The following is a 288,358-nucleotide window of genomic DNA, read 5'->3' as shown; positions in this document are numbered from 1 at the left end:
GTAGATTTCCAAAGCCTTTAGCAAGTCTAAAGGTTCTGTTTCTAATACAGATGTATAGAAAACAGGGATTAATTTGTGCAAAGAGGAATCATTTAGAATGCAACAGCAGGGAACTACAGGAAGTATTGCCCCTGTGTTACTGCACATGCTGCTTCCTCAAGGCTTCAGTCAAATTAGAAACTGTGTGAATGAGAATAGCTTCACAGAAATCCAAAAGGAAAGGTACAATCAATGTCAGTCAGTAACAAATCAATTATACAAAGACTAATGTTCAATTATTTTATTGTGTCTAATTTGTTTCCCACACATTTGTCATCCATTTGCATTCTTAGGCTTCATTGCTGTTGGATTTATTACTGGACTAAGGTCCATCCAGATATTTTTCTGTACTTCAGGATCACTTAAACACAATGAACAAAATACTTACAGACAGTTTTTAATAGCACTGAAGTGACATTTCATTCTGGGCTTTGGCCATACTCTTATTAGTCAGATCTATGTGCCCTTATGTGGGTTCTGAGGGGCTTATTTGGCAAAGGGAATGGGTAGTAGCCCAGTTAGATGCAAAACCTATTTGAGACTTGCCTGGTTTTTATAACACCAAAAGGCATATAAAATCCCTTCTGGAAATCCTCTGCTGAAATTTCTGTGCATCCATAAATAACTATGGGAGGCTTCTCTACATCCTTTCTTACAACCTGTTCCTGATTGCTCTTTGGTGATGTTGTATCCCCTCTTCCCTGACAGAGGTGGGATGATCAGAAATTTCCACTGCACAGTCAAACAGTAGAAGTGACGCTGCTTCTGGGCACCAAGAGGAGTCTGATAATAAGGACACCCTGCTCTGCAGGAATCTCTCCATGTGGGAATTGTTCTATCCAAACTGCAATGTTATTCCATTTCTAGTGTCCATTTCTCAATTACTTGCAAACTGTTTGCTTTCCTAAGGGATGCATCATGTTTCAGTACTTCAGAATTATTCATGAAATTTACTGCTCTATGAAAACAATGAGTTATTTGCTCCTCACAAAACCAGGACTCCTGGGACTTAGGTGATTAGAGAGTTGCAAGGCTGCTTTATCAGCCATGTTATAGCCTGAGTTACTGCCTTCAGCTGTTCTTTATCTGCTACTTACAAATGCTTGTTTGCATCCATGTTTTCTGCTGCTTTTTAATCTCCTTTTTATCACTGTGTCACTAAAATCTGGTTATGCCACTCTCCTCTAGTTACACATTTTCTGCCTCTCTTGATTGGGTAGTTGTAATAATACCATTTCTGTGTTAATGGAAAGCAACTTTTTAAAATTCTTTTTCCATTCTCAGTCTCTGAAAAGCAATTCTACTGGGTTTTTATTTATCTCTTGCTGCTACTATTTGAAATTACTGGGAGTAATTTCAAGATTTTTCTTCCTTTTTTTATTTTTCCAATTCTTTTTTAAATCAATGTAATCATCAGTCAGCTCCTGTGAATAGGAAGCTCTTTTATTTTATCGCTTTTCATTGAAATACTTTTTCAGTTTGTTTTGGAAGGTATTCTTCCTTGCCTTTGGATTTAGAAACAAAGGACACTAACATCTGTTATCAAATAATGCTTTATTGAAGATTTGAAACAGTTGTTGAAGTGCTAGAAAGCCTTTAAAATCTCTAAATCTCTTCTTGATCTACAATAATTGAAAATCCTACCTAACCATTTTTCAAAAACATTAAAAGCCGAGTTGCTGGATTTAATCACTGACTTAGACTGACAGGAGTTTGTGAAAGTCTTTCTGCTCAGTTGATTAGTTCATTCTCTAATAGGAATTATTGGGATGGTACCTACCTCTTGGGCATAGTGTGATGAAACTGTATTGAAAGGTGCAGGAATAGCCAGTGATCCCATCACGTCGATGTTAATCTGATACTGGTTCTCCTTATGTTCCTTTTCATGAAAAGCCCAAAGATACTCTATCATCCAAATCACATGTAAGTCTTTAACTGGCTGCTCTCTCTATCTGTTCCTAACACAGGTCTCTTGTGTCAGCTTTTTTCCTTTTAGCACGGAATCATTCTGTGTTTAGAAAGCAGAAGGAGAGTTTTTGCATTTCGATTTAATTTGACATGACATTTCAAGTACCCTCCAGGATACTTTTCCCTTGGTTTTTTAAAATACATAATCAGAATATAGCATTAATTCTTTACCTTAAATAATAAAATGATTAAGTTATTTACTTTATCATGAGGACTTTGTACTTCCTAGAACTGGAAGTTTCTCACAAAAAAGAAGCCCACAGGAGGCAGTGGCATTAGAAGTAATGCAGAACAACATAAAATGAATTCCCAGGTAAAAAAAAAAATCTCCAATCAATAGGATGAACTATTATTTTATGTATGTAACTAGAAGAATCTGCTTGTTTAACTTGTTGTTTTGCAAGACACTTTGTTACTCCTTAAATTTGAAAACAGCTTGTGAATTTTCATGCAGTGTGTCTTTATACACCCATCCAAAGATACCTTGTGATGATTCAGGTGTTAATAATATCTGTGAGGTGCATCCAGTATGGTTGGGTGCATTGAATGTCTTGCTGCAGAGAAAGGCCAAAGCTCATATTAAAAGAGCAATCATGTATCAACTGGCTGAGATTCTTACTTGGAGCTGGTGTCCACTGAAAGCTAGAGGAAGATCTGCCTCCCAGGAGGAGACTGGATGTGCTAAGTATTTCTTAAGAATGTGTAATTATATTTAAATATGGTAAATTTCTTACCCTTCTTAAATGATTCTTTGTTTATGAACCTGGCAGGCTTATATGGCAAAGGGTGGCAATGTAAGCTAAGACATGTGGTGTATGTGTTCAACATATTAAACTTCACAACTCATACTGTGGATCTTCATTGTGGTTACAAAATGTCTGACAAGTAGTGCTGAAGTATGATACCCAAAAAATCCATTATTTGTATCCTGGTGGTACTGAATCCTATTTTAATGAAGTTGCATCTATTGGAGTCCCCTCCCTGCAGTCCCGGTTCCAGGTTACCTTCACCCATATCTGGAGCCACCTGCTAATGAGTATTTCCTTGCCTCTTACTCCAAAATTAATAGTCTGTTGAAGTTCAGCCCTTCACACAGTTTCCAAAATGCTTGAGCTCCTCTGGGAATTGAGTTTGCAATAAAAATGTAAAATAAGTCTAGAAAATACACTGAAAAACATATTGGAAGTAGTTCAACTGTATTTAAAGCTTGGTACTGTTGTAGCCTGGCTTAAGCTCTGCTATAGGAATAGCTGATACCGGTGGCAGGGAGGGGGAATCAGCCTCTGGCTCACGTTCTGCCTGTCCTGTTGCTTCTCTAATGCATACCAACATTTTATTGTCACAGATGCCACCAGAAAGGCTTTTCCCTTTCATTAAATACTTTCTGGGACAAAGCAGGTGAAATCACTGGTGAGTGGGAAATTTTAGCCTAAAGTAAAATAAAAGGCTACAAGTTCTGTTTTCCTTTCTTGACTGTGTTACATCAGAAATATGGCAACATTCATTTCATTAAATAGAAGGAAGGTGGGGATAGGAAGCAATCTGAAATAGGATGGACCTTATTTTAATCTGAGATGGTCCTGAGGAGAAATTGTTTTAGGTGTTAATTTGAAACTACAGGCTGACAAGGGGTTCTCAGTGAACCTTTGGAAACAGACACCAACACATTTTCAGTGAGAATCTGATACTTTGCAATCCCTTTGTATCTTTGGATGCTTTCTGGTTTAATTCTATGTTCTATCTCTCTCCAGATTTGTTACAGGGGTTTGTAATTTCAAATTTCCTTCATAGCTCTTGGTATCCACTGTTGCTGGTCAGTCTCAGAGTTGGTATTCTGCTGTTACCTTTAATAGCTCTATTTTCTCAGTTGTCTCCTGGTCTTTGAATAAACTACAGGCTCACAGATCTTGCTGAGTTTTTTGTTCTCTAGCTCTTTCTCTGCCTGCCTTTATACTAGACTGAAGCTTCCCTTCCTGAAAATGAGGTAGCTTGCAGAGGAAGAACAATTTTCTTCTTCTCATCAGAAGGTTCCTCCTGATCCAGTCACGGTTTTAAGGAATGTGACCTTGTGCCATAGAGCAGCAGTTTTATGTATTGCACCTCTTCACGTGCATATTCTGAAGTGTCTGTAGCATTTCATAGATTTAATCTGGGGCTGTGCCAAGACTTCCCATACTTTTGTTTGTGCATCTGATATGTCTACTTTTAAACTTAGTTTTGAACCTCAGTGTCCCTGTTTTCTTCTATCAGCTCCAGTAATGTCATTGTGTTTGCTTTTGTTTTTAGCAGGAATCCTCTGTGGGATACTGCCCTGTGTGTGTCCTCTGTGCAGATGTAAATCTCAGGCATCATAGACCACTCTATGAAAAAAATGTAGCTTTTAGAAATGTTTCCTAATTTGACACAGGAAAAGCTAAAATCTAGTCAAATAATAAGGAATCAAGTTTGATTCAATCAACACATTTCAAAGCTTTTAAAAAAAAATAGCTGTGTCTAATCAGCCTATCATAGCTGATGTCTACCTCAGCCACAATTTCAGAAACTTTTTCTTCTCTTTCTTCAACAAAAATTACTTAGGAGCATAACTGTTCGGATAAAATGGTGCTTTTCTTTATCATCTTCAAGCCCTGTTTTCAAGGAGAGAGATTTTTTTTTCCTCAGCACAGAATTTGGTTTCAATTATTTTGTGTCTTAAAAGAAGTTAAAATATTTCAGCCAGTATTTAAGACATTCTAAGCAACTGTAATTACTTTCTAGTTTCTAGCATATGTTAGGGGCTGATGCACTCAAAATGCAGTTGTTTTTTTTTAAAATTTCATTTTCTTTTCCTTAAGGGAATTAGTGGAGCTGAATTATTCTGAATATGTTTATCTCCCTTAATGATAGTGACTAGGCATAGCTGCAGTGTTAAGTAAGTGGTTAAGAACATTTCAAGAGCCTCTTTCAGGAAATATGTGAGAAGCAAGGAATTATATTTGGATTACATGCGAGTTCTTTAAAGCTTCACTTAATTCTACTCCTTGTCATTTCAAGTCTGAACAATGGGAGTAGCAGTGTAAGTCTTGATTGTAAATATAATTTGTATAGCTAGGATTTTCCTTTGTCTCTTTAACGGAGGTATTTGGTCTAAAATTCTTTGAGGTGGCTTAGAAACCATGACCAAACATAGCTGTGTAAGTGTCCATATTGTGCTGTTTTATAATGATCGAGTTCACTACATGGAACTAAGGATATTGCACTATTCAACTCTCCTTGTTTGTCACAGGCAGTGATGCTTCATTGCTGTGCTTCCTAACAAGCCTCTGATTTGTCACTATAAAAATTTATATCAACTGTAAAAGAGAATAATTAGTTAATTACTTCGTATTTACTAAGCATACACTGAGATGCAGTTCAGTGCTACCTAGAACATGACAATGACTGTTTTATCTCCTGCTAGTGGGCAAAACAAACACCTGCAGAGATGGGCTTAATTTAGCACATACAGGGCATCAATATTTTTGCATTAAAGGCAGAGATTTTCCAGTCGGTCAGTCTTGATTGCTTTTGTCACAGAACACATGGAAAGAATACGGTTCTCCAGTGAACAGCTTTCAAAACAATTTTTATTCTGTTCCTTCAGACTGACTGCAAACTCTTTTAGATTAGTGACATCTACAGCTTTATAAATGCATCATGACTTGAAATGTCCACATTGTTAAGATTAGATTAACTGTCTGTTGAGGTCAGACTTGTGCAAAATTTTCTTTGATTTGACCTCATACCCTGAGAGCAAAATATTCTTAGTGGTTCTGCATGCTTCATAGCTTTGGCACCTCAGCTCTGCATGTCTCTGATCTTGGACCCTGGTACATAAACCAGAAGGCCAGTGTGTCACAGGTGATTTATGTGGCACTTCTGTTCATGTGTTACTGTGTGAGACTCTATCTGAAGAGCTGCTCTTTAGATTTGTCTTTGACAGTTCCTTTGGTGCAATATGCAGCACTGTTGTTAGACAGCACATGTGCAGTCTTGCTTGTACTTCATCTCTGAGCAGGATTGTCAGGCAGTGCTTGACAACTGACAAACCAGTTAAAGGTGACATCTGTGAGTCAGTGAGTCTAAATAATTATGCCCAGCCTCTAGCACGTGCCCACATTCTTTGAGATAACCCCTTTTGAAACAGCATCTCAACATCAGTAGGAAAATAGACAAGCTATGCCTTTTGTTCTTTCTGTTGCCTTTATCTTTCACTTACCTTCAGCAGTTTTTGATACTTACTAGTGATGTCTAGAAAGACTCTTGCAAAGCTTTATTTCTGTAATATTTTCCTGCCCTTTTTGCAAAATGAACTGCTGGGAAATAACCGTGGTGACACAGCTGAAGGTAAGTTTGCTGCACAATTAGGCCATGGGATTGGCATGGAGTCTGAGCAGATCCCCTCCTGTTGGCATCCTGGCAGTTGGGCTGTTCTCACCTGTGTCAGTGGATAGATTGCAACATTCTCTGTGCCAAACGTCCAAGGATTATTTTCCCCCTCAGGAAGCTGTGGGAGAATGTTCCTTCCAAATAGAGAAGGACATTTAACAACTCCTGCCTTCCAATAACAACAAGACCTAGAAGACTAAACTCAGGGATTGTAGGTAACCCGGGCAAAAATATTGTAGGGACACAGGTGACACCTAAAGCCTAGACACAGCCATAGCACAGCGGTTCTTTATATACAATAGTCTGCAATGATTTGGATTTTAAAAAATTGTAGACTAGTTCTTTGCTTCTAATTCTAGAAGGTTCTTCAAGCTTGGTTTCTTTATTGTTTTCTTTTTTTCCTTGACTTTTTTGTTTGTTTTTGTTCTTTCTTACTGCATCTTTCCTTTGAACCTTCTTTTCTTTTGTGTTATATTCAAACTGAGAGATGCTCCAGATGCTTCAAATAGCCTCTCCATGACTCTCTTGGCACATTAACCTCACCCCAGCAGGTTTGCCTGTGCATTCCACACAGGGAAAACTTGACATACTGATATCTCATGAAGCCGATGCCAATATGTCCAAGGTACCCCTTGGGCCAGAGCTATTTATGTTGCTTTCTTCACTGGGGGCAACATTAGTTTTCACAGTCAGTAAATCTCAGCCGTCTGAGTACTGGAATCTAATTATCCTGTTCTATTCAACCAGCTGCTACAAAGAGCTGAAAAGGAGAATTCCCTTTGGTATGCAGGTTTTGCTGTGTTTGTTTTGCAGAAGGATTCATGTTTCGCATAAGTAACAAAGAAGCTCAAACACACAACCTTACTGTAAGTTAGCATGAAGTTTTTGACACAGTTGTGTGGCTAAGCCAGCAGTTGTTTTACTCAAGCTAAAAGGATCACTGCTGATGGGCTTTGGCCTGAAACCCTATGAATGCTGCCCTGAAAAGTTAAGAATTTAGCCTCTTAGTTGTAGTGTGTGGTCTGGAGTGTGGCAAGTTGTGTACCTCACTGTCTCCTCCCTAGTGTAAGTCCATGTTGACATGCGGGGCACTATTAGCTCAACTACTGTGTTGTGTGAATTTATCAACCACTATGACTAATTTACTGTGAAGCTGTAAGTTGATCGCATGTCACTGTTAAATATCTGGGTTAGTGAAGAAAATAAATTCCAGTTCTGTACAGTGATGCTGAAGGCAGTTTTCTCTGATGTTGGAAGTGTCCCAGTGTAGGGAAATAATAAGTTTTCTGGGAAAAAACCAAATCCTAAGCCAGGAGGTTTGGGATGGTATTACACAGCTGTAGAAGGAAATCTGCCTACTGTGTATGAACAGCCCTCATTACATAGACCTGCCAGGTATAAAAATAATTTTGAGAATCAGGAGCATGTCTATTCTGTCTGTATTCTTATGTCATCTTCTTTACTTTTACAAAAAGAAACAAACAAAAAAAGCCACGGCTGGTCACTGGTGGAGCTCTGTCTACTGAGCGGTGCAATCATTAATTTTCTTCCAGCTACTGGGAAGACTGCTTAAAAAGTGCTTTTCATGGTCTCAGGTGGGAAATGAGGAATCAGGAGGTGGATGGAAATCAGTTCTTTGGCACAGCTGTGCTTACTCAGAGTTTTAGATATAGAGGGCTCAGTGCATTTCATTTATATCTATTTGTGCTACAGAAGGTGATCTGAAACCTGTGGTTGGAAATCTGCTGTGAATTAGAATTCCCAGCATCAGCTTTCTCCCAAAAATTAAATGAATCTATAATAAGTTAATTTTCTTGGGAATAAAAATGTCAAATGTTGGCATTTCTAATTAACAAGGCATGTCAGTTTTTAAAAATTTAATGTGTCCCATGCCTCTACCAAATAGTCTCTTACAGATGTAATACTGTTCACTTGACACCTCATAAATAATAATTTTCACATGAAGACTTCCATATAGAAGACATTTTGGATTATCCAAATGAACTAATGTGTAAGAATTTCATGCATTGCAGAGAAATGGGTGAAATTAATCAGAGTACTGAAAGTCATCAACAAGAACAATGTAACTTTGGTTGTAACTCAGTGTTGATGTTGTTAGGCAATAACCTCCCTTCTGTTAATATTTTATGGAACTGGGTCAGCAAACAAAGACTATTCTCCTTTATAGGAGCTCCCTATGTGAAAGCAATTTGCTGATTCGCTTTAGGGTAGAGAGAAGAAAGTAAGGTTCCATAGCAATAGAGTGACTTTCTCAGAGTTTTTATGTGCATGCAAGTTTAAAAAAAGAAACACAAGCAACCCCAAAGAACTCCATCAGGTGCGTTCAAAAATCCTGTTTCCGAGAGGTGATAAGGCATCTTATTTTGCCAGAAGTTACATGCTACGAAGGTTCAATGCATTTCCAAAGTTGAAAACATAAACTATTGTACAGCCAGATGAACCTGGAGCAATTAAAAAAAAAAAAACCAACCCAAATTAAAATGCCAAGCCAAGCAAACAACCAGAACCCAAACCCACTTGTTTTCCTTAGAGAAATAGGACTCTGCTATAAGGAAGGCTTCTGCCTAATCACTGTTGCAGGCCCTCGAGGAGAACAGGAGTGTTGCAATCTGGATGAAAATCACACCTCAATTGTTTGGATGGTCTCAGTCTACTCCTGGTCAGAGTGAGAGAAAATAATTCCCCGGGTTGAGTGTGCTCTGACAGACTCACCTCTCCAGCAGTTCAGTGAAGAGCACATTTGCTTGAGAGCAAAAAGGATGTGGAGCTGGGATTGTCCATGTGTTATTAAGGTGCTCTGCATTCCCCAAGCAGTGATACAATTGCATTTCCTGTCGTTTTTTCCCTCAATGAGGGAGGACTGGCATCACAGATAACATGTTGGTTGTGGGCTTGCATGGGGGAGGGGTGGGGCAGTGGTGGTTGATGTAGCTGTGTGTTGGTTTGTTTTTACACCCTGATGTCCTGCTACTGTATTTTCTCCATTTTAAGGAGATTGGCTAAACTCAATCTCAAATTCCTGAGTCAGGGGTGCTCTGAGTTTCCTGGGGGATGTTTCGCTTGCTCAGACTCCACGCTGTAAGCATCAAGTATACTGCACTTTTTTGTCTGTAACTACTTCCCTTATGCACATGCTTATCTAGTTCTGTTCCAGATATGGTTTGGTTTGTTTTAAATTAGGTTTAGCAGTAAGTAACCTCTGTTGATCTCAGGAAACTGGCTGCTGGCTTAAGGCTGCATATTGCAATGAATACACCAGCTAATTTTTCACAAATTTTCCTTATTCTCGGGACCAAAGCTTGAGGTACCAGGCATTCTTCTGTTTACTTGGCATATGTGATGTGGGTACATTTTTATTGCCCACATTCCACCTCTTCATTAGTCTCATTCTCTGTTTTCAACTCATTTAAAATGTCAGGATCTGCCACTTCTCTGCCAGTTTCATGATGGCCTACACTGGCAACACCCTGAATTGTGCTACAGTCATTTCTGCAGGTGGAGAGGGCAATGTCTCTTGAGGTTTCTTTTGGATGATGTCAGTTTTGGTATTTGAATGCTGTGTACTGAAACTTTATTTTCTAGCAGCCTTAATCTACAAATCTGATTATTTGGGAAGGAAAGAGAAACCTGTTGCTGAAAGGGACTTACTTTTATAATTGAGCTCACTCAGTAAATGTGCTGTTTTGTTAATTGTCTTTTATAGAATATACAGTTGTTTTGTCTGTTCCTATTTCCTGGTGGTGTACAAAATAAGAAGGCTCAGTTTGAGGTGTAGCCTTGAGGAACAAGCCAAACTGTTTTTTGCATGGACCTTCTCCAAAACTTCTCCAGAACTTCTAGTGACTTGCCATGTTCAGGAAGGAGAAGTCAATACATCTAGATTAGAAACTTTCTCAGCTTGGCATATGATATTTGCCATCTCTGTTTCCAAGCAGGCTATATATATATATATATATATTTATTTTAATGTATCATGATTGGAAAGTATTTTTATTGAATTGACTAAAAATACTTTAAACTTAACTATCAGACCTTTCATTTCACTGCCTCTTATGTAGCCCTACACAACAGCACCAAGAATTGTACCTTCCTAGTAATGAGAACCCACTTTGTACTGCAGTGAAACTACTCCAGATGTGCAGTAGTGGTAATTTGAAGCACATTACAGCCACACACGAATTCTCAGACTTTGGGAATCAGGGTTTTTCCTGATGAAACCCATTGCTGTTGAGACGTTTCAGCACAAGGAGAGCAGCAAAGTCTCCTGTTATTTGCTGAATCTTGATGTTAATGAATTGTGTGCTCTTATAAAGTAAGATAATCAGGTTTGCAGTTAGGTTTATTTAGCTCTCAGCCAAAATAAAATTTTATCCTGGTCTTGTGTGGCAGGTTTTGAGATCAGCTGTGGAACCTTGCTACCAACACTGCATGCTGAGATCCTTCTTTCATGCAAATTTTGACTTTTTCTGTGAGCAAGTGATAAGCTTTTTCAAACATGGTAACCTAGCAAATGAGAGGCCTCTGTATTCGCTTGAAGGAGTGTCTCCTTTTGTATGCCTCCTAGTGACCTTAATTTCAATGTGATTAAATTTTGATCTGTTAATGATTTCACTCTGATGGGTGATAGAGAAATGAGGAACAAGCAGGAAAAACTGGTACACTGTTGTTTGGAAATGAGCTCATATAAAAGTATGTGAAATAGACAATTCAGCTGAATTTCAAAATCTTTCTCTTACAGTTAAATTGTTTTATTCTCATTATTATTTTGTTATAAATATGTCTGGATTTCTGATTAGGAAACAGATTCTCAAACCCAACTTGACTGAAGTATATAGCAAAAATAACTAAAGAAACCCCAGAGAACTTGAGCAACATAATGTTTCCTCTGATGCTTATTGCACATTAAGTATTTAGAGAGCACTATTACTACTTTATAAAGAACCAGTATTGGCAGAGATGTCAAAATCTCAAACTTCTTATTGCCCTTTTATTCTCAGGTGTGTTCTCTAATAAAATAAAAGTTCTAATGAAAAGGGAAACGCTTATATACCTGGAAAATGTGAACTGTGGACATGTATGTGACAATGCCTGCAAAAAAAACCCCAAACCAACCACGCCCCAGGAGAAAGAAACCTCACCAAACAAACTGAAAACCCCCAAAGATGTAATGAGCCTTCTTCATGGGTCTACATTTAAACTCATACTAGACAGTCTTATTGGGTTTTGGCATTACAGTCTGAGTGCAGCTCTTGTATATCCATCTTCACATACTTGCTGAGGAATAAATCCACCTGAAAAAGGGGCTTGGTTAAAAATTCCTTTTCCATGAGCAGGGTGCCAAAATAGGGTGTCAGATTTAATAACCACTTTGTTTTAAAAGCTATAATTAAATGTAGATACAGCATCATGGTGACTTTGATACAGAAAATACTAAAGATTCTTTTTATTGTGGTGCTGTTCTTTGCATACTGTTTGACCCTTTGATGTTAGGTATGCACAAGGAGAGACCTAATGCAGCAATATTGGATGTTTTTTCTTTGTGTTTGTAAATATTTGTATTTGTATTTCTATACCTGACACTGTTATCTGTGACAAGCCACAAGGCTTCCTTTACATGGTGGAATGAACAGGCTCCTGGATCACTGGACCATCTCCAGTGTCACAGTGAATGTGGCAGAATCCATCAGGGGGGAAAAAGGGCACGAGCAGCTACAGGTGGTGTTTTACCTGAAGTTTTGAACTAGCATTAACAGAATGATCACGAGCTCAGAGCAGTTGCTCTTTGAGAGATGTCATTTCTGATTTCTAATTACATACTGCCATCAGTTATGGCTATTTGTAGAGTTGCAGAGCAGTATAGGCTGCAAAGGGCTTGGCAGGTAATTCCAACTCTCTGCTTAAAGTAGGATCTCTCATATTCAGCCTATAAACACCTTCTGTGCCTCTGCATAGCACAGGCAGAGTTTGGTACTCATTTAAACCTAAAGAAAACACTCGGCCTTGATGCAAACTTGTAGCTTCCCATAAAGTAAGTACTTTTGTGTCTGGTCTAAAATTGTGTGGGATAAATGTTCAGGCATTCATGTGAATATTACTAGAGTTGCTCTGTATATTACTAGAGTTACTTTTACCTCCAAGTTTGTATGAAAATAATCTTTTCAATTTAGGTGTAAAGGCAACTCTAGCAATATATATAACACACAAATCCCTGAAGTTCATCCAACATGGACCAGAAGTATCAGCATAATCTCACTGCTCTTAATCAGATTTCAAATATGAAAACACAATGAGGCAGAATATAGAATCTTCCTGCATAGTAGAATACATTGTGAAATGAAACTGAAGAGGTTACTATGAGTGTAGATCAGTTCCTGTACCTATTCCAACAGAAATCATAGCTTAGCATTTTTATTTCCCATCTGTTTTTGAGCCAACTCCTTTAGCTAGTCAGGAGCCCATGATCTGGCAAGCATGATGTCGTTTATATATTTTGTCCTCCACATGAAGCTGTGAGCTAAAATCAGATGTAACTTCAGTGAAATTTGCATGTACTTTAGCAGGCACCCCAGTTCAAAGAAAAATGGGTTTGTACAGACCTTTGCAGCATCTTTGGCAGTTACATGTTGTAATGAGTATTTTATATGTAAAAGGGTCCTCAACTATGTAGATTTGAAAGCACCAAAAAAGTGTAACACTAACAGCAACCACAGGTGGTTTTGTTCAGACAATTCAGTATGTTTCAAGAGCATCATACCCTGGATGCTTTTTCCAGTCATCACATGCACTAAAAATGTCGCAAATCTGCAGCACAGCAGCTTGTGGTGTAGCTATGACTAAACACAGGTGAGCCCAACAGGGTAGCATTTCCTCTGTTTCCCAATATGTCTCAGAGATGCACTGAGTGAAATGAGAAAGCTGTCAGCAGAAGGGAAGGGGATAACATAAACTGGAAAAGGCCAGTCAGTACAGAGAAGGAAATGCAGTGGATAGTCAGCCGAGCTGGTCTGGCTGGGCTGTGCTGTGCGGCTGCCAGCTCTGAGGTGGTGTCATGTCTTGCTCTTGGCAGCAACTTCGCTTCAGAAAGTTATTTTCACTTTGAATCATTTCAACCCTGTGACAAACTGCAGCATGGGGGACAAGTACAGTGGCTTGGGCAAAAGATGTCAGAGGGACATGGCCATTTCTGAGAGTGGTTTTGCCACTGATGAGCATCTGCTATGTCAGCACATCCTGCAAGAATGGCGATGCAAGCACTGAGTTCTTTGCAGCAGCTTAAACAACACTTAATCTCTGTATAGACAACCTTACTCATTATTAAAGTGGTCTCAATTTGGTTTGATCTAAATTACAGTCAAGGTGAATTAAGACACATGAAATGAGTTATTTAAATTCTGAATTAAACCAACTACATCATTTTATGCAATTTAATCAATGTCCTTCATATTCAGACACTTAAAGTAGTTAGCTTTTCTATGATCTTCAAGTGCTGTGGAAATTTCAGTCTGAAAACTCTCATGGGGTGCAGTACAAAGTACCTTTGGGGAGTACAAAGGTAATATCTTTCTAAAATCACATTGGCTAAATTTAAATAGTTCATATACTATCTTTATAGACAAATGTCATATTGAACAAGGCTGAATGAATGTACTGTGAGCTGACAGAAAGTGTTTTTATGCACCCAGAGAAAGTGACCAGTAGAAGTTTTTGTGTCCACACCAAGAGAAATCTTACTGATGAATTTTATCATAGTTTAGAGTGAATAGAATTCTGTTACCAAGGCTGAATATATTTTGGCAAAGCTTCAGGGCAAGGCTAAGAGATCAAGATAATGAAGTATAAAAATTAAAAATGTTTTGATTCTTTCATTGGAACTAAACTGAATTTACACTTTGGTTTTAGATTTAAAAGAAAGGTCTGTCATTTAGTTATGTCCTCAAGAAACGTAGAGAACTCTGTTTTCAGAAGTGTGAGGATTTCTATAATAAAAAATGATTTCAAATGTATGCTATTATACAGTTTCCCTTTGATATAGGGCTTTGATTTAACCAGATAGGTTTTCTGATTTTTTTATAATGTAGCAAGTTCTAAATTACTTCCAATATTGCCTGCCTGACCCTTGCCTCCTTCCCTCACCTATTATACATGGTAATCAGAAACTGATTGCCTCTGCATTGTCATAATTTCTTCTTTCTTTCCCCTTCTTCCCCTGAATGTATTCAAGCAGTTGTAGGGCATGTACTTAACAAGGTGAAGGGAAAAAAAAGGAATTAAGTCTGTGAGGCAAGGTTCCAGGGGGACTCTTCAGGAATTCGCCCATGCACGAAACTGATTTTTCTCCTCATGTTCTTCTTGCTTGAGAGAACCTTGCTAAGGTCAGAACAATGTCATTATGATGTCTGTCTTACTAGAAAACACCAAGGGAAGATAATTTAAGTGAGAACAAGGTAAATTATGGTAAAAACAACTTGAATGCTTTGACAAGTGTTATTTTAAAGGATTCAAACCCAAGTTATTACTTAATTCTTCTACTATGGCACCTTGTTCCATGCTGGAGCGTTGGAGTAGGGCACGTGTGGGTAGTCAGTTACTACTGAAATCACTTGCAGTGTACAGAAATCTCACTTAGATTGAATTATAAACTGGAAATGCATATTTTTGAGTATCACTCCCAAAGTGTCCTCACAATGTTCCTGTGAGTAATGAAATGTGTGGAGACATTGGGGGTTTTTTAAGCAAGAATTTGCTCAAACCGGTGACTAATAACTGAACCTTTGTAGACTCTCTCTGTTATCACAGAAGTCCTACTTAGCTTTATTTTGTGAAAACGTTTTCAGTTTCCCAAGCAAGAAATTCCTTTTGAGAAAGTATTTTCCAAAGCCCTTTGTTTTGAGAGGTTATCTGAACTGTAAGCTTCACATGGAAACCTTTTGGAGGATTTTACACCTGCAGAATGTTTACATCACTGTTTTGCAGGGTAGAGTTCATACCAGTTCTTCACAGTAGAGTTCAGTCATTACAAGATTCAGAACAGAACGGAGAATTCTTCAGTGCTTACATGTTTGTTCTCAGAAGGAATTCATAAATTAAACAGCAAACCCACTATGTTCTGTGTAATCTTTTTCTCTTTTTGGCTAGTTTCACCCATCTCATGTTGGAAATAAATTCAAAACTATCTGGAGCTCTCCATATTGTAGCTCATCTAAACATCATTATACAGTCTTAAGGGGCCCACACTGTGCAGCTGCCTGGCTGGTTTATAAAAGCCACTAGATCTCCTGCAAGGACATCTCCTATCATAAGGTATTACCTGCTAACTGCTCAGTCAGGGTTTTTATGGTTCTGGTTTCCTTACCTTAGCAAATGCTCTACAGTGAAGGCATTAAGCCACTGGTTTGTGTAGCTTTTTTCAGCTGCATCAGTAAGTGGAAGTCAACAAAAGAGAAATTAAACTATAAAGAAGAGATATGAAGTTTTTTTCCTAGACAATAGAAAGCATTGGTAAGAGTGATTCATTTCTCAAGTCTTTGCAGAGTTCTGATTCCCAATAGTTAAGATTTCCCACTGTGCCTGTTACCTCCAAGTAATGATGTTCATATGCTATGTTGTTCCTAACAGTGACATTTTCTTTTGACATCTTCAGTGTTCCCAAATACCCAGTGACTAAGATATCCAAGCATGATAGTTGTGTTTTAGGGACATAAACACCAAACTCAAAGGAGGACATTGCAATTACAGCTCTCTTACACCAGGCAAATCTCACTTCCTCTAACCTGGCAGTGGCTGATTTAGGACTGAAATCTAACTCCCACCTCTTTCTTTTACACTTCCAGCAAATACTCTCTGTCCCTAATACTGAGGCGTTTTTTGTACATCAGCAAGTTTGGTTTTTAATCAAATATGGACATAGCTGACTCGAATGGCCTCAAAACATTGTAAAGTGTTTATGACTTTTTGATCATTATATCAAAATACTTCAGTGTGCTGATCATTTTTCTCTTGGGAACCATTTTCTTCTTAGAGTAATGAAGCCCAGGACTTGTTTCTCTCATTTCTCTTTATATCATCCTAACAGCTGAGAGAAAAGGAAGCTGTCACTAGGTGATAGACTTCTGCCAGACTTGACTGCCAGTTGAGTCTGTGATGTACTTCTATGCATATTTTTTCGTTGTGTTTTTACCTAACATTTCACAAGCGTTGTGTTGATGCAGTAAACTTCAGTGTCTCTGTTGAATCTGCAGTTATAATGCCAGATTACATCTGCGATCTTCGAGGCAGTACAAATTAAACAAGCACATTCCTCACTACAGTCCAGTGTATTGGAATATTTGCAAGTGTCCTCAGAGCTGTCCAAGGATCATTCATTCCAGTGACAACCTGACTGACTTGCACCCCTCCATCCCCTCCAGATTTCATGAAATAATTCACTAGAGAAGAGCATGGACACTCACCACAGCCCTTTGGTATTTTTCGTCCTTTCAAATGATCACTGAAGTGAGTCTAAAAATGATTTTAACGCAGCAGCCCTAGCATAAACCAGCAAATTTCTGTTTCTGCCATATGGTAATGAAAACTTGTTTGGCCAGCCAGCTGCAGATCACCCAAGCCTATCAGATATTGTTGGAGACATTCACAGAAAATATGGGTTAAGCTTGTTATTCTGAGAAATTTAAGTGAAAATGCAGCAGAGGATTGGGAAAGGCATCCCCATTAAATATTTGGAATCTACGAAATGATATGCTGAATATCAGAGAATTTTCCTGAATCAGAGCTTAAAATGTCTTTTTGAATGGTTTTATAATAATAATGAGAGTCTCTGATGGCATATAGAGAGACATCTATAGTTAGATAATTGTTTTAAAGCCATAGTCTATCACTCCTACAATTTTCTCATTGATACATTCTCCTTTTCAAATTGAGGAGGAGAATTAGTGGATAATTTCTAAAACTATAACATAAAACTATAAAAATACTATTTATTATCATGTTTTTATTTTATGTAATAATATTTTAATTCATTCTGATCTAGTATTTTCAAAATTCAGTTTATGGATGATCCACAGCAGCCTGATTTCATTTTAACATCTAAATATCTTGTGTTAAATGATTTCACTTAAACTTTTGAGCAACTTTGTGGTAGCTTTCTTGAGTATTAATGCAGTGTTTGCGCCTAGGATGCATGAGACATTTTGTGTTTCTCCTTTGAAATAGTTTGTGAACCAAGTTCTGTCTGTATGTGATCTGTAGTGTTGGAAAAGATTTTAGAAATTAGTTTCCATTTCGTTGTGCAGAAGTAGAGGGAAGGTGACATCTGGACAGCCATTCCACCTGCACCTTGAAAACTCATCAAATTATTCTGCTATCTGTGAAATTTAGCCTTGTCCCTTTAACTCCTGTTTACTGACCTTGGAAGGTAATGATCACAGAGCTAACATACTCTGATTTACTTGAGCAACAAAGACAGGAGTGTTGTGGAATCTCTCTGCCTTTGACAACACAGGAAAGAAAGGGGTGACTATAGCTGTAATTATGTTTCCTTTTCCTCACCCTTGTTATGGATTATCTTAATATGCAAAGTAAAAATCCAATGCTATTTGTTTGCAAAGTTGCTTTAAATGCAAGGGAAGTGCTGCCTGAAAGTCCTCATGTTGTAACAAACTTCCTGGACTAGTTTATTTGGGTACAATTTGATGTTAAATTGCTATGGACAGCAGCATAAATTATTAAATAAGATTCCTGGAGATATGTGATGAATTCCTATTACCACAGGCTTTCTCCTAAAATCAACATTTTTTTTTTTATTTCATGTTGTTTAAGATTTTATTAGATGTTTGGAGATTAGAAGAATGGTGATATCTGCAGAACTGTTTAGACTATTAAAGAGCTTTCAGTATTAATAGCTACGATGGGGTTATGTATGATTATGGAAGCCTACACAAAATACATTGGTGGGAGCTGTGGGGCTGCGACTTCATAAGTGGCAGATAAGAGATAAACATTCTAAGTAGAAAAGGATATTAACAATAAATTGAATTATTATAAAGGGAGAGGGGGGATTTGCTACATCTGAAGTATACTTGAAAGCATTCAGAAATCGTACTCTAATATAGGTATTTAAATTCAAACAATTTAATGTTGCTGATGGCTCGTGAGAATCCTATGGGAAGTTCCAGTGAACACCAACAAAAATCAGAAGAAATGAACAGACCTGCCAAGCCCAGATATTTTAAATGAAATATTTGTTCATATCTGAAAATCTTCAGAAAATAAGAAAAGCTTTTACAATAGGGATGTACTTGTACAGAAGGTTATAAACAACTCATAGGGTGCTCCTGTCAAATTAGCAGGACAGGGGGAGGAATGTGGTTCTCTGTTACATCCTATTGGTCTCTCAGACAGCTTTAAGTCAAAAGGAAGAGAAGCTGGTGAGTTTAATTACTAAAAGCATGGTGCAAGGGAAGCACAAGGAAAAAGAATGGTAATGAATTTTAACCACTTTAATATATAATAAAAATTAAGAACGTATAATGCATACACTATGTAAAATGGAAGTAATTTTTTAATCTGAACTATTTTTGTTACTTTCTGGGGTCAAAATAGAGCTTGGAAAACAACAAATATTCAGTTAAACCTTAATCAAGAAAACATATTTTCGTATGAAAATAGTTTCCATGTGCAGCTCAGATGTAGAGGAAAGCCTGTATTCTAGTACTGTTAGCACATTTGAAATAATTTGAGTAACCTTTCCTTAGGTATATTTCGTCAGAAAAATTTCTATTCGGTGCTCTGAAAACTCCACTGGTTACAAAATTCCCTGAAGAAGCTGAGCTGAAGTACAGCATAATGGCAGTGACTGGGAGCTTGTAGGTATTTCCAGTATTAACTTGAAAAGACTGTCAGTAAAGCAGTGGAAGGTCAAGTTCCCAAGAAGTGAGAATAGGGTTGATGAGTGGAAATCACCTATCCTGGGTAATATTCAGAGCTGGTATAAGAAACTTCTTAAATAGAAATTTATAGTGCCTGTAACCCCCTCGTTCTCCTGCCACCAAAGAGCTTTCAATACCCTTGGAATATGCTATAGGCACAGCAATTGTAGCACGTTTACATATTTTAATACTATATTTTCATAGAAAAGTGCTTCAATAATAAGTAAATGTGATATTATGATAGGTTATTACAGTGAGTAATGTTTTTGTGACTACTCGAAGTGAGACAACAGTGTTAAAAAACCAACCAACCAAAAAAACTTTACCAAGTTTTAACAGTAAAACAGCTGAAATATTTAGTGTGAAAACAGCTTAAACAAAGAAGCAAAAATTACTCCATATGTGTAATCCTGAGACATGACTTATCATAAAAAGAATCCAAACAAGTGGATGGAAATCTCGAGGGTTTGATTGATTCCTAGGGTTCTGGGTTTCTATTATTTAATGACCTTCTGTTTTGTGGACTGTAGGCAAATTAAAAGTACTTTTCAGTTAACATGAACTGTTGAACTTTACAAAATGGATAAATTAGTCTAGTTTCTTGTTAAATGTTTAATTTAGGTGTAGTAATTTTAGGTTGTAGCTTTCAAGGTTTGTTAGCCATTGCACCAAAGAAATGTCTGTGAACGGTTTGCATAGTTACAGAAGGAATGGGACATTAGATCAACCTGTGACTCCTTTTGAGGGCACCTTTCAGGTTTTAGGCTCTACATCTCACTTGCCTCTGTAGGGAAATAGGGATCTGTGCTGTAGAATCTTCTTGCTTACTGTCTAAGGTGGGCACTAAGAAATCATCAGTGCCAAGACTTTCTGTAAAGGAATAGAGGATGCTTGTGAAGCAGTAGGGAATATCTGCCATGTTCTCTGTGAGCAGGTCTGGACTGCCTTGGGAAAGGCTGGGACTTCCCTGTTAGCATTACCTCGTAAGGGAAGACAGATACAAAGGAAGCAGCAGGGTCACAAAATCTCCCAGGATTATCCTGACCTAGTGCAGTTTACTAATCACGCCTTACTTAGAATCTTGTTTAGAGATAGAAAGTAGGTCATTAGTAGAACTTCTTGAAAAATATTTTCTTTTCTTGTTCCCAAATCAGTTAAGACGCCTGTTCTGTGGTACCCAGCTAACCACAGTCACTGGATGGGCTCTTCTCTTTGCTTTGTAGGAGAAAATTCTGCCTTTTTCTCTCACTGCTCTCAGGTCTGACATTACTTTGCCATGACATAAAATCTTCCATTATATGTGGACAAATAAAGCAAATTCTCCAACTTCCATCAGAACATGTGCATGAATGCTGGCATATCTAATGCTTGACACATTTGTTATAAACAAAGTAGCAGATGTTACCTTACCCACGTATATTAGTTCATTAGAGGGCCTATTTATTTCATTTTAATTTTTAATGTTAACTCTTATGTGCATTTTCATTGCTAGCAGAAAAGCCAGCATGGCTTTAAAGTTAATGCTTTATGCTCCACATTATTTTCCCTCGGATGTTGGGTTGGTTTTTTTTTTCTTTTTTTTTCTTTTTTCTTTTTTTTTTTTTTTTGTTTCTTTTTTTTCATAAGACAGCAGGTCTGCTTTTTCCTTAACTCAGAGCAAAATAGTGTCCTTAAATGCGATCTCCTTTTTGACCTGGTTCTGCTTAGAACATACAGTTATGAAATGTGTTTGTATGTTATATATAAGGTGTGGAAAGAGGAGTAGAAGGAAGTTTGGAACAGGAAGTTGGACTAGATCCTCTCGAAGTCCCAGCCTGAATTGTCCTGTGGTCTATCTGAGGTGGCTGACAAATCCTGGTGCCACAGGGAGACTGAGCTAATGATTCACTTCCGCATCAAAGTTTGCCGTAAGTCATCCATGAGATGGATTCATTGGTCCTGGCCTGAAGGCACAGCTTTGATCCTGCAGCTCCTGTGCTGAGGTCGTCATCCCCTGAGCATCTCCAAATGACACCAGTCCCCCCCCTGCAGCCACGGCAATCCTGGCACCCAGCCGTGGGAGTTTCTGCACTCCCTTTGCCCGGAGCTTCTCTCTGACCCTAAGGCTGTTACTGAGGATTTCACTGTTAGTGGGTTGTGTGTCAGGACACCTCACCCAAAACTGTCTTACATCCAAGAAAAATTACTTGGGTTTTGGGCTAATAAATCCAGTGATTTCCACAATCTGTTGGAAGAAGTTGTACCTAGGAAATCGCTGTTTAAATAACATGACTTGGAGGACAGTGAACATGCAGTGATAAGAACTTTGATTCAAGTTGATGAGATCTAGTTATGACCTCTAAATTATGAGGTATCAGCTGTATTTTATCTTTGAAATACCTCTGTGAATCATCCACGTAAACTGTTCTTGCTAGAAAAATCTATTAGGAAGAAAGTAGTAAAGAGTAAAAGATTTACCAGAAGTTATTTCTTCAGTGGGTTAAAAATAAACCAAACACTTTTATTTTTATAAATATTTTATTTTTAGTTTGTACAGTAAAACAGTCATTTTTCTCCATAAAGTAAATAGTTATCAAATCACAAAATGGGTTCTGCTTCCTGAGCATGGCAAGTGAATATGATTTGGTTGCAGTGGTTGAAATCATAGCTTGTTTCCTGCCTCCCTCCTGTCTGTGGCTTGGGTGTGTAAGCACACGTACATTTCTGTTGGGTTTGTACTTTGTAATGATTCCCAAAAGTGATTCCAAAACTGAGATTGTAGACATAGCTGTGAATATACCTGTCTATATGAGCAGGGTGCTCTTTTAACTGGAGTTAAGTGGAGTTAACTAGATAATGATCAGAACCTGTTTTCTTTGCTCAGCAGCAAGAAAACCAACCTGACACACAGAAGGAATTTTATTGTACTGCAGAGAGTTCAATTATTGTAGGAATCATTTGACTATGTCTGTGTTTATTTAAGAATGAAATCTTGATTAAAAGCAATCAGCAGAGAAACAAAACTGAAGAAAGCAGAGAATTACAAAGTAGACAAAGGATATAAATCTCATAGCTCTTGCAACTGTAAATACACAAAATACAACTCTTGCAACTCATTGTGTAGACAGTGACTTCAGAGGCAGGTTTTCATCATATGCTGGGTACAACAGAGAAATTCCAGGGCTAGAGCTTTGTGAAATGCCAAACAAAGTTACCATGGAAATGAGTTTATACATCAGTTTAAGATAAAAAGATTTAATTATTTTAGGACTGTAGCTGATGATTCTGCTCAGGAGGTGACCTTCTACATCAGCATTGGGGACAGAAAAGTCTTTGGTATTTTTTTATTCACCTTTGATTGATTTAGACAGCTCTTAACCAAACTATTCTATAACATGACAATATTTTATCATAATCTAAACTGAAATTGAAATTCAGCCAAAAAATACTGCATGAAGAAACAAAGGAATATCTGTTACTTCTAACTTGAAACTGAAAACTGTTTTCTTTTATAGTTAGAGATGGAAATCCTGTGAGATGCTTTGACTAAAATGGGTAATAAAAAACTGCAGTTCTAATCTGTAGCCAGAGAAATACAAAAACCGTAATTTTCAATCTATTCAGCTGTGTTTGTGACAAAAAAAATTAACTCCCTTTCATTCTTTTTGTAAAACACAGAAGGAAAAACCTTCTTCTACGTACCTGTGAATAATAAAGACATCTAGCAAGTTTTAGGACCTATCAACAGTTTTTGTATGATAACTCTTTAACTGCTTATTACCAATCTTTTGCTAGGAACAGACTGTATCTTTTTTCCTCATTGCCTAATTTTGAAAACAGGCCTACAATTTTACATACCATTTTGCATTAGAGTGTATAATTCATCCTATTAATGTTCTCTCTTCATTCTTTTAATTACAGTTTTAAATTTTTATCTATATTCTAATTTCCATGGAATTAGGCATGCTAATCCATCCTTTAATAATATGTTTACATTTTACTTCTTTCAGGATGGGAGTAAATTTAGGTGCACTTTAATTTATCTTTCAGTTCTGCATTTTCTGAAATCTGCATTGCAGATTGATCTTTTTGAATATATGCATAGATATGTACCTATATAGATATGTATCATAACACGCATGCTGAGCATCGATGAAACCTCAGTGTAGTTTTACAGCTCCTCAGGCATTATTTCTTTCAGAATTAATTATTGCTGCTGTCACTGCAGGGTAATAAAAAATACTAAATGGGTGTCTTAAAAGCTATAGGTATTGTAACTACTCCTGGAAATACTGGAATGTATTCTCTTGCAGCAGGGAATTGAGTCTGGGATAGCTCCCTGTGCCAGTGCCACACTCACCTGCCCAGTTTTTGCCCATCCTGTGGGAATGTCTCTGGCCGGCTCCTGAGCCCTGTTTTCAGGCGTTTCTGCCCTGGGAGTGTTGCACCAAGTTAACAAAGGGTGATTATTAATAGCTGCATCTAGACAAACCTTCTGTCTTCCAGCAGTCTGAACTCTCCCCAGCATTAATCACTCTAATAGGAGTTATGAAACCATCTATTAAACATGTCCCTTACAGAAACAGACCACAGGAGCTGCTGTAGTGGGTCAGACCTGCTGTACATGTGTCCCCTGTGGCCATAGCTGTCACCAAGTACAAGACACCTCTTGAGAGCCATTGGGTGTTCAACTCTCAGGATAACTCTGCTTTCAGTCCCGAGACTAATTATTTTATATCTGGAAGTATCAGGGTTTGCATCCCTTTATTCTCTGTTTAGTTGGCATGCCTCGTTAGAAACAGAAACCATGCATCAACTCCATGATTGTTTCAGCTAATGTGGGCTCCCAGGGGAGCTGTGCTGGTATGTTCTAGCTTTTTTCTCATTGATTGCTGCAGAAATACCAATATATAAGGTATTAAACCCCAATTCAGTAAAGTACTTATGCAAGTATCTTTTTTTTATATATATTATGTAGTCACTCTCATTTCAGCCACATTGCTTGTAGGTATAATAATTTGCTGTACCGAAGCTAAAATGCTTTAAATCCCCTTTGATGATAAGGCTGCTGTTTAGGATGCAGAGATCCTCTGAGGAATGTTTCTGCAGTAGTTTCTGGCACTGTGCCCCCATCTCCCGTGCCATAGGTTAATGTGCCCATGCAAGCATTGACAGGGCAGGGTGTGTGTGCACATCTTGCCTTTCCCCGGTGACAGGTTGGCATCTCCTCTTAAGCTGTGCTTGTGAGTGACCTCTGTGGAATGGTCAAGGTTGACAGCTTGGGGCAGTAATGTCTTAAGCTGCAAAATTCCTCCAAGGATATGTCAGGACTTAGAGAACGACTAAGGAAAGATATGAGTGATCAAAGAGCTGCAGACAGAGGACTGTTGTGTAAGGAAGGCCTTTTCCTATTTTTCAGACCCTGCTTTTTGACACCCAGCACAGCAACAAGCATTAGCAGTTAGAATGTGCCTTGTCATTTTGCTTAGGCTCAAGGAAGTGTATTCTGCTAAATCTGGGCTCCAGGATCTAGCTGAACAAAGTGTGCCAGGACATTAGGATGCTAGTTCATATGACTAAGGTGTGGGATTCGATTACTCCTTAAGAACTGGATGTTTTATTTCCCTTTTTAAGTTGCACTGGTGATCTGCAGCCCCACTTTTAATTTGGAGCTCTGCTTTCTTACATTAATTTTCTACATTTTGCATGCTTGTGCAGTGAGGAGCTTTTGCATATTTTTCTTAATTTTGTTTTTAGAGAAAAAAAATGTGTTAAGAATGGATAGAAGCCATCATTCTCTTCCTCACAGGAGTAGGCAGCAAGACAGGTCTCCACATTAAAATATAACGTAGTATTGCAGGTTATAAAAGGTAATGAGCCATTATAAAATGCTTCAGGAGTCGAAGACTGCCCCTTTTCCTTAAGCCTCACTAATTGTACTGGATCAGACCCATGAGTCTAAAGCAAACAGATTGTCTTCATCATGGACAGACTCCCTGTTGGACCCTGACACAAAGATCTGCTGAGCCATAGGTTTGGCAAAGTTCATTAATGAGGAGGTAAAATCTGAAATATCTTTCAGAAAAATGAGTAAATCATAGAGAAATGCCATAATTACTGGTTCATAGAATGGTTTGGGTTGGAAGGGACCCTAAAAATAATCTTGTTCCAACCCCTTCCAGTATTTTTCCTTCTGACACCTTCCACTGAAGGTGCACTTAGCCCCACTGTCCATGTCACCAACAGAGGTGTTAAACAGTTCCAGTCCCAGCACTGATCCTGAGGAAAGTTGCTGTCCCTGCCTTCCACTTGGACAGTGAGCTGTTGTCCTCAAGTCTGAGCGAGACCATCCAGCCACTTCCTTATCCAAATGACCCCCCATCAAATCTGCCCACTCCACAGACTAGGCTGTCTTGTGGGACAATGTCAAATGCTTGGCACAAGTCCTGGTAGTTGACATCAGATGCTCTTTCCTTACCCACCAGTGCTGTAACCATATTGTAGAAAACACAAGCATATCCATAAACTATTGGTATGTGTGCTCTGTGTTTTTCTAGCAGTTTTAGGAGTTGTGAAAGGCACAAGATTTTGATTACAACATTATGGCCATACACACATCACCTCACAAACTGCTGCACCTGCCTTCCTGCCAGAAGTGTGCTTTGTGTTCCAGGGGGAGTGAATTAATATCTCAGACTATCTTACTTTGCTTTTAAAATTATTACTTAAATCTATTTTCCTGTTCCTTCCTTATGTTGTTCTGTCTTTGATCGCATCTATATCTGGGGAAAAATGGAATAGGAAAGATTGGGATTTAATTAGTGGTAATGGCCAGAGGGTATAACTGTCAGAATGAATGGCTGCTTTCCACTGGTAGCAGCAGAACTAGCAAAATTGTATCACACAATTTATCTACCTGTTGTTATTATTACTGCACTGGGAATTCCCATGTGTGTTGATCACATACTTACCAGGTGATTGATTAGCCTGCTGCAAGTGTACTGAGCCTTTTCACAAATGTTTTCAGTTTTTTCATTTGAAGCCCTTCTATTTTGTCACATCTTGTTTTCTCTGACTTGGGCTCTGGAGAGATCTGTACAACAAGCCTATGCAGATCAGTTTTGCCACTAATGCACAGGTCCCCTGTAACTGATCTGTCCTTCCATTCTGACTAAACTGCTGCATTGTTTTCAGTGAATTAAAAATGAGCTCTGCTGCTATTTGCTCTTCAGTAGGGGTGTACATTTCTAATTTCCTGTTAGAGAAGTTGTTTATTAAAAAATCTGTCCATTCATTATTTGTGCTTATGAAGGTGGAGTGCCTTCATATGCAGAACATAATTAGCACTTGGAGTTGTTTTGATCTAGTTTTCTCTAGGTAAACTCTTCACTAATAGAAGGTTTCTACTGGTGAGAAAGCTCTTTTAGACTCCTGGCATCAAAGCCTAACTAAATGAATGTCATTATTCAGCTAGGTTTTCAGAGCAGTGCAAATAATTTGAAATACCTTTCCCAAACATGACTTTTTATGCTGATTTTGCTTGGGGTAATTTGGGAGGAGGGGGGTAGGGGAGAGGGGAAGTTATGAAATGCAAAATATTTCATGAAGAAATTAAATAACTGAAGCACAGAAGTTGCCCCTCAGTTCGAGGGCTTTATAGAAAAGTGACATGCTGCAAAAAATCTTCTTTTGACTGCACATTAAGATTAGGAGAAGCAAATGGAAAATATCTCTCATTTGAACAGCTGCAAACATCTAAGAAAGTGTTTCTTGTGGAAATCTGTAATTTGTTTCTGGTATTTTGAGGTGGTTGCAGCAGCCACTCTGAGGTAGCTCTTTCCTTTGCTGATCTGCCCATTGCACCCTATTCCAACTCTTCAAAAAACTGGGGAACAGGACCCCTTCCTTGATCAGGGCTCTGGACTGGCTTCAGTTTCACCAAGAATGCAGATTAGGACATGGTCACCTACTAACAATGTCAGACAACGTTTTGAAAACTGGTGGTATATTTTATCTATTATTAGTAATTAAACAAATCTGCCATAGTAACCTTTGAAAACCAGATTGTATTTTCAGCTGCTGTGTTATAAATCTCTATTTACTTTTTCTCTAATGTTACATTTCTCTGAGTACTAGAGTACTACATTCCATGTTCTTTGTGTTCCACCTAATTTCTAAAGAGTGGAACAATCTTGGGTTGCTCTTGCTTTGCTGAAAGTTGATATGAAGCCAGATCCTTTCAAAGAGTTACATTCATATAATAAAAATATGTAGAAATAGAAACACAAACTCCTGCTCCAGGCTGTATTTTTGGATCTGTAGAGCACATGTTAACATCAACCATGTATTTTCCATTTAACTATCACCTTAATTTAATTTCACTTTAGCAAAGGAGGTGACAGCATTAATCTTCCATATTGATTAATCAAACAGAAAACACTTCCTCACCTGATAGTAAGGTGACAGATTTACGTCCAGAGAATGAGTACTGATGTGTTTAATTTGTCTCCAAATTGAACTGATTAGGTGTAGACTACATAGACTGAAGCTGGAAGTTAATTCTTGTGTATGAGTTCTTCTTGCTCAGACCAATAACAAAGACTCCCAACAACTGATAGTTTGGTGGATTTTAAATATTATTTCCACAGGTAAAACAAGTATTTTCCACACAAAGTGCATAAATGTTATACTCATACACACACACTTTTTGCACTCCTAAGACTTTAGCTTTATTTTTACAAAAAATCTAATAAGATATACAACTGTCAGATTTCTTTTGAGTCTAGGCTATTATTCTCTCATTCTGTATCGCATCTTCCTCAAAGAGGAACAGGCATCTCCAGGGATAAATGTGCACCTCTGCCAATGGAACTTTCAATCCCCTGAATCTGAAATTAGAAAGAGCATCACCTGATACGGTTTCAATAAACAATTTGCAGAATTGTCTCCCTTTCCCCCATAACACAGAAAGTCTCCCATACCATGCAAATTAACAAATGCCATTGAAACAATAAAATGGTCTTTGAAATGAAAATGGAGTAAGAATTATAATCCTTAACTGATCCATTATCACTCTCCCCGTTCTGTTTAAGCCTCTTTGCTACAATAATCAAGTCTGCAGTTAGTCACTGATAAACACACATCGTAGATTAATTCTGTTATTTTCCTGCAGGCTCAGGAAGTACCTTTTGACCATGATACAGCTTGTCCAGTGATTGACAAGGGTTCTGATAGCTTGTTTCACAGATTTTTTTGCATCTTAAGGGCTGAATTTCTGGAGGCAAAAGCTACGCAGAGAGAAAACCAAGTCTTATCAGTGCTTTCCAAAGTCTTGTTTAGGTTTTTCCTCTTGAGCTTCTGCCTGCCTTTACTGATTTAATTATACCTCTCTGTCCCCAGGTTACATACCTGCTGACTTTAAATCTGTTGCCATTTATCCTTTATTAAAGTAACATTCTACGCCTGACGATTTGGCTGACAGCTACACAACTACTGCCAAACTCCCATTCCAATCAGAGATCCTTGGAAACAAGGACATTCGATTTTTATTTTTAATGAAAAGGGATAAAATTTATCTTAATAGTTTAAATATCCTGAAGCTCTTTAGAAGGTAATTAACTTAGATTGACTCGGACATTCTTATTTCTCCTTTCATTCGTGTCAGTGTTGCTTTGGAAAAGAAATTCTTCTAAAAGAGCCACTTGACTCTGCTTGTAATGGTGAAGTTGAGAAGGTATCCAGTGGAACTGCTACTACCTTCAGCCTTAAACTTGTTTCTCTTGCTCTGCCTACCTTGCTTTGAAGCTTAAATTCACAATGGTTCTCAAACGCTGTCCATGGGCTGACCATCTGTCGGAGCAAAAGGGGACCTGCAGCAAAATGAAGAGGAAATCCTTACCATCCCTGTGAATTTCCTGACATTGGGGAAGATCCACTGTGCAGCCTGATTTGTGAACATTTGTCTTGTTCAGAATAAAAAGAAGTCTTTTAGCTATTATTTATTTAAAACAATGCTGTACAATATTTCTCATTAGTAACTCAACAAGATTAATGTCTGTTTACAGAGTTGTCTGCTCTGCTTTTGCTGGAATGGGGTTTTTAGCCTTTTTCAAGTCATAGGTTAGATTTTCTAAGAGAAATGAGCCTCTGCATAATAGATTTAAATCTATTGATGAGACTTGCTCCTCTTAATTAGCTCTTCCCAAGGCTGTAGAAGCAGCCTATAGGCTCTTAGATGTCTGCAAGCCATGAGAGGAAAAGTTCTAGACTAGGATCCTACAGGACTAAGCAGGAGTGGTGCAGGAGACAGCATGTCCATGTCTCCATTTCTCTATGGCTTTCTTCAGCATTTCTTCACTAGTGTTTCTTTATTCCTCTTTCTGTAACCTTAAGCTTTAATTAAATCACCCTGCAAAATACACAAATTTTCATTTACTGACTGTTAGATGTTAGGATAACACATGAATAAATGGATGTAAAAAGCCCCATAAAGAACAGGTAATCTTGTGTTCACAACTTCATTTTAGCCTAAATCTAACTGATCTTTCAAAATGCTCAGAGGGCACCAAATGAAATTAGCAGGAGGTAGATGCAAAGGAGCTTTTTCTTCATACAATACAATATGGTACAAAATGTCTGTCTGCAGGTGTTGAGGGTCCTAAAACTTTACATGTGTTAGAAGTGACTGAGAAATACAATGAAAGAAAAATAATCCAGTGGGGATCTTTAAATAGGAAGATGCCATACCTGGCTCAGAAAATCCTGAACTGCAAACTGCTGGAAGCCAGGAAAGTACAAGTTCATTTTACCTGTTCTTATTCTGTTCTCAGACTTGCTGCTGCTTCTGAGATTTCTATCCATTGTGACAGAGGAGATTCAGGGTGATCCTGTATTATTCCTATTTTCCTATCTAAGTGTTTTTCCCCTTGACCCTATCTTTCTGTTGGACTTCTTCAGAATTATCTCCTTGGTTAAACATTTGCTATCTATAATGCTTTAATAATAGGTTTTACTCTGGATGTATTCATTCAAACGTTACTACTCTAGATGGCCCAGGTGCTTCTGTTGAAATTTCTATGCCTCATTTGATTTAATCTTTTTAACAATGTTTGTCCAAGATTTAACATTTGAGTGAATAAAATTAAAATGAACCTCAGCATTTGAAAACTAAGTTTGGGAATCCCATCTGCCATGAAGTTTTTTCAAGCACAGCAAGTTTTGAAAGCATTGAAATGCCAAAATTATGACTTTGCTCCGTAAGATTGGCGTCAATTCCTTTCTTTTCTTTTACTGATCTTAGATGTTTTTAAGCTCTGACTGTAGCTGTATTTATACTTTTGGAAGATGACATTATGCAAATAATCTGCTGTGATCAAATTGTAAGATGAAGAGTCTGAAATACACTGAATAATTCCTGCAAATATTGATGTAAAAATCTTTGGCTTCTTTTTTCCCCCACTATATTTGAGCATGTTGTGAAACAGGTTCTCAGGATCTTCTAAATAAGTATTTTTGTAATTGCAGAAGGAGATTTGAATAATACAAAATGTTACCTCAGCTGACATCTAACAATGTGAGTGGTTCCAGATTGCCATACAAATAAAGAGGGAGGCAACTACAGCTGGAGTTTAAAAAGTAGAAAAACAGAATTTTAAGTTGAGCCCAATATATATTGTACTGTAAATGAAAGCTTTTGGAATTCTTTGATTCTTTTCAAAAGTTTGCTTGTATCTCAGAAGGGTTGAAAGAAGGTGAGATGGGTATGAACTGCTTTATTCTTTATGAAATGGGTGCCCCGCTTAGGTACTAAGCATGCCCATGGAGACATCATGGTTTCAGATGTTAATACTGTTATGTTAGGAGCTGGAGTTAAGTGTACATTTATCAAGAAAAAAACTATAGCCAAATGTTGCCTGGATATCAAAACAAAACATTCATGGGGAAATGCTGTTTAAGAATAATTTTTCAACTCAGGTTTTTTTTTTTTAAATTTCAGATTCATCAGTCTCAATTAAGCAGAGAGAGGAACATCTAATTTAATCATATAACTTTTCATTCTTAAATTTAGAAAATTTAAATACTTTGAAAGTTTAAATGCCTGGAGCAGAAATATTTCAAAATTATCTTAAAAGTTTTCTAACATTTTGAATCAGAAGTAATTATATTCCATAAACCAAATGTTTAAGTCTGCTTTTTTTTTTTTTAAATCTGAATTCAGGGGGGTTTTTTTGTGTGGAGGTGGGAGAGTAGGGAGAAAGTTGTGTCCAGCTCAGTTAATCTCTAGAAATGTAGCTGTGGTGTGGACTGACAAGGCAGCCAATATACCCACTGTTCTGGGCCTGCCACTGCAAACAAACTCCACTATGATTTTCTGGGGATGGACTAAGGTTTTTCTGACTCCTGCACCTTAGACTTTGCTGATGTCTTTTGTTATTAACATTGTCCTAATGGCCATATTGGAGGAAGGCAGCCTGGATTAGCCCAGGAATCCAAACTCTGTCTGCTCCACATAGAGATGCCTATTTGGAAGAAGATAAACATTGTCTTTTTGTGGCTTGTTTTTGTCGGTAGTGGTTTGCTACACCTGTTCTGGGCTGCTCTGTTGTTTTTGTCATGTGGAGCCTCCCATCACCTCTGTACTGGGTACTGCAGAAGGCTCCCTTCTCATTCCAAGCTGCCTCAGGCCGGATTTCTGTTGTCAGGGTTCCCTGACAGTTTCTGCCTGGTTCCTGCCTGCCTTGCCAGTGGTGGATCAGGTCCCAGTCTGACAAGGGTGTGGAGTTCAGGTGGATTACACCACGTATTGGTATTTTGCATTTTCAACAGCTGATTTCTCAAAGGGTTTAGGCCTGATCCTCACGCTCTGCTTGTGGCACCAGGGAATTACATATTGAATGTTGCTGCTCACTTGGGTTTGCTCCAAGTCATGGCAACACGCTGACAATGGCAGATTAAATTGCCTTCTGTTCCTTGTTACAATTTTCAGTTAATAATCAACATGCTGGAGATGTGGCAGGCCTGGTTGATGCTTCTTAGCACCAGTTATCTCGGTATTAGATTTCCCTTGGCATAAAGGGATATGGATTTGTGAGGGTTCTGCAATTATTTATCTCCCTAAAAATCACCAGTTTTTCTGATACAGTTTGAAGCAATTTCAAGACTCTGTTTAAAAGAGGCTTAGGGTTCCACTGGCAATAACACTGGGTGTCAAGGCTGAAGCACATCGGCAGAATGGAATTGGAAAACCCTTTTCTCCCTGCATTGGACTTTGGCTACTGTTATAAATATATTGGCTTAACAATCATTTGTATTCATACACACAATAAAAGGAAGTGCATCTGACTTCATCATTTTCATTTTAGGGTTTTTTTGTTTCTAGCTTCAGATGCTTCTTTTATCTTCGCTTAGTCTCTTCATTTATATTCAGAGAAACCTCATTCAAATCCAGCTAGCAATTACCCTGTGGTGTAACCATGAATAATACTGCTGTTTACACACACTTAAGATAGCCAATTCCATGTCAGGGAATGATATTATATAGATTGATACTGCCTATTTTTTTTTTCTATCCATGCTATCCATCTTTTTAGACATTTATGAAATATCCCTTTTCATTGCAACCTTCCATTAAAGCTGACGATCATGTTTTATCCACCCTTGTATTCTGCTACTGCTTACAAAGCTGAAGGTGCATGCAAGATGCACAAAGTCACTTACAGAAAACTAAAGTACAGGGGGAAAATCATGAAGAGCTCATCTCTAGATAAATTGTAGAAGTGAAAACATGTTATCAAAGGTAACCTTTCATCCTTTTAAAACATAGAACCAATACTGAAATCAAGAGGAATCTTGTATCTAAAAGCTCACAAGCTTCAGATGGCTCCAAGTCATTCTTAGGGGACTGTTAAAACAAGCTGTTAACCTTTATTATTAGTTACAGAGGAAAAACAAATAAAAATTTTTTTTATTTTTTATGACCTGAGTGAACATGATTTTATGATTTTTGCTTGAGGCAGCTCCCTCCAGCAGCAGACTACAGGTTTTCTTTCAGTTCAGTAGCCAAAAAACAGTTTTAGAAAAATCTCATGCTAAAATAAAATCCCTTCCCCACATATTTTTTTTGCAATAAACCCCTTCCTATGCAGCAGTTTAACAGAGAATGGAGACTAATTAATGCTATAGTGACAATTTTCTCCAGTAAAGAAGTAAAGATGTGCAATTTCAATCTCAAAATAGGTTTGTTTAGATTAAATTGCTATTACCAAAAAGAAAAATTCATACAAATTGAAAATTATACAGAAAAGAGAACAATATGTTAAAAAATAATGAAAATCTATCAAGACCTACTAAGGGATCCCAGGTCACCTTACGTTGCTCAGGCCTTTCAGAACCCACCATTTGCTACCAGGGACTGGTTTTGTCCCAAAAACTGGGATTAGCTATTGCTAGAGCTTGAAAAAAACACTCTTTGCTGTCTATTTTTGCAGTCAGAGACTTGCTCTCCTTTTATTGTTTGGTTGGTTTGTTATTTGTTTGGGGTTTTTTTGTTATTGTTTTGTTCTACCTTTTCAGAATGTTTAAGGAATGGCATTTTATTTACAAAAAAAGGAGAAAATATTTAGTAATAATTCTGCAACTGTCTTACCACTTGGTAACTTCATTTTCTTAGAAGGTAGAATGCACTGGAAAAGGGAAATGATACATTAGAAGTGGAGATAAATTCATCTGCAAGATAGGATTTCCTACTATATACTACTTCAGATTATAAATATATAAATTTATGTAAATAATGAATAAAATTAATGCAACAACAGATAGTATGTTAGACCACAGAATAAAAGATTTTAGGTAATTCTTCTTTTTGTTGAATTTAGAACTGTTGCTGCAAGAGAAGAAACTTGCTACAGAAGCCAATATTGGGCAGAACAACTCTAGCGGGAAGAGCTCAGCAGCTTGTGGTGTTGGGCTGGCTAAGGCAGCACATTCAGATGTTATCCTTTGGATTTAAATATCCCCATGGGTTTCAATAAGATACCTGGGCCCAGAGCCCCGTGCCATAAGATGCTCAGAGCAAGTTCAGCTCTCAGCCCAGAGGCCTGCCCCAGGTGTCAGCTGCCTGTCAGATATGGACAGAGCATTTCCAGCGCCCTGCTGGGCAGGAGCCAGCAGGGAGGAGCTGATCCTGGGCAGGTCACTGACGGAGTGCCTGGGAGGATTGCATTTGCCTGTAATGCTGCCTTGTTTGGAATTAAATCTCTCTGAAGGGATCCTGCTGGTACCCGTGGTGAAACATTTGACTAGCTTTTTCTAGAATTTACAATGATTTTTAGACTGTTGATCCAAACCTTCTAGCAATTTCTGTTTTTCTTCAAGAACGAAGCTTGTGTATATAAACATTAAAAATTACGATTGCCAGCATTATTCAACAAATATCACCAATTTCCCTGTGAAATAGCTGAATAATTGTTTTGCATTTACATTTATAAATACTAAATGACCTATTCTATACTTTAATGAGATCAACAAGCATTGCAGACTAAATTGAAGGGGTGTCTTTTAGATTTTTTATATAATTTTATTGAACGAGCTCTGGAGTGTTTACAGAGTATGGTTGTCTGTGGATGGTGATACTAGTGCCAAATAAAAAACTGTGTGGCATTTCTTTGGCACTGTCTGTCAAGGGAGAGGGATCCTCTCCAAGACAAGTGAAAATAAAAATCCTGTTTAATGTTCTTCTTCCAACACACCCCACACTTTACCAATAAAGACTATGATAGGGGTTTACAAAACTGAAGATGGTGATTCTCATACCAACAGCACCAGCAGGGCAAAACAATAGCAAAGTAAGTACTGACAACAGATAGGAAATTAGTGGCCAAAACTTATATGAAGTTCTATACTTGGTAATAATTACTATTTTTTTAGATGCATGTTTGCAGTCACATCTGTAGTTTCTGTTATTTAGGCCAAAGTGTTTCACATTTTAAAGATAAAGTACCTTGGAGGAAACACTTCATCCTAAGAAAGAGTAGTTTTTGTTTTAGTTTTTTAGAAAAGTCTTTAAGGGATGAAAGGGATAAAATTAAAATAATCACTGCTGCTGCTAATTTGAGTTTCCTAGCGTGGTCTTCATTTGCTAATGGCGAACTCACTGAGGAAAGAATTAATGTGCTTGGGGTTTTTCTGTTGCAAATGTGAGGTTCTTGCAATTAAATTTTTAAAGAGTTTTTCTACTTCATCAATAAAATTGTGTACAGGCTTTTTAAGTATGGTTTTGGGCTATGTTCTTTACGTGTACATCTGCACTCTTTATATAAATTCAACTCGCATTTGTTTTGTAGTGCTTTTCCTCTGTAGTGGGTTAACACCAATAACCTGGATTGCTGAGTTTCCTGACAGGGGAAAGAAGTCTCTTTTGTCAGTGCTACTGGCTTTTAGAAATGCCTCTCTGCAGTCAATAGTCGGATGTAGGCAGCAGCCCACAGCTCCAAACCAGGTCAAAAAAGTGAATATTTGCAGAATGAATCCTCAAGGGGCTCCCCACAGAGAACATGGGCAACTAACCAATGCCATAGCAGGAGTTTTAAAGATATTACTGACACACGCTGGTTGTACCAGTGGTTACAGAGGTAATTTAGAAGAATTTATTCATATGTCTTATGAACTTGTCATAGGATAATAGAAAGATTTTTTAATGCTGTCCTTTGTAGGGTGATGGCAACGTTTCATGAAATATAATTTAGAGTTGTTTTCAAATTACAGGTGTAACAGTGCATAATGTTTCCTTTTTTTTTTTCCTTATACATTTTCCTTATCTCTGGAATCTTTCTCAGAGGAGTCTTTGTAGATTAGTCCGTCCTCTATGCTGACTAAAAAATGGGTGATTATACTTTTAAGTTATTCAGTTATGATTGGAATATATCTTTTGTTAGTGGGATTTGGGTTTGTGTCATTTCTGCATGCCACAGCTACAGATTTTCATGTTTTTGACATTGTTGCAGTCTGACTAATTTATTCTCAAATCCTCCTCTTTCCATAATTTTCTTTTTTTTTTCTGGGAAAGCCCACTGATTTAACTAATGAATCCAGTACTGATTTCTGAACAGCTGCTAATAATAAGAAAATTGTCTTGATGGTTATTCTCGACTCTGGAGAATGAGCATGCAAGCAAGTTGTTGGGGTTTTTTGTTCTTTTTTTTTTTCACTTTCCAGGATGTTTGGCTTGTTTGGAGAGCTCTCATGTCAAATCCCTTTTATCTGTAATTACAAAGCATTATGATTTCATCTTGGTGCCAAGGGACAGCAAATGCCTGAAGGGAATAATGAAAGCCCATTTATTTATCTTAAGGCCAACTCTGGTCACAGTGATATCATAGCCTAAATTCTCAGTGAATTTATCTGTTTGGAGCTTTAACCCTCCATGTGCTTCCCAGGACTGCCTAGGGTTTGTCTATGAACTCTGCTGGGAGCAGTTGGGAACATATTCCTTTCCCTACCTTTTCCCCTTAAATAGTATGGACTAGACTGTTTGTCCCAGGACACAGATAGTCAAATGACAGGTTATTTTATACAAATAACTGATCTTTTAAACTGAAATAATAAACTTTTCAACTGAACTGTTACCTCAGAAAATGAACTGTTTCATCCTAAATGATGGAGGAAATACATTTCAGACCAAGAAATGGAACCTGTGGTTTTTGGAAGCCTGATCTTGCTTCTTGGTTCAAAGCCTGCCCTACCTCCCCTCTCTACTCTTCTGCCCTTTCAAATTCTTTCATGAAATTCAGAGTCATGATTTATTCAGATTGTAGCTCTAAGCTGACTTGCAGAGGCAGGTTCTGTCCTTACCTCTGAGATCACGTCGTCTGTGTGGGATGTTATATTGAAGATCAGGATTCTGACCTTTTAAAAACTGTGGCTGGCTGCCAGGGAAGGCCATGAAATGAAAGAACTACTGTTAAACATAAAAATGAAGTTGATATTGGTAATGTAGAATAAGACAGAGTAGTTTGTGCCTCAGGATTCTTTGTTCCCAGACAGTCTGTAGTGTGGCTGAATATATGTGCTTTTAGCTGCTGTGTAAATCTGTCTAGGCAACATTATGCACTGATTTGCAATTGCAGTGTAACAACACTGAATTTGGGGGAAACAGCAGATACCTTTATGCTTCTAATTACAGCTTTCATCTGCTGCTAGCTGATAAAAGAATGTGAGAAAAAACTCATTCCTAGGGGAAAAGAATTTCTGCCCCATCTTTGCTTTGGGCCTGGAAGAGACAGTAATAGGAGATCTGTAATGGCCTTTGAATGGTCCATCTTTATTCAAGAAGAGTTCAAAAATACCTAATCATTCTTGACAGAATCAGTTCAATGTTTCTTTAAAATCATTTAGCAATGGAAACTCTACAGCTTCTGTATATAATGCATTTCATTGCTTGTCATTCCACGCCATTCAAAAGGGTTTTTTTCTAATACTTGACCAAATTGTGCTTACATCAATGAGTAGTTTTTTCCTGTATGTGGTGGTGTACATTATTTTCTTCTTTTCAGCAACTCTTTACATAGATATAATAATGTCATCTAAAACATGATTTATTGTCAGTTGATGGCTATATTTTGTCTTCTTAAAAAAACCCCAATGTGTTTTTTAAATATCAAGGGACCAGTGTCAGCCTCAATGTTTATATAAGTCACTCCTTACTTGTACTGCCAGTGGTATCAGCAGAGAAGCTGAAGACTCTCTGAATAACCCAGGCTAGACGAAACTTTGAGAGGACATCTGGCCCAACATTTAATGGGAAAGGGAGCCTAGATGAAATGATCCAGCACCCTGTTCACTCAGGTCTTGAAAATCCAGTGATGGGGACTCTGCCACATCCCTGGCAAGGCTGCTGCAGTGTTTGATAGTTCTCACTGGAAAAAAAAAATTTTTTTTCTTACTAAGATGAAATTTTTCCCAGTGCAACTTGCACCCTGCTGCACCTTGTCTTCTCCATGTGGCTCCTTGTGAAAAGAGAGCATCCATCCCTTTTTAGCCATCCTTTAAAGTACTGGAATATAGGATTAGGTTCTTCATGAGCCTTTCCTTTTCAGGGAAGGATGAGACCTAACTCTTTCCATATTCTAGACATGAACAGTTTTATCCTTTTTTTCAGTGACTCTTGCAAAATACGTAATCTTTGTGTAATATCTCTCTTCAGTTACCTGTTCTGCAGCATAAACAACCGCATTTTTTTCATTGTTTACCTCACAGTTTTTCTCTACACCTTTGCTTATTCATACTGATTTTTTAAGTAATCACTGATTATAGTAACCTTACTGGTTTTTTTTCTCCCTGGTACTTTCCAGTTGACCCTTGTATCTCTGGCATAATGATAGCCAAGGCTTGGCACAATATTCTGGCAGAGGCTTTATTACATCTGAGCAGAGTGGGAAGATTATGTGATTTTACTATTTGACCTGTCGGAATTTCTTGACTCACAGGCAGCTTTTACAGTGTTATAATTCCAAGCTGTGATTTGTTTTACAGTTCTGCTGCCTCAACTGTTAATTCTGAAACTTGTTCGTCTATGCTCTTATTCCTACCTTTCATACAGAATGTGTATGTACACTGTGTGTGCATGATACTGTGCAATAGTCCTCAGTGCTCCATCCTGTTTAATTCATACCTCTTCCATGCTATTTGGTGAACACTTTTTGATTCCTATATTGTTTTCCTTTTCTTTAAGCTGACAGGAGTTACATGTAAATGTAATACTTTTCCTCACTGACTTAGACAATGAAACACAAATACATTTTGATAGTTTAAAGCAAACTTTTGAATAATGTTGCTTGAATGCTCTTTGTGGTTTATTAGAAGCTTACTGATAACTGTGTTCTTCCATTAGGGTCCTATTTTACTGTAGGCTAATTTGACTCACATTACCCTCATTAATTATGAAAATTACACAAGCCAGAATAAGAAATATTGATAAATTATATGATATCTACTGCTACTTGCCATCTTTTGGATTGGAGACCTTACCATTAGAAAAGAGCCATTGACTTTTAAGATGTCACTGGGTGAACTCAGAGCAGAAATCTGCACCTCTATCAGGATGCTCAGGAGAAATTTTCTCTGCTTACCAACAAAGCACCAGAAGTGCCTTTCCTGCTAACACTCCAGCTAGTCCAAAGTTTTGGATGAGAACCTTATGAAACAGCTTTCTGTCAATTCTTCTCCTGCTGCTGAAAGAATGAGACAAAAAGAGAAGAGAGCATAGAGTTCCTCTATCACAGCTTTAAAGTCTTACATACAGATATGCACAGAGGAATTAGGATTCTGGGTGTATATGAAATAGTCTCCCAAGGGAAAGAGGCATGTCATGCAGCTTGAGAGATTGTACAGCTTGAAAATAGTAGAAAACATGATATGGAATTGCATGCTAGGAGATAAGATGATTTTTATTCCCATCTGTGCTTCAGGGGTTGAATTGGCAGCAAATTCAAAAACCTTTACTAGGCAACAGAAAAGATCAAGAAATATAGTATATGCATTAGCAGGGCTTTTGGCAGAATTAAGTCTATGTCCTAACTGGATAATAGAAGCAGGGGCTTAATGTAAAGCATGCACTTTCCAGATGTTCTGCTTTGGGGTTTTTTTTAAGATCTCATGCTATGTCAGTTTTTGCAGAGTCTTTATGGACAATAGTTTTGTGACCTCTAGTTAAAATGCCTTTCTCCAAGAAAAGCCCCAATGCTATTATTTTTCTGGCATTCGTTCTTGTGGAACATATGGATACGTCCCTCTGCGGAGGTTGTGTTGTCTGTCTCAGCTGCTATTCCACATTGATAAAAATACTGGTTCTCTTCTCACTTGTATATATTAACAGCTTGGGTGTAAGTGAACATATATGCCACAGGTTCTGGAGACTTATGATCTCAAAGAGAGAAAAAATACCTCTGTTTATTATGGTGTCTCTCATGTGGTTCCCTTGTGCAGCTGACAAAGGGGAAATTAGCAGATGGTGTAAAACATCTCTAGTTATTAGCAGGCAGCACTATCAAGTCTATATGTTTTTCCATACTGCAGCCTAGTCACTTCTGAAGTTTTGTAACCTTTCTCTTCATCTAGTGGATTTCTTTTGATAATCTGTTTTTTCCTCTACTTTCGGTTTGATGGTAAGAATAAGCCAATTCTGACATTAACAAACCCAAAATTTACCAGCCAAACAGAATCGACCAGCCAAACCCCAGAGGCAGTGCAGAGGCGAAAAGAAAAAACATTACATCTTTATCAAGTAATGTCCTCTGTCTGTTTAACCATATTAGTGCAAGCTTACTTCTGCTGGTGTTGGTAAGTTGCTCGCTGGGGAGTGTTCTGTGATGCTGACAGTGTTAACAGGAGGAGGTGCACACCAGGATGTCCTGTCCACATTTTCCCCTTTTTTTGGTTCTTCTTTTCTTGTATATGCATTTACACACATATATGTATATGGGATACAATACGTATCCCTCCCATTGTCAGATAAGACAACAGAAAAGAGTTTTTAAGGCTGTTACTGTAATATTTTACACAGAATAGCTATGCAGTTTTGTAGCTCATTTTTTTTTCCAAAGCTTGACCCATCCTCAAAGGTCACTGCTGAAGAATGAACAAATGTAATAGAACACACTGGAAATCATTATTGGAAAGTCGACTTCATCTTTCCCTGAAGTTGATTAAATGCATTGGCTACATTCAACCTCCATAGTATTCTTGTATGAGAAAGTGTATTATACAGTGGTTGTGGCTGGAATACTGTAGATATGGGGAATGGGATTTGAGCTGATAAAACATTCAATATTTTCCCTTTACTGAAGTGTAGCATCTCCTCTCTTCTACCTGTTTACTCACGGTCCATAAAGATACAATCTTTTTGGAAATATATGTGTATTCTCTTCCTATTATGAAAAGAAACGTGTTTAAAATGGGAGAAGAGATTTTTATAGTTTATATAGGAGCTTTTAAAAAAGTAAGTTTTTATATTACTTATCTGTCAAAAACATGCAGCCCCAAAGATAACTGAACAGTGATTATCAGTAGATCTGGGTTTGATAGGAAAATTTTCTCCAATACTGCTGTCTTTGGAGAATGATATCTCATCTAATAAAATCATCAGTTAATAATAAAACACATTGTACACAGTGAAGTAACAACCTGAGGTATACCAGTATTTAGTGTGATGCTCATTTTGTGTAGAAACACAAAAAAACATAGCTGCTGAGTAAACAAGCAGCTAAATATTAACTAAAAGTAGAAGAAACTAAAGAGTATAAGACTGGGATTTGAAGAAGCTAGGCAGAAATTCATGAAGAAATTGGATTTGGCACTCAAAACTCAGTGGTTTTTTGCTGCTGTTTGTAGAAAGTGATAAGATTTATACCCGCACTTTGACTTTAGGCAGACTTCAGTATTCTAATGGCTGGAGTAGCTGTTTTTCAGAAGGACTTTGAACATGCACATTGAAGCCAAGCAACAGCCTGAGAGTGGAGTCTTCCCTACTTGTTATGGGCTGTGTCAAAGGTACGAGACATCCAGGGAGATGAGATGCTGGCAGGATAATTGTGGTTTGCTACAAGGCAGTGTTGCAGCCATTATTTTGTTGAACTGCAGTCTCAGCTGTGACTCAGTCTAGAAGATCTGTGCAATCCTGTGGTGTATCTGCTGCATTTCCTTTTCTATACCATTTAGTTGGTGTCAGGTGGAGAAAAATCACTTGTAGTGGCGTCTAAAAGTTCTGCATTTCAAAGAGTGAATGTGTGTTGTCTGTGGGTTTTGGTTGTCCACACGCTGACAATCCTGCCACTAACTCAGCAGTGCAGGCTCAGGGCCTTTGCTGTCACAGTCATGCTGTACAGTGTTGTGCCACTTGCTGTGTTCAACAGGGCACCTTTGTTATGAGTACTCTCAGCGTTGTGCTTTTTAGATTCATCTTTTAAAACAGAAAAAAAAAAGACAAAACCACAAAAACAAACTCATAAATCAGTGTTAGTAAAAACCAGAACATTTTGCTCTGCATAGGCAGACTTGCGCAGAGTCCTGTGCATCACAGCATACGCATGCTGTCTCTGCCTTAATGAATCCTGTCAAGTTGCTCTCTATCATCCTTAGTATTATTCCCCAAGCAGTAATGGCAAAATACATTACAGCCCTAAAGGACACTTTTCATCCCTAAACTTTAGACTGTCTCTTCTTTAGAATGTCACATTCTTTAGTGTTTAATTTTCAAAAGCAGTACAGTAAATTAGGGATACAGAACCCATCTTCAAAACTGAAATAAGGCCCCTAAAATATAGTGAGGCAGTTAGGTGGATTTTCCAAATTAGTGTTACCCTTCGACAGTGTTGCAAACACAAATTAGGGAGTCAAACTCCAAAGCTCAAGTGATGTAAAATGTGTCTGTGCATACAGGTGCGCAGAAAGGGGGGTTGTTCCCCAAGAGTGCTGCTTTGGCATGGGAGGTGAGAGCCCAAATGAGGTGCTGTGTGTGAGGGTGCTCAGGAAGGCTGCAGGAGTTCACTGAAGAGCATTAGTTGTGAAAATCCCATACAGTTCTTCTGACTTCTCCAAAGGGATGGTAGAAAGTAGCTGCTGACTTGCAAAGCCAGTACTGATGCCCCAGTAGTCCAGTATACCTTTATGTCTTTCAACTGCATGATTTTTTCACTCCTCGTATATGAGGGAGTCAACAGGCTGCCTCTGTGCTCAGTAGCCAGAGCAGTCTCCTGCAGGATGTGTATGAAAAACTCCTGCTGAATTGTAACACTGTCTTGAAAAAAGGAAGAAAAGCAGCCATCCTTGAGCTCTCTCTCACCCTTGTAAGGAGAAAAAAAAGAAAAACCTAGCTTCTCTTCACCTGTGGCAGGAAAATAAAAAGAACACAGTCTATCATAGAATCATAAAATGGTTTGGATTGGAAGGGGCCTTAAGGATCATCTAGTTCCAACTTCCCATCCAAGTTTTTGCAACGTTTCTGTTGCTTAAAGAAATAATAAGTAGCAGCTAAAGCACTCTTTCCTCTAAGGATCAATTACTTCAAGGAATACATTCACTAAAATTGGTCAAAGTCTCTCTGATAACAACTACTGTGATCGAAATGTTAGTGTAAGCCCAAATCCCAGAGAATAACTTGAGGCCAACAGCTGCATGCAGTAAAATGAAGAACCTGCTTGTGCTCAGGCAGTGTCAGTGGCTTCACTGACACACCTGATGTTTGGGAGGACTTGTTTCCTTATCAAATAATGCTGTCAATGACCGCTGAAAAGCTTGCGATTATTACTGATTTTCAGTTCTTGTTTGTAGCTCAACCTCAGATTAAACAGCAGCAACACTGCCTGATGTTCTCTCTTGAAGTCATCCCTTCTAATAACATATTGTTCTCCCAGCCTAATTTATTGTGAGGTTTGCACATAAGGCTTGGTGTGCAGGTTCAGAAGTTGAACTCTGCCAGCACAACATCAACCCCTATTAATGAGCAGCAATGCCTCTTACCATGTAAATGCAGGTGAAGTTGAAATAGACAAGGTGCAACTTTGTGTAGCAGTGTATTACAAAATGCATAGACAAAAACTGAATTCCAACTCTGAATTCTAGCTTTATTTAAAAAAAAAAGCCTTTTACAGAATGATTGCTTGGGAATGAAAAATTGTCTTCAAGTTCTCTGCAGAGAAAGATACAGATCTTCTTCATGCATCCATGAAGGACCTGACTTAGTAGAGCCCTGCTTCATGCACTTAGGTACAAATAGCATATTATTCTTTTCTTTTATGTGAAACGGGAGCAGCAGTAATAGATGGAGGTTCTGAACTTATCTCAGCCTCAGGTTAGCCTGAATCTATAGCTTCCCCTTCCTGAATGGGTCCCTTAGCTCTGAAGGTGAAAAATGAAATTTAAGGGAGAACACCTTGCTATTGAACAACACTTATCTTGTTAGAAGAGTGGCTGTGGGATGAGAAGGGCCTATTCAGAGAGCATGGCCTGTTCAGGATTGTTTATTTGGCAGATTCTGACATAGGAAGAGTGCCCAGAACTAGGATCAGGCTGTCACAAAGGGCTGTCACTGGGGACAAATACATCTCTCTTATGCTTTGCTAACATGATAGGGCCTGTTCAGCTGAATGAGGTGTGTCAAACTCTTCATGGTGCATCTTCTGCAGAAGTGTCTGCTGCATTGCTCAGCTGCATTTGTATGACAGCAGCTTTTGTGCAGAAATGGGGTATAACCAGTACTCTAATTTGGTCCTGACTTTCATTAGTGCCCCTGGATGGGGAAGAAAGGCCCGGTTTAATGCTAATATTACTGAATAAGTTGGCAGGTTTGAGGACTCATCTAATTTGCAGGCTGAGCAAAATTTGAATGTGGAGTTCTCTAAAGTGTGAAGTATGAATTCCAAGATTGTTATTTTTATCAATGGGGAAGTCATACAGCTCTATTTTGAAAAGTGTCTGTAAAAACAATGTTCACTTTTTTGGTAATGTGCTCATCCTATGATCACATTTTCAGCTGTGGATGATATATGAGGTCACATAGTTTAATACAATAATGTTTCCTGTCATAACTGTTTTTAGCAAAATAAAATTATCTATGCCAAGTAGAAAGATGATATAATCACAGTGAAGACTATATTTATCACTGGAAGTCCTTCATGTATTCAAGTATAGAGACCAGGATTAAATAAAGTGCACAGGATTGTGTGCAAAAGGGATTTGTGGACTAGGGTTATTTATTTAGTACCCAAAATTCAACAACCATTCTATAAGAACAGAGCAAAGCATGAATCTTTTCCCAAATCTATTAAAATCTAAAGTTGTGAGTCCTGGAGACACCTCGTAGTGTGAAATCTCATGAGACCTGATCCTCTATTTATATAAGCCATCACATCTTCAGTTTGTGTAAGCTTAGGATCATGCTCTAAAGATTTAGTCATGAGAACAGTTGTTTCCAGGGTAAAGGGCTCTAAACCAGAAACCTTTGGGCTTTTAGCCTCTGCAGCTCTGTATAGGAACATCATCCTTTCCTGACAGTGCACTTTTCTGTTTGTACTCAGTGCATCTGCATTTAGTATCAAAGAACCTTGTGGGAGAAATGCTGATGGGAGCCCAATGCAGTTCTTGCTTGTGGTGTCAAAGGGGTCAGGCTGTCATAAGAGGAAAAAACGTGGAAACACAAAAAATCACGTTCAAGGGGGTTTTTTTGGAGGTTTTCATGTACCTGAAAGAACAAAAGTTATGGTGAGACACTTCTACTAGCCAAGCAGTTGGCCCTTTTGCCATCCGTGATTCCAGTTAGGAATTTTGCTGCAAGAAACATGTGCATAGATGGGCTGGTGGTGGAGCTGTGTCTGCTGTAGGTTAGGCTTGTGTTCCACTGGGCTCCCCAGGTTTCCCTGTGGGTCACAGGGCTGCCCAGAATTTCCCTGGCACTGACCAAACTCTGTGTGTCTCTCCTGAGCCCTCTGGTAGAAAAGGGTTGTTCTGTAGTTGTACCTGAGGCAGGGAAATTCTTCTGTAACCAAAAATGGGGCTTTTATGAACGATTTCCTGACACCCATAAAGGTGTCTATTGACAATGAGATTTTTCTACTGTTTAAAAAGGCTAACTCTGGAGACTTTTGAACTGCTGTTTTCCCTCTGATAATGTGTAATGGATTCCAAAGGCTCATAAACTGTCTAAAGAATTTGCACCAGGTTGTACGCTAAGTGGATTCTGAAGCTGGGTATCCTGACTCCCTGTTTCTTCTTCTGAAATTTATTCACTATCATTTTAGCAAAGCACAGAGAAGAAGCTACCCAAGCCCTCTACCAAGGTTCTGTCAGCTTTACGAGACATTAGCACTACTAAAACCCTGTAAGGACTTTCTGTTCCAGCAGACTTGGTACACAGATGTTGTGTACAGGATTTTCTGTAATGAATATATAACATTTTTGAAGCAATATACATAGGTGTTTCATTTGCTCTCACTGGGTAGTTGCAATCCTTAGACGTGGCTGAAGCTTATTGCAAAACTCCCATGCATTCATGAGGATCAGGCTCTGCCCTTGGGCATGCTTATCTTTTTTTGTTTTTGTTCCTCTAAACATTAATAAACTGATCAAGCGGCATAAGGTGTGTGTGGTGCCTGGAGGCTTACAGGGTGCATGAAGCTTTGCGAGGCTGGCAATCCCTGTGTTTCTTGTCCTGCATTGCATGTAACAGGCAGTCATAGAATCACACACTGCTTAGGGCTGGAAGGAACCTCAAACATCACCCAGCTTCTCTGTAACGCAGATAACACGCAGTTTCTTTCCAAAGAATCCCTTGTTCCCACTGGCAGAGGCAAACCATCATTTGGGCTGATAAGAACCCCGCTGGCTGCAGTGAGATGCTCCAAAAGCTCAGTTCATACTCAAAAATTGGCCCAATGATACAAGTTTAGGAATGAGCCAGCAAGTTGGATTCACTTAGAATCAATTTTATTGCCAGGTAAGAAATTCATAGTAATATAGTGAATACATATGTTTACAAATAAACATTCTTAAAAAACAAACAAACATTTTATTGTAGGAAGTATTATTGGTATCATAAACTCTGTAGTTAACAAGTATTAACACGGGTTTACTTACAGAACATACAGTTACTAAAATATTTCCACATAAAATATGCTCAAGTTACACGAAACCTGTGTGAATTAGAGTGCAGCTGTAATGTGTATCTAAAGCATATGGATTAACAGCAACATTCCATAAAGGGTCAAATTAAGTCAGCCAGTTGTGAAGGCAGTAAAGATTAAAGGAATAAAAGTAAGATAGTGGAGAGTCTGGGTTGTGTGAAAAGTATTTGTCTTGTGGGTTTTGTCCATTTCTGATAGTCTTAAAACATATGATCATAAAATTTAGCAGCACGCTTATGGAGAGATACCGGTGCTCTCAGGATGCAAATCAATCTTGATAAAGCTAAAAAAATGGTATCTCCATTTAACCAGATTTCAAAATCTTAGCCCTTGCATCCTCGACTAAGCAGAAGCACTGACAGTCTGTTGAGTACAGTAAGAAATGCCACTTCCAATTCTTCTTACAACATTAACAGTTCTCACTCCTTCCTGAATACTCTTCCAGACCTAATCTCCCAAAGAATTGACAGCTGGTGAGAATGCAACTGTAGCAGGACAGCTAGTTGGGATTTAGCCAAGTGACTTGTGTTGGGTGAAGGGCAGGAATTTACTGAAAGACTGAATGCATTGCCTGCCATCCCATCCCAAACTGTCTCTTTGTGGATGTGCTGAAGCCTTTACAGGCCCAGGACTGTGAATTTACTACCAGTGCCCAGTTTAAGAGTGGTTTTACTCATATGAACAAGGCATCCTGCTCATCAGAACCACGGCCAAGACCATGAGTCCAATTGTTTGTTTAGTTTAATCCCAGAACTCTGATGTTTGAGGCTGGACCAGCCTCTTCCACCACACAGCCCACCAAGAAGGAATGCCACTAGAGAAAGCCAAACGATAGAGACAATATACCATATAACATTTAGTTGAACTACAGAGAACTACCATGGCTAAAAGCAAATACAAAATGAGAGACTAGAGGGGAAAAGTTGAAACTGGGAAAATGAAGGGGCTAACTAAATAGTCTTGACTGTGCAACCACTGCATGGAGATGTAGTCCAGTTTCCTTTTGGAACAAACAAAGGAGGCTGAGCAGGGCAGAACCCTTGTCATCCTTAGCAAAACATGAGGAAATAGCTTAAAGGAACAGAGGGGTCACTTTGAAGAACAAGACTGTCATTGAACAATAGTAATACAGTAAAGGCACCACCCACGCTTAATTTCAGTCTGAAGCAGTTGAAAATAGGCAAAACATTTAGGTGAAGAAAAAATCCTGACAGTCTGCAAAGTGAGAATTGTTACCATCTGCCCGAAAACAGGAGGACTGAGAGGGAATATTCTGATGCCCTTTTTCCCCCAGCAGCTTTCTGTGTCATATGATGTGTCTCTTCTTATTTTGGAGGTTCCCAAAAATTTCAAATCAAGTGAAGTAAACTGAAATGAAATCTTCTGCTGTTGTTATCATCCTGCAGAATTCTCTACCAGCCAGAACGGTCCCATATGCTCTTAATCGTAACAGTCTTCGTAACTTCCTTGTGAAAGTGTCTTTGTCCCTTATTGTATATATATTTTTTGCGTTCTCTATAGGATGGTGTGAAAGTACAATAATAGATGTTAGGGATTGTACCAAGATGTTTGCTCTTGGTTTTTCACAGGTCTAGTGATTATTAATAGGTTTTATACAAAATTCCTCTCTGAAATAATATATTACAGTATATTGTTCTCTCTCTCTTCCTCTGTCTCAAGGCAGGAACATAGTGTAAATGTTTAAGCAGACATAAAGTTTCTCTAGATTGTGCTACTTCTCATCATGGATTTTAGTTTCAAGTAAAAAAATTTAGTCACAAGGGTTTGTGTTCCATTGTGAAATACAAATGGAGTTTATAATTCAACCTTCAGTGTGTATTGCTGAATGGTATTAACCCACTCTTCGGCCTACAGCTGGCTGGATACCAAGACTGTCCAGGTGGAAATTCCTTCCTTCCGTTTCCTTTTTTTTTTGTTGTTTTATTTCATATTTTTAATTCAATTTTTTTTTGCCTTTCAGTTGAGTGTTTGTGTTGTGTATACATTTGCGTGTGGTTTTTAAAGGATTTCATTAGAAAAAAAAAAAAAAAAAAACCAAACCAAAAAAGAGAAAGAAAACAAACTCAAACAGTTACTTCTGTCTTGCTGTTGGTTATGAAGTATGGCTGAGGGCCCAAGTAGTGCTGGCTCCGGGTGGTCAGTGGGTCACTTAGCGTCGGGTCTCCCATGCCATGCTTGCCCTTGTTTGTGAACACTTGCCGCCTCAGGGATGGGTCATTGGGATCCCAGGTCTTGTAGTGAGAATTGTAGCCCAGGGGGTGAGTGTGTATCTTCCCCATCTTGGATTTCCCGTTCTGCCTGGTGAGCCCACTGTCGATGGTGTAGGCCCTCTCTTCGTCCAGGCGCACTGGGTGGAGGGGCAGGCTCCCCTTGGCAGCCAGCTCGGCCAGGTGTCGGCGTTTGGTGTAGAAGTCATCGTTGACCTTGTCAGCTATTTGGGGTTAAAGGGGAAGGGGACAAAAAGAATCAGTTGGACACAAGAAAAATGGTGGACAGTTTGCAGTCGGTCATACACAGTTCTGTCTGCAGACCAGAACATTTACAGGTACATCAGTGGAAGAAATCCATGCCACCTCCTGGCCCTTATGTTCTCTCTCAGAGTTTTGGATGCCATTGTGCCAGGCTTTCATACATGCAGACCTTGAACCCTGTTGCCCTTGAACAAAAGACTGTCCCTGCCCCAAATCACTCAGATTGTGCTGACATTTACATTTATGGGGAGAGGTCCTATGAATCTCATCACTGTTCATGTCACATAGCACAGGAAATTAGGGAAGTCTACAGAAGTACATGGGCTTTCTCGGGAGTTCTGCGGCATCTTGGGTTGTATTGCTGTATAAGAGCACAGCCCTTTAAAATCAAAGTGACACGTGGGTGTTTAACCCAGCCAGCTGTAAGGTCTGGTGATGTGTGATGAGGTGGACCTATTTTTGTTCAATAATGCCTCAGGGCAATATTAAGAATGGGATCTGTTCTCCTAAATGGTTGGAAGTTCACTAATACTTTATGGGGCTGAAAATACTTTGGGTTGTTGAAGGTTGGGTATTTACCCCGTGATTTTACATACCATGAAAATCCTAAATTCCAGGTTCTGACATCATTTTCTGGGTTCAGTGCCACTAAGAAATACAGCAACAGCCCTGCCAACAAACACTGCATTGCAGTTCTCAAGTCAGGATTTTGCCCTCTGTGATTTCCTAGGCAAGTGTCTTCCAGTGCATGCTTTTTGCTCAAGTTTGATTGTTTTTATTGCTGGCATTTATTTGGCCTTGCTTGAAAGTATGAACCATGCTCGGGAAGTTAAAGGCATTCTGCAGCAATCCAGCAACTCATTTCAGTTTTGAGACTGAGGTTTAAGGGAAGTTTAACTGAATTTCATTTTTTAAGATCTTTCCTTTTTATGTAAATAGTGTTTATTTTCCCCCCTCAAAAATTTAGACGTTCACTTAAGATAGTGCCAAATACGTAGATCAACTGGCACTGCATTAATCAGCTGTGGTGTAGTTGGAATATATAATTTTGTCAGCCTGGATTTGACTTCTGCTGTGCCCTGGCTGGATCCATCCATTTCCCTTGAAGCCATGCCACGTAAGGCTTCTCTGCAGAAGTCTGGTACATGTAGCTGTCTGTACAGCTCAGCTCCTCTTGTCTTCATGAGGTTTTGAATTCCCTGCACTGTTTTATGTGTAGCTTCCCTCTTTTGCTGTCACCCAAGTATTTCTAGGAGGCTTTTGTTGCACTTTGAATTTTCTCCCTGTCTCTAGTTCTGAACTGGATCTTTATGCAAGGTGGGGAAATTCCTAGGAGCACCACATTAATCTTCAAGATCAGGCTTCACTTGTGCATCCCCCTTGTCTTGGCCCCTCAAAAGGGAGGAATATTGCCAAAGGCAGTTGCTATTTATTATCTCATGACATTTTTTCTATAATGATTGTGAAACTGGACTCTGCTCTTAAATCCTTAATTTTGTCATTAAATTTGGTCATTAAAGAGGTGTTTCCTCTCCAATGGACTGAAATTGCTCCTTTCTGTGCTGTCACATTGGGCTTTGTGTGTTTTACCCAACTCCATCTGTTTCCTTTTTCAGTCATTGAGTGAATGCTTTTCTATAGCATACAGGTGTCTTCTGCTTGAAACAAATCACAGAATGGAGATAATGGCCTGCTCTCATTTCAGCCCAGGGTGTGCAGTTGCATGACAGACCTGTCATGTGTTACAAAGAGAGTCTGTGAAGTTCTGCTTGGATTTTGGAGCGAGTTGTTTCATTTAGAGAGCTGTAATCTGAATAATCAAGAAGTTGTACCTGTTTCTCCCTGAAAGAGCTGTTTCCAGTTCTACATGTGGTTTGTCTTTTTAATTTGTTAATATTCCCTGAATGTCACAGGACCATTATATAAAAGCTGAATGAAAATGGGGTGGAAATGCATTTGCATTGCTATTATCTCATTAATCTGTTATCAATAATTGAAAAAGTGGTTGCAGAAAAGGCACTGTGAATATTCATACAAGTATTCATTTTTATAAATTTTTACATCAAAGGCACTGCAGGCCAGCTGTTAGGGGAGCGAGTTTCTATGTCACATGACTTAGACCTTGGCTATTTATGAAAAGTTACACTAGCTTATATAATTTAAATTCAGCACAATTAATTATGTCCAGCTTTTAATAAAGATACATTTGTACGCCTGTTTCACATTTAAATGTGTTTAATTTGCATACAAAAATTAAAAACTTAGCTAATCTAATGTAAGACTAGAGTACATTCGTAAGTTTGTAGTTTTAATTTTATCTTAGTTATGCTGCAGCAATTTGTCTTCTGTAGCCAAGATCTTTAATCAGCTGCAAGGTAAATAATGACTTCTCTTTTTAGAAATAGCAGTGGTGATGCAGCTATGTAAATAATGACCAAAAATTGCAGATATTTTTATTGCCTGGCTTTTCATGCCATTTTTCTCTTTGAGGCCACAACAAGCTCAAGCTACGTCCTTGGTTTCTTTTAATTTTTTTCTCTTGCACCTTTTCCATCTGCCAGCAATGGTCCTGGGTCTCTGAATTTGATCAGACATTAGATAATTACTCAGACCTCCAATCACAGCAAGGCTGATGTCCTACAGAAGAGTAAATTTTATTTCTGCTGTTCATAAGGAACACCTTCACTATTGAAACAGAGAGGAAGAAATCAGCCTCACAAGGACTGTTGCCTATGACATGTCTGGAGCTGGTTTTGCTCTTCCTTATGCCATGTTATAATGTCAACTTTTTAACTCTTTGTCTCTTATGGCAAACCACACAGAAAGCGAAATGATTAATTCTGTAAATTTGGTTCCATTAAAGTTGCTTATACTGGTATAGTCCATAGTCCCTTTCTAGGAACTTCTCAACTGTTCTCTGGAAACTGGGCTTGAAGAGAACAAACCAGGACTTGAACTTTAAATCTTCATCAGCAAAGTCAAGTAGAAAGCTGGTGAACAGCTGCTGAGCGGCTGTGTGGCAGTGCCAGTGTGGGAGAGCTGCTCTTTGTCCTGATCCAGTAAGATTTTGCAGGTTTTGCCTAAGGATTCTTCCCTGTGCTTCAGAGTTCAGTGCTGGCAGTGAGAGGCAACCCCTGCATCGAACGTTTTGACCTCCCTCAATCCTGTTTTCTTTCTGCTTGCACACTCAAGTGTGCACTCAGGCCTAGGTACCAGAAATAGGGGGAAGGGATACCCTTGCAGCAATTATGAGCAAAATCAGCATTGATAAAACTGTTCAGTTGTTCAAGAGGGCTTTTGGCAACTCTTACAGCAGTCCTTGTTCTTTCATGCAGGTTTCATAATATCAGTGGGCTGTGCCCCGTTTGAGTGACCTGATGCTACTACAGTGTAGAAACAGGGTTTTTTACTTCTCGTTTTCAAAGAAGAAAAGATTCAGAACAGTAATATTGAGCATAGTTTTGTAACAAATGTTTTACCAAGAAAAGTATATTAATAGTATCCTGAAGCCAACTACTTTAAAAATCAACTGTGAATCTGAGGGAGTTTGTTTTTCTTCTTAAGCAGACCCTATAAATATTTTGTGGACTTTAAACATCCAAAGAGATATTTTGGAGTTAGAGGATGGATTTGTTATGTGACCTTAGGTACATGACTCAACTTCCCTCTGCCTTGGTTTCACCCGCTGTAAAATGAGCTGTTAGCACATTGGAGGAGGTAATTGTGTTAGGAAGTTGAATTGCTATTTGTAGAGTATTCTGAGATTTTGGATGAAAGGTGCTATAGAAATTCCTTTTGCATTGACTTCTGTATCTTGATCAATAAAAGTATGATTTAAAGATATTACTGTTGTATTTGCAAAAGGAGTAAAGAATTAGAATTGCAACACTGCCAAATAATAATAGAAGAAGGGCTTTAATTCCATGTGTTATTATTTGTGTTCCTTCCTTTTGATAGCTAACTAAAAAAATGCTCTCAGTTTCAATATTTCTGTAAGGTTTTTACTTCTTTAAGGTAATGCACCTACAAATTTAGTTACTGTTGTAGCTGTTCATCCGGAAGAAATGTTGAAATATGAGGTTTTTTCCAACCTTAAGGGTGAGTCTGACATCAGGGAGAACTTGGGCTTTATTCCTGCTGTTCATGAAATGAATAACTGAAAAAATACAGAAACAGTGTAAGGATCAAAAGGAGAACTTCTCTCTCCCAGCCGGATGCCTTAACTATTAAGCTGAAGAGATGCTTCCTGTTCCTTTGTCTTTCTAGAATAGTAAATATTGAATTTTCTTCTGCTCCACAGCACAAGTTCATGAGGATGTGAATCTGGGTGGGGACCATCCTAGCAGAAGGGATGCATCTTTCTGGGTAGGGAATTTAAATTGAAATCCCACTCCGTTGGAGCAGTGGTACAACCACGAGCTTATGATGTAAAATGCAGAGCGCTTCTCGCTCTTATGTGAATGCAGCAATGCTTTAGAGAGAGTGACCACAATTGTTTTGATCTTGACTTTGCTGATACTGCTGTCAAATATTTCAGATTGGAACCATTGACTTATTCCTTGGATTTTGATTTTGAAAGGAGATAGCTACCAAGATGCTTGGGGTAGCAAGACTATGGAAATGCCTAGGAAAACTTCAGTGACTTTAGGCTCATCCAGATGAAGTGATCAGAAAGAAATGGGCTTTTCATGGTATGTTGTTGTTTAAGGTTCACCTTTCTGCCTAAATCTGTCACTAAGAGAGACAAGCTTTGTTCTTCTGCTGATTGAAAATTGCTCATGACCAAATGTGGAAGTTTCACATCTTTCTTCATAATCCATAGTTGTGTAACAAAAGCACGGAAACCAATGAGCCTCTTACCAAATAAATACCATGGCTGAAAATGTGTTTTCTTGAATATCAGTGGCAAAAATCTTTGTGGCTGCAGTAGGTTCAGAATTTCTCAGTGAGCTTATTTGAATATAAGCCTTACTTGAGAGGTGGCCCTGAAACTATGTAATGTTGTTCTCTTCCCCAGCTTAAGTAGTCTTCAAGGTCACTGTGTGGCATAGAGTGACGTGGACATGCATTAGCATTGTGAATGCTTTCTTTTTCTTGTAAAATACTGCAGGGGTTTTTATCTCTTTTCCTTATTGACAATGCTCTTAACTCTGTGGGTCCATAACATGGCTCTGAATATTCACACCACTTCATACAGCTGTGGGAAAATATAGATTCCTGAATGACAATTCTGTCCTACAGTTTTTGTGAAAATAGGCATCCAGGAGTGGGAAGAAGCCTCTGAAGTGAGAGAAGAGAATCCACAAAGGAGTGAGCCCTTACAAAAGCTCTAAAGACAGTAAAAAAACAAAAACAAATCCCCAAATCCAAACTTTTGTGCAAGCTTACTGTCACAGTCAGAAGCTATGAAAATACATAGGGACATTGTTTCTCGCTAGATGTTTGCAGAATTGTTTGTTATCTGAATATATTTTAAGAACTATGTGAAATGCAGAGCTTTATTCCAGCTAAAAAGTCTGTATTTCAAATGAAGGGCTAGAAATGCAGAAAGCAAGCCAGTGGAAAGTGCTGAGGACAGGAGAGCAATGGAATTGCTCCAATGACACACCAGACAACAGCTGAAATGAAGGAAGTGCCTTTTGGGGGTGGTTTCTCTGTAAGGCTGTCCCTATGTAATTTATAGCAGTTTGTAACAAGGCTTTGTTTCTACAGCCGTGAGTTTGCTGAGATGACGGTGTCATTACCTGAAGCTATGGGAAACTTATACTTCTCTAAGTAATGGAAGTGAAAACTCAAGGAAAGACAGAAGGGTAATGAATCCTGACTCAGAGACAACATGAGAATTTTGCCCAGGGAAATACTGCGCTGCTGCCTTTGGTGGTGCTGTTGATCCTGTCTAAATGTGTGATTGCTTATTCATTTGCCTTTCCAAGCTGGCATCTAAGACAATAGGTTCAAAGGCTTCCAGGATATAAACCAGCTCTGTGTGAGAGTTCTTGCAGGATTTCAACTGAAAATCAAAGAAGTATCATTTGTACACTAGCACAAGTTTATTCTTGGGTGAGGGGAAAAAACTCACATGGACAGAGTTTGTATTAGCTGCCCCAGATATGAATTGGATCCAATAAATTCACAGAAAAATGTGTTCCATACAGTAAAATAACTAACTAATGACCTGTGTTTTGCATTAAGGGGCTCACTCACTATCATGGACCACAGAAGAATTTGCTCTGCATACATGAAGTGTGTTGGAAAACAGACTGCGTGGGGAAGTTTGAGCTAGACAGCATTCTGTTGGTAGAGTGGGGAATGGGCAGGATGATGAGAGATCTGTCTGCAGCCAAGAGGAAGGAGTGTGGTTACTCCATGGCTGATCACTGGCTGTTCTCATCTCATAGGCACTGGGGTGGCTCTATACGAGTTGGGGCAATTTTAAGCCCTACTGAGTTGCAAGAAAGGGCAAAGGCCATTTATATTCATTTTTGCAGCCCTCCTTCTATTTTGAAAATTCAGAGATCAGCCTGTGGCCTGCATTGATTTCTGTCCTAAATATTTGGTTTTCTTCTAATACTATTTTGCCTTTATTCAAGACATTCTGAAAATGAAGACTATTTTATGTCTTTGGATTCTTTCCCATGGTTTTTTACTGACAGAGGTAAAGAAAAATATGTAGTGCATAGAACCCTGCATAAGTTTTGTAGAACCTACGTTTTGTGGCTCAGTGTTATTCCTCTCCTGGCCCCCTTTACCACTTCATCTATTTACTGATTTCTTACAGTGATCTGGAGAGAGACCAAGCACAAAAAGACAAACCATATCAACCTCTTCTTCTCAGACATTGTTTGAAAAGAGCTTGTTCACCTCCAGACACAAGACTACATTTTGTTTCCCAGTGAAATAAAATTATTTCAAGATACGAGATATGGAAAAAGACAAATATGTAGCCCCAAACATTTCTTCTCTTCTTTTGATTATTTTAATGACAGTTTATGGAAAGGCTGAAGAGGCCAGAATATTTCTGGGTTTTGAGACACATTAGGAATGGTTTAGGATAGGAATGTAATTAGACTGGGTAAGGACAGCCTCTGGTCTCAGCAATGTTCTTTAACCCCGACAGCAAAGTCTGCTGCCTGGCTGGGAACGCTGAGACAGATTCTGATGAACTCCTCAGGCATCAGACATGATGTGTGGTTCACCAGAAGCAGGGTCACCATTCCCTGGAATACAAGAGTAGCCACATGTCTGGAAGCATCCCTCTTCTGACAACGTGCCAGACACAGCACTGCAAAGTTTGGCTTTTTTCTTTCTCTTTTTCCAAATGTTTATTTACTGTGTGAGTTTAGGCAGGTTTCTCCTTGCACACGTAAAACAGATTTTCCAGCTGGGCTTTGTATATTTGCCTGCATTGATTTACATAGTATTAAATTGCAATATTTATGATTCAATTTTGCAAAGTGCTGCAGTGATACTGTGATTTGGTTTTGATCAAAATACTCCACACACACACACATTCTACCTAACCTAGGGACCAGTGGCATGCAGAATACTTGAATTTAACCAGTATAAAAAAACCAAGATTTTTTTCTGATTAACCAAAACCAATAGGCTCTGTTAACCTGGAAACAAATGGTGGCTGATTTATATTAAATTAACATTGAATTTTAAATATTTTCAGGAAACCTGAAATCTGTTGTGTGCAGATAGATGAAGATCACAGTACTTGGTTGTATTCTCAAGTGATTTAACATTTTAAATTCAAGAACCAACATGCTAAACTGCTGGTTCAGTATCATGCAATGAATGATAAACTTAAGAAGGAAGTAAGAGTGCCAGTTCTATTCTTGATCCAAGGGATGAAATTGTAAAAGAAGTCTAAGAGAATTATGTACTAAAATCTCTGACTTTTCTTTGAAAATGCAGCCAGTGGCTGTCCTGTAACTGTAAATCTGTATTTTCATTATTTTTTTTCCTAAAGGCCTCTAAGCTTGTGGCGTTCATGGAATCTACAATGGCAAATACATATGAAAAGTTCTACTGTGAAATATTTATTTCATTTTATCTCACTTAAGCATATTTATCAGTTTGAGTTTTACTGGAAACCTTATATATGGTATGAAAACTTGCCTTTTGAAATAGAAACTATCTAAGGAGTCATGCTGTCATGCTTAACTTCTGAATAAAGCATGACTGCAACATAAACTGATTTAGGAAAGGAGGGTTTGGTTTGCTTTCTAAAAATGCTGTCCAAAGCCAAAGAGGTTAGCACTTAGGGGATTTGCTTAAAAGGGTTCTTCCACTTCTTCCTTCGGTAATCTTGCTTGCTTTTTCACTGGGTGGTTTTCAGTGCTTCTCAGGATAAATCTGATTGTGTCAGAAGTTTGCAGCAATACTTTCATACAGCAACAATAATATGAAATTGTTTTTAACCTTTCTGGTTGGTGAGGACCTTCAGTTTGTTTAAGGGCAGAGCCTCCTCAGGATTGCAGGGGCAGTGCTGGCTCTGCATGTGCAGGAGCAGTGTGCAGTGCTGAGCAGTTGGAGCCTTGCTCCTGCAGCCAGGGGTTCCAGCAGCTGCTCAGGGGTGCCTTGCTCCTGGGGGGCTGCAGGCAGGGGCTGCCCTGGCCGGCTGCACGCAGAGGGGACGTGGGGCACTGCAGGAAAGAGCTCGCCAAGTTCTGCAGCAGGGTTTGGCATCTAAACAAGCCTGTCTGGTTTTCCTTCACTTGTCAATTTACCTTATCTAACACTGACTGAAAAAGCTCTGCTATTCCTGACCACATTTATTGGTAATAATTGTTCTTAGCATGAACATAATCTAATTTTCTTTTCACACGTTGCAGTTGGCATTCTTCTGTGTGCTCAATTTTGTTTTCAGTTTTAATACTTTTGATTGTTTGTTTCTTTTAGTATACTGCTGGTTATAACTCTCACACATATGTCTGAATCAGCTACAGATAAGCTGCAAATACCAGATGTGATGATATAGGAAGCTGCATGAGAACACACAGAACCCAATTTCAGAGTGTGAACATGTAATTAAGATGTGTTTTTAGTTTTGAAATAAACCTACATTTTTCTGCCTTTAAAATGGAATCATACCAGATTTACACTATTATTTCTCAACATGAAGAAAGGCCTTAAAGGCTTTTTGAATTGTACTGGTTAAATGAAAAAAAAAAAGTCCCAGTGATGTAATAGCTATTTTTTGCCTAATTTAGTTTTATTTGATCTGTTTCTTAACTGCTTTAATTTAAAATAATTATTAGTAATTGTTCTGGAGTGAAGTTGATTTTTTTTTTTCCAAAATAGTTCTGGCATAAGTTGTTCCTATTAGAAAGTTATCTTTTTCTACTCTTTTCTCAGGAGGAAAAAATTGAAAAAAAAAAAAAAAGGTAGTAATTTCGTAGCTATACTCATACACATTGAGTTCTGGATTTTTCTTCTCCTTTTCTTCTTTTCCTGTCTCCCTCTTTTTAGATTCTATGTCATTTGTATTGTTAAAGTCTTGAGCATGGTTGCCAGAGGTTTCCAAACCAGAGATGTGTGTCAAACTGAAAGGAACTAGCGTTCCCTGGCAATTCCCGAACTTGCCCTGTCAGAAGAAAATTAGTTTCTTCAGGTTTTCATGCAGCTTGGGCCAAGTCCAAGGCAGAGCAGAAGTGGTGCCTGCTCTGAACAGAGCCCTCGTGTAAGGCAGCAGCATCAGTGACTGACAGCCCAGGAAGAACTGGAAATGCAGCTGTCTGCCATGAATAGTTAATAGTGCACACACCAGACTGCAGCCACAGAGGAGTGTACAGCTCCTCTTTCCCTTTTTTCCCAGGAATTACAATCGTATCAATTGCTGGCAAAAATGAGCAGCAGCAGTGCTGAGCTGCAGCTCTTCCTCCTCCCCTGTGGCAGGGCCCCGGCTGCTTTCCACAGTAGCACCTTCCGTAGCCTAGAAAGCTTTGCAGGCTTTCCCACTACAAAAACTACCTGTTGTACTTAATATTTCCCTTAGACTGGGACCAAAAATTACCATCTTTGTGGTAATTTTTTTTTGATGCTGTAGTATCATAACTAGTACATATCAGATTTTTTTTTCAGCTTCTCTTTTCTTCTTCAAATAAGCTGTTAGGGGGAAGGATTTTTGCAAAAATTAACTGTGCATTACAAATCATGTTACTGCTCTTCCTCCATGGCTCAAGCCCTTTGTTGTTATAGTATGAATGTGTAGGAATAAAGCAATTCTCTGTGACTTTTATCTGTGCAATTTCTTAAAAACACATTTACTGTCTTCAGAGCCTCCTTGGCAGAACCAAAATAGCAGACAGATAATTGCTGCTATTTATGTGATATTGTTAATAAGGGATTCATTCCTATCAGTTATCTTACTATCTTTTGTGTTCATGGGTAATCCTGAAGAATTTTGCACTCTGCTTTTGACATGTATCCATGTACAAAGATGAAAAGTCTTAAAACGTGATATCACATGTTGAACACATGTATGAAACTCTTGTAAAAATATCGCCATACATTACCTACAATGCTAATAGTTCAGAGGGGAAAATGGGTGGAGTATGTTAAGAGCAAGCAGTGCAATGTGTAGGCTCCATGGTGGGAACTATTGAAAGCCACACTTCAGATAAAATCTAGATTTGAGCTGGGATCCCACAGTGTTGCTGTTTATCTGCAAGTATTCACAGTTGTTTTTGCATGTTTAAGATCAACCTCTATGCTTAAATAATTGATTAAAAAAATTGCATTGCGGAATGAGAAGTATGTTTATATTGCAAAATAAAAGAGTTACAGAGAGGGATGTTTAGGAAGGGCTGCAAGTGAAAATGCTCAGCACTGCTGGACCTTGTCATCGCGTGAGCTGAGCCTTGTTTCTACTGGCTCACTTATTGCCTGAGCATAAAGCTTCACTCGTGTCTTCACTTAATGTGTAAAAAAAAATCTCATGCATAATTCATCAGCATTTCCTACAAATAGGTTGGAATAACCCATGCTTGATTTAGATTTACTTGTTTTCTTCCTGGGACTGCCACTGATCTCAATAGATGGAAATAAACCTGGTCACTGTAAGCTTGTTACTTCTGAAGGCTCTATCTTCAAGGACAAAAGATAAGCAAAAGACAGGATTCTCTAGTGGTCAGCTGGGTTCCTGGTACTCTTATTTTAGATCTGCTGTTATGTCTCAAAAAAAGGAGAAAATAACTTTTTGTTTAATTTTGATTCATTATCACATAATAAGGATTTTTAAAATTAATTTGTTTCTAGAGAACCAACCTAATTTTCAGTGGAAGAGGGTGAGTTCTACAATGGTGTGTAACTGATGGAATGTGGAGTGGTGTTTATAAGCTGAACTTTTATGAATGGTGAAGATTTAATTTTCACTATTTTAAGGTGCTGATAAAAAAAAGGCTGTTTCTTTGTGGTAGGGAGCATGTGTGCAAAGAATATCAATGTCAAGAACAAGAATTAGGATGCACAAATTTAAATTTGCTATTTTGGCATGAAAAATGGGTTAAGATTTAATAAATTTTTATAAATATTCTTCAGCCACCATAAAACCAGCTAGTGGACCAAATTCAGAAAAAAAAAAATTCACTAGGTATGAGTCCTACCCAGAAAACTAAAAGTTTAAAGTTTAAACCTAAACTAAATGTACCTCAAGGTCAGATTTCCTTTCTTTCCCAAGTTCAGTGTGTTGTCTAAGAAATGAGACAACATAGATGGCAGTGTTTAAGAACATCTTACTTTAGTGTTAAAACTGTTTCTTGTAAAAGAAGGAGTATTTGCAGTTTCCTTCCACCTATCATGATGTTGCTTCTGCCAAGACCAACATATCCCCAAAGTTCACAAATCTGTCTGTTTGCTAAAGGATGGAATGTGCAATGGCTGCTTGGAAGTCTGACTGCTTAGAGCAGGATTCCCCATCTTCAGAAAGAATATCCTCTTGTAGATTTTACAGTAAAATGTTGGTTTTTAAAAGGCCAAAAAAGAATGTCAGCAAAGCAGATGATTTTGCTCAAGATACTGAGGGTCTGCACAAACAACACATTTATAATTAAAATATGAGTACTTTACTGGAAGAAGAAATGAGTGTGCTGGATGATAAAACAGGAAAATATTTTGATCAAGACTCTCCAAGCATTTTATATTTACCTATGACAATGTGCCTGTAGGTAGTTGGGTAAATAACAGAGAAAATAATTAAATGATTTAGTGGAAGCAAGAAAAGGTCTTCTAATTTCATCTGCATGCACTGGGCAGGATGCAAAATTTGCTGGGTCTCATCATAAGAGTGAAATAAGTAACGCTTCACTTCCTGTGGCTGGGGAATGGGAAGGCTGAGGGAAGGTCCTGGCAGGGGGATTGGTAAAGCAAGCCTTGCTTCTGAGTGCTGCTTGGCTTTTCTCTTATGCCTGAAGAAGAAGCAAGGATAAAAATATGTAAAACTTCCTTAACAAATGAACACTCAAAAGCTTCAAATTCTCCAGCCATGCTGGGCTGGGTAAATAATAATAATAAAAAGATACCAAGCTTTTATGTCACACTTCCTTGAGCCAAATCTGTAGTTCCAGTGTTGAGTTGGGCAGATCACAGTTGAGCATTATTTATGACACAGCACATACCTCTGGATATATGAAATCACTATCTGAATCACGCTCTGGATATTACAAGTGATACATTAATCTGTGCTTCCATGTCAGTTTTTCATGGTGTTAAATCTAGTGAGATACTCCCATGTCCCAGATTTTTTTTTTGATCCGTCTTTGTGTAATTGCTTATAGAAGAGGTAACTGAAAATTTCTTTAGTCTTTGAAAAGAAAGCACAAGTCCTTTTTAAGCCTTCCAAAGGAACATGAATATTTACTCCTCAGTGGAACAGTGTGGTTGGTATAGGAAAGTAAATTACTACAAACATATTGTGTCTAATAATTTTGTAGTTCTGCTTTTTCTAAAAGTGGGATGTATTCACCCTGTGAATGCATGGGCAGGCATGCTGTGTGTTTCCATTTTTCCAATTACAGTGTTACTTTCCAGGCCAGAGCACAATGAACTACAGGGAATGGTGCAGTCTCATGGTGAGATAGGAATCAGATTCTTAGGAGGTCGTTGTGAAGTCACTTCTATTCTCAACAGACAGATCTTGTACCAGCAAAGAGTTACAGTCATTTCTATGGAAATTGAAGGGCTGAAGCTTAGGAGAAGGCAGCCACAAATTTCCCATCAGACAGGAAGATGGTTCAAAGATAATAGCCCATGGCTAACCTTGGGGTGATTTTCCCCTTGGATCCTTCTGTGTGTGCAGAGGACACAGGACCAGGTCAGTTTTCTCATATGCTTCACCTTTCTGGGGGAGTTGTTGCCTGGTGCCTTGGCACACTTGTGGCCACACTCCTTTCTGCAGGGACCTAACCAGGGGATATTTATTCTCTGAGTGCCATATTTGCAGAATCTCACTTTGCAGTTTTGCAACTGCAAGCAGAGCTGGTTCACTGTCTAATGTTTCCTCTGGGATCAAAGAACTGTGCAGCTTCAAGAAATGCTGGGAGCTGTAGACTCAGAGATGTGGTGGTGGGTCTGCTGCCAATTATATCCTCCTAGCTCCACTATATCAAATCAATTAGATCTGATTTAATCCCACAGGAGACTAGCAACTCCCAGCATAAGAGAAGGCTTTCTGGGTCTGTGTTTCAGGGAGGAATTCTGTCCATTGCATTTTTGTTTCTTTTTTTTGGCAATGTCCACTCAGTTCCTCAAATGTTTGTGTGTGTGAGAGAGAAGGGAAGAAGAAAGTTTATCAAAGAAATATAAAATCGTGTTAAACTGTAGAAAAATTAGAAATATTTTACTTGCATGTCTGTGCATGTCCCCAGCAGCTGAGTGATCGTTTTCCCAGTCCTCTGGGGATTTAGAAGCTGGGTTTGGGGGTATTTTTTAACTTCTGCAAGAAGGTCTAAAATTATTTAGTGACTTTGCGCTCCCTTAAACTCAGGAAAGAAAATTAACTGTTACTGAGCTGGGCTCACGGAACAGTGTGACTGAATAGGTAACTAATAACTCAGGGTAATGAGGCCAGTTGGAGCTCTAGGAAACTCTTAATCAACAGGATGAACTATAACCCTTCCACCTTAGCAGTGTGGAATTTGAAGTTGGATTGTTCATGCTTTCCAAATGAATGTCCAAATGATGTGCATAAAAATTTGTGATGAGCTACCTTTGCGTGTCCTGGGATTTGAATTTCATGAAGGTGTTCAGCTACAAGATCTCCATCCACTTGTAGCTTTAGGCATCTCAGTATTGTTAAGTGAGCAATAACCATTTAAGCATGGAGTAAAAACACGGTTGATGAACTGGAAATAAGAATAATTTATGCAGAAAAACCTCTTTCTGCACTTTTCACATAAATAATCAAATACTCCAAAAGCACTGAAGGAAACCAGGATCATGTCATCTCAGGTGACCAAAAAATTGAAATTTCTAAGCACTGGGTGTTTATTGCCACACAACATTCAATGGCCACACCTGCTGGGACTGGTCTTGGAGCTCATTAACCCTCAGATAGTATCAACTCAGATAGTATCTCACATTCTGAGATGGGAAAAATTTGGCATTGTTGAAAAGAGATTCTTGGCTTGAAAATGGAAAAATAATGGATGAACCGAGTGTACCTATCAGTAAGTCAGATCAATCAGCCAGGTAGGCTAGAAGGTAGATTTCTTATCTATTTGTTCAGGAAATATGTGTTTCCTATCTCGTTTCAAAGTGGTCTTCTGCCTTCTGCTGATTATTCCCTGGTCGTGTGTGTGCCAAGGTAGAAGGAGAGTAAAATTCTAGTGCAGTGAAGAAAACAGTAAGCACATCTCAGCTCACTGGTGCTGTACTCCAAGCACTCATCTGAGAATTTAAATAGGCACAGAATGTCCTCACATCATTCAGAGATGGAAATGCCAGCAGGCAGTAAGGGGAAAAGGTGAATGTGGTCAGAAGCCATGGTCAGTACTTAAGGAATTCTGGAAGCTGCAACAAATAAAGGAATTCCTAAAAAGAAATGAGGAAAACATCCTCTCCCATTGCGTGTAAAAGGGTTTGATTGTGCAGTTTGAGCTTGTTCAAGTAAAAATATTTAGCTTTTTAAATAAAATACATCCACAGCAACCTTTTCAACTTTCTTCTCCCCTGCAGTGCTGAATCAGACACTGCAGTGCACACGTTGCAGTGCACACATGCATGAACAGTCCAACGTCCAACCACACTCTGCTAAGCACTGTCACATGGAGTATGAGGTGTAGCTTTAAAATTGCTTCCTAGGGATCAGCTTGGTCTCACTACCAAGGTATGGGTCATTCTCACTCAGCAGCACAATGCAAATTAATAGCAAGGGTACTTCTGTCTCTTGTTTTCACAAGCACTTGAATTTTTATTGAATTTAATGGAGAACCTGAACATGATCAAAACAGAGATTAATGTGTCTCACTGCTTTTCCATAAACTGAATTTTTACAGCAGACAGTCACTGAGGAATGAGTAGCTCACTTCTAAAATTAGCCAAATTTTTAGGACATCTGTAGTTCAGAAGAAAGCAGCTGTGTAGAAATTAATTTAATACTGCCTCTGGTAAAGCTTCACTTTTTCAGTTATCTAAACTTCTTACCACTTATGGCCACATTCTGATGAGGGATATTAATGTACTATAGCTACAGTTGCTACAAAGCACTGGAAATGCCTCTTCCTCCAAACCCTTATTAAAGAAAAAGGTTAAGCACAGTGGACTACACCTGAACAATGGGATCATGCAGAGTAAGGGGCACTTAAATGAATATGGTTTGCCTCAAATGCATGGAGAGATGTAGAACACATCCCTTATGAAGTTTCTGTTGTGGCAAATGAATACACCCCCAAGCCACTATCAATGAATGCAAAAGGAAATGGACTATACACACTCATTAACCGGCTATGGGGATCCATAAATACAAGTCTGAATGTTTTGCCCTGTGACTTGAGGTCAGGGTGAACTCAGTCTATATCTGGTTGTTCCAAAGATGTTGTCAGGTTAAATTTGTATTGGTGGGCTTGATGTAGGCCAGCTCCTGTTTCCTGTCAGAGCTCTCTGAAAGCCAGCATGATCCCTACAATGTGCAGTCTGGAGAGCTGCATGTCAGCGTGGTCACAGACCTGGGCCTGGCTGGTGTCATGGAAAAACCTCTTTGTGACCTTGGGATGTATTCAAGAGGTACTCTTGGGAGGAACCAGGGCCTTGAGAGTCTAAAGAGGGTTGAAAACTGAGTGTAATTTAGTTCTTGTTCTGTAAGTCCAGACAGAAGGTGTGAATGTGTAACAGTTTCAAAACCTCTCTTCTTTTCTGCTGAGAAGTTTGGATCACAATGCAGCACTTTTGTACTTGTGAAAATTCACCTGCATCTAGAACTTGGTTAATGTGGTCTGAGACCAGTAGATCTGTAGGAGGAAAAAAGAGAAGGCATAGGAAGGATAGGGGGAAAGCATGGGAAGATGGTACAATCCACCTGGAAGAAAATGTCCCTGAAAGTTATGTTTGATTTAGTTTAAGATTCTGAGAGGCATTATACAACTTCTGGAGCTGAAGTGCACAATCATTCAAGGTTGATTTAACTGTATGGTTATAATCTAGCTGTTTTAAAAACTTGTACTCAGACACACAAGAAATACCTAAGTTCTAATTTAATAATTTTTTTGAAAGGTACATTCAGTGGCTCTTGGGCAGATGAGAAAAATTTCTTAGAGTGTTTCATCTCTCATTTTGTTATGGTTAAATACCTTTTAGCTTTGATGATTGGCTTGTCCTAAATTGACATCTGAAAAAGAAGCTCAATATCAGTGCATAAAACTGTCATAGTCACCACATCATTACACAGTAGCACCTTTTGAAGAAGGAATTATAAAGCTGCTTGGTATTCAAAACCCAGCAGAAACCTATTAACCCTTGTTTTTATAAACAGACTTAAAATGCTACTTGTAAGATACAAAACCAACAAGCTAAAGTAAAACTGAACTATTTGAGATGGGACTTTGATGTACACTTTGTTAGAGGTCTGGTATCCTGAAGTGCAGCTAAAGGAATATCAGTTTGTGATGAAAGTTTTTTCTGGCATGGTGAATACTCAATTCTTAGGTCAGAAAGCTCTTAGCTGTTCTGCTGTTTTTCTAGATAAGTATCTCTGTTGGGAAATAGGGAGTGTGGCATTACTCTAAATTTTTGGGGAAACTATGTCAACATCCATATGTCAAAGCTAAGCGAGGGTTAGTGGGAAGACCCCCAAGTTCTTAATGTATTATTGTCTAGAAGGGGCTTTCTGTCATCACAGGATGTGCAGTAGGTATTTACAGTCCCTGAAAACTATTATAAGCTTAGACATTCAATATGAAAATTCTTTTGAATGTTTTACTACTGTCCTTTTCCCTCCCCATGACTGTTTCTTTGAGGATGTTCTCTCATTTACTTAATCAGGCACAGAAAATAGCCACCACTGGGATCTTTATTAGGAGTTTTATCATGCACTAATTGTTTGTAATCATAACATCTCAGAGCATTCTTCCAGTGACCTACTAATGTACATCTTGCAGGAAATATGAAAGCTCTTACTTCAGAACTGTGTGAGTGCCTTCTCTTTTTGGAAGTATTTAGCAGGTGATGTTTTTCTCTCTCATTTGTGTAGAAAGCTATGGGAAATAAACACCACAATCATATGTAGGCATATTATAGAATATCTCAGGTTAGAAAGGGACCCAGAGGGACCATCAAGTCCAACCCTGCTCTTGCAGGTTTGGGGCATAAAGAACTTGGGGCTGATCACTGTGTACGATACAGGTGAAACTTGCTGAAAAATGACTTGCAGGGGCACAGCCTGGTTTTGTGTGCATGTATGAGATCACATCATATGATCACCAGTTCTTGCATGTAGTTTTCTTATCCCTTAATTGCACTCCTTGGCTTAATTTTCATTGTATTTTCAACTAACATGATATTCCATATTAAATTCTACCATGGGATATTCAATATGAAATTCTGTCATGAAATAGTCCAGATGAGCAAGACCTTGTTTTCAACTTGGAGGCAGAATGTCAGCTGCCAGCAGCAAGTGCAGCATGCTGAGCTAAAGGAGAAGTCACGCATCACGTCGCTTACTTACCCACTGCCTTTAGAGACGCGTACTTGTTGAGTTCTTTGCCTGGGGGCTGCTGCTCATATGGGTTTGTGATCTGTCCCAGGCTGGGATATGAATGTTGATGTGCCATCTGAGGAAGGAGGGGAGATGTTGGCATGACATTATTCATCTGTGGTGGATCTGTATTGAAGAAAATCATTAAGTAAAAAGTGAATTAGTCTTAAGGTTTTCACATCATTATTGAGTACAGATTAGACAGAATATATCCTGAGATTTAATGCAACAAAACAGTATTTACTGCAAAAGTGGGAGTTTGAGTACGGCAGACCTGTACTTCAAACAGTTAATGGCATGATTAAAAGCTGACAAGTGATTATAGCAACACACAATAACTTTTGTATAAAGAGATCTTTGAACTAAAAAATAGGTTTTCAAAACAATTGAACACTGACAATACTGAATTTGCTGCAGCACTAAGACACAAAGCAAAACACAGAGTTTGTTCCAAGTTAGACTGAATACAGGGCGGTAGAGTTGCTCTGTGCAGTAAAAGAGCCAGACTCATTTAAATTGGCTCAGGCTACTGCACATACACAGTTACACTGCTTTTAAAACCAGGAGCAGCTTGGTTATTTGCATGGCGTTATGTTGTATTCTGAAGATAAGCATCACAGTGAAAAATGTGCTTTTTTGCTTCATGACTATCAAAAGGTGATTTCTTCAAAGCACACACTTTGTCCTTCTGTTTTCTCCTCTTCCCTGGCGATGGGCATCATAACATCATACCAAGATAATGTTTTCTGTAGCAGACACATATAAAAACAGGAGCTAATCACTGCTTACATCCAGCTTTATGCCAGCACTCACCCTGTATCCTTTCTGAGATTTATTTGTTCCTTTATAGCAGAGAATACAGCCTGTATACTTTTCTCTCTAAGATTGTTTTTTTTAGTGTTCAATTCCAGCCTCTAAAACATTTGGTCATAATTGTATTCTGCACTCAATTTGCAACCCAAAATTTCAACAGATTTAAACATGATCAGTGTATCTTTTTTGCTGAGCCTTTCTCTAGGCTGTATATTGACATATTTGGAGCTGATTGGCAATTCTAGAACCTTCTGATGGCTTCTGCAATCACAGACAAGCACATGTTTCTCCTGCAATGAGACCATGGTGCTGTCTAGGTGACAATACAGTAACTCCCACGGCGGCATCAAGCACAGCGTAGAGATCATGTAGACAGAAAGCTGGTCAGTTATGGGAAAGGCAGTTTATTGTGATGGATTGATTGGACCATCCTTCAAGTGCCCACAGGATCTGGCAGGAGCCAAATATCCCTGCTGTTGGCCAGGATTTTAAGGGAATTGAGCCACCTGGCTTTCCACAGCTCATTAATAAGCAGGAGCTCTGAAGTCAGTTAACGGATTTCCTGCTGGGAGATAAAAGAAAACAAAGGTGTTTTTAAACTTTCTTCCCTCTCTCTGGCCTCTGCTGTTCACACTGGGGCTGCCTCAGCCTGTGCAGAGCTCTGCCCATCCCATACCCAAGGTGGGAGGGCACCTTGAGGCAATGAGATAAAAACAGTACCAGTGCTATCATCTAATAACAGGATGATTCTTCTTGCTGTTACTGGTTCTTAACAAGGAAGAATTGAAAATGAGAAACTTTTCTGTTTCAGAATTCCTCAAAAACTATTGGAACACCTTTTGAATCTTTTTTAAAGTTCTACCTTGAAAGGGTAAGTTGGTTAAGTCACAATTTCACAGAAACAGTTGTTATTTTAAGGTATTTTTATTTTGTAGTAAATAAAAACTCTTAGTATGTTTTTGTTCAGCTTTAGTACTTGCATGTCTGAGGCAACTGAGTGACTCTTGGAGCAGGAGTTTCTGAAATCCTATACCATTCCCATTCCATCTCTAGAGCACAGCTGAGGAAAGCCTCTTACTAGAATGGTTTGAACCAATGAATAGTTGACCAGTCTTTCTAAATCATCTATACTTTCCAAATATCTCTTGGGACCCTCACTGTGAGGCAAGTGTCAACCTTGTACCCCTACAGTCATTAATATTTTTTTTTGAGTAGAGCTAAATCAGTACCTTAGGGATGCTACTATTATGAAGTTCCCTTGTGGCAATTCTCATTATTCAACCTGTCAAAACATCATGATTTCACTTTATTAAAAATATTATGAGCACCAGTATTGCCATGCTCACTGCTGAAATGACTTCCAGCCATGGAGACTTGTAAAACTAATGTAGATAAGGTGTATCTAACCAGGACTGTTTTCTGTATGTGTTTCTTACTTAGACATATTGGTTTTTTTCAGCCATTTCTTTAAACATCATGAAGAAAGTCACCCCAGGAATGTACTGGGGAAGATGAATTAGGTGAGCTTGGGCTCTGTCCGGGTGTTCAGTGACAGACTGTTCCTTCTCTGTTGCTGGGTTACTGATGGTGCTGGGGTTTGCTCCCTTGAATTTACAAAGATGTAAAGAAATATGTTTTCAATTTCTGTATCTTCTTTGACTTCTCTCCTGTCTTGGTAAAAGCACAGAACTCTTCTGAATTATGAATTTCAAGTGAATTAAAGACAGTCATTCTTACACTGCCACACAGACTAACACAGTGCCTCTCACTCAGAGCCAGATGCTTACACAAGACTAAGTCATCACATAGAAGATAACTCAAATTACTCATTCAATTGGCCATTTGCACAAAGTAAATAAAGCAAAGGGCCACCTCTGGCAAAGTGCATTGAGCCATACTGAAGAATGATTCCTATTTATAAAGAGGCTCCCATTGGAATGAACTCCTAGGGCCTACAAGAGATATCTCAGCTTGATATATGCATCTGTCTAAATCTAAATCAAACTAAATTTTAGTTTAACTGGCCATTCCTGGTGAATATTGCATGTGGTTCACAAGCTCACTAAAGTGTGTGATCTGATTCCTTATCTTTTTTTTCTAGGAAGAAGTGAGCAAACAGGACACTTTTGTCATTTTCTCCCCATGCAGTTAACATGATGGGGGTAAATTCACCTGTATTTGGAAGCTCTTTAGGAAATGTTCATAACTGAAGCAGCAATGGTGCAATGTAAATTCTGCAGCAGTCTGGGCAATGGGCAGTGTCAGTCTAACCACTGCAGGAGCCCAGTAAGCTGTGAACAACAGGGAGGCTTTCAGCAGCACTGCCTACCTTGGGGCAATCCACATTTGTAACTAAAAAAGGGATTGGCCTCAGCAGTGTCATCTTATACTTAACACCACTTCAGTCTCAGCAATACTGACTAGGGATTCTTTCAGGAAATAAGACATTTGTCTACAACTACTTCACAAAGTGTTCATGTGAAATTTTTTAATTTTTTCCTAAAGTTAGAAAAAATATTAAGTGTTACATTTCAGGGAAGAAATAATAATCATTTGGATTCTTCAAAGTGTCCTGTGATACAAGGGATTGGTTTCGATTGGAAGAAAGTTTAACCAGAAAATCCATACCAGCTTTACCAGTGACCTCTCATGCCGAGTGAAATCCTTCATACTTAGAAACCAGATAGTCTGTGACTGGTATTTGCAAATAGCTGCTTCACTGAATGGGGACAACTTTAACCCGAAAGCTGTGACTGTGCTCAGAAATTATTTTTGGCAATGTGACACTGGTATTGTCCACCACAGTATTCCATATAGCCAGCTGCACTGTGCCACTGCCAATTTATGTACTTATTTTTAAAAAGCAGAGAGTATGAACATCACAAAGACTCAAAAAACTGTTTGTGCCACAGCTTCTAGCATGAATAATCAGACCTGATTAGCAATGGTGCTATTGTAAAAAACCTGCAATATTCCCAACCTATCTTACTTTCTGCTGAAGTGAGGAAATACGATGCCAGCCTGCTCCCTAACCTTCCGAGACTTTGGGGAGTTATTGTGGATGAAGTGTTTGTGGTTTGCTCTCTGTCTTCCTACTATCAGCCCAAAAGGAAGATTTTGAAATATGCTGGAGCTTATCACACACAAACTGGATGTCTGATGGGCAGAAAATGACAGGGGCAGGGAAAGAAGAACGAAGTTGTTCTTCAGTTTTTGACTGTAACTACCCTAAGACGTCTAGGTATAGAAAAGCTGCTGGGAGACACATGGAGAAGAAAATAAGAAGTGGGAGGAAGCTGCACCAAAACCAGTTTATAGCTAGAGAAAGTGGGGTTTATATCCCAGCCACTAACAGTGAGCCTTTAGAAATGACTGAGTCATTGGCTTCTGGTCTCATTCCCAGTAGCTGATGAAGATTGATCATTACCTTATCTTTTTACTACCTTGACCTATAACTCAGCCTATGCAATTGAAGATGTTACAGTTAACTGTTTACTGCATTTTTCAAATGAAAATGTTTTTTGGGAGTGTTTCCACAGCTCTGATTGCAAATTTTGGCGTTAGTGTGAATCACATGACACTAGTGTTAGAGGTCACTGTAATTATTCTGCACTCTGTCCAATTAAGATGGTGTTATATCTGATTTATGCACTTCATTCAGGAACCAAGCAATGGGCATATCAGCAATTATTAAATACAAATAAGAACTCAATGTAAAACACACGACACCAACCATAGTCCCATGTACAAACAGGGTAAGATAAGGCAAAAGCCTCAAAGCTGACTGGTTTGATTTCTGCATTTTTTATAGAATACACTGTGTATTCACCTAGTTCGATTAATCTTTTCAAGAAGCTGCCAGAGCTATGGGAGGCTCAGGGTTAGAGGAAAGGCTGTGAGGAGGCTGCAGCAGTAATGAGCTTGTTCACTGCTTCAGAGCCAAGAGCCTGCCATGGGCATCCCTTGAGCTCAGCCACTTCCCTCCTCCTCTTCAGCCATGGGAGAGTGAAACCCGCTCTGCAGAGTGGCCTGGGGATTCATTCCTTTCTGTACAATGAAGTCAATGATTCAGGGCTTGAAGACAGGGAAAATGAACAAACTCCATAGGCGCAGAATGGAATCTATTAGGAAATGAGTGGTTACAGGCATTAGGAAAAGCACAAATGAGACAGGCAATGCAGTAACAAAACAGGAGAGGGTGGGGGGAGGCCAGGAAAGCAGAATGAGATTTTGCTATAAAAGCCACCTGCAGACAGACATACAAAAGAAATGAGAGCAAGACAGACAAAAGAAGTCTGGGAAGTCAAAGGGGGAAAAAAGAGAAAATTCAGAGCAAAATATAATAATAGCTGAGCATTTTCAAATACTCAGGAGAAAAAGATATGCCCTGAACTAACTAAAATTGAAAATAACAGCTATGAAAACAGGAGAGATCTGAGTGATTAGAGAGTATCAGTGTAAAATTGCTCCCATCCCATCCAAAACTACACTGACACAAGATGCATATTTACTTCTTTGTTCTTGAGTGTAAATTACTTAATTATCAGACAAGCTCAACCAGCATTGTGAATCCATACTCATGTTCCCACAAGCCTCACCAAGAGAAGCTGCAGGGACTGTTTCTGAAAAGTCCCACATATGATGGAGACTGTAGGATTTCAACAACTTGGCTATGGCTGTAAAGTAATTCTTTTCAGTTTCTTCCTGGATAATAAGACTGTTCTCCATTCAGGACTGAGGACTGAGCCTCCTGTTGGGGTCACACTCAAACCTTTGCCCTGTGTATTTGTTCTTGCCTCTCTGTAGGTTATCACACGCAATTGAACTGACCCTCATGGAGATTTTGTGTTTGGGCATGTTCTTACACCTTTATAACTTGAGTTTTTTGTGTCTTTGTAGGTATTGTGATGCAGTTGCCCTTGTCTTTATTTACATTCTTTACCCCTTCCTTCAGATTTGCATTAAATATTGTATTTTAAAGGACATTCTTATTCACACCCAGCCCATACAGGGGTTTGTTCTGCAGAAGCTGGTGCATCAAAATCAGCACCATGAGACACTGCCATGTTTGTGCACATACAGACACACCTGACATGTGTGGTTACTGCAGCTGAACAGCCACTCTCTGCCCATACCAAATGTGTGACATGAGGGTGCAGGAGCCCTGGTGGTACTGACATGCAAAATAGTCCATGAGAGCTGTGTGCTTATCCCTTACTCTAGGGGTTATTCCCAGAAACAGCAAAACAGGTTATGCCCCAAAACTTAGAAACCTGAACCTTTTTGTTTGCATTTGCTGTTATAAATATCCATGGCCTTATTTTCCCCATAGTTGAGAAATGGTATTTCAGCTCTTATCAAATTAACGGCATTCTGCTGCAACATTTTCCACAGTCTAGTATAAGTCCTAAACTGAAAATTGTTCCTCTTATCTAATCTTAATTTCTCTGCCTTGCAATTTAACAGATTTTGTATTTTTGCAAGACCAGATGCTTGCAATCCGACTTCTTTATCATTCATTGTTGTAAATACTTTTTTACCACTTTTCAAATATTTTTCTCTTCTCTGAAATAATAATTTCACTCCTTTCAATCCTTCCAATCTTTGACCATTACTGCTGCCTTTTCTCAACACTTGTAGCTTTGCAATGCAACTTCTGGGATGAGGTTCTATACTCAGTAATGCACAGAGCTGTGTTGTTCTGTATATAATGCTGTTGTAAGTCATCTCTATATCTTTGTCCCTTAATATCTGCAGACTTTTTTGTTTTCTCATCAATGATGCACAAGTCATGTGAGTAGTTGCCTTGGCCCTAAATGTGATAGCTCTGAGACAATACATATTTTTCATGACAATTTATGCTAGTCAGTGATCTGTTCTGTCTCTGCACCATATCACAAAAACATCCTTATAACACAGACAACCTACCCATCTAATCACAATCACAGAAAAGATCTGAGATGAGTGGGATGGCATTTCATCCAGCAAAAAAAAAAAAAGTTTCTATTTAATGGAAGTGACAGTCGACACTGTAAACACATGTCATCAAAATCCTGTCTTATGCCTTTTGCTGTCCTAGCAAGTCATTGTAGGAATCAGTCCCATGCTACATGCTGGGGTTCTCTGTGCTGCCACTGAGTGTGGGAGTCTCTCAGCACACTGATCTCTGATGCTTCATCTTTTATATTCATTTCCTGCACAGCTAACTTCTTGCTCTGCTGCCGTCTCCCATGATAAAGGTTGTGTGGTCTTTCACAGACAGATAACCTCAGTGGATCTCTGAGGATGAGCTTTCCTTCCTAGTGCAGAAGATGCAGGAACATCTCCAATTACACAGGCAGAGTGGAGGCACTGAATTCCCTCTGGCCCCGTGGTTCTGGGGCTGTGCTGACAGCTCAGAGCACAGGCAAGTGGAGGACACCCATCCCTGCTGCGAGTGGCTATGCACCAGCAGGGTGCACAGTGCTCACTGACACCAAGGATAGACAGGATGGCAGCTCTTGGCACCTGGCTGATCTCCTTTGAGACACTGATGAACAAGGTTATTGTGGGTGCAGTCTTCATAAGAAAGAATTATGGTAGGGAGATTTATGAGCTGATATTCAGAGACAGTGTCTTTCATCTGGACATGGGAAAGGAGGTCAAGGGGCCAGGTCATAAAATCCATGCTGCTGTGCCTTTGGTGCTTATCTTAGTAGGAGCTGATTTTCCTCTGGCAGGAGACTGAAGTCCAGAGACATATCAGTGAGCTGTGTAGTGACGGTGCTGCTGCTCAAACCATGCCCCATGCCTGTTTTTAAATGTCAAAATTCCCAAGTTTCCTTCCAGTGCAGTGGAATTCTCTGCTGCTGGCAGGTGAAGGCAATGCTATCTACACACACTCAAAACCAGATGGACTCTTCATTAGGAACACTTTTATCTGAAGTGAAGATGAGCACAGCACTAATTTTACAATACAAATCCTCCCTCTTCCACCCCTTTAATTTTCTATCTACATCCTTCAGGCACTTACCTATGTGAAAGTCAGAGACTGTATTTCTTTTAATAATGATATAAGGGGTGGGTGAATGGGTGGAGTCAAAACATAAGAGAAGGAAAAACAAAAGCAATGTGGCCAAAGAGGTATGAGACTCCATTGCTATCTGTGTCCAGTCAGGAAGAACTCTCAGTGGTCCTCTAAATGGGCCTTTTTCTTACTGAATGTGCTCTATCACTTTATGTTTAAATCCATGGGAATTATATATGTATATATATACACATATATAAGAATCTTATGCCTCTGAGCTCTTCTGAACTCTTCGTGACAGCTTGCAAATGAAGAAAGAGACAACTGCATCTTTGTGTGTAAGTTAAAATCAAGACCTGTAGACTGAAGCTTCCCACAGTCTTGTAGATGAAGTCTCTGATGCTGTAAGGTGCTGAATTCTCTATGGTCACAGGGATTTAGGAGATGGGGCCTTCATCATATTTCAGGTTTGGGCTCCTTGTGTCTAGTTAGGTTCCAAGTGTGTAGGAGCAGAGTTCTGTGCAATCAGTTGGCTGTTTTACTGCCATCCAAGGAGGGTGGGAGTGGAATATCACTGGCCTTGTGACTAAACTGGCTGGAAGCTTCTCTTTTCTGCTTTTCATTTCCCTTGGGCTTCATGCTGTGCCATCACACTCGCATTCTTGTAATAATTTTTGGGCTCTTGCTTTGAATAAGAGCTGCAGTCTGAGGTTGGTTTTCCATGTAGACTTTTATTATGTGACACCCGATCTCCTTTTATGAAGGTTATTTTTATGTCCTCTGGAGGTTTGCTTTTCCATCATAATTACTCACAACCTGACAGACTTATAATCCTCTGATAGGATTTGTGACATTGTAATCTTCTCTACAGCTACCCATTGTGGCTTCACAAACAGAGGATTATAACGTCTAAGAAGGCAATAAGCAGATGAACTCCAGAGATATCAGGACCCTGCTTTCATATCAATTTCCAGTGGTTGAGTTGTGGGAGGGCAGGGAGCAGTGCTGTGTTCTCACTCCTGCCCACGTTTCTGGTTTTCTTCTTCTTCTTTTGCCTCAAGTAGCAGAGTTGAGACATTAATTAAACCCACCAGTTATACACACTTTGAGCACTGCAAATATCCTTAGTTATGCAAATTAAAAAAAGATAAATTCAGCAAATTTGGCTTACACAACAGAATTTTTTTTTTCCCCAGAAGAATGTCCTTTATACTTTCCCATAAGGTAGCAGTTTTACAAATCAACCACTCCTGTAACTTTCCCCAGAAACAGTCTGCTAAGATGTACCAACTAGTTCAAATCCATTGTTTTGACTGCTTTTTCTTTCAATTAAATTACTCTCTTTGCAGCAATTAATATACTTTTACACAATGGGAATATGCCTTTGTAATGTTACTCTAAATATTTGTAAGCCTTGTTTATAGTTTTCTTTCACTGCAATGGTTTGAATACATTAAAAATTGCCTTGTTTCAGGCATCCCGTTAATTTGTCTATTAGCTATCCATATACCATGTACTAACAGTTTAGAAGGAAAAAACTGGACAGTATAAAATTACAGAAGCCAACTTTATGCCTTTGTTATTTACTGTTATGTCTGAGCAGTAAGTCAGCAGTCCCTCACCTGTAGCTTGTGGGTAACAAATTCCCTGCAGGATTCTCACATCACTCAAGGGCAAAGGCGATTAAGAGCAAGACTTAAGGCAGAGAGAGAGAGTTAAAATTGGGAGGAAGTTGCTCACTGTTGTTTCTATTCAGCCAGCAAAGGTTGGAGGACAATTCTCTAGTGAATTGTCTGGTTAACATGAGGCTTAAGAAATACTTTGCTTCAATATTTATCTCACCTGAAGCACATCCCAGTGGCATCCTCTGTCCTGACATACCTGGCCCAGCAATGGGTGTGTGTGTGCTTTTTACTTTCTGACATGATCTGATTTATTCTTTTAGAGTCTGTCTAAAGAGGAAATTATATCAGGGACTACAGTGAAGCTGTAACATCCAGTTATGGATCTGTCCTTTCCCAACATGCATGCACAAGTCTTGTTAATGTCAGGTTGTTAGTCTGTGCCAAGCAATCAAAAGCTCAGAGAAAGAAGATAGAAGATCAGGGAAGAATTAGAGTTCTGTTCTCAGATAAACAGTCCTAATTTGTTATCTTTTAAAACAGCAGAGAACAAAATTTATTGCTTATGAAGTAGGTTGCATGTTCTCCTGTTGCACAGACTCACAGGAAATACAAATGACTGGCTTTTCAAAGGATGATGACTATTCCTTGTGCTGCAGCATTTTATGTATTTTGAACTCTCGGCACCACAAAATAAATGTTTTAATTCTTCTCACATAAAATGATTAGAGGTTTCAGAAATCCACCCTTTCTGAACAAATCTTTCTTGAGGTTTGGCATCTCATGTCTTCTCATATGTCTCATATCTTGCAGGATGTCAACTTAATTATGCCCCCTAATATGCAATTTCTTCCCTGGCATCAGCAGTGTTGTTGATCCATTTTTGCCTTCAATCCCCTAAAGCCCAGAAATCCTTTTATGCCAGACTGCTCTTCACAATGATTGTTCTTAAACACAGAACCTTGTGTCTCATTTAATAGGCATGTATCTTGTTTTTCACTCCACATTTCAGCTTTTTACAATCTTTTGAATTCTAATTCTGTCCTCCAAAACCTTTGAAACACCTTCCAGCTTGATGATGTTCACAAATTTAATAAGTTTATGTACACTGTCCCATTGTCCATCTCATTACTGAAAACACTGGAGGCAGAATAAATCACTACAGAACTCTGTTCACTGCATCCTTCCATTAAAAAATAGGAATCATTTGGGATTATTCTCTGAAAGCAGTTTTCAGACAATTTTGCACCAACCTTTTAGAAACAGCTTCTGAAGGCCTATTAAAAAATCAGAATTTTTTACATCTACAGCATTCCCCCATTCAATGCCTGTTACATTGACATGAAAGGGAATTGCTCAGGTTAAGCTCCATTTGTTCCTGAGAAATCTGCATTAGTGGTTATTCATGACCATTTCTATTCCTTTCTCCCTTCCTTTCCCTTGTTCCTTAATTCATGAATTAAATGAATAGTAAATGATTTTCATTGTGTTCTGTTCTAAGGCTCGACAGCACACCTTGGTTTTGAGTGCTTTACAGAATTTCATCCATTGGGTGAATTCTCAGAGATGGCACATGGAAGGCCCAAGTCCTTTTCCCAGTGTGCAGATGAATCTTTCTGGGCCATCAAACAGAAACAGAATATAATTTTTCCAAGTGCTCTTCAAACCTGCCCCTCTTTTCCTCAGGTGTGACCCCTTCTCTGTTTTCTGATGTTGTTTTTTGTTAGTTTCTTGAAATTGGCGCTTTTTTTTTTGTGAATAGTGATGTCCTGTCTTCCAAAAGGGACAATTTGATTCTTTGAATATTTAGATGTTAACTTCTAATAGCTAAAAATAAATAAATTTTTTTAAAGTAGTATTTTGGAGCCCCATGTATGGTTGTCTTTTAATCGACCCCTTATCTAAGCAGGCATTTATACGAGCCACAGTAATTTGGATTGGCCCTTTATGTAGAATAATATCCTAACATTTAGCTGCTTAGTTATGATGTGTTCCACATTGTTATTGCAATAATTTCCAGAGCTGAATTATTTTCTATTTCCATCATGTTATCTTATTCAAATATATGCACAAGAGTTTCAGGGGAAAATAATTAGGCGAGACAGCATCAGACAAATAACTCCTTTGGAAAAGAAAATTCAGTCCTTGGTGGGGGAATGGTGTATTCCTAACATCTCTCTGAGATTTAGCCCATCTCATTTGCTTTTGGCCACTGAGGTGAATCTTCAAACCTAATACTGCAAGCAAAGCAGACCGGGTGTATCCTATGTGAGTAAATACAGAGCTGATCCGTGTCCATCTCCTGTTTTTTAAAGTAAATCACTTCCAACCCTATGGCAGTGGAATGTCTTATCAAGGCACCTTGTGGAGACGTGTCTGACTCAAAGTCACATCTCCTGTTTCCAGAACCTGACACTGTCCCACTGACTCAGCCCAGGCAGTGCAGGAGGCTCCCCAGTCCCCCCAGGCCAGCGGTGGTGCTGGGGGTGCAGGAGGTCAACTCAGAGCTCCCTGGTGGTGCTGGGGGTGCAGGAGGTCAGCTCAGAGCTCCCTGGTGGTGCTGGGGGTGCAGGTGATGAGCTCAGAGCTCCCTGGTGGTGCTGGGGGTGCAGGAGGTCAGCTCAGAGCTCCCTGGTGGTGCTGGGGGTGCAGGTGATGAGCTCAGAGCTCCCTGGTGGTGCTGGGGGTGCAGGAGGTCAGCTCAGAGCTCCCTGGTGGTGCTGGGGGTGCAGGTGATGAGCTCAGAGCTCCCTGGTGGTGCTGGGGGTGCAGGTGATGAGCTCAGAGCTCCCTGGTGGTGCTGGGGGTGCAGGTGATCAGCTCAGAGCTCCCTGGTGGTGCTGGGGGTGCAGGTGATCAGCTCAGAGCTCCCTGGTGGTGCTGGGGGGGTGCAGGTGGTCAGCTCAGAGCTCCTGCTGGGAACTCACCACACACCAGTTCCTTGGCTGTAACACTCTCATTTACTCACAGATGTTTCCTAGTGTAGCCACTGATGACATTTCAGCAAGAGGTAAAATAACTGTTTCATGCTTAGGCACTGGAGACAAGGAGTAATAGAAAATGAAGAAACAGATTTTAAAATACATTTTCCCTTTTGCACCTTAAATTGTGGATTTCAGAACCTATCCTGAGGAAGAGGGAACAAATATCTGTCTGTTTTCCCCCTTGGAATTACCACCCAGGCATCTACTAGGGGAGGGGACTAACTTTATTTTTTTTACTTGATTTTGCATTGCAATTTTTAAAGGAAATTAAGATCATATTAAAAGATACCGTTTAATTTTATTATTATAAATAATCTTAGGGATCATTCAAACATATAATAAGTGACTTCAGCCTTCAGATTATTTGATTTTCTCTACTGATGATGTACATATCCTTTTGAAGGAAGTGCCAAGTAGATAGGAGAAAGGAGAAAAAGGAGGACAGAAAATCTTTCCATAATTAGGACACAGGCAATCCTGTATCAACGGGAACTTTATATTCCTATTTAACATTTCAGTAATGATCTCATTTTATTTTGAACTTGCAGACTTAAAAGACAACTGTGAGAGCTGCTGCCTCACTCCCCATGTTATTTTAGGAACCTCTTACATGTAATTTCTGTGATCAATAACGTCCCTGCACACACCCTGACGTGCAGCAAAAAGATGGCCTAGTTCTATTTTTGCATTTTAATGGCTTTTTGCAGAGTGACACCTCTACTCTTAAAGAACAATGATGAATATATGTCTCAATAAATGAGAAAATCTTACTGCTTTGGAGAAGCAAATTTCAGCAGCTTTTTAAAGACTTCCCCCACCTGAACAGAGGTTGAAACTGTCCACCTAATTGCAATCTTTTTGCCAAAATGCAAATATTTTCTTCTAAGTAGCCTTTACTGGAAACAGCTATCAAAATAACTGCAGTAGTCCAGACACAGGTCCCTGTTCCTCTGGGAATGAGGCTTAATGGGCTACATTATCATGGGCATGTTGCATAGGCAAGAATTACAACACTGAACTGACAGGAGGAGAAGGCTGTGGAAGAGCCTTCTCCTGTCCAGTGGTGGAATCAGGATGGATTAGTCCTGTTAGGCTGAGCAGGTGAGCCTGTGGGGACTGCCCTGCTATGAGCTGAGAGGTACTACAGGTGTCCTTTGTGGGGTGTGTGTACAGGAGCACTGCAGTTAGCAGTGCCGCAAGGATTGCAGCTGGGACAGTTCTGTTGGATCAGTGTCCCAAGGGTGTGAGTTTCTGCCTTGTGCTCCCTCCTCTCTCATCCTGCTGTGCCTGACACCCACAGTTCTTCATGCCAGGGAATTGTACTGGTGTCAGGTTTCTCTCAGAGCCTTTTCTGCTTGTACTGTTTATTTCTGTTCTACATTGGCCTAAGCTAGACCTTTTTCTGTGTCTTCCTCCTCCCTATAATGCGTGCAGGGAATGACTGCTTGGCTGTGGGGCATCTTCAGCCGTCTCTTGAGTTTACAGCTGCCTGTGCTACATTTCCCTCAAAAACCTCTGCATACAGGTGTCTGTGGTGTGTCAGAGAGGCAGGAATAGGATACACATCCAGGAAGGTGTCTCTAGCCTAACATTTTGTTTCCACATTAGTGTATGTCTACAGCAAAGAAAGTTGCCTCCATAAACTACTTGTTGGACAGTTTCTTTTCTTTTTTTCTGGAATTAAAAAATACTCATTCATGAAGTCTCTCTGCTAGTAGGTTATTCCTATTGTGGCCTCCATTTGCTTACTATTCTCTTCATTCTCTTAATTCTTTTCTCTTCTTCATTACACACTGGTGTATTGTATAATTTGTAAGCTGAGGCAAAAGTATAAAAATATAGATCTGATGTTTCGAAAACTATCTTATTTAGTGTGAAGTTTTGATCAGTGCTCAGGCTTTACTTTGCTCTTGGTGGAACTGACACTTTTTGAGAATGGCAGAATCAGAAATTTAGAACATCTCCAAAGCTCTGTCTGAACGTGTTTTATGAACACCTACTTTAATGTAGAGTTAGGCCAATATTTATAAAATGAATTTCAGTAGTTCAGCACATCTTCAGTAGTGGTACCTCAGCGCTGCTGAATTTACAAATGTGCTGCTAATGAATTAAATTCACAGTACCTTTTCCCTCCTCAGCACAGTGCACTGCCTGTGTTTATTTGCATTTCTCACGTCCAGTGTGCCCCGGCCTCACACAGACACCCTGTACCCCAGTGAGCACATCTCACCCCACCCATCTCCTTGCCACCCTCCTGACACGACAAACTTATCAGTTTCCTTTCAGAGCTGTGTTTTATAATGTCACTAGGAAGTGACTGAGATCAACAATGCTTTTCACAAAAGGCACTGTATAAAACTGAGTTGTTAAATTAACTCTCAGTGCCTTGCAAATGAACATTGGGTTGCTTTTGCACTGAAGCCTTGAAGGTGGGGTGGTTGTTATCACATGACATTTCCCTCAGCTCTGCCTTTTATTAAACCACAGGAACTTTACTTCCAGTCTGAAATATAACCACTCTCATTAGTGTCTGTACCATTCCTAAAAGAGGCAATGTACTAAGGACTGACTTCTCTGTCTTGGGGATTCTTCTTTGTTTATTTAGTTACTATGCAAACAAGAAGCTGTTGTCTTGCAGTCCTTTACCTCTCAGCAAGGTAAGTTGGATGGGTTTACAGGATATGAGGAACCTTTCAAAACTGAACCTTTTCCCTCTTGATGAATTGATACTTAAACAGAAATACTGGGTGTTGGGTTTCAATAATTTGTTACCCTGCTACTGCATCAAATTTAAGTTCCTCTAAGAACCCTGAGTAGCTGGTACAAAATGATACATGCAGGATTACTAACAATGTTAATTAACAGTGCTGTTGAACCCAAGTGCATCTTGGCATGAGCACAACACCCAGGACAGATTTTGAGTCTCTGCCCAATGGTACCTGCCTGAAGTAAAATGTCAGAAGGCAGGCTGAATAGGGGACACAGTTTATAGCCCTTTATAATACAGCCTCTTTTGTCATGTCTGTCTCTTTATTAGCTGGACTGTTGTCACCCACTGCTCTTTCACAGTGCAGTTCTTCACCTCAAAAACTACGGGCAAACCCAGAAGGAAAAGTAAAATTGATGCTTCTATTCCCAGGCATTTCTAGTTATAACCCATTACTCTGCATACATTATTTTTAATGGATTGCAAAATGCCTCTTTCGTTTTCTCAGAATGTCTTCCAAGAACAAGGCTTTGTGGACTCCTGCCAGGCGCACACACGTATGATTTGTATGCTGTCCTTTTCTTTTATTGTTGGGAGCAAAACTGTCTTGGCAGCAGCTTTGCTACTCTTCCTTCAATCTTGTCTTGCTCTAGAACTCGTAGAAGCCAAAGTCTCGACCTTCTGTGCCTTAGTGTCAAATACAGGCAGGTGCTCAGGGCCCTGTTTTCTGTGAACTTTCATTTATGACAGGTTAAATTACCAGTCCCTGAAAACTGAAATTCTGGGCACAACATTATCAACAGGAGCTAATCGTGGGGTCAGGTTTTCATCCCTGGGACTGTTACCTGCCTGAAGGGCTTTTGCTCTTGGGCAAGAACTTTCCTGCTCAGCTGACTGCAGCAATGTACTCTTTCAATGTTACACAGATTAATATGAACACTTTCCCATGCAGTCTTGTTTTTATTTATTTATTCCTGATGTGCTAAGAATTTGCCAGGCAGAAAAAGGCACAGTCCCTGCCCAAAGGGGAGCCTGCTTGAAGCTCTGATAATTGCATGCCTGTGAACTTCTCTGTGACCAAAGGCAATGTCCTTGTATTAATGTATTAATTCTGTCAGAACTATTGCTTCTCACAGCGTGGTACTGTAAATAATTTCTGTTTACAATAATGGATCATTACTCAAACTTCCCACAGAAACTCAATATGCTGTAAGTGGTTTTCCCTTTGTATTTCTTATAATTTACCTCCAACGTTAATCAATGCTACCTCAGGAAAATTCTCCCTGTATTATATATTTACAGCCAGAAATACTGTGGTTAATAGTTCCTTTCCAGTATAATTACAGATAAATCATATAGCAATCATTTAGTCTTCTGTATCTTAATTATGGATTTTTGGACCATGTTCTAATATTTTATGTAGAATTTCTATGACCTATTAAACAACAGTCATGTTTCACCCAGGGGTGGTTCTTGCTTGATTGGTAGAGTAACCTGCCTCTCTTTCTCCATCTTTCCTAGGAGGAAGTGAGTAGGTGCTTAGTTCGACAGTAGCCGTGGACTCAGAGTCCAGTCCCACCACAGTGACTTTGTGTGCTCATGGGGAAGTCACCAAAAGACTTGCACTGTTAACAGTACACCTAGACTGGTTTTTGGAAACAGTTCATATACTTTTGCCAGTGGATTTTTTTGCATTTCAATTAGAGAACTGTTATAACATAACAAAGTTTTTTCATTTAAACTGTAGGTGTTGTACAGACTTTGCGGGAGTTTGTGCTTGCTTATTGCACTGGCTTGGCAGAATGGATTAACGTATGTTTGGAAAACTAAGGATTAGTATGAGGCAGCTTAGTAGGAATGGTTTAGTTTTCAAATCAGGAAAAAACGGTTGAAATGTATATGATGATATCCTACAGCCTTGTTTTACCAAATAGTTGGAAATAAAAATCAAGATAGGTGAAGCACTATAATAAAGGAAATGGCAATAATATCTCCAAGAGAGATGGATCTGCCATTCTAGTACAGCACATCCAACGTGGAACCTTTCCACATCCAGTACAATCCACACAAAGTGTAGTTTTGTAGCCAGAAACTCAGATGTCTGCATTAGAACTTGTGATCTTAATGCACAGAAAGCATATGGACAAGTAACCCTTTTTTTATTTCAGCAGCAAGATCTTTTTGATTAAATTCTGTATCTGGCAGAATCACTTATATCCACAGAGAACTACTAATGTTTGGTTATCTCTTCTAGTGCTTGCAGGAATTCACATCAAAAAGCCCCAAATAAATGGAAAAAAACTTTGAAACGGAGTTTGTCTTTCGTTAAACACCAGTTGTCCTGGCAGTTCAGAGCGAGCAACTGAGTATAAGAGGTAAGAGAGCATTATATACAGAGACACAGCTGTTCTGTGTCAGAACAGCTTCTCTTCTGAACACTCTATCTGATTTACGTTGGGGTTAAGAAATGCTCAACAATCCTAATTTCTTTCAGGAAATTGTAGGAGAAAAAGGATTACTTATATGCTGTACATATTTCATTGCTTGTTCTGGATATTAATGATGCAATATTTCCATGTTCCACACAGAACGTGGAAATTCAAGTATGTCCAGCTTCTCCCCATGTTTTTATTAGGTTTTGTTTCAATGTTTGCGACTCAGGTGTGTTTCCAAGCCACAGCAAAATTCTGTGCTTTGCCTGCGATCAGCATAAGCTGGAGAAAGCTGTTCCACTCTGACACTACTTTCCCACAGATAAATACTGTAAGAATTTCTCCCTGTGTGTCAACAGTTATTGCATTTATTGAAATAGATTGTCAGATCTTTCTCTTTTCAGATTGGAGACAGACCCAGAAGGCAGATAGATATGTGCTTAACTGCCAATCACGAATCTGTTTGGCCTTGGCAGGACTAAAAAATGTAATGGGACTTTTCTGTCTCTCTGTTTGAAATTCAGTAAGAAAAGAAGAAAGATTTTTCTATTATGTTTTGGGTGGGTTTTTTTCCTTATGGGTGGATGAGCACCCTTTGCTTAGCTATTTCTTTTCACAAATAATAGGAGCTCCAAGGGCATTTCTGTAATTTATTATACATGCATCAGTCCACTTGACTAGAGATTGGTGAAAAAAACCTGACCTTTATCATGATAAAGGGAATGTAAGTGAGGAACAATTTCGATGTTGTAGGCACTCTGTCTTGTAGCTGCATATGAGCATGTATTTGTTTTGGAACGATAACTGTTGTCGCTTCCTGGCAAGGTTTCCTTAGAAAATAATCCTTGTTCATACTGATACTTGGACTTCCTCCTGTGCATTTAAAACAAAGGCTTGAGAGATTTTGCGTAGCTAAAGGCAGATCTGCTTAAACGTGCCCAGGGGAGGGCAACGAAGCTGCCAAAAGGGCTGGGAGGCATCCTGTGACAGGCAGATAAGGGCTTGGGGCAGGTCTGCTTTGGAGAGAAGGCCGAGGGAGGATCCTGAGGAGGGGACATGGAGAGGGAGGTGCTGATCCCTTCTCCCTGGTATCCAGTGAGGATGTGTGGGAATGGTTCAACTCTGCACCAGGGGAGGTTTAGGCAGGTCATTAGGAAGTATTTCTTTACCAAGAGGGTGGTCAGACACTGGAACAACCTCCCTAGAGGGGTGATCAATGCCCCAGGGCTGTCAGTGTTTAAGGGCATGTGGACAATGTCTTTAACCTGCTTTAACCTGGTCAGGCACTGCACTGATCACTGCACTTCCCTTCCAACTGGAACAGTCTATTCTGTCCTATTATTTTATGCTGGAAGTTGAGCAAGAGATAATAAATTAAACAAATTCTGTTTTTTCAGAAGTGTTTTTTTTCTGTAAGTAAACTACACATTCTATGCTTCAGGATATTAAAATAAGAAGCTTTCCTGGGGAGTGAAGGTGCCAACAGGTGCTGTAGCTCATAATGAGTGAGCTATTCTGCCAGCAGCAGGCTGCTGACTTTTTGTTCGTTTTTTACCAGTTTGCTTGGGGAGCCACATTGCTCAGCCTCTGATGTCATTTTGTGCATGACACAATAACACAGACAGTGTAAAAGGAGGGAAAAAAGCACTACTTCGTATTTTAAATCTGAACTTGTAAAATCACGTGAGTGAGAGGAGTCTCTGCACACAGATATCTCAGCAGGACAGCTGTGTCTGGGAGAGCCCAGCTCTGGTGCTTCTAAAGGCAAACCAGCCTGTTCCCAGCTAGCCCAGGTACTACATATAATCATCTCGTGCCTTTAGACACATCGCTCATGTGGACTCCTAGACCAGTTGAGGGCAAGAAGGGACAAGAGCAGACTTTCACCTGTGTTATTTTATTTTCCATATGGGACCCATTTGATAAAAGTGCTTGAGCGCACTGTATTAAACATCTAAAGCCATCCCACACAATGGCACTCTGCAGGCACCTTGGTCTTTTTCTGGCTAAAGACCACATATCCTCAGTCTAGTCTCTGATGGTGGATCATTTTCATTGTGTGTGGGGTTTGGAGAAAACCCCAGGTTCCAGCAATATGGTTTACAGGAATTGCTGTTTTCAGGATTTAGCCCTTTGCAGTTCAACCTTCAACCACGCAAGCTGATTATGCAGGGAAATAGCCAAGAATTGCATGAGGCACTGGAAAACATGTCATAAAATTTTAATATATCCTCCTCCAAATAGCTTTCCTTCATACCCACTTTTAGGTGGAATTCAACTAAGGATTATCAGAGCCAATATCAACAGCACAGAATGATATAGCTGCACATAGCCGTAAGAAGCAGCACCTGTTAATAACCTAAATCGTTATATCCCTCCTGTATGCTGTTGGGGTGATTGTTCCCAAGAACAGAGAGAAGAGAGATGTGCTAAAGCTCTAAAGTTTGGGTAATTATTTTACGTCAGCAGCAGTTCCGTGTAAGCCAGGACAACCACCCACTCCTACACTCAGAGCTGTGTAAGACTAAACGGGCATAAATGTGTTGATATCTTGCAGCCAGTGATTGTATATGTGTCTGCTTCACAGGAAATCTCTATTTTTACCATGTAATGTTATAATCATTGAAAGAATTTTAAAAAAACCTTGTAGAAATAATTAAAAATACACAGCCTGGAAAAGAATTAAGGTAAAACAACTGGTTGCTTGGGAAGATCAGCCACCCTCTCAAGAAAAGCCAGCTGAATCCTTGATTCAGGGTGTAATTTTTTTCTTTTCTTTTTTTTTTTTCTTTTTTTTTTTTGAAAGCACCAAAGCTAGAAGTGTTACTAAAATGTAATAATTCAGAGAAAATACAAAGAACTATAATTTATGTTTTGTTAAATTATGAATTCACTTTTATTCCCTAAAACACTTGAAGCTAAAGGAGTCTGTGCAGAGACCTGAAGCCCTGTAGTAAAACTTGAGGCCCATGGCTTAACTCTAATGAGTCTCAAATGAATAGTTCAGATTTCAAAACAAAGTACAACTAGAACAGCCTCTTGAATGACAACTAACTACAAGTATCATAATTCCCATGGCAAGAAAAATATTCAGTTTGTGAGTTTGTTTTCCTGTGGTGGTATCAGTGAGAGGAAAAATAAGCAGAAATAAATGTCTGTGGGCAATTAAATTATAATTGCTGCTGGCATTAATGACATTTATTATTCATGTGTTTTTTCCCCACTCCTAAATAGTATAGAATTATGAATATTTTTTTTGTTCTTTAAGAAGTATAAAATGAGGACTAAAAATTTAAATATTGTAAATTTGTTTAAATATGTTTTTCTCTTGTCCCAAGTCTTCAGAAACAGACTATTTCACAAGTCTCACAGAATGCTGTTGTTTATCTCTTGGTTGTTCTTAGTGTGAAATCCACTGGGCTCTAATCCTGAGCACATTAAAGCCTGTGGCATCAGGCCTGCGTCCCAACAATGGAACTCTCAGAACCATGGATTTGCAAGAGAGACTGATGGAGACAAGCCTCCAGCTTTCGTGGAATCTGTGATTCAGAGCCTCAGCTAAAGCTGGTCAGAAAAGCTTTGAGTGGAGAGTGCTGATTTGCACAGATCAAAGCAGCACTCAGGGGCAATGTGGTTTTAACCAAAGGCTAATGAAGAATGGCCATGGATTGGAAGTTCTGTTGGGCTCTGGCAGCTGCTCAGCCGAGCACCTCTGTTCCCTGCCCAGCGTTCAGAGCTGCTCCCCAGCTCCCTCAGCCTCTGCCACACATCTGAAAAGCTGCTGGGGGGATGGCTCCAGCTCCTGGCTGCCATGCAGGGTGCCCATGTGGCACTGGGATTTTGGCTTTCCAGTCTGCAGCTCCGCAGGAGTTGGCTGTCCAGCTCCACAGCTGTGTCCATGAGGTGCAGGACAGCCAGTGCTGGACTGGCCTTTTGCAGGGAGTGCTGGAATACTTAGTTTTCATCCAAACCAAGAAAAAAAACAGATTTTGAAATTTCAAAACCCTTTCAAGCACAAAGCATAATCTGCTTCCCTTGCTTAATTGCTCTGGGTTGTACCTATCATAGTGTTTTCTTCTGGTAGTAAACAAAAAGAAAAGGGAAGCATATTCAGCTGTTAGTGAGCAATAATATAGATCCTTGATTTCTCTGTCTTGAACTACTATCTCCAAAACAAACCCAAAGTGTAGGACATATTCTCTTGGAAAATGCATAAGCAGGAAAAAAAATAAAATCATATAAACAAAGTTGCAAAATCCCTTGAAAATCTAGTTACACTAGGAAAGCATCCTTCAGCAACCGACGTTTTAATAGGAAATAACTCAGTATTCTGCTGACCTTTGCAAGTTTAGCCTTTATATGGGAATGAACTGTTTGAAAAATGTCTCTAATTCAGTTGTCACAAACAGGCACCAGAATGTGGTTGATCGGTTTCATGAGCAGAGGCTTCATTTTGATTTTTCACAAGCACCAAGTTTGGTCTTATGCTATCTCCTATAGTTCTCAGCTGCCTGATCACATCTATTTCCTCACAAACAAAAGGCTGCTTGAAAAAATTATGTATGTGACTGAGATAATGAGGATGATAATGGAAAGTAATCTTGGCAATTACTGTGGCTTACACACTGAAAAACAGACCCTGTCTCATTTCCAGGAATCCTACAGTGCCAAGCTGGTGGGTGAAGGAGGAAGGATACAGAATGCTGCTCACATGCACATCCATAGATCCAGGAGGGAGAGGAATGCCTTTGATCCATGTGCTGATAGGCAGCAGCAGTGCAGAGAGCTGCTGCACAGCCAAGGTATGAAACATAATGAGAAAACATTTATGACCCAGAGAGCTCAGTAACAACAGCAAACCAGACTCCAGCTGTAGCTGGTCATTATGTAATGCCACTTGCTTACCCATTTGGATTCCTTTTGAATCAAATTGAGCTCCTGATTCATAGCAGCTAGCAGGACAAAATATATTAAATTGTGACAGAGGAAGGAAACATGAGGAGTGACAGACTGTCTGATACTGCAAGCCCTCAGACCAGCCAGGCCTTCTCCAAGCAGGGAATGACAAAGATAAATATAAAAGAAACTAAATATTTCAAATCAAATTTTACTGAAAATGTGTGAGAGGACAGGTAAGGACCCTGTTGTTATTAGAAACAAATAATGACAATAATCAGCAGAAAAAAAGTCATGGAGAGTATTCTAAACTAGGAACTGACTTTCTGAACTGAATTTGTAATTTCCTAGTTCTACTTATTACCAGCTCTTCTCTAAAGAATGTTTATGTAGGTGCAAACATATAAAAACCCTGTTTCTGTATTTCTTAAAGACAAAGGCATAATTGGACCATTAAACTTCATTACTTTTCTGGAGCTAATGTAGTGCTCCCTTTATGGTGGCCACACTGCAGTGGTAGCAAAGGTTGTTTACAGCTGGACTTGCACATCCTGCAGGTAGTTGCTCTGAAATGTGCCGTTCTGAAACCTGCTCCTCTGCCACGTGCTGTTACACTCAGAGATGGGGCCTGCTGCGACAGAGGAGAGGCACTGACTCCAAAATGCTGCACTTTGTAGGTAGCTTCTCTCTCTTCTCCTGGTCCTTAGTGTAAAAATGTACCAAAGATCATGCACCAGGGGTGAGATTCTCTCTTGTGAATGGAGCAAACAGGCAGTGTTTATGGTGAGGGCGATTTACTTTTACACAGTTTAAGTGTTCTCAGTATATTTTGACTGGCATGCCCTAAGCCAGAGCACCTTTTCCTCCCCAGGCCCACAGGAGCCCTGTTGAGACCCGGGCTCGTGCACTTTGCAGTGTGGCTGTGTTTGCACGGCTGGCTGCATGTGAGCTCAGCCCTCACACACAGGGTAGCCCGTGGGGTTTGTGTTGCATTTTGGGAGAACTCTGCACCCCAGAGCCAGAGTTCTGGGAGCAGAGCAGGGGATTGCCAGGTTCCCAGAGCCCTGGGCCACGTGGCTCCAGAGCCAGTGGATCCCTGTGTCGCAGCATGAGGCCAGCAGTGGCAGAAGCGCTGTCGGAGGTTGGCACGGAGCATTGGGAGGGTGATTCATTCTGCTGGAGAAAGTTGTCTCACTGCTGCAGAGGCTGAGTGGGAAAGGAGCCAGCTGGGCTCTCTTTTCAACTGGCATGCACCAGAACATGAGTGTGAGAGGGATTTCGATGGGGTCACAGGCACAGTACCAAGTATTATGCCTGTCCCAGTGAAGTGGAGCTACATTTTGCCCAATTTCCTCCCTCAAGTTCTCTCTGAAAGGAGTAAGGAGAGGAGTGGAAGGACAGAGAGCCCAGCAGTGATGCCATGAAGATTTTTTGCCTTTTCTTTTATACCCGTTATACCTTTTTTTACAACTTCTGTATTCTTAGTGCTTTTTGTCTACATTCTTGGACTTGTTTGTCAAGCTAAGAGACTAAACATTTTAGAAGCTTTGTAGCTAGGGATCAGTGTGCCCCAGACCCCAAGGTCCTCTCCAGAACACATTCTGTAAACTGAGATAGAACCATCCAGGGGAAGGCTCCTGGGGTAGGGGGGCTCACTTGAGCCTCTCATTGGGGAATCTTTGATAGATATGCTAATTAGTAAAACTTATAATGTTATACCAGATCTTTTGGGGAGGGCATTTTGGCGGGGTGCATTTCGATGCATATGACCTGGACATGTGCACTTAAGGATCCTTAAAATAAATACCATGGTAAAACCCCTTTTCCCCTTCTAACTATGCTTGACTCTTGATTTTAAGACCAGGAAAAAGCATCAGCAGCGCCACTGCCGTAGCTGGGCACTGGTGTGAAGGGGCCCCAGCAGGGCTTCTGCACAGCAGCAGAGGCTGCTGAGCCCTCTGGGGTTCCCGGCCCCTGCTCCTGGCACTGACCCTGCCTGCCTGCCCAGCTCCAATGGCTGCTGTGGGAAGGAGGCAAATGCAGCTTTTTCTAGGTCTGCTGGGGCACTGAAATACCTGCAAAGAACAAAAGGCTCCTAAGTTTGTCAGAGATCATATTTTTTGCCCTTAGAAGTAGCTGATAGGAGGCAGGGAGGAATTACATTTATTTATCCCACATGTTGTATATTTGAAGAAGCATTGTATAAATGCTGCTGAAAAATACTTTTTTTTTTTCCATTTTGTTTCTTTTTCCACTTAGCTGCTGGTTTTTACACCCAGAATTGCAAACATCCGGCTCTTCACAAAATGACCTTTATAAAAAAAATATAAATGAAAGGGTTTAGGAGCAGGAATCAAAGCCTTTTTAATTAATACCTCAGAGAAATGTTTTTATTTAATGGTTTCTTAATGCTAGTGTACCAATATTGTAGTGAAATATGTTAAGTTCCCTGCAACTTTGACTTGACTGATGACAAAAAAGGAAACATATTCTGTCACCTACAGTAATCATCCCAGCTAAAATATAATTATCTTTCTATATTTACGTAATGTGCAGGTAGACAGGCATGCCCCCTAATTGTACTGATGTTTATAACCAGTTGTTTAACAAGTTTATCATTACCAAGCTTTCATCCCAGGGATTCATCCTTCTACCCAGGCCCTCCAAAAATGTAGTGGTAAATTTAGGTATTACTACACCAAAGAAATTGTGGTATTTCTATTAAGTATGTGTCGGATTTCCAGGCAGCTGTAGACTTAAATAAATAGCTCTTTCCATTCAAACAAAATGAGGGAGCAGTTCTGTCTCTTTTTTGCATGGCCCTTTTTGATACAAGTTGAAATAGTCGCCTGCTGTCTGAGGCCTCTCCTAAATTCAGATGTAGGAGTTTGATTGATTTGTTAGTAACTGCACATAGAAAGCAAGGAGATGAATTACTCTTGGAAAAACAACTGGAGCTGCCAGCTCCAAGCTGTAGAGGAGTCACCAGGGCAGCAGAGAATAGTTTTCCAAATGTTTTAGTAAAGGGAGCAGGAGAAAAAGATCAGTAGCTGATTAATCATGTTGCTGGTGTTTTCAGGGACATAGGCTAATAGAAAACCAAATGTTAGGAAAATATGTTTCAAGAGAAGACCAACAGAAAAATGAGAGGAATGCACCCACTGGCAATGTTGTGTAGAGACTGAGAAGGATGTAGGAAGGAAAGAAAAGCAAATGAGAGGACAACTCATGAAGAAGCAAATGAAAACTACACAAATAACATTTTTTAAAGGGCGTAACAACAAAAGAAGAATAAAATGCACAATAAATGAAAAAATCAGCTCCCTGAAATTGTGTTTTCTTGTGAACAGCTATCGTACGTGTTGGGAGCTGCTTGTAAGTGACAAAATGGCAGAGTCAGCTTGTCCTCAAATCATCATGTGTAAATTGAATAAATACTGAAAATCTGCTCTGACAATGGACTTTGGACATTAGTTTCTATCTTTGACATTGGAATTTCCTAAGCCCTTACTTGTCAGCTAACTTCTAGAGGCATTTCCTTCAGGCTGTTGTCCCCTGTTGCAGAATTACGAACTGAGACTTTTGAAGGCAGCAAAATATCACCAAATGCAAGCAGAAGTGGCAGCCAGAGAGAGTGAAGAGACCTTTCCACACATTGTATAGGAAAACTGCCCCACTGCCCCTGTCCAGCATCCCTGTACAATTGAGACCCTTCTGTGCCAGTGCAATAGCTGAAAACACTACTGCTGTCTCTGCCAGAAGAGTCATAGTCTCATTGGAAAGATTTAATGAACTTCATGGCCTTAGTGAAGAACAGGAGGGATTTCTTCGTTGTCAGAATAATTTATTAAGATTGGCAGCTATTACTATTTTAAAAAATGTTCAATAATTCCTTCAATACACCTTGTAAATTAACCTTAATAAATACATGGTAGGAATCAGCTTACCCTAGTAATTGGTATTTAATAGCGTACAATAGCTATAATTTACAAAGCTAACTTCTCAGCATAGTTTAACTTCTAATTAGCCCTAGGGAAAGACTAACCCTCCATCCAGTTCTTTGTAAAAAGTGTGCTGTGAGAAAATATGCCTGACTTTGGTTTTGCAGATTTCCATCAGGGTAAGTTACATGTATGAGAACACCCAGCAAACAGCAAATAAAAGGGGGAAAATGTATTTTCATTTCAATCTACTGCATTTATCATCTACAGATTCACAAGTACAATTTTGATTTTTTTTTTTCCTTTTATGCAATTTAAAAACATATTATTACTTAATTTTACTGTGTGGGCAGACTTGGACTAATGTGAATTAGAGGAGACGACTTTCTCAGCAATTCTGTTTCTCTAAGATGATTACAGTGCTCTAGACCAATTTTATGGGGGGAACTCATGTAAGACTGACAGATGATGATGATGGTACCAGAGTCTGAAAGGAAGCTCTGATTTCAGAGAGACAGATTCATTCAAGTGTCTTGGCCTTATCCCCGAAATAGCTTCAAATCTGCTAGTACTTGATCTCCGCTTTCCTAAATCTCTCTTGATGGTTCTGGAATCTCTCTGGATGGTTTTCCAGGGTAACCTCCAAAGCCAGCTCAAGGTCTCCAGGAGAGAGGCCATGCTCAGAGGTTTGAATCATTGGGCTACTGCAGGAACTGAAGAAGTCATTCGGGCCACATATAGTTACCCATAATACTCGTATTCAGAAGTTTCTTTCTAAGCACTCTTAATTCAACTTGTTTAACTCGTTTAAACAGCTATTTTAAAGCCTTTGTTCCTACTGACATTTTTGTTCTTACTAAAGAATCAGACATCATGTAATTACATCACTGCTATTAATTATTAGACTTCTCACTTCTCCTGCGATTGCTGCCATTTTTGGGAAGCTGTTTTAGCAGCAGTGGCACATCAGAAGAGAAGACACTTTGAATGAAGTGTATAGTGCACATGTCAAATTCAGCTTTCAGGCGTTACTGTCTTTTTCTTACACTACCAAACTAAAATGTTTCAATTTGCTTTACATGTAAAATTATATTTACTATGCAAACCCCCTTAACCAATAAGCAAAGTAATAACTACTGTCAGATTGCTTCATAATATTACTTTATTTTTGTTTGATTCTATTTCTAGCTCCTTTAGTTATCTTTTATGAGGTCGTGCTTCTTCCATGTCAGTACCCCTGTATTTCCATTGTGGTGATTTCACTTGTAATCTTCCTCTCTTTCTCTGTCCCTCACTTTCCCCTCTCTTTCCTCTTTTCTTTGATTATTTTTCTGGGTACACTTTGCCAGCTGTGCACAACCATTCAATTTCTAAACTGTCTGTTCCATTTAAAAATACATAAATGGCAGCATATTCACTTTTGCCTTTTCTCAGCCTCATGTCAGTGAGATTTTCTTTTTGTTGCAATTATTCAGGAATCTAAAATAAAGTTTTCAGCCTCACACCATTATAATCATTCCCTGCCTACACCAGTTGTTACTTTGATATAGTTCTGTGTGATTTAGGTTTTTCCCAGAAAGCATGAAGTCCTGATTTCTTCTACCAGCTCATTTCAAGGTTCAGGGGAACTGCCTCACCCTTAGAGAACACAGGGATACTTTTAAACAGTATGAGGTACATTTTCAAAATGGTACTTAGGAATTACACAGCTCATTAGCAAATAAATGAGATTCATCAGCACAACTCACTTGCTCCTTGGAAAATGTTCCCCCATAACACCTATAATTTGCTGAAGTTAAAAGAGGGCAAACAATGATAGCATATGGATGTGCCTGGAAGTTTTACCCAGCTTTAATCCTTGGGTAGATGTTCTGACTGCCCCATCACTGCTGCCATTGGACATGGAGGTGGCATGGATTCCTTGTCTTAGAGCAGAAAGGCCTTTTGGAGAAAAATATAGATATTCTGCCCTATACACACCCGTACTTAAAGCAACACAAAAAAGTTTTTCCATTTTTCTTGCACTGCCTGGCCCACAGCAGAAGATTAGGAAAAGTTTGAGGCTTGAAGGAGATAAGAAACTGCATAAACTGAAAAATGGAAGTCCTGAAAAATTATTCCAGGAAAGAAATGTTCTTAAATATTAAAAATGCTCTCTGAATAGTGCTCTCTCACAAAGCTGTTTTCTGTGCTCCTGCTGTTCCTGGGGTTTAAAGTGTTCAGGGCCAAATCCTCCCATCTCCTCTATCAGGTACAGCTCTGTTGACTTCTACAGTTCCTTCACATGAACCAGGATCCAGAGTGCAAGATTTGGTTTCCTGCATTCGTGACTGGTTAAATGGTGTGAAATTTCCCTTTTCTACCTGAGCCTGTTGAGCCCTGGCAGTGGGGACTCTCCCAGCACAACCCACTCAGTGCTCACATGGAGTGGGCTCAGCACACAGGCAGCAGCCCAAGGGATTTCAAATTTTCTTGCCATATTCATTCTGGACCATGCTGCTCTCCTTTTGGCATAGCTAGGTATCAGTTCCCCAGTAACAGCTTGAACAGGTTCTTTGTCACTGCTGGGATCTGTTGTATCACCCGAGAGGAGTCGCTTACGCACATCCCTGCAGAGTGTTAACTTGAGCACAAGAGTTTCTGAGCTGGTGGCGTCATAAAGGAAAAAATAGCAACCTTGATTCTTGATACTATGTACAGAAATATTGCAGAATGACGAAAAAGATGTGCTCAACAAGAGTTTTTAATTTTTCTTGGTAGGATGAGTGAGTATATGGGGGAGGTGTTCTGTGACTTTTTCCATTGGGAAAGGCTGTTAGGCTCATATCATTATGCTTACTTGTATACATCTCTTGGTCCTAGCCAAACTGAAAAGATATATTCTCTGGAATTCTATGGATGTGTTCTAGCACAGTGTCCCTTCAGCTAAGATCAGTGGTTGTAAAACTTGGTATGTCAATGTGTGACCAACCATTCCCCTCCCCATTAATACATTTTGTGTAAAACCCACATTTTGTCTAAAATTTCAATTTATTGATAATTAATATAATGATAGCAGAATAGAATCTTTGAATAGCCCATTTAAGGAGAAGTTTCATGTGGAATTGCTAAATCCTTGTAATTGGAAAGATAAGAGAGTTCTGCATCTATGTGCAGCATCATGACCTGATAAAAAAATGTAGTTCTTGGTAAGATAACCCTGTTTTCCACTGTCACTTCTAGCTTTGAAATGCAGCTGCCCAAACATAATAACATTTTGTAAAAGGTGGTTAATACCTATAAATGTGTATATTTAATCCCTTATCTGTATTCTCTAGAAAAATAATTATTATTTCTGTATACCCTTTTCTCAGTATATATAGTAGCATATTCAGCCCTTACACTCCCTTGAGAGGAGTTGGTAGGTACAGGTATGTGTGATGTAGCAAGCCAAGAAAAACATCCAAAAGGGGAATTACAGCATCTAAAAAGGGACACAGTGAACTGAGATTAACTTCACATCTGTGTATAAATTGGCACATAGCAGAAGAGCATTATATGGGGCTTGGCATATCTCTAAGTGAGTGAGACAGCTGTCTCAGAGTATAAATAAATAGCAAAAAATCGCATGTGAAAGACGCAGTATAGAAACACTAAAATTTGGCCTATAACTGCTCTTTTATATCAGCACTTGACTTTTTTTGGCCACAGTAAATATTGGAATTTATATAATATCTTTATTAGAGACTTCTTAGAATTTCTTAAAGTGAACACCTTCACAGACACAGGCAGCTACCCTATCTGGATAACTGAGTGTCCCTCTCCTTTGGCATAACTCCCTCTCTTTTCCTTGTCCTACTATCTGATTCATTATCTTTTAGGCATAGGATGGACTATGAGGGGACAGAGAATTTATATGAGAGTCCTGAAAAGGAAAATATCTTTTCAATTTCAAACTTTGTTTTTTTCTAACGAAGTATTTAATAAGATTCAGCATTAGACAATCTTCTACCTTTCCTTAAATAGAAAACAAACCCTCTTAGCTGTCAGAAAAGGGGTGAGTGAGAACTGCAGGTTATGTGTGTGCTTATTCACAGACTGCAGAGGGGCAGGATGATGGCAACATGCTTTAACCAAACCAGATTTAAAAAGAATACAATTGTTTGATTCTTTTTCGAAACAGGCAGTGTGTAAACTTAGTAGGGTGATTTTTTTATTCTTTATTCTTCCACTGATTTTTCTTAAATTTGTTTTCTTTGTAATATATTTACCTAATTTCCCTTTACTACATGTCAAAAGGGAGGTTCTGTGTCAGAAATACCTGGATTGTGACCATTCTCCTTTGTGTGACAGTCTGTGGGCATGTTCTGAAGGCAGGTCCACATGAGCTCCTTCAGAAAAGCTCTTTCCTTCTGAATCATGTAACTACTTCTGAAATGAAGCTTAATTGCTTAAGTCTGGCTGCTGCTTTATGTACTCGGATGGAAGGATGTGAAAATACTTGCTGCTTAAAAGCAAAAGTGCCCCAGTGACTGACCTTTGCTCCAGGTGAATCTTTTCTGTTCCTACCAGGAGAGGAGAAAAGCGTGTCAGTTTTGCAAACTTCCCAGTCACTACTGCTGATCTCTAGAGAGCGGTAAGGGAAGCTGTGAAGATGAAAACACAGAGCACACAAAGTGCTGCAGGCACAAGTGGGTTATGGCCCCGGTCCACCCAGCAGGGAGGGTGCCACACACTGGTGCCATTCTCCTGCTTGGCAGCCGCTGCTGAACATTGTGGTCTCCTCCTGAAGTGCAGCCACTTCAGCTCTGCTTCAATTCCTACATACAAGTGCCACACTACACTCAGGTATCTGCTAGTCTAAAAAAGCAAACATGCTTTGACTTCTAAACCACTGCTAAATAATTCCTAAGTGCTTAAGAAGTACTTGACCAGATCAGGAATTGGTGAGCCATCCCCACCTATTCTGTGACTAACTGGAAATTACCATAGTGGTACAGGTTGAGAGGAAAGCCCTGCTCTTCTTACGAAATCTGTTCTTGAAAAATGTATATTTATATTGGAGAGGTGTATCTTAGTATCAAAGCATCTACAGTTGGACATTGAGGATTAGTTCCCTGAGTTAGGAACATATTTTTGTGGACTTACCATTATTTTTAGAAAAATTCCCTTTGGGAGAAATATTCAGTTTCTCTAAGTGGAATAAAAAAAAAGCAAATAGGAACATACCAAAAAAAAAAAAAAAAAAAAGGTGTGGTCAGAGGCTGATTCACAGTTTTGATGAGGCAGTGATTCTGTGGGAGAGGGATTTTTCTGCAGTGTGTTTGCTCTCCTGAGCTCTCCTTCAAATTCAGTGTGGCTCTGTCACCTCCAAGTGTCCTGGAATTCCTCAAGCTCTGTGCTCCTATGAGTAAATATCCTACCCTTAACCACACAGTAATGTTTTGTTGTCTAAGTGAATATTGGCATTTACACTTTCTAGCAGAACTTATTTTTGAGTAATGTTCACGTTACCCTTTGATATATAACTTAACTCTACAAATGCCCTCAAGTACCTGGACTTTTACAAAGAAACAGCAATTAATATAACAGCCTACAGTATGACAGTTGTGTCTCAAATTATAAAGCAGTTTTCCTTCTTTACTGGACAAACAGATGGACAGGAGGAACAGTATTGTAAGAGCTAATGCTTTCTTTTGCCGAATTTTTATGCTTCAGTGCTTGCAGAGTTTTATGCTTATGTGCTTGAATTAATGGTTTCACGGTATTTTATGACTGCCTCTCTTTTTATCAGTTGAATTAGAAAAAACAAAAAAACATCACATATAGGACTTTATGGGTGTCTCTTGTAAATTGTTGTCATTTTAGCCATATATATGTAGTGTTTTTCCAGCTAAAAGAATCAACACTCCTGCTCCCATAGAGCCCGAGTGTGGAAAGTCTCTTAACCTCGTTAACCATGTGCACTCCCTAAGGGTGTTAACAAAGGAGACCTTTGGAATTGTGCTGATGTTGATGGATAGTACATGCTTCAGGTAAGACATTAATATTTTCTTTTTAATCTCATTTTTAAAGAAAAGTACAGAACAGCAAGGTGCTGCAATGTGTTAAAGATGCCCCAGTGTTTTAGTGTGTTTGAAACTACCACAGCTGAAAAGCAAAAGAAGCTTAGATATAATGCTTTTTTCATTCTAAGTTCCTCACAAAAAAAAAAAAAAAGCAAAAAAGGAAAAAAAAAAAGCCTGAATTTATAATTAAGGGAAAACTGTTACAGGTTATAAGAGCTTTTAATAAGTTTTTTTCTTTTTTGAAAGACAAAATTTATTTCAGTGAAGAATGGCATTTAATTCTCACAGTTCTAGAGTAGTTTTACTGGCTGCATGGGTCCAAAGACATGAAGCAGGCCAGAGTTCAAGGGCCTGATGATGAAAGCAAATTTGTAATCCTACAAAGTCTTGTTGCTTAGAGTACTTGCCATTCATTTCACTTTACCACAATAAGGGTTTCTTCTAGGAAATCTGTATCAAAGAGAGTAATTGCAGTGCTACTCCTTTGTGTGCTGCTCCAACCCAAGCAAGGCAAAGGAACAAAATCTCCTCAGTATTACCAAGGAGAAGAAATTGCCTTCTTGACCAGTCTGTTCTGTTACATCCCTAAAGGGACATGTAAAGCAGAACAGCTTGCCTGGTGTTCCACCCTAAAAGGACAAAGATCTACTAGGGATCTTTAGGGGTTGGAATTAGGGAGGCAGAACACTCAGCTCTACAGGGATGGGAGAACCAACTGTTTCAGTAAACCTGTGTTTACTATACTGAGAATATTTATCAGAATTAAATAAATACACCAAAAGCTACCATCCAATTAAAAATAACCCTCCCCTGTCACCAGTCTAGTGGATAATTATACAATTAGAAATGTTGGAAATGTCATTACTAGAATTAGATTAGGGAAATTTCACTTAATAGAATAAGAGTGTCCCTGGTGACGGTGGCTGTGGGTATCTGGATGGGCAGGGAAATGCCCTGTCCGTACCTCTGTGTCCCTCAGAACTTTGCTGGAAGAAGCCCAAGGGCATTCCCAGGGTTACATCCCCAGACACTTTGCATGGCTTTACTCCAGGGCATAAATTGTATTTGCTAGCACGGATGTCTTGTGAGAAACAGTGCACTGGCAGTCTACAAATCTGAGTCAAGTATTCTCTATATTTAGTAGGATAAATATAGCAATAGAGTCAACTGGGAAATCTTAAGCTCCGCTGTGGAGAGCAGAGCCATTAAGAAGCAACAGAGCTGTGCATATAAAATGGCAATACACTCACCTATAGGACCTTTATCTCATTTGCTCAGCTACCCAAACTTACAGTAGAGCCACAGTGTTTCTTCTCTTTGTTCATATGATCTTGTTATTGAAAATGTTCCTTGACAAATCTTCCATCGAGCAGATTTGTTTATCCATAGGATCCTGGAGTGCCTGGCCAGTGTCCCTGTGAGCATCTCTGCTCATATGCCTCCGTCACAGAAATGAGATTGAGAAGGGCTCTGGCCAAGCACTCGGGATATTATTGATTTCCCTGATGACAGAGGCAATCAGGATGTTCGTGCAATGTGTGTCTTTGACAAATAAGGGCCACAGGGGTGTTGAAGTTGCAGCAGCAGAGAGAGTCCATCTGCTTTACAAATTTCATAGCACTGATAAGGAATATGCACAAACTGCTCCCCAAACACTGTCAGTTGCCAAGCATATCTATCATAAGTGGTGGTAGAAAACTTAATCAACATAAATTACCAAGGCCATGTATTTGATAGGCAACAGAAATAAATGGAAAATTTCTCAGATTTGTTTTTGATGCCCATTTGAGGATGACGTTTACCTAGTGGGCTATAACCCCTTCAGTCTGAAACTTCTTCACTGAAAGCACTGTATATTAATTTCCAAAGACCTGTGGTTTTTTGAAAGATACATTAGATAATCAGTGTGCTCCCTGAGAGAGGTCAGTGCATCTTAGCAAACAGAAATATCAGCATGTGTAACAGTTCTAGTAGTGATCCTCAGTATCACTCAGAAAAGTTTGTTTCGCCTTCACAGAACTTATGAAACAAAATGTTCCAGTTTCACATCATTTTCTGAGAAAGCAAGTTCTCTCTTATACCTGCTCTGAGCAAATAATGAACTCATACATTTTCAGTTTCTTAAGCATTTCTTCCTATAGTAATATTCATATCTGGGTTCTCTGCACTTGTTTATTCACCCTGAGCTGTGTGTTGGGATTTAACATGCTGTCACAGCCAATGCACAAGGACTGTAATTAACTGTTTTCCCGGGTTCAATTTTCAAATACTTGCATTTAGCATAGTTGGAAGTTCACACCTATTCATCTTTTCACTTCTATTATAATTCATCTCAGTAGAAAGGAAAAAAGACAAAGTAAAATTCTGTTCACATCTTTAGTATGTTTTCTTGCAATTCTTATTGCCACCAAAGCCTATTTCAAATGCTCCCACTCTTGGCCTGTCTCCTATTTGTCCTGCCATGGTGCAGCTTATCAGCCATTCAGTTGCACAGATGCAACTGTTTATGGGTCCACACAGTAAAATGAGTCATGACATTCTAGGTTTGTTTGGGTTTTTTTGGATTTGGTTTTGGTTTGCTTTGCTTTGCTTTTTAAAGAGTGATAGTAGAGAGAGGAGAAAGTGATGAGGATGAGGGCAGGTCAGCTGTGCTTCTGAAGGCAAAATTATTTATGAAGCTCCATTCTTATCAGTTATAACCCTCCTCTTGTGCTCCACAGTACAGACAATGCTACAAGGGCTAGTAGAGTGTCATAAAATAATGGCATGACAAAATCTTGTATATTGATGGTAGAGTCACTCCTTCCTGAGAGCTCCCAGCCAAGCACTCATCATTTGGAGCACATCTGCACTCCAAAGATCCAGGGGTTAGGGAAGCAGCAGCTCTCTGTTAGGTTTCACCTCTGTGCTAAGCAGGTACCTTTCAGTGGCAGAAACTGAACCCCCACTTTATCAGGGAAGAGCCACTGCAGTTGTACAGCCCAGGGAAAAACGAGACTGGGGATGACAGATTAACTCTGGGCCTGGTTTTGGCCTCAGGAGAAGTCCAATCAAAAGGTGTCCACAAGAACTGCACCTTCCAGCACTGCTTCCAGTCTTTCACTTTTGCTATTTTGTCATTTTCTTTCTCGCTTTCCAGTATATGTAAACACTGTGCGTTCCCAGGAGTGCTTTATGTACTGCATACCATCACAAGTTCTCACACAAAATACCTGCAGAGCTGAGTCCATCATGCTGTCATTGATTTATTCTGCTTTGTTGAGTCATTTCCCTTTTTAAAAATAGAATATTGCTTTAATTTTTTTCTTTCACAGAGCTCTATCTAATGAGGTTATTTTTTGTGATGAGAATCCTGCTATGATAAGGATCACAGCAGCAAATCAGCCCCACCCCAGTGAGCTCTGTTCATCCTTGTAATTGTGAACTTCTGATTTTCTTTAGCTTCTCTACTTTGCAGTGCTCTCTCTGGCAATCCCATCAAGCTTTGATTTAACAGCCAATGATTTTTTATTTGTTTCCTGGAAGAGTTTTGGGAGCTCTGGGTGCAGGTAATTGAGGACACTGAGTTTTATTGCTCAGAAAATACTGACACTGTCCTTTGATAACTTTCTTTTGTCTTTTGTCTAGTGAATCATATGACACAGGCACTCTTGGCAGACAAAATGCTGTCACAGGTGGACTTGCACTTAAATGCTGATAAAATGTCTGGTGAGAGACTATGTTGTGTTTTAAGCTGTTATGCTCAAAAAGGGAGGGTCTAAAAGATTTCTAAACCCAGAGGGACTCATAAATACCCCTATTGCATCCAGACTTGTAACGACAAGTGCCAAATTTACTGCTGTGCATTTACTGTTCCTTTCCTCCACCAGAAGGAATGGAGAATCTGTTGCTCCCATTAGCCAGACAAATGAAATGGCTGCATGGAAGCGATATTTATATTTCCTTGTGTTTTGTGCATCTAGAGTGCATTCCATCAAAGTAAGTAAGGAGTGTGAGTAGAATGGTGTTAGGGAGATAATGAAGACTGTCTTTAAGTTGGATGATCACTAAATGTGTTGGATTCATGACACCAACAAAAAGAAATGTTCCTATCTAGCCTTATTGTTTTATCTTTCTCCTTAGATCAATAAACTCACTCTAGTTGCTTTACTCTGCTTTGGACAGTATAATTGAATCATGCCCTGTGCTTCCCTCTGTCTCCCAATGCATAATGCAGATGATTCTCTGGGTCATTACAGGAAATTCAACTTCATTTAATTCACAGGTGATTTGCATTGCCAGCACCCAGTCTCAGTGCCTTGAATTTCTATTCTTTTTATTCCTTACTCTTTTTCAGACGGCAAGGGGCTAATTTTCTACCTGAGTTTTGTGTAGTGACCTACATCTTCCCTTACACAGAGAAAAAGAGATTGAGGCTCTCTCCTATTTAGTCTTCATCCTGCTTCAACTTTTTATTTTCTCTTGATCCTTTTTCAGGCCCTATAAGTTTTTTAAGGTAACAGTAGTAATAGCACTCAGAGATACAGATCTCTTGTAAAAGTCCATATCTGTTCTGAATTCTTAACTGAATTACTAAAAGTACTTCATACTTGGTTGTATTTGGAAAGCTGGTGCTACAACATCCAATATTCTTGCCTCAATTTTTATATCAAGTATATGGTATCCAACTTGCAGTATAAATCAGAGGTTGTTGGGGTTTTTTTTTATCCACTAGACCTCTACAAACTGTAAACAAGCTGGTTTTATCTGCCTCAATGGTTGCAGTAGTTTGTTGTGGCAGACTGGAGTCCACGTCACTGTAACTTCTGCAGTGATAGCTCCTGCAGGCAGGTTTAGGGGCTCGTTGCACTCAAACAGGCATCTGAAGCCTACTTATTCTGTTAGAAGGAATTTATTTTCATGTTCACTGACAATTGCATTGGGCTTCAGTGTAAGGTCCAATTTAAGTTGAAATGGCTTCACCCTCACCCCATGTCACAAACTGGAGAAGAAGGGATACGAGGGAAGCAAAAAAAGGAGAGGTTTCCTTCTGTTTCCTCCATCTCTAGAAGGGAAGGTGGGCAGTTCCCCAGATATTGTTTCACCTCTCATTTGGAAAAGCAACCGAAAGGATCAGCTCACACAGCTCTAACTATGGACACCACCCCACTGTTCCAGCACGGGGGGCAGGCACAGCCAGAGCCAGAACTGTGCACAACAGTGCAGGAGTTTCCCCCAGGAACTGGGAGAGAACAGCTGCAGGGAGCCCTCCCTGGCTTTGTTGGGGTGGTTCCCTATGCCGGGGAGGCCTTTCTCCCATCCCTGGCCTGTCCCAGCCCCACTTTGTGCCCCAGAGCAGAAGCTGCTGCCCCTGAGCCCAGGCTCAGGCTCTGCCCAGGGAGCCACAGCAGGGCTGTGCTGGCCCATGGGTGTCTCTGAGGGCTCTTCAGCCCCGGGTACTGCTGCCACCAGAACAGTCACCCCAGCCTGGGCCATCCCAATGCTGTGTTTGCTGTGCTGGGTGCTGTGGGCTGGCCTGCTGAGCAGGATGTGTTAGGTGCACATGCTGGCCATCATTTCTCCTTGCCGTAAATCCTGTAAAGTCTGCCAGGACAGAACACACCTCACACACTGATCTGGCAGCATTTTGTACCCAGGGCTTGTTTTACTGAGTGGTGGGACAATTTATCAACCTATATCTAAAGTACTTTCTTCCCTGGAGACAGATATTTAAATTCAACTGCTTAGAACATTACCTTCTTTCACTAATACGAATGATCAAAAGGTGTAATTGCTCGAGATATTTTATTTTGAAAAATGGTTATAGTGTGTGTAATGTCACTAACTACCTATGACATTTCAGATGCATGTTTAGTGGTCACAAAGAGGTTTGTTTACCTCAGTATAATTTATTTTCTGCACTAAAATACTGTGTTTCCACTCTTTGTTTAATTATTTCAATACTGCACTAAGAATCCTATTTCCCACTTGCAGCCAGTCAGATGTCAGAATCTGGCCCACAGAATAACATAAATGCTGATGACACGATTGCCATCCCATGTGAAATGGAACTTCTGTGGAACTTGTTGGGAATTAGTAGCTGAGAAAAAAATAATACGTTTTTCTTTCCTTTGGTTTTACTTAATGCTTATGAAGCATCTTCTTGGCTCACTCAATAGTGGTCTGAGGAAAACTTTCTATGTAGAAATAATATTAAAAAATATCAAAGCTGCTAGTGCAATACAAAATATTTCTTAAAAATGTTAAAATGTCCCAAATAAAAAATTTGGAGCACATCAGCTTGGTGTTCCTACACCTGTTTTGCCATAATGGGAGAGTTTCATGTGTCTGACAAGAAAACACTGGCATACATTTCTATTTAAATATATTTTTCTGTCTCCATCTGCCTGTTGTTCTAAGTAATATATTCCATACAAGATGAGTTAAGCAATATACTTCTCATCTCTGACATTTTTCTTCTTATGGTTAAAAAATAAGTATAGACTGGTATTCCACAAAAGTACACACTGAATCATTCTCATTAATTAAGGATTGCTTTTACATCCACTTCAAATTACTTTAATAATAGTCTTGAGATTATCTGTTTTGTTAAGCTGAAATATATGAGCAGCTGTGTTACTCCTACAGCTTTTGGCAAGTTGCAGGAATGCTGCACCTATGTGCAGCATCAGGGTCCTGTGAGAGCACATTCAATTGCTCTTCATGCAGTTCTTTCGCCTGCCTGGGGCCTGATTGCACAATTAATATTCATATTAGTATTTGTTTTATTGCTCCACTGTTACACTGCAAGCAAATACTTCGGGCAGGTTGGTAAGACTAGCAGAGCTGGGTCCTTTGTGGTGTTTTTTGTCATTGAAGAGCCTGAAGCTGGTGGTATTAATCATCTCCTTAGTCAAGCTTGTGCCTAAACACCTTACTGAACTGAAGCTGTGGCATGTAGACCACCATAAAGTCCTCCTGATTGCAGATAAGAGTCTGAATACCAGCACAGACTACCTGACCTTTGGACAGCTTCTGTATTAGCAACAACGAGCTGCTGCTAACTGAGATAGTGCTGTATTTTAGTGACTCACATCCTTTTTCATACTGAGATCCATGGTGACACCAGTAACAGCAGAAATGCTGCTTGGGTGGCTGCTTTCCCCCATGTTCACAAGGAAAATATCTTTTTTCTAGGATTGTCAACATGCTGATGACAGTCACAGCACTACTCACTTTGACCAAGCCCTTTGTGCTCATGCTACAGTGTTTTCAAGAGCTGGTAGGGGCCTGATGTCTTCTTAAGATAGTTTTCCATATGCATCCCACTTTGAGTTCTGATCCAGCTCCTGGCTTCCAGCCACTTCTCCTGTCTCTGATATTAATCTTGTCAGTGACCAGCAGGTTAAGCTACTGCAGCAGATCTCATTTTACCATGTCAGCCAGGCTTGAGCCAGTCCCAGAGGCTGCCAAGCCTGAGGTAACAGTACACAGAGGATTGGGCTCACTGGGGAATGGACTTTCAGATGCTGATTGTCTTTGAGGCCCACTTTACAACCCTTTCATAAAGCTGTCTTTCTATATCTGAAGTTTATATAATACTCCCAACATAATCACTGAAACGTGCTCAGTTTCTATGGTGACCGATGCTGGTGGAGAACTCTGAGACAGATGAATTGGAGAACAAAAAAGCGCAGGAAGCTGAAAGCCCCAAGTTCACTGTGCAGAGCTAATTTGTCTGTGCAATGTTTAAATAATAGGATGAGAAACCTACAGGAAAAAGTAAAATAGATGTAACTAACGACAGATCTCATCTGGTACTAGCAAACCTAACCAATGTTCCTCCCGTGTTCTTTTATTTCTTGAATGTTAAAAATAGTTGCACAGGCTTAAGGATGTAATAGAAAAGTTGGCACCAGAACTGGAACTGAAGAGTCACTGAAAAGGGGTCTGAGTTTGAGATCAGGATTGACAGGTGTTAGTGGAAATATCTGTGGGGTCGCTGGAAATACTAGGAAGATGCAAGGTGGTATGAGAGGTATGGGATAGCATTAAGCAAAAGGACAGAGCCATAAGGGAGGAGAGGTCAAGCACCCTTGTACCAAGTCTATTTAATTTAGTCTTCTGCTTTTCTGTTACTCTTCTTTTTGCCAGTATTTAACTGAATGAGTCTCATAGATATAAAAAAAGAACTGTTCAAGTAGCAGGAAAGTCCAAGCCACTCTACATTTGCTATAAAAATGGAAGGTTTTTTAAGTAGGGAAAAAAAATCTCTGTGCACATTTTCCATGCCTTTGCAGTCAGTGCCAGCAGTCATTCCAGCTTGCCATGGTTTGAGCAAAGTTTCAAATACTTCTTTTACTTTCCTTGCCTGGAAATCACTTTGTGTTTCCTGTAGCACTGCTGCTGTGATAATCACTGTGCTACTTGGGAAACATTATGTGCTTGACTAACCTCCCACTATTTAGGTTCAACAAAATGCATTTCTGCAAGATCTGCAGCTCCTGTAACAAACCAAGGGGAGGATAGGTTTGAGTTCATTGACCACAGCCCTGCAGCTTTACATTCTGCAGCAGTTCCTGACAGAACTCAAGGAGGCAAATTGCAGCTTCATTGTGTCTCTGAGCACAAGCAGTGTAGTCACTGGTGGCTCAGCAAAATCCGTTTCCCTGTCAAAGGCCAGTAGAGTTTGTAAGTGCATCTGTTTAGAGAATAGCAGCCTAATCTGTCTGTTTGATGTTTATAACTCATTCACAGCTAAAAGTCGACTGTGTCCATCTTATGTTGGGGAAAGAGAAGAAAAACATTAAAATTTGGAATAAGACATGGGGCTAGGAAAATAAAAGCTCATGCATTTTGCTTCTAGTTCTGTTGTGAGCTTTCACACAGTATTCATTTGAAAACATAAGGCTGCATGCTGTCTGAACCTCAGACATGGATTGGAAGAAAAGGAAAAAAGAAAAAGCATTCTTGCCCAGTAGTTCGAGAGACATATAGTAGACAAAGAGTTATTGGGTTTATTGCTGGTATTAGTTCCCCTGTGACAGACAGGAAGAGGGAGAAGAGATTCTTTGCACTTTTTGTATCCATGTGCTTCTCTACATACGCCACTTAAATATGTTGGAGGCATTTTGTTGACAAAGGGAACAAAGAGTTGAGACATGAGGAAGGAAAGCCAGGAGAAATACCTCCTGGTTTTTTCACTGGTCTGATAGCAGCTTGGTCCCAGCTCCAAGTCTGAGCTCAAGAACTCGTTTTTCTCTTTGGCTGGTGTTCATGTGTCCTGAAAAGCAGTTCTACCTGTGCATCCCACTGAACTTCCTGAAGGATTGGAGTGGATAGGACACTCATTAGGTTGAATGTAACTTCTCTAATTGCTTTGTCATTATTGTGTTCTAGCATGTTACAAAATGCATAGGACAAGATTTAGCAGCTGTACCTTGTTTCAGAATTCCCTATTTTGTTGGAGTCTGCCAGCCCCTAAACATCTCTGTAATATAGCAGAGATGGGACCAGGAGATTAATAAAGTTTTAAAATCCTTTCCTAAGCGTTTTGTAAACTCTAATATGATGTGACTCAGTAATTACTAGAAACCTCAGAGAGACAACTTTTCAGATGGAAGAGTTTTTAATAAACCTATTAACTTTGTAAGTGAAGTGAGCAAAACTCTCAGGAGTTTCATTGATCCTTGTCTTTTTAAAATGGTGTCACAGCCTTCATGTTTGGTTTGTTGAATGTTTTGTCTTAAAAAGATGCTGGCTCTAAATACAATCTTGACAGGGAAACCAAAATATTTGAAGCTTCACCTAAGACAGATAGTTACACTTAGCAAGTGTTTCTAGCTAAGGGAAAAATCACTATTTCTACCTGATCCCTTCTGGAGAGAGGCATTGACTGGTGAAAGATTGTCACTGCAGGAATGCCTGCTGGAGTAAGAAATTAACATCAAACCTATCAGAGTTTCAATATTTGTCTAGAACCATCTAGAACTCAGTGCCTTTAGAATTCAACCAGTGTGTCCCTCCAGGAAGGACAGAGCATCGGAGCCATATAATGCTCATTATAGGCTGCATCATTAATCCTGGAAAGTGCTTACGGTCATATTCCTGTCTTCTGCTCTGTGGTACATCTTTCTGCTCATTTTTACTATCCTAAAAACATATTCAGGAAGTGACTTAAGCTGATTAAAAGTCTTTTTCAAAGGTACTAAAACTCTGAAATTAAAATGCTTACAAATCATTGGGTTTTGGGAAATTGAAAAAAACAAGATCAGTGTAGGTATTGTACAAAAGGAATTAAGACTTCAAAAATGCAAATGTTTCCTTGAGGTGTACTCATGAAAATGTTATTCATGGGGCAATCAGATAAGTCTGTAATATACCTTTTGTTTTCTCATCTTTGTGATTTCTGCATTCCATTTCCTTGTTATAGAGCAGTTTCTCAGGTGCAGCTACCTGGTTGGAGGTGGAGGAAAGGAGGTGGGCTTTTATTTTTTGTCTCTGAGTTTATACTCACTGCTTAGCTTTTCAATTGGTGGGGCTTTATTCATGAGTGTGTAGACTGTGAGACATCACATTGTCTGAACTACTTAGGATGAGTCACCATTTGTAAACTGTTTATTGAACTGAGCATAATAAGTTACACAGAGTAAATGTACAGGATAAATAACTATTTTTAGATTGCTGTAAGCCCTTTGAAACATTCTACTAAGGTAACATTCTCTTGTAAATGGATGTATTCAGAGCAACAGTTCTGATACTACTGTCATTTAAAGCAGCATGAAAAGCAGCAACTCAAACAGTCAGAGTACTCACATTGCTGTGAAAGGCAAATGTCAAAGGCACTTATGAGCTCCTGTCTTCTGGATGTGATTTTGGAGCAGTGGTTGAACATGCAGGACACACAGGTCTGGCTTGGTGTGGTAAAGTCAGCTCAGATAAGTGAATTCCCAAGCTGACAGTATCCCTGTTACACCAGCCCTTCCAAGGCAACAGGAGAGAAGTCAAACAGCTACATTAGGGTTGAGCCATTCCCCTTCTTTTCCCCTCTTCTGTTGAGTAGCTGTGATATTTGTTGTGACCAGGGAATTGTCGGGTTGTGCATCTGATGTCGTTTATTCAGCTGTGCTATTTCTCACATATCAGTGCCTGGAGTTACTGCCATGTGCTGTCTGTGTTCCACACCAGCTCCAAGCACTGTGGATGTGCCAAAGGCAGACGTGCCTGGGAGCAGCTGTGGTGCTGCACATGGTACAAGTCGGAGAGGTCCTCACTAAGGGGTCTGTGCGGCCACTCTGCCTCCACAGCTGGTCACAGTAATACTGCTGCCATTGCAGGCACCATCTCTGACATTAAGGATTTCCTGCCTTGCCTCCAGCTGCCTCCCTAAAAACACTAAGGTCTTGTAAGCTGTTGTCTACCTGCCAGGCTCATGAAGGTGTGGCAGCCACTGTAAGTTATCTAAAATTATAGATGCATGTGTTCAGGAAAATGCATTCCACTGAGGTGTCATAGCTGTTGTAGCTACTCAGTTATAGCTCTGACCTTCCAGTTTTCTTGTAAAGGAATCAGTTTCAGAAGTCACACCTTGAGCCTTTTTTCTCCTATTGCAGAGTCTCATCCTTCCATTGCTCTCTGACAAAATGCAAAATTTGCTGCACCCGCTCTCTTGCTCAGGAAACACCACAGGCCTGGATTCAAAATCTGCAAATTCCTGCAAATCTGTGACAGATGCAGTGACTTAAATGTGTTTTAAAAGCAGTTATTCCTCTCTGTTTCACACTTTGTAAAATATAGCTGGACTACCATGTAGAGTTGGAGGCTCCCCAGTACACAAAAGATGCTGCCAGTGAACGCAGTGTGGGCCACCAGATTGACCAGAGCACATGGATTGTGAAGAGAGCCTGGGGGGATGCACTGGGCTTGTTCAGTTTAAGGAGTCTAAGAGGAGGTCTTCAGCTCCCTGATGGTGGAGAGAAGGTAAAGCCAGATTCTTCAGGGGAGAAAAAGAGCAAGAGGTAATGAGCACAAGTTGTAACATGAGATATTCTGGTTATGAAAAAAAATCACTGTGAGGGATTGTCATGTAGGAGGATTTCCAGAGAAACTCTGGAAACTCCGTCATTGGAGGTAGCTCAGAATTTGACTGGACAAGGTCTTGAGCAATGGGATTCAAGTTCACCCTGCTTTGAGCACAGGGTTAGAGCTCTCAAGGTCATTCTAACCTGAATTACTCTGTAATTCTAATCACTGACCTGAATAAGAATAGGCCTATGAGCACACTTCCTTTTTTTTACCAAATCTGAGCTCCAAGCACAATGCAATACACCTTCAGGATCTATCAGAACTGGCTGCAGTACTATTTTGACTATAAATTGCAATCACTCTTTAACTGAGTTTCCCAGGTAAATCACTGCAGGACTATTAAGCTTTTGGAGCTCCAAGTTGTCAGTGTTATTCAAATAAGAACACTCTGCTCAAGCTCACTTGGGAAATTAAATAACTGTAACTGTGATGTATGTATTGGTCCAGTAAATCTACTTTAATTCCTTCAGAGACTCTCAGAGGGGCATTATGTTATGTAGTACCTTCATGTGTGATCCTTGGACTCAAAGTTTTGGGGTGAATCAGAAATACAAACCTCAGGACTTGCATTAAGTGGACTTCACAGTTTTAAGCAGCTGCTATCTTTCCATGGGTGTTTGCTAAGCTTTTTGCAATGTTTCTGTGAAGTTTTAATGAATGTTTGTGCTTCATACAATTTAGTCCTGTCTTGTTCAACAAAAACATTCCTGTTCCAGTTAAAATCCTAAAGAACTAAGAGCAAAAATGTTTTGTGTAATTGTTGAACTGCAGCCTTTGCCCATTATAGTGATCTTGTACTGTTCTTATCCTGTGTTATAAACTGTAGTTTCAAATCATTTTATAAAGGTGGGATTTGTTGTTCATTTCCTTGGTGGATGTTGTCAAGGAACACTCCTGATTGTTTTCTTATACCATTGCTTTAACCCTCTCTGGGCAAAATCTTAATTTTGTCCCATTTTTCTTATTCCAAAACATTTTGAACAAGTACCTTTGATAGCATTTAATTTTAAAGAAAACTGACACAATCTCTTAAAAGCTCTAATCTTGAACTCACAATTCTGAGGGTGATTTCTCAAATCACAAAAATAGTAGGAGGCCATAATTTCACAGTGTATGGGATAAGTTGGCCACGTTATTTATATGAAGGAACGTCCAATCAGTGGTTTTCTCCATGGTACCTAATTTGACATAAACCCAGAAAATTTGATAATTTTTCTATAACATTAGATTAAAAAATAGAACGCAGCTTGAGAAATGCAAAAGGAAATCTATACAAATACCACTATTATTCAAGTATATGGGTCCTGACAACACCTCTCTTTTTTCGTCAAAAGAAACAGCAGTAAGTAACTGAGATCTGTCAAATGCTTTTGCATGGTTCATTAGCTATATTGCCTCCACATTTTTTAAACATTTTAAGTGCAATCACTCAGATTTTGACAAAGAGAGCTTTGTTTCTTATTTTAAAATGTGTCATTTACAAAGGAAAAACTGAATCCTGAGATTTCTGATCAGACTGAGTTTTTCACAGAGATTTTGGAAATAATTTATTTGTCCTTTACTTGGACAAATCCATGAATAATCACACTCTCTGGGAAAAATGCCATCGTTTCAACCGTTCATCATTTCATGGCAGCATTTTGATCTCCTCCCAGAAAAAGCTTCTTTTTTTGAGTAGAAGACATTCAAGAGAGCAATACCAGCTAGTCTTCAAAGGACATAAATATTCCTGTCCTGTGGTGGCCAGCTTCATTTCACAGTCCCCAGGAGCAGCTCAGATGGTTCTGGTTTAACTTCAGCTGTCGTCGCACCATATACACCAAACTCTGCTGATACTCTTCCATTATTAGTTTCAGCAGCATGGCCAACTCAGCTCATGTTGCAGAAATTATTAAGGTTCTTTAAGTGGTACAAGAGTATTTTGAAATAAATCTTTTGCCACCATTTGCTGTATCTGAACAAGCACTAATATTAAATCCTGTAGAAGTCGTATAGGATAAATATAAGAAATGATGGAAATAAAATCTTATCATCAGATAGCAACAAAAAATCGATCACATTACTCTGACTTCCCAGAGCAGATTATGCTTGCATTGGTATTTCAAGCATTTTCCTTTTAAAATTAACTGGTAACTTCAAGTCACGCTTTTATGTACCTTATTTCCGGCTCCTGCTTGAGCAGGAGGTGGGACCAGATGACCCACTGTGGTCCCTTCCAACCTGACCCATTCTGTGATTCTGGGAATTTGGGGTCTGGTTTTGGAGTTTTGGCTGAACCGGTCTTGCAGTTATGTGCAGCTCAGCAGCTCAGTGGTAGCTTCTGTCCAAACTTTATGGTGGGGAGGAGGTTGTTTATTTGAATGGGAGACAGAGGACAAAGAAGGAGTTTTGATCACATGTTGGTCATTGAGCTCAGAAAGGTGATGTGGTCATGGTACTGAAAGACACTGAACTTCCCCAAAGTATTTTTCTCCTATGCCAATTTCTAAAATAAATCCGTTCCTTTTTCCCACCCTGTGAATTTCAAATACGATGCTCCAGTGTAGAATATGGAAGAAATACATTTGGTCCTTCTTGGGTCTCTTCCAGCACTAAGAAAAAAAAGGATCTGGTCAGCTCCCCTGGCTTGGAAAATGCTGGCTTCAATATTTTAATTATTTATTTGTTGCACGGGAACCACTGTACTACAGTTACTGTAATGTTTTGATTTCTTGCTTCTAAAGTCCTTCAGTGCATTGGCATCTTCTCAAAGCTCTGCTCTGTCCTGGAAAGTCTCTGACACAGAGCAGTGCACAGTCCTAAGAAATCTTCTGGAAAATTAAGCTGAAATCCTGATGAATTCTGTATTTGCAGGAACTGACAATTCCCAGCTGTTTTCCTCTTACTACCAATGCACTCTCACAGAGCAGCAGAATATACTATTAAAGGTAAAGGCTTCATCTGTTTATTTTATGTGATTTCATGATAGGTGATCCAGAGATGTCCTACTGAAGTAAGGGAAAGATGGGGAGGAATGTCTTGTGATGTGCAGTCGTGGGTCATGGCTATTTTCTGTAGTTGTGAGTTTAGGAATGAGATTACACCTGCTATGTGCACCTGAGCTAAACCCCCTCATCCTCAGTGTAATGTTCAGTTAGAAAATAAATGGGTATAATTGGAATATTACCCTACTTTCCCCAAACATGGATGGGCTTGCTGTTCTTGGCAGAACTGCTGCCTCTTTTAACTCTTGCCTCTCCTTGAATCTCTCATTCTGTTCCACAATCAGAGCTGGCAAAATTAAGAAATTATGGAAAAATCTCATTCATGACACATGATAAATTTTTGCTGACCTTTACTGCTTGCTTTTTTTTTTTCTTTGGCTGTGGGAAAAGAGAAATCAGGGCCTAATCTTCATCCCAGAGCATTTAGCAGCTGCACAGTGCAGTTCATCTGCGATACCAAAATGTGCTTTTGAATCCAGCCTGAACCCAAGAAAACAATATGAGTTGAAAAAAGTCAATAGTAGGAAAATTTTCAGTGTCATTATAAACATTTTTTTGCACAAAGGTGCAATCCTCTTTACTTCTGTTCTTGGTTCTTAAGTTTTCCTAACACAGACTAAAGGATCTTTTGAGGGGAGGCACCTTGTCTTGTTTTGCTACATGCCTACATTTTTCTCAGTTAGTCCTTAGTATCTGGTTAGTTTATTTGGAAGTCCAGATAAAAGCCGAACTATTTGGAAAGTCTGGATCCTGGTTTGAAGAAAAGCATCTCAAGAGATTTTGGTTTTTCCAGCCAAAGGAAGTTAATGTCAAGCTTTATCCAGATACACAATCTCCCAGTATTAATGTTTCACGGACTGGGACGTCTTTGGACAGCTGTAATATTTGTAGCAGTTCTTTTAAATCATCACTTCTGTCAATTTGAAAATGCCATGGTATAAAGTTTACAACCTTTTTTTCTTTTACAGTGCCACCCACTGTAAATGCTGCTGCACTAAGGAGTCAGTTAATATGGCATTATATTATATGGTATCTCTTGTGACAGTGGAAGTAGAATAATATCATAGCTGGAATGTGTCATGTTGGCTTGAAATTTCTGTGCAGATTGTCACTGCGATGCAATTTGCATTCAACTTTTAACAGAAATGTTAAAGCAGTCATTTTTGATGTACTGCTTGATTTCAAAACAGAATTCTCAGGAATGCAGATCTCTGTGCTTTCTAGATAAGCTAAAATCAAAGCAATAAAGAATTATATTGTGTGAGATAGTTAGCAATGGGGGTGAGTTTTGCCTTCCTGGGTTTTGGAACACGTATTCCAGTAACACCAAAGAACTTTGCAAAATAAACTGTGATACTTCAGAGGAGCATGGTGCTTTCACAATTGCTGTTTCAGCCTATCTCACAGACTATCTGTGCCTCTTTCTGTCACCTGAAAGACTCTGTCTATTTGATGAAATGGGTTTAATGTGTAACATTATATAATTGCCAGCCTCTGTGACTGTACAAGACATCTTGTCACAGTGGCTTTCAAAATGATTGGTAGTAAATGGAAAGCTGTAATTGAAATTAATGGAAAGTTTGCTGCTTTTCAGTAGGACTTTGCAGAATAGTAACAAACACTATACAGCATATTGTTTGCATTTTAAACTTGCTGCCTAAAAGAGTTCTCCGTATGGATCATACAAGTCCTGAAATCCAACAAAATGCTTTTAAACTGCATGGAAACAGAAGATATGAAGTGCTTGTTCCATTTTCTCCCTTCCTCTCAACTCACCTAAATGCACAAGCCCTGTTCCACAGACCCTGTCATTCATGTGAAACTAAAAAGCTCTGTCAACATGGAAATTCTCCAGACTGTCAATTCCTTTAACTAATCCAATTTCTACAGACAAAGCATCTGCTGTGCTTTTAGCAAGTGCTGTATTTGCTGATAGGAAGGGAGAAAGATACTGGTGGGGGATCAGGTCTGGGATCTTCTGTAGGCATCAGAACTCCATTTGCAAATAACTAGTAAAGTAAATATCAAATAGCAGCTGGTTGTGTTAAAGAAAAGCCTTTGGAGACACTCAAGGAGAACCTGTCCTACAGTTATAAGGAATGCATCAATATATATCAAGGAAACTGTAGAATATGAACTTGGCATGAAATGGTGATACTGATGGATCTCATGGGATAATCTTTCTTCAATGGGAGGATCCTTCAACCCTTCCATGAGCAGGTATCACCCTACATACTGCTTTCAATCTTTTACTCATTCCCATTGAAATGAACAGAGCTTCTGCACCATTGATTTCAAAACCATTTTATGTTGCAGGAAGAATATATAATAATAGTAAAAAGACACTGTAGTAAGAAAAATAGGTTTTTTGTGTGTTACACATGGCTCAGCAGAGCCCATATTTTGTAACTATTCAAAGCTCCTTCGGCAATTAATCCTTCTCCCACTAAAGTCTTGGCCTCAGGCACTTCGTCATATGTTTGAGGTGGGAATGGTGCAATGGGAAACCTACAGCTTTCTACAAGGCTGAAATGAAGCAGGAGTTGCAGCATTCTGATACAAATTAAAATCACTAATTAACTTTATTGTTATTTAAAATGAATTTTTTATTATGTGGCCTAAGCCCAGGAACCTAAGTTTGCTGCCTTAACCAAAGCCAAGAAAGAATAGTGAGTGAACCACTCAGGGATAAAATGTATGTACTAAAATGTTTTCAGCTGTCTGTTGTGAGGAGCAGAGAGAGGCAGCAAGCTGAGCAGGAGAGGTACAGCTGAGCAGCAGAGGTACCTGCCCATCTGTCTTCTCTTCAACTAAAATACCCAAATTTCTTTTTTCCATCTGAGTGATGTCCCTCCCAGCCCCTCTTCATCCTGCATGGTGACTTGGTCCTTCCCCACAGGGTGCCAGAGGTGCTGTTCTGCCCCTGCTGCCCTGTAGCACAAGTTCCCAACCCTGGCTGTGGCAGCAGAGCCTCACAGGGGGCTTCGGACACGGATTGCTTCCAACACTGACTGACAGGATTTCAGAAGACAGATTACTGTCCTAGTGTTTCAGCCTTCTGCTGAATGCAGATACCACCCGGTTCTGCTCACACTTTTGTGTCAGGAATTATTTGGTTTGGTCTGATGTGCCCTTGTCTTTTCACTGTAGCTGTAGCATCTCAGATAGGAGCAAACAAGCAGCAGGGACAGGTTTTTAAAAGTATTGAAGTGCCCAGAGAGGCAGAAAATCACACTACATTTTGGGCTTTGTATTTAGGTGCCAAATATCTTTAAAAATCTCAACTCTAAAGCTTCAGTTTCTAAAATTGCATTTGTATCAGAATTCCAGCTGTTGTCCAGGAGAAACTCATCTAAAGATGAATGACGAAGAAGAGGGATCAGTTGCACAGATTTTTGGGTCTTACTTACACAAAGACATTGCAAGTTTTACAGAAGTATATCCTAAAGATTAAAAATAGGAAAAAACCCTACAAAATGTAAGCTTTAAAAAAATTTCTTACTTTAAATTGATCGAGTGCCATTCTTTGGATTTTTTTGAGGTCTAACTAATTTTTGAAACCTTGGCTTTGTTCTTAAATAAATACCAGGGCTGAATCATTACTCTCCTGCTGAGGTATATACAGACAAGGGAAGATTTTAGCACAGCTACAGAAGTAGCAGCTCCATGTCTGAGTATCTCCATTTTTGGCAGCTTGCATCTCATTCTATTATTCAAGCATGGGGGCAGGACTTGAATGTAGAGTGTTGGGGGTTTATTTTGGTTTGTTTAATTATTAGCTTAGAACCAAAAATAGTGCAAGTCCTGACTTACTTTAACACTAAGGGTCCTATTCATAGAATCCAAGCCACAACCGAGAGAATTGCATAACTTAGGAACATAATAACTGTAATTACTGGAACAGCAAAGGTCACTGGCTCCATCACTATTATTTCTTAATTTCCATTTTATCAATTTGTTCATATAGTCCTACTTTATCCATTCAGTCTCTGAAAATCTTCTCTTGTTATAAGCATGAGTGGATTCGCTGTCCCTGAATTAAGCAGGACACCAACTTTTCCTGAATGTCTCTTTATTTTATTTTTTTTCATAAATGCTATAACTTTTCAGTGCTTCCTTTTTCTGCTTCAAATTTTTGTTTGAATTTTCAACCAGTAGGGATCCACTGAGAGTGGTGGGTTCCTGCCACCAGCTGTCCTTAAAGCGATGTCCATGGAATCCTTCCACTGTGGAAAAGCATTTATTCACCTTGCTCTTCACAATATTAATCTGGCTAATAAAAAATTGCTGTATTTGCACTCAACCCTTGCTTGTTCCTGGCTATAGAGCTGTTATCCCTCTACCTTCAGTCTGGTTTACTTTGGGGTCGTGGATCTTTCTTCACATCCTGGAGGCTGATGGCTGCTTCCACTTAAGAAAAAGGCCCTGTCTCTAATACAGGGTCCTGTTCTGACATGGAGCACTGTCTGCAATGTTTCCAATGGCGCAGCTTAGATTTGCTCCCACAAAAGACCATTACCAAGACAGCTTAGAATTATCTCCTGTACAACAACAGATTTTTGAAGTATTTGTCTATTTAGGTCAAAAGCAATACTACCAAATCAGGGCAAAACTGCATAGGAGGCTGTTTGGTTTGCATCCTCATTTATCTCAGTGCTGCACTCTGCTCAGTGCAGTTTCTAAACTTGCCTGAGTGAGGCTTCCCTTCCATCAGATGAGGCACTGATGCTGAGGGCATTAAATAACTTCTACTGAACCATAGCAGGCACCTGCATTTGCCACAAATCAAATATAAGTCTTATAAATCCCCTATCAGCAAAGCCAGCATAAGTTGTCCCTCAGAAAAATCAAGTTTCTTGGTATTCAGGATTCCTCAGAATTTGAAGAGGACCAGTTTTGGGAGATGTTTTTCTGCTTCCATTTAAAAAATTCATGTCTTCCCAACACATTTTATCACAGCATGTCATAGAAACAATATGACTGACCAGCAAAGTGACATTAATCTAGGATGAAGTATCAAAACAAGGCTTTCTCTCAAACCAGGAAACTTCTTAGTGGTAAGCAAACTTACAAGAGGGCTAAGAGAAAGCAGGCTGGATTATTCTTATTTATGCTCCAACTTGGATGAGGACTTTGGTAATAATGCCATGTCATCCTTCTCAACAGTTTTGTTTATCCGGCAAACTCCCCACACAAATGCCTTCTCTTTTACCAGTATTTTGAATGTAAATTTTTTATTTGACCTGAAGGGTTTTTTGGAACATTTTTATACTTGTCTTTCCAAAGAGCTTTGTGACTGGTGCAAGTTTTCATTTCTCCTATGGGATTTTGGAGGGAGGATTCACGTATTTTCAGCCCTGCCTGGTGCATGATCATGTCAGGAGCCCACACGAGGGGGAATTGCCTGGGCATGGTCATGATGGACCTGCCTTACACTTGGGTTTTACTCCCAGCTGGAAAAGTGCTGGGAAGCTGTGCAGTGAAGATTTAGCTTCAGCTGATCTAGCACTGGTGAGAAAGCTCAGCAGCTCAGACACCATTCAGTAAATACTGGAGTGAGCTCCCCAGTGTCCTGCTCAGGAAAGATCAGGGGACCCAGAGTGGGTTTAAAGAAGCAGCTACACAGAAATGCTGGAAGTAAAGTCAGTCTTTTCCTGGGTTTATAGCTTAGCAGCAATCATGGATCCTGAAAGCTCTGTCTCTAACTGAGTTTAAAAGTGCTTGCTTTGACCTGTAAACCCCTCAGACTCAGTAAATTCGAACTAACACTTTTTTCTTACTGTCATCCCTTACCTGAGAAGAGATGCTCTGAGTACAGCCACTTTGGGAAAAAAAGTCCATTAATATTTTATATCTAAATTAATAATAAAAATAATATTTGAGGACATGAGAGATGAGTCAAAAGTAATTTAAAATACATATGTGCATTTTAATGTAAATTAGTATGAGCTATTACGACTAGTCTGGAGAGACTGTTATGTCACTGTCTAGATAAACTGCTTTCCTGCAGGTCTCCACAGTGAAATCAGAAGTGTAGAATGGATTAGAAAGTACATGGAAGGAAAAGCCCCTAAACTCTGGTCAGTGAATTTCTGTGGGATGTTGAGGGAAAAAGGAATGAAGTGGGACATAGACTTAGGGCTCTGTTCTTGGTGGAAGCCAAACTTGGTGTTTGGAGGGAAAGGAAAAAGGTTTTTGAATCATGCATGTAACAGATCAAGCTTGTTCAATTCTCAGCAGTTGGTGCCTGCATGTTCTGTGACTTTTACCTGAAATACTTCACTTTCCAAGTGGTAATATACTGAGCATTGAATACTTGATAATAAAATAACTGAATTTTAATTGAATTCATAAGACATTAATCTCTACTGCAAATTCTAGAAATAAGAGGGTTTTCAAAGTGCATTAAGCCACAATGTTTTCTTCAAAATATAGGCTAAAATCTCTATACGTATAGAGACATATTTTCAAAACTGTGGGACTCTTACATGGGGATGTGTAACACCTCTGCAAACAGAAGCTTGCCTTGGTGCAGTATAATAAATTGTCAAGTCTCTCTGCAAAGGACTTTCCTGCCCCACTGGGGTGTGCTGACTAGGAAAAGTCATAGCTGAGTACTTGCAAGAGCCAGAGAGAAAAATTATATGAAGGAATTAAAAAAAACCCAAAACCCCAACCCTGTTCTAAAGGAGTTTGATTTCTGTCGAAAGGAATTAATTCCCTTTGAAACGTACGCCCTTCATTGCTAATTAATTCACAGGCACCTAATGTGTGATTTCAATTTAAAGAGCTAATCCCCTTGTGTGACTTCAAAGAGGGTTTTTGAAAAATGGAACATTTCAAATGCCTATGAAAATGCAAAGAAAATTGAAAGGGGTTAAAACTTAAAGAGATCTGTTGTTTCCCCAAAAGTATTTCTAGAAAGGATTTGTGTGAATGGGTGTGTATACATGTTTATGTAATACATATTTTACATTTTTATATATATATATATACGAGAAGAACTGAATGAGCTCATCTGCAATAATCACAATGTTAATGGAGATTTCTTATTTAGCCTTACAAAGACTTCAAATAGATCTTAAAAAAAAAAAAAATATTTTAAAAATTGCAAAACAGAACTATACCAACATGTGAACTTTAAAACCTTTATGCATAGAATTCCTGTGGTACTCTAGTGTGGTCAGGGAATTTCCTGCAGAGAGATTTGAATGGACCTTCTGCAGAACTCTGCCACTGAGAAATGAAGTGCCAAGAGCACAGACAGACCTGCACTTAGCTGGGAGAACTAAATGCAGCAAAACAGTTTTATCCATATACAAAGCACTTTCATTCCAAATGTTGATCTTTGGAGAATAAATGTTTTTTTTCTTTTTTTTTTTTTTAATTTTGAAGACTTCAAAGAACAGAACGAGCTAGAAAAGTCAATTTCAATAAACAAATAGACATTTTAAGATGGAAATTTTATTTTTTTTGTATCAAGTGACACAAAGCTTGTATTTGTTAATTTGGAAATGCATAGAAAAATCAGATGAGAGCCACCTAGCTATTTTAAGAAAGCTGCATATTTTTTAAGAAAATGTGATAAATCCTCCCCACCCTATTGCATACTGAAGTGCTTAAATATATTTATTTTCTGCTCTATTATTTATTACTTTCATCCTTCCTTACACTCTCATGCCAGCTTAAATTATCTTTATTCATGATAACTGGAGATGGTGGCAAGGAGTATTTGTTTAAGGACAAACACTTTTGGAAGATAACAAAACTAACTCCTGACCTTCACTTGGGAAGAGGCACTGTGTGAATAATACTGTGAGGAAAAACCCTCAAAGAATTAACAACAAGATTCCCTGACAAGAGCCTAGAACAATCCTTGGGATGAGAATCCAGGTAGCTGGGAGACCTTCTAGTAACGGGTTTATTTGCCAACTTCCAGTTTAAAAAGTTGAGAATTTCTGGCTGCTTCTGTTCTGTCCCCCAAGCAGACAAGATCTCAGTTTATAAACTGAAGTCTTGATGTTCGCTAAACAATTTTTATCCTTGTGTGAATACTCCTTATGTAACTAAAAAACCAACAAACCAAAAAACCTTCATCTCTTGCTGTGAGCAACAACCTGATTTTTATTGGTCACCAGCTGCATCTGAGCTCCACGTGTACAGGGAGCCTCCAAATACCCACTTATTACATTGCTGTCCTCACAAAGTGTTGAAAGAGGATACAATAATAGGTCAGGACAGTGAGAATACCAGAAAATCCCAAATAGATTTTTCATGTAGCTTATTGGAATCAAATATATCCTGGGGCAGTGAGAAAGAAAGGAGTTTTTAGTCCAAAATAGAACTTTCAAGATTTTTTTCCATCCTTTTCATAAAGCATCTGAAAGTCTGAGGAAAAGTAGGGGAAAGGAGGATGAAGTTGGAAAATACCTTGAGGGATTAATGTTTGTGTCTCAAATAACACTTTCATATTTTGCAGCTTTCAAGCTTTCTGGTTTGTTTTCTCTTCTTCTTTTTTTGTTCTGGGAACAGCAGATTTGTTGCTCATAGTGCAGTGTTTGGTCCATTGGTGGGTGCTGTTCTCGCTGGGGGCTGCCAAGCGCTGAGCCAAGGACACAAGTCACTGCTCTGGACCCACTGGTGACACCCTGCCCATAGGGGCTGGGGCACTGGGGCCTGCCTGCTGCTCTCACTCTGCCTCCTGTCCCCCAGCACTCCCAGGTCCTCCCAGCACAGCTTTCCAGGAGCCTTGGCTGCAGGTGCACAGCCTCACTGGTGTCCTGGCTGCGATTCAGTCCTCCAGCCCAATTCTCTGCGGTGCCCTCAGGCAGCCTGACTTCACCCTATTACTCTGCAAGGGCTTCCCTGAACTACAGAGAACAAACGTCTGTTGGGGCCTTGTTAATATTATTTGGGTTTGTGTGTAGCAGCAAAGGGTTCAGCTGCCATTTAAACAGGCTTTAACTGTGTTTCTGTTGATGAGGTGCCCTGTTTTCTTTGTGATCCTGTACTGAAATGTCACTTGGACTTCTTGTGTCCTTATCCTCTCTCTTTTCCAATAGAGATGAGTACTTTTTCATAGATATTTTGGTGTTTATTTTTGTGCTCTTTATCACGTCTTATGTTCAACTTCAGTAATTCATAATCGTAATGTTAGCAAAAAATCACAGTCTGTACCCCAAGTATTCACATGACATGTTCTATTTTCTACATACAAACCTTAACTAACATGTGCAAATCTAGACACAAGTGCCTATTATCACAAAGAAAATTGATGCATGTTTCATTCTATGAGTGACTAAATACAGGGCAAAGATTGAAGATGCATAATTTTGGACAATTAAGTTCAAAAAATATCACGTGTTTTATTTTTATCCGCTTACGATTATTTTTTTTTTACTAATTGCTCCTGCTCTGATTCATATCCCTGCAGAGCTGTGTGTGTGTTTGTAGCTCAGCTCTGGCTTCACAAAGTGAGCAGTCAGCAGTCAGCAATTAGTCAAAGTCTGAGAAGCTTGCTCAGGATTTCTGCTACAACCATCACTTGGGGCTGCACACAAGGCTGTGACTAAATGTCTTTCTTGGAAATACTTCTTAGAAGCATGAGGCTGAAAACATTCTCCTGGTTCATAATAATTGATTGTCTATTGGTGGAAAGGCAAGAACAATTTAGGAATAGCATAAATATCAAGCTCTTTTTGGCGTAATAGGGAAGCACTGACTGTGACCAGCAAGTATAGGACACAGTCCTACGAGCTCACCTTATAAATGTTTATAATACCATCCTCACTTTGACAATTATCACTCAATAGGACATTTTTGCTTCAGAAAAGGCTACAGGCAAAGATGTTAAAAAATTATTAAGATTGAAAAACCAGGCATGCAGAAATGAAGAAGTACTCTTTATCTAGTTAGCTCACTGAATGCATTATAAGATGATATTTAATCATACAGCCACGTGTTTTGTTTTCTGTGTTTTCCTAGCACTAACAATTCATTCAGCTTTTCAGGTGAGGGTGTGTAAATACGTCTGCTGAGTCAATAGTAGAGAATCTGGGGGTGCAGGAAGGAAAGTTTTAACCCATTCAGTGCTGTGTTGTCCCAGTAAGCCTGAGTTTAACCCATCTGACTGCTGGGAGGAAAGTGAATTCTCTTTATCTCTTGTTCCTGAGTAATCTCATTACACAGGTTCTTTTCACCCCTCTTGTGTCATACATAATGCTTGAGAAGTGCAGCAGCCTGTTGAAGGCTGGGAGGGGAAATGGGGTGGGAGAAGTCTGAGTGTGCCTGTTGGGAGGCTGAGGTAGGTGCAGTGACTCCTACATTTCCAGCCCCCGCTGCAAGGCTGGCACGGCAGAGCTGTGGCAGAGGCTTTGGCACAGACTGTACAGATCAACAGCGCTGATGGCTGGGGAAATATTGCTGAGTAATGCAAATGGGGCTGGGGTATTTGACACAAGCCCCATTTAAGGGTCCTCCTAAGACATAATATCTCTCTCCCATACTGGACTTCACTTAGGATGCAAGCAGTTGTTCCTGTGTCTCTTTCTTAGAAGTGGATGAATGTATTTCTTCAGTGGAATTTTTAAATTCTACAAGAGTTGTCCTGACTCTGATATGAATTAAAGAACTGGCTTGATTTGTGCCAGATTTTCATATCAGTCTGAATAGACAAAATTCAAAAAATAATAAGGGATTGAAATCAAAGTTGAACTGGAAGGAGTTAAAGACATGGGAACCATCCAGTGCATAGTAAGTTTTTTTACGTTTCCCTTTTCTCTCTTAAGGGCTGTTTTTTCTGTCCTGTCAAAAGGAAATGCCATATTTCAGGTATGACAATTGTGTAAAATAATCTCATTTATTTTTTGGGTTTCTAGAGATGTCACACTCTCTTGCCTCACTGCATTTAGGCAGTCATCTTTAGGATAAAAGGTGACCTTAAACATACATAGTTCTATAAGAGCTGGAAAAGGTGTGCCCCAGGATACCAAGTCACACTCTCACTTCCTCATAAAGCACATGGGATCTCAAATGCTCCTGTCTATGATGTGGAAGGATAAATGGGGGATTAGTGCCTACAAATGTATCAATTATTTGGTTTGAGTTTACACCCTTTTATAAGAATCAGGAAATCTTTTTGTTTCTTGTCTAAAGCAATATTACTGAGAATAAATAATCATTGCTTGTATGTGATAGATTTAAAAATCTTTGTTTATGATAGATGTTTATGATAAATGGTATTTTTCTTTTATCACATCTGACAATATAACACAGTAATGCCAAGCGTCATTCAGGCATTGCAATGATTCAGCAAGCTTAAAAAGTCAAAAAGTAGACATAGCTGACTTGAAAATTGGAGACACTGAGCAGAGATACATAATTTGACTGCATAAAACATAAAGCCATTTCAATGAAACTGTTACGCATTGTGTACATTTACAAAAAAAGTGCATACAGGTTGACCAAAAATAATATTGCAGGGTCTGATATTGCAGTTATTAAATCAATGACATATCTGCTATGACTTAAATGCAAGTAGGACGTGACTTTAACTTCTTATAATTTTCCAAATGTTGAATAAGAACAGCTACAACTGATATATCTCAAGAATGGAGACATCTACAAGCAAAAGCTTATAAAAATCCACAGGATGAAAATGGAGATTTTGCACAGAAAATCCTTTCTGGTTGCCACTGGGTGACATCAGGAATGGCTGCTTTTCAGACAGTCAACTGATGGTCAGTCCAACTGTGCCTCTTAACCTCCTTCAGAACAAATCCTGTCCAGCGACTTTCAGCTTTGGAAGATGCAGTCAGATCTGCAGAGTAGATGCTCCCAAACACAGGGGACTGCTTAGGGAGTAATAAAATAGCCAGGCGTGGCCTTATTAAAGGGGGCCAGCCAAGGAGAGAAATATAAAGGTCCCTGAGGCTGAGGGTGGGATTGGCAGGAGGAGGAGAAAGTAATAAAAAAGAACTAAATGGAGAGAGACAGATTGAAATTAGATGGCAATTACTGAAAACATATCATCCATGTCCTTCAAATGATGTTCTCTGTGATCCAAGTGCCTGGAAAGATCTAAATACCCATTTGTCGCCATTGGGCAAATTTAAATGCTGAGCATTTACACTCCTGACTCCTCCAAATAGTTTGGAACAGTGCAGGTGAGATCTTCAGCAAGTGTAACTCACTTTTGCTCCATTGGCAAAGGAGCACAGGATGTATGAAGTCATCAAATCTGAAATTATTTATATTAACTGAAATTCTGGCCCTATAAGTCTAAATTTATATAAGTCATATCTAAATCCCTTTTTCATTGGGCAGGCTAGCTTCTTATTTTCTACAAAATTATCCATGAAACTATACTGTCCAAAGTTACATGTGTATTCCTTCTAGATGTAAAAGTGTTGAAAGATTTAAAAATTAATACAAATTTATTTTCTTTTTACTTTCCAATATCTTCTTTATTGGATCTTTATTTAGCTTTATAAGACAGTGTTTAATTGTGGGTGATGTTAAGGCTTATGTGGTAGGTAATTGCCTAAAAGCCTCTGCTGGCTGTTGCACAACCTCGTAGCTTGATGATTTCATGAGTTTTGGATTTCATCTCTAACTAGCAGGGATGAAGATGTGCCTATGATGAGAGGACCCTCTACCATCTCAGTTTCCAGCTTCAGATTTTTAGACCTCTGTATCTGACCTTTCCAAGTTCTGGTTCTGTCATGGACTCAAATCTGCATAGACTAATCTGAGCTACCAGTTTGACATTGTTGGCATTGGTTTTTATTGTGTGAGCATTTAGTGTCTTTTGCTCTTGTCTGCACTGAAATACCAAAAAAATACCGTTTGTTTTATTGTTTCCTTTTAGGCTGCCAATTCTATTCTTAGCTGTAACCTAAAGTATTATGACAGAGAAGAAAACATATGTTCCATAGATGTTGGCTACCCTCTAAAAGATATTTCTTATCTGGGCAAGAAATTAATTTGAAGTATCTGTATTCATTTTATCAGGGGCATTTTCAGTGCTAGAACAAGGTATTATTCCTGTCCATGTTGTTGTTTTACCCTGTTTAGAACTGATGTTTCATACTTTTTTCTTCATTTATCAAGGGATCCTAGCTGGGAAAACCTTAAAATGTTCCAACAGGTAACACATAATTTTTATCCTGTATCCTTGTCTCACCTGTCATCACTGATGTTCTTAATACATCAGCTCCCAACCTCTCCTGTTCCAGTGACATCAGCCTGATAACTCATCTGTTATGTTTTCAAACTCAGATCTTTATGCATAACATGAGCTTCCTTTCAGCATTCACAGAGCTAATTGTTGTCTGCCTTCATATCCCTTCCTAAAGCCATTTTCCCATATGATGACAGAAAATTTTCATGATTATGCAGCTGGAACGCTTTGACCTCTTCTTTTCTTTTCATCAAATGTTGTCTCACTGTGATATTTGACTCCCCATTTGTTTCCTGAATCCATCTGTTGCCTCTTTCTTATGCCTGGGTTATATTCCCCGTGACAGCTCCCGACCATGATTACGTAGGTGCTAGAGGAATACAATGTAGACATCAACAGTAAAAGCATTCTTATCTCTTTTTTGATAGAAGCAGTTTCATCAAAAAACGTGCCTTGTTTAGTTACTCTGTCTTAAGGGAGAAAGGATTAAAACCAGCAGACCAAAGCAGCACAAACACAAAACTTCAGTGCTTTGATTGAGCAGACAGAAACACCAGGTTGGGAAACCAGTTCAACATAACATATTCACCAGCTACTTGTGCATTCATAGCTACCAATGAGTTATAGACGGAAACTGTTGATGCAAATTGTGTTCTGTTTTTAAGGTTTCCTGAAGGAGGGTTGTTCTGCCTCTTCCCCCGGGGTTATTATGACTGAAGGAGTGAGAAGAGCAAGGACTGTCAGGTGCCCTCTGCAAGGGACATAAAGCTCACTGCAAGAGTATTTATTGGGGCTTGGGCTTTCACCAAGCCCGTGTCAGGCAGGGTGATATCCCTCACGTACTGAGAGCTGACAGTGACTTTACTGACCAGGATGAGCAGATGGAACATGTTTGCGTACAGACTTATCCCAGTAGCTGTCCCTACGATTGCTCCTTGACGCATCCACTCTTGCTATCCGTGTATCTGTGCCATGGCAGGGAGCAGTTTCCATCTCGGATGTGACCAGTGCTCCTTCACCAATGCATTTATTGGAACCTAAAGGATAAAGGGCCTTTGAACCTACTGGTTCAAATTTACAAAGGAGAAAAAAGACGTATCTAATGAAATGCAAAACATAATGCACTTCCAAGTACATCTGCCTAAAGAGGGAGTTTAACGAAAGTGAAATCAGCTCAGGCTTTCAGATTTATCAGAGCATGACCACAGATACAGCTCATGGCTCAAAGTGTTTGTGTCAGATGCTGCAGATGCTGCCCTGATCTAAGCAAATGCAGAAAAGGGAACCACACAGGGCACTGTGAAGCTGCAGCTCCGTCCCTTGGGCAGGAGCACATCCAACTCTCCTAAGTTAGAACACAAATTATTATCCTTATCTGAGAGCTATGGCCATCTCCAAAGGGAAGAGGTGCGTCCAGTCTGTGTGTCCCCCTGGGGGCGCCTGTTAGTTTGTAGCCATTAGGTAACTTCAGAGCCTCTGTCCAGACAAAGCTAAAGCCTTTGTTAACGGGATGCCCTAATTTTCTTCTTTTGCTATGCAAAATCTGCTGTATTTTCTAATTGACAAAAGCACTTAATGAAGTTCAGTACTTTGTGCTATACACTAATTTCTTTTTTGCATATTCAGCCACTTCAAAGGTCTTTTCTGAACTTCAAAGACTACCTTTTGAAGTCTCTTAAATTGTGAGCTGGCTAAAAGGATTTACATCCTCCATTCAAGGAGTGTTTAAGTAAATTCCACTGGAATACATTTTTTGTATTTCACCAGGGTCCCTCCATCAAGAATGAAAGATCCCCCACAACAGGGGACTTGCAACTTAGAGGTCCCAGCCCAAACCATTCTATGATTCTGTGATATTTGCTGTATGAAAAATTCCTGTATGCCTCTTTAACAGAGAGGCATGTTTTAGTAAGGTAGCTATTAACCTATGAATAGTAAATATTTACAAAAATACTATATAAAACAAGGATCGGAACAAAAGAAGGACTCAGCCCCCTTCTGATATTGAGAATACTATTTTCTTAATTCCACTGAAATTTCAGATAGTGCCAACAGATGTTTGCCACTGCCAGTGAAGCCCTTCAGTGTCTTGGCAACCCAACAGTAATTATAACTTGAAGTTTCTGTCAACATCCTTTGAGAGGCAGTCTGTAATCCATAGGCCACAGGGACACTGTGGATATTCCTCTTCTTCCACTATATTCCTCCACAGTCACAGGAAGAAAGAAGCAATAATTTCTCAGCAGAAACAATCTTCCTCCTTTTGGTTACATGGATTTTCTATTCTGGATTGGCAGAATAGGACAAAAGGTCAATAAGACAATAAGGACTCCTATATCTGGGACTCCAAGTTAATCAATCTCAAAACAATAATTATAGCTCAGGAAGAGTCCCAGGGCAGGTGCTCTCAAGCATTTCAAACGAGGGTATTTTCACTAGTTTATTTCTAGTTTTTGCCACAGTGTAAACCATGAAAGGTAGTCTGGGCATATGATAGTTTACATTTTCTGAAACTGTGTGTCTCTCTAAATCTCAATATTTGGTGAATTTCATCTATCTTTCTGGTATCCTGATTATGAACTTGGTTGGAACTCTTTTTCTTTAAGAGAGTTTTGTGTCAAAATCCAAAGATCTCCAAAACTGAGTTAGCTTTGACAAGAAAACAAAATAGAAAATGGAAGAAGTCCAGCAAATTATGAAGTATATACTTTGAAAAGTGAGAGTTCATTATTTAATTTCATAATTTTACGTTTTATATGAATTGTTCAGTGCTTCATCATCTCTATTTAAAAGACATGTCAATGGTAGTGGTGTGGGGTATAATGTGCCCAGCTGTGTGCAGACATATGATAGTTATATGGCAAATATCAAGTTATGTTTTTTAAACCATTAAACTCAGCAGATACTTAGTACTGACTGATAAAATATCTCAGCCTTTCTTCCTAACTTGTCTTCAGCACTGTTTCTTCTCCCTCTAAAGTGATAAGAGGCAGACCCCCGCTCTCTCTCTCATTAAGAATTCCTTTGCAGTTCTGTTTTACTATTCCCTTACACTTTGGCTAAGCTCTGCCAGAGCATGTTTACCCCTTCTGACTATCACTTAAGTTAGTAAATATCTGAGACTTTGTCTCTCTAAGCTTTCTATATTTAGCAATAAAAGTAGAAGATATCTTTGATTTCCAAATCACACCTTTGCAGTCACAAGAAGACAGAAATAGTGTCTTTCTGAAGTCCTGTCCCAGCTCCATTGCTATTGGTTGGCCTGGCCCCACTCCCTCCAGATGCCAATCCTGAAGCTCTCTTCATAGTGTAGAAATATCATCTTAGGTACCCTAAATAAAAACGATACAACTTTCAAAGAGGCTGAGTGCAGCTCCCGTTTGATTTCCCTGGGATTCATAAAATGTAATTAGGCCGCTCACACAGAAGGATCCTTGGATGTGAACATATTGTATTTATCTAGGTTAGACTATTTTGGCCTATTGTTTATTTCATAACCAAGGCTGATCTACTTTTTACATGCACTAAAGGAAGTAGGTTCCTTCCAATCCCCTTTAAACTTGTTGTTTCAGAAATATTACCAGTGTTCAATCTCAGCTGTAAATAATGACTCTCATCTTTAGGTAGACCATAGCTTAATTGGTAAAATTGCTTAATTGTCTTACTTACACACTCTGTTCTCTGCTGAGTTATTTAGAGCACTTTCTATACAAAATGTATTATTCAAAACAATCTGTGCTCTTGACTTGCAAACTTCACATACATTACAGAGGCTCGTCTAAATTTTTTTTTTTTGCCTCCCATGTTCCAGCACCTACATCTCTTAATACTTACATTCCCTGAAAAACATGTTCAGTTAAGGATTTCTTCACCCTTACAAGCAGCTAATCTAAACCACATATCAGCAGGACAGATAGCACGAGTACACTTTAAGATGACAAAACTCCCTCTGCTGTCCTTTCCAAGTCATTGAACAATAATGGCAACAACAGCTTTGCTCGCCTTTCTGCCGCTTTTCAGCACCTGAGAACAATCTATATAAGTAAAAGAGCAGAAGCAAAGGCTCATATGCTGTGTGGAGCCTTGCTTTACCTGGCACATTGCTAGGAAGCACTGTGTTGCAATAAATTCCCATTTCCCACTGAAAGGAAAGGGGTGGGGTCCTTCCCTCCAAGAGTGACAAGGGATGGCATCAAGCTGCTCTCGACGGCCGTGATTGCTGTGTGCTCATCAGGAGCACTGCTGTTTTCAGCTGCAAATGGCGAGAATGAGGATTCCTGGACTTTCTGCCGTACCTGTCCTCACTCAGAAGCATAGCTGAGATACTATTATAAGGTAATAATAATTACATGGAAAGGTAATTAATTATTTTAGACCTTAATTAATCAGGAAGCAACATGAAGTTCTATAAGCAAATGCCAGGAAACAAGTGAAATCCCTGTAAATTCCCAGATTAATGCCTTGCTCAGCAGTGTCTGCATTGCACCACTCTCCTCTTTTCCTGTTGCATAACAGCCCACAGCTGTCCCACTGTGATCTGCTCCAACTCCTGGAGATTCCCCTTTGTCACTTCACCTCGCTGGCAACCCTAATGCTTGCTTCCCAGAGGTACAGACTGCCAGTCTTCGGGACTGCTGGTGCTTGGGATGTTCTTAGGTACCTGCTACCTCTGCCATTGTGCTCTGTTTGTGTGCATTCCACTTTTATGAGTTTCTCCAGTTTCAGTCTTTAATTAATAAGAAATGGTAACAGAACTGTCTTTAATCCTTGAGGTGTATAGAAGGTAGCCCCAGAGATAATCTTCTCAGGTCTGAATTTCAGCACCAAGTGCTGGCTTGCTCCAGCAACCATGGATCTAGAATTCTTTTGAAATATTTCATCTAAATATATCTGTCCTAAAGTCCTGGTTAGAAACTTAGATGAGAAGTTTCCCATGTTATAACAGATGGAGAAAAGAAAGAACAGTCATTGAATTAGTGCTAAAGAAAAGTCTTGCTTTAATCTGAGCTTCAGGAGAGGCTTACATTACTGACATGTTCCCAGCTGATTTGACAATCTCAACTATGTTTCTTTCCATCAGAACCTTAAAGCCGTCATTTATATTTTAACATGTGCTTAAGATGTTATGTGGTTAAACCGTGAACAATAATTCACCTTCAGCTGCAGTCAGTTTCTCTCCCATAACAAGATTTTCATAAATCATTTCTAACAAGGTAAATAAATCTCTCAGTTCCCACTATGCACCATTATTACATTTCAATCCTTCCTTAAAAATAAAGATTAATGCATTTAGTAACTGCAAACAACTAGGAATGCTATCCTTTAAAATATTATCTCCTGCTATAGAATTTGAAGTAGAGAAATGCATTTACTTTTAAGAATTTGAACATTAATCATGCGGCAGAAGTGGCATACTATATACATGGAAGCTGGCAGTGGAGTGGAGCTCTATTTGACACCTCTAGGGAACATCTACAATAGCCTGCAAAAACGGAGGAGAGAAATACGATGAAGCTTCATACTGAAATATGGAAGTGCTCATGATATACAACCCAGTGCTGGCAGCCCTTCTGTGCCCTTGGGAATCTTTTGCATTAGTTTGTCAATTAATTATTGTACTGTAAAATCTTGCACAAGTTCACTTTCATGTGCTTAATGCCCATAGAATCCACAAGCCCCCTCAGTTAACCTTGCATGGGATCAGCTTCTTTTGGTGTCTTCTTTGTATGACAGATGAGACTTCTTCATTTTTATGTGCAATGAAATGTTCATCCTAAGAAGATGATGTTGAATTTATTTTTTGTAAATGTTTATAATACTTTAGCTGTGAGTTTTTCTAGGAGTATAAGGTTTAGGATTTTTTGTTTTTTCTCTTTTTTGCTTGTTATTCTTTTCATCAAGGATTTTTAAATTTATAAGATTTACTTTTAAGAATATTTGCTTCTACACCAAAAGTGAAAGACATGATCTTAAAACACAGCCCATCAAGACGTCTAAGAGATATGCTTCCTGTCAGCATGTGGTATATTTTAAATACAGTTGTATTTAAAGTTTGGGGCAGGAATCAGTGACAAGTGTCTGTGTCTTACCAGCAGACACCATAATACCCACTAGAACCTGCATTAAGGACCCCTTCAGCAGCAGCACCTGAAATACCACAACAATTTCACTGGGCAGGGCTGTGTGATAGGCAGGGAAAGCCTCACCTTCGTCCACATCTAAGCCCCCAGTGGGGCAAACACTTGAAGCCAGAAGCACCTGTGTGCACATGAAGGGCATCCCTTGTGGAGGGGCACTGCTTGCACACTCACATGCACAGCAAACACCCAGGCACATTCATGTCTGAATTACAACTGCAAGAGAAAATTCTTCATCATTCGACTTACACTTCTTCAAGGAGTAGTACAGCCAAGCTAAACTCAGAGCCTGTGCACTGACTGGCAAAAATATTTATTTTTCTGTTACCAAAAGAAATAATTTGGGGATTCCATTTCAATTTGTTTAACGTTTACAATGTAACAAACAGAGTTAGTGAGAGTCTTGCTGCAACAAGAATCAATGGTGCCTGTGAGGTGTGTTACAGGTAACGTTCCTCACTATAAATTTAGTTCCGATCTCTACAGATATTACAGTTATACCTGTGTGAAGCTGGAAATGCAAGCAGCTTATTTGTCACAGCCTAATTGAATAGAAAGAGCTTTCCACTGAAAATTTTCAGCATACAATTCCTATTGCGTGTACTTTTGTTTGTATGATGCAGCTGTATGTGCCACATGCTGTTATCATCTACTATACAGATAACACTACAGAAAGACCTGGAAATGTGACAAGAAAAGCTTCCCTTGTAGTTGGTTAAGCTTGTCAACAAATTGCTATGTTGTGAGTTTGCTTTCTTTTTCTGATGAAAACAAAATTCATGTCACAGCAGTTGTGGTAAGTCACAGAAATAGCTTAAGGTAAAGAAATACACAGACCAGATTTTAGTCAAAAATTTTCACAAAATAGTAATAGCATGGCTCCCTTGCAGTTAATGCAAAACCTCTCTGACGCCACTGCTCAATAATTTAACACCCTCTGTAGCAGGTGATGTAATCCTGTGCCATTTCTTGATCTCCGATTTTACAGGTTTAATCATTTCCACTCAATAGCCAAAACAAACCATGTGTAAAATAACTGTCCACTACTTCCTGGTGACATTAGTGAAGCAATTTTTTGCCTGTTTACCATGTCAAATGCTTGAGAACAGCATGCACACTCCTTACATCCACTTAAGCACTTAACAGAGTGTTCAGGTATTGATTTTCAAGTGTCTTTTAAACCACTCAGATGAATTCATACGAGCACTGGGGCATCTGTGAGTTATCCGAATGGACATTGATCATACATAATGACCTTGCTTCCACAAGGATCATTCTCTTTATTCCTTTCCTTCCATTTTTCTCTTTGGTTGTCTAGCCAACCTACAGTATATTACATTAAGATTCGGTCCCCTAGCACTACATGTGTCTTAAACATTTTTGTCTTAAAAGAAAATAATTTATATTCCACACACTTGTCCAGAGTTCTGCATTAACTTCGTGATACATTTATTTCTCATTCAAATCAATGTAAATGAGAACACAAGAGTTTTTCTTTATAAAGGATCATTCTGTATGAGTAATAAACTGCCCAGTGAACCTTACTAAGCATGGGATCAGACTGCTGGCAAGAGAAAAGCTTTCCTACTCAGCCCATACAAAAAAACCTAAGAATACTTAATCTTTTAAGGCTAGCAAAGCTTATCACTTCATCATTGCTTCTTAAAGTATCCTGCACCTGCTCTGCATTGTGAAACAGTTTCTTCAACATTCGGAAATGGCTCCAAAAAGTTTCTCTGTGTTGTGTTAGCTTCCAAAAGGTGTGTCTGGCTGAGGTTGGTCTTAAATGTATGGCATCATCAGTCTGGCAGCAGCCTTTGCCTCCAGGGGGGTTCCTGGGCTTGCTGGGGCCTCTGCCCCCTGCAAGTCCTGCTCCTCCACCCTTCTCACTCTTCACCCTTCCAAGCTCCTGCCTTATTTTATACCACCACAAATCAATACTTATTGGCAAAAAAGAAGATTTGCCTTACAAAAAGGGTCACAAAGCCATTAAGTGGCCAAGCCCATATAATTTAAACAGCAGCCCAGTGTGAAATCTTTAACACAACTTTATCTCAAGATGTGCTGTTGTGTTGATGGCTGGTGAGCTCTGTCCATTCTCACAAAAGAGCATCTTGTTTAGCAGAAGCGCTGCAGTTATTCTGATATACAGAGATACAGAGCAGACTTACAAGCTGCCTTTTTCAGTGACTCAGGTTTTACTGCCTGGGCAGCTGTGCTTTTTTCTGGTTAGTTAAATCCACACTCAGTTGAAGAGTCACAATATTTTAATACAATTGGCAACGGAGAATTTCACCTACAAAGTTACAGGCCTCTGTTAAAAATCTGGCCTCCCCAATGGTCATTGAACACGACTGTACTTCTGTCTTTTTCTGCTGTTATTCAAAGGTGAAGAAATACATAGAAAGATTTAAAAAGACATTTTGTTCTACAAGTTTACTCCAGGGGTGTAAGTTAAAACCATGTCTAGACAGGGGCACTTAAGCAAAATTAAGCCGAATTAATTTACTGCAATATTCATACATTTATTTTAAGTATCCCTTTCTATGATATTCTCAACAGAAACAAATTATCTTCAAGTAAGTTTCGTTTCACCTTACTTAAACTAAAGCTTTATTTCTGAATTACAGTATCTATGTGAACTCCAGGCTATACTGAAGATACTTAAAAATACACTCTTTAATTAATTCTGGTTTGCTTTCCTGCTTATCTTTCCCCATGTAGACATGGCATCAGCGATGCCAGAACAGAACCCGGCGGGGCTGACCTTGGCAGTGTGATGTAAAACCTCCCTGCACAGTCTCTTGCCTGGTACTCCCTGTTCCCTTCACCTCTGCTGAATCACAGTGATATACTTTGTAACAGGAGCTGATAGGGATCATTTATAACTGGGACTGTTTTTATACACATAAGACTGTAAGATATGTACATTTATTAAAATGAAAAAAAAATAGGTGAGGGATTTTTATGTTGGTTTTGGTTTTGTTCTTTTTAATTTACTATTCGCTCTTCTATGGAGCTGTAATTTTTTGAATGATGGATTGCTAGCTAGATAGACATCCCGGCCTTAGCGATCCAGAATTGTCTGTCTTCCTATGTTCCTGTGATATAGTTTGTTTCTTAAAGTTAAATCATCTTTTAATTTTAAGAATGTTTGGAAAATATCTTAAGGTTGCTACATTTATGAGAAAAGAGGTCATTAAAATAGTTACTAATTCAAATTGGGAGAACAATTCAAATTGGGAAAGCAAACCATACTTGGATATGAAAGCAAACCATACTTGGATATGAAAAGGAGACTTTCTGCTGTTCTGCTACAGGTTAGGGAGGGCACTTCCCCTCCAACAGATTCCAGTGGAGAGAGAGCACGTCTCTCCTCCTCTGAGTGCAGCAGGAGGGCCAAGGCAGGTGTCAGCACAGGGCACTGGGCTCTTTCTCTTGGAGACTCTGCACAAGTATGTGAGAACATGCAGAGCAACAACGCCAAAGCCTTGTGCAGTGCTGAAGAGTGAGCTTCCCATGCAGTGCTTGCAGGCTTGGCTACACCTCTGCTGCTCTGTCCTCTGAGGTGACAACGTCCAACCGTGCTAGACATGGTTGTTCAGCCGTGTAAGTCTGAGTTAACAGGAGAACACAGTTGTGAAGGCAACAGGATATGAAAACTGGCAAGGAAGTCATGGCTGGTTTGGTATCCTTGGCTTTGCTTTATTTTGGTTTCTAAAACATTATGTTTCACAAAACATATTTTGTACTTCGCTCTTCTGTGCTATCTTTCATCCAAGGGATCTCAGAGCACTTTACTCACATTATTAATTAGGCCCCAAAACAACCCTGGAGGTAATTAAGTATTTATTACTGTACAGATGCATAAGCTGAAATAGTGTCTAAGATACAGGGCCTTGTTTACATTAAAGGTCCCTTGGACTGCTCTGTTAACATAAAATCGCTTTAAAATAGTTGTAAATTGGATTCTTAGGAATGTTAATGCTTCCTTATCCTTGTTATTCTTGATGCTGGCTTGTTCAGTGAATGTTCCCAACCTTACACTGTGAACAGGCAGTGCAGGACCTGTTCTGGTTTAACTTCATACATGGACATCTGCACTGAGCCTTTTATATAGGAAATCCAGCATTGCTCCCAACACCATTTACATCAACAGCTCCCTACTGCAACGTGTGGAACTTACACATTTAATCACTGTCATGATTTCCCTCTGAATCTGCATTTCCTATTTAGAGTGCACAGTTCCAAGAGGAAGGAGGACAACTGTTCCTCTCCTGATCTGTGTACTCTGAATTGCTGAAGGTGACTTAGGTACAGTTGATTAACTCAGCATTGCAATGAAGTAAAAACCAAGTGTCTGTTAATTTGTCTCAGAATATGGGTGATAAAAAAAGATTTCCATTTGAAAAATGCTCAGTTCTTCTGTTTGTATTTTCTGCTCTTGCCTTCAGCTTTAATTGCTGAAATTCTGCATAAGTTCCCCTCTGGGTACCTCTGTTCTTCATTTAGTTTGTCCCTAAATTTATCTGTCAAGAATGGCTTTCCCTTGGTAAAACTTTGGGGGGGTTGGTGGTTTTTTTCGTTCTCTCTTTTTCTCAGTTTCCTCAGCAAGTTTGAAGCAAGAGAGAAAATAATATTGCTGTTTTAAACACAACATGAAAAGCACTATGCTAGAAATTTTCTTTGCGGTCTGCCTCTGCCCTGACCTAGGACTCTTTGATGTAGGGACAGTAGGAATTTGTTTCTGCTTCTCACTAGCAGCTTAACTGAATCCATACCTTCCCAAAGCTCACAAAGCAAGTACAGAAAAGTGCTTTTTTAGCAGAAAGAAGGTAAAATTGAAGTCTGATGGTAACAACTTTCCTAAGAAATGTTTGCAGTATGAAAAAGGGACTGGTTTGCCTGGCAAGTCACAAATGACACTTTCACTTCCTCTATTGTGGACAGTGATTGAGCAATATTTCAAGAAAGTGTTTTTTCCTAATCAGACAAGTAGATCCTGTGGATGATAACTTAGACTATATATTTCAAATGAAGAACAGAAGGTGAATCCAAGTGCAGAACTTCCCTTTTTTGAGCTTAGTAGGCACATTTCCCTCACCAACTGAAGCTCCGGTTCAAAATCCCCACATCCTCAGAGGTACCTCTGAGTTTCAGCTCACACTAACCCAGCGTGGCTCTGTATTAGTGTGGCACTGTGTAGAGGTGTATAATTCTGTCTGGTTTTGTGGAGAATTGGCTCACAACGTCAGTGTGCCACAACTCCTCCTAGTTTCAGGGCTTGTGTTGTCAGTACTGATTCAGTACTGATTTGTGCCACAGACATCCCTTGGGGTTTTTTCCCATACAGAGAATTCGTGGTGTCAGATGCTGTTTAGAAACGCATGTAATTTCTCTTTGCTTTCCTGTTTACACTGATGATGTCAGTGTAATTTTTTGTAGTTAATCAAGGTATCTTCTGCAGCTATTGCAGTAGTAGAATAAAAAATAAAAGCAGTGCTTATTGCCAGTTGGTGTTCTCCCTCAATAAGCAGGCTATGAACTTAAAATACATAGAGCTTAAATGTGGAGGACATTCTGTACAAACTTCAAGGTTGATTTGAATTTTGGGCATAAACCACCTGACAGCTTCCATTTCACATTGGGCTATTTTAGCTTTTAATAAGTATAGAGTCAGTAAGAAACACGTATACAGCTGATGCACAAACTAGAAGATCTTTGTTGCTGTTTAATTTGTCCTGACAACAAGTTGCTGCTGTTCAGTTTGGTTTAGGGTAAAATATCCTTGGACTGATCCAAGTGCGTATATACAAGAGAGCTCCATCTTTTAACTGGAGGTGTTTCACATTTTCTTTCCAGTAACCTAATCTTTAAACATGAACTTAGACATTTATATATCACAAATACTCTATGGCACTGAAATGAAACCATCTTTCTCATCACTGCATCTCCATGGCAGGAAAATGAAAATAAGATTGGACAGGACTTTCTGGATTATCAAATCCTTTAGTTTACTTTCTAAGGCAACTATGGGATAAATGGCTCACATTTGCTTTGAGGCTAATTGATTTCCTTACTCCGATAGATAAATCGGTTTGGAAACTCACTCCTTTAATGATTAGAAATCTATTATTTGCAACCTCTGTATATGCAAAGCCAGTCTGTACCATTTGTACTTGCACCAGTTTGTTCATTAGCCCTAACAGCACTTCTGCTTGGGGTTTCCTTCCAATGTACCCATGCAAAAGCAGCTTTGTCTCTTGTTCAGCTGCCCTCTTGCTTGTGTTGCCACACCAGCTCCTTTTAATCTTATTCTGTAAAGATTTGTATTTTCCTTGCCCTCTCTCATAGTCCTTCTCCTCACTTGCTGCACTTTATATTGGTGTATCTTGCTTGCTCAGGACCAGATGAACAGAGCTGCATCAGAAGCAACCAAGAAGCCTTTTTGGTGCCTTGGGCCACAGCATGAATGCATCATATGTCATTACTAGCATGTAGATTTCAGCAGAATTTTATGTAAGTCCCCAGGTACTGGCATTCTCTTTAATACTGGCAGAATCTGTCTGATTTTTCTAATTTCAATCCTGAAGATCACACTTCCTGAATGATACTGCTCTCTTCCATACAGCATCTGTTTCTCACCTTTTGTCACCTTTAGATTCAATTAGCAGCCCTAGATTTTTTATATTTTTGTCCATGAGTAGATCAAATAAACTCAGCCTTCACACAGATTCTTGGGGAATTGTCAATGTAAAGTCCCTGCAGCCCAATAGCTGCTTTCAGGATGACCTGCAGTTCTTATCCACTCTACATTTCTAACAGGTCCTGACTTGTCCATCTTAAATAGTAGTTGCAAGTACGGAAACTTTAGAGTGCCCTGCTGAAGTCCAGTTTCTTTTTTCTAAAACATGAATTATCCTTTCTTAGAAACGTTAGTTGAATTTAGTGGGCAGATCTTGAAAGCATTTTTTATAGTCTTATTTCTTGCCTTACCAAACTGAAAAAGAGATAAATCATGTTTACAGCTTGCAAAAGAAACAGCTTTCCTGTGCTCCTCCATAACACCAATGACTACTTTGGTTTAAAATGCGTCATGCCACTAATTAGTTTTTAGTGCACGCTATTCTTCGTAGAGTGAGTAACTGCTTTCATGGGCACAGTAGAAGCTCATGGTTTATGTGCCCTAGATTAGTGTAAGTCGTGGTTCTGGGGGATGTGTCACATCCCTGATCCTTTACAAGCTGTTCCTGGATTGTTCTTTTGGACCATTGCTGCTGAATTCCATCCCCACGCTCAGCACTAGTAAGTACTAGGTTAAACTAACACTATCTAGCCTGGATAGTACTTGAAAACAGAGTCAGGGCATTAGTCCATGATTGCTCTATTTCCTAGCAATCATGTTGCTCCCTGGTTCAGAGGCCATTCCATCCCAGATAGTTTTCTTTGACTCCTCTGCTCTCCACAGAGTAGCTGGGAGCTGCTGAGTGCCGCCGGCTCTGGCTCCAGGGATCAGTCCTCAGACCTCATTTATTCAGCAGAAGTAGATCAAGTGCTTGCTGTGCAACTTCCCTTAAGACCTGGGGACATAATTACTGTTTAATATGTCTTTTGCATTCAAAGTGCCTAAAAAGCTCTTAAGATTGTGCTCTTATTGTGTGATGCCAGGTGTGTATTACATGTTCACTCAGCTGTGAGGGCACCTGAGGGCACAAGGACTATTCCTGAGTTGTCCTTGGAGGACTGAACAGAACAGGGCAGGATCAGTATCCACAGTCCCTGTTTGGTGGAGGATAGAGAAAAATACCGTAGCAGCTGTGCTGGGGTGTCCTCCCAGAGAAAACCAGTTGGTGACTTCAGAAAGGAAGCTGGGATTGAATTATCATGAGGGTGGTGTGGGTGCTCAGGGACCCAGTCCCGGATCAAAGAAGGAGACAGGGAACCTGGCAGTGCAGAGGAGACAGTGCCTGCACCATTTCCCACACACATGTCCCAGGATAGAAGATGTCTGGAACACTTGAACACTCTGTAATCTCTAATTTGATGAAACCAAACCAGCTTGGTGATTTGGAAGCTAATCTGATTCCATTACAGTTTTAGATCTTGAAAAAAGTATCTTAAATATAATCTTTTGGGAACTACTTAGTCATTCATCCCGTGCTAGATACCTACATTTTCTGCATTGGGTATTTTGTCTAAGGAATACAAGGAGACATTTATTCCCGAAAAGTAAAGAGGACCACAATAATTTATTTTAAATTCCAGACTAAAGCATTTGTTTCTTTGTAAAAAGGTATTTTAAATCTATATACACCAAAACCATTACTGTTTCTTGCAATTAGAAATATTAAGGTTAAAGAAGCACCCTCAATTAAACTATACAGGTAAGAAAAGAAATAATTTTCAACTAAGTAAGAATGGAAAGTCTAAATGTGGCATTAAATGCTTAAAGTGTACAGTGAGAATCCCCAATGCACATTTTAATTTTCATTTAATATCTGAGTTCCTCTGAGTGAAATCCCAGTTGCTTATGAACAGCTGAGGTTTAAAAACTGTCTGGTGGCTGTAGTTTTAAGGTAGAGGGTCAAAGTCTATTACTGAGAGCATAACTAAGTGTCTGGTCCTTACCTTGGCTAATGTGATGCAATTCCTCTGAGATTAATGAAGCTTGACTGATTTACATGAACTGATAAGTTACCTTCAGCTCTAGGTTTTTAGTTAGAAAAATAATTCCCTTTCCCTTTAAAAGTATACCTGCAGTTATTTGCTAAGGACGATCTCATAGCCATTTAGGAAATATTCCACATTGAGGGAAAAATGCACAAAGAAACTTACTGATATAAACCACCAGGACACCAAGCAAGAGGGAATGATGACAGAGATAAAGATGAAGGTCTGCTCGATTTTTAGGGAATCTGTAGGATGCACTTTCTGTGCACTTGCTTACGATGAGTACAGGACGGCTGCTAATTCCATATGTGTTCCTCATGTGAGTGGATTGAGTGTCACAGTGCTATTGAAATACACAGTGTTCACATCAACTAAATGCAGATAATGTCTGTGTACCATTTGTCCAATATAAATGGAATAAACAATGTCACATGGAAAGACCAACAGCTCCTAAGACGTGGATGTTCCAACACACCGCACTGCATTATTCCAAATACCACAGTACTTGCTATCTCATTTGCTGAAAAATTCTTGAGTTGTTGATAATGTATGGGATTATCATGAATCCACCAACAGGTAGTATCTGTGAGAGCTGCTGAATGAAATGAAAAGTAGGATAATTCAGATATAAGCATGTATTAGGAAAGGATTTAAAGGAGCAAACTGTCTCAGTGTTTTCCACTGCTCTTTAATGGGGAGTTAGGTTTGAGTTCAGTAAGAAGCATTTGAAGTTCAGGAATTACTCTTTCTTAACAGTGATAGCCAAATTTAGAGGAGTAAATGATGGTATTCTATGAGAACAGATGGATGGTTTTGTGATCAAAACATCAGACCACTTTCTTTGCTGTCTTTGCTGTACACTTAATGGGAACAGACTATTCACTTAGCGTTCCTATATCCAGATTTCCCAACACTAATTTGTAAATAACATTTGCTTGAAAGCACTTGTTTCTTTAGCAAGTGGAAACGATTACAGGCTTGTTGAATATATTAAATATATGTTTTGATATACTCAGTGTGCTCAAATGTGACCCAAGTATGTGCTGTAGATGGGCATGACAAATGCCAGTCTGGCTGTGGGGGGCTGAGTTAGTGCCCAAGCTGGAGAGCACTTGAGCAATTTACAGAGCAGCACAAAACAGTCAGAACTGCTACTTCAATTCAGACAAGGGAATATTAATCCTTAGCAGGACCATTTATGTACCACAGAGGTCCTTCTCCTCTCCTGCACACTGCAAACACATCACTCCAAGGAAAGCTTTGTCATGGTCATTGTTTTCCCTGGTGGTGCTGACCAGACCTGGGCTGAGACCCATTCCAGGGTACTCTGGAGAAAGCAGGAACCCTGATGTCTCAGCTTACACAAGTTCACCTGAATCCAAATTTTCTGCAGATCAGTTTGTATATAAAATAAAACTCTGGGAATTTAGAGTACAGTCAAAGGTAGTTGCAGAACCAAGCAAAGCCGAGAACTTTTTAAATAGATTTGTTTCCACATGTTATTTGTTTCAGTCCTAGCAGAATAACATGTCTCCGTAAGAAAGAATTGAGTGCTATTTTGGCTAATGCATTTTCAGTAGAAACATTATGTTATGTTTAAAGCAACTTTTTGCTTTTAGAGTTTGGATCAAGTTAAAGAACCTAACAGACATATCACAGCCTGAATTTAAAGCACAGAAAGATAGAAAACCAGCTTGTAACTGAAATTAGGAGATCATAGAGACAATTCACACAGAGGTCCCCAATACTGTTTTTCAGGAAACACTGACAATTGAGATTTACTTGGATGGAGTAACTCTTTGGTTTATACATGGGGTGCAAATAATGCTCTTCTCCAATTGCAAACATGTAATTTATAACACTGCAATATTTTCATCCAGAGTCTCAAAGTGAAAAAAAGCACAAATGTGCTATTGTTTGGGGAAATTACAGACTGGGAATAGGATAATCTGATCCAGCTGAAATACAGGAGAGTTTCTACAAGCATTATTCCAAGTAAGATTGCTGGAGGACCGAGAACTTTCGCAGTTGTCAAAGAATGTGTTAATCGTTTCCTTCATACATTTTTCTTGAAAGTAGTATTTTTTATTTATTAGGTAGAGCAAGATAAAGGCAGGACTGTAGTCTGTGGGCTTCAGTCAGTGGGGTCAGATTTGCCCTCAAGCAGGTGACAGAGCATCGCTGTGCAAACCATGATGATCAATATCCCTGCACTTCCAAACATCTTGGAAAATGCTCTTTCTGTTGGGCTTCACAAAGCCTGATGGGAACTGGGCTCTACCCCGTGGGCTTCCAGCTAACAATATATGGAATTCAGGCAGGTCTAGAGGATTTTATTTGAGGGCTAAAATACCAAATTCTCATCCACCACACACAGACAAACTAAGCTCAGAGACCCAGTGCACAAACTGTGCAATCAGTAAGAAATACAGCTAGTATTATCTGTATTGCAGATTCTGAAATTAGAGATAATGGCTCTTAATAATATCTAAAGCTTTTCAACTCTGTCTCCATGAGAAGGTCAAACAAGCCAACATAATCCATGAATAGAAGGAAAATACTATTGCAAAGTCTTGTAGCCCATCATTGAAATGCATCAGGGCATTTCAGTTACTCAGGTCCACTCTACAGGAAATTCCGGATTAAATGTGAGAATCCTGTATTTCTGGTGATGGCAAGGAGAAGAAAAATACCTGAGTAATGGCTGAATAATGCTCTTTCAAAGATTATGTTCTGATTTTCTATCATGACTTCATTACATGAGTTTAATAGCCTCTGGCTGATGCAATAAAATTCATTCTCACAGACGAACACCAAAACCTCATATGTAAACATATGCTACACCACCTATTGCAGAAAACAGTGTCTTCCTAGGAAAGAAAAGGACTAGAAATTATAAAATAGCAACACTTAAACACTCTTGTTAGATTCTTAATTCCTTGAATGTCAGTCCTAGTTTGGCACAATGTTCTTCACAGCACCAGGTAATATGTTGATATATGACTGATTGCAGACCAGTAGCAACTCTTCATCCTCCCAGATGCAAAACAGACTTACAGTTTCTCAGGACAAGTTTCAGTTTTAAAAATAATGGTCTCCTCTCCTCAGCTTGTGTGACTGGCAGGAGTTCTGGTGGAACAAACTGTTTGTTCCCATAAATATGGGGGGTTTATATAACATATTCAAGAAATATCATTTTGTGGACACTTTTGATCACTCAGGCTTGTGATAATGAGACCCCCTGCATCTAGAGTCCTCATGGAGTTCTTTTTTCCAGTTTAACATTTTTTTAAGAGAATGACCTTTCACATCAAGTTTCAGAACTTTATTTCCTTTATTTCCCAAAGCTCCATCTTCTCTTCCTCTAAACAGATATCTATCATTGCCAGATGTTTTAAATACCAGAATATTGCTTAATTTGCAGAGCCCAATTTTTCATTTTAGCAGCAAAGCACCAGGGGCAGCTCTCACAGAGGCTGCTGTCAGGTCAGTGCAGGTACTTTTTGTATCATGTTAACTGAATCCAGCTCTCATCCTCATCTACTCCACGTGAGTCAGCCTGGTTTGGCCTACTGGTTCCAGCTGGGTCATTTAAAATGGACATCCTGTCAAATGCTTCACTGTGTGTGAAGCTCTAGTGTGCTTGAACTCTATCTTTGGCTATGTATTCCTTTAAAATATCATCAGCTTTTAGAGTTTTTATCAACGAAATTCTGTGTGCAGTCTTAATTACAGACCTCTTCTCTTCCTTTTTTGGTTCATTTGAATGCAAATCCTGTTCCTGCTGCTGAACAATGGAAATGTCCACAGCCCTCACTTCCTCACATCAGGGTTCAGATTTCAGGAATCAAAAGAAAAGAGCTGTGCCAAGCCAGAAGAAAATGAAACTGCTTAAAATGCTTTTGAATTGTAATACTGTGCATGCAATATGATGATAATAGTACTGTGCAGTAATTAGGAAACCTACTGTGTGTGTATGTTGTGTCCTGCTACATACAGTAATGTGTCAGCTATTAACTGAATACTGTTTTCATTTATAGAAGCAATCTTCTGGGTGCTGAAACAATCTCCAAATACATTGAAAGAAAACAACTGTACTCATAACTATTCTTATTAAGCTGTCCAAAGGAGCACTTCTGATAAAGACAGTGCTGGCAACAGATCTGTTTCAGGTGGAACTAGGTCAGTAAGAAATTGTAAATAGATTGTTGAAATAATTGAATAGCTTAAATCAGAAGACAATAATTGAAAGGTTCAGCCTTCTGAATCTATGCACTCTAAGAGTGTCTACGTGACTATGAAATGAAAAAGGCTATTACCGTGGAGATCTCCTTGCTGAAAGATATGACAACAGAAATTATACCCTTTGAAAGAGAGAGAGATTTGGAGGGTATTTTCTGGATGGGTGTCACTATAAACAGATGACTAAGCTCCCTGTCCTTAGGCATACCTCACACCCCATGAGATTTATACCGGTGTTTACTGGAGAGGTAGTGCATGTTAATTTTGATTAAGCCTGTTTTCTACCCATTTGAGAGGGGCTTGTGTATCCTTTGGGTTCCTGGGCAAGCTGTTGATTCATGTATCAGGAAGTTGAAAAGAATGTTAATGGAGTTTGGTTTTTCTTGGTTTCATCCTCGTGTTTTATGGACATGCATATGGTCCAAATCTCTTTTTATTACCTCTGTGTTATATTATGTGTGGCTTGTTTCAGCTTCACTGGGTTCCAGGATGAAAATCACTAGTGATCCAAAATGGAGAATTTTGGTGTGCTTTCTAACCAACATTTAACTTGGGGCTGTATTCCTCTAAGGATTACATGGCTGCATTTGTTCCAACGATGTCCATGAGAATCCCTGGATAGAGTGAGGTGAGCTCTAGATGAGACCCTGGAAGGGAAGAAAACCTCACCCAAAGGCTTAGAATCAGTCACATCTCCACGAAGAAAAAGCCTCCTATCCTGCATGTTTGTTTACTTAAAAGTGTAGAAATTGATGGTTTTCTCAAAAGCCTGTTGACAATTAAGAATATGGACAAGACAGAAATGGTGAAGTAGGGAACTTCCTGATTTCTGACTGTCACTAACAACTCTCAACCATGTACTGTGTTTCCTCTATGCTTCAGTGGCATGCTTGCCTTTGTGCTAGATTGGTTCTGGAGAGCCAGGATCAAAATGTTTAATTGGTTTGTGTGGCCCAGGGGGCTGCCAGAGCTTTGTAAACGTACTGGGCCAAATTCTTCTGTATTTTGTTCACTAACCATCAATAAATGATTGCAACAAAAGAACTCATGCAGTAAATGTCTTGGACACATACTGTTAAGACAGATAAGAGTGTTCAAAACTCAAATCTTTTAAGCTAAAATAAAATATGTTACCAAGCTTATAGTCAACGTTTGTTTTCCATAATAAATGAGACTAAAGTCCTTTCCCATAAAAAGCACTCCTTCCTCAAACTTAAAAATATCAAGTTATAATAGTGGGAAAATAACATGTGCTGCTAGCATATTGTGATTATATTCAATTAAAGATTTTTTCTCCACTTTCCAGACCATAGTAAAAAGAAAAGTTATTCTATTTTTGTCAGCACTGCACACAGAACAGTCGAAGTGAATTAGTTTTCACTGATTTTCACAGTAATCTGTAAACAAGATTTATTAAAGTAATTAAATGAGGATTTCATAATTTGTAAAGCATTTAACTCAGAATTTGGAATTGTTAAAAGCACTAATATACTTTGAATTGATTCATCTTTAGATTATGTAAGACTTCCAGATATTGCTGTTTCCTAATGGAATTGTAATTAATTATGAACTGTGGGATTCGTGCTCATTTTTGTAAAGTGTACATTTGAGAGAAGACCTGTGACATTGTCACTGAGAGGAGAGGAATTGTATAAAGTCAGCCTGTGTGGGAATGCCACACAGAGCTCGCTGCAGGCCTGACCCACCACCTACCACAGGCAAATCATCAAGTGCTGTTTCCACAAAGACTTAATCTGAGGAATTGGACCATTGACACTTTTTACTTTACACTTCTTGTCCTTTCCTTCCACCACACAAATTTTCCTTTCCCAATAACCTGCCTATAATATGCTAACTGCCCCAAAGATTTAGCTCCCAGTCTTCCCAACTTCCCTCGTGTGCTTGGTGCTCCCTGTGGATCTCAGTGCAGAGCAGTGACCCAAAAGCCAGAGGCTGCTGTTGTCCAGGTTCCACCAAGCCCTGCCAGCTGCTGCTCCCTCCAGCCTCTCGAGGCTGGACAGGCTCTCACAGCTGTTGTGGCTGCTGCTCAGGTTCAGCCACTGCTGCTGTGGTTGCATCTCAAGAGATGCAGCTCAGGAAGTCAGCTTCTGTCTTTTTGTCAGCCCCTTGTCTGGTTATTGTTCATTGGAACTCCAGCCAGCTCCTTTCAGTAGTCTCTTCTAACCTGGTGTGTCAGTGCCAGATGTGTGGCTAATTCTAAGAGATTTTGGATGCTTTCAGGGGGAAAAAGGAGTGTTTCTCTAGTAAAAACATGCATTTTTCTTCCTTTTCCACGCCTAAGTGGGTTTTTTGCAAAATACAATATGATTCTTTACAAGGGAGGTATTGTACTCATGGCATTGGGAATTTCTGGGAACTGCTCAGTTAAACGTTGCTCTATGTTACTGAATCCGTCACTTCTACAAGGTTCTTACTATTGTTTCAAAACCACCTGTATGAACTGGAAAACAGATCATTATTTAACCAGAAGAAGAGTGTTCACTTCAGGTCTTCTCATTTAAACACTGAAAAATTTCCAATCTATTTATTGCTCAGCTGCTGCAGCAGAATTCCCTGTAGGGGTTACATCCCGAGAGGAGTCATTCCTCACCAGTAGGCAAATAAGAGATTCCAACACTCACCCCCTCTTGGAGGCCAGGAGGCTGCTGAGTGCCATGCAAGACCAGCCTGTTCCACTGCAGCCAGGCTGAGCCTGCAGGAGCTCCCTGGGTTCACAAACCAGTGCTCACCTTGTCCCAACCCAGGGCACCCCTGAGTCCATGCTCCAGCTGCCAGCCTGGGGAAGTTTGAACCCACACCTCTGCTGTGCTCAGGCAGGACTTGGCTGCATCCCTTCCTGACAGCCTGGTGCAAGACACTTGCCATTGCTAGAACCGTTCTTTGATCAATTTGAGGTTGATTTAGTTTGGTCGTCTTGGGGATTGAGTTTTTTATCTTTTCCTTTGATCTATCATGTCATTCACTGTTAAGTAGATCAGTCTAATATCAACTGAAATAAATATTGACTGAAGACTGTGAGTCCTCTGAAAAAACCCTATTGCTTATAAAGTGACGTAATGGGCATAAAAATTAAGGGGATTGTTGCTAATTCTTCTCTGTACATCATTCAAATGTGGAAGCACCTTGCTTAGTAATTTTGTTGGATGTCTTTTTTCCTTTGAGTAATATTTGTATAAAGTATCTTTCTACCTTTCTCCAGCCATCTCACCCTTCTATATGATTCTTTGATTCCTCATTGCCTGCTGTTTCAATTTCAAGATTGTTAGTAATTAACTGTCACATTTATACAGAATATAGGTAAATTGAAAATAAATTTTTAGAAGGAGAAAGTCAGAAGTCCACATTTATGTAATGGTTATGCAAGTAGAGAATTACATTGGCAAATTTCTACTAATTAAGTAATAGCTGAGACTGTTTTATCAGCAATGATTTTATTAATCATTCAGTCTCCATTGGCAAAGAACAGGGGAAGCTGCAGAGTTTTGAAAAAAAGAAATTTTAAATATATGGAGCAGAATTGCTGAAAGGGACTCAGAACCACATGGAGCGATTGCTTCCAGCGGAAAAAAATACTGGCTACTTTATTGCTCATTATTTCACAGATTGCCTTTTAACTGCGGTTGAGAGAGTGGGACCTGTGAATAATATAGATATATTTTACTGCTGTAGTTGTTTCAAGTTGATTTTCATTTTACTATCTATGCAGCCTCTTTGGAAAAGCAACATTTGCATGAGCTGCTGCCTCTGATCTTTGCCTGGAGACCTGGGTGGGATAGACCTGACTAACATGGCTTAGCTGCTCTTCCTGTAGCATCCAGACTTCCAAGCCAGGCATAATATGGTGTATACATGAATCAGAATCGCTAAATATATTTTCTTTCTATATGTTTTCCATTACTGTTCATAGAAATGTAAAATATAGCACAGTATTTTACACTACTGTGTCAACACCAGGGATTTTAATTCCATTCCTGTGACCAATGGGTTTGGAGTCATTCTATATATTAGTTTGGATAATGGTGAAATTGATTTTATTTCCACAATAAGATATTAAGCAGTCGAACCTTTGTACAAGTAAGGACGTTTGATGTATTTGAATGCCAGTATGACTGACATTTAAATTTAGTGCCAGAATATGTTCTGTTATCTCTTTCAGTTTCCTCTGATCTGCCAGCTGGTAATATTCCCCCTAGAGTGGGTCCTGATAGGAATCTGGCCCACAGGGCTTAAGAGTGCTGCCTGAAGTCTGACCACATTCATTGTTGACTAGCAATGTTTATTTATTTTGGTTATTTTTACTATTTTTTTTTCCCCAAGAGAAATGGAAAAATATTTTGTTAATTTTTAGGAGGTTTATAGTATGTAACTGAAAGAAAAGTAGGTAACTTATGAAGGTAAGGGGGACCTGTTTCAGCCTCTGCGTGTACATGAAGTAGCACATGGGCACTTTACCAGTGCAGTAGCAATAGGATATTGTGTGGGTTTCATGCAAAGGTTGCCCAGGAAGCTAATTTCTCCCAAAATTCAGACCATTGTCAGGCAATACATTGTGGTGTATATAGAAAAGCTTCTTCTCCTCTAATATTCACATTTGCACGTTTATTAGCCCTGACCTCAAAATCTGAATTTTCTTTCCATAGGCTATACTTGTATACATCATTAACTCAAAATTTCCCTGCTTACTCTCACAAATTTTATTAGAATATAGTAACTATGGTCTCTTAAGTGATTATGTTGCTGTTATTGTAACATACTGGCAGGAATTAACAAATTACAAAATACCAACACATGCAACACAGGTTAAAATCTGGGCTGGTTTCAAAACAATCACTTTAGACATCTAGCACATATGTTCCACAAAAGGCTCCAGTTCCTAAACAGAGTTTTTTTTAAGGATTCCATCCCTCTCTGTTGTCTAGGGAAACAGCCCATACCTTCAGCCAAGCTGAGGATTGGAAGCTGTACACTGGTTTTAAAATGTGAACACGAGGATTAGCTTTCCTTCAAGTGACTTAGAATGTCTGCTTCTCTAGAAATGTTGTAACACATAAAATCCTTAATTTGTTAACCCTGCAATGAAAAAAAAAATCAAATTTTGAGTGTAGACATGGTCTGTGAAGCCAAGTTATTCTTCTCTGTAATGACACTCACGTAACTGTTTTTAGAGTATACTAAAATTATAAGAGCACAAGCCTCTGCCCATTTTCCATTCATGTTTCCATTATCATCAAAATATGAACATATCTGAACTTAGGGGAATATGGTATATAAAGTGCCAATTGTTTTTATTGCCAAGCATGGCATTTGCTTTATTTTCCTGTAGTTGCTATCCTCATATAGGCTTCTGAGCATATACTGCTAAGAAATACTAATGTGAGGATCTAAAAAATGTCCAGAGATGTACCCAGTCTTGTGCAGTGTTACGTAAAATTTAGAGGATCTGGGTTGCAGCCCACTACTCCTAAGAAATGTGTATTTGGTGGTATTTTAGGTCCCTTCCCTGATCCTAAAGTGGAAAAATGAGTTATAGGGGGTGGGAGAAAAAATTAAAAATTTGGATCAACCACGAGAATTTGAAGACTACAACCGAGTTTTGGCTTAATCCCACTTCAAGTGTGGGGCTACCATGCTGGTCAATTATTTTATCTAGCAGGATTTATTCTTCCAGAATTAGAAGTGACATTCTGGTACCAGAAATTACACTGCTCCTTCAGAAATGGAGCATGTGTGGGTTCGGCTCCCGTCAAGGACAATTTTTAGCATTCCCATAGTGTGGTGCCCTAGAAATAATGCCGAGAGACAGACAGACACAGCGAGTGAGGTTAGCACTAGGCACTGGTACAGTACTGAGTCACATGTGTATATTTATTTCCCTGTTGATTGCCAAAGGCAGTGCAAGGGTTTGAGGCTGGTCATGTTGCCTCAAAGGACACCTGCAATATTCCTCTAAGAACTGTGCTGACTTGTCAAACCAAAATATGCGATATAAAAAGAACAACTTTAGAACACAGATACAATGGTAGTGCTGGACTTTCTATTGATGAGGAATTCATTTGACTCTTATTTTATACTGGATTGCATTAAACTCAAACTGTACATAAACTGTCCACTGTTGATTCCTCTAAAATTGATTAAATGAGCTGTCTTGCAAGTTCCACAAATAGGGACAGTGTTTTTGTGTGTTTTGGAAACCACCTAGGGAGCAGTTCGAATTAAAAGTGGAAATAAAATTATTGAGAAGATGCCAGAAATTCCACTGAGGAGGTGCTTGCAAGAATTAAAAAACAGGTAAGTATTCTAATGCTTCTCCAACAGCATGCAGCTGTGTCAGGACTCAGGGTGGGCTTAGTGGAGGTGGCTGGGAGGCTGGCAAAATCCTGATTGGCAATGGCTTGCAATGATTTTGTGGAATTTTTTTATAAATCTTAGTAAGAGTTAAATTATCTACCCAATTTATTCTGGGATATCTGTAAAGAGGCTGGGAATACAAATATTGACTGTTGTCAGCCAATGCAAATTCTTATTTGAATCAGCCTATTTGAGGACAAATTGTATAGTAATTTTTTTCACAAGAAGCGGCAGCTGAGATACCCTCTCTAAGTGCAGCCCTCATTATCCATTTCCTTTGTAGAAGTTATCTTACCTTGCTCTGCTCAAAAGCATTTCCAATCTGTTGTTATTACTTATCCTGATACCAGAAGAAGTATTGTCAGAGCAATTAGGAGTCCCAAGCCATTTTGAAGGCTCATTGCATTTGATTTTGTAATGTCTTCCCCAAGAGTTTGTTATCCGGCTACACTTTGCTCTCCACTAAAACTTAGTGGAAGAAATGGAACTGCTCACAAAGAGACCTCAGGGCAAAGAAAGGATCACGTGACCCTCTATGCAGCTATTTGGTAAGATGGTATTTCTTGAAGATACCACATATTTAGTGCATTGTACAAAAGCACAGCTAGCCTGCCTGGTGTACTTCTGTACTAACCTGGAGGTGATCTCAGGGGGAGCATCGCTGCCTTGCAGATTAATCCTGATGAGGTCTGCAGAAGTGGCAGAGCGTGAGCCACAGCCTTTTTGTTTCCCAGGGCTGCTGCAGTGCAACCTACGTTCAAGTATTGCTTTTTGATACACTTTTCAACACACTTCTGCTCACTTGCCCAATTCTGGTAGCAGCATCTCATTGTAATCCTTTCAAGCACTACTACAGAAACGGGCAAGGCTTTCAACACAGAAACCTGCACCAAGTCTGAATCATCACAACACTTCTGTGCAATTCATCTCCCTGTACCTCCTGCTCCCTGCGGTCAGGACTCTTCTGCCTCTGCAAAATAAATCCACTAGCACGTAACTCACTTCAAAAGAAGCACCCACTTAATTTTCAATTAAACTTCTTGCCCGTTACAAGTGTCAGCCCTCCCGCGCTGCCCCTCCAAGCGAGACCAACCCCCCCAGCGCCACGTCCCCACGGCAACCGCACAGAGTGCATCCATGGAAACGAGGGGGCTGGGGAAACAGTGCTGCTCTTCCACTTGTGAAAATACTTTCAAATTGCTAAAACACAGGGGGGAAAAAGCAAAAAACGCAATATTGAAAGCCACTGCCATTTGTGCCAAACAGCGTTCGAGATGGATGGCGCAGAGATAATGGTCTTGTCTCCACTGTTTGGTTTGTCAGGGAAATGGCTCTGTGTTTATCTTTTCCTTTGCTTGTACGACAGGATAAAAATAGGGCACATATCTAATGCATATGTGTTGAAATTACGAGTACAAAACTGTGCATGTACGTCACAGTGAGAATAGATAGTGCACCCATAAATACTGGTGTATAACATGCCTGGTCTCATGCTTTGGATTCAGTCTGAGCAGTTGAAAGAAGTGAATGCATAAGATAGTGGTTTCTTTCTTTATATATATTGTGATTCTCATTTCTGTCTGTTTCTGCATCTGTTTGAATGCATGTCTATATGTGGTTATTACACTGGTCTGCTTGAAAGAGGTTATTGATTTAAAACAACAGTGTAGTAACCTTAAAATAGAATTTGCATTTTGCAATGGGGGACATATTTATATTCCATTTTGCTATTATAATTATTATTATTATAATTTCCACAAGGCTATTCCCTGTCTTTATGTCCTTGTAGAGGAGCTGTTCTTCCAAAACAGAGGAAAAAGGGAAATTAAAGAGTCTATCACACGGGGCAGAAGGAAAGGCTTTCACAGACAGCGGATTAGTAAGGATCTGGTAAGGAAGAACTTCCTCTCCTGAGGGTGGCAGAGGTGCCCAGGGAGGTTGTGGAGTCTCTCTCTCTGGAGACATCCCAAACCCACCTGGACACATTCCTGTGTCACCTGCTCCAGGTAACCCTGCCTTGGCATGGGATTAGACTGGATGATCTCCAGAGGACCCTTCCAAACCTAAAAACTCCTTGATTCTGTAATTCTATGATCTTGAACGAATGAAGGAGTATCACTTTCATGTCTCCTCCAGAAGGACTGAGGGCATGGATGAAAAATAGGGTCTGTTGAGCGCAACAGAGAGAAATATCCTCTCATCTGCTGTCACTTGTGCCAAACAAAGATTTCTGTTCCCAAGGAGCTGGATACATGGCCAGTTAGACAAAGATACATTGCCAAGTACATGATAGAGGGATTATGTAGGAAGTTGGAAATAGAAGACTAAAATTACAGACTATTTAAATCCTAACCTGTAATTGAATTCCACCATACGTCAGAAGTAAAGGCGTGATTTGCAGGTGGTTTGTAAAGGAGAGTCAGTTTTACACTGCCACACCACGCAGCTCTGCAGCTGACTGAGAGCTGCAGGAGCCCCACCCAGTGCAGCTGGGCCAGGACAGCAATGGGACCAACCCTCCTTCAGCCCGCTGGGACTGCTGAACTCTGCTGCTGAATGGAAGGCTCCCTTTCAAAAGTGACTTATTTTAAAAGTTTAAGGAAATAAAAAACCAATGTAGCCATTTCTGAGAATCATGGCCATAAATAAAATATGTCAACTCACACTTTTGAAGATCTGTTCAGTTTTCTATTCTCCTGTAGAGAATAGAAGTGTCCTTGGTTTAATACTTGAAATACAGCTGCATGTAGCTAGGAAGGGGCGGTTACAGCTTATACATATTTCATAAAGAAATACAAAGCTCGGAACTTTTGAAAACTTCCTACTCTCCAAAGCATAGTTTTCTTCTACACAAGCGTTGTCTCTATCTTTCCTCTTTTTTTTTAATTTATTCATCTGTGGGTTTTTTTTCTTGTTAGCTGGCATTTATGTGTTCAAATAGAATTTTTGAAGCATTTTCCTGCTTCTTTCAAGACACATGATCCAATTTTTATTGTTTTTACTGTAACTTGTAGAAATTGACTTATTCAGACCAAACATAGATTGCACATAATCAGAAAGATTTGCAGATAATCAGGTTACAGGATGTTTGGATCTGAAAATATTACTCAATAATGTACAGCTATAAGACATTTAATTTTTAATCAGAATTTTAGTAGATTTGGGTGAATTAGGACAATTGAGGGAAGTGTGATTGATATTCTTCCTATTGTGGTCTCTCTGCAGGTTATCAGATACTACTCTTGACTTCAGTGTGACAGGAAACTCCTTTATTCCTCAAAATTTTTGTACTCCATTTTTATACTAAATGTTCAAAAGAGTTTATTTGGATATGCCAGTTTTTTAACAAATAATTGCTATACATATCTGCCATAGGTAATGTCTTTCACTCACTATGCAGAAATTGCCACTCCATTATCATCAGTAAAACACCAGAAGTTTGTCTCAAATTGGGCAGGTCCTGGCAATATTTTAGAACACATTTGGTGTGGTAATGTATATTAATGGTATATGCATATACTCTGAAAGCTAAAAGGATTTATAATTCTCATTTTTCTAGGCATGTTTGGCACTCTCATTTTTGTCAGAAGAAGTCTGTTATTAAATGCAACATTTTGTATTTGTCTGGTAGTAGAATCTGAACTGATCTCTTAGGACTGTTCCACACAAGTCTCCCTGATTCCAGCAGAAGGAAGGTCAAAGACCATGGTTTATGACTATAGAAATATTTTGTAATTAGCCAGATTCCAAATGCTAAATAGCAAGTCAAGTCCAAAGTTCTACCCAAGCAAAGAAGCACTCCTCTTGTATGGGAGTGCCAGTGAACTGTGGCAGCAGAGCTGCATTCCCTGCGGCTGGAGCTGTAGAAGTGGCTGTCTTTGGATGGATGGTTGCACTCATATGTGATGACTTCATTGTATCTGTACAGAGCCAGCGTTACAAGTAAAACAATCCCTACCTCTAAAATGATAGTTTTGTTCTTTTCAGCTATTAACTTTTGGGCACATTTTTGTGTCGTGTCAATGGACTGCAGTAACAGTACAGTCCCTGTCGTTCTCAGACTGAAACTAGATCTGAGCATAGGCATCCAGGGGTGTTTACACCTGCTGGTAAGCCTTTGGTGGATGTTTAACCTTACTATGCAACACCACTTACTAACAATAATTGGTATTTAGGTTTTATATTCACAGGAGGTATATCTCATACAGTCATTAAATGAGTACCTGCTTTTGAACTAAATGATTCATGAAACCAGTGATTTGATTTATTTTGTCTTTAATTCAACTATTTCCAAACTCTAAAATACAGCATATAGACTAGGCAACCTTAGAAATGTTATCAGCAGAGTGCTACAGTTTTAGGTTGGTACTCTAAGTTTAGCACCTTTCTCCCTTTTCCAAAGCAGTGTTTACATTTGAAATGCTGGTTTCAAAAATCGATGAAACCTTTTGAAAACTGAGTAAATTCCAGAAATATATATACAATATGCTAGATCATAAAGTAGATAACAATGTGTTACAGGTGTGTGTATATGATTTTAGTTTGATACAGGAGGCCACTGGGCATCATCCACAAATACTGTACAAATGGCCATAATTCTGCTGGAACTTCTGAAGCCCCTGATTCTGACAGTGAATGGCTGTGGGTTCTGCTGGGTTTTTCCTTCAGTACTTGGACCTTTTGAGCTGACTGACTCTTGGTGACAGTGTGGAGCCAAGAGTTAGTGCTGGTGAAAGGAAGGGAATCGATGTGACTCCTTTTGCTTTGGCCTATGCAAAATCCCAGGTGAAGGTACCCTGTGCAAGAACTGCTGCCTTCTGCTGCTGCCCTGCTCACATGGATGCAACTGAGTCCATAACTGAGAAGAGGCACTTCTTTGGAAACTCAGGGAATTAATTCTTTCCAATAGCACTGCTTGGCACACATTTGCACTCACGTAACAAGCAAGCAATTGCACAGCCTTCTTCAGACAATAACTGTATCCAGCTCTGAAGACTGTTTTGAGCTTTGTTTCCCCTTTCTCAACTGGACTCAGACTGTTGTGATATTCCATTTTAGCCAGTGATATGCTCAGGATGGGTGACAATTCTTTCTGGGGTTAGTGAAAAAGCATTACTGTGTCTGCTTAAAATGTTTGTTTAAGAGACGTTAATTAAAGTTTATCTTCTCTGGTGGGAGCTATTCAGCTCTACCCCAGACAATGCAGCAGTATGGACATGCTACGGGTATGCCAGAGGTTTACATGTTCTAAAATTCTTGGGAATATTCTAGGGCACAAGCCCATGTTATCTGTTTAAGATGAGCACCAGAATTTTCTCTGACTTAAAAGCTATACAGACAGTGAACCTTCAAGTTCAGACTCAAGGGAAATGCTTGAGCATGCCAAGAGAACAAGGAAGCCACCAGCAGTGCCTGGGCACAGTGCCCACAGGTTTGCTTCCAGATGTCAGTAAGAAAGTCAAATGGGCAGGAGGCAGAGCCTGGTGTGCTGTGTCTGCTCCAGAGCCTGCTATTTTCAGAGCAGCATGGACTCAGCTAAAGTGCAGCCCAGGCCCCCAGGCTCCTGCTTTCCTGGGAGAAGGATCTATGATGTTATATTTCAGTAATTCATCAGAGCTCTGCCTTTTACAGTGGCACAAGAGTGCTCAAAGCATCTCACACAGCTCTGTGCAAAGATTCCTCCAGCACATGTTTTAGGAATGGGCAACTTAAATTGCACAAGCTCTGTGTTGATTTTGATTTGCAATTTCTCATTCAGCTTACTACAAAGCTGGACTACAGATAATGATGACACTTTAAGTGTAAGGTGTATTCATTTGGTTCAACCATCTTCCCCGTTTCTTGCTGTAAAGGAATAGGTTTCCAAATAATATAGCAGCTGCTAAAATGTTTGTTACATCTGTGCTTTAAGAAAGTATTGCAAACATCTGAGACAGTAGACTCTCTACTTTGGGTGGTTTTCCATGTGTCTTTACAATTCACACATAAGTGAAGGTGGCTCTGTGGTGCATAACTGTAGCAAGTGCTTTTAAGTACGTTATAAAATCTCACCATGGCAACATCTTTCTGCTCATCGTATTTATAGTGAGAAAAAGAAAACAAGCAAAAATAATATTAACCCTGAAACCTTTCTGAAATTTACAGGTTGAAAGAGTCACCTAAGTCAGGGTTTTTTGGGGGTTTTTTTTGTAGCTTTCTGTAAAAATCCTTAAATATGTTACTGGGGAAATAGTAATTGAAGGTAGGCTTTTAACTTCAACTTTAAATTATCAAATACCTAGTTTTTGTTTGGGTCAGTGTGACCAAATAGAATTTTATTTTAATAGAAGAAAATTAGAAAAAGATGGCATATTTGCTTACCTCTAAGATCTAACCTCAGTGGGCATGATGCAGAAACCCAGGTATAGTCATAGAAAGAGGTTCCAGTTTGGAAATTACCCCTCCAACATCTTCCTGTCACCCTGTGCTCTGGTGTTATGTAAACCTGGCTCAGCATGGACTGGCACACTTCTTGCAGGGGCTTTACACGCCTCTAAGGAGTGGCAGTGTGTTCTCCATCCCCTTGCTACCTCAATTCTGCAGTTTTTATGAAGGCTTGGAATTGTCTGAGTAAATTGGGAGGAATAATTGTAAGAATGTGTGAGGGTGCCTGCACTAGAGAATGGCACTTTAAGTGCTCCTCTTGGTATTATCTAGTGGGCTACAGTTGAAGAGATCTTCCAGATAACATGATTCAGAATACCATCAATTATCTCTGTTCTTGCATTTCTCTATCCCTTTCCCTATAGTCTCCACAGCCCTGTGTTATAGGAACACTTTATTTGAGCAGTGTGAAAGGGAAGGTGTGTAGGCTCAGTGAAAGGCTTGGATAAAGCTAAATGCAACTGCACTGTCTCAGGCCACCATTCCTCAGGTAAAAAATGAAAATGGATTGTCAGGGAATTTTTCACCTACAAATTCCTTGCAACTGTAGATAAATCTCTGGATGGTCTGAACATCTGAACAAACCAAACCACTTCAACACTTGGGTACAGATATAGGGTCTGGAGTTTAACCACCTACTTCAGAAATTACTGGATTTATATCTTATCTCACTCTAGTTCATTCCCATTCATCTAACTTTTTTAGAACAAGTTCTTTGTTTATATTCAATAAAAATAGGGAAGGAAATGAAGGGAAATATAAAGAGATTCTGAATTAAACCCAAAAAATCCAACTATTTTTAATCCTTCATGAATTTTTCATTACTACTTCCCACAAAACACCTCCTGCCTTCTCCAAATGTTCTAAAAAGAGCTGCCATTCTTGGTAGATAAAAGCAGTATAAAATTATTAAGCAAAATTCCTTCTTTGTTTCTTTTTCAAACAACTGGTATGTAGTCACTTTCCATCCAGCGTCTTCTGCAGTGGGAATAGGTTCCTTAACCATGAGGAGAGTAAAAGCAGTCAGTGCTGCTTACAAATCTGTACAGGAACTTGAGCACAAACTCCAAGGGCCCTTTGCTCGTTTACATGAGAATTACAGCATAGAAAGTTCACTCTCAATCACTCCTTTCTGTTCCTGTTTATAGAGGAAAAGTGGCCTTAGTACCAAGGCAAGTAGGACATATTCATTCTTTACACTGTGCCCCTTTTTTCTAGCCATGACACCCTGAGTAAATTGGAGCAGGGAAGAGTGTGGAGAAGAGGCTGCAAGACTGGGCTGAAGTGGTACTATACTACATAACTCAGGCTGAGAGAAAAAGCCAGCCTAAAATCTAACAGAGATTGAATTTATTAAATTCATGTTGTTTAAAAATGGTTGAAAAACTTGTCCAAGTTTGGCTTCTTTTCTTCCAAAGATGTTTTCCCATGTAAAATTGGGTGCTCTTATAGCATATCTTGTTTTGGTTTTACGGAGGTAAAATTTCACCAGCTCCCCAGAAGACTTTTCAGAATAGAACAAACAGTAAACTTTTGAGACCATCTATTAATTCTGTATTGTTAATATTGTTACATTGAACCTGGCACAACCGTGGACTATTTCAATACAGTAAGCTTGGATAATACACACTGTGGCATACCCCTTGGAGCAATTTTTTTTTCTGCTTGTACAGATATCCAAATCTTGTTCTCTGAGGCTGCCTTAGGCAGGAATGGGGTGGCACAGGCATATGCGTGTAGGTTGAGTCCTATGCTGGAGGTGCCCAATGTGAGAGCTGATGTGGCACACAGGTATCCTACCACACAGGGCACCTGGACTGCACAGACTACTTTATCAAATATTCTCTGGCACAGTGCTGCATTTACACCTTTCTCCTGCTTCAGGTTTAAAGCCACAAGATGCAGCCAGTGGTGACCCAGTCATTTGTGCCCATCATATAGGCCCTGGCAAAAGGAAGAGGCAGCCTGCATTGGCTGCAAGCATGAGGCAGGGACCCCAGTAGTTTATTTTGGAAATAATGAGTAACACTGATCAAATCAGTTGCTGTGGGGGTGTAACAACCTTGATTAGAGATCAAAACAAACTGTATTAGGCATTGAGCAGACATGGCCTTCCTCAAGGAACACCAAGTGTAAAATGACACCTATCTTTGATACTTGCTGTAATTGCTTTGCTCTCAGTTCAGGGCCCTGCTACACCTGAAATTAAGTCTTTGCTGAGCATAGGCTGCCCTTGACTACTAAACCTCGAGCCGCCTAATGCCATGGCTTGGAAAACAGTGACTATAAAAAATGTTTTTGTTCTGGGTATCTTCTAGGCTGTAGAAAAAGTGCACATTTTGCCACTGGGGTGCTCAGAGTGTTCGGCAAAGCTTACTGTGCTTAAGCAGCCTTCAGAGCCATGAGAGCCAACAGAGCTATAAATTGGCAGGGCTGGCCAACGCACTTGAACAGCAAAAAGACTTTCAAAGAGACAGTTTTGCTCCCAAGTGCTTATTGTCAGTTCTTTGAGTTAAACAGATTTTAACAACCCAAACAAAAAGTCCACAGGGGAGCTTTTTACAAACAGAAAACAAAGGATCCCTGCTCCAGCTACATCAAAGCTTCCTGGCCGCTCTAACCTCTGGTGGCAGATTGTTTCATCCAAGGCCCCTAACTCAATGCTAATGTCAGTTTTCCTACGCACCAATGAACCACTTTTTGGAGTTTCCTGATCTAGCTTTCAGCTGACTTCAGACAAGAAACAGCATTGCTGCGGTCAAAGCTACAACCATCCCCATTTCCATGCCGTGGTTACCCCTATGAAAGGTGTCTCAGAACACTGTGCTGTCATGAAATTTGAAAGCCTTATGTGCCTCTGGATTTGTTCACATTGAAGCCCTGCTATTCAGGAGATTTCCCTTCCTATACCAGCCACCTTCCCTTGAGCAGGCTGAGAGAACTGAGAGGCAGATTTGGGCTGGTGAATCTGAGGATAAGAGATAAAAATTATTTTATTCTTCTTTTTCAATTCCATTCTTATCTCCCAGCCCAATGTAAATAAAGGATAGTAATAAGAGACCTTAAAATATATAAAGTTCATGGTAGTGAAATTCCAAGCACATTTAAGATAGAGCATTGTTACTTTGCATTTTCAGTGGGGGTTTTAATGTATTTTTGTTCAGAATATAACAAAAATTAACACTGCAGTTAAAAAGAGGATATTCTCATAGCTCTGGATAATTAATGACAGAGTAGGATGCAGGCTCATCTGAATAAGAGGCAGAACCACCTCATGGCTACTCCACTTTGACATGACATAAAGAAGTATGTGCTGCAGTGGTAAATCCACACCTAATGGAAAAAAATGCACTGGTTGCTAAAAGCCCAAGAAAATAATATCTGTGCAGGGTGGAAAAATGAAATATGTGGTTGTACATGAAATGTTGAGATTTAAGTTGTATGGAACCAACTCAAAGTTATGAATCATCAAAACCCACAACATTACAGACCATCCAAAATTACAATTTTTTCTTTCAAGCTGTGTACTTTTAGCCAAAAGAAATTAATGAAAAATGAATAACTAATTTCTCAAATCTTTGTTGCACTGTCTAAATTGGAGCGGGAACACTGAAAAGGAAAAAATTGCAAGATGGATCCCAATACCATATAACAATCTCAGATTCACTGGAGTCATCCTGATGCCTGTATTATCACTTCAGCTTCCCTGCTCACTTTAATTACCCAAGCAGTCCCATCAGGATGACATCTACTTCCAAGCACATTGTGTTGCCTCCTCCTACTCTGCAGATCCTCTCCTTGCTGCTGGAGTGCTGTGTTCAACTCAGCACAGCACATGCTTGCAGCTCTGGCTGGATCCAGCTTTGACAGTAAATACAAAAAGCTGGAATGTGGAGTGCTATGGTGTCCCAGCCCTGCAGTGTGCTGGGAGTACATGACAATAGTCTGTAATTCTTTGCTGTTATTAACAAAATCTCTAAAGCCCAAATTATCTCGGATATGTCCATTTTTTGATTCCTAACTCAAAATCTTCTCAAGTGCCATGAATTTTAGAAATTTATGGGAAAAAAAAGGGGGGGTTCAAAGTGCTTTCAGGTGATGGACACCTGAATTTTAGTCTTAAATCAATATTATCTCTTCCCCTGCCACAGAGTCTGTACTTCTGTTCTCAAGGACATCAGGGGCACTAGGAAGAACTAGGGTTATGTCACTGTTCTCAAGATCAGCACTTGCATTTGCTTCCCCCTGACAGTAGGACTGCTCTCTTTGCTGGAGTCTTTCCATGGTTAACTACACTTCTTTCAGGCCAGCAAGTGTCTTTAGATTATAACAGACTGATAGAAGGGGGTAAAAAGAAAGAAATATTCATTCTGTAAAATCTCTGATCAATGGAACAAGTGGATCAGCTGAGCAGGAGTAAAGATAAGGAAGAAGCTTGTAGGTAAATAAAGCAGTGGGATTTGAAAGTGAAGAGGATCAATCTGGATTGAGTGAAGGACTGGAAAAAGAAATATGGAAAACCTATTTTGGGGTATCAACATTAGATCAAATAACTGGGTCACTGACTAAGCCCTGGCCTGAGGTTAGGTGAGGGAACAAGATGTGGAAAATTACTGGACATTACATGAGAAAGTGCTGAACATGATTGATAAGCATGTGAGAAAATGACTAAAGTTACAGATAGCACCATGCAGGAGGGCTGAGTTTCACAGGTGGTGAAGGGGGAGTTTTGTGAGAAATGGAACAGAAGGCCCAACTTCACAGATAACTGGGGAGGTGTTCTGCTGACCTTTGGGGGAGTAACATCTTGCAAGGCACCAAGGTAACTGCATCACTAAGACCACAAAAGACCTAGGTAATGGTGTCAGAACTGACAAATTTGGGATGGATGTAGCAAAACTGGGACCAATGGGGAAAGAAGTAATTAGGTGGGTGTTGTGGAGGAGACCAGGGCAGAGGAAGTGGGTGGTAGAAAGACTGGGAAACAAAAAAGGGATATTAAAGTACAAACCACAGGATTGGCACCATCTGGGATAGCCCTGCACTTTACCACTGGATCAAGACAATAAATCAAACCTTCCCTCTGACCATCTGACACAAGCAAATCCTGTTTCTGCACCCCTGGGAGCAAGGCAAGCAGTGTGTCCTCCTGGGCTGCCATGGGGCCACCCCCACACCACGTGGCAGTGCCCAGTCCATATTCTCCAGCACCCACAGCTGCCCATCACTTCCTGAAAGATGGCACTGACCAAACTAAAGTGCATTTCTGCAAAATCCTCACTGACTTCAACAAAATTCACTAAAACCTGTTGACAGCAACAAAATGTTTTTGCAAAGGAGGGTTGTATTTTTTTTCCACAGAAGAAATGTGTGAACATTTAGAATTTTTTCCTGAAGACAGGACCGTGCCCTTGCTGCCCACAAGATAGGTAGTTTTTGTCATGAGTAAAAATAATGGTAACCATTAATTAATAATTCTTAAAAGCCCCCACAAAGGAAAATTGTTTCATACAACTGTTAAAAAGGACCTATGGGGCTTGTAAAAACCGATCAATATTTTCATTAAATTCACTGTTCTCTGGTTCTCTTACTTGTATGGCCTTTTCAAACAATATTTTGGTACTTTTAATAAACCAGACAGCTGTGAAGACCTCATCCCTTTCTTTGGTCTTCTCATCTCTGCACCTCTCAGTAATTCGTTAGTCAAATGAATGATTGTGTAATCCTGAATAGTGGTACAGACTTAAAAATATCATCTAGGATCATCTTGCTTTTCATTGTGTCTGTGTAGGCTGCAGAATTCTGCCTTTGACATTGTATGCAAAAGATTTATTTCTGTCATCAACTGAAGCATACCATATATACAGATTCATCTTGAAACCTCCATGGCTGGTTAGATTTTTAACAATATCTCAGACTATGAAGTGCCTGACACATCAACCAGATACTTATTGTCTTTAATGAAAAATTATTTTTCATGCTGTCATGCTAAACTTGAAGGTTCAGATTCCAGCTGCCTCTGAGTACCACTTTTTCTCTCATAACGAATATGGTGAGATTAAATATTCGCTTCTCAGGATGGGGCAGATACGAGCAAACACAAGTGCAAACATTCATTTTTCCTGCTACATCGAGCCCTCTTTAATTATGTGAAAATTGACAGTTGTCATAATTCTGAATAATAGTTTTCAGTGTGTAAATGACAGAAAAGTGTAAACTTCCCATGGTGGCGATTGCCAGGTCACAGGGAAAAGGTGCAGCCAGTCGTGCAGCCTCCTCAGGCACAAGGAACTCACAGAGCCCCACCCAGGGCTGCTGCCAGCGGAGCAGGGGCCGGTGCTGCTGGGGACTGGGAGCTGGACCATGGCCAGGCTGCCTGAGGAGCTGTGCTACATGTATTTCTGATGTCCCAAGATTCAACAGAAGCAATGGAACTTGAATCCTTCTCCCATCCCCAGCATTCCCCACCTCTCCAATGCATTTGGCAGTATTAGCCTGGCTTTCTGTGGGCTCCTTTCTACAATTTTGCCTTTACCATTACTAGACATCAAGCTTTCTGTGGGCTCCTTTCTACAATTTTGCCTTTACCATTACTAGACATCAAGCATAAATTTTCAGAGGAATTTTAAATATTACAGAATAAACCTATATATTATGTGATTATGTCCTCTTTCCTGCTCTTTTTGCAGTAAAGAATGAGTTGCTTTAACTTTGGTGAGAACAATCTAGGTCTGGTTTAGAGTTTCACTGCATACAGTTTGTGTTCCTGAAAGTTCTGCTTTAAGGTACTGTCCCAGTGTTCTCTTCTCTGCCGGAGTAGCAGATGAGGAAAAAGATGTGTCAAATTTAGGATACCTGTAAACCCTCACATGTCACTGTTGTCGAAAACTACCTTTTATTAGGTAGTAGAGTGTTTGCAAGTACAGATGAATTGTTTTGCAGTTGAAAAAGGGGAAATATCAGTGTTGCTATGAAAAGTATTTGAAAGACTTTCACTACACCATTGTTGTGGAAATCCATGTCAAAATCTTGAATTCAAAACAGGGGACATGCAGAGAGTGCATTCCCAAAAGAAAAGGCACACCAAGTCTAGTCTGTGAGAGTTTTAACAGTTTAAGCTCCACAAAAGAGAGCTGGGAGTTGGTATGATTACTCTTGGAAAACATACCACAAAGTAAATACCACAGAGGAAGAAGGGACAACAGAGAAGAATTGTGGCAACAGATAGATTAGAGGCAGTTTTCTAGTTAGCAGAGCAGGTTGGTTGTGGAACAAGCTCACAGTAGTGTCAGACACAAGTTTCAATGGACATAAGAGGTGCCAAAGGTCTGGCAACATGTGGGCACTGTCTCATCCCATTTGTTTCAGCTTCAGCTTTCTGTAAAACCATGCTGACTCCATGGTTTCAGCTGGGTTTTAACCACAGCAAAATTTCAAATATCTTGTATTCTCAGTTGTGAAGTTCATTAATTTTAAATCTCTTTGAAGTGAACAGAAGAAAATACTCTTTGCTGTTGGAATGGCAAGTACTGGATCAGAAGGGCATGTTCCATCTTTTAGAAAGAGGATCACTTTGTGTGGTTGCAACTTCCAAAGTTAGCACTAGAAAATCTGATTTTTTTGAAAGATAACAGGGGAGAGTGTTCACATTTTAATTTTCTAGTTTAGGCTTATAGCCAAGCTCTAAACCCATGGAAATAAAGGAACATAAGAAAATATGTGACAAGGGCGCAGTGGTTTCAGAACCATAATTTTATAGAAAGCCCTTTCCATTATATTAATGAAAATATGAATTCTTCCCTGTAATATAGATGTTTTCCATCATGTTTTTTGTCAGTAATCAAGATATGCACACAGTGAAAGCTCTGAGTGAAATGTGTGATTAGAGACCATTTAAGATATATATTTCACTTCAGAGAAAAACACAGATAATTAACTATATACTGAGTTCTGTATTGTGTCTAAGAAATGTGTTATTCCTAATGAGATCATTTCTTATTCTACCAGAGTCACTCTTGTAGTTTCCTTAGTGAAAAAACTTCTGAGTGTTAATTACAAGAGCATACTAATGAAAATATGAGTCACAAATTAAAGAAAAACTGAAGGGTTGTGACATACAACAAACCCTTCTGATGTCACCACCTGTTCTGCTGAGGTATTGAATACACTGCCATAACTATGCGTATGCTTCAAAGTTTGCAAAATCATCATTTAAAATTTGGGAAATGCCAACATTTAAGATTATCTGCATAGCTGTATTTGTTATGCATACACTTTTCATAATCTCTCAGCATCTTTTCCATAGGACCCTGGCCTATGTAAGTGCCAAGGGTGAACATTTCTCACAGAAAGCTCCTCACCACCTTCTGACACATTTTCTGTGCTGTGTGTGCCACCAGTCTTGTTTGTTTCTCATTCAAACCATCTCTGAAGAGCAATAGTTCCTGCATAGACTTTTCTGTCTCATTTATCACTGCTGTCTCTGGGGGCTTCAGAATGACTAATTAGTTTCACTTCACAAAGTCTTGTGAGATAAGGGGTGGCATTTAATTGAGGCACACAGAGATGAAGGTCAAAAGTACCCTCTAACTTGGAGATGCTGCTGAGATGCTCTGAACATGGTGTTTAAAACAATAAAGCTTTTAATGTTCAAATTAGAAATTATTTATCTCGGTTGCAATAAGTATTGCTCAGCATTTTTGTCAATCAGAACCTAAGCTTAGGACAGACACCTAGACAATAAATGAATGGCACTGAAAAATTTGGTTAAAGTGCCTCACTTAATGAGAGGAGGACAGGAAACCTTTGACAGAGCTATGTCATTTTCTGAGGCAGCATTTAACATTTAGGATCTGTGTTCTTTTCCAGCAACTCCCCCGCCTCATTTTCAAAGACCACCTCCAAATTCTGTGAGCAGTAAACCAAGCAAAGGCAGCAGGAGGCCTACGTCAATGGACAAGGAGCTCCTGATAAACACAGCCATAAAGGAGAGGCATGCAAGAAATGGAAGCAGAGACAGCTGACTCAAAGAGATTCTGTCCAAGCATGTAGGGTTGGGCTTAGGAAAGCTAAAGCTCACCTAGAGTTCAATCTGTTGAGCTATATGAAGTGTAACCAGAAAGGCAGATACAAGTACATCAGCATGGAACAGGAGAACAGCACAGAATGGGGCTGGGGCCCTGGTGCCAAAGGACATGGAAAAGCCTGTTATACTCAGTAACTTTCTTTGCCTCTTACCTTTACTGCTGAGACCTTCCCTCAGGAATCCCAGGTTTCTGAGACCACTGGGGAAGTTTGAAGCAAGACTCACCCTTGGTGGAAGAAGGTCAGGTTAGGGAGCATTGAAAGAAACGCAAGCACAAGTGCGCAAGCCCCAGGGGACAGGACAGGCTGTGCTCACGAGTGCCGAGGGAGCATGGAGGTCATGGCAGGCACTGCCTGTTAGCCTGGAAACACTGTGGTGGGCAGGAGAGCTTCCCTACCACTGGGACTTTTCACTCTTCAAGAAGGAGGATCCAGGGAATTACAGGCAAGTAAGGCTCACTGCAATCCATGGAAAGGTATTGCAGCAAACTCCTAGAAACCACTTCCAAGGCTTGCCTTATCCCTCCAAAAACTTTTTTCCATGGGATCTGCTTCCTTATCCAGTTCTATTCTATTTCTGTCAGCTCACTTTCCAGGACTCTAGTTTAAAGTCATTCACTTTAACACAGACTTCACTGGTCAGTATACCTTTCTCCACGCTCCTCTGAGCTGCCTTTCCCCTTCCCAGTAACATCTCCCAAATTAGTTTCCTTCCCTCGAGCTCCCACTTTTCCCCATCCCCACTGGCACTTCCTATGCCTTTCTCCCACCTTTTTGCTGAGCTAGACTCTGTCTAAAGCCTTCTCTAGCTAAAAATAAGTCTCCTGAAGTAGGGTAGGGTAAACATAACTCACGTGGTTGAAGTTTCTCAGTGTTTGCAGTTGAGAACACACTCACAAAGCAGAATTAAACAACCCTAACAAGAGACAAACCCACTAACATGACAATAGCATCTCTTCAAAAATGTCCAGGAGTCCTAAATGTTGTCCCAAGCAGCTGATGCCCACCATAGCACAAGACAGCACATATACTGACCATCTGTTAAAGCATCTGATAAAAAACCAGGAATTGTTCCAGACAATACATGAAAATAGTTAAAGAGTATTTTAAGTTTTCAAAGGCTCAAATTATAACAAGCATCATTAAGCTTCTCTAATTCTTATGTCCAAGATATTGACAAGGAAAACGTACAAACAAATATTGCTCAAAAATTAACAACATAATTCTGCCTGCAGAAACACCCAAATCCCACTGATGTCAGTACATAGTTCCTAGAGTCCATTATTTAGGGCTCATGTCTGCAACCATAAAGTTGCATTAACAGTCTATTTGTGTGAAGAAAATTAACTCCCAACCTAAAGAGTATAAATTGCTCTATTAAAATTTTTATAGAATGTTTGTGAGAGCAATAAACAAGTTCAAGAATAGTCAGAAAGCCACAATAAGTTTTTTGAAGAAGACAGTAAATTTATAGTAGAAATTATTTCCACGGTACTGTTTACACATATACACATATATTATATAAATAATAAATGTTGTGTTAGGGGCAGAAGAAGATTTTTAGGATGTTGTTCAATGGCTGACAAGGATGAAGTCAACTGAAATGTATTTTGAACCAGAGGATAAATCTTGTTTGAAGGCTTTCTAAAGCAACCTTATAAATTTAGACTAAAAGCCTGGATGTATTTTATGTACTGTAGACTTCACTTTGGCTTCTGATCACAAGAAAACTGGTGTAAATTCGTAATATCTCCTTTGAAACCAACTAAGGTTTTCAGAATCCACGTTCCTAAATCCAAGAGAAGAATTTAACCCAAGGGCCTAAAGCCAGCTTTACTGAGCAGGAGACATTTGGTCTGGCTGCAGGGGGGAGAGGCTGTGGCAGCTGGCCAGTTTTCTCCCCAAGAAGTGATGTCAGACTAGTCAGTAGATCCCTTTGGGCATCAGACATCACAGGAAATAGCCAAGCTCTCTTCTGGGAGCTGCTAGAGCAAGCCAGCTGGCATCTCCTTCGGAGGGCTCAGGGGACATGGCCACCACCTAAAAATGCCTTCCTGGTTATTGGCCTCTTGTTTCAGGGCTGCTGTGACTCGCTCTTAATCCTCATTCTTTTTGCAATGTAATGTAATTTAATTTATGACCACAAAAAAATGAAACAAGAAAGGGAAAAAATGAAAAATATTATGCTAAATACAAGCAGTAGTATATTTGAAAATGTAAACATCAAACTATTCCCTGGATATGTAATTACAGGCAGCTTCAAAGAGGGAAAGGCACATTTTTTGCAAATACATCATATTTTGTATATGCTGCTTTTGCCTGAAGGATAGTCTGGTTTTCTAGAGGAGCACAGCAAACGGCTTTTAAAAGGATCATCAACCAGAGTTTGTGGCTAATCACTCAGTGATCCCCTGAGACATACAGAGGCATAACATGGAAAAGAAAATTAAAATACGAGAGCAAGCGTTGCACATCTCCAGCATAGTCCTCTTTCCTTCCCAAGAAACTGAAGGATGACGTCCCAACCCACGCACTGGGGTGGGAGGTAACAGGAGGAGCCTTCCTGATACATTTTCCCTTTGCAGCTCTATGAAATTAGAATTGGAAATGACATCAGGAGGAAATATGTCTGCTCCTACTCTGTGGCGTCTGGTACCAGAGAAGGAGCCAGAAAGGCTGTGCTGGGAGGCTGAGTTAATAGCACCAGCTGTGAATGAATGTCCTCAACAGGTTCCCAACCCAACCACTGCTGCAGTCACCTCTCCTGGGAACTGCACTGGGCTGCTGTAAATGTCTCCTCCTTTGGCCTCTGCTCTCAATCAGACCCCAAAGTCCTGTCTCTGGTCCTTCATGTACAGGGCCCCCATGAAGCCCCATGTCTCCCTCCACACATCTGGAATCCACTGCCAGAAATAGCCCGTGGTCTTTCACGCCAAGGTGAGTTTTTCAGAGTGTCCACTGCTCCCACCAAGCCCAGGAGCACTGCGGAGTGGCCTCTATCCAGGCAAGCTCCAGTCTGTCCAGCAGGGAATTCCCTTTCAAACCCCAGCTCATTGCCTCCTTCTAATGGTCTTAGTCCTCTCCCCTGGGAAGGGAAAGGCTTTCTGTGTGGTGGCTGCTGTGGCCCACACATCAGCTTGTCAAATCTTTATCACATCGTTGTGAGCAGAGCCCACGTGGCTGTCAGACCTCTGGGAGGGACACAGCTCTCCTCTTGTCCCAGTTTGCTGCCTTGGACAACTGCCTGCTTTGGCTTTTCCATGGGAGAACCACCTGATAGCCAGCTCTGATGAAAAGCTTCCGGAAGAGATATCCAGGCAACTTCTTAATAGTTTTCTAAAAATTTTTCACCTCAAATAAAAGAGCACAAAAAGCTCAATACTGACTAAAATCTGGAAAGTTTGAGTTGTGTGCTCTTTCTACCGGCTTTCACTTTGTGAAACATGTCAGCCTGCTTGTGAGGAAGAGCAGATCCTTCCTCCACTGGTATTACTTGTACCGGCTAAAAAGATACCTTGGCCAAAATATGCCGAGGATAAGTTCTAGAGGATTTTTTGTGGAGGAAAGAATATTTTTATAATATCAATTTATAAATTAAGATATTTCTAATTTAATTCTTTGAAACATTTTTCTTAGATAAATGGAGGAAAAAAGCCAGTAAGGATACAATTAAAAAGTCTGGCAGTACAACGTTGAGCTGAGATCAACTCTCATTTGAGTTCCAGTGTTCATGTTTGGACAACACAAGGAAAGTCAAAAACAAGAGTCCAAGGCTGCCTCTGTGAGTAATTTAAACTCATGTTTAAATCTTCCTTGTCTGTGGCAGATCATTTTATCTCTGGCAAGCAGTTTCTGGTGTCCTAATTCCTAAACAGATATTTATTATCTCCAGGCCTCTGTAATGATATTTGTTTCAGACCGAGTACGAGGCTCTGTGTGTTGCATTTGATTTGTTTGATACTTGAAAGCAAAGGGACAACTTAAAACCGCAAAACTATTTTCTTATAATGTGGAAGAGAAACAGTAAAACTTCACTGCTTACGTATTAGGAATACTTCCCCAGTCATTTTTACTTTTAAAATTTAGCAACTGAAGTTTTTCAGTGATTAAATCCTTGGCATAACATAGCACTTATCTCTTTTGAATATTTGTTTCCATTAAATGACTAACCTTCATTATTTTTTCCTCTTTTTTTGAGGCAACAGTAGAGCAACATCAATATTTTACATTTCAGATAAGGGAATCAGGTTATTTTTTATTATTACCCCAAGACATTTGTTGTGCAGAGGACCTAAGGGTAAGTTTTATAGCAGATAAATTTAGTAACTATAAATAAACTGCAGGGTTGAAAAGCAGAAAACCTTAGAAGTAATGAACAAAAAAAAAATGTTATATGATATGGCCTTTGCTAGCCATATAAAAAATTCATCCTGTTGAAATACAGATTTTTGAAAAAAATTTTAGCATGAATTAATGGGAGTCTCTATGTACTAGTTGGCTAAAATCTGTACTCTGATTTACAAGCGCGTTGCCATTTAAAAACATATGCTAAAGATATATAACACAGGTCAACAAAATACAGTAATACATAAACATAGATTTCTTCATTCAACATGCCTAAATTTGTTGTGATTTTTAAATAATGTTTGCTATTTACTTACCTTTTTTGTTGATTGGGGGATTGGTTGATTATTTCCCAATAGTTAAATGCCAGCACTCATTAGATGATTCATGAGTTGGAAAATAGTGTCTTCTTTCCTTATGCCACACCATGTTTGGCTGACTGAGTCCCTTCTATGAGAATTTAATGAATAAATATTTCAAAGCAATGGTGTTGCTCCCCAGGTTTTCCAGCCTTTCTTTAGGCTGATGAGTGAAGCTGTAACTCCTCCCCAGGGCTGGATCCAAACCCCCGTGGTCACTTCAGGGGCTCCCACAGCCCCAGCCCCATGGAGGGGACATGAGCACAGGGCTGAGCTGGGGAGGCAGAAACACTGTGGTTCAGCTGTGGCTCACTGGGACACTGAGAAAGGGCACAGCATGTCCTTCCTTGGTACCAGATACCTCTCCTGTCTGCCTCATCTGGAAGGATGCAGGAGGAAGAAGAATCCTGAGCATGAGGGTGAGAAGCAGCAGAGCTGTGCGAGGGCTGTAAGAGCTCTTCAAAGACACAAGCTAGGCAAGGAAAGGGTTGCTTGATCCCATCCCTTCATCTGTCCTGCAGGTAAAACAAGTCTGTTTCTTTACCAAGCTGCAGATTAACACCAAACAATTCTGTAATACAATTCTGATTAACAATTCCGTACTCAGAAAACACTGATTCATTCATATGACTAAAACATGAGTTGATCTCGTCCAGATTCCCTGCACTCTTGCATTACTGCACTTACTGAATAGCACTCCCCGGTACTTACATAATCTACAAGAGGTGAGATATATACACCCATTATTATGCTAAAGATGCAAAGCAGCAGAGTAGCAAAAAGTGTAAGGGATCCTGTTACTTGTCTTTCTGCAAACAAGTCCAACGTAATGCAGCCCATGAGCTGCCTTTCAGAACAGCTGCAGGCTCCTGCTCTACTAATTCTCCTTCCAGAGGAACTGGATTTAAGAACAGTTTGTCAGCAAGAGCTGCCTTCAGAAGGAGTTGTTCTTCAGTTATATTGAACATGAAAACATGTTCAGTTATTCCCACCATAAACCAGTCTTCTCTGGCCTGTACATCCTTTGAACCAGTTAAACTTTAATCCCAGCAACACAGATATCAAAATTAAAAACATTTTTCCCTTTTTGTTTTTGTTCTTAAAGGGAAAACCACAGAAAATATTTAAAATATAACATATGCCCGCAGATATCAATTTAGAGATTCTTTAAAATTTTGAGAAATTATAAAAGAATTGCACTTATATATGCTCTATTTTTTAAAAATATGTATGTTTTAAACATAAGTTCTCAGTTTCCAAATATCCCCATTACTTAGAACAGGGGTATGGAGCCTTGGTGCTTGCAAAATGTTCTTTGAATAAAGCCTCTAAAGATCAGATAAAAGAGCCCAAACACCTTGGATATTACCTTATTTCTACAGTGCAAATTTGTTTTCATATAACTTCTATACTGCTTTTTATCCTATTGTATATCAGTTTTGTGACTCTCTTCTACTATCTCTCAAATCTCAATAAAATGAGAGGAAGCCCAGTGCTATTTTGATTTAATTACTGCCTACAGACTTCATAGTCCTCCCATTCAAGGGGTTTTGGCTGAGTGTAATTCAAAGCCATGGCCCCAGGTGTCTGGGAGGTGGATCATGAGGAGAGGGTGAGGAGGCCACTTTTTGCAAGGTCTGGGTGTGGGGCTCCCTCAGTCTGTAGCAGTTCATGGAAGCTCAAAGTCAAAGAAGCAGCTCTCATCAAAATTCATCTCTAGTGGGGTATTTTCTTATTTTGCATTTGTTTTTACTTTAGTAGTTCAGTACTGCAACACCTGTGCCAAAATGCTATCCTTGTATCCAAGCGGATTCTGAATTTTACACCTATATTTAATTCTGAAAAGTCTAGAAAACTACTTGTACTTCTCATACTGGTTGTTTGAGATTTACAAGACACTGGAAAAGTCTTATCAACATAAGCACATTAACTGTGATCTTAATGTACAGAAAATCAGTTCGAGGAATGCCTGGTATTAGGACTTTAGCTAAAGACTGCTACTGTGGTGTCCTGAGAAAGATGCACACAGCAGCAAAGTGAAACCTTCCAAATGGGGAGAAGAGACAAGAAAGGCACACTTCTGAAACCAAACAAATACAGTAAAGTAGGTGCAACCTGCAGCATGCTGCAAGAATTAAAATTGTGCATATGGTTTCTTTAAAGCCTAGTTTTAAGGTATGGTTATTATGATTAGTGCAGAGAACTCTAAGGAATTAAAACGGCATTAAAAATTCAGAACCTCCAACATCAATATCTGTCGCTTGATAAAACACAAAACAGTGATTAAAGTATGATTGATAACATGCAACTTCAAAAGTCTATTTCCTGAAGATGGAAAAAGCAGTGAACACCCAGTCAACGCTATTACTTCCTGTGGCAGCTGTGGTATTGATTTCCAGCCATCAGTCAAAGTGGTGAAAGCAAAGCCAAAGCATCTGTTATCATTATTCTTCCTGAACCTCTATATCATAGTTAGTCTGTCAGCTCCAGGGTACACTCCAAAGTTGCATATTTTAATATACACCCTTCAATTGTCAAGCTGTACAAAGAGCTTTATTTTCTAATAGTCATTTTTGTCTTCTTTAATTGTGAGACACCTGATCAGCTGGTGTCTCTAGCTCATCTCTTTTTCACCAGCCCACTGAAGGTATAAATAAATTCCTGGGTGAAATTTAAAGAGGTGCAACAGAGAATTTTAATTTTGGTTTGGTTTGGTTTTCTTCTTCAAGAACAAAGTTACCTTCAGTAAACAAAAGAATTCTTGACAAAAGATCCTTTGTGTTTTTATTTAGGCAAATGTGGGGGATGCCTATGTTTGCAATTAAATCCTTAAGGATACTGTGCTGGATAAACATGCTTCTCCAAAGAAATGCAATGAGACAACTTGTGTATACTACAATCAGCTGCAGACAGCATTCCTTTCAGGATCTTTGATTAATATGCTACTGGATCCTGAAAGATTAATGAACTGTGAAGGATATGTGGACACTGTCTCTTCATTTCAAAGAAAGAGTGTGAAGAATTTAAATAAACATAACATTTAGATGGCTTGCTTTATGAGGATCTGATTGACTGTTTCTGCCTTTATAAAGCCTATGGGACTTTTACTTGTTTTATAGGTGGTTTTTGAGCTTGCAGTTTTTAGGCAGTAGTTATGCTGGTCAAGGCCAACTACAAGCTATTATTTCAACAAGCAGTTAAAACTTATGCCACATGAGCTGAACAGATTTGTATCAGCTATCAGGTAATAGTACAACACTTCGAGGTGTTCTGAAAGGACAAATTTATTGTAATATGATTTCTCTGAGAGCTGCTACATAACAGGAGTAAACCAGAAGGGTAAATAGAAAAAAAGAACCCCTGAAGTTGAAAAGAAATAAAGAAAAAAGGTCTGGATGAAGCAGTAGCTTTTCTGTTACATAACAATTATAAAGAAAATTTTAATGTCTATCAATGAATTGTAGGTCTAATATTAAGTTTGTTTTTCACCTGCAATTTTTGTCTTAAGTATTTTTTTTTGCCATTGGAATCATTCACAGTGCGATCCCAAGTAACTACAGTCGAAATTACCACTGTGAACCACAGAGAATTAAGGTCATTCAATGACTAGGAATTGCAATTGTTTTCAATGCTGCTGACAAAATGTTGTAGCCCTGCTGAGTTTGAAGTAGTGCAAATATTAATGTGCTACTGGTTAGAAACATTTTTAACTGATAAATATTTACTTTTTTAAACAAAATCTTCTTTCTGTTCCTTTTGCATTTGCTATACTTCCTTAGCCCCTCTCTGTAGGCCTGCTGTACATTTTTGGAGTATGTAGGCTATACAAGACTGAAGCATGACAAGGATCCTGGAAACTGAAATGATGTTTCTCTCTATGATCAATTGTATAAAATTGACCAATAAGCAAAAATTGCTCATTTCTGTAATAATTATTCATTGTTCTAAATGAGCTGACCAGGTTTAGTTGTCACTAGAAAAGCTTTCATATCTGAAAAAGCAGCACATGCATATATGGTTCTAGCTATTACCTTTTATTGCAGATTTGGTGGAAAGCTTATCAGGTCAGGGATTTAGGATGCTGAGTTACTTATCTGCTCTGAGCTGGTGGTTGAGGGTCTCACACAGATATATTTAATATTATAGTACTGGAAAACCAGTCCACAAGCTTTCTTCCCTAAAAGGCCAAGCACAAAATTTTTGTCCATGGATCTAGGTAATCCAGCTCATTGCCAAGGTTGTAGAATAAACTTCTGGACAAGTCTAATTTCTACCAGTTTTGACAGATTCAGTCATTCCTGAGTGAGGCAATTGATCAACTATCACAAACAGCTGAAGGGGAGAGAGCCCCCTGGAACCAGGAAGAAAGCTTTTCCATGTTCATCAGAACTCAAATCTCCAGCAATTAGTTCAATATAGCCAATGCTGATTTAGACCTACCAATGCTTTTAAAAATACTATGTTTTAGCTGCATATGATGATCATCAATCACAAAGCACAAGTCATAGTCAGGAGAGAGGTTCAAGGTCACCAGGCACAAGATCGTAACCAAAGGCCTATAGATTAAAAATGAAATATATTTGTAAATTCCCTTCCCTGACAATCAGCAACATATCATCATAGAGCCAGTGACATACGCATTTTGAAAGTCTGAGGAAACATCTGCCCTGAGTTATCCTATATATTTAAAGGTTGGCTCTCTAGGTAGTGGTGTCAAGGTCACAGAGCAAATGCTTTTTCTGGTCGAAAAGCTGAAAGGAGGAAAGCTGGGCTTTATCAAGATTTGAACAGAGTGGGACTTTCTTTCCTAGTATATGCTGACTTTTTTTTTTTTTTTAAATCTTTGCTAACTTTATAAAAATCCTGACATTAAAGAGATCTCAGTTGTCAAATTAGAAATATTTGCTTTGCGCAGTTTCAGGTGAGTTTGCCAGAACCTGCCTTTTTCCCCCTCAGGCTGGTGGAACCCCTGGGCCAGTTTTTTGCTGTCATCTACAACGTATTTAGCAAAATAGCATATGTGTCACTTAGTCATTTGTATGAGCAGTGCCTGATGTCAGAGGTACATAAAACCTGGGGAAGTACTGGACTCGATGCAAACCCACCAGACTTAAATTTTCACTCCGTGGTTTTGTGTATTAATATGTATTAATTGTCACATAAAGCCATCAGTGAAAGTTTGGCCCTTGGAAAAACGAGGACAAAATTCTTGATGGCTTCAGCGGAGCTGGGTTTTCAGGCAGAGTAGAAATCCAATCCAGTGGCAATGCTGATACCCTAAGGGACTGCTCTAGAATAGTGTGAAGAACTCCAAATGGTTCTGTCTAAACAACAAAAAAATGCTGCTTTCTCTTCTCTGTCTGTCCCACAGTACGTTCTTTGTTATCATCTGTGAATCACCAAACATCCTTTGTGACGTTTTTATGGCATAGTTATAAATAACTCTAACACTTGCCCGTTAAACAGAAGGTGATTTACAAAGTGCTGCTCAATCTGACAGCTGTTACTACAGCACAGTCAGAGTAGATTACTTGCAAGTTTATTTTAATTATAGATAGGCCTACACTGAAATACTATAGTCATCTATCCTGTACCAGGGCTGCAAAATAGTGGTAAACAATAGAATGAGCTCTGTTTGCCTGTGTAAAAGATAGAGTCCTGGCCTTCACATAGGTAACTTGTGTTCAAACATCAAATTGTCACCTGGCTCTTCTTAGCAGGTTTCTGATCAAGTGAATCCACATACAGAGTTGGTTAGGCTTCTATTCAAAATGTACAGACTATTCAGAAAAAACACATTTAAAATATGATTAAACAAATTTCAACCTTCACAAGGCAAAATTCGCCCGTCAGTCTAGAACCACTGACTACTCAAATACTAATCCCAGCAAATTTTTCTTTGAGGAAAAACTGTCATCAGTAATGAGAAGAGTTTTGCATTTGGAAACAAATTATGAAATGCACCAAAACTCTGTAAACTGCATAATGCTCTTAAATCACCTGAATGATTCAAAATAATAACATTATGTGATATGGATCATAACTCTGACCATCTATAGAGACAGTTACGAGACCAAATTTTGAACAATCTGAATTTTGATCTCTAGAATATCCTTACTTACAGTAAATACTGGAACTTTTGTAGCAATCAGAAAAAGTTACGTTGTTCTTTCATGAATATGTAATTGTAATAACCTATCAGGATAATAAGTACTCCAAAAATAGTAATGAAAGACAACTTCAGTATATGCACTGTAATACTTGTACTCTGTGTCTCCTAAAATAGGTCACAGACAGAGAATCTCTGGTTTGATATGAAATGGTAAACCTTGATAGAAAGTACTTCACTTCTTTGAGGGGATGTGAACTTCTAACTGAAAATTACTCAAGAGTAGTTTCAGATACTATTTTCAGGGACTCTGAATTTGGACAAATTTTGTCATGAAGTGATTCTTACACTTGAATAGCACAGCAAGGTTACATGTGTGTTCTGGATTCGAACTCCAAGCTACACTAAGTTCTCTGCAGTAGCTTAACTTGTACATATGAAAGTTCTTATGGAAAGCTGTGTCAGTCTCTCCACATCCCTGTGGCCTATCAGGGCTGCCTTGTTAATCATATGCCCTCTGCTGCTTTGTAGTAACGGTCATTATAAATCACTTTCTGCCCAAATGTAGATACAGATGGAATCAATTAAGTACTGCTTGCCTGCTCTGAGAATGATCATCAATGCACTATAGCTGAGCCTTACTCATCTCTAGTAACCATCTGGAGCCATTAAGAAAAAGTGTGTCTTGTTGCCCAGAGGAGGCAAAAGTTTTGGAAGCCCTTGAGGCAAGTGGCCTCCCTGAGCTGCCCACAGTTACAGCCAGCTGAAAAAAAAGCCAGGAAGAATCAGATCTTCAGCAGAGGTTCTGTTGCTTATCCTTTTTATGAAGAGCTAAATGGTATTTTGTGATATAATGTAACTGCTACACTTAGATTTTGGTGAAAACAAACAATTTCATTGAAGGAAGTAGCAACTTGCAGGATCAGATGAAACAAAGAGCCTGCTAAAAGCCTAGGCATGATCCTGGATGGTCCAACCAAATGTTGAAGGTGCAAAAGCTTGGTGTTTTAACTCTAGATTTGCCTAATAAAAGATACAGTTTAGTATTACATGCTCTGATAAATCTCTGAGGTTATTGAGATCAAAACTGGATTTCATACAGCACACAAATCCTGCTGGATCCAGGTATCTTCAAATGAAAGGAATGCATGCCAACACATATCTGCTCAGAAAGACAATTTTAATGCACTCTTTTGAGGGTTTACTCCTCATTGCAGAGAGTTCTAACTCTTTATTTTTACAACTGTAGCTGTTTGCAGTAAGGTAGCAATAGAGTCCCTCAGTAAAAACACCTTGCTACCAAACTGGCAGTCAAGCCTGATCCAGAGCCTGAGGGAAAGCTGTGTTTCCATCGAGTTGCTTGCTTTTGAAAACTTAGCTAAAAGTATTCATTTGTATATTAAGCCCTCTTCTTAAATAAAGCTAAATCCTTATTACATCTAATATTTAGAAAATTTAAAATAAGTAATTTTTCATTAAAAGGATGGGGATTTTAAAACCTTAGTCACATCTTCAAATGCTTGCAAAGCAACTTTATAGAATGGATTATGGATCCTTGAAAGCACCCTGATTGTCATATTTCTTTTCAGGATCAGTAGCTAAATCTTATTTTTGGTATTAGAAGATTTGTTTTCACCTGGAAAGGATAATACAGGAGACCTGGAAATTGTATTGTTCTCTTGACTATGAATTTTATCTCACAAGGCATTTGTTTTTTTTACAGCTCACCATTTCATTTCCCTGTAAACTTCTCTGACACCAGTCTCTTCACAAGCAGAAACAGGAATTTTCTGTCACTCAGAAGAGAAAGGGCTGAGGTAAGATCTATTTTAATTCATAAATGGAAGGTTGGATGAGTCTTTCTTAGACAAAGAATTCCAGTTTAGGTCTACCTTTAACAAAGAAATTTAAACACACAGCTAACACAAAGTGTTGGAGTCAGGCTATTGGAATGAAAGAAACTGAAGACCTCAAAATGCTGCAAATGTGCGTCCACCTCACAAAATGTATGCTAAAGAATTATTTTATTCTAATATTTCAGTATTTTGGTAAAAGCATTCAAATATATAATTCAAATAATTAGAAAATTTTCATACATGTATATTTCAGTGTTTCAAACATGTGGCCCTGAAAAAGATGGAAGACTTTTACACACATTTCATCACTGCACCTCTCTCTGTTTATAATTCTCAAAAAAAAGTGAAACTTCATAAATGCATTTAGCTGATTTCCCTCTTTTCCACAAAAACAGTTGCATCCAGCTGCTTGGTATGAAGGCTGAGATTTTTGTTAAGCAGGTTTATTGTTGGTTTATACTATGCCAATAAATGTATGAAAAAGAGCAAGATTCATTCATAAAGGGAGTGGAAACTACACGGAGTCATACAAGGGGAGGTAAAACCTCCTGCCTTGTGCTTTCCTTTAATTTGTTTTATTTTAATGTTCTTGCCCTAAAAAATATTGAGAAGGGTGAACATTTTATAGTGTTAAAAAAAAAAAGTGTGTGTGGCAGGGGGACCTTGCTGTAGTAGACAAGGGCTCATGGTCTACACAGCGTCCTGACAGGGCTTGATTTGTGTCTGGACAGTTTGTGTTGCCATGAGGGAAGGGGTCCAGCTCCGGCTGAACCTGCCTTTAGACATCACTGATGCACAGACCCCACACTGGCCACCAGCACAAGCCAGCAGCCAATGCCATCTCAAAGCCAATTTTTCTTTTTCACACCAAATTTGAGATTAATAGGAGGTTTTTCTGAGTGAGCTACAGCTACTCCAGTAGATTAAGATCAGGTACTGACTGCCACCTCTGTTTATGTTGCCTTTAAATTGATTTCTTCTGTGTTTAGAAGTTCAAAGAAAATTTTGCAGATACTAGCAGGCAGGAGAGAGAGGGAGAAAGTATTTAAGTTCAAGATCTGATTGGGGTTCAGGCTACTTTTTTCACTTTCACTCTACATGATGCAATTCTTTTCAGGCTTTCCTTCATGCTAAAGAATGACATCTATTAACTGGAGTGACATAATGCAGGCATGTGCATCCAAGTGACTAATTTGGTCCTGGTCAAACTTTCTGAAATGCTGAGCACCAAAAACCAATGGAAAGAAAGGATAGTTGACACTTTCAGGCCTACTCCCTGTATCTTTTCCTAAGCAATTCCTTCCTGCTTTTCATATTAACTCAGTGGTGTACTTTACTCTTAATTGAGGGAAATTCTTTGCTATGCAAAAGATAAAAAAAAGAAAATAGACTGCATCTATTGGTACAGGAGTAATGGCATCTGCAGAGGCTTTTCTTTGTTTGTTTTAGGGATTTTTTTTAAGGCCTATCATAAGATCTATCTTGGCCCAAGGCTGGTAGCTTGAAAATTTACTGACATATTTTCTTCCAGCAACTTGAACTCAGAATTTGGAGCTGTATCAGGTGTTTCCAAGTACTTTATAAAAGAATATCAAACTCCCTTTGTTTGGCACTCAAGAAATGTAGAGGCAATTTTTGTCTTTTTAAATACATATTAATAATGGACTGTTTGCTCATAATTACAGTGACAAGGTCATTGGAATCTGAAAGGAAATCATATACTGCCTCTGCTCTGCTGTGTCCACACTTACAACTTATTATTTCAAATTTGGAATGTTCTATATATTTCTTTGAGAAAGCTCTACATCTCTCTGAAAAAAATCAAAAAGATCTTTAAGCCTCGTAAGACCTTGAACTGCTTGCCAATCTAGTGCTGTATTGGATTATCTCTTTTGTCTCCCTTTTGCTGATTGGAAAGAATCATTCGTCCCTGAATGCCAAGGACAGTTCTGCAAAATTGGCTGAACAAATGAACCAATAACCCCAACCTGTATAAGAAAAGAATACAGAGAAAAATGGTTCTCTGACCGTGTATACAGAGAGATGGGGAGAGGAAAAAAAGATTATATTTTTCCTTGGAAATAGTCTCTGACATTTTCAAATAACTGATACTCAAAGAGAAAAAGCAAAAAATGGTGCCTTGAAAATAAAATAAAAGCCATTTAAATGCCAAATCCTAGTCACAAAACCTTAGTGCTCCAGAGGCTGGATGGCTGACCTTGAGAGCAGCTGCGACACAGTACAGGGATGGGAGGAGGGAAGGGCTGGAGCAGGAGGGAGGAGGCACCCTCAGCACTGTGGTCTCTGTGACTTGTCCTGAGCCAGCCCCAGAGGGCAGCGGGAGCCACACAATCCCCTGACGCTGGTAGAATAATCTACCAGCTGCTCCCAAACAGGACCTGTGCTGGCCCTGGCTCTTAATTTGGATCCCTCTGTGTGTGTGCCCTGAGATACCGTTTACCACAAAGCAACAAAATTTCCACACAAAATTTTAAAGAGGTTAAAATTAGCTTGGGATAATATTAGGCTAGTGTAGTTACACTTAGTTGTGAAAATCTGCTTGGATTTCCTTCCTTTCCTTAAGTGTGAATCCTCTGTCCATAGTGGTCACAGCTTGCACAGACCTGCCGTGGGCGGCAGCACCAGCCCTCATGTCTGGGCGCAGCTTGGGGGACAGCACAGGCCACACGCTGCTCCCACGAGCAGTTTGGATGGTACCACTCATGCTGGGATGTGAGAACAGAGCTCCGTGGGTGTGGGCTTGGCCATCCCATAAACCTCAAACCAGAAAATTATTCTCAGTTCATTCCATTACTGGTAGAGCTGTAGGCTTAAGGGTCTTGTCTGAGCTGAAAATTTTTACTTTCCTGTTTGGCAGCTCGCCTACATTATTCTGCCTCACTTCCTCTACCACTGTAACCCACAGTGAAATCCTGTCATCAGTTCCTGGTTCACACACTATCTTCTAGAGAACATGGAGCTCTCTGTGCAAAATTCTGCTGCACATTGAGACTAATCACTCTGTAGCACAGGTAGGGTGGTGCTCCCTGTTTCACTGGTGTGCACCAGAAGAGCACCACAACATATTTGGGGCACGGCTTCAAGTCTTATGATCCTAGAGACAAAGGACTGAAACTTGTATTCAGTGCCCAGGAGAAATACAAGTGAAAAGAATTTAATTCCTGAACTTAGAGGAAAAATTCAGCTGCAAGTCTAAGAACTAAGGTGTGGAGGGTATCCTCCTTTATGTGCCAAGAAGTTCCTCACTTGAATCAGAATCTTCTGCAGGGCTGAGATTTCTGGATATGGTTCCAGGGCGTCAGTAAGAAAAGGGAATCCAGAACCAGAGAAGTAAAAAAAAAAAAAATCCAACGTAATATTTCTGGACTTGTCCATTTTGATCATATAGGAAATCTGGTTTTAATTAAGTATGGCTGCTGAATATTTTGTTAAGAGCCATTATATGCATTCATAAATCTGTCACAAATTGATTCTCCTACATTTAAATTTTCAATTAAATTATTTATGCTTCTTATATAGCATTGCAAGAAGCAAGGGGAAAACAGATTATATTTAAAAATTCAACTAAAAAAAGCAGTCAAGTGCTTATCTGAAGTTTCTTGCTTTTATTTTGGAGGAATGGTATTTTGGTTGCTTTAATTTAATTGACAAATTCCAGAACTATCCTAAAATACATAAAGCTGTCTTCATTTCTTGACATAAGTGCATGGAAAAAAATTAACTTCCAGTCTGTGTATTGATTCTTTGGTCTGAAAACAACAGATTAATATTTCATATTATTTAGTTTACATTGTAATTAAGACTGATACACTAATCAGTCTGCTTCAAATCCTCTTCTAAAGTGTCTCATAAATCCTGCTTGTTTTCCTTTCCTAATACCGATAGGAAAAAATAATTACATTTACAAAGCAATATATCTAAATCCACCAGTCAAGACATATTTAATAAATGACAGGAAATCTATGGGCAGGAACATTAGTTTCTTTATAACCTGTTATGCTCTTGTTTCCTCCCAGGCATGCACAAAGTACATGCAATGCCCAAAGATTACATGAAATTTAGCTGGATGATCCAGCTTGTGAACCAAACTAAATTACCCTCCAATCAGCTTTGTTTGACAAGCTACAGTTCCCCCCCCCCAATTAATGCCAAATTTCAACTGTGAGGCAAGAGCTGAGACTCACCCCCCCCAAGCTGTGGGATCCTCATGTGCCTTTGCAATGAGCAAACAGTCCTGTGGGGTAGCTACGGTGTGAGCAAAGCCCCAAGGGCTCCATATTCCAAAGCCATGCAGTGCTCTAGCCAGGGAAGTCACTGAGAATCACCAGGTATGGCTGATTGTAACCATTTAGCAAAGGCTGCCTGCGACTTTGAAACATTTACCTCACAATAGCCTAATCAGACAGGACACTGGCTGAAAGCCACAGGGAGCTCACTGCATATATTTTACTAACACAATTAAATACTTGTGGATTTTACAGTATGTCAAATATATGCACCCTACACTGGAAACATGCCTCCTCCAATTTTTCCTTTGTGGGAAATTTCTGTCACAAAACATTTTATTCAGCACTTGAAGTATTGTACGGAGTTTTTTTCACCACGAGAAAATCTGTTGAACTTGAATATATTTCTGTCACCTTTAATCTTCATACAATATTGTGCAGACCATTTACATTTCCCATTTTGTTGTTAAAACTATCATTCAAAATAGAAGGTTTTTATTTGTTATGAAGAATTCTGTTCATCTAAATAATAGATATTTACACTCCAGAAAGTGGAATTCCTGTGGTTTTGCATAAGGACTCTGGATGTGACTGTGGAATGGGATGGCTGACAGGACACCAGGGCAGCACTTTACCTCCTGCACTCTCTCATCCCTAGAGTTCTGATCACAGCACATTTTTCACCCAGAATTCCTTCATTCAGTTGGTCCCCTTGTAAATTTTAAGAATCCTTTGCCCGACTGTGGCCACTTTGCGAATGGCAATAACTAGTTTTGTCTCTGTTATTGTGTGTGAAGTATATGTAGCGTTCAGCCTTGTTCATGATGAAAAAGTGATAAATTCTTACATCTATGGTGTATAAGCCCTGTTTGTCGCAGTTTTTCCTGCGCTGCTTTGATCGCGACTTCAATTGTGTAAAATCAACAGTTGTTACTCTGAGCACTGTAGGGAGGCAGTCTTTATTTTTTCATGAGGCTGCAGTAAGAATACATTTCTAGCTTGAAATAGGATATGTAGGTATTTCTTTAAGTATCAGGATTATTCTATTTGCATATTTGAGGAACACATGAAGGATCACTTAGATAGACATCCATACTGTAATGAACTAAATAAACACATTGTGTTTCTGGCATAGGAGAGAGATTCATTTGAAAAAGAACTTCTTGGCACTTAGACAAATAGCACTTAAAAAAATTGCTAGATGTCAAAAGTGGAAAAAGTAAAAATAAGTCATTACACCTAAACTACATTATGATGTTTGGTTATGTTGTTTTACATTTAAAATAGCCAATATGTAATTATACAAAGCTATCTAGTGGATTGTACAGCATAATTCTGGAAAAGGAATTCTTGTTATGAAGGCAACCGGAGTTTTCAGTAGGTATGAATGGTATGCTTATACCACTGGACATGTAATTTTTTAAATGCTGGGAGACTTGGTGGTTCCACCACTTTAGCTCCATCTATACACAAATACCCATCCGGCAGTTCACCCAGTGAGGTTCCTAGAGATGCAGGCAAATATTGTCCAAGAAAAAGAGGGATTTATCCTATCATCCTAGATTTTCAGATCGCTGGAAGTCAAGTAAGAAGTCCAATCTACAGTAAATCCAACTCATGCTGAAAGGAACACAGGTGCAAGCGCAGAGCAGTAAATTGCACTGTGACTTCAACATATCTTAAAGGCATCAGACCTGCTAAGCAGAATGTCCACTTCTACTTTTCTCCTGAGGTTTCCAAGACAGCTCCCTGCATCCCTAAAGTGCAATGCATCAGTCAGAGGGAGATGGGGTATGGGTGCCCCTCAATTCTTCGCCACTTTATGCAGTGGCTTGAATAAGTGAGACTTCACTATAAAAGTGTAAAAAACTCCAAAGTCAAAAATATTGAGACAGAAGATCAAACTACGCAAGTAAAATGAGTATAGCAAATAAATAAAATATGTTAATTGCTTGGGGTTTTTTCCCATCTAAAAGTTAAAAATGTACATCACTGATTTTTCAAGACATTCCCTTGTCTACCTTTGGTTTTATCATTTGTGACAGTAATAACCATCCTTATCTCCTCAAACATGGTTGAGAATATCAATAGGGTGATAAGGTAAATATAAATCAAAACCTCCCTGCAAGCCCCGAGTTCCAGAGAAGTTCACATTCAGCTTTGATCCAAGCCCTGGAGATAAAGATCACAGAGGATCATTTTTGGTCTGAGTTTACAGAGATCTATTCACATTGTGTAGAAAATTTGCAGTAGATGACTAGGCAAAAAAGACTCCAAATTTCTAGAAGTCCAAATATCAGTATTAGTGTGGTATCAGTTAGAGAATTAAATTAGAATTATCCTGAAAGGCTCAATAGAAATACTTGAACACCAGCAAGCGTTCAGGACACAACCAGTGAGATCTGTCCTGTAGTATGTCAGGCCTTGCAAGCTCTTGGACATGTGCTGTTGTCTGGCAAATGGAGTTTCAGATACTCCAGCTGTTAGGAATTATTTAGGAAAAAAGCAATCTTTATATCCTTGCCTTCCATTCTAGAATTATGGGAAGCCACTGAATAGTCAATGTATATGAATCAGAAGACTGGATTATTCGGTTTATTAAATAAAATTAATGGCCAGCTGACATATACTTAATTATATTGTTTTAGTCTACTTGAATTTTGAAATTCCAACCCCTGAAAGTAGGCTTTAAGAAATTATTTGTTGACTATTGTCTGTTGATAGAACTGAGGTGAAATGAGGCCAGAACAATTCCACAAAAGAAGGCTTTCTGTGTAAAGTGGAATTCCCACAACAAAGAGTTGCTGACAGCCATTCTGAACACACCAATGAGCACAGCCTCAGGTTCCCCATCAGGTTAAAACTGCATAAGGCTCATTTGGGGTTTAGTGTGCTTTTTGTTTGTTGTTTACGGGTTTTTCCTAGCCAAGGGCAGTACAACTTGGCAATGGGACCTGGCATCACTAAGGAAAAGAGCATTCATAATTTCCCCAACAGGAGAGTTCTGTTGTCAGCACTGACTCCATGGCATGCACCACCAGTGCCCCAAAACGAACATCAGGAACTCATCAGGGCATGTTCAGTACCACTGCAGGTCTCTCACCACTTTGTTTGGGACTGTTTGGGCTGGCAGGTGGCTCTGCTGTAGTTAGAGGAGGCAGGTTAGGGAGCACTGCAGGTTAGGGAGCACTGCAGGCACAAACCCCCATCCCAGCCTTGCCTTGTGCTGCAGAGAGCAGTAGGAGGGAGGGAATCCAAAGAGCCCACAGTCACCTGCCCTCAGCTGTTCTTAACCACAAACAGGGAAGAGATGCACCACATTCCTTTAAAGAACCTTTTCTAGTAGTGCCATGCCAGGTTTGTATTCAGAGGGCATTTCTCTTTAGATTAAGTGGTACACACTTCAATGTTTTACTTGAAAAGAGTTTGCAGAATATCAACATTAATGCATTAATTAATAGAAATCATAATACAATGCAAATACAATTAGTTTAAAGCCAATCTATGTTTAATGACATAGCAGTTATCAAAGCTCAATTACTCTAATGAGAATTTTATTCACTGAGGCACATTTCATTCAGTAAGTGTTTGCTCAGCACTTTACAGAATGAGTCCCAAAGACTAACAGTGATTTAGGTTGATTGTTTTTACTGAGTTTCCTATTTACACATCCTCAGAAAGTATACATGCTATTTATCTGCCTTTTAATAAAGTACCTCAGTAATTTTTGCATGCTAGTAGCAAAATACCTCCATTGTAACAGTCTGTGAAATTAACTGACTCAAGGTTATCTTGTATATTTGATAGTATGCTGCTTCTGTCTGTCTTCAGTCAGAGAGATGTTTCTCACTACAAACCTGTCTGTAGCTTTTTTATATACTCGAAGCCACTGACTTGTAGTACTAAAGTACATTGAACTTACTAGGAATTTATTCTGCGTCAGATTTATTTTTTTTCTTTTTACTGAATGCAAGTGAAACAGTAACAATTCAACTTATTGCAACAAAATCATGATTTGCCTCATCTTGGTAAAGTTACCATTTTTAAGGGGATTGTCTCTTTCTCAGATGAAGTTACCAACCATGTAGAGAAGGGGAGGACAGTGGATGTTGTAAAATTTATTTTCCAGCAAGGCCCTTGACCCAGTCTGTCATGGTGTCCTTAAAACCAAATTCATGAGGTAAGGATGAGATAGGGATGGGTGAAAAACTGGCTGCAGTGCTACAACCAAAACATTGTGACCAATGGTGCTGAGTCCAGCAGGCAATCAGTAGCTGGTGGGGCTCCTCAGGGATTAGCAGTGGGATCAATGCCATTTAATGTCTTCAGCAGTGAGCAGGAGAATGGGATGGAGTGCCCTCTCATCAAAGATGTGCATGGCCCCAAATTGGGAGCAGCAGTGAACACACTGGAGGAGGGGGCCGCTCTTCAGAGAGACCTGGACAGGCTGGAGAAATGAATTGAGCAGAACCTCACTCAATTCAGCAAGAGCGAGTATGATACCTTGCATCTCTGAAGGGATCTCATGCAGCAGTGCAAGCTGCAGATGCTGCTCTGCAGAAAAGTGTTAAATACTGCAACAGGGTTCCCACCAAGGTTAGAGAATCTCTGTCCCCTGAGGTGCCCAAGACTCAGCTGGACATGGCTCTTTGCAACCTGATCTATTTGGACTTGTTTTTAGCAAAGGATCAAACCAGTTATCCTCTGAAGGTCCCTTCCACGCTAAATTTTGGTTCTATGCCTCTGTTTCTTGTTGTATAGGGCATTATGTGTGCATGAAGACTTTGAAGAATGCAGCATTTAAAAAACTTATATTAGTTTAGATACTTATTATGCACAGATCTATAGTATGCCTACTACAATATCATATTATTTCTTTTGTTTTCTGTGAGTTAGAAAACTCTTCCCACTCTGAAAAAGGACCACTTAACTGACTTTATCTCCAGGATAGTGGCACAAATATTTTTTATAACTTCTCTAATTTCTTAGTAAAACGCTGATCAGTGCTTTTGTGCACCTTCTATGCAATAATACTGCAATATAAATTTAACTATATGAGAAGTATGTGAAAGAGATATGAAAAGTCTCTAAAAGCCATAGCCTTTAAAAATGGGCTTCTCACTTTAAAGAATGAGCTATACCAATTTAAAGATCCTCTTTTAAAATAATAAGTAATGAAATCCTGAAATAACTGACTACATGGCCAGGGTTGGTACTATGACCCTCCAGGTGTTAACTCTGTACCACAGTGTAGAAGTAAAGGTCTTCTTGAAGCAAGTAGGAAACTGTTCACTACTCTCCTTTCATCTCTGGTAATACTCGACCCCCACTTGCAGTGGTTTTTGAAACTCGCCTGCGAATATTCTAAATTGATACTGAGCAACCTTTCTAATACAGCCAACATCCACTTCCCTTCCATGTGCTGTGCAAACATGATCTGCTCATCCAGATGTATCTTCAGCCCAGCCTGGGAAGGTTTGGATCTTTTCCTCACAGAAGAATAGCAGATTTAAATATAATGACAACTGGCAGCCAAAAGTCCTAGGAGGTGGTTCTGGCAGCCAGAGATTACTGAGTCACGGGGATGTTCGGTCACACACCCGTTTTCCCAGAAATGCCATCTCCAGCTGCAGGAGCACAGGGAACCAATGGGAACAGACCTGAAACTGTGTCCACAGAATCTACATATTCAAGGAAAAATAATGAAAGTGTTCAAATTAGTGTACCTTGAAAAAGAGAGCTGACTAATAGGATTACAAGTTCAGCATTACTAGAAAGCATAAGGTCAGTGATAAAAATTTTAGGAACTGAAGTCGAGCATTCTAACTTTTTCCTATAAGCTATTAAATCATTTATTAATTTCACGCAGCAGCTCTGCAAAGATTGTTAAGTAACAATCAGTGGTTTCAGTCTTCTCAGCTACCTAATGTGCCTGAATTGGACTTTTTACTGGTATTATGGGCATTTTCTGTAACAAGGAGAGCCTGTGAAAAAGGGATAATTGAAAATACGTCTTAAAACTAATTTGGTTTAGTTACAATGACTTTAAGAACACTGCAAAAGATAGAATTTTGTATTCACAGGACAGGCATGTAGTGTTACATCACCACTAAAAGATAGCAGAGAATCTCTTCGTAGTAATAACAGAAGAGTCTTATTTTTAAATATATGTATCTACTTTCAATGTGCACTTTTCACACTGTGAAAAATCTTTTCTAAAATGCATGTTTTGACCATGGAATGGTAACTTTTCTGAAATCTAGTTAAGTCCATCTACTGACATCTAAGTTGGATTATTTTCATATAAATTTATGCATAAATCTATGTGTGTGTACACATATTAAAATACCATATTTAGTGATTTAATATATTTTGCACAGCTGATAAAAACAGTATCAAATAGCCACATATAATATTAAAGATTAGTATAATATTCAAGAACTTTTCTTGAGAGAAGCTGATCTAATTATTTTATACCAGTATATAAAATGTGAGGGAAAATTATACCTGACTACATTTCGTGGTCATTGAATATAATCCTGCTTCTACTCTTATTGTCACTGTTGGTGCCAAAAGACCTTAATTGCAGGCAGCAAATGCTGCATGTCTGAAGTTTTGGTTCTGTCAAGGTGATGCATCTTGTAGCCTGACTGTGCAGAACAAAGGAGGCTTTCAGTTCTCTGGCTCTTTAAATTGGTCTGAATCCTGGCATAAGTCTTGAGTGGCTTATTGGGCTTTCTCTGTTCATCAGATGATTGTATTTAATGCTCCGCTATTAATCTTCTCAATAAATTAAAATCAATATCTTTACGAAATTTCCTATGAGAAAAATATAATGGAAAAAAGATCCTCTGTCACAAGTATGTTCCTTGGTAATAATGGCCATGCTGTGAATGATGGTAAAGAGATAAGTTCAAAAGTTACCAACACTTCTAAAAATGCCATTAGAAAGGCTTGTCTGACAGGCAAAAAAAAAAAAAAAAAAAAACCAACAAAAAAAACGGGGAAAGGAACCTGTTGTTTTTTGTTTAGAAAACATCATTGTGCAAATCATTATAAAGGAAAGATGAATATCTGCTTTCCACAGTGTGGTCATTGAGATGCTCAGTTCCTTCCATGATTGCCTGATCTGATTGCCTGCAAGGCTGAAAGAAAAGACAAAAATAATCAAAAAGACCAAATGTGCATCTTCCAAGATAAAAGGAAGCGAGGCTAACAGTTCCCTTTATGCACGGGCTCCACAGCAAGGGCACTATTTACTTTGTGTTATGTGAAAACTCCTGATGGACAAAGTGTTGTCACTCTGGGCTGTCCAGCCCTTGCAGTCCCTCCTCAGGCCTGCATCACCATTGCTGGTGCTCTGCTGGCCATAAAAAAAAGGTCATTGCCCGTGAAAGAAACACCACTTTGTTTCCCAGTCAGTTATGCCTTTTGGATTGAAGCCTTATTTCTATTGATCACTCTTTGTATGATTGTTCATGTTTTTCAATTAGAAAAACACAATTATTTGGGGGGTTTATAGCAGTGCTTTTCCCAAACCTTCCTCTCAGAACTCCTAGGAGACTCAACAAAACCACAGCATGGTAAACAATTTATGCATATACTGGGAGTTCTTTATATCGTAAGGTTTCTAAGCCAATATCAGAAAATTAAGGGAGAAAAAACCACAGGCATCACATTTTTCTTGTTTGTCCCTGGTGTTGTTGAGGAAAGAAACTATTTTATTCAAGGCATAGAATGAAAACAGTTATTTAAAATCCCTGTGAGGGCAAGCAAACTTGTTTCATTTGGCTATGTCCATCAATCAAATACTTGTAAAATAGTGGTTCACATTACTAAAACAATGAAGAGATTAAATTTTTAATAGGTGTATTAGGCTGACAAAACAGAAAAGATGATTGTGAAATGAACTGTTTAAATTAGAACCTTTGATTATCTCTTCTAGGAGGAATTACTTGCTTAGTCTATTATGTCTGTATACATACTTGAAGAACATCGGATTAATATACAATTTCTTTATTCCTAGGCAACTTCTGTTGGTATATTGAAATATGGGAATGGATTTGCTTCTGTTTAATTCTGAGATATTGAGAAATCAGTAAGAAAGGAAATCAGAGATCCTTAAAGGAATCCTTTAGGAAATAGCCATTGCTTTAGGGCTGTCCACTTCCTGCCTCAAATACATTAGAAAGCTTATTTCTCTTGTATTTCTAACTCAAAAGGACACTAAATTGTTGAAAGCAAAGCTTGTGTCTGCAGAAGAAATATGAGCTGCCTGCAGCTAAGAGTGGAGGGATGCCAACAAAAGAGCTGGTTCATGGCCCCAGGCTGTAGCTGGTTGCCCCAGTGGTCTTCCAGCCCCACTTGGGGAAGCCACACTGAGGACTCTGTGAGGGGAACAGATCTGGCTCTAATTCATACGCAGGGAAGGTTTGAAAAGTTATTTGAAGTCATTACAGTCTGACTCTGAATAGAGCAGTGAAGCAGTGATGAGATTGCAGTGGGGGAAGGAGGAGAGTGACACTTCAATAGGGAGGCAGGGAAAGGCAAACGGCCAGGGTTTGAAATGGCACACTCTTGAGTGGTGCCACTGTTTAAAATGCAGTCTGGTGACACTACAGTCATGAAGAACAGAAGGATACAACCTGCCCAAACCACAGGCTTTCTGGCATATACCTGAGGCATGGGAATCACTGAGCTTTTAAGAAAAATGAGCCAGGCACACATAATTTTAATATTTTTGCCAGGTTTCTCTTTCTCTGTGTTAAGGGATGGTGCATTATTTCAAAGGAGCTACTGTGGATTGTTGTACTCACAGGGTTGTAGGGGAGAGGGTGGTGATGGCAGGCATGGGAGTTGGGAGACAGCTGGAGCAGGTGGAAAAGCCTGGAGTTTTGCCTGTCCAGAAAGCAATGGTACTGCAGGATGTATGAGAGGGCAGCTTTGGGGGAGCTATCAGACCCACTGCACCCCACACTGCTGCAGGCTCACGGCAGGATGATGGAAACTGGTAATTGCAAAGCCCTGTGATCCAGAATAAAGGTGAAATGACCCAGTAGAAGCAGCAGGGCCTGGCAGCTGCAGGGAGTACCCAGAGAGAAGCAGGGCAGTACCAGGACTGCTGGTCATCCCTGAACCAGCACAGCATGATGTTCTCTTCTCCTTATGTAAGGAAATAATCTGCACAGTTAATGATTCTGTCCATCATGCCTTTAATAAAAGAGCAATAACAAAACCTGTGGGTGTACTATAAATGGAAGGCACACTACCCCCTCACAGTCCTCAACAAAATCTACACCAAAAATAAAGTTCTGCTTAGCTTTGCAGGAGGAGCTGGGGGAGAAGCACTGGTGTTTCACTGTCGGCAGGATGGCATTCTTAGACCCAGCTTAAACACATTCTTTTTACTCCAAAAGCTGTGTTTTATACTTCCAGCTCAACTTCTCTCCTAACCTGACCTGCCTCAGACTGAACAGCTTTTTGGTATGGGCATCACTGGCACCTGCTGGACAGGGTACCTGCATATTCCCATGGGAACCAGCAGCAGTTCTCTATGAACCACTGGCCAAACTGTTTATTTATTGAAAAGCACTGGACATAAATGTATGTGCTTTGGGTGGGGATATTCAGCTTGGGGAATATGTTGCCACATGATATGGAATTAAACATGCTGAAATATTTTCAGTTACATTAAGTTAGCTCACAACAAAGTTCTGCTGAAATGTTAGTAGTCCATGGATTGACTTTTTTTTTAAGCTATCAAGTATCAATTACTGTGAAGCAGAAGATCTGTTAGCTAAACTTAGAGTTGTATGTCTGAAGTTCACTTGATTATTGATTTTATTAGATATGGATGTGCTATAGACCTTCTGAAAAGTCTCTTAAGCATTTGAGAAGCATTTGTGCCAGTTCACTTTTCTAACACTTCTGATATTTCATACTGAAAACACTAACGTGACCACCGTAGAAAGAAACAACTAACTGATAGTAATGTCACAGATGTAGTAAACTATAGCCATAAAATTGTTCAGAAGTGCAAGGAATATGACCTTAAGCTGCTTATTTGATGTTCCCACTTACATAATTATCCTGGTATATAAAGTTGGTATAAAAAAAATTGTTTTCAAAATATTTTTAAATCCACTGATCATACATTAAATGCAATTATTTGCTCTTTTTAACTCAAACAATACATTATAAAATGCATTACATTTTAAGTATATGTTGAAATAATAGACTATATTTGTTGTATTTATTTGTGCTTACAAAATCAAGATTGGTATAGTGCAAATGGTAAGATTTTGAGACTCAAAACACACTTCCTATTGTTACTGAAACAGCAGTATTGCTGTTGCTGTGTATGTTGCTGACTTGTTTAGTTCCCTGATGAAGTTGTGTTTAAAGATGTCAGAACTGTGGAAGCAGGCTCTAGTATCTCTCCAAAACTAGGACAGAAATTTCTGATACACTGAAATAGAAAATAATGAATACCATTCTCCTAAAGTTCACCATCAAAACAAAGAGCTAAAAGGACCATGAGCCATATGCTGCCTAGATCAGCCCTTATGCTTTACATTTCCAAACATTACGTGATGTGCATGAAACTGCTGTTCAGGCCTTCAACAGGCATTGGATTAAATACAATTCATGTCAGGAAACTAAGTAATAATAATTAGTACATTTCCTAGATGGGGCAACCCAGACAAGGATGTCATTCCTCCAGGGAATGGTGACAAAAAAAAGAAATTTGTGGCTACATGATACAAAGGTTAAAAAAAAAAACCTACTTTGCACTCTGGGGCTGGTGTATAATTTTGGATAATTGTCCAAAATTGGCACTGGCTGTAGTCCATTTTTTTAAAGCTTGAAGCAACATTGTGGGATTGCAAATTTATTTGATATTGAATTCAGACAGTGGAGGAGAAGAGAAAATAAAACTAGGGACCATAGAAATTGTAAATAAAAAATAAGTTACACCTATCAAGAGATCCTATATAGAGCTTTTCCTATGAATTCACTGCACATTCATCCTATGCCCTGAAAAATCAAAAAGCCATTTCACCAGGTATTTTGAAAGTATGTGGAGTGTGTACATTGTGTTTACACTGACCAGAGCACAGGCGTTGGAGGAAAGAAAATACAAGAGATCAGAAAATGTAATTTTAATTTTTCCATTACTGAGTAGTTGTTTAATTTTGTATTTTTTCACTGTAACTAAGTGGAATGGAAGAGGGAAGGACTAACGTTGTCCTTTGAAGAGAGTCTTTTATTATTTTTGCATAGAAAGGACTACTGCTTTTGTTACCTTTTATACCAAGAGTGTTACTAAAACTGGAAAACAGAAAATGGAAACAGTCATCTTCTTGCCTTTCTCTTACTAGGAGAGGAGGCTCTTAGGAAACTGTAAAGTACTCATTGAATTGCATTTCAGAAACACCTGGGGCTTGTAAACTAAAGTACTTCAAAACCACTTTCATCATAAAGATAAAATCTGTTATTTAAATGCTGTGTAGACCTCTGAAGAAGTCCATCTAGTGCCTAAACCAAACATCAACTATATTGCTCTTTGGTAACACGAAGGGAAGTTTCTGATACTTGCATAAGACTTAGTCTATGTGTAACCTTTGGTGTTGTTAGATAATGACCTTTGCCACAGGTGACATCCAGCATTATGATACTGAAACCATCACAAAACTCCATTTCATTAACAGGGAAGAGTTTTTGCAGGGGTGACAGGTGCTTCCAGTAATTTGTATCAACTTACAAGTCCACAAGCTATGTAGAAGTAAAGTTAATGACTTGCAAAATCAAGAAAAGAAAAAATAATCCAGAAGTAGTCCTATATATGCATTCCTTTCCAAAGATTTGATTTGTTCCCATAAGACTGTGCTTTACTTTGCTCATCTTCCATTAATTTCTATTTATCTTGGTAAAAATGAATGGTATAGTTTCCCCATTTTTAAATGTCACAGACAAGGCATATTTTAAATCACTTTCTATACAAAAAAGGCCACAAGATTTTGAAATTTTGACATAATTGAGAGCATCTGACTGAACTATTGAATAAAACTATTTATCACACGTGTACTAATAACTCCAAGCAACAGTGAACAATTCTTTACAGGTTTAGTGATTTTGTTATTGGCCTTGTGATAGAAGACTAACCTAAGGGGCCTGGGCATTTAAGACACATTTTTCAGTGACAAGGATAGTTCGTACATTACCACTAGGCATTTTCAGTATTTGGTTTGTATTTCATGAAGATTCTCATCTGAAAAATGTTATTTTTGTCATCTGTATTTTTAAGTGAACTTGAAGATTGTTCACCAAAGCAGCTGTAAACAGTTTTGTTTCTCCCTAAAAGTAGTGCTAGGTCTGGTTACTAGAACTTCAAATGATATATATTAATGCCATCATATACCATAATAAGAAAACTGCACCCTCCTGAAATAAACAGGTCACTTTCTATCTGTAAAGATATTAAAATGCCTGGGGAAGACATCAGACTACAGGTCCCTGTTCGTACCTGTATCAGCAGAGACACTAAACAGAAATGCAACCTTGTCTCCTGTTCCCAGTCCATGCCATGCCCTTTCAGGTGTGAAAGGATGCATTTAAAGAGCTATAGCAACTACCTTGTGCCCAAGAAGCTTGGTGAAAGTACCTGTAAAAGCAGGACAGGGAGTCTATTGCAGAAGCAGAGGATTGACCAGGGCTAGGGTTTTAGAAATCACTGCTCGCATTCTGCCCTTCTCCCTGAAAGCCCTCCACCATACCACGTGAGTTATGACAGTGATGTGGGCAGAAAGTAGATATTATATTAGTTCCCTTTGTGTAGGAAGCTGAGAATTATCTGACTCAAGACAGCTGCCTTGACTGCTTGGACTTAATAGATTCCCTGATCAGGCAGAAAGCTACAAAGAAAATGAGATTCGGTAAGTCACAGTGGTGCAAGGAGATGTCAGTGGCATATAAGGGATGTGCACAGATAATGTTTTATGGCACTGACTGTCTCAGGCTTGATCAAAAGCTGTTAATCTTAATACACCTCTTTTCCTTGACTTCAATGAGCTTTGGATTGGGCCCTTTGAGAGCAGATATAAGCTAAAAATATTGCAGCACCAAGACTGTGCAAAGTCAGTAGAGAAATATGATCAAATTTATCATTACAATACTCAGCAGTTTGTAAACTCATTAACATTTGCAGAGAACATGCAGTTTTACCTGTGACCTATAAATTCTGGAAAGCTCAGGAGAATTGCCACTCTGAGAAATGTTGATGGCAAAGGTATTTTGGGGGAAGTATGATGGAGCCATGTGGCATAGTTTAATTGAAGTTGTTATGGGATGCAAATGACAAGTCATTCTGCATCTAAACAATTAGAGACACTCCACAGAGTGGGGTTCAAGTTTGTGAAATTCCATAGGAAAGTGGGAGTCAGTTAGGTTAGCAAGATTTTGCCTGCAAATTAGAACACATTCCATAGAGGAGGACCATTTATAGGGTCAATGACCCATTAAAAAAAGGGTCAATTATGTTAATGTCCCCCATTTCAAATATGCCAAATGTTGTTTCAAACCTGCAAGTACTGAGGGCAAAAAGCATAAATTCTGGGTTAGATCAGTAATATCAGATGGACACAGGGATGTCATGTAGGCCCTAAAAAGAACATTGGAGGACAAAACAATGATATAACAAGCATGAACCTGTTTACAGACTGAATAGAGAACTGTGACTCTTTTGCTGCAGCAGAATGCATTGGCGAGTCAGCGGCCATTGCATCATGAGAAAGAAGAACATATGTAGTGCTTGAAACATTTTTATATGAAAAGAATCTTTCCATTAAGAATTTTTTCAGAAACTGTATGGTTTTACCAATACATCAAGATTTTTTTTTAAAAAGGCATTAAAGACTGCCGATAGCTTTTTTTTTGGCTGAGCTGTAAATCCCTATCGTGTGTATGCAATATTTACAGTTCCTTGTCATTAAAAACTGTCCATAACTAAAGGAAAAGCTGGAGACTTTTGTATTTCCACAGTGCGCTTTTTAGCAGCCTCGAAGATATGCCATCCTGGCTCCTAGAGTTAAAGCACTTCCTGGGGTTGCTGTTCCAAGGACAGTGTCAGTGACGCCCTGTTGTTCCTCCCTGGAAAAGGGCTGCAATCTCTGGTGCCCACTACTGTTCCTAAAAAGGGTGGCACAGCTCCAGCTATTTAAGGGAACTTCAGGCTAACTGCACCCAAGTTCCTGGCCCTTTTCACCCCAAGCTGTGCAGCTGGGTAGAAATGGGCCTGACAATCTTTTCCGTAGTTTGGATATCGTACATTACCAGAAACTGGTCCACATCCTGGCCAGGAGCAAGCTAAAATATTACAGAGCAAAATAAAACTGCCAGTCTCCTGCTGGTTGTGTATAGAATTGTGAGAGCCTGATGTAAGTGGTTTGCTGCAGTGGATATGTCAACATGGTTTTTGAAGTACATTTATGTAGGCAAAATCCAAATATAAGGCACCCCAAATTAAGGCAAACAATAATTGTGCCATACCAAACTACCACAGATTCACTGTTTGTGTTATGCTATATATATGCTACATTTTCTGTGGAATTACCAGTATTAAGGAATTACTTCAACATTTTTTAAAAAATTAATTAGTTCTGTGATCCAATCTGTGTATCATTTATTCTCTATCTTCCAGGAATCAGGCTAACTACTGAAAACTCTAGAACATTACTTTATTCTCAAGAGACAGAGTATTATTGTATCAGGTTGGCAAATGCTTTTAGGAAAAGATCAAAGTTTAGGAATATCAGAATAGATCTCCTAGAATAATTTGACAAAGGCATATGAGTAGATCATGCATGCACAGATATTCAGGAAATCAACTGATATCCTGAATCTCACAGCCATATATGCAATAGGAATGTATTTGTTGTGTGCATATATTTACCTGAAAAAAAAAAAAGAAATACAGAAAAATAAAATAGCTTGGAAAATGTAGCCATGTCTCTCTTAACTCACCTTGTGGCTTCACTGCTGAAACTTCCAAATGTGCAGCTGGGGGAAGGGAGAAACAGGAATTTCTGATGTACACATTTGTCTAGTAGGAACTAGATGGAACTGCCAGCTTATTACACATGGACCATTGAACACCAAGCAAACACTACTCTCTCCCTCCTGCACATTTGCAGTGTCTGTGGATTTCCTCATATAGTTACTTATCCTATTAGCTTAAGGGAAAAGCTCTAATTGCATTCACATGAAAGCAAAATCTTCAGTATATGCTCTTTCCATTAGTATTCTTCTCCTTTTTCCTACTATGAGTTAGGGTTTAACAGAACTCTCAGGATTATAAGCATATTTTACACTTCTAGTTTGTATTATTATGTGATACCAAAGCAAGTAAAGAAAAAATAAGTATTTATGAAAAAAAACCCCAACAATTGTCTCTAAAATCTGACTCCTAGTCCAGAAACATAGCAGTGTTTTGGCTTCACAGCCCACATGCTGATTATAGGAGCTGCTGGGTAAAATTACAGGACTTGGATATTACAGAGGGTATCTGGATAGATCATAGATCTAATGGAACTAATTTCTCCTTTACATCTATGAACCCACCCAGCCCATGCCACTAGGAGGTGGTCAGAGATGGAGGTTGGCCAGTGTGAACATACCGGTGTGGATCACAGCTCTACCCATTCACTTTTCCCTTTTTTCCTCCTCCTGCAAGGGAATTTAGCAGTGAGATCACTTTAACCTAAAACCTATTGTAACAATAGGGAGAAGAGAAAGCACCAGGACTCCACCTTGCCCAAGAGCCCAGGGGCTCTGTCAGTCTGTCACAGAACCACTTCCCCCAAGTAACAATTTCACCTGAAATGCAGTCAGTCAGTAAAGGTAAGATGCTTCTGTTTAAAAACCCTCTATTTTCTTCAGTTAGGCTGAGTGTACTCATAAATTCAACATTTGCTAATAAAGACTCTCACCCCTGTTTTAGCAAGTCTGTCTGCTTAAGAGAGCAGGTTACTGACACTATTAAGAAACTGGGAAATTTGTTACTTTCCAGATTATTTAATGCTCAAAGGATTGGAAATCTAGTGACACATAGTTTAGGCTGCAAACTTACAAACTGGCCACTGTTATACTCACTACGACTGTATTTAAACTGGGGATCCACAGGCGCCATGTTCTATTTCATCATCCAGTCTCTTAAGGCTTTTTTTTTCCTCTACAGCAGTAAGGCAATGCCTACATCTATTTCAGTAGTAGGAGTTTTTTCATACCATCAGATTTTTTACCTGATTTTTGAACCACCAATGCTAACTAAGCTGATTTCTTCAATGAATTGCATAAAAATTAATAAATAAGCCTGGGAAATCATTTTACATTTTTAAAATACTATAATACTCTTATTTGAAGCTTTATGGATATTAGAAAACTTAAGGTTCTCCCATCCTTCCCCTAAAATAAGCTCGTGATTAGTACCAATTCCTAATTTTTTCAAAGTGTTTAATAACTGTGTGAACCTGGAGTTGCAAGGAAACTGGAAAGTGTTCTCTAGTTAGTAACCATGATCATGGCAGAATGCCAGGATGTTTGTGACCTCTAGAAATCCTTAAGGTTTTGATTAGCATTTCCTTATCCCCAATACTCCGTTGTTTCTGTTTTAAATTACATCTCAGTGTCTCCAGGGTAGGTAATAATGTTAATGTGAGTTATACAACAGATTGTTACAAGCATCCTTGGATTATGAGAAGGGAATATCTTGACTTTCTAAACAATTATAGTTTTTATTGTATTATAGTTCTGAAATTATGATAGTATTATGCTGATACAAATTATACTGCTGTACATCAAGCATATTTTTTTAAAATACAGCCAATGGAATTCAAAGACTGTCAAAGGCAGTGAAAGACAATACCTGACAGTCCCTGGTTTTGTGTCAGGATGAGAATGCTATTGTAACCTTCACATTATGTTGCACCAAATCCTAAAATCAGAAGATACAAATTTCTTGATTTTTCTGTGCCTGTAGAGTTAATAGTTACCATAATTATAAAGCATTGTAAATAATGGGTCAAAAGATCATGCTGCTGCTGCTAAAATACATTTGTTTGCTTCAAAATATGCAATGAGTTCATCCAGGGCCTCTTGTGATTGTAGCTGCAGAATATAATAGAAAATGTATCTCTCAGAAGGCACTTTTTGTTTATATATTCATAAGAAGGTTCTTTCCCCACTAGTACTTTAAGGCAAGTTGATAGCAAGATGAGGATTGCTTACATAGCTGAGGAAAAATCCTCTAATGTCAATGCTGCACTGAGAATACAATGTGCTATGCATGTTACATATTGCACAGCACATGTAGGGGATATAGATCAATGTATGCTGCTATGTAAACTGTGGCAGCTTAAACACACTTTGTGTGGAAGTGGCCTAAATTCAGAAATTTGGAGTGGAACGTCATATTTTATTGTAGAACACATAGACTTGCAGCTATCCTGAAGTGGTAAGAACATTAAAGTAGGTAAGAAAACAAAATTATTTGTTTAAAAACCCCATATTTGTTATTCTAAGTCAAGTTGCACAACTTCAAGCTTTTAAAAATTCATAACACTTTTCCAGCTAGAGTTGGTGTTGAAGCTGAGACAAACATATGCTGTCTTTTCCCATATCACCTTTATGCATCCTTATGCTGCAATGACATTTTAATAGGAACTTGTTTTCTTCCATGCACTTGTAAGTGTTTTCATTTATTTTTAAATTAATGGTGACCTCTAAACAAGTATGACATTTTTCTGTAAGTTACAGAGCATTACATAAATTTACATCCAGAACCCAATGTCAGATGTTAACTACTTCATTTCATCTCTTCTGGCAGTATTTCTCTAGAATACTTGCCTTGTCACCAACTGTGGCATATCTTCATTACAACTGTCAGGCACAGAAAAGGCAGAATCCCAAACATGAAGGCAAGAAAAGCTTTGATGGGCAAGAAAGAGATTGCGAGAGAGAGTGCTGAAACAATGGTATCATCCACGAGATACTCTGTGGGGTGCAGAGAATGACTTTGCCTGGCCTGCTGGGTAAGTCATTAAGTTATCATTACATTGTATGTATGATGACACTGCTCTTCAGGCTTAATTTTGCTTACTCATTTTCTGATATTATCGAACTGTGGCTTAAAATGAAAACTATAATATGGTTATTATCCTAACCTCTACTGAATGAGTTAAGTTGATACAGGGTCAGAATCCAGTCCAGGTAATTTTACCCATGTGGACAATGAGCATTCTGCAGATACAGCTCTCTGTTCTGAAAGTTCAGTGGGCTATGTAGGCTGCTCCAGGTGTTCCACACTACCAGGTTCTGAAATTTTGAATCCTTTTTTAAAAACAGTCTCTGGAACATCTTAAATAGAACCCACTCTCTGTGTGTGCCTTCTGACATCATCTTTGTGAAACGTGGCTCTTCATTGTCATCTTCCTTTGACAGCTTCTCTCATCTCATATGTTCAATACATCCGCTCTGAGCAATTTACCTTTTCATCTGGCATTTCTTTATGTTAAGGCTGTGCTGATCCTCATTCGTGAATTGGATCTGCCAGGCTTGCTGATATTGGATCCTGCAGTTTGCCAACCCTCGTTTGCTCTGACTGGTAGTGATAGCAGTGCGCACCACTTCAGACAGCAGTGGCAGCAGCAATCTGTGCAAGCCAGTTGTAGATATCTGAGCATAAATATGATAATGCTGTAATGCTGGACCACAGCCAGCTCTGCACTGGCTTCTGCAACACTGTTCTACAATACGAAGCACAAAGATAATCTGATGCTCAGAGGTATTCAGCTTGCAGGCAGGCAGAGTGGAAAAAAGCTCAGGTTTGCTTAAATGGCTACAGCTCTGTAAGGCCTTGTCATATCTTATATGGAGGGGGTGTCAGGAGCTGTTTCAACCTAAGAATGATGTACCTTTTTTAGTCCTGTGCACAACATAGAAAAGCTCTCCACATCTTAGTCAGGGGACAGCTGGTGAGAATGAGAGTTAGGAGCTTTCACTGATAGCAAATCCACAGGACAGAGCAAGCAGCCTGCATGCTGCTCACAATTAACTCACACAGGTCAAGTCTAGGGAAATCCATGGCTGCAAGTTACTATGAGAATAGTTCAGAAAGATTCTTCAGATGGAGTATTGATCATGACATACTGACTGCCAGGATTCAGTCATGCATGTGATGTTGGACTATGACATTCATATGTTCTAGTTTTAATTTACTAGGGTGATAATTTAGATTAAATTATTCCTCTTCGGTTAATTCCTTCCAAGTTGACAAGACTTGTCAGGTTCTCTTTGAGAAGAGTATTCTGAAAGTTACCAGCTCATGGTCACCAACTTGCAGGGGGCACTGATCTCAAACTCTAAATAGACTACAGGTATATGGGGGAAGTTAATCCATTGCTACAAACACAGATTTCCCACAGGAAAATACGCACTTAGGGCTTTGCCCTTTGTTATTTTCTAGTTAGCCTCAGGTTGCTTAACACCTTTGCATCCTTAAAGCTGTGCAGTACCTTCCTTCCCAAGAGTGTCACAAGCCATAAAGGAGGATTAATGCAGCTTTTGAACTCCATTAATTATTGTGTGGATTTTCCACTTGGAAGCTTCTAGCACACACTTAATATCATGTAAAGTAGAAATAAGAATAATTAGCAGCTAATAAACCATCTGCCAATTTTTGAGCTTGTATTTTCCGCCATGATCTGTCCTTCTGACATATACTGACTTCTTTCAGACTTTCCTAGACAATTAATTTAGACACTACAAACCAGGCTGGTCTGTTTCTGAGAAGAAAGTTCTTTGATCCCTGGGGAATAGGATGTGCCGTAGATTATTCTACCCTTCTTTTCTTGTTTTCCTGGCATTCCCAACCTTTGATGACTGGATCTCACTATTTTATGATTACAGACTCTCAGAGCAGCATCTCAATACTTATGTGATTTATGGATCCAAACTTTGTGCTAACAATGCCCTGCAGCATTTTATTGCACTCAGTAAATAACTCAAGGTTTATTGTTCTTAAAAGAGAACAAGGGTAATGGAATTTTTATTTTGTCTAGCTATCTGTTACTCCCTCTAGCAGCTTTTAACTCCTTTGCCCTTTTTGGTGTTATTGAGATCTCAAGGATGAGACGTTTCTACAGGTGTTAGGAAAACAAATGGCTGAATGGAGACAAAAGGCTGAACCACAAACTTTATAGTCATTTGCTTGGTTTGTTCTGCTTGCTGATCAGTCAGGATATGTATCCCAGGATGGGCAACTCTGAAAAAGTCAGAGATTATTCTTTGGCCAAACAAAATCAAGGAACACAGGAGGAACCTAAGGTACTGCATGTGGGTTATTAAGATGCAGAGGGGCTGGAGGGACAAGGTGCAATCCTCCCTCTTCCTGATGAGCAGACAAGAGAGGTGGTAAAGAGGAAAGGGAAACTTTAATGTTATTCCAGTGCACAATTTCAGCAGAGTAAAGCACTAAGTTACAGAGACCAGATTTTCATGGACCACTTGTCTTCCTTTCTAAAAATGTTTGGGTGATTTTGATGCTTATAAAAACTGAAAATCTTTTCTTATGCATAGGGCAGGTAGGTGATTCACACTTTGCAGCTTAGCTCTAGTTCTGTGTCTCTGGTTCCAGAAACATCTTCATCTATCTCTCTATGCTAGTAGAAATGATAGAAAAGGTGTCACCTAGGAAATAAAGTGTAGCTTGCAAATAAATACTTCAAAGCAGATTTTCACAAGTAAATGTTAATGGCTCTAAAATGCTAGATTAAGACAATACAAGATCATCATGTTATAAAGTGTGTCATTTGTATATGTTTGAAAGGAACCCTGCAGCACTGCTGTTCTTTACTGTAATTTTCTTACTCTGAGAGGAAATAAGCCTAATATATTTGCATAGTTATTTAGACCTTGTTATAAGAGGCATAGGATCACAGTCAGAAAAACAAAATAGTTATCTAATTATTACATGAGTGCATAAAATTATTACTATAATGAAAAAATTGTAGAAAGAGACAGGTAAATAGTATAAATTGTATTTTATATGCTTATCCTCTGTACCTGCAAAAATTTGGACATTTTCAAAGTAGCATAAATAGTTTTACTTTTAATATTCTTAAAGATTCAGAAGTTTGTGGTATCTGCTACTGGTTTTGCTATAAACATCTTTATCCTGACTTAGTGCCTGGTTTCTCTATCACCACAATCATACCTATGCATGGTTAAGGTAAAATTTGAGTTTACTGACTTTGATGCAAAAACCTGTAGACACAAGATTAATTCCAGAAACATACTAAAGAGATGGCTTTATGAGTGAATTTTGCCATTATAGGTCTTAAAGAGACCTTTATTTTACTTAAACATTTAGGAAGAAATCCTCTGCAAATATCTTATCCCTTCTGATTTTCTACGGACTCTTGAAGATCTTTTCTGGGGCTAATTGTTTCTGAGAGAAATCATTCCTTTTCACAGACCTCTTTTCTTAAGTGGAGGTCCTTTAGCAAAGAGGAAAAACAAGAATCCAAGAAAAAAAAGTGTTAAAATGGTGGGAAATAAGTTATTAATCATTAATGTAAGTAATTTGGATTAAAAAAAATCTTATAGGAGTTCATTTAACTATGTCAAGCATTTAATGGCAATTTCATTACAGAGCTATGACTAGAAACTTGAAACTGTTCTAAGCAAAGTGATGGTCAGGTTTGTTTTTCATGAATGATAAGGAATGTTTCCTCATAAAATCAGTGTCTGTTCAGAAATTAACTTGAAAATTTAACAAGAATCTGGATTACTATGGGAGGAATGCAGTTTTCCAAACTTACAGCTTTGAAAAAATGAGAAATAGTTTAAGCCATTATTATAAATGCAAAAGGTACTCTTTAAACTAGAGTTAGTCATTGATGAGACAGAGCACAGCTTTTAGAAAACAAGCACATTTACTTTTGGAAGCTTTTTATAAAATACCATCTCATTCTTTTTAACACAAGAATTCATCTATTAATTTGCTTCTGAAGATATGAGCACTTTGTTTCACATGGCCAAACCCCCCATGCCAGAGCAGCAGAATCAGTTAGGCTGTTCTTGGCCAACACCCCATTGCAAACATGTTCACTTGGACCCCTCAATAGTTGGAGTGGCCTTTGTGAAACAAATCCACTGTGCTCAGTGCCCTACTCGCACAACATTGCAGAAAAATTTCCTACCATTTACATAAGTGAAAGCTGTCACCTGTGATTCTGTTTTGTGCCAGGGTTCAGTGGTTGTGGATTCAGTATCAGCACAAGATGGCCTGTTCTGCCCACTAGGGGTGACAACAGTTGTTCAACTACAGCCGCTTTAAGCTGTGCTTTTTTTTTTTTTTTTGCAAAGCTGTAAGATAAACTTCCTGCATATCCCTTTATCTCTCTTACTCCAGATTAACAACAAAAACACAGTTCCCCTCAATAAAGTATATATGAGGTCCTAAGTGAATTGCAGCGCCCCTGGGTAAAATCCTTGAGCCATTAAAGCTGAGAGCTTTGCTAGGACTTTTGACCAATCAGAATTTCATCTAATTGGCTTAAACTGGCCATTACTCAAGAACTGCCAAGATCCTGTTTTTGTTGCAAGGCTCAGAAACTGCTCCTACCCTTGCCTCAGAGTCACACCCACACACCCAAGACCATTCTGTACTCCAGGGCTGGAATTGTTGGTCGCAGTGCCCTGCTGATAAATGAAATGCTGGCGGGCATTCACTGCACCTCTCTGTGTCGTGGCATTCTTTGCTGTGTTGTCCAGAATGGCTGACTGCAGGCTTCCTAAAACAATCCAGTCCAGCATCATCAAACAGGGTTTGTAGGCACAGAGGACCAGCTCATTACAGCCAGCAAAAGGGACAGCAATAGGAAGCACAAGGTTTAGTATGTGTGGAGAATGTGGTGAGAGAAAATAATAAAGCAGTTCAAAAGTGATCAAATTAGCCCTTGAAGAGAAAGTGTCTACATGGCAAAGGCTGGGGTTTTTTTTCTCTTGGCTGGTGTTGTGTGAACTAACAATGAAAAGGGTAAAAACTGCTGGTTTTGAGAGTTTATTGTGGACACTTCCAGCTAAACAAGCGCTGACTCCAATAATGTCCAAACTTTGTTATGTACATTCTCTTTTGTGTATGCTCATGGGTGTGTATAGATAGCTGCTTCTCAAATGTGCATTTCCTCTAATTGACAAGGAGTGAATGGTAAAAAGCAATTGGATTATTTTGGATTATGTTGCAAATTCATTACAGATTCAGAAGTGTAGTTGCAGCCTTAAGCTTGGGTGTACAGACATGTCGCTTAAATGTATGAGCTGAAACCAAAATTATGTTACTGAAGGAATCTTAAAAGCTATTTAGATGTGATAACTAAAAATTCAAGATTAAATTAAAATCCACATTGGAATCATCTGGGAATGATTATCAATGCAGTTTTGTAGCATGGTTCCAGAGACTTTTCCAACTATTTTTCTATTATAAAAATCAACAAAAAAGTTAGTTCATAAATATTCAACACACTCAGTTCCCTTCTTGACTTTATCTTATGATAATAAAACTGGAATCAGAGCCAATATGTACATTTCAAGGAAATTTATAATGTAAAGCAGAGGACATAGAACAAAGTACTGAAAATCATTTATGATAGAAACTATAGATTGAAGTTGGGGCAAGTCTCTCCCTGAGTAGCATCTCACAATTGCCTCATAATATTGGGATGTGTATTCATAAGCTTTTTAATGTATGCAGCCAACCTCTTCTTCTTTATTGTGTAACCACTGCACAGATTCTGCTTGGCAAAGCTGGGATAACTGATTGAAAAATTAGGAGGGAATTGATTTTACAGAATGTTACATTTCTGATGAGAGTATTTTAACATCTAAAATACAGTATCAAAGTTTTGTACAGCCAGAGTGATAAAAAATGTCTTTATAGCTGTGAATATACCAGTTAATAATGGTTAATGCTTGCACTTGAATATGTGGACAGAACTGATCTATTTGTGAATTTACGTTTTTGTCATTTTTGTTACAAATCTGTGACTTTTGAGACAAAATGAGGGTGGGAGTTCAAGGATTTAGAGAGATTATTAAGCTCTAAGTCAACAGTGAAAAACAGTATTGTTTTGGCATGAAAAAGGCAAGCAGAGCTTGTGTGAAGGTAAAACCAACAAAAGCAAAAGGTACTTTTTGTTTGCCTTTCAGTGAGGTGACTCTTACCATATTAAAAAATAAGGTGTATCAGACTCTATCCTTCTTCATTTTGATGAGCACAAATCTGGCAGAATACAATCATAAAAAGGTTGTGTTGATGGCTTGTGGGTTTTTTCCAAAACATGATTCCTATTAGTTTGGCAGTGTTTTCTGTACTAGTTTTTAACATCAAGAATCCCAGTGACATGAAAGATTACAACAGGCTTGAAGCACTGATGATTGATATTGCTGACAGTTGTGGTTAATAGTGGGAATATTTGGCACTGAAAGTTATTCAGCATTGAGAATACTGTTATTTGGTGTGCCTGTCCAAAGACAAAATACAATCTTAGATATTAAAGTCAGTAGTATATGATAGAAATAGCACCTCATTAATCAAATTCATTAAGTAAAATTTAGATTGCAAAGCAAAATTGAAATCACAAGGGAAACACCTCACTGTTTTCCAAAGATACTGAACTTTTCATCTTGTAGATGGTAAATACATCCCTGTACCATTGGGCAACATTTCAAAGTACAACTCTGCACCCCAATGACAGCAAAATGATTCTCATCCTTCAGATGTGCTATTGAAGTCTGCTGGTGTGTGACTCAAAGCTGCTATATAATAGTCTGGTACAGCAATGCTCTCTTCTGTCATACCAATACTTTTATTTTATTAAATAATCATTCCACCTTTTAACTGCAGTATAAAATGCAAAAATATATTCTTAATATTTTGATTACCATAATGTTAATTCTTGCCACTAAAGGATAATGTCAGTGACTGACTGTATTTCTCCCAAATACATTTTACATTGAGGAATATGTTTATTAAGATATGTCAAATGATTTCTCTGAATTAAAAGCTGAATAGAAGTAAATTATAGGATGCAAGGCAGTAATCCAATCTCATTGTTCTTATTGTACAATAAATGAAGAAAGATGGAGCAAAAACTTCACTGTGCAGTTCTAATGGAAATCCTTATATGCCTAGCCAATACAACTCAAACCTAAAATTGCATGCAGGATCCGTAATAGTCTCACAGAGTATCCAATAAACTCTTAACAAGAAATATTTTAGAACAAAGAAGAGACCCACTGAACATATGGAATGATGTTAAATTCACAGTTTGATTTGATTACAAACCCAATTCCTTAGTCCTGTTCACGCAAAATTTTATGTTTACTGTTGCTTTTGCTTTCCATTTTTTTTTTCATTTGCCAGCTTAAGCAAACAGGATGATTCCAAAGGCATGGAATTAACTGTTTGGTGGGAGCACTGCTAGAGTTCTGACATAGCACACTTAGTGAAGACTGGCGTAGTTATAAATAAATAGATATTGCGTATGATATAGAGTAACATTTTCTAAATCATCCTGATTTTTAAAAATTTAATTGATGAAATCTACCAACAGTCAATGACAGATGAGATATTTCATTTGTTTTACTTTTTTTCTTTCCTAAACAACCCCAGAATCTCTCATTCTCAGGTTGTAAATAACTTCTTTGAAAATATTCTTTGGTGTTTCAAGAAGTTGCAGAGCATCTTCTCCTAAATCAGCCATCATGCATCTGAATTAAAATCTGAATGTAAATTAGAAACATTTTATATTAATGATTGTGAGGCTAAACACATATTCAGAATTGATTAAATGTTACTGTCTTCCAGTGCCTGAGTAGCAAGAGGAATGGCTTTTCAGACTCTACATTTATACAGGAAATTATTTTTCCAGCATGGGAGCTCTGGATATCTGGAATGCATTGCTATAGCTGTAGTTATATTAACAAAAATTCTATCACTAATTTGTTAATGCTTTGAAGTTCTACTTGTAGTAAGATTTCAGGTTAAGTCAGTATGTAGGAATTAATTTAAAGGTTTAAAAAGGTCTCAACATAGCTGTGACAAAGCAGCTTGCAGCTTCTAACCTCAAACAGAACTTCTTTTTTATTATACAATATTTCTTTTGACATGGCTGGTGATAGTAATGTGGGCTCTTACTTGGATGATTAGTTTGTAAGATGTATCACTTAAACGTGGACTTTGTCCTCTTAGTTGTATATTACAATCAGAATGCCATAAGTAGCTCTTTCTCAGGGTTAACTGAAAGTTAACTTGTGTTTAGCTCTGGAATGTAATCTAAATTATCAGATTTTTTTAAATAGTGTTCAGGTGTTTCCTGTATAGATCACAGAAACCCCAGTAAAATGGGTTTTTGCACACTGGCAGTGAAGAATAAGGTTTTGAATGGAAGCAAGTTCCCAGTATTGCTGGCTACAGTCCCCTCTGTCACAGCACTGTAGACTCTTGTGAACTAAGGACATCCTCCAGTTAAGATGGCCAGTTTATTCTCCCTCATTCTTCACTGTCTTGGAGCACTCCATCCACAGGACTTCTTCATTCCTTCTGTCAATCTGCTCAAACTATCTTTTTCTTGGCTGAAAACTTATTAGTGTTGTCTATCTTTCTACTCATAGAACAAGGCCCTGTCTACACAGCTCAACTTTTCAGTCTCTTGCCCTTCTAAGCGAACAGATTAACAGCCAATTAAAGTTTATGAAGAAAATAGTGCAATTCCTTGGGGCTAGACCCATGCACAAAGCCAGGCCTAAAAAAGCATTTCACTGTAATAAAACAACCCAGACACCAAAGGGGCTGAACAATGCCGTTTGCTCAGTGCTTTGGATTTTGCAGCCCTCTGTCCAAACAAGGGTTTGGTGGAATTTCAAGGCTCTGGTCACCAGAAACACAATGTTACAGTAATGCTGCACACCCCCAACAACCACTTCTTCAATATCATGCAATTAATTGTCCAACAGTTACTGTGTACGCAAATTAGTTCTCATGTTTTGATATGCTCCATGAGCTTTACATTTTGAACAGTACTTCTCTTTACTAATGTTTCTTAGTAAGCCTCTGTGCTTATTTCCAATGACCAATGGTAGGAATTACATTTAGGCAATGCAAGACAATGAATCATCTGATTTAAACATGTTATGTATGTTAAAAATAAAAATAATTAGTTTGCCAAAGGCAACAACAAAAAAAAAAGCTTATTCACTAGTGATGAAAGACTGCAAAATATTCTTGCAAATTCTAACTATTTTCACAGTGTCAAACTAGTGACAGTTCCTGTCACTGGAAAACACAGGCTGAGCTATGTGCAGGAATGGGGAGATGAACAGGGATAGGCAATACAGAATTTTTATTCTAATGTACAAGGACTTAAAAAAATACCCTCCTATTTAAATGCCTACTGTCTCAACACAGAAATAAAGAAAAAACAAAAGTTAACTTATCATAAGGCACCAGTTATGGAGATAGCATAGCTTTGTTTTCAGCATTAGCATTTGTTGTGAGTCAGTATCCAGGACAACTGACAATCAAATGCAGCAGCAAACACAACATTGAATGTATTTTTTAAAAGGTCATTTTAATAACGTGCTGCAAATCTTTAGCCAGTATTAAAGCTGGCCATTTGAAACAGTGAAACATTTCCTTCTTTAAATCGTGTGTTTAAAATCCATTTTTTAATAGTTAAATGCAAAATAAAGAAATAATTCATACATGTCAAACTAACTAAAAGCTAGCACTTTTCATCTTAAAACCTCCTTAATCTTACATAACTGGCTTTCTTTTAAAGTCACCTTTATCTTGGGAGCCTGCATAAATTGTTTAAATTTACTAGTGCAAGGCTGGTTATTGGGAAAGAGTAACAGAGCTTTTACTGATCATTAGGGAAAAGTGACTGTGAATTGCACCAACTGAAGTACTTTTTCACTGTGTTATCATAGCTCATGAATCAGAAATAATAGCAGTAATCACGTTTCAGAAATGAGGATGTAGCTATGAAGCCTCCTAACTCCCACTCCATCACTGTTATAATCCCAACAAGTTAAATAAATCCCTTACGTCTAACACAATAAGTAGGAAAAAAAAAACCACAACCAAAAAAAAACCCAAAACAAGAAGAGAAAAGAATACCTGGAATGCTGCTGCTCTCTTAAGTTTCCTGAAAGTCAGAGATGAACACAAGAACTCAAATTCTGCAGTAAGGTTTGCTTTTGGTTTGTTGTTTTTAACATAACTTTTTTACTTTATTTTATTTAACATCTCATGTTAGAAGACTTGAATGCTACACTTTGTAATAGAAATCCGCTGCTTGTTTACAAAGCACCCCTGCATTCTAATGTGTATGAATGAAGGGGAATAACAGAAAAGCAGTCCTAAGGAAAGCACAGTACTGGAAGGAAATTATGACAACAACCACTAAGGACAAAACAGCTTTTACTAAAAATCATCTAGGTTGTCTGGATTCACATGGATTCACAAAGAAAAAACCTGTGTTTTTCAGGAACGTCCAAAATGCCTGTTCTTTTCTGAATATCAAAGACACAGGGACGAGAAACAAAGTAAACTGCAAGACTCTGAAAAGAGCTTTTGGCCTTCCACTGGCCTGCGAGTTTTGGCAAATAGCTGCAGGCATCAGAGAAAATCCTTGTCCTCTGGTAACAAACAGTCCAGAAACAGAAACACACTCATTTTCAGTGTCAGAGAGATCATGTGAAGTTTGTCATTTTGACAAAAGAGCTTCCCTTCACAAAATACTTTCAGAACATGTTGGCAACATCAGCAAAATGTTTTCGGGAGGACAGAAAGAGCAAATGAACATTGAAATTAGAACACTTTTAATAGTGTCTGGCCTTCAAGAGCTTGTCTTCAGTATTCTGAAAGACACAGTATGGAAGGGGTATGTAACGCCTAAGAAATTCTTCCTCCCATCTTCATATTTATGGAGCAATGTGAAAAGTACATCAGTCTCAAATATTTGTCTCATTATGAGATGGCAAGTAGATAGAAAGTGGTAACTTAAAAAACTTTAAAAATGCATATTAAAGTTTATGATGCAATAATTTTACACTATTTAATTATAAGTAAAGATCTGGAATAGAATTTCTGTGAAACCTGTGATTCAGTCTGGTTTATTTGCTTATTTAAAAGTACCCCGAAAAAGCCGGTCACTTTTCCAGCATTGGTAGTAGGTAATGCGTCACTGCCAAAGTTTCTGTGTGTAATATCCACTCTTGCAGTGTTTCAGAACTTCACTATAAAATTATGATTTGCTAAGATACTGACCTTTGAAAATTTGTCTTAATAATTTTGTCTTTATATAAAGATCTTTTTCCTACACCACAAATGCATGTTTTCAACAGATTTCAATCACTTTTGATGTTCTGGCTAATTCTAGCTGGTCATTTAGTCATGTTTTACATGAATTTATGAGAATAAAATGTCAACAAATACGGAACAACAATCCACTTGCTATGAAGTAAATGTACACAATATTGGTTATAGAATGCCTTGAGTAATTTCACCACTTGAAGCCTTGAGCTGAACAATCTAAAATTATTGACTTAATGCATAAAGTTGATTAAAGGCTGAAACAATTACCATCAGAGCTGCTGGCTTCTGAGGTTTCCTTCTGTAGCAGGAATGCCTGAGAAGCATATGAAGCATTGTTGGGACTACCCCTATACATGACCCAAAGGATTAGGACAGCTCAAAAGTAGCAGCAATGCTTCGGTGTTGTAAATTGCAGTGGTGCAAGAACTGCTTCCCATATCATTCTTCCATCTGTGCCAGAGGGCCATATTCTGAGACAGAGGTGGTTTGGATGTCTGGGGTCAGCACAAACCAACATGCTATTAAATGTATGAATTTTTTCTTCCTTGATGTAGTAACTATGAGGCCCTGAGTAGCATTTATATGCAAGAGTTCCTAGAAGCAAGGTTTAAATCTGAATTCAAATCCAAGAAACAATGAGTTTAAAGGCTTCCTGTGTTATGTTGTATATTGTAGTATATACAAAGAGTTTTAAGCAAAATATCAGTGTGATCATTACAAAAATCTAGATAAAATCAATGCAGCAAGAACCTCTTTACTTTCTGGCTCCTTCATTAACTGGGATTCTGAATAAACACTTCACATGTGAAAGAAAATAATGGAACCAAACTTCATTACTATTTGGTACCATTCTTGCAAACGTGGCCATGGGAAGGATCAGACATCAGCAAGGAGCTGATACACAGAGCAAAGAGATGCAGTGCATATTCCCATCCTCCCTTCAGAAGTCAAGCACCTCAGCTGCAGGGTGTTAGAGCACCTCTGTCTGAGGGAGCAGCCTAGGTTCCCCTCCAGAAGTGGTGATTTTACGCAGGTAGGGTGTGTGCTTCCCTCTCTGCACTGTACATCTGCACAGCCCCAGGTGGAAACACTTTGCTGGAGAGCAGGGCAGACAGATGAGGAGTCACATCTCCCTGTATGTGGTACCTTTATTCCAGGGCACAGCTTTAATTCTCTCCCATTACTCTGTAAGGATGCACATAAGGAAAGGCCATCAGCATCTCCCACAAAGCAGGAGTGCAGGCAGCATGTGGATCTGCTCCTTCTCCCATTGTCTTCACACCCTTCCACAAAAAGAAAGCACCAACAACTGCACAATGCAGTCCAGATAAATCTCCAAATATAAGCAAATTTTCTTTCTATAGTAAGGAAAAGAGGAGTGCACATACGTTAAATGTTTCAAAATGCAAATACCGATGCAGCAAAAGTATATTTGCAGTAAAATGCACATCTACACTGATCTTCAGCACTGAATAAAGCCACCTGCTGCCTAACAATCTAAACTTTCCGGAACAATACCTTTTTATTTTATAAATATATTGAACTTGATTTTGTAAATATATCTATAATTAAAGCATGTAGATATATATCTTTTTAAGATATGGTTGAATATAAGTTACATAACGATACATCCAAATTAAATTTGCAGTGGCATTGTTCATCACAAGAGGAATACGTATCTGAGCATGAGAAAGATCTGTACTGTGCTCTAATACAGACTGAGAAATAGGTTGTCTAGGACTTCAGAACCACTTGAATTGTCACCATATCTCCTCTGAAGCTCCAAGGTGGACTTTTTTCTTGCCTTCAATAACATAAACATGTAATAGCAGGTACAGAATAAAAATATTATGAAAAACTTAAAATAATAATCTCCTCATCTTTCCCTTGAGAAAATGAAAACCACATACAACTTGATGCTATCCAGAGAAGTATTTAATTATTTTACTAGTGGATATGATCTAACAGCCTAATGAGACCACTTTGCTACTGGATGTTACAGCCCTATGAAACATGTTAAGTTTGCTGTAACCACAACAGTTTGTATTTTGGTATAACAAAACACAGAATAAGGCAAAGGTTGATTAGCTGAGCAAAAACAACAGGTAGAAGAAGACAAAGATACAAACCCAATATTAGTCAACCAAGAAAATTAATTAAAACTAAATGTAATAGCTAATTTTCAATTTTCCTATTCAAAATTTATTTCTCTTTGTGTTGCAATAATCTGTACTAGGAAAATAAATATTTCTGATTCTGAGATAACGAGTATTTATAATTTGCAAGAACCCAGGTACTGTTGATCTTCATTTGACATTCAACAATATTAGTTTCATAGTGCTCATTTCAGTGCCAGCATTCCAGATATTGATAAAGTTAAAACGCAACTTACGTAAGTTATTTGGAGGAGGTCTCGTCTCCATGTTTTCATAATGTTGTACGTGTACTACAATGTTTAGATCTCTTTCCATATGGTCTGTTGTACAAGGACCTTGAGGTCGCATAACATCAGCAAGAGCCCTGAAAACCAAACAAAACCAGAATGAATCTGCAAAGTCTCTAAGACGTTAACAATATGTGCCAAGATCTATTTCAGTTTGAGATGCAGTCGATCATAATGTCTGCTGGAGAAACCAGCTCCCTTCACAGTAAATGCAGGGAAGTAAATTCATTGTGAGACTTCACACCTAAGGCTCTTTTTAGGTTGTCTAGTGTGCTAGAAGTAAAACACACAAACACATTAAGTTCTTTAGGTGTCTTGGCTTTGGAGAAACATAATTTAATCTCCTTGAGACTTGTAGAGTTCTGCCACTGCATGTGCTCAGTAACATTACTGACATCTTGGTTAAGCTGAGCAGCTCAGCACCTAGCCCATGCCTACACCTTTCACAAACTGCTTATCTTCACACCAAGATTACCAACAGGGCCTGACAAAGGAAATTCTAACACATGCATTTGCAACTAACACACACAACACAGTGGTCTTCACAATTTTCATTCAAAAATGTCACTCAAGTTGAAAAGTCATATATCTTCCATGCAGAAATCCAGTGGGCAGGGATTTAAGGATTTCTCATCCAGATGGGGAGATCAAAAAGGTCTTTTTCTAATTTCTGTGAGTGTCCTAGTATTTAACATGGAGCAAAGATTGCACAGGAACACTCGCTGCTCCTTTGAAGCCAGTTCAGAAACAGGATGAAAGCTTTGTGCTAGCAAAGAGGGAGTAAGCAAAAGGTTCCTAAGTTAGGCCAGGCCCAGCCTGATGCTGGTTGTGGGCTTGCTCTGCAGAGCTCCAGGCAGTCTGACAGACCCATTCTGCACAGGTGTACTGTTTAAGGACCAGTTTCACTGTCAAGTGTCCTGCTGAGTGCAAGTCCCTCCTTAGGCACACGGATAAACACATACACCTGGATCAGCTCTGTGGATCCAGAGTTACTGAGGAAGTTTTAAGCTCTGAAACTCCCAGCATGGCAACATCTAACTCTGTCTGTGAGTCTGTGCTATTTTGCCAGAGTTCCATAGGAGCAGGATTAGCCCTTAGCTATGTGCCAAGATACCTGCTGAACTACTGTGCGCTAGGAAATAATTGGCCCACCTGCAGAAACTGTTGCCTTAGGCAAAGGAAGGCTGTAGTATGTGTTACCAGTGTCTTCAGGGTTCAATGCAAATCTTTTCTATTCAGGTCAATGCATCATGGACCATTATTTACCTCCTTTTTGTTTTATTGTTTTTAATTTTTAGACCTCTTGAGCAATTTTTTGAGGGTACAGACATATTTTCTGGGCACTATGCCCAGTTTAGTTTAATTTTCTGCAAAATTATATACAGTGTCCCAGATACTACATCAAGAAATACTAGCTTATAAACTAATAAATAAATAAAAATAAGCACACTCATTGGTGAAAGCCATGCCAAGTGCCATCTAGCTCTTCCTGTACTTCTGTGACATGATGATTTCTCAATCAAGCAGCACTATACTTTTAAATATTAAAAAGTAGCAAGCTTCATTTACGTTACAGAGAGAAATCCTGAGCTGGATCTTGCTTTCAGGTTGCTGGAACATTGCTGGAGTACACAGCTGAACAATACTGATGTTTTCTTGTGTTTATGGCTAACATTATGTTATTAAAATATTAGTTACAGTTGTTATCAACATGTTAGAGAATACTCTGTTGATCCTGTAAAAGGTCAGAAGACAGTAACCAAATGATTAATGGTATCAGAGTAATGCTCCCATTTGAAGCAGTGCTTATACAGCAGAAATAGCAGAGCTGGCCTACATAGCAGAATAATAAGAATTCAACAGAAGAGATCTCACAAAGACATGTAGAAATTATGCAAAAGGAAAGCATTCTATTGCAAAACAATTTAAAATCAGTGGGGACCAAAACCATTAATATCCAGTCAATTTATGCAAATACGTCTCTATACAGAGAAAATTATTGACATAAATATTAATTCTAATTCCAGAGGCAGCTGGACACATTTCTGAGAAGGGAAGAAAAGTAAATGAAAGATCCTACTCCAGTGTGGGAGTTAAAACTGTGAGATCTAAGTATTTCCCAACTTTGTGAGAGTGGATTTTCAGAAATCCTTTCCTCATTGCTCTTAATCTGATGATAAATATTGTTTGCTGTAGACTTTAAATAACACTGTGTATGATGGCAGATTAACTACTGCCTGTCTATAAAAATGTTAAGCTATCTTTTAGGATGGCTTTTTTCAAATGGTTTTTAAGGAATTACCTGTCCAACTCCTTCTGTATTAAGAAGAGATGAACTACTCACCATCAAGTTCTATTTTTAATAACACAGCACCTATGTTTATGCTGTGTTAGCCAAAGCTGTACAATCTTCTCAGGGCAGAATAGCTCATATAACTGAGAGCATGTCCTTATTCTCCACTGATGTCAGAGAAAGTTAAAAATGTGTAGCAGCTTCAGTATCACTGAAGTACAAAGGAAATGCTGTACCTGCATTTTGTTCTTTTAGGGATTTGCCCATATAATGAAATGGATAAAGGGAGGCTTGTTCCCCAGTACAGGACAAAATCCTCGAACAGATGTTTGCTTTGAAAAATTCCACATAGGCCAGGAGACTTTTATAATACCTTCATGCATTTGTCTCACCTAAATAGAGTCATTTAGATTTTGTCAATTATCTGAAGAAATTGTTATAGTCAGTGCCATTGAGATGTTAAACTTACACAGAGGGTCATTACCTACACCTATGTTATACTGAATGATTTTTTAAGGAAATGCAAAGTGCAAGATAACCTTCTAATCAGGGAAAAGTATCATTAAGACCTGTGCAGTGATATTGACTGTCATATTACAAAAGCAGAGAAGTGTTACCTACGTAGAAGTTCATGGCCCAGAACTATCCAAGTATCACACTTCAGCATTTCTCTTGCCATAAGATTTTTCTCTTTGGGTATGTAATACTGGTTTGAGGTGTTATAAAGCATGTGGAGCCAGGCATTTCCCTTGTGGGTACAAGCTGAAAGAAGCTGAAACACAGGTTATTTCATGAAAGGTCACTTGTCATATTTTGCCTCCAAAACTGGGTCAAAACCCATAAGGGAAATAATTTCACACATAGGATTCAGGATTTTGGCAAGTCAGGCTATTTTTGGCCCCAACTACATGTCTTTTGAATGATCAACAAAAGACTTCACTCCTGAGCTCAGCACTGGGCACTTTCTTCCTTGTGAAGGAAGAAAGAAGAGCTCAGATGGTTCACAATATTTGGAAGGCTGCTAACACACTGTCAGAAGCACTGTTTCAAAAAACAGGAGTTACATCATAAGAGCATGACTCTAAATATTGTCCTTTCAGTTCTTGGTTTGTTTGCACATTCTTTACAAGGATTAAAGAAGAAGACAAAAGTGCAGTTGTATTTACAGAATAATATCCTCCATGCAACAGAGAAGAAAGCTTTTTCATATTCTATTCATTTTTGAGAGAGAATTCTCCACTTGAACTGATGGAGCCTGGAAGGCCCATTGGTGTAGTCTCAAGCAGCAAGAACATGCTGCCCTCATATGCCTAACAAAGCTCCTGGTCTGCTTCAGCAGGCAGATCAAATCTGTGTCCTCTCATGCACAACACTGCCACATTCCCTCCCTTTGCCAGAGCTCCCTCCTACACCATCTGATTTCCCCATTCTCCTCAAAAACAGGAGTGTAAAGGAAGAGCTACTCTGGGTACTGCTACTACTGCTTGGTCTTGGACACTGTAGCTGAAGGGAATACTTACCTCCTTTTAACATCAAGGGACAAATTTGAAAATGAGGAGAAACAAAACATACGAGGTCTAAAAGGAAATACACCATGCAGAGTTAATACTGTACTCCCCTCTCAATTTTCATCTTCCAGATTTAGAGTTCCGTGCCAACAGAAAGAAAATGTCAACAGTGCCATACCTGGCCAGTTTCCTCAAAATAAAAGGAAGTAACAAGCTCTCTAAAAAAGGACAAGTCTTGACTTCTTTTCTAAAGGGACTTGCCCAATACAGAATTTTTTCCTATGGATTGTTTTCACTAATTAAATACATTTCCACAATGCTTTTTTCATTGTCAAATATTTCAGGAAAATTCAGTGAAGTTAATGGAGTGTTCTTGGTTTGTTTTGGTATAGTAGTAAACAAAATTTAATGAAAGGCAGTTGTATAGAAACTATGCTCAGTTAATAAAGAAACTTTTCTTTATTAACATTGTACCACTCTTAAACACACCAGTATGTAAGAAGTTGTCTTACTTGACCAGAAGATCTACTGACTGCAAGATGAAATAATGCAAGGAATTAAAAAGTGTGGCACAGTTTTGCTTCCTATTTAGAAGTCAATGTTCTTATTCCCACGTGTCAAGTCTCTGTTCATATTTTTAAATATTTTTAGTAAATGGAAAAATATGGAAATATATCATTTACACCAGTTGTACTCAGTTGTTCATTTTTCTTAAAAAATCAGCCCCCATTAAAAAAATCTGTTTCCATTAGGCACTGTCTTTTTTGACAAGCAGTACTATCCCTTTCCTAGGTGAATGTGTTCATAGAAATGAAGGGCATTCATATGTTTCATGTAGCCATTGGCTAGGCAAGGGAAAGGAGACAATCTTAGCTAAGGAAATAGATGACAAATAATTCTCTGGGTTTCTTTCTGGCAGCCAAAATGGAGTAACACTTAGTACTTTTGATTTGGCCTACCTAACACTCTCGATGCATTAAACTTCTGCTTATTAATAAGGTTCAGTACAGAAAAAAAACGTAGGAGGTGTTCTTCTTGTTTTGTTTCTCTGATATTGTGATGAATGTTATAAAAGAAGGTGACTATGAACATAGCCTCCATATTATATTAATTGTTGGTGCTATTAACTGTTTGAGCAGATAAATTATTTCTTAAGCATTTCAGCCTTTTTTCAGAACATTAGTAGTGTAAAATGAGCTAGAATTGAACATTTCAGTTAAACACTCACTTGAGGACTAAGAGGTTACTTCAATTCTTCACTCAATGAATATATTTTTAGATTGCCAAAGGGATTTACAAATCTAATTCCTTTTCAAATTAATGGTAAACCCATCCCACAACTGGAATAGGAGGGTGAGAATGTTGGGGTTTTTTAAAAAAAAAAAATCTGTAGATCTGCTTTTTCAGAACATGACTAGCTATTATGTGTACTGAGTGGGCGACTGTTTTTCCATGTGATCATGACTTTCCAAGTTTCTATATAATCCTGCCTTGAGCAGTTTCATGTACAAGCACAGACACTGTTAAGTAATCAAGGTAGCAGACGACCTTTGCTAAGATCCACTTCAGAAACCTAATCTTTATGCATACACGACTGAAGGATATCAGAATGATTTTCCAATCCCCCATAATTCTATTTCCATAAACTGAGACAGAATATCCTTTCAGAATACTTCACACCTGTACTTTAGATAGCAAATATTTCTACTCACAGAAACAGGACCTATTTATACCATAATTTGCAGGGATGGCTATAACTTCACTGTGTTCTGGGCTTTGTGACTGTTACGAGCCCTTCTTTTTTGCCTGCACAAAGACGCTATAGAGACTGAAGCAAGAGAGAGCTTTTTCCAAACTAGCTCAGTAGATTAAGATTTAAAAAATAAATTGGGACCCATGTATTATTTTTCTCAACTTATATTCAAAACGTGTAAAGGATTATCATACCTTGCTCAACAAAAACCATCTTTGCAGAAGTATCACTGACACACACTGTTGACTAAAATTTCTGCAATGTGCTTTTTTCCTCCGTAGTAAAAGCGTATCCATATCAGCCAGTTTATAAATAGCAAATAATAGCTCATGGACTGGTGATGCATTTGCAGGAGTATTTCTGTGACTTTCTCTTTTCATTTCAGGATAAGCAGTTAATCAAAAAGTCATGCAGAAACTTCAGTAAAAAATTAGGCTCCAGGTGTTGAGTTGATCTCTTGGACTGTCTTTCAAAGGACTGTCTTTCAAAGGATGATTCTTATCTAAGCTTTAAAGATTGTGAGCTACACCATTAGCAGTCAGGGCAAGAGGAAGCTTTCTGCCACACTGCATGTCCAGTAGAAGGTATCCTTTCATTGCATTTCATCACTTAAGTTGCCCAATATGCTGGGATCTATTTAGACTATTTAATGGATCTGTTTGCCTTTTTTAATGCCTTTCCCCCATCTGCTTTACTTTCATGTGCCTGGGATTAGCATAAAGAATCAGACAGGCTGCAAAGTTGACAAATGTGTTATGCCTTGATTTTGAACTGCTGTGACAATCTGGGTTTGGAATATGTTGTTAAAGCCATTGGGCTCTGTCCCGAGTTGCCCACCTGCCTATCCACCACTAGGCAGCCAGGATCTGGAGTAGATGGTACACAGCATGCCTAACTCTAGGTGGGGGAGGTTCTCTTTGATATAACTCAGCCATTACACCGTGGAGACAGAGTTAGAACACACACATGCATGGATGAGACAAGACTTTCACATTCCATTTTTTACCTCTCGACAGTAACTGAAAAAATGTTAAGAAATTCTACAATAGCTTTTCCTTTTTGTATCTTCCTCTTCCCTTCCACCCTGACTCATTTTCACAGCTTAGAAATTTTACAAATAGCTCACACACTTGCAAGGGCTGGGGGAGTAGGGAAGGTCCTGCCAAAACCATTTTGCAGCTGGAGAGGGAGGGTGAGATGGCATTTGTTTACATCCTTCAGTTGAGAAGTAAAAACATTTTCCAATCTTTGAAACAGTTGGAAGAGGGAACGCATCAGGCTTTCTATAATTCAGTGTTGCTGGTTTCAGAATTTTTTTTGTTCTTCTATTTATGCACAGTATATCTGGGAACACTTGCTGGATCTTGTTAGGGAGAGGGTCAGGCACTGCAGATAAAAATGGACTACTGTCTGAGCAGACTCCACAATTATCCCTGGTCTTCCTCAATATGCATGTTCTGTGATAACCCGGGCTGGGGGCACCACAGGAGCTCTGCTCAGCAAAGTTGGTCTCTCTCAGCCGCCTTGCAGGGGAATGCAGCCTGCCTGGCAGGAGTTGTTTGTTTGGCAGGGACACATGGGCTCCTCTCTCCTCTCTAGGGGCTGGGCAGGAGGTAGGGGAGAAGGGGACCCTGCTGCCTGGCACTCAGCCTTACCTGGACATGTGCTCCCGCTGGGGTCTGTGTGCCTTCTCCAGCCCTAGTTTGGTGAAGATCCCCACCAGCACCATGACTGCTACAACCCCACAGATGATGTAGACAATAAGGTTGGTTTTATCCCTGGTAGGGTCATGTAGAGGGTCGTCTATGCGGGAAGGAGGCTTCCCAGTGTTCATCCACAACGGCGTCTCATAGTTTGTGCAGGTGTTTTGATCCAACCTTGTCTTCCTGAACTTGCAGCAAAACCTGAAGCCACAAGTGCCACAGCAGAAGATGAACTCCCCCGAGCTGCAGTTAAAGGGGGGGTCCCACTGCCCCATCACGTCAAAGTAGCCCCTGCAGAAGTCTGGGGTGGGAGGGGGCTCGGAGGGGTCTATCTGTTCCCCGAGGCTGGAGTGGTTTCCTCCCGAGAGCACCACAAAGCTCCCCAGCTGCTGGCCAGCTTTCTCCTGAGCCCGACACACCAGCGTGAGAAGGTCCGCCACCAAGTAGCCGAAGAGCAGCCGAATAAAGCCTTCCATTCTGCCTCCCAGCCCCAGCTCAGCGATGCTGCTGCCGCCGCCGCTCGAGCTGCTGGATGCTGCGCTGCGCCAGGAGCTGAACATAAAGGGGCTCCGTCAGGGGCCGGGCGTCCGCTCAGCCCGCTCTCGCCTCCAGCACCACGGACAGCCCCGAACGGGCCGGGCAGGGTCCGCAGCCCCCGCGCAGGGTCCGCAGCCCGGCCCCGCTCCGCTCCGGAGCAGCGAGCGCGCGGCACTTGTGGAGCGGAGTGCGCGTGAGAGGGAACGCGGGAGGAGGAGGAGGAGGAGGAAGAGGAGGAGGAGGAGGACCGAGGGGTGGAGGTGGCGGCGGCGGCGTGCGGGGCAGCGCGCCGGGCTGGCGACAGGGGCGTGGAGGGGCCGCCAGCGGGAGGGCTGAGGCGAGGGCGCTGCAGGGGCGGGGAGGAGGAGAGAGGGCGAGAGAGGAGCCTCCCCGCTCAGCCTGGTGCCAGCGTGGGGCGCCGGGGGCACCCACCTTCCGCTCCTCCACGGAGCCCGGCGCGGTCTCTCGCACAACTCCCTCAGACACCCGCGGCGCCCGCCGAGCCCCGGCCGGGGCCGGGCTGCCAGGGCAGGGCGCGGGAGGCTGGACGGACCCGCCGCGGCATCCAGCCGGCGGGGATGGGAGATGTGCCGTGGCGGGCGGGCGAGCGCGGCGGCAGCGCGGAGAGCCCAGCCCGTCCTCTGAGGCGCCCACGGGAAGCTGCGCGCCAGAGACGGGGCTGCCGGTCTGCCTGTTCACCCCGGCAGTCCTGCTGAGGGGCCGGCGACTTCTCCCTTTCTCCCTTCCTGCCTCCCTCGCATCAGCCCCGCCGCAGAGCCAATCCCCACCTCGTCCCCCTCACCCGCTCCCCGCCATCCCTTACATAAGAGACTTCCCGCCCCGGCGGGCGCTCCCCACAGGTGCGTCTCCAAAAGCGCGGGAGCGCCTCCTCGTCCCCTCCCTCCCTCAGCCCGCCCCGCGCCGAGCGGGGTAAGGGGCAGCCGGGCCGGGGGCAGCTCCGCAGCAGGAGAGCCCCTCTGCCGCTAAGCAGAGCGCTCCTTCTCCCGGGAACTCCTCTCCGAGCGGTCTCCGGGGATGCACTCACCTGCGCGGCAGAGGCAGGTGCCGCGGGCGGAGCGGCGTCCATGGGGCCGCACCTCCGCTAAGGCCGGGCGGGAGCGGGCGCTGCCCTGGCCCCGGCGCACCGAGCACAGGTACAGCGGTGCTCGCAGAGCGTGCTGCCGACCGGGGCTTTGTCTGCTAAACATGAGCTGCTCTTGCACATCATTTATTTAAAAATCTCCTTACAATGTCAGTCAGTTGGCTCCAGAGGACACAGTGAGGCAGCGCGTTGTTTGCGAGATACAGAATTGAAATAACTTCCCCCAAACAGAGAACTGACTCTGGGAAAGACTTTTTAATGATTCACTCTCCATCCCTGTTACTTAACTCTCTCATCTCTGTCGTTTGTTTCGGCAGTAACCTGTGCAAGTAGCAATAACATTATCCTGAATACTTTGCTGCCACCAAATGTAGGAAATAAGCCCACTATGGCATGATTTAACAGTGTGGGTTGGTGCTGAAAGCCGCTTCCCTTTTCCTCGGGGCATGTCTGTGAGTGCCTTGCCGCGGCCCTGCGGGCTGCCCTTGGCTCTGGGGAAGGCTGTGTGCTGAGGCTCTGCCACGCCAGGCTGCCCTCCTTCTCCCTCTGCATCCCTCGCGCTCTTCAGGAACTTGGGCCAAGTCCGTGTGGAGTTGTTACGCGGTAAATAAACAGAAAGGTGAGGCAGAGGACAAAGCAGACGTTTGGAATCGGAGAGGGCTGTAGTTAGCTAATTGCAATCCTTTGCCTTCTCTTAAAAATAGACTCTAAGTACAGTGATGATTCCACTGAACAGTTTGACAGTAAGCCTGGCATCTTTGTCCAGGAGGTAGGTTAGAAAGCCCCTTTATTTCTCAGCAGAGAAAGACAATCATTCCCAGCCAAAAACCAGCCTTTCGGGGTTTTAATATTTAATTCTTAAAACCTCCACCTCATCAACATCCCCTTTCAAGTCTCCTCTGAAATCATATAATTCCTCCCTTGTGTTTTATTATTTAACACTTTGTGATGCAGTTTGTGCTGAAAATACTGCACAAAATGAATCTTTTCCATACTTATTATTGCATCTAGAGACATTTAAGGTCCAGTCTGTCAAGCACTTAAGATTATGCAAGTTTCCCTGTTGATTTGACGGCTAAAAAGCTGCTTAAATATTTTGCATGATTAGTGCTATACATGTGCGGAAATAATAACATCCAAACCCGATTTATTTTAGGGGTTATTAATCCTGACTAAATATGGTACAAGTTTCTTGTTTTGCTGAGTTCCTAGGGCTTTCCTTAAGAATCCCCCTACAAAAAAGAAGCCAGAGGGATTTAGGCTAGAACCTGACATCTGTGGGATTCAGGTTCATGAGATCAGAACTCAAACCTAAGTGGCATGTGCTTGGGAAAAGCAGGAAGGTGATCAAACCTCCTTGAAAAAAATGTTTCGTATAGCACCAAGGGACTTTGGATCAGACCCATGGAACCCAGAACCCATAAATCATGCTATCCTTAATTAATTATAAGTTACTTTAGTTGTTATGCTCTCTCTGCCTGTTAGTTGTATTAGCAGTGAAGTTATTCCAGCTGTACCATGTCTTAGAATGCCAATAGTGAACTGGAGTTGTTCTAGACTGGGGTACAAGCCCTTTTTGCTAGACCTCTAGCAGTGTGCTTTAATGGCTTCATAGCATGTAGTTCTAACACCTGTATGACCAAAATATAAACCCATTAAATACTATAATGGAAATAAAACTAGTTGAGAGAAATGAGTATTACAGACAGTACTGAGGCACATCTTGGGTCATCCTGTGATTTTATACAGCTTTTCTGAATAAAGTCAGCCAATAAATGTCTATTTATTTGTTGTGCTTAACAAGTTGAGAAACATGAAAGATTTCCCAGTTTAGCATCATCATCTTCCACTTTCAAGACTTCAAGAATTTCAAGACTTCTCTTTTTGACATTGCTTTAAGGCAAGTAATAATTACCTTCTTTTCCACAGATCTATCCCATAAGGAATGCTCTTTGCCTCTGAAATAACTGAGAGGATGAATGTTTCAACCTGAACCTACAGACTTCTCTTTACTCAAGTGCATATCCATTTAATTAAGTGGAATTCTTATTTTAGGCAGCAACCTTATACAAAATTCTTGTTATATTTTCCCTCTAATTTCTTTGACTTGTTTTCACCAAGACAATGTGAATCAATGGAAATGCTTGTTGTTCAACTTTAACCTAGAAAATAGGCTCCTCTTCTGGTAAATTCAGTAGCAATGTATACTCATGTCACATGGAAGCTGCATATACACCCATACTCTGTATATTGATTTCTGTGTGGAATTGTACATAGAACTGATTCTTTCAGGGTTTTTTATGTGAATAAGAGAGTTTGAAAAAAGAGTAAAATTAGGAGAGAAAGTCAGTAAGTTAACCTGAATATTGAGGTGGTGGCAAATATGAAGAGTATAGAACAACTAGAACATATGGAGCAATTGCAATTATTATGTTCAAAATTCTATATTTAATTTTTTTTTATAATAACAATGTTGATGCAGCCTTTGAGTATTTCCCTGGGACTGATTACCTGCCAGAGAGAATAGTCTTCTGTTGAGCACTGAGTCAATGGAGCTTTCTAGCCAATGATTAAGTCCCAATAAATGCCCTATAGCTCAATCACCATTATTAACAGACATTCCAAAGCTGTGAATATCTGTCAAAAAAAGCAGCTAGACGGGCCTGATCTCAGGCAGTATTGATGTGAAAGGTATTTTGTGATAAGAAATGTCATGTGGAAACTGGAATGAGGCAGTCAATGTCCATTTCCTTGGTAGTCATTTCATGCTGCAGTGGGGTGTCTGGATGTATGTAGCGGGTTGAGTTTGAAACCGGGCGGAAACACTAATTAAATGTAGTGGTTTTGATTCAAAATATTCATTATTTACTTATTTTCCTTCTGTGAGATAAGAATTAGGAGAAAAGCAAAGCAGGCACAAACCTTAAACAGTTGCAGTACAATGAAAGAGCTTTATTACTAACAGAATTAAAAGTAAAGAGAAAACAACAAAACAAAATTAAAGTAAATTCCCCCCCCCCCCCCCCTCTTTCCAGCACTTCTCTCCTTTTATCCAGCTCACACAAGGGATAACAGAACATGGGATGTTAGTCAGTGTTGCAGTTCTTGAAAAGTCTCTCTCTTATGCTTAAGGAAAAAAGGGTTTTCCTTCAGTTGCACGTGGTTCCCAAACTGCCACCAATAGCAGACCCGCCCGGAAACAAACAGTCTGCTATGTGTAGAACATCTCTCCCATGAAGAATTTCACAGTTCTTTCACACTACAGAACATGGGCCATCACATGGGGTTATTCATCTTTTTAAGGATAAGTTATTTTGGCCTGCACACAGAGGCTTTTCTTCGCCACAAGTCTCTAACAGCCTCTTACTACTTCTATATAGCCTGGCATAGGCACTCTTCACAAACTTCATAGGCACACGTTGATTCTCCACCCCCCCCCCCATGTTCTTCAAATGGATTAAAGAGACAAACAGTTTGTGGTATTACAGTTTCTTACCACGGCATGCAAGAAGGTTTCTTTTAAGCTGCGCGCCAGAATCGCGGCACCGCCCTCTTTTCTCCTGTCGCCATGCTCAGCTCCGTCCCACGGGACTCACTTCTCTTTCTCTCTGACTCTGAAGCCGCCATGTTGAAGAGTGTTCTTGTTCAGGCTTTACGGTGGGGAAAGCCTCGCTCCCTCTGTGCTGCTGGCTGCGTGGTGTCCTCTTCAGTTCAGCACGGAGTGTGCTGGCTGCAGACAGGAGGCTCTGCCGGCTCCCGCTGGCTCCGCCGGCTCCGCATGGAGAGGAGAGGGACCCGCCTGTCCCCAGAAGCCGCGCTGGATGGGTTTAGCTGTGAGCAGTCCATGGCTGGTTTTAGCTGCCTGCGGCTCTGGGACAGTCCCCCTCAGTGACCCAGGGTCCGTGCCGCAGCGATGGGAAAGGGGGAAAGGGGCAGTGGCCCCGGCCCGGCCCAGCGGGGCCTGGAGGCTCGGAGCCCCCCCACCTTCCAGCAGGCGAGCTCCGACCAAAAGGGGAAGTCCCGCCTTTCCGTGCGGTTTAAATATGTAAATTGTGAGAAGCGTAATTGGTCTTAAAGACTGTCCATCAACTCAGGGTCAACCCAACACAATGTAGATACAAACTGTATCGTGGCTGGAGAACGGAGGAGGTGATGATTGTTCTGTGCCAGGCCAAGTGGCAGCAGGTTTGCAATCACTGTCTTTAAAAGAACAGTTCAGTGGTGGAAGATGTCTGCTGGGCAGCACTAGGGAAGCTTGAGGCCTGAAAGAAGTATCTTAGCAGATGTGAGTTGAAGAACTCTTTAAAAAAAGAGTTAAAGAAGTGTGTTTTAGAGGCTACAAGTGACATAATATTTATAGATACTGAAAAAAGTCCTATGGTTCACAAATATTGTAAACACCCTGAATCACACAACACAGAAGTTTGTTTTGAATAGCTCTACGTTCTTGAATTAGCATAGATCAGACAGCCCCATTTGCATCTACCAAGTTCTGTTGCTCCTCTGTGAGCAGTGTCCTTCCCCAGTGGTATTGTCTTGCTGGATGGTTAAAATGCATTTGGTTTTAGTTACACAGCAAACACTTCATAAGCCTTTGCTCTTTTAACCAAGAACTGCAATCATTAGTATATCAATGCAGCAATGTGTGACATCCCAACCTGCATTGTGTTGACACTAAATATACTTCTGTTTTTATAAATAGTGAGCACACATCTTCTAACTAACCTGTCCCTTTTCATTAAAAAAGATGCACATACAGACTAGGACAGAAGCAGCTTGTTCTTATAATTTCATGGATTCATAGCAATTTTAACGGGAACATCTCACAAATATTGAGCACTTCTTTGTTATTGTCATCAGGTCTCAAAAAATACACTTTGCACATAGCAAAGGGATCACCATCAAGAGATTTTAGTGAGCTGAGAGGTGCTGCATGAATGAAAAACAACGAGAGACTTGGTTTATGGCTTACTGAGAAGGAATATAATTTATTGCAGTTCTATAATGTAGAAATTACCTTTATAACCTAATATTTTTCTCTTCAGTCTTCTTGTAAAACCAAAACTGTAGTAATTACATGGTTTGGGTTTGAGGCAGGCAGTAACAGCAACCACATTTGGGGTGGATTTCATGAAATCCAGAGAGTTCTTGTAGCTTCAGCTTAATTCAAAGGACACCCAGAAAAAAAAATCAGATAAATGTAGCAGGTAAATAGAGTACTTGCAAATAAATATACAAGAGGAAATACATGTATAGTGCAAATGTCTTCAGTATACAGCACTGGAAAAAAGTGTCGACATGTCTAAAGCGGCTTCCAGCAGTGTAGCTAAAAAATGAGCTGTGCCCTCGGGTTTTGTTGCACAGCTACTGTTCTGATCCTGAACAAGGAAAGATGACAGCCAGTTTCTCTTTGGCAAAACTGATGTTACTTTTGAATTGTAGCAGTATTGTAAGTACCTGTGAACAAGGTATGTTTCTGCTTGTTATAAATTAGACTGACACGGAATTTAGATCTGGAATGATTGACTGGGTGTCTGAGGATTACTGCAGCTGACAAAGTAGGCTCTGCAGATCATTGCAAACTTGTGCCAACAAAATCTTTATCTTGTGAAGAAAACTAAAAAAAAGAAAAAGAAAAAAAAAAGGCTACACAGGATCAAAAAATTGGAACTGCTTTTGTATCCTTCCAGCTGAAAAGCAAATCACCTTTGTTCCCATGAGTTCAACTTTTCAAGGCAGAAAGGAAGCCTTTCTAAACAGGCCTAAAATAGCATTAAAAATTGTCAAGGTTAAAGTGAGTATAATAGGCTGTATACTCTGCCTGAACGTAGAGAAGCTGTGCTTAGATACAGAAGAGGACACATAGGAGAGAAAATTTTCTGATCTTCTGCTGTTTGGTTCTGGCATACGTTAGACCAGCTGAGGAGCTGATCTAACCAATACCTCTTCTAAAACTCCTCAGCAACTGAGATAAAGAGGTAGACAAGTTTAGCCTACAATGTGCATTCTTCAGGCCCAGAACATCCATGGATGGAAGGCAGAATAAGAAATCAAATTGATGAGTCAAAGTCTGACAGTTTCAGCACTAATAACCCTCAAGGGCTATAGAAGTGAGCTGTAAACCTCAGAAGTGAAGAATTTGCTCTTCACAGAAATGTAAATTCGCTGTATTACTTAACTAACAAAATATTTTAGCCACCATGTATTTTGCATGTCTTCCAAAATGTTCTGTCAAGCAACCAAAATTGAAAGTTCTTGCTGAAAATTAGACCTTTTTAGTGTGCTTCCCTGATAATAAGCTTTAATGATGTCTCCCTGTATCACTGTCACAACATGCCCATCAGGAGCTTGATGTATTTTGAGTCTTACATATAGTACTAATATATAGATGCAGGAACTTTCGGATTTATGAATAAGAAAATTTCACTTGACAGTTCCATTTTTAAAGGATACTAACTGTTAAAAAGACCCTCAGGATTTTAAATGGCTAAGTCACGAGACTGATGAAATAAGAGGTACGAAGTAATAACGGTCAGAATTCTGTGATACCTTTTTACTTCTAAAAATCACCTGTTATCAGTGTCAGGTGATACTGTCACCAGTTGTCAGGTGGCTATCAGATTCACTTATGTGACTGTATGCCTGGCCAAGAGGATCAGATGTGCTTGCCAAAGGTTAAACATCCACAGACCAACTGAGTATCTACTAAATTCAGCAACTGTCTTCTCACTGATTTAAAATGAAAACGGTACTGAGTGATTTTGCTCAAGAGATGCTGAATAATCACAGCTTACATGAAACCACCAGATGTCTGAGTGGTCAGTACATCTGAAAACCAGGTCACATATTTGAAAGCCCAATAATGAATTCAGAAACTAAATTTAGGCCCATATGTTGGAAAGCTGTTGACGTGCACAAATACACACACAGGTTCCAGACCACGCTTTTAGGCAGATGGTAGCAACTGTCCCTTCTTGACTGCACTTGACAACTAACTGTAAAGAGCAGTGCTAAAGCTGGCTCCAAAGGGATTTGCTTCTCTGTCCTTGAGCATGATAGCCAGCAAGGAGAAATAACCTATCATGTATGCTGACAGATGGGTCAAAAATCCATGAAGATTTCAAGGTGGAAGAGCAAATGCCATTACTTATGTTTTCTTTCTAGACAGCATTCTGATGCTAACAGCATTCGTCATTGGTATTTCTGATCACAATGCAACTCTGTTACACCTACATAAATGCAGTATCTATCTAGAACATCTGTCTAGGTATTCTGTTATACTATCTTGAATGAAAGGGTGTCAATCTAATTTCATTGCTCTTTGCATAAAGCCAATATTAAACTGAAAAGTTAATGCTTTGAGTAAATAATGTGTGGCAGAACATTTTTAATATTTTTTGTGGTTTTATAACATATATTTGCATACAGGTTTTTTTATTATTGTGAAAGTGCAGTGATCCCACAGCTGGATAAATAATAGGACAAATAAAAGGATTTTAACTGCAATGTGAAATGCACATCAGGGAGTTTTAGGAAGTGATGCAAAAAGATGCTGACAGCAGACTCTTGTGGTATCTTTTTGTTGTAGTGTTTACTTAAATCAGCAGATTATCTCTAACCTGCTAAATATAATCTAATGCTAATAACATATTTAGGATATCTGTTCCCTAAAACGTATTTTGGAGATTATTGCAGAGTACAGTAAGTTTTATCACAAGATGCTGGTATCTGAGAGTACAGTTTCAGAATGGATTGTTTAATCCGTAATTGATATAGGCAAGTAATTTAGGAGTAAAATGTAAAGAAGCTCTAAAAGGAATATTTCAGTGTAATAGGGAAATGATACACACACATATATAGGGCCAGTTGTAACAGAATACTTGGTAAAAGGACAACTCACAATTTTCTTGTGTGTGTGTGTGAATTAGTCTGTCATTCACTCCCACACACCCAACAAAAAGCTGGCCTCTTTAAAGTCAATTTTGTCATTTCTATACACCTTGAACGCTTAAATAGGATTTTCCAGTTTAACAAATTCTCCCTGTGAATTTAGGGATTGATCTTCTTTAAAAAGAAAAAATAACAAAATTTAAAAGGAAATTGCTCATAATTTCTATGCAAACTAGAACAATTGAAGTGAGCCTTGATAATATGATGAACAAAGAGATAATTTAGATGTCTGAACAATAGGATCACTTTCCTACATAAACAATGCAAATATTTCAACACATAAAATGACCATAAGTGAAAAAGAGCAGATATCTCATAATACCCAATTATCTCACTTGTTTCTGTCATAATGTTTAGCTCAAGTTAACAAAAAAAAAAGACAACACAAAAACATTTGCACAGCAAGGTCAGAAATAGATCCATGTAAAGCCTCAGCCTGGGTCCAGTTTTCAGTCTTTTTATCTCATTGCACAGGATTTTTTTAGTATTAGGTCTGTTGACTATCATTAATTAGTTATTGATTGCTGTATGCGTAGTCTTGACTCCTTATTATTAACAGGAATATTACCATTAAAGTCAGTGGAGTGAAGATTTCACTCTAAGGCTCAAGATTTTATAAGTTTCTTCTCATTGAGATGTTCTTTATAGGACATAATATTCCATTTTTTTCAATGGGGTAATTTTATAATGCAAGTGTTCTTCATAATGAAAGAAAACCCAAAATCTAACATTAAAGGCTAAAGAAGAAAACAGGAAAAGTTAAAGACAAAAATACAAAGGCCATATTCTGATACTTATTATATGAGAAAATGTAGAAATATTTAAGCAAATAATGTTTCCACATACAATACAGCTTTAAACTCCTGTGCATCATGTTCCTGAAAATGTATTCGGCCAGCTCTCAGTCTCTCTTTGCATCAGTCCATGGAAGCCCAAGGGAGGCACGTTCTGCTGGCACAGGGGTAAGGAGAGCTCTTTGGCACATATGCTCAGGGAAGCTGCCTGCACTGCTAGGGAAAGCAAGAAAAATCAGCAGTGTATTCAACAACTCTTGTTTCCACCTTCCTGCCTCCATCCATCCTAAGCATCTTCTCTGTGCCCTGTGTAAGAGGATGAGGGCTCCTTCTCACTGACTTCATGACCTTTCACTAAATACAGCTGGAATTTTCTGGGACAAGAGAAGGGTCATCTCTATACCACGTACAGATACAATTTTCTTGGCAACTGACATACAGCTATGGAGCTGATTCCCTGAGGAATCTCAACTCCTTAAGAATAAACTGTAAAATCCCTTATTTTCATCTGCTCGTTCAATAATAATAACAATAGCAGCAACAACAAAGCCATCCCTCCTAGGACACAAGGAGAAACTACAGATCCTTTACTGTGGTTACACTGAGAACTTGTAAAGGTGTTTTGATACCATGGTGATGAACACAGCATAAATGCTAATATAGACGATGGATCCAGCTGGCACCTCTCCCTCCTCCCCCACATTCATGGTGTTCACCACAACAAGTTTATGATTTTGTCCTAAAAATCTGTTGAGTCCTGTTGGTCTTTAGGAATTTACTTGCAGAAATCACAAAATGCTCTCTTTACTTTGGTTTAGTCTAGACTGCATAAGAGGTGCATGATTTTTTTCAGAAATGACACCCATATGATAGATCATTCTCTTGAAAAAACCCCAACTCCTCTAAAACCCTATCTGATAAATAAATGTGAGCTCTCCTTGGGAAAAAATTATTTACCTGTCTGGTCAGTCAGTTTAGGAAAGTTTTACCCAGGATAGTATTATTATATTTGTTCAGGTGAGATTCGTTGTTCAGAAGCTCAAACAGAAAATCCTCTAAGTTAACTTCTATCTTGTACTTCTTCTGTTTACATAGGGTTTATTTAAGAATGAGGGGTTTGATTTTTTATCTAGAAGATGAGATAAATTGTTGCTAGACTAGATTATGTAAGAACCCAGAAATACTACAATTCTCTTTTCTTACAGGAAAAGTGTGAAAAAAATAGCAGTCTCATTGATTCACTAAATCTTTCTCAAGATATTTACTAAGTTTTTAATAGTAAACACTGCTATTTTAAATTTACAGTTTATTCCAGTTCCACTGTACAAGAATGCCATTGTGCTTTACACTACTTTGTGCCCTTTCTGATAGCTTCATTATAAGTCAAAGGCTGAGTGGGTATGGACAAGGTGCAAATCTTTCAGGTGCAGTAGAACAAAGTATTCTTAGGAGTAATAGAAGAATTTTTGTTGCAAGGAAAGCAGACATTTATAAACAAAGGTTTAAAAATCTGTCATTGAGTGTATTAAAATTAAACATTAAACATTTTTCACTGCGAAATTAATTTTGAAAGTACTTGAGCAACTGAAATATTTACATACCTGGACGCTTCCAAAACATTTACATTTCAAAAGATGAAGCACTAGGTACCAGGAGAATATTAGTAGATGAAATTCTAATGGATCTAAATGAGACCAGGGCTCCTTTCAGCCAGGATGAATTTCATTCTTTATTTGCTTGAGTTGCAGAAATTTGATTAACCAAAGTTTATCCAGAAGCAAATTAGTGCTGAAGTGTGAACATCAGAGCTTTGAGACTACTGTCATAGCCCTATGCTGGCGCTTTTTTTATCCAAAGAGTCCAATTAAGCAAACCTGACAGAAACCTTAAAAGTATTCTCTGCTGGTTGTTAGTAAAGAATTGATCCCTCTTTTTTTAAGAGAAAGTTTACCTGTTTGCCCAATGAGGAGTTGAAGGAGAAAAAGACAGCGTAACACGAGAACTACACAGACTTCTTCTGACTGAGAAAAGACTGGAAATTCTAGTACCAGCCTGTTTATAACATAATTATTTCTGACTGACAGGGAGGTAACAGATACTTCTTCAGGTCAAGGCTTCCCAACCTGTTCCTAGGCAAGCTTTCCATTCTTTTTCACACTAGGTGGACTTCAATTATTGTGGCACATCAAGCGCATGAACAGACCACGTGCAGATCTCTCAATCCTTTAAAATGCGTAGTGGGAGGGTCCCTACTCCAGTTTAACAATACTGGCTTACAAAACTGCACCTACACAGGAAAGAAATTTAGCATTATATGAACAGCTTACTCAGCCCCAAAAAATTTTGTTGGAGAAAGCTTAGGGCAGACAAAAGTTATAGTTTACTATAGTTTGCCTGAAAATAAATATGTAAATCAACCTGGTTTTCACTTAAGTTTGACCTTCGCTGGAGAAAAATTAGTCTTGAAGGTTTCTAGAGAAGCAAATGGAATATTTGCTTTCCCACCTGCCTGTTCCAGCAAGGAATGTAATGATCTCCATCTAGGTAAGCCTGGAAATATAATAATGAATGCTATTTTGCTAGAAGTTCAGCACTGGCAAATTCTCACCAGTTCAGAATTCTTTAATACTTTTTGCAGAAATTATCATAGAATATGCTGGCAGATAAGACTAGATTACAATTGCTTGAGAACTGATGAGTTTAAAAGGAACTGTCATAAATATTGTAGTGAAGTGCAGCTTGTTGATACAGTATTACATCACATTTTGTACATCAAATAGGCATAGTAAGATCTTCACCCATTGAATCAGATTCATCAATCACGTTTTTATATATTATATACATATTTTGTATATATATATACATTATATATACATAGATATGCTTTTTCCCTAAAGTCAGTTGCTCTGTTCCAAATGTCTGATTTTAAAATGTTTTTCCTTAGTGCTTGTCTTGGAGAATGAACTGAAGTGCAGATTCAGATACATTATTATATTCTTCTTAGCATGTTGAGCTCTTATGATGTTTAGAAATACTGTGGAACTGCAAAAAAGGCACAGTCAATTAATTCCTTCATTTGAATAATTAAACATTTTAAATACTCCCTCCATACCTTATGTTCAGCTCTAGATATATTATTAATAGTAGCTTGTACTGTGTGCTGCAGGAGACTGTTAGGCACATTATTCCTAACATGATTCCTAGAACCTGGGGAGGAGAACGTTTCTTGGCACTATGAATTTACCTACCCAATGACAAAGTTATCTTGTTCTAATTCAAACATGTTTCACACTGCAGTAATTACTCCATATGAATGTTGTGCTTTTATTTTAACAAAAAATTCAGCACAGTTAATTATTCCAAAAAATTGTTATGGTTGACAAACCCATCCAATTGCATTCAACAAAAATGCTAATCACACTTCACTATTTTTGAGCTGTTTCTGGTTTACCACTCATTCCAGTACCATGGTCTATAAAGTAAGACCACAGCATAAATTCAGGATCATGGGCCAGACTCTGTATTGTCAAGTGGGTGTTGTGAAGATGTCATGGCTAGAGAGGGTTTGTTACATCTCTGCGTGGTGAGGGCACCCCTACAGGCAAATGGCTTCCCAGTGTCTCTGCTTGGTGGGACTGGCATTGTGCCATTTGCTCACTCTCAGGCCCCCTCTGGGACACTGTGCAATGTCTCCACCATGCTTTTTGAATGAGCCTGACAAGGCTTCATAGCAGGAAGGTCTTAGTTCTGTGTGATTTTAAAGCTAGAGTCTGAAGCAGAAAAGGGTGGCACAGTTCATTTTGCAAGGACACTGGGTTAATTTGCCACAGAGCATATTTGGAAGGGTTGGATGTAGCATCTTCTCATTCGTAGCCTACTGTTGTACACAGCCTTCTGCAATTCCTTACTGTGTATTCCTGCAACCAACTGGCAAACATCAAAATGATCTTTAATGGTTCCAAGTCATCTGCAGAAAAGGCACTTGAGTTAATTTCTATATTTTGCTTGATGTACAGGGGACATATCTTTATTGTGATCATCCTGCAGCAAATGTAGGAATGGATCAATAAAACCAAGCAATATTTCCGTGAATAAAATTTTACTTCTCAATTGTTTCAAAACCAGAAGAAATTCAAAGAGTGGGAAAGCCACTTCTCTAGTGTCAATTATTCTGGATTTTTATGGTGGGACATTGGACTCTGTTACATTTGTAACAGAGATTTGAAAAATACTGGAGCGTTAAAAATTTGTAAGAACACTGGGAATACAGACAGTGTTTGCTGTCATTGACTTGGTTGTTATAAATAAGTACTACTGGAAGGAATCTGAAAAAATCATTGCAAACACGGTGAAGGAAGCTGGTAGTTGAAGTGAAGGGTAGTACAGAACAGGTGGATTACATTTGCCTTGTAGGGCATGCAGTCTTGTCCTCATCTATTATTAATTTTAAAAGTAGAAGCTTTGTGGTGCATGTTATGTCTTCACTCATAAATCAGCCTCTGCGTGCCTCTACCTGTGTCCAGATTTTTCGTTATCTGTTTTTATCCAAGGCCTGTAAAACACTTACAGATTTTTAGACCAGGAATCTGAGGGAAGTGGAAAATGTAATTTATTGCTGAGATAATACTGTTGAAAAATGGACCCTTCTGGTTATCTAATACAATCATTAATGGGAAAAGAAAGGTCCTTGAAATTTGGAGAAACAAAAGTGCTAGACACAGCTGAAAGAGAGTCCATACTGAAACCTAAAAAAAAATCAAGTAATATTTAATTTTCAAATCACATTTCCTGCAAATTAAAATAAGAGGTTTGTAATAGCGATAATTACCTATTCAACATCCTTCATCAGTCTCTGAACTCATTTTCTTCAGTCATTACTTGAGTGAAAAAACCCTTAAATGGGTCACTTATGGTTAAATTAATCTGCGCTTTTCCCGGAGTACCTCCTTTGTTCATCTCCAGCTTTAATTACTGAAAAACATTTTGTTTTATAGAAATCTGTGGCAAAATAGATGCATCCTTCATAGTCATCCTATTTCAGGAAGTTCAGTGACTGCTATATTAGTGACATCACAGATGGTAAAGTCAATTTTAAGATCTACTTCACATGCAAAACCTGGCACACAATATGAGTGAATCCTAATGTGTAGAAGAGTTCTATGAAGAGTTTAGGGAACAAATCATTCTCCAAAGCAGCAAAGATTCTCTGAACCACCGATGCAATTTATTAGGCTGTATTTGAGGGGAAAGTAGTGGCAGAATGGGACTCAGGAAGGCCAATCCACAAGAGGATTTATTTGCCAGATTGATGTACAGCTACCTTTTGCACTTCAGAAAACCTATGTGGAACCTTGTCATTTCTGTGGTGTCAAACTCCACTCTGTAGCAGAAGCTACATCTTTGCAAAGTGGTATGACAATGGTTTCTCTTTCACAGTTTTCTTGTAGTCGCTCTTTTTTTTCCTCAAAGTCATCTGACGCCACTGTTTCTTTATATCAGTTTGTTATATCCTGTCAGATGGTGATGTACATGTGCTTCTGAAAAATATATTTGGTTAAAATTTAGGTTAAAAAACAAAAATTTCCCTTTTCTGAAAGAGGATGAAATCTCTTTATAGAAGGAAAGAAAAAGGTATCAGTTTTTTTCAAAACACCCAAATTGCTTGTATGTCAGCTGAAATGTAAAAAGGAGTTTTTCCAGTCTGGAAAAAAAAATGTATGCTTTCAGTAAGGAAACAAAGAGATTCATCCAGTACATTTGCAACACCTTTTGGGTTAACCAATGTAACAGGAAAAGACAAGTGCCCTTGTTGTATGTCTAGTTGAAAAATATCGAAGTGCTCTGATTGTTTATTGAATTTTAATACTTGAAAGATTGCTGCTTCTTTGATTTTTTTGGCAGAAATAGCAAGTGTGGTTAATGATCATCAGGGGTTGTATTTTTTCTTAGTAAAATGTCATTTATCAGCAAAGGAGAAAGGAATCTCAGAGTCATGCATACAGATACATAAACTAAATATTAATTTTTCTTCCAGGTTCCAGGTTTTGCTTATACATTAATGGAAAATCTATTTGTTTAAAATAGAAAAGTCCAACAAGTCCAAATTTGAGACCAAGTTGTGAAATAAAAGCTTTTAAACCTAGATTTTCTTCTTAGACCAGGTCAGTGTATACCTGAAACCCATAGTACTCTAAAAGCATGCAGATATATATGTGTATATATATATACTAAATAGTTTCTTCAAATCTATTTATATTCCTAATTCCTTTCCATTTGTAACTGGACAGGTCTTGATGAGCAGCAGGAATCATAATCTTTAGATAGAGGGCAAATGCTGCACAATTCTGACAGAAAAATTCTGGAGAACAGTTAAGTCAGGAAGTTCTTAGATAGTTCAAGATGAGGTGGCAGTCAATCACAAATATTCTGCATCATTTTGGAAATGCACACTTCAACTAAAACCCTGATTTTTTTCACTCAGCTCCAGCCCTGATGGACTCCTAGGCAATTTTTCTGTGTCTAGCAGTTTCAATACAAACCCATGACCCAAATATCCATGATTTTTCAGGAATAGACACTGAATGTATCAAAGATAAGCACCAGATCAAAGAATTCCTCCTAGTCTGGCTCTCTCATTCACTGGAGTCTTTACTAGTCACGACTTTCAAATTTGCTGGTAGCCCAGCTCTCAATCATTCAATGAAAGGTGCAAGTTCTCAGCGTAACTGAAAATGAAATCTCAGGACAGGGAATTCTAAAATCAGAGGCACCCTGAATAAAGTAGAATTCTTCAATATTTGGGAGCACAGAAAATGAACAAGACATCTTAAAAAATGAGCAGTAGCTCCAGATAGAACCTGTATCTGTGTCAGAAACTGGAATTCAGTGTGCAAAACAAATTGAGTTAAATAGTGTATTTAACTCATTACATCAACTTTTATATCTCTCATAGTTACAGTGATTCAAGGAATATATTACAGGTTTCTTGAACAAATGAAGCCTGCCCACACTAAATGAGTCAGATAAAAATCAATTACACTGTGGATTTTTAGCTGTGGAAATAATCAATGTCATCATTGTTCCCTTCCTAGCAACAAAATATTGGTCCTGATCAACCTATCCTTTTAAGCTGGTTTGTGCTAAACATTTTTAACATTTTTGGTATTATTTTGTGGGCCCTTTGAAAATTGAAAGCCATTTGGTATCAAGGCCGAATATTATCAGAGCCTTTTTTTTAACATTTCTAGCACTCTTCAGTGCAGTAATTCATTTTTATTGTAGTAATTCTTTTTTGTTTGTATTGAACATCCATCAGACCTTAAGTTTTATCATATTCTGTAATGTTTTAGGCTCAGATTGCTAAATTTACCTATAATGGTGTAGCCATCCTGGAGTCTCACTCTCAGCAACGGAGCAGGACATAAGAGTGTACTCGTATGAGATACTACTGTAAGTTTGCAGAACCTACTGATTTTTATCCATTAGCTGTTCTTGGGGAAGGAGAGGAGCTGTATCCTATGCCAAACCTTCCAAAATGTTGCATCTGCTGTGAATGGTGTCCTGTTCAAGGACTTAAAGGGAGAAGAGATTCATGAAAAACAGACAATACATTGTATGCACCATTTATTTTCAGCATGAGTAAATTGATATTCTTTCTAAACAAATACAATTATGTGTGATCCTTTTTCTATCACCAGGTTTTATCAATTTCCATTATTTTGTCTAACTTATCCCTCAAGGACTCATATCTATCAGCAGGCACTGAAAACAGATGTTGATACTGCTGTGTATGTTGTTTACACCTCCAACTTTCATTGGACTCCCTGAATTCCAGATGGCACACAGTCATTCTATTCTATATATAAGATTAAAATGGTTTCGTTTCAAATCTGCATATCTGTCTGTGCTTTGTAATTTTAATTCCAATGTCTAGAGTAACCTTGTTATGTCCTTTTCACCTTTTGTACTCTTCAAGTTTTGCTGTCATTTGCTGAGATTAGAAAAAAGATTCCCCTTCTTCAACCACTGCTTTGACTATTTTGCTCTTTATTTGAATTGCTCAATAGAGGTAGTAAATTTTAGAATAATTTACTTGTTTTATTAGTATTATATCTGGATTTCTCAAGGTGCATAGAGTCTTACTTTAAACTGCAGTAAAAAATAAAGTAGCATGTCTATTACTGGATTTTTCAGAACTTCCAAGAACTGTAAGTGTTGGCAGCATGATCTAAAGCACGCTCGAGTTAAGTCTTACAAGATCTGGACTCCACAGATCTGCACTATTCTATTCACAGTCCTTACTAAGCTAAACCTTATATAAGAATTTTATTTTCAATGCCTACATTTCCCACTTTTAATCTCTTATTTTCAATATACTGCATGCCCTCCCAGAATGGTACATTTCCCTCTGTATGCTCACATTAACTTTATAAAATTAGTAAAAATCTCAATTTACACTCTATAAATAAGAGGAGACACGTGCTACTGTAAAATATTTATTCAGTGCCATTATATTCATGACACTTTTTATAACAAATCAAGTCCTATGACAAAATTCTGATGCTGTATCTAGGTCTCATTTGGAATGAGTCCATGAAAATCTATAATTAAACCAACATAGATCAGTAGTAACTTTGAACGACTTAGTCATAGTAAAATGAGTTTAGCTGTATAGCGTTTGGTCCATGAGCTTGGCTTCAAAAATGCATACTTCAAATTTGGCAGAGTAAAGGAAGCAGGAGAGAGCTGAATTCCCTCTCCTGAACACACAGTCCTGATTCTCAGTTCTCACGTTTATAAGCAAATGTTCCTTTATTTCTGCAGATGAAAACACTTCTGCACTCAGGCTGTAAAATCACAAGAAAATGTGTTTAAATTACAAAATTAAAATTTCTCATGGCCTCCTCATTACAGTAAGTAATGCTCAAGGTGATCTAAGATGAAAGGATTTCATTTGAAGAGGAGGCAACATAGGCAGGCTGCACTCACCATCATAATCACCTAGAAAGAGCTGAGCACCCTGAGGCTCATCCGTGACCCATTCTGCAAAGACACCAAATACAGTACTGACAACAGAGTTTTGTAGAGGAGAGCACCCTATACATGTCTAGAAAAAAAGAGCTATGAAATTACAGATTTAGATGAATCTAGAAGATCTTACGATCCACATCTCTGCCAGGTCTGATTCAATCTTTCAGACATGCATAACTTGACAAGGAACATGGTTGCCTTTAGCAACACATCCAGGTTAAGTAAGACAAAGGTAATTCAGCTGCTGGTAACAATCTCATGTCTTTGTGCTCCAGAACCACACTATGCTGCCTTGCCAAAACAATCTACATTTTTTGGTCTGCTCTTGATGTTATTTCACTTGCAAAATTAATCCTGAGTTTAGCTGAAGTCATGCAGCAGTCATATATTCTGGTTTATAGCTGCTCAGCCCTATTAAGCAGATGAGAAGAAAATGGAAAAGAAAAATAAAAGGTAAAAAATGTCTTTGCATGACTGAGCCAATTGTTTTTATATTAGCATGAGCAGTTCTACCACGAGACTGTGATCACCTCTTCCTATGATGGTGTTGGGATATTTAGATAGGCTGCACCTGAGACTTAAAAATGCACTTTAGTTTTTATTTGCTTAATATACCACATGCTGCCTCAAAAGAGGGGAATTGACAAAAACTACTTAATAAAAAAGACTTCCCCTAGCACTTTCCATCTAATGATCATCAAGCAGTTTACAAGGAGGACTGCAGAAGCTGTTTTCACTTGTGGATAACAATACCCACATTTTACAGATGGAAAAACCATCTAGCCATAGGAATGCATTTTAGTTGACAGCATTAACCTCATCTAGCACTTTGCTGCAGATTTCACACGATGAATAGGAGCACTCAGAGCTCTGCATGTTGCACCACGCAGAATAGCGAGGTCCTGGCTGTTCAACTGGGAAACTGCAACCGTATTGTTGTTCCTGTATGGCTGGGTCAAAAAGAGATTCTAGGTCAGAAGAGATGAAGAAAACAGTGCCTTGTAAGGGTCACCCATATATTTCAGTCATCACCTACTGTGTCGCTTGGTTCTGACAGAAACAAGAGCCACATGGGCCCTGGTCTGTGCCCGCCACAGTGCCCAGCCATGGGCAGGACAGACCGGGCTGGGGACACTGACAGCAGGGAGACGCTGGGCCTTTGCTTTTTCTGCATAATTTTGCCTTTTCTTTTTTCAGCTAGTAGTTGCTGGTGACACCTAAATTCGGGAGCACGTTTAAACGCTGAGGAAACCTGACCAGAGGAACAACCCATGAAGGAACAGAGGAAGGCTGCCAATGCTTTTAGACGACACCGGGTCGCTTCAGTTCGCAGGTTAGCTGAAAATGACGTAATCTATTACTTTATTATAATTCATTTAAAAGCCAGCACATCTTCGAGGCAGGTTCCACCCGAAGCCGCCCCCCCGCACATGGCGGGACCGGGAGCCGCCCGGCAGCACCCCCCGTTCCCAGGGCTGCCCCAGGGGAGCCGCTCGCCCCAGAGCCGGCCGACCCCCGGTGCCCGACCCCCGCCGCCCTCACACCAGCCCCCAGCCCCCACCGCGGCCGCAGCGGCCGGGCCCGCGGGGCCTCCCGCCCGCGCCAGGCGCCGCCCCCGGCGGAGGCGGTGCCGCCCCCTCGGCGGCCGGGCCCGGCGGTGGCAGCGGCCGCGCGGGCCGGGACGATGGCGGCGGCGGGGAATGTGTTCCTGAGAGCTCGCGGCAGGACTCTGACCGCCTTCCGCCCAGGTATGGGGGGCGCTGGCCGAGCCGCGCCATCGCCTGCGGGCTCTTCCCCGCCGCGCTGCCGGGCGGGAGGGGCGGCCGGAGGGAGGCCCGGGGCTTCCCCGGCGGCGGGAGGAGCTGCTGCCGGGGAGGGGGAGGCGTGGAGTGCCGGGGCCTGGGCCGTCTGCTGGCGCCGGGGAGCCCGTGGTGGGGAGCTGGGCTCTGGAGGTACTGGGCGGCCGCAGCGCGGACGGGTGCGGGGCTGTGGCCGCCCCGCTGCCTCCGCTGTGCCGGGGCGCGCCCGGAGCCACCCAAGTTTATCCCCACGCTCGGGCTCCCATAAAGATGCCAGCAGTGTCCAACACTGGATTCGTTTTAAAATGCTTGTCCGTGCTGCTGAACCTGGTGTCCATAGCCTGTGAAACTGTTGGCGCCAGCACTGTGCTGTCCTGTGTTGGTACCTGTAGGGTGACCTAACAGGTTACCGCTGGGTCACTGTTCATGGTGCTCAAACGAAAGGCAGCCGTAGGGTGGTTCACAAGTAGGTAAGATGCTGCTTTCCCTGGGGTGCTCAGCCTCGCTCAGGGTGAGGGTCAGCAGCGCAGGTGCTCCCCTGGCCCTGCCCCGCTGTGCAGAAGCAGCACTGCAAACCCTGGGCTGCAGCCAGCCAAGGCGGACGTGCTTCCACACCTGCCAGGTGGGTAAGGGAACGAGGCCAAAGCGAAGGCGGCGGCCGCCTGTGACTGCTGGTTTTTGCCAGTGGCTGGACACAGAGGAGCGTATTGAACGCGTTGAACATCTCAGTGTATGCACCTGTTTGTAAAATTCCTCCAAGGATGAAGGTTCTACAGTGTGCTGAGGGTGTTCAGCAGCACAGCGAGCTCTGTGTTAAGAAATCATTTCCTGTGGCCACGCGTGGAAGGTCTTTTATTTATCTGTATTTATGAATTTCAAATTGTATTGGTTTGGTGAGGTCAGCAAGGCTATTAAGTCCCAGCAATTCTGTGGTCTTTTCTTGGGTTGCACTGGAAATATTTGGCTTTGCTTGTTGCCAAATAAAGAAAAATCACCAACTCAGAGCATGTGAAGTATATGTATACAGTCATTCTGGCAACCTATTAATTGCAGATGGTTTGGTTGGTTTGGAACAGAATGCCTAGCATTTGCTGAGGGGACAGATGGCAGACAAGCCATCTAGTTACATCAACTGTATGGTGAAATTTTGACAAAAAGAGTGTTCAACAGCAGTGTAAAATTTTCTGAATAAAAGCTTTATCTAAGTACTTCTTGAACATTTACTTAAACATGGCATTTGGGAATCTGTTTTCCAGGTGTGCTTCTTTCTCCTGAAGTGTCCTTGTTTGGAATTCTTTAAATATTAATTAAGACTTTTCTACCAGTTGGTTGTTTTTAATCTTGTTCAGGATTCATTAGGCTATCATAGTCCAGCTACCATCTTCGGGTGCAATACTTTTTGTAAATAATTTACTTGGCCTTTTCTCAAGAGGCTAAAGTGCAACACAACATTTTAATAACTGAATAATTGGGGGAAAAGAGAACCAAGGGCTGTTAAAACTGAGGCAAATGTTCGTGCAGTGTACGATGAACATCAGTTCTCTGTGTTTTGTTGCTTTCCTCAGTCTTTGGGTTTCACTCCTGTTAAACATGTATCCACATAAAGCATTTACTGCCACTGCTATGGCTTGTCACACTGTTTCTTTTTAAAATTTGAAAGCCACTATTGAGAGCTAAATTTCCTTTTTTTTCTTACTACCCTTTCTGCAAAGTCCCTCTTCCACACCCTCTCCCCTAATAGTAATTTGTTCAATATGCTTTTTGCTTAATGAGGAGGTTTTACCTGTAACCTGCTGTAATCTGCCCATGGTATGGAACATGTGAATGAGAATCTGGAGGTGAAGGATTGAAATTATCCATATAATCAATGAGGCACAGTAGTAAACAGTGTATAAATACCCTACCTTATTGGCAAGAGGCCTTTATATGCTTTGGCTTTACTTTTTAAAATCAATTATCTCCCTTTTCTACTCATGTGAAATTTTGCTTCAGCTGTCTACTCCTTCTATTTGTATTTTAGGGAAGAAACAGGACCATATGTTTGGGTGAGTGCTGTCTTCACCACTTCTCTCCAGAAGTCAGGGGGTTATTTTGTTTTGGTTTATTATATATATTTTTTTTGGTCCCAAGTATGTCAGTAGCATGCTGTGCAAAGAATTTCTGTGAAAGTGGTAGAACACTTTTTTCAAGTAACTAAACAAGTGATACTCCTGTCAGTTTAACTGGTTGAGAAGTGTCTGTTTGAACCTGTCTTTTGCTAGTTTTAGTTGATGGTTCCAAAACCTTTGTCTGGTACAGGCGAATCACCAGTATTGCATCCTCACAATCTCAGTTCCATGTGTGATTTTACGTTTCTCTGTCATGCCTCCCTCACCAATCTTTTACATATTCTCAAAGTTTATTCAGTTGTTTCTCATATTTTCATTTTGCTCTGTTCTCTATTCCTTTCCAATCTCTGATCTTTTGCCATTTTTGAATGTCGAGGTGACTTCTTGGTAATACTTGCTAGAACTCACATGAAGTTGGTGGTGTTTTACCCATGTGCACTATCCTGTACTTTTTTGCATGAAGTTCGTCCTTTTTTGAACAGTCCCTGAATAGGAAGTCTCTCCTCAGTTCTTCACAACCAGGCCTGATTCTCATGCTGCCAAATGGCTTAATTTTAGCAAATTCCACTTCCTCTCTGTTCAGTTGCTGTGACAGATTGTTTTGAGTTTGTTGAACAGTATATAGGTCCCAGTGCAGATCCAGGGGGGGCCTGTGTGTCTTGTCCATTTCTGTTTCTCTTACTAATTTTCTGTGCATACAAGGACTTCCTTTCATATTTCCAGACAGCTTGGCTTCATTAAGAATCTTTGGCAAGTAACTGTTAGATGTGTCTTGGAGATGGGATCAAGTGGATTTCCCTTGTCCCTGTAAAAGCTGTTGATTACTCTTTCTGAAGAATCAGTAAACACAGTGGCTGCTGTCTTGGTTAGCATTTCCATCACTTGTCTGTACAGATGCTACTTTTGCAGTCAGCTCAGGAAACCCTTTTAAATGTTGGTGTAATAGTGACCACCTCCGTGTTCCTTTGGAGCAAGGGCAGTTTTAAGGATGAAGTAACTCCCCAGGGGTTCCCTGGTTTTCACTTTTGAGGAGTTCTATGGATGCCACCTAATTGCATCCATAGAATCCCACCGCATAGCACTAAACCACCTGAGTGTTTTTTTAGTGCTATGTCTATTTGTTGAATCATCTACTGGTATTTTGCTTTGAGACAGATCTGATGTGCTGTCAGGAAGAATTCTCACATTAGATCTTCACAAGTTCCCTCACAATACCTGTAGATGCAAAAATGTACCTTATTTTTCTTCTTTTCAGCCTTTATTTTTGGATGCATCTTGCATGTCTGGAACATCTGTTAACCCTAGTGAGCATCTGGCGGGCTACCTGCTCCTAATTCCCCTACAAAGTGCTTTTTTAGTTGTCAAATTTATGCTGTTTCCAGTTCTTAACTTTTTTTAGCTTAACTTCTTGGACTTTAGTATCTAACCATCCAGTGTATAAAATCTTTCCTGTTCCTTTTATTTGGATGCTTTAGCTTCTCAAAGGATGCTGTCCTGCTCTTACTAGCCTCCTTATGGCTGTTACTTAAGTAGTTTAGACAATCTGGATTCTTTCTGATCTTTCTGAAGTTCTTAGTAAATGCTGTGCATATGGTCTGAGCCTCTGGGATAGTGTCTTTGAATAGTTTTCGTGCTGCCTTCAAGGATTTTTGCACTTTTTAAAAGCATCATAATTATATATAATTCGCCTCCCTTTGAAATTAAATACAACCGCAGTTGATTTCTTGCTTTCAGAGGAGTGTTGGATCTTGGCACATTATGATTACTGTTCTAGAGCTCTTCAACAGTAATATTTTTGAGCACTGATCAGAACTGCTTCCCAGTTTGCATATTCCATTCCCAATACTGTCTCCAACTCTCATATGAATTAGGGAAATTTTTACGTGGGTTTTGAGAAACTTTCTGTGACTTCACCTTGTCATTATGCAAACCACCCCCCTTCACACCTACAGTTCTGGGCTGTAAAGTTTTTGTAATGAGTTTACATGTTAAATTTGGGGGTGGGCATAAGGCATGACTAGAATTTAGATTCTGTAGCCCTCAGTACAAATAAACTGTGTCTGAGGGGGCATTTCTTACCTTGATAGTTATCTAAGAAGTTTAGAAGTATGTCTTTTGAAAACAGTAGCACTGTCTCATTTATTTGAGAAACCATATTCTGTCATTTAGTGTTTCTACTGACAGTATTTCTGTAGTACATAATTCTGGAATAATTACTCTTTAAAAGGTTTTATTTTCTCTCTGAAAATGTATTTTGATACCTGTTTTGAAGGGGTTTTTCCCCTGGCGCATAAAATTGCACCTTTCATGGCGGGTTGCCTTGGTCATTCAGCAGAACCTTCAGTAGTCATATCTTTGGTAGACTCTTGGGTACACATGGAAAAGGAGCTGAAAGAAATGCACATTTCTTCAGACTGAAATCTTTTGTATTTAGACATACAGAAATAATGAGTTTTCCAAGCTGTATCTATTGATAATATTTTAATATATAACAAAGAATTATTAAGAATGTAGTGCAATTCCTTTATTGGTTTTGAAGCTGTTTCAGGACTGAGAGTAATGAAAACAAATTGTTGCTGTTTGTGTTGTCTATGATGTATACATACTGACTTCACTTAAGAGATTCCATTTTCCTTCCTGCATAGAGCTTCTTTGGAAGCACAACCAAGGTTGTGCTTCCCTTTCACTTTCACCCAGAAAAAGTCACAGGCACACTTTGTAGGCAAAGATAACTCAGGGCAGGGAACCATGTTCCTATTTCTGCTGTGCTCTGATTTTCAGAGAAGTGATATGGATTCTTCTGTCAAACCCAATGTGACAATGAGGGCATTTTTGTGTTTGTTACTGCCCATGGTGGACTGAGCAGGCACTTGGAGATGTGTCCATGTCCAAACTCCTCTGACACAGTAGTGTCTAAAGAGGGACTATGGACAGGAGTAACTTTCCATAACTAAATTGTTTCCATTAAATGCTGCAGAGTGTAGAGGAAGAAAAACACCAATATACTGTTGAACCCAATCAGTGTACTTATAAAAAATCCCACCACGGAAATACTGGAAATCCCACCTGTACCACGTGCCTGACAGAGGCCAGTGGTTTTTTTGAGCAATCTCAATAGATGTGTGTTTGTGGTCCTTGGAGATGGGGAAAGAAAAGAAAGGAGAAACTAGGAAAAGAAAAAAGGGGAGAAATAAAGGCACAGCAAGACATTAGCTATTGTCCTTTAGAAGTTGGGATATTCGGCTGAAATCCCACCTAAGTCCTTGAGGTGTCTTTTTGCCTGTGATCACAATACATGGCTGAGGTTTTCTCTGGTGAATTGCTGCTGACTACTTCGGTCCTTCACAGAATTAATCCTTAGATAAAATTAGAAGCTGGCACCATTTTTCAGCCAATGCTGCTAAAAATACATTGCATTGATCCTCTATCTGTACTTTGATATGCATGGGAGCAGAAAAAGAGTAGGAAGGTATTGAAACTGAGGCATAACAACATGTTCAGAAGTTGGACTTCTTCTGTGGCGATCAGCTGTGCTTTTAAGGCGATCTGGAAGCAATACTGATTTGAAATAGTTTTCTGTTGCTTGGTGTGTAAAAGCAGCTCCACAGACATAGTTTGTCCTTCAGAAATGGAAACTGCATGTACGTCAGTTATTGGAGAAGTCTGTCAACTTTGTTCTGCAATTGTGTTTTCTTTTTGTTACGGTAAATTCTGAAAGTTGCAAACAGCTTCAATGTCTATAGGGATGAAGAGCCAGTTTTCGGGCATTCTCAGCTTCATTCGATTTTGTGATGGGAGAAGGCAGAAAAAATTATTAATTGAATCCTAATGTTCTATTGCTTTACCTAGCATGCACTTCGTCTGATACAACTACATAGCTCATCTAAAGGCTTGAAAATTGAAGCTCCTAGTGAGAAGGATGCTTTTATTGTTGTTCCCACAGAAGTAATTTGCTACATTTGAAGGGATGATAGCCATTGTACATGTTATTTAATTGAAACCTTATGAAGTAGCATCTGGGACCTGGATCATGACTAGGGGATTGCTGCAAAAGCAGCTGTTGGCCCTCCCACCGCTTGTGCCCAGTGGTGTTTGTTAGTTCCCCTCTGCCAGACTTTGGCAGACCCCCAGCATGGGAGCAGAATGATTTTGCTGAGCACTGTTCTTGAGATCCAGTGCAAAGACCAAAGGGTTCAAACAGGGGTTTGTGGTGCCTGTCTTATGGGGCAGACAGGGTTCGTTTGCACAGCCACTGTACCTGTTTTGTGGTTGCCAACAAGCAGCTGGTGAGGGAGAAAAGGAGGGTATAGAATAATGATCTGAACAGGGTCCATTGAGAAACCATTTAATTGTAAGGCAGGAGACTTATGGATCCATCTGTGGTAGTGGAAGATGCTTTTCCTATCTGTTTCTCGTTGCTACCCTCTTACCATATTGGTTTGTTGGAAGAGCATTCGTACAGGCCTAGTCCTGTGGTTTTCAGCAGAATTAGTGAAATTGCACTAGTAGCAACACTTGAAACTTTAGCTGGACTGGTGTTATGGCTTACACAGATAAGGAAAAACTTGCAAAAACAACTCTGAAGACAGACCAGTGAGGGCACTTTAGAGTACCTCCTGGATCAGCTGAATTCAGAACAGGCTTAAGATTGGTGCCAGGTGCAAGTTTGCACTTGTGGTGTTGTATTAATACAACTCTCATCATGAGACTCAGTTTTTATATTTATAATGCTTTATAGTAATTAAAGCACATCCCTGATTTTAAAGAAAAAGTTAAGTTGTAAGTTTAAACAGTGTCCTTGCATTATTTTGTTCCCATATACTTTTGTTTCATGGGAAACAAAATCAGTGAATACCAATTGATAAGTAATAAGCTAATGGAATTTGGTTTAAGACCTAGGATTATTTGTTTTTAGTGTTTTTGGTTGGAGTTATCAAATAACAAGACAAAGGTAGAAAATATTTATTCAACCTTACTGTTACTTTTGTAGCTATTTGATGAGTTGTTGAATACCACAGAAACAGCTATTGACTGAATTATTTGACTAAAACCAGTTAATTAAACTAACATTTTAAGTAAATGTTATTTATGTAGCCCTGATTCCTGGCTCTCTTCTGATGTCCCTGCTTCACTTTCTTCATGTTATCTTTTTCTTTCCTAAAGGAGAATATAGCATATACCTTTGCATCATTTTCAGTTCCTTTCTTTTTTCACCTCCTATCTCCTTCCTTTTCTCCCCACTCTTCACCACCTCCACCCCTGCATCTTCTGTTTCTCCTTTCTTCTGCCATTTCTTGATTCTGTCTGTGTACTGAACTTCTCTTTTGAAATTCATCTTATCAGTCTCTCTCTCTGCCTCACATGACCATCACTCACCCACTCAAACCAGAGCATCTGTGCACAGTCTTAGAAACATTCAGGTACTTAAAATCTAGAGAGTTCCTGTATTGGCATGAATATAAGTAAGGAAAATAAAATATCCATGAAACATGTATTAGAATAACCCCTAGTCTGGCTTTCCCACCAGTTCTGCATCAGCTGTGCCTGCTCCCCGACAGTGCATTGTCTGCTTGCCAGATCTTTCTATGTTCAAGTATTATATAAAGCTCCCTGTTCCCTGGGACCTGGTTCAGCCCTGCTGCCTGTGCCAACCAGCCAGGACTGCTCCAGGTGCTCCAGCTGCCTATGGCCACCACTCACCATTCCTGGGGCTCTGAAAGGGTAACACAATCTGTCCATACTTGAAACACAGTCTTTAAAAACAACTGCTAGCTCTTTTGTTAAAGTAGTTTCTATAAAAATAAATAAATGTAAATACATTTTACTTAGGTTACTATGGTAAAAATACTAGCTTCGGATTAAACAATACAAAACAAGTATATTTTGCTCAGCGTTGATTTATCAGTACTGTCTATAAAGTTGCTGGAAAAAGGGCAGGTGTTAGAAGTCCTGCCATATTGTTCAAAGATTTGATCTTTTTTCCCCATTTAATGAATAAATTGTGCCACTCCTCCAAACCAAGTTCCTGTTTCAGAATTTCCCTTTTTACAGTTTTGTTTTGTAGAGGTCATAAAGGGTTTCTGATGCAAGCTTCCTTGACTGATATTGTTCCTATAGCTTTCCACTTATAAAAACTGTAAGTTGCACAAACAGTGCCTTTGCTGCATCATGCAAGCTGCTTTTATGGCAGTTGTATTTTTTCATGGAAGTCATAAAAGAAAAACGTAAATTACTTTGTGGCATTCAACTAGTTCCATAAGGTTTCTACTGCAAACTCATGGATAGATGGATCATTTCACTTCCCTGAACAGTTGTGTAACTGGAAGAGTAAATTTTTTTTCAGAATTAAAAGCCGATGAGTGGCTAGAAGTTTCTGCCTATAAAATACGTGATTATTATTTAGAATAAGTCAGTGCTGGTATATAAATAATTTTGTTTAGAAATGAAATGTTAGTTTAACTAAAGTGCAGAAGCTTTCATTTGGCAAAATGATCTGATGCCATAGCAACAGATGACAATTACAAGCAGCTTTTGGGAGTTGCCTACGTTCCTTATCCCTCACTCCAGTCTATCCATATCTATGGTGCAAGAGATGAATTCTGAGCTCTGTTTTCTAACCTTCCTTGAAAGAAACACACTCCCCTTTTTGCCAAGTGTGAAGCTCCAGTTCTGGAGCTTGTGGAAGGAAGTCAAAAGTACATCCATGTGATGGACATGCTACTTCTCTACTGTTACTGGAAGACCAGTTTTGCCTCAAAATGAATTTCAGATTAGACTGACATGATATGAGAGTATATTTGTGGATTATATTTTAATTTTAAATAATTTGCTGTATCTTTTCTTTTTCGAGTCAACTATAGATGGATGTAGTCAGTGAGTTTTTAACAGCTTAAATTCTGTTTAAAATACCTCCAATGACAGTAACAGTATTAAGCCAAATACAGCTGTCAAAACTGAAATATTCAGGTTGCAAATGAATGCATATAGACAGCTGGAGCAACCACAGCATACTCATGTTTGTACTTCAATTCCAGCTTGGGACATAAGTCTAGGAAACGGGCTACCCATTTCTGTTTTAAATTTGTAGCCAGCTGTTATTTTATTTGCCCAGTGTTGAGATTTCTTCTTCCAAATGTATATATGTATATACATACATACATTTCTTCCAAATGTATATATGTAGTCTTACATATATCACCCTTTGTTTGTTGTACTTGGTAATACAATATTGGAGAAAGAAGTATATGTAAAATGGTAGCAGCACAGTTTCTGTCACACTCTCTGCCTACACTCACTCTACCAATGGAAATTTGTTTCTGAGTTCTCACCTTTCTGCCATAGGTCTTGGGAGCAATTGTGGCAGCAATAAATTTGGATTTTCATTGTTGCTGCTAATTCTGGTGTTGCTGGGTTTAGTGTTTGCTGACCTTGGTCCTGTTGAGTGGCTTCAGTTCTAACTGAATGTGCTACATCCAACTTTTCTCTAAAACGATAACACCAAAAAGCATATAACTCCTTAATATGAAAAGAAAAAGTCTACTGGAACCATAAAATGTGAAACTTGTGTATGTTTTAACTTGTTAATTAAAGAAGCAATAATTGGAGTCTTAAAAGAATCAACTGAAATCTAATGTTACACACTTGTGCTGTGTTGTAGTCTTGTAATTTCCAGCACTATTTGCTGAGTTCTTCACATACTTTTCCTCTAATCAGTCTGTAATTACTATGTCGCATAATTAGATTAATATACTTTCATTTATTACAACTACACATTAGAGGAAAATTTTGTACTTATGCCTTTATATTTGTCCTGTATGAATGAGTACAGAATTCTGTACTTACGTTAAAGCAGCATCAACCTACTGAGGTGAAGAACAATCAATTTAATGATGCGTGGAAGCTTTCATTCTCTTTTAAGTGTCTCTACTGGGTTTTTTTTTCCTCTTTTGTCTTCTTAGATGCTGAGTACCAATGGAAGGGGCCCTTCTACTTCATCCAGGGAGCAGATCCTCAGTTTGGACTGATGAAAGCTTGGACACATGGAGACACTAATAATGGAGATGATGAATGGGGAGAGGAGATTAAATTAGCAGAGCAAGCAGTGCAAGCTGTTAACAAACTAAACCCTAAACCCAAGTTCTTTGTGCTGTGTGGAGACCTTGTCCATGGAATGCCAGGTAAAGCAATTAAAATTGCCAAATTGAGGTAGTAACTCCTTTTTTTTTTATATTTCAGATTGGCAGTCAGGCTAATTTACTTGACTTTACTTCAGAATAGTCTTTCATAAGTATCATTAGTATTAGTTCCTGTTTTGGGGGAAAAAAAGTGTGATTTGTAGATGATTCTTGAGATATCATTCTGACTTCTTCATCTGACTTCCTGTAGCATTCATCTTAAGGCTGTACTCTCATTAGTTAATTGCTTTCTTTTCAGTAGGAAATTTTCTTTGAAATAAAAGTCTTTCTCCTAAACAAATTGCTTTGAGATGACAAAGAAGGGCTCTAGCCATTGGGGAAAAATAAAGCCAAGAAGATAGCAAAAAATAGATACGGCTTTTTGAGTACCTAAAGTGAGTAAAGCTCAGAAAATTCTCTAGCTTTCTAGTGCTTAATAAATTCAAATATTTAAGTTTTTAAAATGCTAAAGGTAAGCAAGTTCAAGCTTTAGCAATTCTGTCCTGTGGCTGTGGGACTCTCAGCTCAGTGTGTTTCTGTGTACACTGAGAGGAAGAACAACAAACCATCCAGAAAGGTGAGTTACAAGAAAGATAAGTACTTCTCTTGGAAGTGAAGTAAGTGGTGTTACCTGCGTACAAGTGGTCTGGAAAGCGGATCTAAGCACAGTGTCTCACATTTGTTAGCCCTGATAAGCTGCAGAGCTGCAGACAGCCCTGACTGTTCACTGCCAGCACCACAATCCATCCAGGGAGCCTGAAAACATCCTGTGTCTTGTGCTCCACTCTGCTTCACACGCCACCTGCACCTGAGGAGCTGCTTCCCAGCCCTTGCTCACACAGCAGGGGTTTGAGGACATTGGAGACCTTTCCCTAATTCCTTCAGTGTCCCACAATGTTAAGACTTTAGCTGTCAAATTGATTGACAGTATTTATAGGCTTTCTTTTGATCAGAACACAGTTTTACTGAAAGAGTGGGAAAGTGTAAAAACCAACAGATTTAAGCTTGTTTGAATCTACTGTGTAACACCTCAGTAGCTTGATCATAAAGTATGCCATGATGCAGTTTTATTGGCTTCTGCGCTTCCATTATTTGGGAATCATCTGTCCTTCCTATAGCAGAGTTTTAATAAATATTTTGATTAGGACTTTTAATTTGTGTAGGCATTCCAAATATTTTGGTTTCAGTATCCCTTGTAAGAGGAAGAAAATTCAAGACAATTAATGGGTGTTATACATCCTATTGAAAAGGATCTTTCACTCAAAAAATTTAAGTAATCCAGGAAGCTGAGTTAGTTTTATTTTACCTAGATATTTCTCAAATACACATAAAACAGGTCGAAGTTCTGAGTAGTTTTGTATCTTTTGACTTGAAACAACATTATTCTAAGGGTTCTCTGTTGGCAGAGCTAAAGTGTGAACTAAAGAGCCAGCAAATCTTCTGACTTGCACTGGGCACTCAATGGCTGGATGCAGTAAATAAGTCTTGTGTGGCCCTTTTTGTATTTGGTTAGGTTTTTTTTTCTAGCAGTGGTTCTCTGTAGTCATTATTGTCCCTTTTGCCAGTGTATGTCTCAGACTTGGTAATGTTTTAAATACAAACCTGTCAGGGCTTTGCAAAACATTAGCATTATTCATTTTGCTAACACACTTGTGAAAGAAACGGAGTGGATTGTACTGGTGAGATCACCTACATTGTGTGATAGATGTGCTGTGCCTTGTATAAATATTTGAAGCTGCCTTGTGCAATTTGCAAGAAATTGAAAGAAAGAGCAGTTCATTACTCAGTAAACTTAAGGGTCTTTTCCAGGCTAAATGATTCTATGATTACCTCACTTGAGCCACCATATTTTAACTTCTCTAATAATTTCTTGTTGATTGAAATTATGTTAATAGTTTTCAAGCCTGTGTTATCATGTAGTTATATAAAGTGGTTCAGGAAATGCACTATTAAAAGGAATTGTAGAATATTCAGCTGGAACAATTACTTACTTCATTATTGCCTTTGTGTTTATACAAATGGCTTGCTCTGCCATGTGTTGATAAACATACAAGTACAATTTAACCATTAAGTTGTACATAAAAGTACAATTTTACAGCCCTTTTTCTTTCTGTCTAAATGGATGACAGAGCAAACAGTGAATTGCTCTGTGGTGCAGATACCTGTGGCTTAACAGTCTTGGATTAGTTGCCTAGAAGGACAGCTTTTTAATCAATGCCTGTCAGTAAAAAGGGAGTGGGCAACACAGATCTTCCTCTCTTCTCTTAAAACATTTTATCATGGACAGTAAAGTTTTTGATGGGCTGTTTTAAAGCACATACTGTAGTCATTTAGCTTAACCAGTGTTGAAGCCTTTTGCAGAGGAACTCCAAGAAATCTTAGAATTCCAGCAGCTAGAAGTGATGAACAGAATCCTGATCAGCTGGGAAGCAATCAAGCACAGCACTTGGAATCCATTACAGATGTCATTAGAGCAACGAAGTAATCATACCTTGGTATTTAGCTGCTGATTAAAAGTAGTTTGTACTCTGAATATTATTTCCAGAAGTTTTTCTTGATTACATAATCAAGAATAGGATATCTATTCTTGGTAACACTAATATTGTGGTACAATCACATCAGGAATTTCAAGCAATACCTTATAGTGCAGCTATGTCACTGAATACAATTTCTATGAAATAGATGCTTACGCTTGGCTACACCATGACAGTGAAGGACTTCCTTCTGAAGGCATTTAGTATAATATAATTTGTGCATCAAGTATAATATAATTTGGTATGACAAAAATGGTAATCTGTAAAATATTGTTGATCAGATAATGTGTTTATTTCACTTCATTTTTCTAAAACTCTGGAAATCTATTTCTAAAAGTGTTATTTTTCTCATATCAAGTTGGAACCTTCTGCTTTGTTTTATGAAAGCTTCCCATATTGTTCCATTACTAATACACTCTGAGCCCAACAGTCCTGTTCCAGTCCAACAGCCAGTTAGTTCCTCACCCATCTTGTTCTCCACTCATCCGGACTGCAACATCTCAGCTCCACAGCCCTTTGATGATTATAGAGCAGTGCCTCACAGTGACATCAGTCAGCGCTCTCAGTACTCTTGGATTTATCAGTCCCACAGGATGGCTTGGCTTGAAACTTTCCAGGAGATACTCGCTCTGTCACCAGCGTTTCCTCTGCTCCTTTAGCTCTGGGAGAACATTTCAGTGCTGGCAGGCAAAGGAAGCTCTGAGTACCTGTGGCTTGTCACTGCCTCACGCAGCAGTGGGCTGTATTTTCTTTATTATTTTATTGCTAAAGTAGCAGTAGAAGCTTTTGCTGCCCTTTGCTAGTTTCAGCCCTCAGAGTGCTTTTCCTGACAGCAGCCCTGCGTACCCAGGTACTTTTTCAGTACTCTTCCTTTCAAGTATGTCTTTGGTTTCAACTCCCTTTAATGTCCTTTTTTCATTGGTTCTCAGGCATGAGTTCTTCATTTAGCCACATCATTCTTGTTATAGTCTACATTTTTCTCTCTCCCCCTGCCTTCCCTGAGTATCCAGAAGGACCATTCTTGAGTTAGGAGGAGCTTGTCTTTGAAGACTTGTCAACTCTCTCGAACTCTTCACCTTTCAGAACAGCCTCACACAGGATCGTGTGGCTGATCCCTGAATAAGCCAGTCTGCTGTCCTGAGGCCCCAGATGTGCTCTCTGCCTTTCCTACTCCCCTTGGGATCTTGAACTCCACCTTGGAGACTGCTACAGCCAAGGCTGCCAGGATTAACATGTCCCCCAGCACTCCTGTGTTTGTGAGTAGTAGGACCAGGAGAGCAGGCCCTGGTTGGCCTGTCTGTGTCAAGGGATTGTCGCAGACTGCCTCCTGGGTTCCAGATCTCCTGGATTGCTGTCAGCAGGTGTCAGGGAGGTTAGTATTCCATAAGAGCTAGGGCAAGTTGCTCATAGGAGAATTAATCCATTCTTTTGCCCTTTTTGGGTGGTCTGTAGCAAAATCCCACCTTTAGTGGCTGAGCTCTTCCCTGATCCTAACTCAGGTTCAATGAGGCTGGTATCTGTTCCACAGAATAGTGCCCTCCAAACATGGGGCAAACTCCCTCACCTTCTTTCTTGTCTGCCCTTCCTGTTCCAGTTTAACATGAACATTGTGCTTCCTTCTCCATCCCATACCTGGAGTGCAGATTGGTGTCCACGAAACAGTGTCAGCATTTCAACACCTTTTGTTACAGCAGCAGAGAATTCAACTGTTGGCAGCCAAGGTCACCCTGCTGAAGCCACTAAGAAACACAGACTGTGAAGCTGAGAATCCAGCAGTTATTTTTAAGTGGCTGAATTCCTTCAGGGGAAATTGTTTAACTGCATTTTTTTTAATGACACTACTGCTGTCAGTAACTTGATAGTTCTAGCCAGGAAAGTTATTTATGTGATGTATTTAGACCAGGTGTTTAAGTATTTTTCATTCATTGTTCTGGCTACATGGTAGAAGAGCAAGTAAGGCAGCAAGTCTCTTGCAAACTTACCTAGCCCTGACTGTAATAAAATGTAACTGTTTAGAGACTAAATGAAACGAGACTTGTCTTATAATGTGTACAATCACAAAAAACCTGCTAAAACTTGATTAAACTTGATCTGTTAGCAGTGTGCTAATGGATCAGTGAGCAAGTAATGTTTATGCTTGCAGTTTTAAATTCATTTGTGTGTATATGTAAATTACAAGAAATCAAAATCACTGGAATTGACTATTATGGTACTTGAAATACACTGTGAACACTTGCACTAATTCCTTTAGTTAATGTGAAGGTATAATAATCTCTAATATACACATTCCCTACCCAGGTCATGCAGTGCTCTCTAATCTCACATCAGCCTTTCCTGTCAATTCAACCCAAGTAGTGACATATTTCTATTTTTTTTTCTACCTTTGTTTTATATTGTTAAATTTTTTTATCAAGGGGTTTCAAATCATTACTTATAACATGTTTCAGCATTTTTGCTTTTATAAATGTATCTTTTCTAAATGGAACAAGCTAAAACATCTGATTGTTTCAATCAGCTTTACAGAGCTGCAGTCATATTTAATAATGTTTTCTTACTGTTTCTTGATGTGCTTGCTGTCTGTGTCTCTCACGCTCTTTGTTGGGCCATACTTGGATTGTAAAATCTTCCAGGATTGTGTCTGTTACATATTTTTATGTTTTTGCTGTGCCATCTAATGTGTGTTTCAGGCTGTGAGCCCAGGCATGTGTTGTTACTGTGAATAGTTTAAACAGGAGGTGACAGAAAAGGCCCTGACAATAGAACAGCTGAAAACAGAGGTGCCCAAGCTATACACAGCTCATTGCTGGTGTGTTCGTGGTCATTGAAGCACTGCAGCCTTGAGAGCTGCCAGAAGATTACTTTGTGTAATGGGGGGAAAAAGCAGCCAGGCGGCCATGCAAGGCCCCAGAGCTGCAGCAGCTTGGGGTGCTGAAAGGTACAGACTTACCTTTGATGTCTGGCATCCTGTAAAAAGCAGAGTCATGAATTTGGGAAAGAATTGTCACTGACAGAATCACTGTGAGACTGCAGGAGATGCAAGTGCTCTCCCTGCCCTGGTGTCCTTCTTCTTTCTCTCTGCCTGCTTTCTCTGCTTCAAGCACTGAGGGCCCCTGCCTACAGCTGGGATTTGTGGCTGTCCTGCTGCTTCCAGGGGCCCCAGCTCTTCTGGGACATTCTCTGGTGCCAGCCAGCTCCCCCTGCCTGCATGCTGTGCTCTGTGTATCTCTGTGTGTATCTCTGTGTGTGTGTGCATCACTGCTTTGCGTTTTCCCCTGCGAATTCGCACGTTCCACTAACGCTCCTAACTCCTCCATAAAGCTCAGTTCAGCTAATTACAATTTTGGGCAACAGTATGTTCTTTATGTGAAAAGCAAAACTGCTGGCTGCATGTCTCCTCAAAATTATATATCCTATCCTGTCTCCCATGCAGTGTTTCTTCATATAATAAAACAGGCAACGATGTGCATCAAGCTTTTTAAAAGTAGGTGCCAAATGTTGGGATTCTGAGTTCACATTTAGACAGCAATTAAGTGACAGGTTTTCAAATCAGTACTTCTCCATTTGACTCCTGCTTGACAATTTGGTGATCAGAATACAAGATGAGATGGGCATACTGGCTCTTATACAATTAGTCCCTCTTATGCCCTGTGACACGTCCGCAGAGGGGAGTGAAGTTATTTATGTTCAGAATAGACAAGCTGCAGAGCTGAGCAACATCAGAGCTGATGATTCCGGTGACCAGACAGAAGTATGGCTTCATTTCTGTTTATAATCACTGTAGCATTTGAAGCCATCCTCTCTCCTGGGAGAATCACTAACTGACTTATTGTGAACTTCTTACCCATGCCCAAATTTGATGTGCAACTGCCATGGTCCAAAATACTTGTCCCTTGTTTCTGTTAAGTATGAAGTGCCTTAACGTGACTCCCTCCAAAAGTGTAGTTTTTATAGACACTAAATCTTAAGGCATAGGCTTCAGTGTATATTGCAAACATCTTACAGGGTAACTCTGAAAAAAAGTCTTTAATTTGCTTAATTTTCTGAATTGAGGAAAGCACACACCATAGCAAATGTTCCTAGTCAAAGCATTATTGTTTAAAATCTGTTTGTGAATGTTCTGAATTCTCTTACTTAAAAAACCATCTTGGGCTGGTCAAGAAAGGTCAGTGTATACTTGGTTTGTGTAAGAGCTGAAGTTGGTACCTCCCAAGAAGTCCTACCTTATGGTAGTCTTATGGTCCGGGATCCACTAAAAATGAACATTGAGGAAATGTCCAGTTTTATTGCGCTTGATAAAGTCCACAGTCATTTGCCCATCTGTGTTCTTCCTTGTTAGGAAATATTTCCCAGCCCTTTGCTGTACAGAGTTGTCATTTTCAGCCACTTTGCAGCCAGCTGAGCACTGTCCTTGGCAAGGCGGGTGCTGCACTCGTGCTTTATTGCGTCACACGGGACTGGCGTGGTCACACTGCAGGGACCGAGGTGTTGGGAGCTGGAGATCTGCTGCTGGTGGATTTTGCACACAGGATGGGATACAAATGTACTGTTGAAATCTGCATGCAAATGCACAAGCTGCCATTTATACATTTGTGAACTGAATAAATTACAGAGAAATGTCAGGTCCAATTCAAGTTCTTAATGCTATATACAGTGATCTTGTAAGCCATTCCATAAAGGAAAAAAATCTGTGAACTGCTTTTAATATTGCTTTTAAACTACCATTAAATAACCAATTTTGCTAAAACAAAGGATCATTAATTTAAAAAAAAAAATGGCCAGATAAAATTAGGCTGCTCTCCTAGTCGTTAAGTGAGGCAAGTACATAAGGAGATATTTTTTAAAGTTTTAATTTTAACTAAAAATGTATTAATTCTCAAAAAATTCCCTTTCATATCTAGAAGGCAAGAGCATGAATGCTGCTGTTTGGTTTGTCTGTATAACAGGCATATGAGCAGGTTAAAAAATAGTGTCTCAAAATATGGTTCCAGCTTTAAAAATGGCTGTAAGCATTTCACCTTTACTATATTTGCTTTTTTTGCCATTTGAACTGGCTGCTTGTTTGACTAACAAAAGGTATTTTTTTAACTCCCAGCAGCGTGGCACAGCTGGGGAGGAGGCAGCTGTATTCCAGTGTCGCTTGCAGTTTCAGCAAAATTGTCAGCTAAATCCAAATTCCTGAATCTTTGTCAGTGGAGATTTGTAATAGAGCATGAAGTAGAAAAGACACAGATCGACTTTTTAGGTGCAAGGCAGAAGCAGAGGCTTTAAAATGTTTATACTGAATCAAAGTATAGGTGAAAGTTCTATTTATTTGAATGCAAGATAACATGTCTATTAATATGTCACTCCCTGATCAATAGGGCAGTGCTTAGGTGTGACCTAATTTCCTGACAATAAACTAGCTTAATCTAAATAAACTCACTGCATCCATTTCTTCCGCGATTGTAAGCTAACTCTGATATGCCTGGTAGGATGGAATCCAAACCAAAATGACTCTTGGCTATTTTCTTCTCCAAACTCTTACACCAATGTTAATTAATAATGTCTAAGAATTTGAGTAAGTAGCACATTATATGTTAAACATCTAATAATAACTGTTTAAAGAAATGTCACTGTGGTTGCATAAATAAACATTTTGTAGTAATTATCTGATTCTAGTAAAACCTAATGGAGCATTCAAAGCCTCAAACAGCTTACTGTGAAATTAAATTTGCTCTAATCGGCCCAGAGTAGGGAAGCATCAGAGATCTCCATGCACGCCCGACAGGGTCATATTGCAGAGAAACCACTGGGCTGGCAGAAGCAAAAGTTTCGTCTTCAGCAAGTATATATTTATTTGTATTTTAGATGACATCTATACTTAAACTTAGAAATCTGATTGGCAGATCGATATCTCTAGATACTAAAATCTTGGAGACGTAATGAGTTACACAATTTTCTCAGATCTTATATTTTATGATACAAGTACTAGAATCAGTACTAAAAATCTAGTACAAGTACTAGATCTTTGTATTAAGTTTTTTTAATCAAGTTTGGTTTTGTACTGTAGCACTGAGAGGTTTTTTCCTGTTTGTGATGACTTCGTCAGAAGCACAGACCCAAAGGCAGTGATGGCCTGTACTTGCTGTGACAGCTCTGTGTTGCTGGGAGATGCGTAAGGATAAGAGCAGAGTTGAGCTTAAGTGAAGGATAATACTTGTGGAAGGTATCTTTTCAGCTTTATACCGCTGCAACAAGTACTTATTTTCACAGCAGAACATGGAGCAGTAAATGCCATGAATTAGGTTGTTAAGTGGGCACCTGTGTAGCTGGCATTCAGAAAAATGTCAGCATTTGCAGTCATTATATTTAATGTTGTGCACTGAAACCAGGAGCAGTTGATCCCCTAATAGGCTTCCTTGTTCAGTTTGGGGTTTTGTCATTGCTTTAATGTAATAATTTTTCATTATTAGCTTAAACTAGAGTTAAAATTTCTTCTTGTTTTAATGCCCAAAGTTATATTATAGATTTAATTTGTGGTTTCGTGCAGGGAAATTTTCGTGTGATCACTTTTTGAGTCTCAGTGTAGATTATTACTTGTTTCAAATTTACTGAAAAAGTCACTTACAGCTGTAGACAAATGAGTATTCCAGATTCTGCTTTTCACTGGAACTAATGAAATGAGGTTCTTTGTAAGTTAGACTGAGTAGTCAGTCAGTTTGTTCAGCAATGAATATAGTCATATTTACATTATTTTTAATGGCATAATTTTTTGTTCATCATAAAGTTGTCTTTAGGCTATTTGAAGATTAGAAATATATATGTCTAAAGAAGAGAGAGGAGTCATTTTAGCTATTACAGCACAGACTAAAACAAAAAACCTATTTCAGAACATGACCATAATGGATTTATTAAAATGAATCCGCTTATTCTTGCATGTAATAATTTGGAATGATGCAGTGTGTTGCATTAGTTCATTCCAGCAGACACCAGAGGGGAAGCTTTTAAGTTTAAAACAAGAAATGGTGAAGAGTACCAGTAAGACTGAACTCGGTGGCCAGAGAGGTCTTTCCTTTCTATGCAGTGCCCTGTCTATTATCACATGTTTTAGCATCCTAGGACAAAAAGAATGTGGAGACCGTAGTGTGTCATTCTACTCATGGTCCATAAGAGAATCACTGCTATTATGGGATGATCAATTGTAAACAGATGAGTAGAGGGAAGAGTTTGACCCTGGCAGTCAAGAGGGGTCACCCATATTGATGGGGAAGGGCAGGAAAGAAGAGGGGTGGCACAGTGAGGAGCAGTGTCAGAGCTCTGGGGTAGGGAAGCTCCATCTGCATCCGTGCTCTGACGGGATGCTGTGGATTGGTATTTTGAGATGTGTCAAGATTAGAGCTCAGATTTATGTTTATGTTAGTGCATAGCAATCAGATGCAACTGCAGAAGGAGCCTGGAAGGTACAATGTGGTGTTGATGATACCACTGGGTTTGGACCTGTGGTGTCTTCCAAGTGACCAGGGCACCAGTGGGGCTGCCCCTGGGGAGGGGTCAGCAGACAGGGACAATGTAGGATCTTGCTTGTAGCCCTGTTAATCTGGAGCCAACAGCCAGGTATCCAAGACAAGAGCAGAGGTGAAAGGCAGTCCTGGTTTGACAGGAGGAGGAGGCTGCTTTCCCACAGAGATGGGGGTAGAAATTACATTTCCTCCAGTGCAGCTAAAAAAAAAGCATGTTTGAGTATAGCCTTGGACCCCCCTCTTCCCTAGAAATTTAGGGAATAGTGCTAGAGGAGGTCCACGAAATGGCATGCAGGAGGAATAGGGCAACTGCAGACGGTCATGAAAACATACAAAACAGAACAAATGTCTCAAGAACAGGAAGTACTCAAAATAATTCGACTCTTTAATTTAAGCAGTTGTGATGCTCTGTAAGGCCCAGGAAAATACATAAATCTGTCTGTTGTTGGTTTTAAACAGTCATGTGATTGCTTTCAACAACAATTAGTTGTCTTTTGATGTCAGAGTACTTCTCCTGATACCATAAATTACAGAAGGAATGGGCCCAGTGTTTTTCTAAATCTTGTTTTCATCAGTGGTGTTTTGACATTTTCTATTTTGCTTTTATCAAATGTAGGTACTATTTCTATTTGATATTTTGTATAGTATTTTTGTCTGCAATCTAGCTCTTACTTGTTCTTTGATAGTCAGTCTCTTGGGTTAAATGTTAAACAGATTGCAGTTGTCATATCAGGGCCTTTCAAGAGTGTTGGTGGCATAAAACTTAATTTTTCTTTTTTTCTTCTTCAAACTGAAAATTTGTGCTTTCTGTTAAAAAGCAATGTGTTTGTAGCTCCTCTAAGTTTGGGACACTTAAGATACATTAAAATACTGAGAACAAGTAATGAGAAATCCAGGAAATGATTGTGCCACATTTTTGCATATTGCTAAATTGGCTGAAGATGTCTGGGCTAAAGGATTCTCCTGCCTTGGGGGGAGTACTTAGACTTCTAACACCAACCCAGGAATGCCTGGGGGTACCACCTCATAATGCCATCATAACCTCCCCCTTTCCCCCTCCTGATTCATATCAGTAGAAGAACCAGTGCTGTTGTTATTTATTGATAATTTTTCATGTGGAATACTTCTGGAGGGAAAGTTACAGTGTTGGTGGAGGTTACTGTATGGGAAGGATTGTGTTATACAAAAATTGCCATCAGCATTGCGGAGATACAGTGTGGGGGAAACCATGCTTTTAGTTGTTTTTCATAGCTGGTGCTTTACAAAGACTAAACCCAGCCTGTTCTTAGAGAGGTGCACCCTTCTGTGGAATACCAAAGGAAACTGTAACTGAGGATTAGTAGCTAAAGGATTATTTCTTTGGCAGAATAATCTGTGAATTCTGCTGACTGAAGCCAGCTTCAGCAAAAATGCTGTAAAAATACTGTCTTGAAATCTTCTCTTTCAGTGTGTGAAGAAGGCTGGTTGTCTTGGTTCCTTTAAGCAGTGCAGGACAACGCCGGAGGTGTTGAGGCAAGCAGTGATACACAACAGAAAGCTGCCATGCAACAGGCACGGTGGCATTGCACCTTCATGCTCCTGTTCACATCGCTCAGCTTTCAGAAATGATAGACTGGGAAGCTGTGGAAAACTGCACACAACTGCACCAGCAACAGTTCTCACTTTCATGTTTTTCATAAAAGCCATGCTGCCCTTTATGGGCTATTAATTTGTGAAGTCGTTTATCTCAGGGCAAGACTTTATTTACACAACCTAACATAAAGGCAGAAAATTGTGGCCCGGGATTTAAAAATGTCACTGCACATGATGCCAGGATAAACATCACAGAAATTCATTTCAGTTGCACCTACCCTGGCACTTCACAAATAGTTTTTTTGCACTGCCTTTTGGCGCTATATTATTTCCCTATTCACCTACAACAAAGCTCCCTCTAAGCCAAAGAAATACATGTCATCAAATAGAAATGTTCTTCATAATAATTGGAATAATTAAATATTACAGCTCTCTGCCTGAGAGAGATTAAAAGGATATTTTTTCTGCTGTGTCAGTGACCACTAATTTTCAAGTGGCTTCCTTCTTTACCACTGTCTTTATCTTCTTTACCTGTTACTTACCTCAGATGTAAAGTCAGGGGAAGGTGCCTCTGGAGGGCTCCTTGTGGCACATATTGTGTGCAGCTCAGGGTCAGTGGTACATCTGAGCCCTTCCTCTCCAGCACTACACCAAGGGGTCCTGAGACATTCCTCCACCTTTTCCCACGTTTATCTCTGTGGGATTCTCTTCTTTTGAAGTTGTTTTGACTGTCTACCAAGAAAAGGTCAAGCTAAGGTGCAGTTGTTCTAAACCGGTCTTTCCTTAGTATGATTTCCTAGGCTCTCGGGCAGAGACTTTGTTTTCCATTTTGAGCAATCTGTTTTCTGCAATAAACACTGAATATGTTTCTCTGTTGCTATAGAAATAATATTTCATTAAATGAGGGAATCAGTGCCCTGCTGTCGACAAATCCAATCTAAGTGTTAGTCTCTAGAGCTTGAATTTCACAGCTGGGAAGAGGTATACATAATTCTGCAAATTATTTCTGTAACTTTTGCATAAATGTCTTTATACTCTGCAACTGTTAGCTAAATTTCCCAAAGTGATAGCATGGAGTTTAACATGATGTAATGTGTTTACATAGATCTGAATAGAGCCTTCCCCTTTGCATTTCCCCACCCTCCCATACACTTTCATATTTAGAGCTTGAAATTTCCAACTCTTTCCATAGGAAAATGGGGAATGGCAGGAAGAGCAGTGCTCTCAGCCAGGTTCCTTACCCCATGGACAGCAGTGTGCCAAGTTCATTTGAACTTTTGGGTTTATTTTTTAAAATTCAGCTTCTCCGAGTAATATAGATGTTATTTGCCCTGTTTTTTTCTGGGTTTAACAAGAACAGCCTAAATTGACCATTAATATACCCCAAAAAGTGATCTGCTCTCCACTACTTTTTAAACTCCCCTGGGTAACATATGTCCAGTATTTGTCAAGTTGCTCAAAGATTTTCCTACAATAACTTTCTACCCTCTGCAGCAGTTAAACCCAAGAGAGTTGTGGGGTTTGACTTTATGCGCCTCATATCAATATTTTTACGTTTAGTTGTAATTTAGACCTAATACAGGTTTTTTTCTCAGTATTTTTCTAAAGCTGTAGAATTCTAGTAACAGCAATAAGGTGGTGCTAAAGCCTGTAACTGTAGGGTATGTAAAACAAAATACTTGTTAGGGTGAGTGTTTGTCAACATATTCATCGTAAGTATTTTGAAGAAATGGTAAAAACCCCTTTTATCTCATAGTTGCAATACAGGAACCCCTTTATGCATTTCTGTGTATAAGGTATGGGTGTAGTTAGGAAAGTAGAACACAGTTTAAAAGGACATGATTGATTGGCATCAACCTGTGTGCAAGTGTATGTTAGAAACGTGAATTCAGAGTTTTTGTAAATATCCTGTTACAGCTTCTTGCTTAAAAAATGGAGTTGTTATTTGTGAAATGGGCCCATGCTAGATCTGTGTTATGTATTGCAGGACAAAAACAATTTACACATGTTCATTTAGTTTATTAATAATAATCGTATCAATGGCCTCTAGTTAAAGATTAGTCTTCAGAAAACCTAGGAAGACCTCTGTCATCATTAGAAGAAAAGTACTTCCCTTTTAAAATTTCCTTTCTAATTTTTTTCAGTGATTGTAAATAAGTCTGTCCATAAGATAAATCTTCCTAGGCAGGGACAAATTCCTGACTTCTGAAGAGTACCTCTATGGATATGCATATTAATATAAAGGCAGAGATGCAGAAAATTAGCAAAGTACACAATTACCTTTTTTTTAAATTATTGGCATGCTTATTATTAAAAGAGACTTATCATATAAATAAGTCACCACAAGACACAGATTAAATTTTTGCTGTTAAAATAGTTCTTGTAATGAAAAAAAAAACCCCTCAAACCCAACAACCTTTAACTGTTGCACAGCCATAAAATATAAGACAGAAGTTGACGTGGTTTTTACCCTTGTGGCGTTACACCATCCAAGGCTGCTGCATTTTTTCACCACAACATCAGTCTATAGATGAAAAGAATCAGCTGAAGCTCTTGGTGCACAGCAGTGACCATGGCATCACCCACTGCTGTGCTCTCTGCTGGGTCCTGTCCAGAGCCTGCCTTCAGGCCAGCTACTGAAAATGGCTGAGGCCTTGGTAAGGAAGGGACAGGGCTGGGTGGATGTACAGGGATAAAGTGAAGATGTTTTCATGATCACATCTAATACAGGATATCTTCTTACTATGCACCATAAACAAAAGCTAACGATGAAGGTGGGAAAAGAAAGTATAAACACTCAAATGTTTTGTGTTTTTTTTTTCTTTAGGAAGCCGATGGAGAAAAAACCAAGAGCAAGATTTAAAGGATGTTCTGAAAAACACTGGCCAGGACATACCACTGGTATTCGTCAGTGGGAATCATGATATTGGCAATACTCCAACAAGAGAAACAATAGATGATTATTGCAAGAACTGGGGAGATGATTACTTCAGCTTTTGGGTTGGAGGTGTTTTCTTTCTTGTGCTGAATTCTCAGCTATACTTTGATTCTTCCAAGTGCCCTGAGTTAAGGCAAGCCCAGGATGCGTGGCTTGATGAGCAGCTGGCTGTTGCTGCAAACCAGAAATGCAAGCATATAATTGTATTTCAGCACATCCCTTTATTTCTGAGCAAACCTGATGAAGACCATGATTATTTCAACTTGGATAAATCGATTCGTCAGGAGATAATGGAAAAGTTTCATAAAGCAGGTATTTGCTCAAACTTTCCCACTCTTGAATTTTTGTTTCAAATTGTTAATGGCTCTGCTGTCAGACAAAATACATTTCACTTAAATGGTACTGTTTTCAAGGAATTTTGAATATAGTTTATAAGGCTCATTGTTTCCCATAGATCAAAATTATCAACTGAATCTAGTCACCTGTAAAAAGTACTAAACAAAATCTAAAACTTTGAAAAGTAAAAAGCTAAACATGAAAAGTTCCTTAACATAAATAGCAAGGGTTCCATTTGCAAGTACTGACAGATACAAGACAACCTGAGTTTATCCTGCCTACAGAGTGGAAAATCAGGTATTGCCATAGGAGAAAAATACAGAATTTATGTTTTACATAAAACATGGAAACAGAATTCACAATTACCTTGGAGGTTGCTTTCTCCCACACTGAGCCAATTTTAAATCAAGAGTGTAATGCACCCCAGATTTATTCAGTGTTAAAACAAGTCTTGCTCTGCTAAAATCAGTGCTTTGCCCATCCGTTTCTAATAGGGGCCACGTCTGGGATGAAGGGCAGGTGGAGCATGTGCTAAATGAGTAATTGTACCAAATCCCTCAGCTTTGTGTGATGCCACTTGAGTGCCATGGAGACAGACACAGTACACAGCTACTCCTCCATGCTGTTCCCATTGTTTTCTGGTAATTGCCTTCATGTTCCTGGAGTGTGCCAGTCCCTCAAAATTTCCTGCCATCCTGCCATTGCTGCATCAGAATGTCATTGTCTCTGTATCTGTAAGAGAGCACATTATTTGGATTACTGAACAATGCAAAATTTTTATGTTCCTAATTTACCATATAATTGTTAAGCCTGGCCTCATCCAACTCAGCCTAATTTCCAAGCTCTCAATCTCCTACTGTTTCCAATCAGTGGGGCCAAAATTCACAGCTCTCTGGGCTCTCCAGGGCACAGATATATTTCCAGATTCAAGATTTACAGCTGGGGTTTTTTCCCCATAAGGAGACACGCTGAGATACCTCATATCTTTTTTCATTTTTGTGTCAGTGTTAGTATAGTGGAAGAGTTGCTCTTGGAGAGCTGGGAAGCTGTGACTGCCTGTGTACCATGGACTACAGCACATCCTAGTTCATGGGCATATCCCAGGAAATTGGCATTAATGTGGGAACTAAAGCAGTTCTGTATTAGGATTTTCTGTTGCCTAGTAGGTTTACTAATATTTGACAACACTGGGAATCAAGAGGTAAAAGAAATTATGCAAAACACTTTCATTGTAACACTGTTGTTACATTGTAGTGTTTCTTAGAAGGGTGTCCAGAGGCTTAACCAAAAGTTGGGAAGGCTCCAAATGATGGGGGAAGGGAGCAGAATGGGAAGTGAGCAATACAGCTCCAGGCAAGAAATTCCCAAACTCCTTTGTGCCACCTTTCTGTTCCCTCCATCATTTCTCCTTGTGTTCCTTATCTCTAATAAGTTGTTTGGTTCCCTAATGAGTCTGTTTAAACACTGATCTTTGGCATGCTTATTACTATACACTGACTCAATAGGTAACGTTCACAAGCCAATAATCAAACATTTTGCTAATGAAATGAATACAGAGAACAGGCAGCTCAGTAACTCAGACTGCTGAGAAAAATGAGCTGAATCAAAAGTTGGCTCAGAGTTTCCTTAGTAACGGGTGGTGTTCCATTTTATTATTCTGTTGAAGAGCAGCCTTTGTGAGACCACAGAGGTCTCAGCGGGTTGCAGAGAGGCTGTTGGCATGGTGGGGTAGAAGCACAGAGATGCAAGGACACCACTTGCTTTCTGAAGCTCTGCTTTGCCAAAGAATAATGAATTTTAGCACATCATTAGAACTGGTTTTCCCCCAGTTCACTTCATACATTCTTGGAGGATTAAAACACAGAATATTGCTAATGAAATCCCAATCTACTTTGCTTTTTTTAAATTTATATATTAGGTATAACTATTTATTCTGGAAAAAGAAAGTCAGTCTGCCTTTTTAGGAGACCACCAGGCTGCCACTATTCTTCCTCCAGCCTGTCAGCAGTCCTTCCTTCCTTCCTTCTGCCTCTTGCTGTTTCAGTGTTTGTAACCACGCCAAAGGTTTGTTGTGTCATTATGTCAGTACCATGCATGGTTTAGGGGTTGCTGTGTTTGGCATTATTAGATGGACATCATATTTCAGTCGTTTATAACCCAGGATCAAACCTGTAATTATCCCAGTTCTCATGTTTATACCTTTTCTGGAAGTGTCAAACACGGAGCTATAACTCAGCTGGGTAGAGAGGGATAGAAAAGAAGGACAATCTAGTAATTCAGGTCTTTCCAAGAACAAAGAAATTCATATGGATATGTGTAGGAAATAATCAGATGCTTAAAGTATGGTCATATTGCACAGGTGAGTTAAAGTGAGGTAAGCAACTTCAGAACATTCTTATTTTAATTCCAAAGCCCAGATCTTTTGTAGTTATTCTCTTGTAATCACTCCCATGTTACATAATGGTTTTGGTGTAAGTATCTGCTCATTACAAGCAGAGATAAAAGACTAGCTGCAGAGGCTACATCTGGTATGAAGTACTGAATTACATTTCCCACATTAGAAGTGTCCTTAACAGTTGGGCTAATTAAAGATAAAATCATGTCCTTATGATAAATATTTATAATTGAAAATCTGGCACTTGTAAATATGTATTACTACTGTGCAAAGTTAAACCATACTTGTGAGCTGCGTATCTAAGAAATCCAGCTAGACCTTTTTTTTTTAAATGTATTATAACAACTATTGTCCTTGAAAATGTGATTTCGGCCACAGTGAAAACCAGATCAGTTGAGAACAGAGTTTAGAATTTAAGCAGAAATACCTTTCTGAAGGTATATTGGTATAACTTCTGCAAGTTTAGCCTAAGTTGTCAAAGCTTTGTCTCTTCTATGTGCAGAAGTTAAGTACAGAAAAAACCTATGTGCAAGAACTGTGAAAAAGCTGACCTGACATTCTCATCTGTAAGATCTGCTGCAGTCACTCAACTCTGCTGCATGAAATGCATATTCAGCTTTTAAGGATTTTACAGCGCTGATATAAATAGGTTTCCTCATAGCATTGTAGGGAAAATAAAGAAGTAGTAATGGTCTGGCCAAAAATCTGGTCTGCAAGTCATGTGTCTTTGATAAACATAAGCAGCAAATTAGTTTTCAAATTAGGCAGTTTATGTAATAGAAGACCTACTTTTTTCTACATATCTCATTCCAGTAAAATTTTCTTAGGCTGTTAATTTTTTTTTTTTCTATGACCTGAAAAGTATGGATATTTTTGGTGAGCTATAAACAATCTTTTAAAGACTTTTTGTCCTGAGAACCATCACTGACACACTGAACATTGCTTACATTACTTAATACAATATAGTAATAAACATTTCTTAATGGCACAAATGAGATAAAGCATTTAAGTAAATGTGTGAACTTGTTTAAGAGCTCTATTGAATAAAACCTCAATTAATAGCTGTTTTTTCACCAACAGAGTTAAAAAAGACCTTGTTTCAGAGTTAGATGAAGAGTATAGGTGGTTTATGTAGCTGAGAGATGTTGCATCTTAGAGAAAATAACTAGACCAGAGATAGAAATATACAGAAGGAAATTCCCTTCAGTCTTCAGCTTCTTTTAATTAAAAAGTTTTAAATTCATCTAAGTGTCTTCAAAGCAATTTTTCAGGTGTGGTTAAAAGTACTTAATATGTACATGGGGCAAAAATAACAACCTAACTTCATTAAATGGTGTATTTTTTCATTATATTTGTGACTGGAGGTGCTATAACTTCTAACACCTTTACTCATTAAAAGAGTGTGATATCTACATTCTCTTCTTAGAAATGTTGTGACAGGAGAGTAGTGTTAAAGGAAGAAGAAGCTTTCAGAACATCCACAGCTGAGATATATTTGAGCACAAAATTAAAGCATGGAGTGTTGAAAGCTGTTGTTTCTAAAATTTACCAGACAACATATGCTATGTTTCATTATTTTCTTTGTTGTGTAATCAGAGTTGACAGGGGAGTAATATTTTCATCTTCCTGCCATTGAGACCTTGATTTTGGCAAAGCCCATACATTGAGTGAGTAATCTCAGCGCTTATGTGTCAGTATTTAAGATAATTTAAATACTCTCAACTTCAGTGATTTAGATCAACCTCTTTCAAGGTTGCAGTTATTTACTTATGGCACAGGTAGAGTGACAACATCTGATACATTCTGTGTAAGAACAGTTCCCTAGGTATGGTAGTGTAAATCTTGCATGGAGATACACTTATACATAGATCTTTAAAAATTTTTTTTCCAGAAGTTCAGCAGCAAGTACAAAATACATATAATCTGTAAGGACATTAAGTAATATTTCTTCTTGGATAAATTTTTGAAATCAGTTTTATCCACTGGGCTAAAGCTTCTTCTTGATCCTTAGAGCACACAGCAATCCAGGACTGTTTGGGGTTTGTGTCAGCTCTCTGAGAAAGCATCGCTTTCAAATGGAAAAAAGTAACAAAACCAGGAAGTAAATTCCACTGAAAGGTCACAAGAGACATTCACAAAAATGAACCTCAAAGACAGAGTGACCTTCTAGAAACAGCACCTCTAAAGGCTTATTTAGATCAGTGCTCTAATTAGGTGATCTGGAATCACCCTCTGGCTGTGCCTGTTGTTTCTCTGATTATACAGGAAACCCAAGTGACACTAAAATCCTTTTGTATATAGCTCTATTTAGTATTGTCCTATAGAAAGAAGCTTCGACATAAATACACTGTGCAAAATAATATCTTGTCTCCCACTTACACAGACCCACTGACCACCGGCTGCATTAAACTCCTGATTTTTTAGTGCACAAAGCAAATTTAAGGCAGAGGTTTCCTGCACGTTTGCAGGATAATGTTTGGAAACAGGACTGCATGGGATATTTTTATTGAGATGCTTATAGAACTGTGCAATGTAATTACTCTGTTCTATTTTATTCATACAGCTCTTCTGAGGAGAAAGGGTAACAGAGAGTTTCAAAAGGGCTACACAAAATAATTCTGTATGTTACTGAGGGCTGACCAAAGAGCTTATGAAAGGGAGGGTGCTGATCCCCAATGCTTAACAGTGGGACTATTTCCTTCTACTGGAGCTCTGTTGGTGGGAAATTATTGGGGTTTTTTTTTGGATAACAAGATCTGAGAACTGCCTGAGCACCAAGCAGTTCTGCTAACAGTGCTGTGACTGGTGCTTTCACATCTTTGCTGCTGTAACACCTGCTTGGCAGATGAGGCAATGCAAGCACTCTGAAATGCAATGAGATAAAATCAATTCCATTCCACTGAAGAGATTTTGTTTTCAAAGACTTCTAAATATTGTCATTCGTTGTGTAGCACTGGAGTCTTGGAAAGATGAGGTACACCACGTGCCCAGGGGGAGACAAAATGTGCAGCAAAAAATGCCTATGGTTAATGTGGCTCTTGTAGGGAAGCTGAAAGAATATAATTTTGGAGTGCAGGATTGTTGTGAGAACAGGTACTGCTCTTGAACCGACCACATTGTTCAGCACTTCAGACAGAGCTGTACTCTGCAAGTGAAAGGAAGAAAGAGAAGCCAGTTTGTGCCTGATACTCCAGGGAAAATGTTCAAGATCAATTTACCAATATGACTCAAATGGTTGTATTTGCCAGAAACACTGCCTTTTACAAAACACCTGTATACTCTTACCTGTACGGGGGTATACACACACATCTCATGGTAAGCATCTCCCTGTGCCTGGCTGTTTGGTTCTGTCTTTGAAAACTATGAAAGGGTACAAGAGTGTTGATAACATTCAGATCCTCCAATACAATTTCATGTCTTTACAGAACTGCTTCTCCACCTGTTTACTTCCACTTTGGCTCTACTGCTGCTCCTCTCTAGCTCTCTTAATTTTTGGGGACAAATGTATCTAGGATCAGCTTTTTCCAGTCTGTCCTCTTTCTTCAGTCCTTGACCAAGCAAGAGGTTTGTCTGGTGAATCAGGGAGTTTTGGATAAACATAATTATGTTTAAAATCTAATTTTATCATTAAATTTGGACAGCTAACAGAAAAGCAGAGTAATAGGACCAGAATGAGGGCCCCAGTAGCCCAGTCTCCTGCTGCTCCTACTCCCCAAACCCTTGTGAAGGGCACAGGATAGAAAAGTGCATAATGGTATTTCTTTCCAGGCCTCTTCCCACCTCCAACAATTTTTCTTTCAAGGACTTCTTGTGTCATACTAATGTTATCAACATAATGCAATTTAGTGGTTCCTCTCTAGATTTGTTCAGTTGATTTGTGAAAACTGCCAGCTTTCACAATGGTCTGCAGGAGGGAATTTCATGTTTCACAGCTCTGTGAAGAAATGCCTTCTTTAGTTTGCTTTGAACTTCACCTGCAGTCTGGGTGGAGAGCCATTAATCTGTACATGAAATGCAGTGAACATTGATTCATGTCTGCAGTTTATTAATCAGCACTTAAAAGGTGATAATCTGAACCATGTGATAAATTTCATTGTTCAGTCAGAACCACTTTTTTTTCATCAAAATTCTCTACTGAGAGCATGGGAAGAGAGGCAAGGTCTGTACTGTACCCATTACATATTTATTATGTCATTCATATTGCACTAATTTAGCCTTCTCCTTCTTTTACAGTCTCATTTGCTTTTGCTGAGAAAAGCATTTATTTAATTGAAGGCTCAGTCTAAATAAAGCATGCCACTGATTGCCTATGCTGATTATTCCAGGCATTCTCCTCCTAATTTGGAAAATCTGCTTGCTTTTCTTGGTTTATTTTTATATTGGTAATTTTTTTCCTATATTTTTACTCTGTCCATAGTGCTGGGTTGAGCAGTTTGATTTCCAGCTAAGGCCAGTCACATTTTGGACACAGCAAACCTGCCTCAAAAATGGGGTTTGTACATTTGGAACTAGAGTTGGAAAACAGCTTCTTCTGAACTCAGGGGGGTTTGGAATCAAGCCATAGAAGTGAGTGTAATTACAGACACTGGAGTCAGACATCCCCGGAATTTAAACCAGTTCAAGTGTGAACTACAACCCAATATTATCTGATTATGTGAGAAAAAATTGTTTTCCAGGTGCATGTTTCTTTGTTATTTTTTTATATTTCAGGGTAAACATGGGTGCATTATTTTCCATCCTGTCTGTGCCATTGCAACTCAGTTTTCCCTGGAGATTGGGGCTCAGTCTGTATTTCTTGAATTAAACTAGAAAACAGTAAATTTTTCAAGAAGTTACAAAAAGAGATGTTACCTATTTCACAAAATCTTACTGTTGCATGGTTACAGAATATACCTGTTTGTTTAATAAATCAAAAAGATGATTTGTCTAGCATTTCATGTTTAAATTGAGACTTGAACATGATTTAACTACTGAAATAGAAAGGCTGGTCAAAACATCGAGTAGAAAAGATTTGTTGTTGGGCCACACAGTGAAGGCAGACCAGAGTCCCCTTTCTTTCCTGCCCAAATGGAGTTGAGACCATGCCCAGTCTTCCATGTCCTTACATTTTTCTACACTACAGAAGACAGCAGTAGAGTCCCAAGTAAGGGAAAGGAGTCTGGGAATTACAGGACTACGCTTGCACAATATGGTAAGACAGGGATGTTGTTGCCCCCAGGTGAATCATCCATGAGACACAGCTAAATGCCTTTGTTCTCTTACAGTGCAATTGTATCAAAATCATGCTGACCCTTTCCTCTGGTGCCACGGAAGGGTTTTTCTGAGTGATAAATGGTAATTTGTAGAAGGAATCTGCTGCACTTTTTAAATTCTGTAAAATTCCTCGCCATTTTCTGCTGACAGACAAACTGCCTCCTGCACGATACTCAGTTGTAGTTTCTTTTTGTGTAATGAAGTATTTTCTCACCTGATTCTTGTCAGAAATAAAGTCAACAGTGTGCTAACAGCACTGGGATAGCTAAAGTTTTCTTCTCATTTTCTTCAGTATCTCCAGGGTTGAAAAAGGTGGTGAATATTTAATTTAGGACTTGGTTTCTTTCAGAACATTTCTCTGCTTTGGATTGCTTGGAGCTCAGAAGTGCTGTAAGATGGCCACAGTTACAGAGAATAATCTCTTTAAAATCAGAGCTGCTGCAGCCTGTGAGGATATGATGGTTGTACATAGGCAGCTGCTTCTGAGCTTGCTTGGATCCCCTAGAGCCTCCTGGTCTCTTTCTGTATCAGCCTTTTCTGTGCAGCATCCAGAGCAGGTCTCAGACACTTGCGATACCTTTTCCTGTTAGGCCAGTGAGGAAGTTGAACAGTACCCATTCCATCTTTTCTGTAAGAAAAACACCTTTAATACAATGTGCTGGTGTGGGTTACAAAGCTTGGAGAGAGAACCAGCAGAAAAAGAGAAGATGGGAAATGCTGGAAGAAATTGTCCAAATTCCCAAAGCTGTTAAAGTGAGGAAGACGCAAATCAACAAGAACTTGCTGAAGCTCCACTACTTATTTGATGAGCTGGCTTTAGAAAGCAGACACTGGAAAGGAGAGCGGGGAGGAAAGTCTTCAGAGGTGCTTTTGAATTTCCTGTTGAAAAATGTCCGCAACAGAAACTATGAGTCAAGTGTTCATACTGTGTTTTTGACTTGGGAAAAAGTATCCAAATTAAAATATGAACTTTGTTTGAAATCTTCTCAAAATTGAGTTGTGCTTTAAAGATTCTGCTTATGAAACAGGTAGCATCAGAGGCAGCATGCTGAACTGCTTGAGCTGGTAATTCCCTTCCCCAGAACTCCCCTCTTGCCTTGCCACAGCCACTGTGTGGCCTTACAGCCCCAAGAGCCGTAATGCAGTGTGTGAATTAGCATCAAACCGAAGTGTTTATTAACTTCTTTCATGGTTGAACTGATGAAAAGTCTAAGGCATATCAGCATATGCAAGTATTACATCTCATCAGATGACTCTTGAACAATGCTTGTTTGGGTTGGTTGTTACATCATGAATTATTTTTGCTAAGTAGGCTGCTCTAGGGTCAAAGAACTTGTACCAAAATAGGTATTTCATTCTTTAGTAGGGATGCATTATTCTAAAGGGAAAAAGAGTTATGATCAGGTCTTTGGAAAAGGAAAACATTTTGTCTTTCAGATTCAGCTTTTTCAGATCAGAACTAAAAAGGACATTTTGTGCTTGATAAGAAAATGATGGTAAATTGCATAGCAGAACAGCTTTTGTTTACTAAAATCAAAAGCAATTCCTGTATCTAAACCATTTTTTACAAAGACCCTGATTTTTTTTGCATATTGACTGATTCATAAAACTCGTATTTGGTAGCAGGCATGAAGCTCAGTGGATTTAGGTGTTTTCATGATCCAAGTACAGTTTTAGCACAGACAGAACAGGACCTGGTACCCAGCACTGGGTGGTGCCTGCCCTTTTCTGATCAAAAATTAATTTGGCAGGTTAGACCTTTCTTCCTTAGCAGATACTCTGTAATCTGTGTTGTGTTGTTATGCAGTCTGACATTAGATGATGGTGATGATCACGGAGACAAGGATGTGTGGATTGTTTTGCTTTTGTTTTAGAGTAACTGTCTGCACAGCTTTTTACTTTATTCTGATTTTAATCCCTTTTTTCTTTAATGAATAATCCATTAGGTATGAATAGGGTCTTGCAGTAATGGATCCAGCTTTTTTTTAGTAAATGGATACTGTGAAACCTCCAGTCACATTTCAGTTCAAATAACTGTGTATTTTATAAAAAATGAAATAATGAATGCTTGTGAAGGTGCTGTTCTTTGGACATTTATTTACACAGTAGTTTTTCAGTATTTCATACAGCTTTTATATTAATGCTTTTTCCAGCTGCTGTTTAACAAAACCAGCGATTAAAAACAAATCACTTTTTTTCTTTTGTTGTAGTGGGAAGGGACTGTATGTTTTCATGTATAGCTGGATGCATTTAACTGACCTGGGGGTGCATTAAAGTGGGCTATAAAATTGAGGTCTGCCAGGGTACTGTTCTTTCCTCACAGAGTTAGGGGGAAAAACAAGGGGGTGAGGGGTGTCTGTTGCTAGCAACTTGACATTATTACTTCAGAAAAACATCTGACATTAGTAAATTAAATTTGAGTGCATACATCTCTAAGATTCTTTTTATGTTAAAGATCAAAAGCAAGAGCAAAGTAAATTGCCTGCTTGTCATCTTAGTTTTATTGCAGTGACTGGTTCAGCTTTCCTCCTTGTGCTAAGCCACAAAGTGGGTGCAGTACAGTTGAGTGAACACAAATGTGCTCTTGCAGAAAAACACCATCAGTGAGCCTCCTGTCCATACACAGCAGTGACCTGTTTGTTTCCTTCTTCAAGATGTAACGTACTGTAACCCAGCAATAAGAAGAGTTTATACTGGCACTAAGGGGTATCTGAAAACTGAAGTCTTGAAAACAAAATGTTTTACTTGTGTCTGTCTCTGTCTAGGATGGGTTTCTCAAAATTTTCCCTTGAATTATCAGACAAGTGGAATTTTTTTTTCTTTAGCATAACTACAGTTCCTTTATGACTTTTGTATCCTCTGTCCTTCTAATCACACTTAGAGTTTGGTTTACATATATGATGACACAAAGTCTTGGGTTCTTTTCCTCTTTTAAACCCAAATGTTAAATTCTCTGGATGGTGGGAAGATGCTACTTTAGGACACAGATGCTTCCAGTAAAAAGAGAGAACTTAATTCCTTTCTAAAATACTTATTTCTGGTACTAAAAGTGTGTCACATGGGTTTGGACCTCACTATGGGTTTATGATTCTTACTTGTTCTTAACTTTTTCATAGACTAAAGTAGTTCTGCTTACCTGAAGAATACTGAATATACTGAAAAGGCCTTGTTACCTTGTTACAGTAGCAGCTGACTTTTATATTCCACCATTGCCTTTTGAGGGACTCTAACTGGCTTTCTCCCAAGATGTAAAAACACTTCACCGGTTTTGCTGGGTTTGTACAGCTGAGTCACAGCAAGCTCCCAAAGTTGCCCTGCTGCCTTACTCACAAGTGTACCTCATGCTGCAGCCAGAGGATGGTTCCAGCAGCAGGGTAATCAGCCCTGATACACTAAAACAGGGGAACAGACAGGCTGGAGCTGACAAGGCCCATGTATCACTGCTCGGTGACAAGGTGGCTTCATTCTCTGTTTTCTACCTTGACTCATTTGCTGTTTGAGAAGGGCTTGGATCTGAAATATGAAAGCCCATATAGCTCTTACCAGAGACACAGCAGAATAATTTATATTTTGCTTTCGAAGCTGCTTAATTTTTAACTATACTTTGAACCAAGTTTATATATTTTATATCAGTCTTCAGATCACTCGCACAAGAGCAAAGGATTGATGTTAGCCAGCTGTCTTAAGATGGGTTCACCTACTTCCCTTTTCATTTTATCTCTGTGAAAGAGGTCTAAGTCTACTGCAGGAGAAAATGTGGAAAGTTTTTTCTGGCTAGAGAAATAAGGGTTTCCATGTGAAGTTATAGCATGTTCCTCATTACAGCTCTCTGGCTTTGAATTGTCTCTGCTATCTTCCAGAAATTCTGCAGTCTGAAGGCAAAATCAGTTGTTGCTAGCTTTTTATTTTTTAAACGTCATTTAAGGTTGTAGTGCCGACAAAATTTCCAGTATTTTTAGCTGTCTGGTCCAGTAATTTTTCTCTTTCACAACAGTATAAAGTAGTATTAGATGCAGCTTCAGGAAGCTGTAGGAGTCTGGACCAAATGTCCAAGGACCTTAGACTAAGCATGCCAAAACATAATCCCAAAACCTGTTTGTAAAATTAGCTATTTATACTAACTCCACATTTTCATTCAAAATAAAACATGTACTAGCTTAAATTAGCAAGAAAACTGATTAATATTTTTTTTACCAAACTCTGAATGCTGTTCACTGTGGTGCTCAGATGTACCTATGGGCAGAGCATGGAAAGGCAAAATGGCAAAGGAGGCTGGAATAAGCTGGGAATGAAAAGCTTTGTCTAGGGCAGAACAGTCTCTCTTGGAGAGGAAGCTGCATTCCCAAGTCTCTTGTGAGGAGCTTTGCAAACTTTGACAGGAAAGAAAGTACTAAACAACAAAATTACTCTTTTTTTTTACTCAGACTCAAGATTTCATTATTTTGTAGTAATAGAAACATTTTATTAAAATTTATAAAATATGGGGAGGGGAAAGTAATCTATTTGGCAGCAAGAATTTGACTTGTAAAGACAATCAAAAAGGCCACTTAGAGTAACAAATACAGCTTTTGTATTGTTTATGCAAACAAATACAGCATTTGTTTGTTTATGCTTGCAAGACAGGAGAAACAAAAAGTGGAAATTACTGGTTTGGAGGTGAGGATGACACAATTAATTTGATTTCAAATTGTATCAAAATTTCTGTAAAAATTCCATATTTTTTTACTCCAATAAAGTCCAAAATATAATTAATCTATTTTTTTTAAGAAAATGAAACAGAACAGCCTTAAGTCATTAAAAATAGAAGGAATCAGAGTCAACCTGCCTTGTTTGTCACCATACCAGATAAATGTTAATTCATTTCATTCCAAGCCTGACTCTTGCAGGTGTGAACCTTTCCTTTCCTGGCTGCTCCTCCTTCTTTCCCTCTTCAAAACGCACAACTTCTTTTGCTTTATTAGATTTCTTTGATGTACCTGGCTCTGTTCCCTCTGTGATACCCTCAATGTCTTGTGAAATGATTACAACTTACCTTCTCATGTACGTCTTTTCTTTGTTTGTCTTGCCCTTTCTATTTTTTTAAGGTCACTGGCCTTGGTGTACAGTTTAAGCTCTCCTTAGTAAATTTTCTTCATGCTAATTGACAAATACAGCTCTACTCTCTTTATCTTCCAACCTGTGTTTCAGTACCATCATTCTCTAGGCAGGTATCTAATTTTAATCAGCTACCTCTGGACTGTCCCTTCTTTCTGGGCAAAGGAGTGGGGAGACAGCAAACACACCTTTTAGTGGGCATAAAGAACTCAGAGTCCAGTAACCCTAAACACAGCTGGTGGAGCACAATAAAGTTTGGTTAGTTATTAGTATTAGAATTATTTGCTACTCTTTACTAATTATTTGTTTAAAATGCAAGTTTGTGTGAATGGTTTAGTTGTAATTTTATCCTTGAAGAGCCATTAAAGAATGAGGGTAAATGTGGGACCTGTAAGGTGCTAACTAAATACATACTCTGTCTTTTTTTTTTTTAAACAGGCATTAGAGCTGTATTTTCTGGACATTACCATAGGAATGCTGGAGGATCCTACAAAGGCCTGGAAATGGTGGTGTCATCAGCTATAGGATGTCAGCTGGGACAGGATACACACGGGCTTCGAGTGGTGGTTGTGACAGAGGAGAAGGTGGTGCACAGATACTACAGCTTAACTGAACTGGGTAGCCACGGCATAGAGAAGGAGCTGCTGGATATGCTTGCTAAGCAAAAGTAGGCTGTGTCAAAAGATGTTTTTCCATATTAGATAAATATAAACAGTTTCATAAGGTTTCCCCAAGCAGAACTACAGATTTCTGACTGCAGTGTCGCAGAACAGCTCCCAGTTTGTTATCATCCTAAATAACAAGGAAGTTGTTGACATGTTTTTCTTTTTGAAAATGAGACCTATGAGGAAGGTCCTATGGGAGAAGAGCAGAGCTAATATGGTAATGTGTCACTGAAAAGTGCAGTTCTGAGAATTTTCACTTTGCTCCTAGATAATACTTTCTTATTACAGAGAAACTGGTGTCTGCATAACCCTTTAACTGGAGAAGGTATTTCAAAATCAATAAATTTAGTAATTTCTGTTACCTTCTGGACAATATGAATGGGGCACATTTTTACAGAAAAAAATCTCAAAACATTTGAAATCAGCAGACTCCTGCTGACTTTTAGCAACTTTTGGATCATATCCTGTTCCCTTGGTGTCATATTTTATCCCATTCCCCACACTTTATTTTCTTAGCTCTTCAGAGCCAGGAGCAATAGGAGAGCAGACACATTCTGGTTTGCAGTCACAGCTTGGGTTTCTGTTTTATCTGTTATAAAGTTTTATATAATGTTATATAGTTTTATAGTTTCCATTATATAGTTTTATATAATGAAAAGTCTGTAAATGAGGCTGATATAAATGTCACTGACAAACTAAAGGTGAAACAACTATTTTAGTTTTGAAATTTCACTACCATTCAGTTAACATATATCCTGGCTCTAGCTATGGAAGTTGGAATAATTGCATGGGCAGAATATTCTGTACAGAATACTGTAATCAGAAGTCACTTCATTGATTCCTAGACAAGGGGAGAGCTTTGATTTCCAAATGCAGTGTAGAGTGCCTTACTGTAATATACAGAATATTGAAAACCCTAAAAAGTATGTTTTCTTCACTGCAACAAGTCTTTAAAAACAAATTCATAAATTTGTTTATGTGCTGCAATCCACCTCTTTTTTTGCAAGTGTATCTAATTTGTTGAAAATAAAGTCTTCATGTAATTAAGTCATACCTGTTGGGTTTTTAAGTATTTAGTTGAACGCATTACAGTCCATGCCATTGGTTATCTGGAACTGGAGCCTGGTGCAGCTTTGGCACCTGAGGAGGGAGGAACACAGTGAGTATCATTAATGCCTCCTATCATGTTTTATGTATGTATTCACATACAACAGTGTTCCCTAGAGGGTATTACAGGTATTTAAATATGGTGAGAGGTATGAAATGCTGTGCTGAAGAGTCAGTTTAATTACATTTTAGTCACAATAGTTTATCAAGGAGGCTCCTTCAAGCCTGATTTGTGGAACTGCTGAGACTCTAAAATCACCTCTGCAGCATTGCCTTGCAGCAGTGAAGTGGCTGTACCTGCAGCTGGACAGGGCTACCTGGGGACTGCAGCCCCATGGCAGCAGCTTGAGCAGAGGTAATGTTGGATTCAGAGAGAAAGGAGATTATTTTGCTTTTATTCTCCACCTGGCTTTGCTTAGTTGAATGTTTTCAATCTCACTTTCTGTAGAATGTGGAAAATGAGAGAACATTTTCACAGTCTCATACATACCAGTCATATAACACAGTCATGGGAAGGATATTTAACTGTAGTATGTGGCTGGACATTACTGTATGTAGTAAAAAGTTACAAAAATAAGCTGGGAATGTGGGTTTTTACCAGCATAAATGACAAATTGTGTTTCCTCACTTTTCTTAGTGTAATTAGCTAATTTAGAATTAATACTGATGCCTTAACTAATTTGAAGTGGCAGAGGTCCTTGTTGTCACTGTGCCTCATCTTGTTTATGTCAAGAAAAATAAAATATGTTAAGTTATGAAACAATTCACCCATGGAGACCTTATTTAAATTATAATTTAAAACAACATCTTTTGATGTTTAGGACATTATTTTGGTACGTCCAGCAGGGCTGGTAATTGTAACTCTCTGTCAGTGTCAGTATCTGACTGCCTTTAAAGCAAGACATCACTAACAGTTCAAAGTGCTGATGAAACAAGAGAGCAAGGAAGTCCTCATGTTGCTGTGGGCTCGAGAGGCTGGGCAGAGATTAAAAAACACCAAGTGACCACACTTCATTTTGGTTTCTCTTAGGCTGGTAAAAGGATGAGATGAACCTTGATGGCTCTTATTAAGTGTGGAACACATTAGAACACCAGAGAAACCTGTGAAAGTAACCTAATAGTACATAATAAAGTACAGCCTGAGGTGGAGACCTATGAACATGAGGAAATGACTGAAAACTAAGCCCTTGAGAGAAATCCTGGTTTGCCAGCTTCACTTTAAGCAACAAATTTAAGAACACACTATTTCTGAACCTTTCCAAAAAGTCATTAAGACATAAGTACACTTTGTTTGCCTAATACTCTCCTTTAGTGCATTTGGGCCCAGCATCTCCTCTTGCAGGTTTTAATAGAGGTAATATTTTTATAGGGCTACAGTATTCAGCTCCTGGAGATTACACACAGAAATTAAACACTTGATGTCTTGTTAGAACTTAATCACATTTTACACTGGCAGAAGTGAAGTTTCCCCTGCCACCCCTATTTGCAGACAGTCTGTGCTGTGGTCACTGCTCAGTGATTCCCTTCTTACCTCAGCTCAGCAACTTGGTTTCTAGTGTCTGGTTTTTCCAGACGTTATCCTCAGATAGCTGGGTTTATTCTGCTATGAGACAAATAATTGAAGACACATCTATCGTAAGTAAATCAAACAGCAGCAGTAAAACCTAAACATTTCACTGCTTAGAAGGCTCAGTTCCCCGTGTGTCACAGCACAAGTGTGTGTGTGTCACTGCAGGCTCACACTCATCGTATCACTGTGCTTAATGCTGGGAAAAGGCTGCCTTTCTTCATGCCCTTCCTGAGCCTTTCTGTGCAGACTCCAGCTGAACACAGCAATATCCTTTAAAGCAAGGGCAACCTTCACACAGTAGTTCCCAGTGTGCCTGCCAAGCAAACCCTGACATACCTGACACCTCAGGATACCCAGTCACCAGGGAGAAAAGCTGACTGGCATCAGAGAATTGTAAAGAGGGAATTTCCACTTCACTAGTATTCTGCAGTTACTGGGAATGTCTCGTCCTGCCCTCTGCTGACATCACATCCCTGGCACGTATGGAAGTGCAAAGCCAGGTGGTTTAGGCTGCAGGTGCTGTGCTCTTGGACTTCATTGGAAAGTGGTCCATACAAAA

General features: G+C 39.3%; 2 protein-coding genes across 4 annotated transcripts; one reads left to right on the top strand and one right to left on the bottom strand.

Annotated features, from left to right (window-relative positions):
• Nucleotides 1–46,791: 46,791 nt before the first annotated feature.
• On the bottom strand, nt 46,792–227,189 carry SHISA9 (shisa family member 9). 3 transcript variants are annotated; one of them, XM_048321137.1, is made up of 5 exons: nt 226,925–227,189; nt 225,295–225,894; nt 218,035–218,162; nt 67,661–67,816; nt 46,792–49,457 (listed from the first exon to the last, which is right to left on the bottom strand). In XM_048321137.1, the coding sequence occupies exons 2-5, from the start codon at nt 225,816–225,818 to the stop codon at nt 49,090–49,092; spliced, it is 1,176 nt and encodes a 391-aa protein (XP_048177094.1). In that variant the 5' UTR covers nt 225,819–225,894; nt 226,925–227,189; the 3' UTR covers nt 46,792–49,089. The 3 variants fall into 3 exon arrangements, with proteins under 3 accessions (XP_048177094.1, XP_048177093.1, XP_048177092.1); XM_048321136.1 differs by lacking the exon at nt 226,925–227,189 and adding an exon at nt 226,312–226,412; XM_048321135.1 differs by lacking the exon at nt 226,925–227,189 and having other exon boundaries at nt 225,295–226,278.
• Nucleotides 227,190–246,390: 19,201 nt separating this feature from the next.
• CPPED1 (calcineurin like phosphoesterase domain containing 1) lies at nt 246,391–286,173 on the top strand. Its single transcript, XM_048320912.1, has 4 exons — nt 246,391–246,503; nt 256,621–256,839; nt 271,269–271,691; nt 284,896–286,173. The coding sequence occupies exons 1-4, from the start codon at nt 246,440–246,442 to the stop codon at nt 285,126–285,128; spliced, it is 939 nt and encodes a 312-aa protein (XP_048176869.1). The 5' UTR covers nt 246,391–246,439; the 3' UTR covers nt 285,129–286,173.
• Nucleotides 286,174–288,358: the final 2,185 nt, after the last annotated feature.

Source organism: Corvus hawaiiensis, chromosome 16, assembly GCF_020740725.1.
Source record: "Corvus hawaiiensis isolate bCorHaw1 chromosome 16, bCorHaw1.pri.cur, whole genome shotgun sequence".
Lineage (NCBI taxonomy): Eukaryota > Metazoa > Chordata > Aves > Passeriformes > Corvidae > Corvus > Corvus hawaiiensis.
This window is presented reverse-complemented; position numbering and strand designations above follow the sequence as displayed.

Bases quoted from the DNA above. Each gene is read 5' to 3' on its own strand.
- SHISA9 (XM_048321135.1), bottom strand. From the start codon at position 225,902: ATGTTCAGCTCCTGGCGCAGCGCAGCATCCAGCAGCTCGAGCGGCGGC. The intron at 218,163-225,294 runs GTAAGGCTGAGT...TTTGGTTTTCAG, and splicing joins CAGCGGGAGCACATGTCCAG to GGCTCTTGCTGATGTTATGC. The intron at 49,458-67,660 runs GTAAGTAAGCGA...AACCCCAAATAG, and splicing joins CGCGTCTCTAAAGGCAGTGG to CTGACAAGGTCAACGATGAC.
- CPPED1 (XM_048320912.1), top strand. From the start codon at position 246,440: ATGGCGGCGGCGGGGAATGTGTTCCTGAGAGCTCGCGGCAGGACTCTG. The intron at 246,504-256,620 runs GTATGGGGGGCG...TTGTCTTCTTAG, and splicing joins TCTGACCGCCTTCCGCCCAG to ATGCTGAGTACCAATGGAAG. The intron at 256,840-271,268 runs GTAAAGCAATTA...TTTTTTCTTTAG, and splicing joins CCTTGTCCATGGAATGCCAG to GAAGCCGATGGAGAAAAAAC.